Source organism: Rhea pennata, chromosome 2, assembly GCF_028389875.1.
Source record: "Rhea pennata isolate bPtePen1 chromosome 2, bPtePen1.pri, whole genome shotgun sequence".
NCBI lineage: Eukaryota > Metazoa > Chordata > Aves > Rheiformes > Rheidae > Rhea > Rhea pennata.
Window position 1 is genome coordinate 120,327,997 of NC_084664.1, and position 288,358 is coordinate 120,616,354.

General features: G+C 38.0%; 3 protein-coding genes and 1 long non-coding RNA gene across 5 annotated transcripts; 1 reads left to right on the plus strand and 3 right to left on the minus strand.

Moving 5' to 3' along the window:
- Positions 1-63,272: 63,272 nt before the first annotated feature.
- Positions 63,273-153,176, minus strand: LOC134136368 (uncharacterized). The gene is made up of 3 exons (XR_009957488.1): positions 153,027-153,176; positions 66,498-66,700; positions 63,273-64,257 (listed from the first exon to the last, which is right to left on the minus strand). It is a non-coding gene; the product is annotated as an uncharacterized LOC134136368 (long non-coding RNA).
- IL7 (interleukin 7) lies at positions 152,660-162,894 on the plus strand. Its single transcript, XM_062568171.1, has 5 exons — positions 152,660-152,896; positions 155,993-156,135; positions 159,395-159,481; positions 160,259-160,411; positions 161,880-162,894. Exons 1-5 carry the CDS (start codon positions 152,887-152,889, stop codon positions 162,030-162,032), a joined length of 546 nt encoding a protein of 181 aa, XP_062424155.1. The 5' UTR covers positions 152,660-152,886; the 3' UTR covers positions 162,033-162,894.
- Positions 162,895-170,599: 7,705 nt separating this feature from the next.
- Positions 170,600-204,845, minus strand: ZC2HC1A (zinc finger C2HC-type containing 1A). Of its 2 annotated transcripts, XM_062570258.1 has the most exons (10): positions 204,770-204,845; positions 191,184-191,257; positions 190,393-190,509; positions 190,034-190,169; positions 186,311-186,459; positions 185,190-185,295; positions 184,214-184,322; positions 176,636-176,755; positions 172,160-172,267; positions 170,600-171,312 (listed from the first exon to the last, which is right to left on the minus strand). In XM_062570258.1, the coding sequence occupies exons 1-10, from the start codon at positions 204,783-204,785 to the stop codon at positions 171,126-171,128; spliced, it is 1,122 nt and encodes a 373-aa protein (XP_062426242.1). In that variant the 5' UTR covers positions 204,786-204,845; the 3' UTR covers positions 170,600-171,125. The 2 variants fall into 2 exon arrangements, with proteins under 2 accessions (XP_062426242.1, XP_062426244.1); XM_062570260.1 differs by lacking the exon at positions 176,636-176,755.
- A 24,008-nt stretch (positions 204,846-228,853) lies between these two features.
- On the minus strand, positions 228,854-274,930 carry PKIA (cAMP-dependent protein kinase inhibitor alpha). Its single transcript, XM_062568173.1, has 3 exons — positions 274,695-274,930; positions 236,890-237,067; positions 228,854-231,380 (listed from the first exon to the last, which is right to left on the minus strand). Exons 2-3 carry the CDS (start codon positions 237,038-237,040, stop codon positions 231,301-231,303), a joined length of 231 nt encoding a protein of 76 aa, XP_062424157.1. The 5' UTR covers positions 237,041-237,067; positions 274,695-274,930; the 3' UTR covers positions 228,854-231,300.
- Between the last annotated feature and the right edge of the window lie 13,428 nt (positions 274,931-288,358).

Below are 288,358 nucleotides of genomic sequence, written 5' to 3' on the forward strand. Positions count from 1 at the left end.
GCCCTAGAAGCTGAAACATTAACTGCTTGTTTTATTTTTATTTATTTATTTTATTTTATTTTTTTTTTTTTACACAGCATGGTGAATAATTTGATAATATCAGCTTGAGGCTGTACTTAGATCATATTTCTTCAGAAAACTGTCTGGAAGGCTATGCCAGACAGTAGTGCCATTAAATATATATTACAAATCCTCCAACAAATTAGGTAATTAATTACAATTCATTTCTATAGGAAAGGCCATTTGATATTACTGTTCTCCTTATGGCAGATTAGGTTTAATGATATTGTATTATGATATTCTTTCTGGGCCATTAAGACCTATTACTGACTTTGGAGAAAACATACTTAGAGGCATTTTTTTTATCATGTTTGAAATATATTCACTGATAAAAGCGTTAGCAATATTTAATTTGCCTTAGTTTCTTCTGGAAAATAAACATCAAGTTTGCATGACTGAAGGTAAATCAATAAAATTCCTGCAGAGGAATCATCTTAAATAAAAAGAAAAAAGGAACCCCCTCCCTGCCCCAGCAATCCTGACAATCCTGATTTTATCAAGTTTGTCTTTTCTTTGTTTCTCCCTGGGGTATGAGCACATCAAGGGTTTTAAAAGTCCATATATTTTTGCTGCAGCAATAAAACACTAACGAACAAAATAAGCAGGCCATCTAAACTCCACAGCTATTCACAATTACAAACTGCCGTATAGCAGTTAAGATCTATTTTCTGGCTTTTGATGTCAAAAAATAATGGTGCCTATATAAGAGAACAAATCGCTATAAGGGCTTGGTCATGTTCTTGAGGCCCATTTCTGTGCTGAGAGTGCTATGGGGTTATATCTTTACTGGATGGCTTCTGGACCTGTTTATTTTGCAGAGCAGCCACCATTGCTGGCTGGTGAGTTAGGAGAAGATAAACAGGGGAACAATCCCAATATTTTCTTCTTAAATCTTTTCTGCTTAATATTTTTCCAATATTTTCTCAATCTTCTAAATCCTACCTGCTGAGAGAGGAAGCAAAGGAACTTAGATTGCTGGACATGTTATCATTAAATTAGTCCTAACAGGACAAGGCAATGTCAATGCAGAACAATAAGCTCCTTTTAGACATCATGCTTAGGCATCAAATTGGAGGACCTGATTCTTCTTTCTGACGCAATTTTGTCTTGCTTCATGCCGTAAGTCAAGGCAGAATTTCAAATATGTCTTTGTTTTACGTTGATTGGCATTCAGGTTTAAATAATTAAAAGGCCTCATATTCCTGCACATTCCTGAATTGTAGCATCTATAGGGATTTTGCTAGGAATAAAGGCCAGCAAAGCAATGACAATGATTTTCCAGAGAGTGAAAAATAGACTCTTTCAGTAATCAATAGTCAGGAGTGATCAATACCAGATTTAAATAAGAAAAATCAATAGCACTCAAAACACATGGCTCCCCCCTTTTCTTAGATTATCTGCTTTGATAATGCTTTCTCATCCTTGGCTTTGGAAAATTCCTTTGTGTTTGCATATAAATTCTCTTCCATCAACAGTTTCCAACTCCATTCTCCAGCTATATGACTGGAGATTTTGTGCCTGTGGATTGTGAAAGAGGATAGGAAAAACCCGAACATGCTGTCTCCATTTTCACCACAAATTATAAGTGTTGGTTGTTCAGGATTTTTAGCAGTAGACACATTCCATAGCAATTATTCTGCCCCTTTACAAAAGTGTAGTATAAACGTTTTGCTGTTTAATCCTTTTCTACATTTCAGTTTGTGCCACAGTGGCATCAAAGTACATATTACTTACCGTTAATTTTGCTACAACATTTTAAAAATCAAAAACACTATTAAATTGCTGGAGAAAAAGTAGCACAGAAAAAGTAAGCTGTTATCTTTGGTGAAAAAAAAACAGGAGTATATGATGTAGTTAAACTGAATATAGAGAGTTAGAGAAGGATTTTATAATATCAAATTACTGAGTGACTAAATACAATGAAAAGCAAGATGCTTCATAAAGGGGAAAAAAAATCTAGTCTGCTTCTTGTCCCGATTAGCAACAAAAGCAGCTTGAAGTTTTGGAATTTTCCTCAGAATAGAAATGCTACTTCCCACCTACTCTTAATTATACCTTCTCCTGAACATCTTTGCTTGACTGAATGCTCCATAGTCCAGCAGAAGAAGTTCAACAAAATTCAGTGAGGTTACTTAAATGAAAGAGAGCTTTTGAAAAATAATTTGATGAAACCCTTAAAGATCTTACATTTTATTTACTCAAAATCTCCAAATGGGTTCATTGGGGATTTTTATTGATTTGTTTGTACCTTAGAGGGCAAATTGTTGTTTTAGGAGAAAAGTAAAATAAATTAAAACAGAGAAGATCTTTCCATCAATTTTAATTTAACAATCAAGTTGTTAACATGAGAATCTTAACTATTCTATACTTAGTTTTGATGGCTCTTCATTTGACTGAGCTATGTAAGAAATGTTTACTGAAAGCAACTTTCAAGGCTACATTACAGGAAAAAACAAATTATTATGTTAAAGGTAAACTGTAAACCGATAAAGACAGAAATCAAAATTAAAATAAAATTAACCATTTTTTTTTAATTGAATGTTGTGTAAGGCTGTAAGTTAATTTTGGACTTTAAAATGCTTAAGTGACCAGGGCTGTTTTTATTGAATTGGAGCAACTATCCCAGCCCTAGGTCTCTTTTTTCTTGTGTTCCTTTGTAAATGTTTCAGAGCATCACTGACATGTAGTTATGGTCATATAAGCAATTTATTATATAAGCAATTAAGTAAATATATATGGTGCACTGGCTTGTGAGGAAGAAGTCCATACGCTCATTTTATTCTGGTAGTAAAGACAAGGAATGCTCACAGGTTGCTAGCAGTCAGTGGCTGATGTTCTGTAAATTCACATCTTAACTTGTTCCACAGAAATTTGTCCACAAATGACCATCCTTTAAGGTTTTTTCCTTCTCAACTGCCTAATTATTTTCTTCCGAATATTGACTGGTATACAGGAATATTTTCAGTGAATATTTTTAGCTGGTCATTTCAGTATGAACTGAGAGTCACATTTGCAATGCAGTCCAAGGGTATGGAGCAAATGGTAATAATTTTGCAGTTTTTACGAGCCCTTTGCCACTGTTCACCACCAGGGTGAAAATTCCATTGTGGGTCTAATTAACATGAACTGAAGCTAATAGGATTGCTTAAAAAACAATCAAAATTGTCACATATTTTCCCCTCCATAAAGATGTCACTGTGTTCATTTTTGCCTTTATAGATGCTTCGCTCTAAAGCATTTACTGTTCTTGACAACTGAAAGGACAGAGGGCAGGCAATTTCTTGCATGGCTCATTACAACCACAATCATGAAAAACAAATTCAGATACTTACTACCAGAGGGTGATAGAATCAATCCATCCCAAGGTTAAAACTAAAACGCAAACCACTCTACTACAGGTTCATTCATGGGGCAATTTGTTTTCATCAGCATGCTCATCCTCCCAGTGAAACATCTGGTAAAGCATACGCTGTATGGAGGCAAAAAAACTTCTACACCTGCTGGATAAACAGTTCTCATAAATGTAGCATTTGTCAAGATAAAGTGGGTCAATTATTCACAAAATTGTATAGTTCTCATATGGAATGTGCAGAGAGATTTAGAAATAAACATTTCCAACTCTGAAATGGAACCAGGAACAAAAATGACTTATAATCATTTTAAAAGAAGAGATTTATTCCCCAAAAAATTGATCATTTGATAAATAGAATTAAAAAATGACCTAAATAATTGACATGCACTTTCTAGGATGTATGTGAAGAGCAAAAGTACAGAAAAGAACAAGGCTGCCAAGGAAGTATGTGAAATTGCAGTGCTGTAAAATGTGGATCATTTTCAAGGATTCAGATTAGATCAGCCTGCAAAACTGCCTCTAAAGCCCAAAATCCTGTGCAATACCTGCTAACACAGCCCTGCTATAAACATTATGCTGCCTGCTGAGTCATTACTGCTCTTATTTTGTCCTTTCCTGTTTCGTCATTTAACACTACCATATCTCACTTCCTAGGCGTAAAATGCTGCTATTAGTGCCAGTATCTGTCTTTCCTCTGCTTTTGTCCTGTCTCATCTTTTAGACTACAGTTCTCTAAGAAGACGTGCTTTACTATATGCCTAGTTTCAGTTTTAGGGCCTTCTCTTCAGTGTAAGATAATATTTGAGTAGATAATTATGTCCTCACGTCCTTTGTGTATCTGCCTGGGGCGTGATGAGCAGTAGAAACAAGTAAGTCTGTGTTTTACAGTTTACATCTACACAACTGACTGTGTGCTCTCACCTCTGAAACACTGTGCAGGAATTCATCCACTCCCTCTTTGAACAGAAGGAGGAAATTTTCCAGGCTCACCAAATTTTGGTTGAGTAGTAATCCCATTATCAGGGTAATGAGGTATTTCTTGGGGAAAGTGTTCCTCATTATTCCTCAGCCATCAGACTTTCAGTTGCCTCCTCTCTTTGTCTCCTCTCTCAGGAAAGCTGGGGTTTTGTGCACCTTCATATGCTGCAGCCATCCTGCCACTTCTTCTGTAGCAAGCATACAGGCCAAAGGATTGGTGAGGCAACATGGCTTCTGCTGTCCTCTGTGTACTGCTACTTTTTATCTCCACCTCATTACATTCCACAGACATTTCTTAACCGCTATTCAGCAAGGAAGGACACATACACCAGTGTTAACATAGAATCAGTAAGTTTGGAAGGGACCTCTGGAGATCAACTAGTCCAACCTCCCTGCTCAGCAGGGTCACCTACAGCATGGTAGACAGGGCTGCATCCAGGCAGGCCTTGAAGATCTCCAGAGAAGGAGACTCCACAACCTCTCTGGGCAACCTGGTCCAGTGCCCCGTCACTCTCACAGGGAAGAAATTCCCCCTCATGTTCAGGCAGAACTTCCTGTGCTTCAATTTCTGCCCATTGCCTCTTGTCCTGTCACACGGGACAACTGAGAAGAGTTTGTCCCTGTCCCCTTGACACCCTCCCTTCAGGTACTTGTACACATTGATAAGATCCCCCCTCAGTCTTCTCTTCCCCAGGCTGAAGAGGCCCAGCTCTCACAGCCGTTCCTCATAGGGCAGGTGCTCCAGCCCTCGGATCATCTTCACAGCCCTACGCTGGACTCTTTCCAGTAGCTCCATGTCTCTCTTGTCCTGGGGAGCCCAGAACTGGACACATGCTGGGATCATAACGTTCCTGAGTCACTCATGATGACAATTAGTTACTAACGCTTATGCTAATTGAGACGTTGTACTATTTCAAAACTGTAGTTTAGTATCGTTATTTCTGCCTTTGCCACCTAAAGATAAGACATCTGTGATGGACTTTATGCAGAGTCAATTATTGACGCATCTAGAAAAGATCCAGATTACACTTTTACAAGTTGATTCCAGAAACACTTAAGTGCAATTTGTACTAATTGTGTCAGTAAAAGTGTTGAAGCACATGCATTTATAGGTAGTCAACATTTATAACCCTTTTTCTCCACCCACCAAACACAACTCACGTGCTCTTGCCACTCTGTAGCTTCTTTGTTGCTATCTCTACCTCTGTGGAATGAAATGCAGCATCTGTGCAGAAGAGGACTGGATGGCTTGCTGCCATATTTGTAGAGAAACAGTTCCAGGAAGTTGTTCTTGATCTAAGTGGCAGAGGGGGTGATGGCCTAGAGTTACAAGGATATGTACTTTTATCTCCAAAATATGTCACAGGGCAGTATGTGTCTTTGTAGCTCTAAAAAGAAAGTTCTCCTACATCAGCTGTAAGGCAATGGAACATTTGCGTGATACAACTTCCACTGTTGATTGGGAAAAGTGAGAAAACTTTATAACATTCCAGAGCTTACTAAGAAGATACTTATCACAACAGCATGTAGGACTCTGCTAGACCATGTGGATAATAAACATATTTTAATGACTATCTACAGCCCAAAGTCTTGTCTGAACAGGGAGCACAAGCTTCAAGGCCTGGACCTGAGCTGGGCAATCATTAGAAGACAGAAAGGTCTGTGATTGTTCTCATATACAGATTATGACTCCTTGTCCCCATATCTTCACAGATTGTTTTTAAATTGCTTTACCTATAATTTGTTTACCATAAGTTTATATAAAGAATAGATTATTATTATCATTATATTCATAGAGGATATAGTGATATACAAGAATTATCCAAGACATACTCTGGAATAAGTGAGTCATGCTGGTATTTCAAAGTATTATAGATCCTAGGATTGTGATGTAGCAAGGGCAAGCATAAGCTTGTGTCCTATAGATCAAGAGCAGCAACAAGTAGAGAATTCTCTAACAAGTGGAATTACGTAAAATCAGATTTTTTTGCTCTTTATTTCACACCTGAAAAGATTGAGTCCCATGTGCAGTGAATTTATGAGTGGAATTGGATGGGATTAATAGCCCAAAGATGACATCATTTGCAGCCAGAGCAGATGAGCAATGATGTTACAAGAATTGCATTTGGAATGAGTTGCACAGAACAAATCTTTTAGCAGAGAACAGTTCAATCTATAGCTCTTATGATCCTGATGACCTTGGACCAAATAACAGGCTAGGTGCATGTCCAGTCTGGACTTGTTAATATTGAATTCCCTCAACTGAAGCACCTGTGGGTGGAAAAATAGTGAAATGACAAGTCTAACTTGACCTGGGAATAGAGTCTTCAGTGAACAGGACTTTCTCCCTCCCTCTTCCTCTCCCCTCGCTCCCTTCTCCATCTCGCTCCTTCTCCCTCTCTCCCCTCTCCCCCTTTTTCTCTCAACTTTCTCTCTTTTTTTCTCTTCAATTTTAGTTGTTCAGATTCAGATATAATATGCTCAGGGATGATCTAAATCATCGGTCTGTTAGTTCTAGAAAAGGACCCTCATGCAGACTGAATTTGAGCCTGTTTCTTCCATTGGCATCTAGCAGATAAATTGTTTTGCCTCCTTCTTCCCAATTTATTTGGACCTATGAATTCCATGCATAAAACCTACTTATGTGCAGAATCACACATAAAATATTTGTCTGCTATTTGGATAGCATCTTATAACCAGGAGTAAAGCTTATTTATTCCCAACTGGATTGTAACAATAAAAGTGAATCAAGTAAACTGTTCTATAAAATGTGATGGTGTGGCTGTGACTGGTATGACACTGAAGACATATTTGCAAATTTATAGGGATCTTTTCTCCTTGCTTAAGAATGTTTGAAATTTCTGGTTGTGGGTACTAAGAATTGTGTAAAACCTGCAGGCCAAAAGTTAGAAAATAGTAACTACAAAATCAAACACCTCCCCCCTCCCAAATACCCCCCAGTACCTTCCCCTCCTTCCAGAAAAATGAAGACATTGCAGTTAGAGCATCCTGATGATTGCACACAATACTCCAGCACAGTAGGATGAGATCACATTTATTGCTAGAGGTGCAAGAGAAAATGGAAGTTTGCCAGAAGAGGTAATACAGCTCATTTGACTGGAACTTAAACTAATTAAAACTAATGCTCATTTATGTCTGTTCTAGTTAGATTCCCAGGGGCCAAATGTCCAGTTTGGCAAGCCAGCACGTACGCATGCACACACACACACACTCACACACACACACGCACAAACACTCTTCAGTAGCAAGCAGCTTATTAGTAGATACTTACAAACAGACCGACCCGATGGTAATCTCGAGAAGGACCACTCCAAGGCTTGTTCCGATCGTCTGCATGGCAAGAGGGAGAGTTGGCAGGCACAATCTTTTTGGGCATCCCTGAGAAGGCAACGTGGTCCTCTGTTGTGTAGCAGCCTCCCTCTCCTTTGGAAAAATTCCGGTATTTATGGTTATTTGCGGTAGGTAGGAGTCCTGGTACCTGGGGCCAGCAAGTGCGGGGAGTCTAGCCCAGCTCCACCCCAGTTGCACAACCAGGCTGTGATACTGCACATGCGTGCAGACTTATTTCGGGGGCCACATTTGACTTTGGGGGTCGCTCTTTCATTACTCTTCAGCTTCTGACCTTCATGTTGACTGTCTCTCATGGGAATTCTGTGGCTGGAAGCCAGAGAATCTATATGTGACCAACCGCTGCTCTTTCTCACGGATTTCCAAGATCTTGTTAGTTACTTATTTGTATTTCACTTAACACAGCGGTATTGTTCTAGGCACCAAAAAGTTACAACAGGGACCATTCTCACCAAGTAGTACGGATACAATGTCACCTGTTGTGAGCATACCGATAGACTGTTTGACATTAGTGTTTGCAAAGATGACACAGAACAGACTGTAGGAGAAGCTGAGAAAAGAGCCCTGGCAAAAATGATACAAATGCTAAGGAGATTAGCTGATTTTTTATCGAATAAACTGCACTACTCCAGTTTGTAAAAAATAGAAAGTTGGGAAGAAGAAAAATAAAATACAATAGCCTGAGATGTTTGCGACAAAATCCAGGAGTCTGGAGAGGAGCAAGGATGCACACAGGTTTGTCCTAGCCAAATGAATAAGTGCATTTTTCCATTAGTTTTGTTGTTAGGAATAATTGGCATTTTTATACACATCTAACAGAAGTCAAAAAGTTGCTTATAAGTGCTATGCTTACAACCAATATATTATTCACTCTGTGTTGATAGGATGCATGGGTGGTGTTTTGATTTTATTTTTATGCTCTTCTAACATCACTGGGGCTCTCAGGATCCATACTTCTTCCTAGGCTTTACCTTTTTCTCAGGATTTGGTTACACCCACGCCTGTGCCAAACCAGATCAAAAGAACCCAGCTGACTTCCCCTCTTCAGTGTGATTTATCCTCATTGGAACACATGCTTTTTTCTAGATAAGCCTTCTTCATAACTCAGCCGATTTACCTAAAGTCCTATAACAGCTTTTCCCAAATTTCCATGGTCAGAGCCTGCTTCAGGCCTATCCATGCTTGTACTTTTCCTTTGCATCAGAAGGCTGCTGTCTTACATTGCTTTATTTCATGCTCTTCAGAAAACAATCAAAACTCTATGAAATTAAACTTTGGACACTATCTTGTTTATAATTTTGAAATGTGAGAGTAAACTTTAAGGAAGAGCATTAGAGGGGCTCTCCTCTTTCCGCTGTGGTGATGTTCTTAAGTATTAGTGGCTATGCTGTACTTTTTATTTCTATTAAACAACAGAGGACGTATTCTTGGAAACAAAAGTTAGTCATCTGTGCTTTTAGGTTATCATGAGTCCTGCTTTAACAGCAATTCAATGGCAAGTTATTTCTTTGAAGAAAATAAATGCTATTCAAAGTTTTACTTTTCCACTCTTTTTGCAGGACTTGTGTAGCATCTGTTTTATTTTCATTTCATTCAAGCAGAGACAAAGTAGTACCTAACCAGGAAATAATTCCAGGATCTAGGTAGCAAATCTCATGGATTTCATTGTTGTTGCTTTTTCAGTCCTCTCAATGCACTAGAATTTCTGAAGAATAGCAGAGGGAACAGTTATAATGTCACAAATCTTCTGATTTAATTTGAGAACAGACAGTTAGCTTGTCATGTAAGTGTCATACAACCTCTAAGCAGACATGCAAAAACTTATTGTTAATTTGCTAGGAAATAATTGTGTGGTAAGTCAGCATTAGAGCTGACTTATGAGGAAGCCTGAATCTGTCATCTCTTTGCAGTAATTGATGTTTACGACAGCACAAAATTTGAAACTGTTTCAGATACAGACTGTCTCAAATTTTGCAGGATGTTGTGTTGTTTGGTCCCCTCCTGAATTCGAGGGTGAATTAAAAGGAATACTGTTAATGTCCTGTATGCTACAAGGCAGTGATATTTTTCTTTAATATTGATATTTTCTAACTAAAGTGGCAGATATACAGCATTCATAAGTGGGTTTTTTGTTTGTTTGTTTGTTTTTTGGGTTTTTTTTTGGTATGGAAAGTCATAATAAATCCAAGTAATGTGGGAAGGGTCAGTTCAGGCCCATACTTTTTTGTCAAATTGTTCAGAGAAGTCCAAAAAAGTAAAACATCTTTTGCAGAGGGCAAACCAACTAAAACACAATAATATGATTGGTAAATTCTATCAAAGGGAACATTCATGGCAAATTTAAATCTTAAGGAGTGAGAAAAGTTCATCTCATTTCTAAATATGATCTTCACGCTGTTATAAGCAAACTACGGTGCCAGCTCTTCTTGATAGATACTATGTCTTTAAGAGTTGAATTGTAAACTGCCTGTTGAGTCCTTCAGGAAATTTGTCTATCACTTATTCAGTCATTAACTTAAGTTTAATTTTTCATAAATCTACTGAGATAGCCTAATTGCATATTTTTTGGTCTTCTTAATGTGCAATGGTTAAATGCCTTCACATTACAAATATGAGTTGTAGCAAGAAGACTCTTCTGATGACTCCAAAGTCTTTTCAATTATGCATGGGCCAAGCAAATTGGGTCTGTTTTGGTCGCAGCAGATGAGCTTGCTCAGTTCTTTTTGACATCTAGATCTGGGTCTAACTCTTCTCTAAATAATGCTATGAACAAACCAGCATGCCATGTGAGTTCACTGATGTACTGTGTAGGTTTGTCTGTTTTTTCCATGCTTTAAACTCAACCTGTATAAAGCCCAGCAACTGTGAGATAAACCAGTCTTTTCAGACTCCGGAGCTGCCATTTAAACTTTGAAAAATACAATAGCAATTACAATAGGAATTACAGGAACTGCAAAAAGGAAGCATTCTTTAGGTCATATCATAGCTAAGTATATTTTACAATCCATGGGCACTAGCCTTGTCCTTTCAAAAGAGTGGAAAATGTGTTATGTTCTGCTTTTGTTTTTCATAGATTTTTCCCTTTCTTTATGCCTTTTTCCTCAGGGCCTGCCTGCAGAGCTGGCTCAAAGCTTCTTACTGAGTAAGAAAACAGAGGTGTGCTGCCTCAAAGTTCAGGGTAAAGGCAGCAGCAGGCTCCCCTGCTGCAGGATGGGAAGTCCTACCTTATTCCTCTCTCCTTCCTTATGCTTCCCAAAACTACAGGAGTTGTATTTAATGTGATCTACAAAAAGTCTTAGATCTAATTTCCCCGCTCACATTTTCCATCCAGGGGAACTGCAAAGTGTTTTTCATCAGGGAGCTCAAGCTCGTTGTCCCAGCTCCCCAGGAATCTCTGCCAACCAGACAGAAATCATTTGTTTTGGGAGACCTTATTCTTGCTTTTTTGTACCTAACTTTAACATCCTGTCAAAAGGCTGTTTAAGGTACCTGACTGTAAAGGTACCATCTAAATTATTATTTCTGCTCAGAAAACTTCATTTTCCAAGGCTGTAAGTTTTCCAACCAAACCCCATTGTACCATAGGACTTCTGACTGCTGTATTTCTGGACTCCAAGAACTAAATGCTATGTCACATCTTGTCTTTACAGGAACCAGAGCTCCACCCCTTCTCTCCTGCCCTGCACTCATTCACCAGCTATGTAGCTACTTTTCTTCCCCGCAGCTTTGTGCATCCTACCTGATCATTTGGTCTCTCCAGAAGTGATTGGAAATGAGGAGAAGCTAGCATCAGTGGAGCTGCCTCCCCTTGATGGAGTACATGGCATGCTCTGATTTTGCTCCTTGAGTTTGCTGGGTGCCCCAGGGAGGTCTTAGAGCCTTTAGCATGCTTAATAACACTCCTGGTCTTTAATGTTCCGAAATGAATGCAGTGCAACATCTGCAAAGGATTTTCAGATTGAACTGCTTTTAAAAGCATCTGATAGACAATTTGTTAGATACTATAACATACTGTGCTACAAAACAGGAGAAAAAAATCACCCTTTTGAATCTAGTTTTGACAAAAAAAAAATATTATGAAAGTGAGCTCTGACTGGTTTCCATGGCTACCACCTACTGTACATCACTATTCACTGTGACTAGCATTTTAAATGGCTCAGGGTGATTCCTCAATATACAGCTTCTTACCTGTGACATATCGTGTGTTACATTACAGAGGCAGTTTCAGCTGCTGACTGACATTGAGATTTGATTTTATAATACACTGAATAAACTAAATTCCATACAATTTGGAATGCAGTGCGGTTGGCTGAACATTGAAGTTAAAAAATGCCACAGTAAAGACTGCATGTCCAACTTTGTGTGTGTGTGTGTGTAGGTGAACATAAAGTCTTTCAGTGACACATACTTTAATGATTGTGATGTGTGCTCAGAGAAATGCGCTGTTATATGTTTTTCTTTCTAAGTTATGTATGCATGTTTTCTCATCTGTTAATTGCACTGCAGGCACTTTGGTCATAACATATGAATCAATCTCTTTTGATGCTTTCCCATGGAGTTCTGTCAATAGGAACATCTTCTAAAGAGTGCTGACAGTAGCTAGATATTATACATTTTGTCATCGCATACCTCCATTCCCTTGGTGAGACTGTCTTATTTCATAGAGAACAAATTATTAGATCCTTTCCACATTATTCATTTTTTTTTTCTATTGGAAAATGTTTTGAAATGAAAAATGGGAGAAAGCAGAGGGATTTGTTAAAGCTTTCTAACCCCATGGTGAGGGATGCAGCTGAGCATATTGAATCATCAGTGGGCTACCCTGTCTCCAGCTCAATGCTGTCTGAATAGTTGAATACCAGATCAGTCCTGATATAATCCTGTGGATGAATTCAGGTTAGCATTTATGCATATGTTCAAAGTTGTGCCTCTTTATGACTGGAAAAACAGTAGCTCTTTTCCTCCTAGTCTTGCTATCTGTCCGGTTTGGAGGAGGTCTCTAATGCGCCTCTGATATTTTGCTGTGCTCACACAAGCAGAAAGAAGAGCCTTCTTAATGCTCACTGCTTATTCTAAATATCTGATCATTATGAATCCACTGGAGCTTCACTACAATAGCACCAAGTATAATATTTATTCAGTATTCATAGAAATGTTAGAGGCAAGTGCTGGAGAGTTATTTTGTATTGGATGAGCATTAATAAGAGAACGTTTTAGATGAAAAGTTGCACAGTTATGAATTTTATATTAGGCAAATCAGATGTTAATGTTAATAGCATGATTTTTTAATATTAGTATCTGCAATAAGCCACCTCATTTCTGTCTCAGCCTTTAAAATGCTTCTTGTCACAAAACATCATATTTTACATTGCTTTGACCTTTCTATGTCAATTAATTTTCCCCCTTTCTCTCTTATTAAGTTGTATGCAATGCTTCCATTTTGTCAGAAAATGAGGGTCGATATCATCTTAAATAACTTGAAAAGGCTTTACTAGTGAATTTTTTGGACACATAGGGCTTTATGAGAAAATGCTCCTCTCCAGCCTTTAATATCCCAATACTACTAAATCCCCTGTGCACCTAGTCATGAGCAGAATAAAGGAATAACTTTTACATTCATTCCTATCACATATACTACACTCCTCATTCCTGCACTACATTTATAATGTGCAACACCCAGCTTATTCCATATGCAAAACTAATGAGACTATGATAGACCTAACCAGGTGAGCACATCAAGAATTATCCTAATGACACTTAAGGAATTGTAGCTCAAGTATTTAAAATCAGAGATCTCTACAGATGAGTAAAGTGGGAAAAAAGATGAACTTCTACCCAGTGTTTCCAGGAGAGGGCTACAGGAAACTACAATGGATATTTTACTCGTGATACACAGTCTGGCAAGCGCACTGTAGTATTTGAGAGGAAAAAGAAAAAAAAAGGTTAGTTACCTGATGAAGGGAAACCATGAGCGTGAGGTTGAGTTGCTGCCATCCTCATCTCTCATGAAATGCATATAGAAGAAATCTTCACAGAAAAGAAACTCCATCTTCTTCAGAATGAATTCACATAGCTAAACTTAGTGAGAGGAAATAGTCTGCAGTTTTGTTAAAATCACAGTGGTTGCCTGAAGGCTACAAGTTGTCAGATGTAATGACTATGAGTGAATAGACTTTCCCAGAGCCTGTAGACCAATGTAAGAGCCTTGGTCTTATTTACCATACGGTTCTGAGCGGTCATAGTTCATCCACCCTGACGTATTTGACAGGCAGCCAGATCACTTCACACTTCACCCTGAGAGGGTTCAAAAGCTGAATGCTGCAAAGTGCATATCATCACGTAGTAGTACATGTGACATTAATGTCTCCAGTGAAACCGTGCAACTTAGAGTAAGAATCAAGTAGTAGAAAGGTGTGTGGAGAACAACTCAGTTAATTGCTTTGATTAAGAAAGAATCTATTTGCCCTTGTAAACAGCTGTGAAGTCTGACATAGTAGTGGAGGTGGGAAACTGGACTTCTCCGAACACAAACCACATGATCCCGACGGTCTGGCAGATATCCACGACTGAAGCTATTGTGACAGCTAGACCTAAGCGTGACTTAAACTTTTTGCTAAGATGGATTTATCAACCTCCATAAGCAGCTGTGGGTCTTGTCAAATCTACAGGTGAGTAAATATCCACAGACTATAGTGTCAAAATTTGCTTAATTGTTTGTATCTGGAAACAGAATTTTTTAGCTACTGAAAGTGATTTTGTTTGATGTTACTCACCTGTCCCACATGCAGTGGTGCCTAGATTAACACACTAGAGACCAGTCAGTCATTCCATGGTCCAGAGCTTGTAAATCTTAAAGTTATTTTTTGTTGTTTTTATGTTTCTGCAAGTGAGTAATACTAGTTAGATCAGACAACTTGATGGTTCAGCTCGAGATATTTTAAAATTACTGATACTTCTAGAAAGTGCAGTAACTTTGCTCTCTTATCAATGTCTTAAGAAAAAAAGATAAAAGTTTTCAGTTGTAAGAGAGAGACAAATGTGCTACTGGAAGTCTTTCAGTCTTGTGCATGTTTCTCAGATGAGAACTTATATCTAAACAAGTCACTAAAGAATTAAAAAAAGTGGGTAAAAATTTTTTATCTGTCAGAGGGAAAGGAGCAAGGGCAAGTGTATTCTTCATGGGATAATAACTAAAACAAATGGGTGTTTGTATATATAAAGATGTGTGTGTGTGTGTGTGTGTGTATGTGTATGCAATGTGTGTGTATATATATCTATATAGCATCTATACAGAGAGCAGCAGCTTTTAGGTGAAGCAGAATCCTGAATATCTCTGTATTAATTACACATGCTGCCATTTAAAGAGCTGAAGACACTGAAGCTAATAGCAGGCTCCCTGCTGATTCAGTGAACTTTAGATCAGGACCTAAATTACTGTACCGCTGCATTTTTTTTCCTGTTTTGTGAGCAATCTGGGCAGTTGTCCAATGCATTTCAAGAAATAGGCAACAAATATTATACAAGGCAAAACAGAGTCAATCACTATTTTAGTGGTGTTATCAAGACAGAATGCAAGGTCGTTAATGCATCTGACTAGATTGTATCGTGTCTGATGGTAATAATTTACTTTTAATAGACTTAATGGCCTGAAGTATTATGCTATTATCATGTCAGTGCTGTATTATGTAAGAATGCTAGTCAGAGTGCTATCAGCAGCGTAGTTAGAACAGTTTCTTCAGAGACCATTATGGTGCATGCTATAGAAAATGATATAACATCGTTATTTATAAAGGTGTGAGAAAAAAGAATTTTCTTAATGTGTTAACAGCCATTGTCTTAACTCATGGGGTCTAACCTAGTGACATTGAGCACTGCAGTGAGTGGGAGAAGATTAGCTTAGGAATGGGAAAGAGAGAATTTATTTTACATGAAAAAGAAAGGCTGTAGAAAGATTGAAGGCAGATCCTATAGAACATGCAGGCATTTGTTACAAAGCCCACATATATTGATTTATTTTATTTTAATATTTAAATAAAATTGTGCTTCTCCATATTGTCTGTAAATCAGAGGAGTTTATCTGACTGTAAGATATGCAAAATAATTTGAGTTAAAGATACAGGAGTCTGTCGTAAGTCAGACCCAACTGCGCACATCCACGTGACGCAGATGCCCAAAATTTTTTGCATGTGCTGAGGTGGATTGAGCTGCTGGCTTCCTCGCAGGGAAGGGTTGCGTCTTTCACAAACATGACTTTTCTTAACACTGCCTGGGGAATGGTGGGGAGTTGTCACTGACTAGGCTTCCTAATAGACAGGACTGGATGTATGGCCAGAATTGGCCTTCATAGGAAGTGGGAGGACTGCCCGATATTTCAAATTAGCATTCCCTGTCATGTGACAGGAGCAGATACCACATTAGTTAATGCTCCTAGGGAGGTACTGTCCCCTTAGCTCTTTTGACAAATTTGTTCCTGCTCACAGGAACAGGAGAGGTACCTTCTCTTTATGTTACATTTATTTCCCTCATGTCCCTGCAGGATGTCATGCAGGTCCCTATCAGGCATCTGGTGTTTGAATAAATCGATTATTTCAATTTCTAAGGCTGTTGCTAGATATCTTCTGCTAGCATTGGACACCTATAGGGAGGTTCCCAAGAGTTTAATTATCTCACAAATTCATTTTAAATCCTTGATTTGCATGTGGAAGTTAGCACAACAGGACTTTATTTAAGTATATAGTTTTTATTCATTTCTAATGGAGATTTTAAAATTTAAATGGAGATAAGAAATTTCCGTATTTAAACGTATTAAAAGAACTGTCATCTCCATAGTTTCTGCCCAGTACTGTAGAACAGGGGGAATAAGATGGCTTAATGAATGAGTCTGCCTTTTTGGCTTCATATCATCTGATAATCCTTTTAATCTGTGAGGCTTCATGGCATCAATATGTATTCCTGGGGAATCTCCTGGGACAAGACTCAGGTGCCATATTCCCCTCATTTATATCACTTGATATAGTATGTTTGTTCGCTGCCTGCAACAGCTGGGGTATCTGTGCAGCCCACCCCCTTATCCAGTGTGTCCTCAGGCTGCATGTTGGCCAGGCGTGTAGGAGCAGAGCCTTAAATCAGCCAGATTACATGTTAACTGGAGCGGCGGATGGCAGCGCAGGCTGAGGAGACCCATTGTGGGACCTTCCTAAAATGTTGGCCATTAATGACCTCCCATTGTAGGTCCACAGACAAAAACCTCTACATCGGCTAGCTAATGCTACCTGGCCTGCAATATTCCCTCTGCGTGGCTATTTTCACACAGCCCACTTATTGGCTAACTTAACTTCATGCATTGCAGAGTCATTTTGCTTTTAGCAAGGCTGTATATAAGTAATTAAAAATATGCACAAATTTATGTATAGTATAGAAAAGTGTCTGTTTGCAGCCAACATAATAGGATGGTCCCAGTAAGAACAGTAAAGTTAACATAAGCATAAAATTTTGGAGATGTATGTATGTATATTTACATACAGTTCATGTATGTGTTAAGCATGTGATCTTGCAGGGTAGCTCAATCACAGAAACGTAAGGAGCAGGTCACAAATTTGACCCTACCTTTCATTATAAATTGGGTGTATCGGCAGCTTTGGACTGCATGTACAAATACCAGAACATGCATCCAAATGTCCCCTGCCCTGCTGTCCTCCCCCTTCTAGCAGAGGGAGCAGCAATCGCCATCGACTCTGTGCAGACGCCAGAAGAACTGTTCAGCTTGGGCCGGAGGCCCTCACTCCTCTGAGTAAAGGTAATGGGCCTCCCCTGCAGCCTGCCAGCTGGCCTGTGCTTCTGCATCGTGTCATTCTTTGTATGTACACACCACATTTTCAGACATATGCCTTATTTTTTATTCTATTACTAAATACTTAGAATATCCTGAGATATCTTTCAATCTGTCTGATGATTTTCAGTTAAGCCTATAGCATGAAGTATTTTAAATGTAAATTATTTTGAAATAATAAGCAAATCGAAGCAAATAAAGAAAAATATACTTAAATTATTTTTTGTGTGTATGTTAAACCTCCTATTGTTGAATCTAGCATAGAGAAAATAATCTACGTGCCTCCAGTGTGAAGTAATTTTCCCTACTTGAATGACAGAGATATTCCCAAAGGTAAGCTACTGCTCTGGAGAAAGAAAATCGCACTAGACATTTAAGGCTTCAATGGTTAAAACGTTTACCTCATAAATATTAAAACCAAGCCAAAGCTTCTAACTCTCCCACTCCTGCAAAATAAGGTGTTCAATCACTGCGAAGCAGAGAGGGCACCGGTGAAGATACTGGGGAGGATCAATATAGTTCCCTAGCAACAGACCTACGTGCCTGGGGTTCCTGCATCCACAGGGACTTTTTTTTCCCCTGACCTGACCCACTAAATCAAGGCCACATTTTTCCTATGTTTCCATTGTGCTAACTTAGAGCAAACATTTTCCCTGTTCTGTCACTCTCATATCAACCCAGATATGATAAATGAGTAGTAGCGGGGAAGGAGGAAGCTAATTATATCACTTTTAAAAGATGAGTATATAGTCTGTCAGGATAATCCTTTAAAGAAATGTAGTTCTGCAATGGGAAGAAAACCTCAAACCCTCTGATACAATTATTACTCTCTAATATCAAGTGATAGACCTAATGTTAGTTTTATTATAGAGCAATCACAGCCCATAACCATGGAATATAGCTTCTGGAACAGAGAATATGTTAACTACGTTCACATGATTACATAGTTATTACAATCTGATGGAAAATATAGATCATGAGAAGCATACACTGCTGCTCTGTTTTGCCATTCTTTCAGCCTTGTGGCACTTCATAATTCAATTGTGGGTGGTGGCTTAAAAATAATTTTGTTTCCTTTTATGAAACAACATATCTAGGATTCTTCCATTTTCCATTAGAAAATACTGACCAGTATGCATGTTTTATTTTTTCCTCTCCTTGTGTTCAGAGTCCATGTGGGGACTGCATAAAATATCTTACTGTTTTGGTTGCAAATGTGGTTACCTAACCAAAAAATGGAGAGAGGAGAAGCAGACAGCTAAGTTAACCAAGAGTAAACTCAGACCGTGAGGCTTCCTGAGATCATTATTTTCACCAGAATCTTGTAGGGAGAAAGGGACTGCACACGTGCTGCATCAGTAGAAGAAGTAGATTTTATTATTTTATCATAGCAATATGCGTTATTCTTGATACCTCTGATAATGCTTAATGTGATTTCATTATTTTTCTTTAAATACATATGCCATGAGTGTGTCCACTTGAATGTATAAACTTACACTGCTGTGTTAGGTCTTTAAACAGCCTGGCTGACCTCTGTGTGAAATGACTGGGCCTACTAGAGTGGTAGATCATTAACTCATTCCTTTGGTAACAAAAATCATCTTGTGGAGCCTGGTTTGAGCTGCCTCCACAGGGTCGTTGTACATAAAAGCATCCATGTAGCTTAGAAGTTCTGAAAATCTGAAGAAAATGCATTTTCTGCCTTAAATATATGTACCATTTACTCAGAGTACTTCCTATCTCAAAACAGTTAATATTTGCACAGCTCTTTCCCTGACCCTCCTCCCCAACATGTAATTTCAGTACATTATATTAAAAGCAAAACAACTGAACGTATAGAGGCCATGTTGTTTTTTTTCTTTATTATCCTACTGCTAAATAAAATGTATAGATGTAACAGAGAGCCAAACTGAGTGTTCAGTCACAGATAAGGATGAGTTTTGGATCTTCTGAAGTCTATGGCCTCGAGTCATTAACTTCAGAAGGAAGTGTCAGACTGGCACCCCTGCTGAGAGGTTAAATGAGGGTAATAGCAGCTGAAGTAAAGACAAAAATCTAATGAACCCTGAATTTCTACATTTCTTCCTTAAAACTTAGTCACACAGTCCTTTAGTCACACTATCCCATCTTTAACTTTCTTTTAATTAGCATTTAATAGCCAAACTCATCAGTTATTATGCAATCTGTGTAGCTTGGACTATACACACTTCATGTTTAAAATGTTCATGATAAGTATTAGCAAGCAACCCCTCCTATTCTGAAAGGGATGAAAGCTAAAGCTTTCCTTCCACCTCCTACCAGCCTAGAGAGACTGTGAGAATGTGAAATGATCTTTTCCTCCATTTCAGTCTTGTTTCAAGTAGGCTTAGCTGAACACACATATCAGACTCTGGTTATGGGTTCATTGTAAAGGTTTGTGCTTTAAATTAATTAGGGAGGAAACACACCAAGCAGGTACTGCCAGCAGCTATGACCTAAAATGGAAAGGAAGGCCATATCTTATGTATCTTTACCTGAAAAAAAAAAATACTCAGCGATAGGGCAAGGCACCTTCTTCTTTGACAGCCAAACATCCGGACAGATCCAATGTGAAAGATGAAAAAAACCTCCCATGCCTCCAAAAAGCTACAAGAATAATTGAACAATTTGGGCTCACTGAGGTGTAGAGGGCACAGCTAGGGAGTGCTGGTACAATTCTTCAGGGCTTGACAGCTCCTTGGGAAGAGTCTATTTTTTAGCAAGCTACTCATTAATCAGGATTCTTTGTAACACTTGGGATAGCCCCAGGACCTTAATCGATTATCCTTTCTTGGTAGGACGGTAGACAGTCTAGCAAAATACAGCTGTGACGACCCCTCAGGTTTGGATTTTATATTTTACAGGGTGGAAGGTACTTCCTGAGTGCTATAGGCAATTGAACTAGATGCTTGTTTTAGGATAGTGAACATTCAATAGCCAATAAAACATTGCAGACTATCTGTTTAGATGAAATAATCTCAAAAAAATGACCCATAAAAGTAATCCAGAGCTTAAGTACCAAAGAGCCAAGGGGAGGGGGAAAGTAGCCATCTTTCTGTGGAGCTCAGCGCCCTTCAAAATCAAACGAAGGCCGCCTGTGTGCAGCTAGCAAAAAGCTGTGGCTGCTGACAAGGGTCATGCAGGAGGTGCTCATTAACCGCAGTCTCCAGGGCGCTGCCCCTCAGGAGCTCTGGCCACCAGGGAGGTGGAAGCCTAAACCTGCACCCCTGCACCAGCCCCCCAAATCCTTCTACCTTCTAGTGAGCAGCCCTAGCCATCCTTTTTATCCTTCTTTTATGGAAGAAGAGAATGGAAGATTTATGAGAGCATGCAAAAAAAAAAAAAAAAAAAAAAAAAAAAAAAAAAAAGAAAAAGAAAAAAAGAAAAAAGAGGAATGTTCAGAAATTCACTGAGGGACTGCAGTCCCTCCCCGCAGTGGTGTTTGTTTGTGTTTTAGTCAATGGCTTTTCATACAGAATGCATAAGCAGTCCAGAAGTACTAGTACTCCAAACCCTCAGGGGATTATCCTTATCCAGTGGGCTATAAAGTCTTTGAAATATATGAATGAAGCTATAAAATAAGTGCTTCACCAAACCTCAGACCTATCCAAGACTAGGGGCAGCAGTTTTATACATTTGCTAGATCCCATAAATCCTGATTATCTAGTCAAAATATCGTTTATCGTTTCCTACCAACAATTTATGTGCTTAGGAAATAAAATACGATGACAGCTATAAGCCTGATTATAGTGAAAATCCTTGAACATTGCTATTATTTTCAGATGTCAGCATTCCAAATTTTTGTACTATTTAAACTATTGTATTTTCTGTAAAGGGAAAACAATATTTTAATCAAGTTGTTAGAGATTTCCCAATCTTTGCAAAACTCTGTGAAGTGTATTTTTGACTAAAAGTCTATGTTATTGTAATTAGGAAATCATGCTGATTATGTACAAAATTGAGGCACTGATATTTCTAAGTATAAGATTCGGTTTATTTGTTTGAAACTTGAATAACCATTTTTTTCACATAGGTGAATTTCCAGAATCTCTTCTGTTAAAGACCCAAATGACCGGCAGTCAATACATGACTAATATCAACTATCAGTAATACCTAGTGGGCAAGGTCTGTTGCACTCACCTTTTCTGATTTCAGTTATCAGAGCAACAGATCCAAATGTTTTCCCAGTCCACTGCTATGAACAAGGCAAGCAAATTGTCCAATCATGTCTCTGTTCTTTCCACAATCAAGCAACATACTCCATTGCTAGGAAAAGGAAAAGCACCTTCCCTGATTTGAAGGCCTTGCATGCTTCAGGGTAGAATTTCCACTCCATTAAAATGTTTAGATTCTCGCTTCACTCATCTTCAAGTAGTTCTGTAGGTAGTGAAAGTCAGCGATGTGTCTCAGATTTGCTGCTCTTCACAGACAACCACTTTATGGCTTGAAGATGTGCTATTACAAGTCTAGATGATCCTAGAGAGTTCTAATATACTTAGAACAAGAAAAAAAAAAACCTACCAAGAATGCATATATAATAATAGATGCACTTAATAAAAGAAAACATTAATGGAATATGCAGAAGGAGAGTTTAAGGCATTTATATTAGATTTCTTTCAAGCTCATCTTGGCCATGGAGGCAGTCTTTTCCTCCTGGAAACTTATAGGGAACAACTATTTCATGTGCATAAGTTTGTTGTAGGGTAGACCATTTCAGCTCGCTGAACAGTTAGTAACCAAGGCAGGCCTTCCACCATATTGCATCTGGTGACAATTGCTATGTTTTCAGGTATTTCACAATCTCATGTAATATATGATATCTGTTAGCATTTTCTGTAATGAAGGAAACAGTCTTGACCTGTGCATGCAAGAACCCATGCAGTTCTAAGAATTTTGATGTGTACAGTGCCAGGATTCTTACATGGCCCTTGAGAACATGATTTTCAGAGGTACTGATGTTGGTGGAACTCCAAGGGTATACGACATCTCTAAAGTAATCCAATTTATGTTTTTTGTCTTTGCAAAAGTATTGAACTTATCAACATGTTTATTTTTTGCAGATAAGATTTCCTTTTGGTACTGTCCTTAATATGATGACCAAAAAAATTGGACAATGGGATGGAAAGCACCACCAGCAAGTTTTTAAGTGAAACCAAATGGGAGAAGTCATAAATGCATTTAGCAGGAAGGGTTGCCATTCAAAGGGACTTTGACAAGCTGGAAAAATGAGCCAAAAGGAGCTTCCTGAAGCTTAGCAAAGACAAATGCTAAGCTCTGTATCTGTTACAGAGCAACCCCAGATGCCTAGGAGCAGAGCTGCAGGTGCTGGTGGGCTACAGCTTCAGCATGTGTCAGTAGTGTGTGGCAGTGTAAATACCCACATGCTGAGCTACTTTAGCAAAAGCATAGGCAGGAGGTTGAAGGACATGTTTAGTTTCCTCAGCTCAGCACTGGAGAGACCCAACTTGAAATGCCATGTCCAGGTTTGGGTTCCCCAGTACAAGACAAGGTCAATAAACTGGAGAGAATCCAGCAGGAGGAGGGCCAGAGAATGGCCGGGGGTTTGGAGAGCATCAAGGGCAAGGAGAAGCAAGCGGAGGTTTGTTAGACTGTAGAGAAGATGGACCTCTTTTCAGAGTTGTACAGTGTGAGGATAAGAGGCAATGGTTTCAAGTAGTAGCAAGGGAAATTCTGGTGGGAATACGGAAAAAAATTCTTGACTAGGAAAGTTTTTAAGCACTAGGACAAATTGGCCAGAGAGATTTTGGAACCCCCAAATCTTAGGACGTTCAAAATTTGACTGGATGAGGCCTTTCACAACCTAATCCAACTTTGAAGTTGGCCTTGCTTTGAGTGGAAGTTGGACTGGTGACCTCCAGAAGTTCCTTCCAACATTCATTTTTCTATTTTTTCTGTTATTCTGACTTTTGAATAAAATATTTCCATAGAGTGAAATATGAAACACAGGGAAGTGATATAGGAACAGGATTTTAAATAAAACTGTGTGAGCTGGAATCAACATTTCTTAAAATGCAGATGTAAAATGTTGATTATGCTTTCACTACCCGTTAATCTTTCAGCACCCATAACAATGTTGCCCAAATTTGGTGGGGTTTAGTTTACTTTTTTTTCTTGAAGAATTTTTTTCAGTGTTCAGAAACCTCCTGGAAGGACTGGAGAAACAAAAGTTTGGTTTGGACAAATAAATTATTCTCCTCTGACTCTGTAGAGTTTAGATAGAAAAAGCTAAAGAACTTTATGACTTCTATATCTATCAGTCTGTGTATCTACTTTTATTTGTTTGTTTGTTTGTTTGTTTTAATGCTTTACTTGTTATGACAGCACCTGGTTCTTTAATAGAGTGATTCTAATAAAGTCAGGGGAGGGCTGTCAAGCTAGAAGTCCTGTTGGCCCAGACTGATAGACAGGAAGGACTTGTGCATGATACATGGTGACATTCTGCAAGGCATCAGGCTTTTAAACTATGGGGACACTGTCCCCTTATTTTTCTGAGAAGCTGTACAAAGGGATTTTGGGATTATTCTTTCTGAAAATCTTCCTGTTTTCTTTGTAGGACGACCTACAGTTATTTAAATGCTAAGAATAAATTCCCTACTCAAAACAAGATCATTAAATTGGTGTCCAGAATATCCTAACTTGAAAGTCTCCACGCTGAATCACTAGTTCTTATATGTCATTTCACTATTTGGTTTAAGACATCCTTTTTAGTTGCCTTGTAAAGCAAATTTTAAATAGTTTTGAGAGGATGTGACTATAGACAGTTATACACAGAAATAACTAATGCTTAATTAGCTAGACATTTTCTAATTTACTGTGGTGATAATAAACTCTCATTATTTCTATTATTAATCTTTTGTTATAAGAGTTTGTATAGTGTTGCAAATTACTGCTTTCACCTAGAGATCACAGATAAAGAGCTACTTTTCCTCTTCTGTGGCTTTGATGAAGTACTAGGTTAACATAGATCAGCTTCTTCAATCTTAAGCTAAATAGCCTAGTGCTAGCCTTGCTTTGGCTGACTTTTACTGTCATTTTACTTGAAAATCCCACAAGAAAATGCAGAAAATGCAGAAATGAAGTTTGTTTCTATGACAGTGAATGACTCTGGTCCAAATGTTATGATATTCTTTTTTCTAGTGTTTGCTCTTCCTTCATTTCCTATTAATGGTGGCTGGATGAAAGAAATAAAGTTTATTTTTTCCATTTGCAAGTAACAAATAATGTCTACATGAATAATGTTAACATTCTAAATGGTTTTGGTAACTATAGTGGTGTTAATAAAAATCTGTGCTCCTGAGAGGTTAACCTCATTGCTTGTGTAATGATGACTGGAGTTACAGAAATTTTAAATATTTGCTTTGATTCAAAAGATATTTGCTTTAGTAAATAACAAGCCCGTGTGATACGTTAATCTGTTACACTGGAATGGAATATGTTTAGACAGATGATGACAGTGCTTTGACCATGGAGCATGGGGCATATTTTGAGAAGATACTTGTTTGCTTTGGCTGCTTTAACGCTAACAAAAACCTTATCAAAGGTTTTTTTATAAGATACTGTAAGGTTGCTATGTCCATATGGATGTTGTAAATGTGAAATTGAAATCATTACAAACATATCATAAATTAATTCAATAGAATAAAATATCTCAGATGAGACACTAAATACATGTAAGCAAGCAAATAAGTTGAAATTTTGAGGCTATGAAAAAGTCTACTGGAAGATAATAATTCACAGCTTTACCCAAGATGATGCATTCAGCATCTGTTGATCTTTTTGTTTTACAAGTTCAAGGAACTGATACTGTGAACAGAATAGTAAATTGCTGGTAACACTTTGCTTTAGAAGAGCGCTCTTTAGTTGTCAGAATAATGCTAACTTTGCATTCTAAGTTTCTATTAAAATAAACCCATATTTTCCGTATTACAGTGCTGAACCTGCAAAAGTAGCAAAGAATAATCTCAATTCAGTCTTCAAGTCGACAGCATCTTCCTCTTTATGCTCAAATATATATGTCCCAGGCCTCTTGGACAGACTTATCACAGCTGCTTGCATAATATATTAATGTATTATTATCATATAGATTACAGTATACACAATTGTAAAATGACAATTACTTTACAGAGACACCACATGGAACAATGTAGAAGAATGTAAAATGTTACTAAACTGTATGGAAATGAAAGACTTCTCGTAGTGTAAACCACTACAAATAATCTGAGTGATTTTCATGGTCAGGTTAAAAGTAAAATCTTCCCTTATGATTATCTATGAGAATTATTTCACAGCTTTGCTCAGGAAATGATAATTCAGACACTTTGGCTGTAGTAATCAGTCAATAAATTAGATGACTGAAATAGTGTTGGAACATTAGGACTCTGGGCTTTCTTATTTAACCTTTTTTTTATTTAACTCTTTTTATTCTTTTTTTTTCTTATGCTTTAATGGTGGATGATGTTATTGCTATATTCTGTAACTTTCATCCTAAATTCATCTGTGCTCTTACAGGTGCCATAAATCCAATTTGTATGTGTGGATTTTCATACTTCCTGAGACTTCAGTGGGAGTGTAAACAGTGTCAGAAAGCAAAGAATGCAGCCTCCTATTTTAAGAAGTCTTAATCCATTTTAAGAGCATCTTCTTAAAAAGCAAAATGGAAAATATTTTTCTCCAACCTACTTAGCGGTCAACATGTATTGCTAAGTCCGTTGCACAGACTACTCTGACCTACAGATGTCCACATCATAAATACATTTGTTATTTTAATTAAAGTAGCTTCTAAAACCATTAATTGAGTTGAGGTCATTCTAGATATTAGATATATTTATATTAAGAGACTGTCTCAGAGTTCTTAAAACAAAAGACCTCAGAGCAAGTCTGTGTAGTATTCTTCAAACTGAAGGGCAATTTCCCAGGATAAGAAGCATAAAGAATAGGTTTATTATTGTTATTATTATTGTTTCCATTTTTCAGCACAGTTCCTGGATTTGCCTAACCCTCGAGGAAGTCTGTGGCAGAGCAGAATATTGTTCAAGTAGAATAATTTCCATAATATTCGTCACGTTTTTTGACTGAAATAACCATTCATTGCCTGTAAAACAAAGTGACCTAAATCACTCTATCAAATTCTTCCCCATTGAATAGTTAAGTCAGGTTTTAGTAAAATTCCCACCTAGACTCAGCTGGATAAACTAGTATGCATTTCATTGTTTATTGCAACAAAAATTGCAAATTGCCTGCTTCTTCTTTGCTGATTTTGCACCATTAACTACTTAAATTTCACATTTATTTTTCTTGTGGGAGAATACGATAAGCAGGTTTAAATTTGAGCGTATATTTCTAGCCTTTTTGAAGGTGACAATTAAAAGGCAGACAATATCAGTAAATGTCACAAAATGTCTTTAGCTAAAAATCATTACCTGGGAACAAGCAATTAAATGCTATTTAGAACTGGTTGAATACTCATTTTTGTCTTCCTCATGCCATAGCTATTTCTAGCCTAGGTTTTCAGAGACATCAGTGCAGATACAGGAATAACCAGAACCATTTTTACTTCAGAATTGCAGGCCCTGTTCTAAAATGTGCTACTAGAATTAATTAATGTGAAAGCAAAGATATCTGTCAGTGTCCTGTAAAAGGCATATCATGAAAGCATCCAATTAGCAAATTCGGGATGAAGTTTGATTAGCCAAATTAATGCTTCATATTTAAGAGCCCTTAGTTCTATATTTGTTTCAACAATGCCTTATTTCGTTTGACATGGGATTATCTCAGCCTTCTTTGTTCTGTTCTTTTCATTAGCTCACTTTAGTTTGCATCTCAAAGTTGCAGTTTGAAAACAGTATTTTTTCCACCGTTTATGCACCTTGCCTATTACATATAACGAGATCCAATTTAGAACTATGGTAAGTACTCTTTTAATTCAAAGTAGGACCTAACTAAAAAGATTAATTGTATTTTTGACCTTCACAGATGAAAGATCAGAATATTTCTAGCTACTGCTGCTTATTCACTTACAGGTGTTAATGATAGCAAATTGCATTAAGCACAGCAATAACCTTTATTGATTATCTTTGTTCCTGTAAAGAAGCAGAGTTCAGAGGATGCAGTATGTTTGTCTGTGAGCATTATTATTTATTATTTTGTAATAGGAGCTGTTGTTTCATAAAATTTGGCAGATAACTCGATTGATAATAAATTTTATTGTTATAAAATTTCCAAGAAGTGATAGATGATTTCCAAAGATCAGATTATTACTGGTGGTGATGACTGAGAATTTAGACACGCTCAATTATTTGATCTAGTGAGAATGAATCTATAGTTTCTCCTCCTATTCCACTGCTCAGTAGACACTAATTCTATCTTGTCATTTCATCCTGCTGGTGTCAGAGCCATCACCACGAGAAGCAAATTTTTTTCTGAGATACTGTGCATTATAGAGGTAGCACTTTTATATCACCTGTTTTGAAGAGCCTGATGCTGGCAATAGCTGGTATTCACAGTACTGGAAAATCTGTCTGTCCCCCAAAGCAGGAAGATATATTTTCAAGCATAATGGGGATAGTCTCACATTTTGATTGTTGTTAGCATTTATTATTGGTCTGTTTTTTCATCAGACAAATGCTTTTTCTTCATGTTTGAAGATAAGTCTAAAAGTACATCAAAACAACGTAGAACAAGAAATCTAGAGATCATTACAACTTCTTGATACTTGAAACTGTCATCAGTCATCATTTATCATTCCTAAATGTTATTTATCTGTATTAGCACCCAGAATGTTTATCAAGTGTTGATTAATATGCGCTGTTGCATTACATCCTGGAGTTACGGCTACTAAAACAAAAGTCTTCTGAAAGCCAGTTGTCTCCTTCCTATTCTATGCCAATAGCTGGGTCGATATTGTGAAAAAAAATCAAAAACATACTTAAAATGATGCTGAAATGTTTATCATTCATAACTTTGAGTGCTGGAGTGATCAGTGACTGGAACCCCTAAATCTCATTTTCAGTATCCATCAGTATATATATGTATGTATATGTATATATATTTATGTATTATATATATGTTCTTGGATCCTTTCTGTGACAGTGCTTATGAGCAATAATAAAATCACATGTCATTTTGTACCCCAAACAAAAAAACTATGGATTTTTAAAAGATAGAGTTCATTCTTAAGCAAGACTTAATTGTACTTCTCTTTCTTCCTTGATGTTCTGATTTCAGTAGACTGAGTTTATATTTCTTGCCCTTCCACTCAGCTCCTGAATGAAATGACTACTGAACTTCAGCTTCTAACTTTAATAGTGTTTTCCTTATGCAGGAAACAGTGAAGATCACTTTTCCTAATATGATTCCTTAATTTTGAATTTAATTTACTAACACATCAAGAAATTAATACAATCTTTTTTTACGAGTAAATGAGTAAACTTGCATGTTTTTTTCCCTCTGTAACATTTTCTCACCAGTTTTTAAATAACTATAAGCTGGTGGTGCACCCTAATGTAGGCTGGTATTCACACGTGCATCATAGGTCTTTCTCCTCTGCCCTCTTCTGTATATATTTATGACAATATAAGGGTATATGTTTGTGCTTTCTCAAACGATTTCTATTCACTCATCACTGCACAAATGCTCTTCTGCTGTTCTCTAATATTTCTCAAAAGACTAGCTACAGGAAACAATGGGGAATTTCTAAAGATCTTATTTCAAATGGAAAGGGAAATTTACCAAAAAAGGGAAGCCATCCAAGCAAGGAGCTAAATTCATAAAGGAATATAGTCACAGCAATTAGCTGCCTCGTAGGGACGTTTCTGTGTGGCTACAGTCCTTAAAGCACTCACTCAGATACAGTCCCGTCCCACTGTACTTGCCCGGCTGGGGACAGCAGAGCTGCTTGAGCAGGGTTACTGAGGCTTGTATGTCAAGTGCCTGACAGTCACCACTGCTCCAGAGGCTCTCCCAGAGCACCCTGACCCTCACAAGACATACCTGGAGACGATGATTTGGGGGATAGGTCAATATGTTCCATTTTACCCAGTGGCTATGGAGGAATGTGGGGGATGTGGTAGGAGCTCTGCTACCCTGATACTAGTAACAGGCAGTCATTGGACCCAGTAGCTCCTAGAAATTCAGCTGGATATACCATAACCAGAGGAGTTCAGTGGGCTGCTTTTCTGATGTGCCTGTCATGGGTATTCTGCCCAGCCCCTGCAGGAATTTCAGCTGTGAAGATCTATTGTCACGGAAAATCTGAGGGGAAGTCAGCTAGGTGGCAACATCGATATATCAGCGACGTTCTGTTCCCATGTTCCTCTTTGTGCTTAGAAAGGTCAAGTCTCTCTGACATGAAGAGGACAAAAGGCCACTATCAAGTAAAGCAAAAACATCCCATACAAGCCTTCATGATGCTTAATGTCAGAGAAGGACAGATTTATCTCTAGTAGTCTCCTAATAATCTTCAACTGTTCAAATAGACAGAACTTGTATAGCGTCTTACTTGGCCTTTTCTCTCTCATTTTCTCATCTCCTTATCCTTTCTTCAGAATACGTTTCTTGAGTCCTCAGTCACATACATCTCTCTGTAAAGGCTGGGAGGGGATTTACTGCAGGTCCAGCATGGACCCAGGTGTGCAATGCCCACTGTGGAAATCCATGGTACCTCCTGGCAAGCTTGCGTTTTCATTATATGATAGGAAAGAACATACAGGTCAAATGTGTAGATGAGCATATGTAAATGAAATCATGAAATAGAAGCTTAAACCCAGTGTTGTTGGAGCTCCAAGTTAAAATAATAATAATAAAAAAAAAGTCAGCTAGAAAGCAAAATAGAAATTTGGAAATGCCTGTCTATGGGTGTGGGTATACAATAGGGTGCCTATACAGCTGTAATTAAGACTTATTGAAGCTCCACAGTTCTTCATGTACCACACAGAGAAGTCAGAATTACAAGACTATTTTCTGTGGATTTCATAGGCTTATCCCTCTAGGCCATAGATTTCCAACACGGACTCTGTGGGACGAAGGCATTTCTGTGGCCAAGGACTTGAAAGAACCTGTATTCATATCATATTTTCCATAGCCAGGTAGTGGGATTATGGGTTCACCGTGTCATAAATACACTGGTTTCACAAGACCCGGCTTGGATCAGGAAGCAATATTCTCATGCTCAATCCATTCTAAAGTTAGTGGATTTACTGACACAATACATTGGTCTCAGTACTGCATAGTCAACACTAGAACAGTTCTTTTTCTTCTTTCTTTTTCCCTCTGGGATGTGTGCATTGTGCATTCTGCAGCCTTATTTAGTTATTTTTATTCTCTCTTTTTCTGCTTCTTTCCCTACCTTTTTTCCTTTGCATAACTGAGGAATCAATACATTATAGGCTTTTTGAACCTCAGAATTTGTAAGCCATGACATAAAACACTAAAGACTAAGAGTTGAGAAACAAGATTATGGTAGGAAAATATCCTACTTTAGACAAGCTCCAGAAGAAGCTCTAATATTTAATGAATCAATATATAGTTACCATGGCAACCTTCAGTGATCAAATTTGACCTTGCAGACATAGAATTCCTCCTTTAAGAAATACTCAAACATGAAACTTCATACCTCAGCTGAAACCAGGGGCAGAGCTGGCTTTAGTCACAAAGTGCAGGGTGATTAGTGTAAGAAAAAACAAACAACACTAGATTAGCAGTGTGGCTGAATGGTCCTTGCAGCAGTGTGCTCAAAAGCCAGACTGCAGAATGCACTAAGCTGTAGCTCCATCTTTGAAATATTTCTTTTAGATCATAAGTACAGGGGCAAATTGGGATGTCCTCCCTCAGAATCACACTCAGCGTGTATAGGAACAAATTATAGAAAAAACTAGAAGGTGACAACACTGCCTTTTTGTCTCTGTGAGTTTATTGTTTTTTATTGTAATTTCTTGAATCATGACTTTTTGGGAAAGGATTAGCCATCATAATGGATATTTTTCATGGATAATCTTGAGCCCTGTGATATCTTGTCCTAATAGCCTCACTTAGTTAGCAAGAAGTTGAGATATCGTCAACTATTTTATTCCTATCTGGCAACAGTTAAGAAAACATTATAAAACGTGCTGAAAACAAAGATAACGAACAAGGCCTTGCAGGGGTAGAATTGTCACCTCCATTGATGCTTAGAGACTAATCATTGCCTTCACTGATGTTTTGATGCTAAGGGGCTCGTAAAAGCATAAGATGCTTAAATAGAATAATGACCTTTTTTTTTTATTATTTTTTTTTTCTGATAGTCATCATATTCATGGAATATAGTTTCTTCTTGTTTTAATAATACAGCTTCTGATATACAGCTACTCATTCGTTTCTGACTGTTAGTTTTTATGAGCTTTTTTTCTTTTGAATTACTGACACATGGCATAGCATGGCTACCTTCTCTTGCAGTTGTGCTGTTTGAACATATAAAAAAATACAACTTATTTTATCCCCGAGGACACTTTAAAACATCACCTAATAAAAATCTTTAATATGTAGTTCTTGTTCTTTAGGGAGGTGTACATACAGCAGCTATGTGTTCTGTTCCCTAGTGAGTCTTCTGATGGAATTGTATCTGACCTCAATATCAAGCAGTTTAAATTGTTCGCTCTTTTTATTTTCTCCATTTTTTGTTTTGTTTTGTTATGAAGAGATTGTAATATACAGAAGACTGGAACAAACAATTTGAAGCACTATCTCTCTCAGCTGAGGAAAGAGGTTTGTGTGATGAACCTGACAGTCTACTTGGTTTACTGTCGTTACAAGCCACAGCAAAAATGAGAATGGATTTTGAAGATATAGGAACTAGGAGGTGGTGGAACTTGTGTAAATTATCATTTATGCATCTTTCTCTGCAGCAACCTTTTCTGGATTCATCTTTTGATTGACTTTAATGCATTTTATATTTTCTCTTTTTGGAAAACTTTTACCTATAACATGGCTCTTCTTCAATCTAAGATAACCATAAATCCAGAAAAAAGTCTTTGACTTCTAATTAAATGTAAGTTGTTAAGACATTTCTGTAAATTTTATTTGTAGTGTTTATTTTGTCAGGAAGAGGGTACTGAGTGCTGCAGATTGCTTAGGCCTCAGACAGACATATGGAAAGTCTATTGTCATCTACAGCTTTCTTATGAAAAAGAAAACTTTATAGGCTGATATAAGAAAATCTTCATAATCTCTTTCAGTCCTCTTGTGTGCATTCTATCAAATTTTGTGCTGGATTTCATAGCAGTGAAAAACATCAGGGACAGCTATATATTTGCTGGTCTTTTTTTAAATTTTTTTTTAAGATTGCAAAGTCAAAGTCGTTTCTTCAGAGCTGCTATATGTTTAGCTAACTGCAAACTTATAATGCTGATTCATATGTGACAGGCTTCTGTAACACAGGAAAAAAGCAGAAACTACTACTGGGTACTACAATAAAATCCTTATTCACTAATGAGTAAAATAAATCAAATCAGAGAAGCCACTTGTAAAAAATATTTAACATTGTAGTAATAAAATCTAGCTATCAAATGCAAGCTTTTTAGATTTCTTTGGGTAATGTACAAAACTGAAGACAATACTGCTGAATTCTGTGCTTCTTTCAGTCTTTTCTTTCACGTGCATATCAGTCTGAGTTTTGACACTACCCCAGGTTTTGCACTAAGTAGTGCCCTGATGCTGCCTCCCATTATATTGCAATGCTTTGTTTTTAATCCTCGCCTTTTTTTGATTAAACTAATGTATGTGATATGGCTACAGTTACAGTATTTGACCTTTAAAATGACTGTTTTCTTTCCAAACATGAGCCCAGTTGGCGAGGAGACTACGCTTCAAATCAAGACCCATGTTTTACACCACTGTTTAGCTTCATGAGGAGCTAACAAAGCTATGGCCAGGAAGAGGGCAGGTTGGTAAGCTTTCATTAATAAAGAGGTTTCTAATATTAGAGCTTTACTATGACGTCAGACTTGTTTGAATTGTCAAAGACCAGGAGAGGTACTAGAGAAACAAAGAGGAACTTCAATAAATATGGTAAATGTTTTCCTCATTCAATATTGACCAATCCCAAGGAAGATAAAAGAGGCACAGAGATGCACAGAATGCAGCGTGACCTTACACTGCTCTATAAAATCCTCTGATGAGATTTTGCAGCTTGCTTTCAGTTTATATGAGCCCACAAAACTGTCTTTATTTGAATATTGGGAGGCCTTTACCATGCCACCTCCATCTCACCCAGCAAGGCTTGCTGCTTCTGTTCATCTGTACCACTCTCTGCTTAGATGTTTCTAATCAAATACTATGTTAAATGATCATATCAGAGAAAAAGTAGGAAAAAATGGCAAACTGAAGACTTTTGTTGTCAGTCTGTTTGGTTTTTATATACTCTGTTGGAGAGAATTGTCTCAGTATTGCCTTACCAGAAATAATGATTTATGAGAAATAATGAGTTATTTTATGGTTTCTCAGGGTCAAAGATGTGAAAGTGCAGAGAAACTAATCTCTTTCACACCAATGGGGAAGTCTGTTATCCACAGTAATGTATCTGATTTGAATGTTGCTTAACTATTTTGTGATGGGAAACTTCTGTGGTAATCCAATCTGAGGTTAAGAAATAAGCAAAAGTAGGAATCGCATAATTTACTCTCCTGCAAACAGGCAGACTGCTGAATAAAACAAATGCATCTTAATATTTCTTTGAAAAACAGTTAATTGAGTAGGTACTTCATTGGATTAGCTAATATTTCATTAGTATGGGACACAAAGATATCTTACCAATAGAAATCATGACTGTTTCCACTACATTAGCATCCTGAACTGTCCATGCTATGACATATGACACCATCAGATTACACAAAGAGCCACAGTTAAAAAAAAAAAAAAAAGAGGACATTGGCACTGTAGAGAAAGATATTGGCAAATTGGAGTGAGTAGACCAATAAAATATCCCTTCTGTTTCTGATTTAGTGCTAGAAAGGTTCTTGCTCACTGCTTCTTGGTACAAACATATCTGCTACTTAGATTTCCACTTGAGAAATCAGTATTTTTGTTTTTTGTTTTTTGTTCACTTTTCTTTGATTGATATTAGAGTTGCCAAATCATCCCTCAATACTAGTTCCCTGTCAGCCAAAACTGCTGCTACTTCAACATGGATTAGAAACATCTGTAAGGCCATCTGTAAATCTTGCATTCCTCAGGCTTTCAAATGCCGTGCTACTGAGATATCTTTCGTATCAATCTCATATTGCACATATCTGTGATGAGGTTTCTCAGCTCTGAGGCTGTAAGAACAGCACAAGTTTTGCCCAGTGTTTTCATATCCTACAGGAAGGAGGAGGAAAGTGTAGAAATTCACTGTTCTGTGTCTGTTATAAAATCTCCCCATAATCATGGCTATTGCCACGTGGCTATGAGGTCAGATGGGCTAGGAGAACTTACCTACAACACCAGGTGCCAAGGATGCCTCACCATGTGGCTTTCCCCCAGGGTTACTTTCTGTCAGCCAGTGCTCTTTCAGGGCCAGTTCCAAGCAGAAACACAGGATCCTGAGGGAGCTCAGTCATATGGAGGAGCAATGGCCGGTGGGATGCCCTCATCTCTCCCATTCCCCTTGTAGCTGCAGGAGAGATGAACTGAACAGTCTACAAATTTTCTTTCTTCTGGCCACATCTCTTCTTCCTCTCCCTCTTCCTTCCTTTCCTCTTCCCTTTCCTGCAGCAGAAGTGGTCCATGCCCCTCATTCTCAGTGAGGTGAGTGTTGTCTTGATTACACTTAGAGAAACTTAGAAATGACTCCATTCTTGCTTTTCTCAGCTAGATTTTATTCCTTCTGATGGTTTTAACTTAGTTGAATTTGTTGACTGTCTTTTCTTAATTTTATTAATTTTAACCGGCAACCTACAGCTTAACAATGCCAATCTCACCCAGAGGTAGGAGAAATGTGAGCAGTTATTTTTGCCAAAATCATGCAGCTTTGAGTCTAGTTCGTGTTAAATTTGGCCATTAGTTTTACAGCAGCCCACAAGCAAAACAGGTAACAATGTGTGCTCAATGCTAGTCCTTAGAGCTGAGGAAGGGGTTTGCAAATACATCTGTATACTTATCTAAGTCTTTTTAAATAATTCATTCTTTGTCATGAGTTATGAGCAGCACAGGTAGAACTGGAAGCCATTCAGATCGCAGAACAGTGGCAGCAGATAATTTCTTCTCTGCCTCCATAATTGTTATTTACATGTCAATTATCTCAGCTGAGGTCAGACCCTCCCTGGTTCCGAAGGAGTGGCTGGGAAATTCCCAAGAAAACAAGAAACTCTGTTCACCTGATTTTTTTTCTGTTTGATCAGATCACTTATATCAAACTAAAACAGAATGTTGCAATGTTTTGTGAATAAAGAGAAATATGAAATATTAACATAACAAGATGTAACTGAATAAAAAGCAATATTTTGCATTGCCTGACTAAGTGCAACATTACACAAAGACAGAAAAGAACCAAAAATATTCCCTGTAGGCTTTTCGTTTATTTTTACTACATTCAACAGCTCCTTATTATTATTTTTAACAAGCATACAAAATCCAGACCTACATTCTTCACAAAGAAGAACTGGTAGAACAGTTAAATCCAGACTGCACTGTGTTTTTTATCACTTTCCTTTGAAGCCTTTGGTGTTAAGGTCTCGTGCAAAGAGCAAGGAAAGGAAGCCATTTGCAGGGAGTAACAAGGATGCTGGTTCTTAGGTAGGATCAATGCTATACATTCTTGAGTGCCATCTACTGGCATTTATTAACTAGTTCCGTGCATACAAACAGAAAACTCTTCTGTAACCTATGGTGTTAATAAGACAGAGACCGAGCACTAGGCTTTGTGCTCACAGATATGTTCCACTACGATGCTTCCCATGTTTTTTTAAATCAAGTGGAGGAAACTAACTCTTAACATGTATTCTCAGTGTAGAATGATAGAACCCCTTCCCCCCTCCCCCCTCCCCCCCCAGAAAGAAACTCAGTAATTACTTAGACATGTACAGACAAAACTTGAGCATTCTCAGATTGGTCAAATAAAGTTCACTGAATCTAATGAGAGCTTGAATCTTGGCCGCCATGTTAGTTTTAGCATGATTTGTCTAACAGGTGATGAAATTTGTAATAGAAAATTTTTTGGCTCTGGGAATCCAGTTTTGCACATCTGTGCTCCCAGTTTACTGCCACTGCTGAGGAGATGAAGCTGTATTTTATTACAAAGTGAGACATGGCAGAATAATGCTCGTTTAGTTTACAAAACATTTTCAGACAAAAAGCTTCTAGGCAAATTTTAGTCACCTCTATTGCAGTATAATATTAGACTTGTCAACTCAGAGGCCAGGTATGATGTCTGAAAATGGTGATGTTATAAATAGAGTGCAAGGCATTTTATAATAATCTCTGGTCTTATGAAAGTGTGAAAAAGAGGTATGTTGAACTAAAAGTGAAATGAACTCTTCCTTGCACCTCTGTAAACCTGAACTGATTGAGTGGGTTGATGAGAGAAGGAAATAGCTCTATTATAAGCTTCTCCTAACCCCAATTTTCCCTGCTACCACTGTCTGCCAATGAAACCCCAGGATATATAAAGCCTTCAGGCTCACAAGTGGATAACAAGATCTCCTTACTATTGTTAGAAAACCAAAGATGAGGACAAAATATACTAAAAAAAAAAAAAAAAAGTATTTCTGTTTCCTTAATGATGCGATAGCAACTGATGTTTTAAAAATAAATGAAAAAGCTGCAAAATCAGAAGCTCTTAAAGTCAAAATCAGCCACAGCGCCACCAGTAGCAAGTCTCCACTTGCTGCTCTACTGGTATGTCCTCTTTGGCAAGTCAGTGGCTGGTAAATGAAGAGAGGATTAAAACAGCAAAAGCTATACACTCCCTTTTACTTAAGGCTTATTTTCTCAAAGCCTCTCTGCTTTCCAGCTACCCTATAGGACTTCGCCTGTCAGGGCTCTATAAACAAGTCTTGATAAGAAGAAATCTTCTCAACATCCTTTTGTATAAACGAAGTGGTTTTCTGTAGTTAGTGCTTAATTCTGAGCCTTGGCAAAGCAAGGCAAGGCTCTCTCCAGCTTTTTTTGAAGTTTCCTCCCAATCTCAATGGTCTGCTCAACATATTGTTTTCTTAAATTCTTTGAAGTTACATGTCCAAAGATGTCATTTCATTTGTCATTGCTTTATTTTCTAATGAATCTTCTGGACAGTCTTAGTTGATTCTATTCCATAAAGTTTCCCATCATTAGAAATTGCATAAAACATCCTCTAAGCCATTTTGTTTAGTGCATTTATGTGAGATGCAACTAACATTTAGTTAATCTGTTCTGCTAATCTGTTTATTACCTGTGCTTTCTTGTACAAATTTTGAGACTCACTTTACAGCTATCCCCATGATATTAGTTTCTCTTTTCAGCAGCTGTCATAGTTTTCAGCGTTCCTGCTTTTAAATCTTGTTATTAGGTAGTCTCACACAGAAAACAGTTAAAGCTCTTTGCTTGAGGAGCATTTATCTGCAATAGCTTTAAACATACATCCACATTCAGAGCATATCTAATTAATTTTTGTCTTTCTAAGCATTACGATTCTGATTTTGTAATAAGTTGCATTTTGCTGATTGAGAAGGATTTGTTTTTTAGCACTACCTCTTAAGGGAAGTGTGCATCTAGTGGTTAAAGCTATTTCAGGCCAATGTTTTTTAAAGCTAGGTATGCTATCATTCTAAGGTAGAGTATGACTCAGGTAGCTCTCTTTTCATTGTAGTTGTTGTTCGTTGCTTTAAACTGCTGAGCTGTGGATACCGTGACCACCAGGGTCAGCTCTGTTGTCAGTTTAAATGAAGAGAAGACTCAAGAATGGAATCACAATTTGCAAACCGGCACCTTGTGCTCTACATCTCACAGGCATGTTGATTTCATAGTGATTAATCTTGAATGCTGATTAAACCAGTGAACACTGCAATTTAACATGTTTGCCTCCTTACCATACTAATTTGGGAACAAAATCCAGTGTACTATACCTCATGCTGGCATACCCTCATGCCCGAATCCATTGTGCAACGTGTCGTTTAAGACTTCTTTTTTGCATTCAACTTAATGAGCATTCAGTTAGGCTTCTGCAGTGGTGATCATGATCATGCATAATTTATCATGAGTCTAGCCAAGGTCCAACCAATTTCTTTCTTACCAAGTGAAACTGGTCATATCAATGGTATAAATATTGTTAAGAAATCAGTTCTAGGAGAAAGTGTCATTCCTTCTGCAGCTCAAAAGTCAGATATATTTCTCCGTAATGGTGCCAATATTCCACCATAAAAAAGCCTGCAGTTTCCTTGATTTATTTGGACAGAAGGCTTAATTTAACTAGGCATACTTTTAACCTGTTTCTCATGATCCACAGAAATGTTAGAAAATAGCTGATTTTTCTGAAGTTGTCTGAAATGTCCAGATCTCAGTAATATAATAATGTTTATGTTGTAATTTTTTGCTAATTTCTTGAGTTTTATTATTTATATTAAGCCTTTAGTTAGAGCAAAGATATTTGCGGATAAATATGTTTCAGTCTGTTCACTGTGCTTAGCAAGTGGATTAATTTCTTCTTACTGAAATTACAACCTTAGAGCAATAAATCTCTCTTCATCTGATAAGGTTAAAGAGACTCTTGTTCATTTTCAGCACCTTTTCTGTGTGTGATTAAAATGATTTCTTAAAATATTGTGGCATAAGGCAGTACCAGATTGGAAAGGCTGTTACAGGGCAGTCACCTCAAGGCAACCTTCTAGCTGGACAGAGACAGAGTGATCTGGAGAAGTGGCTGATGTCTTTATTACTTACCAAACATCCACCTGCACTCAGCAATTGTAAGCTACAATTAGGAGTACTACTGTAGGAGTTACAAGAGTAAAGCAAATAATTTTTATTAAGGTAATAAACAACCAATTAGAGAAATATTTTAGTATGGAATTATGGCATTTGGAAAACCCTATTTCACCTAAATAGAACTCTATTCTTTGGGTACACAGTGGCAAGTCTGAGTGATATCAAAGAGTGAGACTGTACTTTGAGATAAGAGCTGTTCATTTTTGCCCTGTGCCACTTCTCCCCCAAAATAGGGGTCAAACATTAAGTATGCTTAGAGAATAAACTGCAGTCAATGCATATAGTTTTAAAAATGCAACAGGAAAAAAAAATACTAATAATTTTAAATAATTGATAGATTCAAGTAAACCCTAATCTACTCATACATATTCTGTGAGATGAATATGCTTAAATTGTCCATATTAATTATTCATTATAAATTATATGGCTAGTTTCAGTTCTTTATGACAAAGTATTACAGTATGGTTTACAAATAACCTAAGTGGTATAATACTCTTATAATAAGTTGTATTGTTTTGCAATTGTAACAAATAATATTTTTATACCAGCAATAAGGCAAAGCTTGAGTTCTCTTTTTTACTTAGTATTCCTGGAATTAACATGTAGCACAGTTGTGAGTATAAAATTGCTATCTTCTTCAGCTTAATGTTAGTTTGGGGAAACTACTTTGGAGGTCTGTAAGATATATATCAGATTACTTAGCTCTAGTTCACAGCTTTTTTGCTACAGTGTATCAGAAAAAGAATGTCTGTAACACTCATCATTATTAGTAAGGTAATACCCGAATTTCTTCTTTAAATCATGGCATAATGCAATCCACTGTATCTTTTCAGAAAAATATGTGTTTATTTTTTAAAAGTACACTATTTGCATATATACTATAGATTTTATATGTATATAAAATATACATATAATATCTTACAACATTGTTTGATTTGTACATAGTATTGTTATCATGTACATGGGAAATAGATGACAAAATAAAGCCAAGTTCAGCATCCATACCAGGCAAGTGAGATTCAATTTGAGACTTGCAGCCCTGTATTCAGGTGTCTGTTTAACATGTCGTTAACATGTGAACCATGTATTTTTGCTCCCACTGCAATCAATAGAGATCTAAAGCTTGATTCAGTTGGCTAATTCTGAATAATGCTGATCTAGATGCCTGATGCCATTTGAGATTCCTTGAGGGCTTCATTCAGTTTCCTGAATAAAGGTGCTCAGTGTCAGGGTATTTGGCCTCCCACTGCTGGCCCAGAAGAGCACAGGTCTCTTGCCCATGTCATATCTGCAAAACCCATACAGGTGTCCCACATATCCCAGAGCAGCTCCAGTGGTGCTAGGTGCCTGTGTTTGCCCCGCTGAGGAAAGTCTCAGGTGGATATATAGCCTCTAGCTATCAATCCTGACAGACATGTATCTCCCTAAATCTTGTGCCATATCCATCAGTCCCATATGAATGTGTCCAGCAGATCTGTACGGTGTCACAGACACTTAGACTGAACCAGTTCGGCGGTGCACAGTGGGGTTCAACTGACCAGCGGGGCTCTTCAGAGCAAGGCAAATCACCCTGGGCTCCACCCAGAACATCTTAGAATTGTATTTTTTACCTCGTTGTGGATTTCCCCAGCATTTTCCTTACAAGTAAACATCGCATACAGTATGAATGGGCAAAGGTATGCAGTGACCTTAAACAGGTATTCTGGGTTATCCAAACCTTTACATTTGTGAATGTGTTTTTGTTTTCAGTATCGTATAAACCCGTATATTTTGCCACTGCAGACTCGTTGCTTTTTTAGTACTGCCTCAAACACTCATGTCAAAGATATTATTTTTAAAAAGGTGAGGTCTCAAAACAACTGTCAAAAGTGATAGTGGAGGGGCTACAGTTACCACATAAAAAACAGTGCTTGCCAGGTTTTATCAAAGCAATACCTGGATATGATATCTGAACTGCTCTTGTCATGCTGTAACTGCTGTAGCTGCTGTTCGTTTTCAGACTAAAACTATCTGTTCTGCTTGATGGTATTCAGAGTGTCCAAGATTTAGTGATGCCCTGCAATTTCTCTCTCTGAATGGGTAGCAAACAAGATCAAACTAGGGTGTATAAACGTTGCTGTTACTTCGCACCGGATTGTTTTCCCGTTTGATTACCCACAAAATGATCCTAAAAATGCTATTTGTTTGCAATGTTGCTCTATTTATCTTTTTCAGAGCTTAAATAAAATTAGAAATTGTATGTACTACTGTACATCAAGCAGTTGGAATTTGGACAAACTGAGCAGTAGGTGTTTAATTGCTGTACCAAACTGGGGTTATTAACTGTATAGACAGTCTATAACAGCTAGGTAGTTTCCAAATGTTACAGAATGTTTGGTTTTCAGCATTTTTATTTTCTCAGTACTCAAAAGTAACTGCCATTTTTACTTTGACAATGATACATTTTTAATATTTTTAATAATTCAGGATACTAATAAAAAAACTGTGTTTATGGAGAACTACATTTACAGCATGTGACAGATGATACATAGAATCTGACAGATTGGAAACTCAACTGTTAACAAATTGCACTAAATTTAAGGTTCAATATATCAGCCTTATATACCTTGATGTACACTTGGCCAGATATTTGAAAGTGCCTCAGAAAAATAAGTCATTTTTTCCATTGCTTTTGTCATTGAGAGCAGCTCAAAGGTAAGAAATCTGTCTAAGTTTTTGTTGTAAATGGGTGACAGTAGAAAGAAAGTCAAATTACTGGAAGGACTTAAATCTAAAGATGTTCAGAAAGTTGCTACAGTTGCCTACGTACCCAGAACAGAGCTCCTCATGAAGTTCCTCAGAAAGTCCATGGCGCATAAAAAAATATCTAGATGTGAAAGTATTTCCGTATATTACACTTTTCATATCTAATATAGCATACCTTGTTAAAAATCCATTAATATAACCTCTTTAGACTTAGGAAGACTCTCAGCAAATTGAGTTAACTACGTAGCAAGAAGAATATAGGTCCTTCTAGATTTGATTAATTACCACATTACAGTAAAATGACCATTACCACCTAAGGGTGTACTCTTTTTTTATAATAAATATTTCGAAACTCATTTTCCATTTTGAGTATTTGACCAACTGAAGTGGTACTGCAGCCTGAGCTTTCTTTAGCAGCTTTTTAGATGGTGTTTTTATCCCAAAAGTATTTTCATCTCTCAACTCTCAAGATTTGTTCTGGAGCTTTGATGATGCATATGTGCGTATGTATCAGTTTTTGCAACTAGTATCACTTAATTTAATGATTAGTGCCTTATCGTGTAGCAACATAAATATACTCTTTGTAATCCTTCCCTAAAACTATCCTGATTTCTATCCCATTATGTGCTTGCCTGCTGTTCAAATAATGGGCTTTCTGTTCTTTCACTTTCCTACCCAGAGGGCAGCTCCACTTGTTTTAGTGGAGTTTTATGTTATTTTTTTCATTCAGTCCTGGTTTAAGCAAGTGAGGGTGAAGAGATCTGAAGAAGAATTTGCAGATGCACCATTAGGTGGTGCATTAGGTAGGTGCCCCCAAAGGGGCACAATTCAGTGGCCCTTGCAGTCTTACATGACTACGATAACGCGGGACATTGTATCTGTGCGTGCCAGAAATTAACATCCAGAACAGAACACGGCAGGCTTTGTAAAGTGTTGGTGCAAGAGCAAGTGGATATAAACTAGCCATGAATAAAGGCATGGGTGTTAAAGGAAGGTTTCAAACATTCAGATCAATAAAGAATTACCATCCAGTAGGTATAATGAGGGGAAGCCACCCACTAGACTGTTTCAGGGGATTTGCTTTAACGGAGGGCTGGACTCAGGAAGTCATTTCAGTTCTTTCTTATTTTTTTGAAACCATCAAACTCTATCTGTCTTTGCTCTTCTAAGACCTGTAACTCAGAATGGACAAGTATATACTTCAAGGGTCTATTGCAATACAGCATCAAGGATCTATTGCAACACAGCAATGGGCCTGAAAGTTTCAGTGCTTGCTGGAAACGTGGAAAAAGTAACTGCACTCCCATCTGCTTTCTAGATGGGTTTGCCAAAACTTCTCATCAGAAGCAACAGTCAGGTTTTGGTAAGTTTTCTGGACTCAACAGCATTCTGGTGGAGTGTCCAGATACCTGCCACCTGTGTCAAATACAGTGTTTCCACTTAACCTACTGCTATAATAAATAGCTAGTAAAAAATGAATTGGGACATTCTTGGGAATGTGAAGTATAAGCCTTTGAAAACTAATGATTTGGGGGATATAATAGCTCTGTGCATCCAAAAACTTTTCTTCCTGTGTGCTAATGAGCCACAGAAAAATGAGAGATTAAAAGTAAACACACAAAATGCCAGTAACCACTGTTTTTTAACAAAAGATTAAACAAGGAAAAATTGCAACCATTCCATGAACAAATGTGGTATATATACTATACACACTACATATACCCTCAGACTTCCTGAAGGAATTAAATGAAAGCAAATCTCCTGATAGTTTGTATTTGCATGACAAAGTGTGTGTGGGGGGGGGGGGAAGGAATATTTCTAGCTGTGTTATAGCAGGAAGGAATTAGCAATAGCAGTATCATATTAAAAGCAATGTGCTCAATGGTTTTGAAAATTGTTGGCTTTCTGGGATGTGTTTATATCTTAGCTACTTAAGAAGAAAACAAACTGGAGTGAAAGCTTGAGCAAGAACTGAACTTTTGAAAAAGGCAATGGATTTCATTTTGCTATAAGTATTTTTGTTTGATTGTTCATTTTAGATTTTTTGCATGGATCAGTAATCTCTTCACCTAAATCTTCAACTTATCCTTAGTTTGCCAAACCTTATCTCAGTGCATTCTCTCTCAAGGTTTAAACATCTGCTTGTTCAAATTGCTGTACTGTAGTGTCTTTTTTAATGAAGCCATGCAGTTCTAGGTATCAGCCTGCCAGTCAGCCCTCACTACCGTGCAGGCAAAGCTTTGTCTATGGTTGACAGAATCACAGTTAAACACCAGCTGGTTTCAAACGAGTATAAGATAAAATCAAGTAACAACAGCAGGAGGAGGTAATACCTGGTAAAACTGGTAACTTTGCACTTCACTTTTGAAGATACATGCACATTAAATAATCCAATGTGTTGCTAAAACTTGGAACTCATCAGTAGCAAGCAAAACAATTGTCATTTTCACTCAGCATTTTATTACATTTTTTACTAACTGAAGATTCTGGGAAGTTCCTCAGTGGAAATCAACTTCCAACTATTTATGCATTTTTTAAACTTTGACCTAATAACCACATTGCCTTCTATTTTGATTATAAATTCTTCAGGATATGGTTTGCAGGATAAAATTCTGTCCCTCTATAAAGCTTCTTGTTTCAGAATGGTTAACACCTCAGGAGCCTGAATGTTTAGACATCAATGTACTAATTAATGAGATCTCAGCTGGGGCAGCTGTAAGAGTTGGTTGGCATCTCTGTAGTGCACATAAGCTGAAGCATAAGCATAACCTCCTGATAGGACCTATGGCTCCAATGTGAGGTCCAAGGACCTGGCCAGAGTACCTCAAAACAACATTCCATATTATGAACCCAACTTGTTTTGCATAAAAAAGGCCACATTCAGGTGTTGTTTTGAATTAAAGTTGGGATACAATCATGACACATATTTGGACCTTGGCTTAGGAAGTGTGCCCACGCTCCACAGTGCAGGCCAAATTTTAAAGACATACAAGTCAAACAGTTGGATTGCATTTTTAATATGTAGTATTAAAAATTTTTTGGAGTTATTTAGACAGAAATAACCAGCTCATACTCCTTATAAAATGTAGATTACAAAGATATCAGTAAGATTGAGAACTATTTGTATGGCTGTATGATATTCTAGAAGCTTCTGATAGTGCAATTCTTCATCAAAGAAAGAAAATAGCTTTGATTAAAAATCCAACCTGTTTCAATGCAAAAAATAAATTCATCATTTAGGGAGTACTGTGAGAGTTAAGGCTCTCTGAGAACAAAACATTCAACACAGACTCAGAGCATAGCTGGCATTCTTAAAAGGGAAAATGTATATTATTCATTAGGAAATTTTGTCACAGAATCGCAGAATGGCTAAGGTTGGAAGGGACCTCTGGAGATCATCTAGTCCGACATTCATGCTAAAGGAGAGTCACCTAGAGCATGTTAGACAGGGTTGCATCCAGGCGGGCCTTGAAGATCTCCAGAGAAGGAGACTCCACAACCTCTCTGGGCAACCTGGTCCAGGGCTCTGTCACTCTCACAGGAAAGGTTTTCCTCATATTTAGGGGGAACTTCCTGTGTTTCAGTTTGTGCCATTGCCTCTTGTAAATAAGCTACCAACGAAATTTAAGAAGGAACCAAGTTTAAACCTAGCTTGAGCTAAGTATGATTAAAGGCAACCTAAGAATAGCAAGTAGGCATTCGTCCTTAAAGATGTGGTAAGTCTAACAACCTTCTCAAACACCCAGTACATCCTTCACTGTATCCAATGATAAAAATTGTGTTCCAGGCTTCCAAATTGAGTTGCCTGGGTCAGCTGGAGGGCTGGTTCTGAAATGGCTAAGGGAGAACTGATTTCCAGTGGCTGATCATGACCCTGAAAGATTCTAGTATTCTATAAGATCTTGAAGTACATACCTGAAACCCCAAAATGAAAATCCCCAGTGTCACAGCTTCCCCAAATGATTCAATAATAAACTGTGTACAAAGAGCATTTTGTACCTCTGGTATTTTTCATCGTTTATTTTTTCACATGCTCTTCAGTATTTTAGAATCCTTCTTTAAAAAGACAGCCTTGAAATAAATCTGCCATGACTGAATTCTGCAACAACAAATTGAATAAATAAAATAAAATTATTTTACCCTTCCCAATATGGGAGTAGGGCTATATTCCTTAAAAGATTTCTGAGTGCTTATATATTCCTCTTATGATCTCTTTGGAGAATAATTCCTGTATAATATTTCCTCTTTCCATATATTATTACCTAAAGAATCATACTGGATCTAAGCCAGTTGTTACAGAATCAGTATAAGATCTTTTACTGGGTTCAGCTGAAATGTAAGACCTCAGGCATGACTTTCTGTTCATATTCTTTGACAATATTTTGAATAAAATTGTCAGAAAAGATTGGCTATGGATTTTCACCATAGTTGACATGAAAGGAAATAAAAATTATGGCACAATTATGTAAAAACAATAAAAATCTAAAACTTATAGCCTGTAGCCTTCAACACAAAATGATATGCAAACAGTCAGTCTGGTTCACTGGGTAACAGTGAAAATTTAAGGCATTCTGTAGATGTGTTTACATATACATTTCAGGTCCAATTGCTGCATTTTTAAGCAAATCATTCAATCATCCTTACTTACTGGACTTTGGTTTACATCATGGAGCAGTCATGGAGCACACAAAATAGACTCCTTTTGGAAGAAACTTAATTCAGAAGATGTACTTCTAATTCCCTCCAACTCCTAGTGTGTGTTCAGAACATAGGACTGGATTAGCATCCCTCTAAGGTAAAGCTACTGAAACATGTCTTGAAGGGAAAAAAATATTTTTTTTTACAGATCTGTAGCTATTGTGCTGATTTAATTACATAACCAAGATCTGTAAACATGGTGCAGGCACAATTTATTTTTGTAATTTATTATTCCAAAAGGAAATGTTGGTATTCAACAATTAAAACATAAACTACTTACAAAGTTGATTATGCCTTCTTTTCTTTGGCTCTACAAAAATATAGATTTTTTTCAGCAAAAACAAAATGGAATAGAAATAAGCATACATAAAAGTATTCTGGAAGACAGAGTGCTTTTTGAATAATATGTCCTAGGAAACAATACAGTCCTCTCTTTTGGTGAGAAGCGGTCATGCAACACAGTTCAGAGATGAGATTGGAGCTGGGGAATACAGAAGGAGATGGCGGCACTGAAATGTTTTTTTTCATTGACCAAAATGTTGTTCATTTGTTTTTTTTCTCTGAGTTTTTGTTTTGAAAGAAAATGAAAATTCTTACATCAGATACTTTGAAAATAGTATTTAAAACAAAGCTGGAGTTTTCATTTATACTTTAGTGGCATTTTTTCAGATATTTTGTACATTTTAATTAACTTCTCTAACTCCTGATGCCTCCTTCTGTCTTGGCCAAACAGTAGCCAAACAATTCTGAAGAGATAAAAGCAAACCAATCCCTCATTTGTTACAAACAGTAAGGAAAGTTTTATTTTATTTATATATTTTATTTATATTTATGTATTTTTTATATATATATATATATATTATATTTTATATATTTGTATTTTATTTATATTTATGAAATGAAAGGATTGTTTGCTTCACTTGATGGGACCATATGTGCTGGTTTTGTTATCTTTATACAGATGAGAGAGTTAGCGTGTGCTGTCTGATACCAATGTGACACTAACATGGGACGGCCTTGTGATAGAGCCTAGCCTGAGCCATGATGCCCTGATCATTCACATGCTTGCCAAGCTTGCTTTAACTCTGAGGGAGCTACCAGCTGATCAACTGCTGTACTATGCTGAGTTTTGAGGGTCTTCTGGTTTTGATGGGAGCCAATATGTCTCACTGACACAGCTTTAGGTTGCACAACATCCCAAATCCTTTCCCACAAGGGGCTCCTCCAGAGTTCCTTGTCATGTATCTTCCACTGTGCAGTGGCCCATGTTGGTAACCAGGTTTGCATAACCTTGTATACTACTCAGCTATCTGTATAGAGGTAGCGTGCATCTCCCTCATCAAAAGCTATAGCTGTGGCCTTCAGTTTGGCCCGCTGACTTGAGTATCCCATTCCTGAGGCAAAATAGATAGTGTGCATGGCAGGATTATATGGTGCAGAGTGCCACATGCACTCTCCTTCCAAGGAATACACTGCATTGCCATCAGAAAAGCAGGCCCACTCTCATTGCTCAGGAGATAACGTCTCAAAAAGAGGGGCCTCTTGGACAGGTGGTGACTCTATTCAGGAAGCAGTTGGGGTGCAGCCCCTCTGGCTCAGACAGTGACGTGCTGAAAACATACTTTACCCAACAAGATTGCATGTGGGGTACTCAAGTCCTTTCTCTCCTCCTTAAACCCAGCTTGTAAACAGTGTTTCCATTTCCACTGAGTTACAGCTTGGGTCACCCCCACACAGGTCCTGACTGCATCATCAGTCACTCATGCCTGAATGGGAATGGGACAGTCACTGACTGGGTCACGTCACATAACTTGTTCAGTATCCTGCAAAGCTCACACTACAGCCAAAAGCTGCTTTTCCAAAGACGTGTAATTTGCTGTGGCCCCTTGCAGGGAATGGGATCATAAACCTATAGGTTCCTGCCTTGCATGGGCACATTGCTGCCACAGCCCCCAAGACATGGTTATCTATCCCCCATAACCCCTGCCTCCAACTCAAAAGGTTGTGCCTCACACAGACTGAATAGTTGGGAAATCGGACCACTGCCTCCTTGCACAGGTCAAAAGCTTGCTGCTGCTCTTTAGTCCACTGCCACTGGCTATTTTTTTTGGTCAAACACTGCAGCAGCTGTATTAAATATGCTAAGTGAGGTATAAAGGTCTGCCAGAACCCCAAAAGGCCCCCCAAAACTTGTCATTGTTTTGCAGCAGTGGGAACAGGGTACTGTTGAATAATATTGTGCACTTTCTCAGGGGTATCTTTCATCTATCCTCTCCAAACTATCCTTAAGAATTGCACATTAATGTCCAGCCCCTGTAGCTTCTTAGCGTTTCTGCAGGGTCTGTACTAGCATTGATAGCGGCTCATGTACTACTTGTTTAGAAGGTTTCGTTATCAAAATATCACCAATGTAATGATGGATGGTACACTCTGTAAGGGGGAAAGGAGATCAGATAAGATCAGCTGGTGGCAAATGGTGAGTCTATGTTTATAGCCTCGAGGAAAGACTTGAAACGCATATTGCTTATCCCATGTAAATGTGAATTGATCTTGTGATTGAGGGGATATACCAATGGAGAAGAATGCATTTGCCAAATCAAAGATAGCCTTCCATTCCTGCAGATGTTTCCCTGCTCTTTTAGCAGAGTTACTGTGTTAGGTACTATGGCCGCTAATGATGGGGCAATTTTATTTAGCTCCCTATAATCCACAGTCAAACGCCATGAACTATCAGGTTTCCGAACAGGCCAAATATGAATATTAAAAGCCAACAGGGCAGGGCATATTATTTGAGTATGCAATAAAGTTTCTATCATTTCCTGAATCTCTTTCTCCCCATCAGGAATTCTGCATTGCTTCGCTTGAACCACAGAGAGGGGAACCAGTAAATCCACTGGGTCTTATTTTGGATACCCTCTAAGCAAAGTAATGGATTGCAACTGCATTAATGCAGGACATTTTCCAAAGGCGAATAATCCCTGTAGGTTCTGAATATCTCTGCTTAGTAACACATTGATTGTACTGTAGTACAGTAACTTCTGCCCCAGTATCTGCTAAAGCAGGTTTCTCCTCCGGGGAGCTAGTGAATTCCCAATGGTACATAAGGGCACCTGATGGCAAGCTACAACTAATGGTCGCATTGTGGGGGACCTGCCTCCCCCTCTTTGTCTTTCGGCTGGCAATTTCCATGCTGTAGCTGGAGCGAGTGGGGATGAGTTCAATATTGCTCATTAGCAGGTAACTGCTGCCACCACTTAAATAAGTCAGCAGTAGAAAGACCATTTATCTCATCAAGTAATACCCCTGCCCGCAGCAAATCAGTTCACATCTGTTGCCTCGATACCTTTCTACTCCTTAGCAGTCCCTGCCTATTTTCTCACCTTGGAATTCCAAACCGCTCTCGCTCCTTAGTATCTGGTTATCCAACAAGTGCTAAACCCCTTATATGCTTTACCAAAGCTATTACTGTCCCAGTTGCAGGCATTACTGTGCCAAGAAGCAATGATTTTAAGGCACTTAAAGCCTCCTTTAATAATTGAGTTTTCATCTACTGCATTATTTCCACACCACCTGGTCCATATCTGTGTGCTAACCAGATTTCTACCCCAGCTGCTGCAACACGTTGATCCCTTCCCCCAAAGTACGCCACCCTCCGACAGTAGTGGCTTCTTCACCTGTGGATGGGTAAGCATCTACCACAGCGGTGCACAACCGTTGATATAATGTTGGAGCTTCAATAACATTTCCTGCCTCATCTCGCAGGTAATACTGTACTTGAACACCAGTTGATAAGGGGCTCATTAAATTCAGCTCCTCTCTTAAAAGAGTAAATGATCTGGCACCTGCATCCCATGCTCTCACTAACTAGGCTAACAGAGACTCCTCAGGCTGCTGCTGGAGAGTAGTTAGAAATTCATGCGGTTCCTTTGGGGTATATGCCCTAAATTGTTTGACTGTGTTCCCATCTCCTTACCTCTCCCTCTTCAATTGCACAAGAAGTCGGACCTGAGGAGCAGCTGGTTCTCCTTGAATCCAATCAATCTCCAAGTCAGATGAAGTACTCCAGATTTTACCATGGTACACCTCTGGGTCCCAGGAGGGTCCACTTATTATTGTTCTCACCCGGGTAACTGTAGCTGGGGCTTTACCATAGTGCACATGGCATTTGTTAGCCACTTGTAAAGCTGATTGCTCTACCCTAGGGGTTATTTCCCAACTCTTTTCAGTTTGGGTTGTAATCGATCCCTGTGCTACTGCCTTCACATCACACAAATATCCAGTTTCCCTTTCCAGATTTTTTGCTCATTGCTGCAAAGACAACACCTTGTTATTTAAGGCTCGAGTGCCTGTCAACAGACTCTAACCGTCTGGGTAGCTTCTGAGCTGCTTACTGCACAAAAAGGGCAGAGCCCGTAAAGTGATTCAGCTGCCTTCAGGGTAACATTTTCCCCTTGTGCCAACCCTGGCCAGTCCTCAAGGACTGCCAGGGGCAAGCAATGCAGCTACTGCCCCCCACCATCCGTCTGGGGCCATCCTGGCAGCCGCAGGCGAGCAGCCCCTGCTTGGCTCTCGCCCTCCCCCTTCACTCTCCTTGGCTGCAGCGCTGTCATCCTGCAGTTACGGCAACTGTAAGGGTGAGGCAGGGGCAACGCTTGGACTGCCGGCAGGGACAGATACATAAATATAAGGCACACTATGGTCGATACTGAGTGTTTATTACCTCTGCGTCTGAATGGGGGCTCTCCAGTGATTTCTCCAATATTGGAGTGGGAGAGTCCATGGTAAAACCAAGAGTCAGTCCATGTGGGGGAACTCAGGGAGGGGACACTATGTGAGCTGAGTGACAGATTCAGGATAGAGGACTCTCACTAGTGCATTACTGCACCACAGGAGGATTTTATGATTGCTCAGGTTTTAATAGAGGGAGTGGAGGGAAGGTGTGCCAGCAGTATCTCTGGAGGATTCCCTGGAGAAAGGCCTTTCTCATGGGCATCTTATAATGCTCACTTCACAAGCAAAATGTGGAGAAAGTTTACAGCCTTACATGGAAATTCATTTTTTTTCCTCACAACAGATAGACACAACTTCTCTGAAGCTAGGACATTTCTTCTTTTTATGCCAGTAAAAATGAGTGCAATGATTATCCTCATGAGTAAGTTGCCTTTTATATTCACAGGCAGTTTTTTTCAATTCATTTTAAATTTTGTTCTCAGAAAAAATACCCATAATAGTCATTAAATACTAATCTGAGTGAAGTAAAACAACTTGCAGACATCCCAACTCACATTTCATTCATTTTCTTTTTTCAAGCCAATAGAAAGAACCAGCATAGTTTGCTAAATCATTCTTCCTGCTTGATCAATAGCCTACGTATAAAACTTTCCAACAGTCAGAAAATCCTATGATTATAAATCTTCAGCAGTGTTAATCTCCTAAATTAAACTCCACCTATGCACAGATGTCTCATCCCCTTGAGCACTGTTTATCACAATAAAGATTAAATATAAGCTCAGCTCACAACAGGCCCATAAATTGAACTGCCTATTAGATACTTTATGTCCCATTGGTTATGCCTGTTCACAATCTTGCCTGTAATTACTAAAATACATCACTTGAATTTTTCATTGAATTGTGTGTTTAAAATATTAAGCATTTGAACGCATATTACTGAGAATAAGTTTACTGCATTTTGAGAGAACCGGTAATAAATTGTTTCTATGTCAAACAAAACTAGAATGTATATTCTTCCTCCCTAACAACTGATACAAATACCTGTGGATCAGTTATACAAAAAACTGAGATTTCCATCAGTCCATTCCTGCCAGTCTTAAACATTTTTAGTGCAATCTTATGTCTCTGGTAGACTCAGACATTTTCTCTGAAAATAACATGAGGGTAATAGGCTCTTAAAAACCTTGAGCTGAAATGAAACCTTCTGGCTGGTATATTTATACTGTCATTTTAGCTCGAGGTTTGATCTCACCCTTGAAACTGAACGCTCTGAGTAATCTTCACTCAGACTTTAACCCTGTAGTCACCCAACCAGCTTGTCATGTGGCGAACAGCAAACACGATAGGCACTGGCTCTGTCCCCAGTCCTGCCCCCAGAGGCTGTGAGGCCACAAGCAGCTCAGGCCGTGATGGATATGACTCCCCAATCACATGTCTAACAAAAAAATATGTAAAATAAACTCACTGAGTCTTGTTGCATTCAATACACCTTACTGGGTCACACATATCCCATGCTGCTCATTACAAATCTTATCGCTAACTCCTGCCGAATTAGCTGTTGCTATGTGAAATATATACCATAATGATAAATGTCAGCCCATCGCTGTCCACGAACACTACATTAATATGAACATTTTTTGTGATGTTACTACTTTATAGAAGAAAACAGTACGTAGTTTACATTTGAGGGACTGATTCCTAAGAATCAGCACACCATTATAGAAACAAACTCATAGTGCCTGTAAACAACCACATGGACCAAGGTCGTCCAAAGAGACTGTGGAGAGTACATGTTACCTGCAGAGCTGGTTAGACCCCTCAAGAAACAGACCATCTCACACTTTTTCTTTTTTTTTTTTTTAATATTGCAATTTGCCAATCCAGGTACCTATATACCTTTATGCTTAAAAGCCTTTATGATTCTCTCTGTGAGTCACTGAAATTCAATGACATCTGGAAATTTGATTGCAGTGTGGTCTAGTGGATGAAGCTCAGAGACAGCGGCTTACAACTCCTCGCAGCTCATCTGATTTTACTGCAGACATTTGCATATAATTAGGCAAGCTCTTTAAATGCCATGTCCTGGTTTCCCATGCTACACAAATGGGAGCAATAAATACCATGGAACTTTGTGAATTAGAGTGTGCTGTGGTCCTACTGCTGGTTGGACTAGTGAAAGTTTGTTGTACTACAGAAACATATTCTTCAGTTATGCTACAGATTTTTCCAATGAAAATTAATTTTTGATGTAAGATGAAACAAAATAAGCAATTATTTTCAAGTGCTTTCAGTAAATAGATATTTCTCAGGATGATCGTTGCAGATAATACCAAAGTTAGTGTTGAGAGAACTCAGTTATTTGCATTAGTTAAAATCCAAAATGGTGAGGTTTTCCTGCATCTGTACTGCAGGCTATTTTGAAGTTCAGTAAGTTAATACATTCTGCAAAGCACAATTGCATATAATTCTCTATTCAGCAGCTTGCTCAATATTTTTATGCAAATATTGTAATTAGGAGGAGCCCAGTGAACATGATACACTTCTAATTGCTTCCATATTATCATATGATTTAAAATTGGGTCTTCTATTTAGAATTAAAACATTTTTCAAATTAAAGTACAGCCTGCTTAGCTGTTATAACAGCTTTAATATTGGGGACTTAGGAAAGAAACAGAAATTATAAAGGTTGGATAATTTTGACCCACTTGTAAACGTCATGTAAGGCTGTGGTTAAGAGAGTTATTCTGCCCCTCCTCAGCATCACTTTTTGAACCTTGTTCCTTGGAAAGATCCGTATCCTGCGCATACTGCTCATGATCATTTCACATTTAGCCTATATTTTTCCATCCACAACATCAGGCTATTGCCTCTCCTCATTTCTAGCTTATTAGATTTATGGGACTGGGACCATCTCTTTCCTTTCGCTTTCTCTAAACCCAATGAAGGCTGTTATACTGCACATTCATAAGTCACATTTGCTACTTAACACCATATTACTTCTAACTCTTCACACACTGCACATTTTCCTCTTGGTTAAGTGATGCCATCGATTAGAGCACAATAATCTAGATTAAATTACAGTTAAGGAGAAGACTGGTACGTCCTAATGTTACAGTTCCTTTTTTGGGCACTCTCCTGACTTTTGTGCACAGTAGGGGCCAAAAACGTTTCACTTCTGCATCAAGGAAGATTACTTCTTAATAGCAAGGCTGGGGCACTAAGGAGCCCACGAGTACAGTGGGGCGGCTCGTAGGCAGCGAGGGGCGAAAGCAGACTGTCCCAGCTCTTGCAGCTGGGATAGTTTCGGGGCACGGTGCTCCTGCAGGGAGGATGCGGTGAGGGACCCCTGGGGCAGGGCCGCCAGGAGCTGCGCTGCCCTCCTGCACGGTGGCTGGCGTCGCTAGGTAGAACTGTTACAGCACGTCTGTGCTGCAGCTTTCTAAAAACTGGCTTGAGAGTGCCAGCTCCTGGCTCACGTTTTTTATCCCCACAAGCCTGAGGAGGCGGGAATGTTAGGCCTTAAGTTTTGGATATCACTTCAGAATAATATATTTGAACAGGAAAATAAAAATGACTTTTCTATCAAAACAAGAAGCACTGATCATTTCTAGAATATCAGGATGCTACCACCTAAAATCTATTTGCCAACCTTTCCAAATAATTGCTGCCAACCACAGTTCCTAGTGGTTAATGTTGATATTACAAAAATGTTACAGAAATTGGTAACAGGCACACTAAGAGAAGGCCAGAGGCTTTTAGATTAAATGACTCTGCCATCTCAAAAGACAATTTGTCTGTTTATGCCTGTGTATGTCTCCTTAAATGGTGTTGTGCAGTCATCAGTTGCACTAATATCTGTGCATGAACACAGGATCAGCATCTCTAGTTCAGTCACTCTGACACCTTTCATAACCACCAAGAGGGAGAATGAGAGAGTAGCACAGCTTGAAAGATAATTACAGGATGAGGTTGGTTTAAAGCTGACACTGACATCTTTTAGCTAAATATTTTCTGTGGCTTCTGCTTGACGCTCCATCCTTGCTACTGCCCAGTCTGCAGCTTCGCCTCTTATCCCCCATCTCGGCACACACACATGTACTACAAATATAAACAGTCTGAAATCACCATTCATGGGAAATCTAAAGAAAAGACAAACAGAACCTCTGGGGCCAAATTCATGACAACTTAAGCCACATAGAGTTCTACTGAATTAATTGCATCTGTGCCTCTGCATGTAAAACAATGTAATTTTAAAGAAATCTAACAAGATAACACATTAATTATTCAAGACATTCTGCTTTCATTATGTTAATACTTTTGTTTATATGTTTTTATAAATATATGCTCTCATCATTAATCATATTCCTGTCTTAATAGGAAATTTTTTGATGAATTGTGTACAATATGAGTAATAGTCACTATGTGGACAACTAATGAAAATATAGAGAAAAATAGGGCTGAATAGGGTTAAACAGGAATATTTTGATGCTGCTTAATTTGTATACACTATCATAGTATATTTGTATGATATAATCATTCTGTAATTTGCATTAAGGTTTTAAATTAGAGATTTGTATACAAAAGACTAAAATTATCATCAAAAACTGCATAGACATAGACAAAAATGACCTACAAGGATTTTTCACTGTAGATGTATGACATATATATACATCTACTTTCATTTAGTGAAATTTTTCAAACCCCTCAACTCTAATCTTTATTTGAAGTTCAATTGTGATTGTCATAAAAGCTATGTTAAATTTATGAAAATGCTACCTAGCAATTATATTCAGGAGATGCTAAATACACACTACCCTACAATAGGATATATTTCATTCATTCACAGTTTATAAGGAGAGCTATATAAATTTAGGCTGTAACACACATCACTAACAAAACCCAGAGGTTTGGCCATTGTTTACTCTTTGTTTGAAACAATACATTAAAATATTTTCTCTTAGACGGATATGAAAGAAAAGTATAATCTGAAATTTCTAGTTCTCCGCAGTGTTTTACATATTTTAAACATTTGGAGAACCTTTGGCTCAGTTGTGGTCACGGAGGCTACTTCTATATTAGCAAATTAAACAGCGCTAAACTCCATTGTTAATAGCATTAGGATGGCACTGTTTTAGCCCAAACCAACCATGCCTTCCCAAGCATGGCTCAGGAAATAAAGTGAGTCATTCCCAGCAGGGAATCTGGGAATGCTCACCCATTCTAATGAGATCTTATGGTATGCATGTAGGGCTTTTCATGGTAGTTGTCCTCTAGGCCAGGGAATAGCATGATTATACATTAATATGAACGTAGTCCTATAGCTCATGACAAACCCAAGGGAAAAATGACCTCCTAAACAAAAATTTCAACACAAGTTCCCATGTTACCAGCTCCCATTCTATTGTAAGCATCTTGAATTTTGATGTTTTCCTTAAAAACATATCTTCTCAAAAAGATTTTCTTTGGAAAAGTATATTGGTAATTTATACTTTCATTTTACTTCTATTTTGGGGAGAAATAGAACAGCTTCATGTTGTGACAAGAATTCATTCTAGAATTACTTTCTGAAGAAAATCAGCATCACAGTGGTGCTGAATAATATCCTTAACCGATAGGCAATTCACCATACTATTAACTTAGGAAAGAGGTTTCATGTCAAGGAGATCAGTGGTTCTTGAGCTCCACTTTTCACCAAGTTGCTCCAGTCCAAAGCCACCGAAACCTTCAGAAAAGCTTTTGCTAGGCCAGAGCCGCAGAGACAGAAACTGAAGAGGAAATCGAAGAGCTGTTTAGCCTTTGAAAGAGCTCCCACTGACTTTAGAAGTCAGGCCCCGCTTCATGATTTTTGGGTTCTTAAAAAATAAAAAACAAACATTTGAATTCAATTCTTGACCTTAAACAGGCTGTGATTTTTCCGTAGAAATTGTGTGCTGAGTTTTGATGTCCTGAGTGACAAACATCCGTATACATTGACTGTCAGTGTGTGTCCATGAGAGTAACAGGAAAAACTGTGCCTGGAATTCTCTCAGGAAGTATTGTCTACTAAAAACTCAGGAGTGAAAAGTGGGCTTGCAGTGACAGTATGGTGCATCTCACATAAATATAAGAATAAACTTTAAACTGATGCATTTTGAATGTTGATGTTCTATGATATGAGGTGTGTGTGGAAATAAGATTAGTTTTAATCATATTATTTACTGTCTTTTCCCAGAATTATGCTAGCAATAAAGATGAATGTCGCAAAGAATCAATTTTAGCCCCATGGTTTATACTGACCCTTCCTGACATCCAAGCTTCTGCAACATTGGAAGCTGACATTATTAGTTGTTCAGCTCTATCAAACTGGAAATTTCATCTTATTAAAATGCAGTTGCTATGGGAACACCTTAGTTCTGTGATTTTTGCTTGCAGGCGGTATAGAAGAAATCTTAGTACCAATATATAAGTCAATGCATGTCATTTTAAAATACTTTCTTGGTGCTCTGATGCTTTTAAAATGAAAAAAAAATGCCAATTGGATATGTAAACTGTAGTGCTTTATCTTAATGTACTGGAAGACTGAAAGACACTCTTCAACAATAATCTTGTGTCTATGCCATAGAGAAATAATTCCTAGACAGAGACTACTTCTAAAATTACAATATTTTATGTCTTAAAGTTAAAGATACATTTCTAAAGGCCTGGCTTCTGTCTCTGTTTTTATTCTCCTTTATTTATTTTGTTTGAATATTTTATTTTAACAGCATTGTCCTCGGTATTTGAAGGCTCCTCTTCCTCTTGAAAAGCTGAAAAGCTTACCTTTCAAATGTGTATCTTTACATAATCCTTTATCACCAGAGAAGGGACTGTTTTCCCCTTCATAGCTAATGAAACACAAGAGCTGATAAGTCATGTGCCTAGGGATACATAAGAAATCTAGAGAAGAGGCGGAAATCAAACTGTGCATCCAACGCTGCAGACTTCACCATGTTAATATGATTTGTTTTACATTTTTTCCAATCTAGTTTCGTCTCCTATCTTTTGTCCTTTAGGCCAGGAGCATTTGTTCAGTATATTATATCCTTTACTTTGGTAGTGCACACGAAATGGAAGAAGGTAGTCCAACACCTTAGCTTCTACCTGAGAGCCCAGGTATAGGTAAGGTAGCTTCATCTGTAATACTTGAGATGCTGAGACAGAAAGATACTTTCTAAAGTATTCCCCCTTTCCCTTTCTCTTATTTGTGTATAGAAATTGAGACAGGGCTAACAGGGAGTGCCCTCTCCTCTCCTCCAGCAGCAGAATGCAAACTGGGATGCAGCTGTGCTCTGGACTGGGGTGGGTGTTGTGCCAGGAACCCAAGTACAGGCTGAGGAGCAGGGATCAGGACAGAGATCTCTTATCCCTCCATCTCTTGCCTTCTGCTCCTACCAGGGCTCCCACCCTTCTGCTGCATGCAGTCATGCACTCGTTGCTCAGTAAATCTGCACCTGCAGTAACAAAGTACAGTGAGTGAGCATGAACATTAGGAAACTCTGAATGTAGAGCTCACATTAGAGTTTTAGCAAGCTGCTCTCCATTTAGACATGCATATGGGGACATCATTTTTTAAGATATAATTGTCAACAGCTAAAAGCAACAAACAAACTAGAAACAGCTATGATAAAGAAGGAAAGCAGCGGAGAGAGCACCAAGCACCTGAAGGCCTCATCCAGTAAACCTGGCTGATGTGGCCACTTAACAATAGGAAAGAATTCAGAAGAGACAACACAATTCAGGCGGGAGAAAGTGATTGGAAAGGACTGAGTCAGTGATATAGCTATGAAATTGAAATCTTAAGTCTCTTAAGTGACCAAGAAGAAAGGGGACTATAAAGAGTTCCAATTCCCTGGTCTTTTTATTCTACCATTTAGCCAGCCAGCCAGCACTTTAGAGAGCCTGACAAGGACTCCATGTCATATTATGCATTAAAGGAAAATGTACTTCACAGGACATATAGGCTCACTCATTTTTTAGAGTATCTTATAGGTAGACATAGTACCAATAATATATTATTCTCATAAAACATTTTTGGCATGAATGGGAAGTAACTCTTACTACATTCAGTATCTTACAGTTTTACTAGCTGATGGCTATATAGAACTTTAGGATTTTGATTTATTGGTCTTTGAAGAATATAAAAGATGATTGATATGAATGTTTCATTATTCAACATTTAGGTCAAAATCAGTTTTACTTGAGGCACTTATCCTTTAGGAAAGCTAAAATAGTCCAACTAATGATCTGACCATGAAGATCAGACAAAGAAACCATGATCCTTTCTTTCCATGCTAGAAATTTGCAGTCCAAGCGCCTTAAAGCATTTTTTCTAGCGTTGCATAAAACAAAATACAATGTAGCAAAACAAACAAATTGAAGATAAAAGGGAAAATTACTTATAAAAGGAACACTCAATAGGGGTTTAGATGAGTCACTTAGTCTGCAGCATTGCCTAGCAGAAAGAAAAAAGCAAAGGAAGACTCAACTCCAGAAGAAGTGGCCACAGCTGGCCTATGCTGAGCTGACTAGCATTCAGGTGCCCCTTGACATATACAGCTTTCACAACATTTTCTTCCCATTTACATATTATGTGGATAGGCAGGCCCACATTTGTTTGGAAATGAGCAGTTTTTGTTTGAGATTAGAAGTCATTAACTGTAAGGAATGTAAATAGCTTAATATACTTTGGACACCGTAAAGTGCTTGACAGTGCTTTATTTTCTATTATAAAGCCAGGAGAGTTTTTCCACAATAGGTATGTAATTCCCCTTTTGCTAAACCGCAGAGATTTGGTGGACTGAAAGGCCCAGTTCAGGTTAACAAATGAGATCATTCCCATGATCAAATTCATGAATAAGTCTTAATTTTTATTAGTGAACATATTTCTCACCAGAAAGTCTAAGCTTTCTATAGAAAGCAATCTATTTTGACAGTTTAGCTAGTTTTACTGTTGACATATAGAGGCAAGCTGCTTAAAGATTCTTCTTCTTTTTTTTTTTTTTTTTTTTTTTTTTTTTTTTTTTTTACTTAATTTATAGTGAACTTCAGCCCCAGGCCAAGCTTTATTTTCATACATTGTCCAGCTCATCACCACCATTTACAAAGGTTCAGCAGTCCAGATTAGGGTGTCAGTGACAACTGTGCATTGCTCACAACAGTTCTGCTGAAGATACTCAAGGCAAACTGAAATCCACCTAATCTGCTTCTCTGCTAAGGATCTGTGCAAGGAGCCAGAAGGAGCAAAAAGTAGTAGGAATAAGTTTTCAGTAACTATGTTAGTAATTCTAAGGCAGTACTGAGAAGATGTTGATATGTTAATAAAGACCACTTACTGGTTATTTTCAGAATAGTACAGTAAATCATACTACTATAGTAATCTTATATTTGGCATTTTAATATATTCTAATGGGGACGAGTTACTTCTAGATCATTTTTGAAGAAGATATGGGAGTCTAACATCATTAAACTAAGGCTATAATATCTCCACCATGTCATTCTTGAATCTCTTTTCCTTGGAGGTATATATCGCCTTCAATGTGCTTGCACTATCCCCATTAGCACAACATTACTTACTATTAACAGGAGTTTTGTAGATGCAATGAAGCAAATACAGACCCATTAAAATGCATGAGTTACATATTAATAATACACACTGGGGCTTACTAGTTTCCTTCTGTCTTCAGCTAAATAACTCCTTGTTGAATCAAATATAACAGATGCAGGAAAATATTCTTAGTTTCAGACAGAAGGAATCCATTTTATGAAAATACTTCTTTTTTCTTTTTTGTTTAACAGTAGCTCATTGATTCTTGCTGCTTCTAAGCTAAGTCTAGCAAATTTAATTATGTTTTTCTTTGCCAGATAAATAGCCTCCCAGATATTTCTTATTTCCATCTATATAAATTAAAAAAATAGGCCTCTTTTGCACAAGATTTGTGTGTTTCATCCATTTCTTTTTTTATAGTATCCATTCTTCTCCAGAATATCTTTAAGCTGTCTTTTACAGAAGGAAGGTGAGTTAGGCTATTGCATCTTATTTAACTGCTCTAATCTCTAGGCTCTGACTTAAAACAGGAGTTCCTATTCTCCATTTCTGTGGCCTGAAACCACCTCAGTAAGGCTTTGGGAGAAAGATCAGAGCTGTGAGCCCTGAATTTAAGGAGCTGTTCTTCTAGCCTAGGCATGATATACCCATTCACATGCAATATTTAAGAAACATTTCTTCCTCTGGCATTTTCTATGAGACATGTATTGTCTCTTGCTCAAGGGTTTGGTTTCCACGGATGCTAGGTTACTCTTCTCATGTATTGCATATGGAGCATAGGTGCTGTTCAGTTATGAATTTCAAGTTGGGGGCTCTCATGGTTGGATAATGTCACTGTAGCTTAATAACACTTAGCTTTTCTTTGGGGACCTTAAGAATTACACATTACAATACTTCTTACCACTGTTTTGATTCAGCACCAAATTCCCACATACTCTTTCTTTTACTAAAGCCTAACCCTTCTGTTAGGCTATCCACTCAGCCAAGAGATTTCCATTTCTGTTTAATACTTAGATGTTCATTCACTAAAGTTCTCTTCTAAGTTTGTTCCTTGACTTGGGTTGGAATTGCTCTCTCTGACCCACTAATGCTGATTATTGTATTGTACAAATTGAGTTGCCCTAACAGCAAATCTTCCTACCTAAGCATACATCATCACTGTGTGCCAAGGAGACTTTGGGAGGAAATGCGAGACCTTGATTACTTATCCTCTTCCCTCTAGAGACTGTATCTACAGGTAAGATTGGTGGGGATACTGGCCTGACAACTCCATCAAGACTCAAGTCTAAACTAAAGCTGCAAGCTCTTCAGTGGTTTTGTGGCCTCCAGTGCTTATATATGTGCCCAGCAGCCAAACTATTGTAGTATTAGGGAGTAGGTTATTACAGTACGATATAACTGTAGGATGTAGCTGTCTGCCTTTTGCGTATTTACCCTCTCCATAATTATAGTACCATCCTTTTCTCACTGGTTCTTTCCATTAGCAATTTGAAAGTAGGGTAAATAAGATTTTGTTCCTTTTCCTTAACTAATCTCCATACAGCTCTTCTGATTTCTAATTTCTCGTTGTCACGAATCAGATCCAGGGTTCTACACGTACTTCTGGTATGGTTCCCTCTGGCTCTTTACAGGTTGTCTGTGCATTGACCTTGCATTTGTGCTAATGCCTTCTATCTCAGCATGTATTTTATCCATTGTATCCTTTTTCTCATAAATGATATTTTCAGTGCATAACCTCTTCTCTAATCCCTTGCACAAAATATATCCAGTCACTACAGATGCTTGGTTACCTCAGACAGGCCATAACTTCTTAGCTTATCATTGGCTAATTATCCCTAACCCCTTCAATATATATATATTTTTTTTTAATTCTGATTTTTCATAAAACATTTCTTTGTACTGTAAATTTCCTCCTGCCTCCCTTCCTATTAAGCTACCATCTGTTACACGTTATTCTCAAATGCTATTTGCAGTCCAACAAACTTCCACTAAAAATATGGGCAATTTCCCTTCAGCTTCTTTGTTACCATAGGTTTGGCTCTATGTAAAGCATGTGTGCAGCTGTTCAATGCTTGCTCAGAGGATTATTTGCTACCTCAAGGCTTTATCTGCCAGCTCTTTTATCTCCCTCTCTCACTCAGTTTCTTGGTTGTTTCATTCTTCTTTTTCCTTCTAGGATGAAAGAATGAGGAATAAGTATGCCCACAGCTCCTCTGCAAGGTTCTACAACCTTTTCTACTCTCTGCTATTACCATTAAGTCAAATAAGGCATTCTTCCAGGGTCATTTGCCTTCTCAGATACTTTGGTGAAATAAGACAAACTGCCATGTGAAATACATTTTTTTTATTTTAACATTTGCTTCAAGGGAACACTATTTACTTGCCAAAGTGACTTTTCATTTGATCCTAAACTGTGGTAAAAACCTGTTTTCCTGTAATATTTGGGGCATCTGTCCTAAAGTTTTTTTTCATTTTGCCACTTAACTGAATGCTAATACCAAAAATCTATTTAGCTGTGGCTTTCCCCCTAACGATAGAGATAGATATGACAATCTGTCCATCATCGTTTATCAGTGTCTCTGCAGCCAGCCAAACCACAGGGAGGACCAGCATTGCCATCCTCCCCAACTATTATTATTCCTCTTAGTATTCAACAGAAAATCACTTTCAGTCTAGGAAGTTCATGTCTGCATTTGTTAAAACTGTACCTCCAGAACATGTTCAGAAGTTCATTCCTTAGATTGATACACACCAAGCTATCTTCTGTGAGCTATTTGAGTCTCTCTAGAGCAGATGGTATGTAATTCCTTCTCCGGTCTTACCAACCAGAAGAATTTTCTTTTCCTCTTTTAACCTCTTTGTGACTTCTTGTCTTGATTGTTGTATTTCAGTGTCCTGGGCCTCAATGTTTTTCAGTCCAGTCTGTCACCTCACCTGTATATTTTTTGGTTGTACATTTTCTCTCTCTCTAAACTCCTTCCTCCTGCCCTAAGAAACAAGAATATATTATTTTACATGTATAATAAAGTTCTACATAAACCTGCCCCCACTCCGGTCTGTTGTATCATGATTGTGTTAGAAAAACATTTCTGGTCTGCCTGAAGATAAATGTGTTATGAAAAATGTATGCAAAACAAATGATACAAATGACAAAGGTCACATGACTAAAAGGAAGAAAAAATTACACAATTTTGGCTTCATTCCAGTTACTTCAGACTTTACAAAGGTAAATGCTGACAACATTCTAAAAATTTCAGCTACCTTTAAAAATATATTATACAATCTACTATCTTAGAATAATGGCATAGAATTAGGAACAAATTAAAGCATTACATGAAAAGGAAAATTCATCCAACACTGGGAAATTATTGTATTTTTTCCTATTTCAGTGTATTTGGAATGTATCTGACACTGAAATGAAGGAAGTTTCAAAAACCCACAAGATGAGATACTGTATAACAATACATCAATATTATTTTAAAAAGCATGGCTAACTTAATAAATAGAATTAGAATTATGATCTCAGCAATGGGATTTTGAGATTCCAAGCACTACTAGCTGACATTCTGGCTGCCCCCTTGCATTATAGTTTGAATGAATTAAAGATATCAGATATCCAAACAATCCATTTTCTCCCTTTGAAGATTTTTTCAATGGATTTTATAGAAATGATCCCATGCCACCCTAAAATTCTTGATGACAAAGACTCTAAAATAGGCTGTAAAATGTCAGTTTCTATTCCCAGGGAAGTCAATGGCAGAATTCAAGTGTTTTCATGACATGCCCAAACCAAGGAGGATGACAAGGATAGCAAGTTTCAGTGATCTATTTAAATCCAGCACTTCCGTATTGGAAACTTTGAGTTCTAGGTTAAACCACAGAACCTAGACCTAGAGCAGAATTAAAATTGAATTCGTTGATACTATATTATGCCATTTTGCCCTAGACTAACTAGATAGCTAATGTAACTACCATGTTATTCACTGAGAGACTAGATCAAGTCCTTCAACATGCTGTGATTTTCTGCAGACCAATGCACAGCCTAATATAATTTTTATGCATCTCAAACACAACAGAAAATACTGAAGCAGAAAACTGCAGCTCCTACACCTAAGGGAGCTGACCAATGAACACTGCTGTCACCAGATGTTTAAATCTTCACTCCTTGAAAAAGAACTCTTTCTGTAATGAATGAAACTTCAAGAAGTTTTAAGAAGTCATACATGTGTAAGCTTGGTGACTGCTTTGTACTTTAATTTTGTATAAACCTATTTATTTGATTTTTTCCTTATTCCTATTTAACTTATTTGTATAAAAAGACACATTCTGAGTAAAGTTATTCACTATAGATAAGAAATAAGTCATGAACTGATCACACTTTGAGCAGTGGGTTTGGACTAGAAACCTCCAGAGATCCCTTCCGATCTCAGCTATTCTGTGATTTTGTGTTTTTGTGATTCTGTTCTCTAGCTGAAAAAACATCCAAAGTTTGGGGAAAACATCTTGTTATCAATGAGGAAGAAAAATGTCTACAAATAGTCTATAAATCAACAAAATCAAAGGAAAAATCAGTTTTTCTCTATTAAAGCATTGCATTCTGACTGGATTTAAGCCACTTGATGTAATTTTGCTGTAGTCAGCTTAAATTTCTCCACGAAAAGTAATTCCAGAGAAGGAACAGAAATTTTTCATTTAAGAGATATCCCAATAGGGCAATTTCAAAACATGTTGCTTTCTCTCTCTCTCTTTTTTTTTCTTTTTCTTCTTTTTTTTTTTTTTTTTTTTTTTTTTTTTTTTTGAGTTGCATAAATAGATTTCACTTAAAAAGAACTTATCCTCTAGGGAAAGACATTTCCAAGAGAGAGGGGATCCAGTTTGCTGTTTCTGTGAACTTCTAGTTCTGGGCTATCACAACTGAACTCCAAACTGTGCCAGTACATTAGAAATTAATCAAACTGTCTGCCTTTATGAAAAATGACAGTGAGCTGCACTGCTGGGGCTTTCCTAGAAAAGAAACTCATGCCTTTTTCAAGATTCATATGAATTAGTGCAGTGTCTCACTAAGAAAAACTGGTTCTCAGCCTAAATAAAGATTTAACAGCACTGTCTAAAGTTACACGTTCCTTCCTTCTCTCCTGGCATCAGTCACTTGCTTCAGACTGTATAGTGATGGGCAACATATTTCTACTCCAACAGTATCTTGTTAGTACCAATAGTATCCACAGTACCTTTATCCTTCTTCCCAACATCGCTGGACACCAAAATTATCAGCGGAAGTCTGATGATCTCTGCACCTTCTGACTCCAGGCAGTAAGGAAAGACTGCAGGTGGGCAACATGCCCTTCTCACTTTCTCATAGCCAAGGGTGCTTTTCCTCCCCTCTCTTCATCAAAGTGCTGCAGATCCTGAAAGTGTGGTGGTCAGCAAGGCTCTACACATGCAAAAGAGAAAAAAATATGACATTTACCTGGCTATGCTGTTGGTACACTGCTGAAGCACTTCACAGTACACCCTCCACTGTGGAGTGGACTGGGATCTCCCAAGATGCGTCCTGAGATCAGACTGGTGGGGAAGAGGGATTAGAGTTGGAAAGGAGAGACAGAGATCCTCATGTGAAGCCCTACAAAATTCCTCTAACCCCACATAGACCCCTAACCCAGTCAGATAGACTCCTCAGACGCTTAGTAGTACCATCCTGTTTGCACTTTGTGAGTGTCACAGTGACATCACACACCACTGACTCAGGTAGGTTGCTCTTACAAGGAACCAGACATGGAAACACGAGGGTTACAGGCTGAGTTAACATAGTCAGATCCAGCAGCTCCTAGCTGAAAGACAGCAATAAATTCTTACTCCACTTATTATGAATTGTGGCATATGGAGGTGGCTTGTCATTGTTCTGAAGGGTTTAACTACTTTGTTTTCTTTCATAAATAAACAACTCTTTATAAGCATCAGAACAAACACATGTTTGGGCTCAGCATCTAAGTCAGAAGCTCTGTAGGATTCCTCATCTTGGAATTGCTCCAGCTAATGGTCAGAAAGAGCATCTTCCACCTTCTCCTTGCCTGGGAGACAAATAACCAGATGGTAGCATTGATTAAATCCTCTTGCTTACTTTCTTTAACTCATTGGGGATGTCTTGTTCTTAAAAGAGTCTCTGCACCCTTCTGAATTGTAGGTCTATGACTGCTCTGTAAGGCCTGCAAATGAAGAGCAAGGCTTATGGACTACTCTTTTGCCTTCTGTGAGAATGCTCTTAACACAAATGTGCTACCAGGGTCTTGGACCAGGACCTGCCAAGGCTCTGAGATGTTCTACAAGGCTACCTATAAGCTCTTTTTGACGTTACAACAGATGATGTCAGATGGTTTTTTTAGGAACTTCAAGGCTCCAGCTACCTTAGCCCATGCAAATGGAATAGCTGGTAATGCAAGAATCGCCTACTCTTTAGGTCATATCTCCGTGTGAGCAGAGCTGAGGTTGCTTGCTGACAACATTAGCCTATTTGCCTGACAATTTGTATGTGGCCAATGCAAATAAGCTTTCTGCTTTGGCCCTCAAGACGTGGTCAGGTTCACTATAAATACAAGTATTCTCACCAGTCAGACATAATTAGGAGATCATAAGGTCAAAAGAGGAGCATTAGGCACGTTAACATGTCTGGGAGTATTTCAACATAGGAATAAAGCACTGCCTGCTCACTGCATGATGAAAACGTGTCTTTGGCCCTCTGGGGAATTAACTTCTGAAGCTGTATTTTCCCCTTGGCACCACTGTGATCTGGAGCTGCTGAGGCAAGTCTCCCTGTTGCTCCATGGAAATACTGCATCCTCAATTACTGATACAGTTCAGATATGATAATAGGTAGTCTTTTTAACATATAGCAAAAGAAAGATTAATTTACTGATGCTGTAGGTCCAGATTGGAATATACATGTAGACTGAGAAAAAAAGGTAACACGCAAGACAGAAGCATAAAGCACAGTCTAACTTGCAGTGACAAGCCCTGTCCTGCTTGTGCATAGAAATCTAGCTAGCTGGGGAACCGATAGACCTGGTTTTGAGGGGCAGCCCTGCTCCCCTGCAGTTCTGTTTTCTTCCTAGCTAAATTCTCTCCTCTCTTCATCCCATCTGCACTCCTCTGAGGTCCCTGGACCTTAGACTTAGAGCTGGAGCTGATTCTTCTGGTGGTCTGAGTCCTCCCTGGATATGACCATTTTCTACTTCTCAGCGACCTTAACAAGAAGCTACTGTATTTTGGTTTCTTATGACTTTTTTCTCATGAGGCTGGTGAACATTTATAAAATCTTTGGAGGTCTAAACTTTTCCACACATTATAAATTACAAGAAGTATTCAGTATGCTTATATTTCACTAGTCCTCAGACCTCTGCCAGATTCCTAGCTTTTATTGGAGACCGCACAGGCACTATAAAGACTTTTTCAAAACAGATGCCAGACTTGTCTAGGCCTGTCTCCGAGGGCAGGCCGCCTTTCTTTGTCCATCTTTTGTAGTTTCTGAGGATTTCTAGCATCAAGCAAAGGCTTCGAGTTGCAAAGTGGGAGCCTAAACTTCACTAGGCTGTGCAGCTGTAAGCAAAAGAAACCCACTGCCTGTACTCTTCCCAGATGGTGCACAATTATTATTATATATGGTATTATTATATCCCATTTCTCTTTCAGTAACAGAAATGCATCAATAAACACATGTATTAAATAGGATTGTTCAGAGGAAGAAAACTTAAAAAACATTGCTCATTTCTATGAGATACTGAGGGCGATCCATGAGAAAAGACTGAGAAAAATGTGATCATGGTGTTTTACAGCATACAGTATCATAAACTTCAAAAATCAAAAAAACAAAGAGCAGCTGTTAAAAGCTGTAAACAAACTTGTCCAGAAACAGAAATTTGGAAAAGGATTGTAGACTATCTGGTTTTGCACATAGCTCGTGACTGAGCTGCTTTAGCGCAAATTTATGTTATCTTTGTCGACTCAATATGCTTGCAATCTGAACTCATTTACCAAACATTTGTTTCAACTATAAACGTGAATTTTTAAAAGAACAATGTAAGTGTATGTAACACCAGTGACTTCAAAGGACTCATGCCTTCCTGTAATAGAAATTAGATTGCCCTCATAGGTCTTATTCTTATTTCTGTGAGATCTTTTTACCCCACTCTGACAACGTACAGCAGCATTAAGTGGAAAAAAAAATTACATATATTTTCAGGCCCACATTTTTTTTGTATACAATGGTATATGAATAAAATCCACTCTACCTTTTAATCTTGATCTGTGTCTTCTGCTGAACTCGTTTCTGTGGGTTACATGAGAATGTTTGACATGTTGTGGGGGCAGGTGGAGTGACACAAAGGAGATATTTTGCAAGATTTCCTTGCCTTAGTAGATGAAGCTTGAGTATCAGGGCTCTGTGATTCATCTGCTGATTTCAGCACATAAAGGCCTCAGAGAATTTCGTTATGAATTTGTACAATAAATGGATTTTGGTTTGTAGATAAAAGTGGAAAGGACAGATAAGTTATTCTTTCCGGGCCAACAGATGCAGAGTAAGTCATACAAAATCAAAGCTCTTTACGAAATAATGTATATGACCCACCTGGTTCATATTAGATATTACACCTAAACGTATCGATATTACTTGCGTGGCAGCAAGAGTATGTGCTAAAAGTACAGAGCTTGTAAGGATGTGCTCGCATCTACCTCACACAGATCATTTCTTACCACGAAAATATCAGTATTGCAGAAATACCCCAAAAATGAAAACTACAGCAGTAACCAGGGGGTGACCCGATGTTGTTCTGAGAGGCACTAAGGAAAGTTTCTCCGTATTTGCTCAGGGCAGTGAAACACTTCCAGAATTTGTAGCACTATTAGGAGCACAGCTTTATTGGGGAACTGTAGCTCTCTAGAACTCTCTGCAGCAAACAAATGAGCTATTTCTCTTTTTAAATGTGAACTTAAATGTATGTTCTTTTTTTAGCTTACACCTGAATCTTTCTCTGAAGTGTTTGTGATACCATGAGAGAAGGACATGTGAGGGGTGTTTGAGTTTACTTTGTAAGGGTGCAGAATGTGCTTTGCTGCAACGTAACGTGTCTGTATTTTATGCTTTTTGTCATATTTCAATCTTTCACAGATGAAACAACTTATGATCTTATTGTCCTAGTAGTGGCATGAGATATTTGTGTTTGATATTTTATTTTTTTCTGACAGTAATGAGATATTTGTGAAATACTGCAATTTTTTTTGATAAGGAAGCAAAATTCACTGTTGTCATGAAATGAGTAGTAAGCACAGAAATTAAACACTACAGTTCTCAGTCCGATTATGTTTTTCCCCCCTTGAAAGGAGAGTGGGATGATGTAAATGGCCCACGCTGGCCCGGTGACTGCTCTGTCACTGCACAAATACACCTGAAGCATACCACAAGGCTGCATTTCGGGGACCTCAGCATGACAATACAGAGGTCTTTTTGCTGTCCAGGCTTATTTATGCCATTCTGGCAAGGTTCTCAAAGTACTGTAGCTCATTGGGTAGTGTTGCTATAAAATGTGCATAACATACACAGGTAATATATATGTGTGTCTGTGTATGCAATAAGTATGTATAACACATTTAGAACATTCTCTTGAATTTCTCTATTAAACGTGGATGGAAAGAAATGTGAGGTTTTTACAGTTGAAGTTGCCGATCTGCCAAAATTAAAAATGTAAAAAGAGTAGATTGATTTTTAATGAGGAAGGTGGAAGGAAGGCAAAGGGGCAAGTTTAAGGTCTAATATTTTATTTCAGCACTTTCCTTTTCAGAAACACAATTTCTTATTTTGAAACATTTTGTAATTTAATATTTTTTCAGGAAAATTATTTTTGATCAAGACACAAATTTTGTCTTGATTGACCTGAACTGACTTTTCCCCCTTTTCCTTTTCCTTTTCCTTTTTCAAACTTCACCTCAGTGCCTCAGAGGAAAGTGAGATCTCAATCATTTGGGGGGATAGATTCCTGCCTATATCCCTTCTTTATCTCTCAGCACAGCCCATCAGCAGCAGCCTTTGAAGAGGCTTAAATTCCTTTATGGGTTGCAGGTTCTCCTTAGTGTACAACAGCACAGAGTTTCATTATCACCACTGTTCTGCTTAATCAGAAAAATCCAAAGCTCTAGAATAAAAATAGATTTTCCAAGCATTTGTCTTTCACCAAAGGGAATGCCCAAAATTTAATACGACGATGTTTTCAATTGCTGACATTTATTAGCAAGTTTCCTCTACTCCTAAATTCTTTTGTAAAACTGCTTGAACCCTAAGCTGATAAAGTCCATTTGAGTAGAAATGCACAATGCAGAAAAACTTGCAATAGACAATGAATCTTAATGAGGCCACAGAACACCTGTATTAGGTCTCTCAGAAAGTACAAATGACAAAGTTCTTTCCAATGCACTGTAACAAATTTTACATCAAAAGATGAAAAAAAAAGACCATAGGAAAGAGAATGGAGGAACAGGTGTATCCTTAACATCTTAGATTAACGAGAAGACAGGGAAATTGTTGGGTGAAAATCTCACACTCAGCCCATCTGGTTATAGAAATTAGATCTTAACCCACATTACAGGGGAAAGCTAAGGAATATCCCACCAACAGTTTCAACCAGTTTGTGTGGGGAAAATTTTATCTTCTATCTGGTTCTCTCTCATCTGGTTGATGAACAATTTAAACCTAATTGTGTAAATAAGATATAAGAATCAGAAAAAGCAACAATACTAGAACTAATAGTGCCAGCAGGGGCATCAGTGCATCTCACTTAACCTGTCAAGCTGAAAATATATCCTGTACTTCAAAGGAAAATGAAGATGTACTTCAAACATCAGATTAGATATTATAGAAATATAAAACCCCCAAACTCTGGAAATCATGAAAGAAAGAACATACTATAAATATGGGGCAAAAACATGAATGTTAACTGTCTTCTTTCCAGCCCTTTCAAAGAACAACTTCTTGAGGGAACTGCTAGTATTACTGTTTCAATAGTCTCAGTTTAGGAGCTTCTTTGAGTTGGTTGTAAATTAACCTGACTTTCCAAACAATGTTTCTGAAAAATAGATCATGAGAATGTGGATGGAAAAATCAGGAAGAATCGTGATTTTCAGAGGAGACAGTTTCACATGCTAACCATAATGTTTTGTTCCTTTCTGCTTTATTTTATAACCGCTTCCTATTGGGCTCCCTGATGGAAAGCGGTACACTATCAGATGCTAACATTCTTCACTACACGCACACTGCCTCTTTAGACTAAATTAGTGTTTGGACACAAGTCCTCTGACCCATAATTTCTTCTTTTGCTTACATTTCATCTGGTATTTTGAGCCAGCATCAACATAACTCAGAGTGGTGCCTGAGGCAATTTCCCTTATTCTTTCCTCTTTTGGCCCTAAGTTGAAAGTCACATTTTGCAGAAAAACAGAAATAGTATTTCATTACATGGAAAGATTAGATTGTTAACTGCATTGCTAGCCAGTGTTTTCCTAGTGTGTTGTTCTTTTTCATGGCTGAGATTCCTAGGGACCATTAAGGAACCATAAGAAATAATCATACAAATAATATTAACTATAATAAGGTCAAGATAAAAAGGGTAGATTTTTGTCTCAGTTTTTTTCTTAAATATGACTGTTATTAGTAAGTTTTCACGTTAATATGAAGGAATAGTACAAATTACTATAACAATGTAGTGTAGTATAGTATACTATACTAGTATAATATACAACATAGAGAGTGTATATAGTATAGTACATACTATAACAAAGTGTAATAGAGAGTTTCAAGGGGAGAGGCCCAAACTCTTTTCAATGGCACCATGTGACAGGAGAAGAGGCAATGGGCAGAAATTGAAGCACAGGAAGTTCCACCTGACCGTGAGGGGGAATTTCTTCCCTGTGAGAGTGACGGAGCATTGGACCAGGTTGCCCGGAGAGGTTGTGGAGTCTCCTTCTCTGGAGATCTTCAAGGCCTGCCTGGATGCAACCCTGTCTACCATGCTCTAGGTGACCCTGCTGAGCAGGGAGGTTGGACTAGATGATCTCTGGAGGTCCCTTCCAACCTTACCCATTCTGTGATTTTGTGATTCTGTAATCATTAACAGTGTTTTGATTTAGCCCAGTGACTTCGCAGACACCACTTACTGCAGTAAGTCTTACTGCAGTTGACTGTATAATCTATATAATCTGCCTATATAGACTGAAGGATGCAGTGGATAATGGATAGCATAGTTTATAAATATGCTGAGAAAAGAAACATATCACTCATTTTTAAACAAAACGACATTGCAATGTAAAGATAGCAATATGAACGTGTCTAACTGCTGCAGAAAAGCACTGAATCTGAGTCTTGTTTTTCTGAAATGAAAGCCGTTTTACTTTGAGTCACTAAGTTCAACTCCAGGATGCCAACATGACAGCCTTCTGCATTGAGATGACCGGTTTGAAGGGTAAGGGAAGAGCAGAGGTTGTTTACAGTGACTTTAGCAGGAATTTCAACACTATCTCCCATAACATGCTCATAGACAAGCTGATGAAGTATAGGCTAGATAAGTGATTGGTGAGGTAGACTGAAAGCTGGTTGAACTGCCAGGCTTAAAGGGCTGTGATCAGTGGCTCAAAATCCAGCTGGAGTTCAGTCACCAGTGGTATTTATTGGGTCCAATACTGTTTAATATCTTCATTAATGATCTGGATGATATGACTGAATGCACTCTCAGAAAATTTGCAGACAATACAAAACTAAGAGGAGTCGCTGATACACCAGATGATTATGCTGCCATTCAGAGGGACCTTGACAGGCTGGAGAAATGGACTGACAGGAGCCTCCTGAAGTTCCGCAAAGGGAAATGCAACATCCTATACTTGGGGAGAAATAATCCCATGCACCAGCACAGACAGGGAGCCAACTTTGCAGAGAAGGACTGGGGTCTTGGTGGACAAGTTGAACATGGGCCAGCAATGTGCCCTCATGGCAAAGAAGGCCAATGGTATCCTGGGGTGTATTAGGAAAAGCCTTGCCAGCAGGCTGAGGGAGGTGATCATTCCTCTCTGCCCAGCACTGGTAAGACACCCGGAGTGCTATGTCCAGTTCTGGGATCTCCAGTACAGGAAAGATACCGATGAAATGCAGCAGTCCAGGGAAATGCCAGGAAGATGGTTAAAGGACTAGAGCATCTCATCTATGAGGAGAGGCTGAGAGAGCTAGAACTGTTTAGCCTGAAGAAGAGAAGGTACAGGGCAATCTTATCAATATCTATAAATACCTGCTGCGGGGAGGAGTAAAGAAGACAGGGTCAGACTCTTCTCAGCTGTGTTCATAGCTGATAGGATGAGAGGCAATGGGCACAAACTGAAACAAAAGAAATTCCACTTGAACACAAGAAAACTATTCTTCACTCTGAGGGTTGTTGGACACTGTAAACAACTGCCCAGAAAAATTGTAGAGTCTCCATCCTTGGAGATAATCCAAACCCCACTGGATATGGTTCTGGGAAGGCTCCTCTATCTGACCCTGCTTGACTAAGGGGTTGGACTAGACAATCTCCAGAGGTGCCTTCCAATCCCAACCATTCTGTGACTCTATGATTGTGAAGCTCTAGGACAGAGATTTGAGAGAAAGAGAATTTAGTGTTTCTGTGAGAAGAATCAAAGATTCACCAAACTGCAAAGTAAAAATGAAAAAAAGGTAAAGTAAAAATGAAGAGGTTCAAGAACCCATTTATAAGACAAGGAAGAGCTGGTATATATACTATTTTTGTAGCTTTTCCCAAATATAATAATTGTACTTGATATAAAAAGTGAATTGAAACTCTAACCAAGGTTTATACAAGAATATGAATAGATGATGAACAGAAAAGGTCTCAGGAAATCAGAAGACAAAGAAAGAGCACAAAGCTGGAACGAGATCAGTGGTGAGCTATACTAACTGCTGATAAGTACTTCCGCACAGCTGAAGAGTCAAGTTTTCCCATAGCTGTTTCATTTAAATGCTGTTATGCTGAAATGAGTTAATGCAGTCACGTGCAATCCAATCTATCATGTTACAGAAGCCTCATCTGTCTACAGTGAAATATGGGCAGGACTCCAGTGTTATCAGTTTAGACCAAGCAGTGAATCATTCCTGTTGGGTTTTAGCTGCCTTGTTTTTCTTCTCCATTGCCTCTGACATATAAGTTGCTTTTCTGGCAAAAGCACACACTATTTAAAAGAGTAGAGTAGGTATCCAGTGTGAAAAATGTCAAAATTATCTTTCTTTTCAAAAGAAACTGACTTTCCACCTGGTTCTGTGTTGTTTGACTTGGCTGCCAGGAAAGGAAAAGCTCCTTGCTCTCCAGAAGGTGAACATGACACCTGATCTCAGTGTGAATGTTACTCTTCTATCAGAAGAGCTTAGTACGGAAGAGAGGTCATGCAGATGTTACAGGAGAATAATAAATTACCTTCAGCAACTTCTGATTGCTCACTTGGGCTTATTAAAGATTTTTTTTAATGTTACATCCAAGGATGAGAGAACAGGTTCAGATAAAATAAGTAATAATTTATGGGATGATGTCTCAGCACAAGATAATCGTACTCCTCTAAAGTTGGCAGTCATCCAGCCATTGTCCGAGAAACCTGGCTTCTCCAGGCTTTGCAGGATATAAGATATTGGAGAATTACCTCAATCTAAGCAGGATTCTTATCTAACCCCTTACTGTAGTTTATAAAGTTTGCATTTATAGGTAGACAACTATGCTATAAGTAATCTTCAATTTTTATGAAAAAAAAATTTTCCAAGAAAAATTCATAAAAGCATTGACATTTTACTTTCCAGAGTATTTTAATTCCTAGACTGGAGAATTGCCAGTTCCACGACAGAGAAGGCATTTGTACTATTTGTACTTTTGAGAAATCGTTTCATGTATATCCACTTTGATCCATTATTCTGGAAATAGGAGATCTCATTCTAGTATTCTTTTTTTTCTCAGACTCTCCTACTAAACTAAACTGAACTGAACTATATTAAACAAAACTGTAAAAATATTGGCAAATTTAAATACAATCGGAGTGCTTTTACCTATTAGAGGTATTTCTCTCCTTTGAAAACAAGGAGTTCTCAAGGACTCAAAGCTCTTTCCTTCTCCAGTGGATCAGCTCACCTGTGTACTAATATATATATTTACATTTATTTTCATCTGTACAATGAAAAGCAAAGGAACTGAGCAAATGGGTATTTTATAGTTTCTCTTAAATAAATACATCCTAGTAAAAAATGTGTTTAAATGTTTTGCTCAGGATACAGGTGACTAATCCTGGAGAAAGCAGAAGATAATGGGTTTTATTACAATCATTTTAAATGTATACTAAATTGCTTAGATCTGATGTTTTCAATCAGTGGTTTTATATGAAATCAGTAGAAAAAACAGTTTTGTGATCTAAACAAGGAAACAATAACAGAATTGTATCACATATAACCTCCTGTTTACTCTCACAGAAAAGATCAAAAGCCACGCTACGTAAAACTATCTTTCTTATTTATTACATGCTCTAGTGGCAGAGCAAAAGAAAGGTTACCAAGAAATCAATCCAGATTTCTGAAGCCAGAAATATAACCTATCCTATGAATCCTACTTTTTTTTTTTTTTTTTTTTTTTTTTTTTTTTGACTAAGGTAGTTTGTGGGCACAAGGATCCTAAACTCAATCAAATGCTTCCATATTTTAAGAATTTGGACCATTGTGTTTTATATTAGTAAACAGTGAACAATGTATTACAATTCCTGTCCTTATTTATTTTTTGAGGTTAAGTTTCCAGCATCACTGTCATATTTCAGGGGTCTGTTAGCACTGGCCTTCCATTCTCAGAGTAAACAAAAGAAGTAAAAGAATTGTAATATAAATAAAGTGTAAACTGTGGTTAACCAGATCTTAAAAGCTGATGTAGTGTGTTCGACTTTAAACTCTGTAAAAATCCATACTTCAGTTTAAATCCTACCTGCCTTTACTGCACTGAATTCTTTTGTCCTGAGAAAGTCTAATCAGTGTTTCCATATATATAGAATATATGGATGATTGATAAAAATAGAGTGTTGTAGTATATTGCATTATTAAAAAAATGTGCAATCATCATACTCTAGTATTATTTCAGTTTTGTCATCTTTTATATACAGTAGATGATAAACATGGAGTATACATTTTGGCTCAGTGATCAAGTCAATGATATAAATTTTGTCTTAGTAGAGCCAAAATTCTCTTATATAATTTCAATCTCAAATGGTGTCAGAGTGTGGATGTGAGATTTCACATCTTTTTCTTTCTAGACATAGAAAATCTGTTACTGATTTGGAGAAGCATGTAGAGAGAGTGGAGAATTGCAGTTATGGGCAATACTTCTAAAATTACTCTAAGACCTGCAAGTTCTTACTCTTCTGAAATGCAACAGAAATATAAGATTTGATTCTGAATACTAGGCATGTCCAGTATGAATTCATTCCATCTATGTGCTAGTAAATGAGTTGCTAGCAGCGTAATCAGGCTTTGAGTTACACAAACACCACTACACATGAATAAATGGAAACTTGATTCCGTAACTCTCCATATTCCCTAAAATATCTCCAACAGTCACTAAATCTATCTATTAATACCTGACAGGAACTTCTAAGTAATTTTCTAAATTTTTAGATAGATTTCATCACAAGAGAAACTCTAATCTCCTTTTTGATTCAACTGTATTTTTCGAATGGTCCTTGAAAAGAGGAAGCACATAAATTTGCCATTTCAGAAAAGTGCCAAGAACTACATTTTGATTCATATATTCATAGTGAAATTTATAATTTTCTACTTATTCTGCAGTAGCTCTATGCTGGCTTGCATTTCTTTCCTTTCCAGGCCAACTCTAACGTGCTCCACTCACCAATTGCCTTCTTTGCTCACGCAGAGCAGGGGAAAAGAAATAGGTGCTGTTAAGGGAAATAGTCAGGCAAGGCTAACACTGGACAGAGAACAGGGTTTCGAAGTCCCTGGTTTTTTTCTTTGTTAAATATGATTCAGATCTGAATAACTGAAACCAAACCACTTAAATTTTCCCACCAGCTGGAAATTCTGGGATGCTTTCAGCTTCCTGGCCATGAGGTGTTCGTCCAGAGACATCCCTTGCACTCAGCTGCAAGCCCTGATCTTCAACCCCAGACCAGGAAACTCACTACAATTTGCTCACTACAAGATGTTTTCATCAAATTCTTTTGTGCTGAATGAATAAGCTTTTTTCAATGAAACATTTTTACCACAGCTTTTACAACTGTGAAGTGAAATGCCCAGATGATTTTACTATGAAAAACCACACATTGAAGACCAGAAGGTTAAGATATTTATAAGTTTTAAAACCAAATTTTCAAAAATAAATTTAAGTTTATCTTTCTGGTGCTATCCCTACAGGACAGAAGTTATCTAATGATGCATGTCCACACTTGTAAATTTTTTCATGATAGCAAAGTCATTTTCTCTGAACTAAGAGAGGTACCTTCTATCTTGAGTCCATTTTACCTTAGATTTATCTAGTAATTTCCTTTTATTACTACCAGAATTCTACAATAATAGGAAAATGAATAAGAAAACTAATTAAAATATTGCCATGTTAAATAAGAAATAATTTTAATTTTATTTTGAATTTTACTATTCAGAATCACTCAGAGGTAGTTAAATGCAACTAGAGCATCCTAGGAAACTCTATTAGGTTTCACCAGGTAGCTACAGCGTGAATCATCTTTTTCCTCTGCAACAAGAACTACTCTTGTGTACATTCCCTGTTTTCCAGCTCCTTTTGCATACTTATTGTTGCCCACAAATGTATCTGCTTAAATATTCATGTAAAGTGAACATACACAAGAGAAGAAATAGCTAAGGTTAATGGTCATTTTTGCTATTACTTTTCAAAAGAGCTATTTTACAGCAAAAGCTGCTGCACCTCGAGGTATGACCTCTCTTATGTGTAAAGGTGCTAGATGGCAGCAGTGACTATCTTTGTCAAGGTAAACCTCTAGCTTCCGCTGCACTACATCTCTAGGTGACCCTGCTGAGCAGGAAGGTTGGACTAGATGATCTCCAGAGGTCCCTTCCAACCTTACTCATTCTATGATTCTACATACAATGGGAGACAGAAGCTGTTTTTATACGCAGACAGAGTCCTTGCAGTATTTGGTTGGATTATTGCCAGGGAAGATGCTTGAACTCCTGAAGAATATTCATTAATGTCCTTTAGTTCTTTAAAATCCCTCCAAAGCAGTTTGCCCTGGGGCAAATGATGGATTAATTGCACTGCATGTAAACAAACATTCACATTGGCTTCCAATGGACCAGAAAGAAGTGCAGGTGTCTCTGCAGGTCAGTACTCACAGCCACTGAAGTTAATGTTGGCTCTCCATTTTTCCTTTTCTCTAGGGCAGCCTCATTGACTGAATATATGTCTTAACTTGAATACAGTCTGTATTTATCTAGCCAGCTCCTTTCACACATTATCTCTACTAATTGAGACCTGACTATATGTATGTTTCTGGAATACCTAAATACATTCTGTCACCTAAGGTTACATTTCTCCTATGTTCAATTTTTAAGTAAAGCTGGAAGCTGAGATTGTTGGCTGTGCTTTTTTTTTTAAAAAAAAAGCCTTAAAAATAATAACTAGAAACCAAACAGTTTTATTCATGAAATATTTTCTGGATTAGGGGCAGATTAGATAAACCAAAAATGTATTTAGTAAAATAATAGTAATTTCGAATAACCATCACTAACCCCGGTTTGCTGATTCCTTTTTTCGATATATCTCATTAAGTAATATTTACGATAATCATGCCCCATTATTATTGCATACAGCTTTAAATATGCGGATCTCTCAGGCTTGTAATAGCATCAGCTAGAGAAGCAATGCTGGAAGTTTTGTTAGCAGTAACAGCAAAATAATTTGGGTGGTTTCTCTTCTACAGACTGTACTCTAATAAATCTAGAATCTCATCAGCCATTCATGCTTTAAATTAACTACAAAGGTTGCAATAGAATAACAATAACAAAATGAATCAGTTTGGTTTATGACAGATTCCTTTCTGAAGATTCCTTCTTTATTCCCTCTTCATGTTTTTTATGAGTACATGCAATTCATTTTATGTCTGGGTGCACTTTTAGTTCCACTGGCTATTAGAAAGGAATTTTTTTTAAGTGTGAAGATTTTGCTTTCAGAATGTGCAATGTCTCAGAAGAGCAAGAACTGTGTATTATCATAGATCTAAAAATATCTGGCATTATATTTCTCATGTTTCATTTTATAGGGATGATTTAGAGGCTAATTTTCAGAGGACCTAAATGATGCAGCTCCTGAGAAGGTCAAGCCTTTGTGAAAGCAGATCCTTAGTCTTTCAAGAGACATGTTTTTGGTTTTTGTTGACATCTATTTAAATACAACTTTTAGCAATGCTAGTTTTACTACCTATTCTAAATTGGGAATGTTTATTGACAAATCCAGTGTTTTCTCTATAAACAAATATGACACCTCAACATCTGCTATGCAAGAAGGTCAGCAATGTGTTTAAGTTTTCATTTGCTATAATGATGACTTTAAGAAAATGCTTTGTATATCAAATCCTTTCTGGCTACATCTCAGCTTGCAAAGCCATTCCAGTACATCCATACTAGCAAGTTGCTTTGGCAAATAGTTCTGTTTCTTGTTTGAAATAGATTTTACTGGAAATACATCTTCTGGATGCTCTCAGAGGTGGAGTATTTTTCTTGGAAATTGAAGTCTCTGTTAATAGTTAATGTTCAGTGCTCTTCAGATCAAAGTAATTTTTTTTCCAAATAAGCATTCTCAAATTTCATGTTTTAGAAAATAACGTCTGACCTCTCTTTCTCACATTGAAATTCTGTTAATCTTTACAAATAAAAGTTCTTATCATTATTCTTATTTAAAATAACTCTTTAAAATAACTCCAACTCTTCCCATAATGCTTGTAGACTCTTGGAAGAATATTCTAACATTTGCTTCTATTGCACTTATTTCATTTACCAGTAGAGATTTGGGGGTGAGGAGAAAATGTCAGGCTCTTTCAAGAAATCTGTACTTTTCTGGCTCTGCTTTTTTAGCAGCTTATAAATAAGTATTAGAAAAGCCATGCAAGTTGCATTTTCAGCCTAGACCCACAAAGACCATTTTTCCACTCAAATCCATATGGCAGAGCTGCAATTAGAGTCTATTCTACAGGATGAGCAACCTAAACTTTCTCAGACATGCTAAATGCAGGGGTGATATTCAGCCTTTGCAATTTTGCATAATAAAAGAGCCACATAAATAGTCAAAAAAACTTTCTCTGAATATTAGTGGAGTAATAACAATAGTAGCTACATCAGCTATCTGTCCGTCTTTATTATGAGGAATAGTGAGTAAATGCGAATAACAGAATGCAAAGATTATGATCATAAATTAAGAATAATTTTCTCAACGCAAACTGAGAGTGACTAAAATATTTTCTTACAGGTGGCATACTATTGGCTGCTGCTACTGTATTTCACTATTTCTTTGGGACTTAGAGTGAGGGTATTTTTTCAGAATAGATTCCTTTCATACACTCATTTCTGTCTATTTTTCAGAGTTAGGCCAGGATTTTATCTCCACAGTTACTGAATGACAGTAGTATATATCTTTGGAGATTTTATTTGAATGTCTCATTAAAAAACATAACAGAACAGTAGCCATTGAACATATGGCTACCTGGTTACATATACTGTATGAATAAGTAGTCAGATCGATCATGATCGCTTATTCTAAGGGTTCCCGTAGCCCTTCCTTACATTGGAAATGGATATGGTCAGGATACCTCCTGGACTTTAGAGGCTAAAGTGTGCAAAGTTTCTGGGTACCAGGTTACCTTTTCTACCGTGCAGGCTAAAACTCCTCACAAGAGTCTGCTTTCAGATGCTGCAACAAGTAGGCAGAGGCAAGCTAGCAAAGACTGCAGTATCACACACCCCTGCAATGCACAACTGGATTCAACGTGGATCCCGTGCCAGAAATCTCCCACGTATTTCATTTGACACTACTTTCTTCAAGCCATCCTGCTCTCTGTAAGCAGGAGTAAGGCATCAAGACCAGATATAACAATGCTGGTATGGAAATTCATTTCTGAAATATTTTTCTGTCTATTTTAGAAATCAGGAAAAAAAATCCTAAAAGATTTTCGACTAAAAACTTAGAGTTTCATCTCACTACTTAACCAGGTTAAATTTTACCAGCTCCCACTGTGATGTTTTTTTCTCAACAAACCATGTTCCCATATTTTTAATAACAGACAAACAACTGTTTTTATAAATCTCTCCCTCCTCCTCCTCCTCCTTTTGTTCTAATGACAAGAGTGAGGAGGAAATGCAGAGAAAGCAAATATAAAACAGCATAAATAAAGGATAAAGATGCTACTACAGAAGAAAACGATGATTTATAAATTACTTTGACAGAAACTGTAAACATACAGCTTGAATATAATTATATCCTGATTTGGATGCAATTGCTTAATTCAAGTCTTTTCTAGTATAGAATATGGTTAAGTTTACTCTTCCCTGTTTAATATATCTGGATTAATTATCCCTCTCACAAAGGAAAAAATGCTTTGCTTACATATTGTAGGTCATTTTACCATGAAAAGGCAACAAAAATACATATTCTGATACTTCTAAAGAAAAGCACAAACAGTAGGAGAGAAGACCAAATGGCTTGGATTGGGATTGAGAAATAGAATCTATAAAAGTTCTTTTGTACATCTAATTTTAAAAGTTTATCCATACAGCATAATTTGACATGTACATGAAATATCACAGCTTGGCATTCAGAGCTTCAGAAAACTGAAGTAGCACCTTTTCTTTATTGAGAATTGAAAGACAAAGCCAAACTGGTCATTTATTATAACAGAGTATCACCCTACATATTTTCTGACTACAGTCTTGTTCTAGCAAGTTTATCTCACAAATGTTAGCATTTAGGACTTCAAATGTGGAATGATGAAATGGGTGAAATTCTTTAAAGTATAGTCTATGAAACAGGTAACCTGTGAAGAAAAGAACATTAAAACCAAGATAAAACAATTTTCATTACTTGCTCTAATTAGTAAGAATTGAAAACAGTGGAGGACAGAGTGGAGATTGCTAAATCCCAGTGTTTAGATGACAAATTCCAAAAGAAGTCAGAAATTATAACTGTTTAAAACATGAGTCATAAGATGTGCAACAGAATGCTTCCTTCTGCTCTAATTAGATTCATTACATTTATAGCTACCCTACATCAACAAAATATGCAAGAGATGTAGTTAAAAAAACCCTTAAAAGTGAGTTCATTTAGATTATTTATATCTCTATACAGATTAAAAAGAAAATGTTTTTGTTTGGCTTGAACAACACCATTCTTTTCTTGTAACTATGTAACTAGACATGCTGCTATCGTACAAGACCTTAGACAATAGCCCACATACTCAAATCAGAAGTCACATGAGAATCCTATACAAGTGATTTGTGTCACCTGAAGCTAATAGATTGCTGTGGAGATTTCAGTTTGCTTGGAACTGAATGCAGGATCGAGGTCTTGTATTCATATTTGAATATTTTTGCCCTTTGTAGAATGACAGAACATATTCCTGGCTTTTTCACCTATTCATTACAGAATGTGCTAAGCTAGAGCCTGACACTGCTGTAAAAGGCTGGCTGAGTACTGATGGGTGGGGGGGAAGGACGAGTATTGCTGCTGCTGCTGATCCTTGTTCTTAGTGCAGAAACCATAAGCTGGATAGGGGCTCAGCTTGGTGATACCTGCCCTGTCCTTTCCCTCTGTCCTTTCAATCTTAGTTTTCTGCATGCCACAGGAAAAATAAGGAACCTGTGGATGCTGTTCCTTATGATTTCTTTTGAGGCAAAACCCACCTAAAAGTTTCCCTTTCTTTTATCCATTTATTCTTTCATGCAGGGAGTGACATAAGCATAACTGAAGAGTACTGTAAAATAAATGAAGGAAAGAAAGAAGAATGAATGGCTGGAAGTAAGAAAATCTTTTAAATTGTCATTATCACTTCAAAAATGATAACATGAAACTAGAGTCAAAGCATGGATCCGCAAAGGTTAGCGCACTGTACATGGATGATCCTTGTAGGAGATGGGGGAGGTTGAGAGCCTTGCTTTTCTCTGGGATTTGAATTCAGAGCTGTGTATAGGAAGGAGATACCTTCTCCTGTTCAGATTTTGAAAGTGCAGACTTCTTCACTGGTATAATCACTTTCACCTTTTTGCATAAAAGTGCAGAACAAAGGAAAATGGCTTTATAACAACATTTCAGCAACTCTCATGTTCTTTCACAAGTTGAGAAATCTAGCTTAATTTGTTGAATAAAGCATCCTCCTGTGTTTTTTTAAAATAGCAGCAAATAAAGCCATAATCTTCTACTTGTCAGAATAGGTCGCTAACTACTGGCTTAAAAGACTGTCCTGTTCTGGACCGCTCTCAATTGCTCTTGTTAATTCTCGTCTATTTGCTGTAAATTTTCACTGGAACAAGAAACGGATCATGAGCCTTACATATGACTGTCTAGCTAGCAGGATCCAGATTTCTTGGTCTTTCATTTTTTTGGCTTAATATTTTTGACATGATACTGCTGTAAAACACAAAAATTGAAGAACATCCCTTCCAAAATGCCCCATAAACAACTGAAGTCCTCGTTTTCCCTCTCATGTTTCCATCTAAATGTAGAAAAATGATGCATTAAGAAAATGATGTCATAAGATTCTTCATTCATTATTATTCAGCTCTGATTAAGCAATTACTAGAGTCAGTGAATTTTATTTGAATTTTATTTGAGTTTGACTCATACTGCACTGTTCTGAAGCTTGGAGGTCAAACATTTCTTGCAAGACCCAGGAAATGCTCTGTGGCTTCTCACATTCCTCACATAGACATCACTCGATGTCTACTGTACAGGGGCTTGTGACCGTGAGGAAGTGAACACAAAAATTCAGATGGCCCCTTCCAGAGCTATACTCCTGAGAGTTTCATATTCTTTTTCAAACATTTTGTTGGATTTTTTTCACAGCCTGTTCCAAAGTGAATCATCTTATTCCAGAAAAGCAGTAAAAGAGTGTCTGGCAGCACTGATAGATTTTTTTGCTGCTTGATCAAAATTTCCTCTTGCTGTTTGTATTTCCTGCTCTGCAAAGAGTTTGTATTAATTGTCTTTCTTAAATTTAAGTGTCATTTACATTATAAACAGTAAATGGGATGAGGTTGTAAGATTATCACTCAGGATATGATAATGTTCTCGCATACAGTAAATGTAAAGTCATAGGCTTTATAGTTTCATTTTCACTGAATGTGCCCTGCTGGCTTTAAAGATTTTTATAACCTCTCAGTACTAATTAAAACATGGGCATAAGTCCAAGGCCAGATTTTATACAAAATACCATTACACTTAAAAATGTGGAACTAAGAGAAACATATTTTGTTTTTAAATCACTATTTCCTGCTCAACAGAAATCTAAATAACAGTGTATATTTATAATAAATGACAGAGGAAACAAAGAATTATTTGCATTGATTAGGAAACGCAAAGTAAATCTCCCACTAATGCACTCTTGATCATGTTTAGGTGCATTAACGTAATTTGTATATATCTTTCTTTTTCACTATGATCATTCATTTTCTGTAGCTGTTTTCTGTGAAACATATTCTAGTTACCTTTTTCCATTGTGCAAATCTTGTGTTTGCAGCCATACAAAATTCTTATTGATGCTCTTTTTTGTTAAAAAAAGAGAGTCCTTTATCCACATAAATAAGATGGAAGATTGGTGAAGAAGGTAATTCCTGGGTTTCCATTTATTCTTAGCATCTTTATAATCCTCCTCCATGTCCTAATGTCATTTAACGTCATCAAACATATTTTCTCTCTGTAAGTACTTTGTACTATCCACAAGGTTCCCTTATGTCCTCTCAAGTCAAAGCTCCTCACACTACCTTGTTGATGACCATGGTGCCATACTAGTGATCTCTAGCAGAGAATTTCTCTGTCATTTCCGTATCATGTTGCAGAGGTTGTCCTGGTCAGAGCATGCCTCCTGCAGAGCATGTCCATGCCAGAGCATGTCCTCCTGCTACTGGAAAGGTTCACACCTATGTGCATCTTTTTTCTACTTTACTTTTGATAATAGACTATGTGTTTTGCATTTATATCCAATGCTTTTGCTTCTAAAGAAATAAAGTTAAGCTATCCAGAGTGTACATACCAACAAAGCTGACAATAACTGGTGCACTGGAGTGAAAAATTAATCCCTAGTTGTTACAACTATTGTGGGGAAACAACTTTTGAAGTTGCTTTAGTAATAGTTAGCATGCTGCCAATTTTTGTTCAACTTCAGCTTCTGAATAGACAAGTTCCTCAGTCTTTATGATCTTTTGAGTCTTGCAGCAATTTAAATCTAAGATGAGAAAGACATGAATATTGGAAACAATCTGAACAAATGGTTTCAGACTTCTGACCAGTTAAAGTTGAAATACTATTTTCTGATGGCTATTCCCCTCTGATTACCAACTAATTTATGAACCAAGGTCACTTTCACCTATTTGCACCTGTCATAATGTAGTTACAGCTATAATTTCTACAGAAGTAGACATAGGAAGTGTGAAAATCCAAGAACACTGCATCCATTAGTAATCAATTTCTAAAATTCCAAGTATTTTACTATCTTCTCTGTAATCAATCATGCATCACAGGCAAGATTGCACATGAGTTATTTTAAATTTAACTCTTTCTCTCAAAAAAATTAAATCTTGACTGTGAAATTCTGAAGGAAATATTCACATTTGAGAATGAATATTTCATCCATTTGAGAAGGATCTAGTTTCTTTTCTATCCATTTTCTCTAGAAGAACACTGCAGGATAATTTTAACTACGAATACTTGCTTCTGATCACTAGGATGACAAAAGCTTCACAGGAAAACAAATGAGGAACATCCATTATTAGGGTTGGCAGCAATCCCAAGATCTCTGCAAAGTTCACTTCACATTTTGTGAAGGTTTTTCTTTTCTTTCCTAAAGATTTCCAGGAAGAAAGGAAAGAGAAATTGAAGACTGCCAAAGAAAAGCAGAATTTCAGCCAAGCAGGTTTTTTAAATACAACTTAAATTTTGTCACAGATCAGGCAATATTTAGACAGAACAAGAAAAGGCCCACTTTCACAGTATCTTACTTTCAGAATTGTAAGATCTAAGTATTTAAGTATGAAGCGTAGGTATTCATTGTTTCCTATTTCTGTCTTCAATTATTGTTGAGCACTGAAGGAAAAACTTACGTAATTTTTAAGCTAATTATTACCTCAGAAAAGGATTAGGTTCTGCTTGCCTCAAAGGAGGTAAAAGTTTCAGCCAGATCTCATCTCACACTGTTGAGATTTGTTTTGTAGTAATGGAAAGCTAGTTAGAAAGAATATCCAAGGAAAGGTGACACGAGAATCAACTGAAATACATACCAGGATTTGCATTTATTTGAAAACAGGAGACGAGAGAGAGAACAAAATGTACACATTTATAAGGAAAGCTCTGCCATGCAACAGATAGGTCTACCAAGGTAGAAAGTAGAAAAAGAAAGATACAGGTATGAATTAAGAAACTAATTTATAAGAAACAGAACCCTAGATTATAGATTAGTGCTTCAGGGTTCTAAAACACAGTGTATGAGGTTTTAGCATATTAGGTCCTCATTACCTTGTCATGAGTTACATGAATGGCCTTTAAGAGGTTATGTTCTCTAGACAAGCAAATTGCACTGATTACAATTTACTGTAGCCCAGTACAAAGTATTACATTTATGAACCGACATAATAAAAGCTACAGAAAATTACATTTAACAAGTTGCCATGCCCCCACTCATAGGAGATCAAACTAGTCAGAATTATCTTTCCCTGTAAAACTAGGTAAGAGCTTCTTAAAGAATATCACGTCTGAAAATGTTAGAAAGCTTTTATCAAAAGAAGAAGTATGTACCAAATAAATTGTACCTGTGGGTGCAGGGTTGTCATGTATTGAAAGAGACCAGTCTTTATGCCACCACTGTAGAAAAAAATAATTGAAACAAGTGCAATGAAAGTAGCAGAATAAGGTTAATCTAGGATACTCTTCTACTCCCACTACCATCTGGGTAGCAAGTTTGAACAGTCATAAATCATTTCAGGTTAGAGAGCGAGATCCAACAGAAAAATAACTTTTTACAGAAATAAGTCTAGATGAAAAAAATGACTAGGAGTTAAGGGCATGGGAAATTTCTGAAATTTTTATTCATGATCCTTTCTACTTCTCTAGATAATGGTCTGTAATTACGGAGCAGAGATTCTCGCTTTTTTCTCTCTTTTTGCAATCAAGGAATTCTTATGACCATTTAAGCTCTTGTAGACAAGAACAGAAATTTTAAGACTACAATGTATTGTAACCTCTTGACCTTAAGGGCTACTTCTTGTTTATCAGAAAGCCAACAATGACAAATGATGTAAAGCAGTCATTTGGAAAAGGTCATGACTTTTCATCAGGAGAAATATACTGTTCTAAAACAATGTATGTTGGCCCTATAAGTACATGCTATTGTGGGAATTCTTGCTACTCCTACTGCCAATTTAGGAAATGTTTTTAGTTGCTATTAATCCATGTTCTGGTAAAACTGATTTGATAGAAAAAGGATTCTTACAAAAATATAACTTCAAAGAAATTGATCATTTTAGATTCATACTACTTGCCTAGAAATCTGATGTTGCTGACAAAACTTTATTTTCTTGAATGTTATTTCTATAGCGCCAGGATTTACATTACTAAAATTTATATATATTTTAGTGTGGATAAAACCTGAAAATAAATAGACTAATCATTTCTGGGGCTGAAAAGCCATGTATCTTGTAATAAAAGGTATATGGCTAGCCATAATGTATTTTAAAGTTTTTTTATTCAAATCTTTGACAAGCTTTGGTTTCTTTCCTGCATTCACTCTTCAGAAATATGAGAATGTGTAGAAAAGGAAAGGCAAATTTAATGTAGATCAAGTGGGCTGCAGGTGAGTTATGAAATTAAATTTTGCAAAAGACAATGAAGACCACTTGTCATGAACAGTAAGGTGTGTTTCATGGTAGGATGCTCTGCCCAAGAACTTGTTGAAATCACACAAGATGTTCCTTCCTATACAAAAAGAAAAACTAGAAAGCTAGTGTTAAAGGACAGTTCATCATTGCTGATGAACAGGATTCCATAAGGTTCCTCCTTCTTTTTTAATTTCCATGCTTCCACAGAAAAGTAAATGTAACTGTTTGTACCTGACCTGTGGTTAGCTATTCAAAGTAAAAGTTACGTTTCATCAGGGCTCAGAAAGACTTGTAGAAAACTATAACAGAACAAAAATATGTTCACAACATACACAAAAGACCCATGTGCCCCGTTAACCCCACTCTTAGGACATTAAGAGTTTAGTGCTGCATCTAGGGTTGAGTATGGGCAGAAAGGAGGAAGAGTGTGGATCTAGTCTCGACTGGATTAGGAGCCACTGCTGCACACTGCAACAGGGTATCTGTGACTGTTTTCTCTGGGTATAGTAATGGCCTCAAGCTCCAAACGAATTCCCACAAGTCTCATTATGTCAAAAGTTGCTACCAATCATCTAAATATCCTGTCTCTGTCCAAGGTTCTGGCTCTCAAGCTGACCTTTTGCACGGTACCTGCAGGAATTCAGTGGAAGTCGGAGAACTGTTTTCTCTGGATAGGCCATATCTGGACTCCATGGGCAGCAGCCAGTCCTGCTGATTTTCTCCAGGCATTCAGAAAACAAGCAGTTGCCAAAAAAACAAGGGCAGTGTGGTGCTATCCAAAATAAAAATGCAGTTATATGGTAAAGTATTGCATCCTGCTCCACTTTAAACTACATTCAACTTTGTGGGAATAGCTATATTTGGATGAATTTCTGAAATACAGTTACTTCATAAAATCTCTTCAAAGAATCATAAGTTATCTCTAACATTGTGCATCAAAGTACCATTGCAATAGGAAGACGTTTATGGGGGGTAAGGAAGTGTTTATAGAACTGTCAGAACAATTCACCTATTTGTATAGATTAAGCAGGCAGGAGATAATAGTGGATACAAATGATAGTAGCTTTTTAAAATGCCAGGGAATGTAATAACAAGATCCCATATCCACATTACCACAATTATTAGCACTTTCAGTGATGGACATGCTAACTCATACATTTAATACATCTTTTCTTAAATAATTGATCTTGCCTAACCAAGTTAGTGAGTGAGGCCAGTGCTATTAATTAACATAACTGCCTACTAAGGAAGAACATAATTTCTGTTGTAGAATACATCACTTGCAAAAAGTCAGCTGTATCAACAGAACTGGAGCACAGTTTTAATAGTTCAGAGTAGCTTTCCTTAAGGAATAAGAAGAACTAGCTTGATGGAGGCAGGTGGAAATTCTGGAGGAAACTGGTTCTACCAGTTTCCTATCAACACTACTGTGCTCTGTAATTTATTTTATTAATGAATAGGACTATTCACAAAGTAACGTTCTTTGTATAATGGAACAAAACTGGTTACATGTAAATTCAGACCCAACATGGTTAATGTGTACAACTTGGTTCATTTGTTTTGTATTTACAACCCACTAGCTTTCTAAAATATTATGGAAAGCATCTGTTCTCTCTACCCATCTTTTCCACCTCAAGCTGGAATGTACACTAAATCATCAGTAATGAGAACCAACCCATCTGCAGAATATGAATAAGAAAAGAAAAACTCACAGGAAAATCTAGATATGTGCAAAGATACTAATAGACCAAAATATTTTTAGTGTGTCCTGGGGAAAATAAAACTTAATAGACTCATATGGCCAATCACCACTGTGAAGAAAAAGGAAACACAGAGTGACATGTGTTTCTGTGACTGGTGTTTGAAGATCTTTCCCAGAATTGTGAAGATAGACTCATACCTCCCCTGGGGTGGAAACAAAGGCCTTCTGTAGATTTCAGCTTTTTCGTCAGATTTTCAAACGCTGTTTAAAGCCGAAAATAGGCACTTGATAGTGTTTAGAAAATTGCCCAGCTTTAATCATGTGTCTGATTTGCATTGACTTGCTATGGAAATTCCATCGGGATGGTAAATGCTTACTTTACTCCAGCTTACTTTGGTACTTGGCTTTACAAATCCATGTAAGATCTTCATTTGTAAATATCTTCTTTGTAAATATGTTACTTCCTTTGTAAATACACCTTTTTTTTCACCCTTATTAAGTTACAAATTCAAATCCCTGTGAAAATGTTTTAAACAAGCTGTTCAAGACCTTGGCATGCAATGCATACCCATTCTAAGTGCTAACTTCCTGCCAGCATTTTCATTTGATTTTCTGCGTGTTTTACTTTGAAGCATTTATATGTTGTTATTGCCCAGTCTTTCCTCATAGGGCAGGTGCTCCAGCCCTCTGATCATCTTTGTAGCCCTATGCTGGACTCTCTCCAGTAGCTCCATGTCTCTCTTGTACTGGGGAACCCAGAACTGGACACAGTCCTCGAGATGAGGCCTCACCAGGGCTTAGTAGAGGGGCAGGATCGCCTCCCTCCACCTGCTGGCAACACTCCTAATGCACCCCAGGATACCATTGGCCTTCTTGGCCACAGGGACACATTGCTGCATCATGGTTAACTTGTTGTCCACCAGCACTCCCAGGTCCTTCTTCACAGAGCTGCTTTCCAGTAGGTCAGCCCCCAGTTTGTACTGGTGTATAGAGTTATTTCTCCCTAGGTGCAGGACTCTGCACTTGCCCCTTTTTGGACTTTGTGAGGTTCCTCTCTGCCCAGCTCTCCAGCCTGTCCAGATCTCTCTGAATGGCAACACAGCCCTCAGGTGTATCAGCCATTCCTCCCAACTTGGTGTCATCAACAAAATTGCTTAGGAGACACTCTGTCCCTTCATCCAAATCACTGATGAATAATTTGAACAAAACTGGCCCCAGTACTGAGCCCTGGGGGAACTCCACTAGCTACAGGCCTCCAACTAGACTCTGCACCATTGAACACAGCCCTCTGAGCTCTGCCTTCCAGCCAGTTCTCAATCCACCTCGCTGTCCACTCATCTAGCCAGCACTTCCTGAGCTTGCCTAGGAGAATGTTATGGGAGACAGTGTTGAAAGTCTTCCTGAAGTCAAGGTAGACAACACCCACTGCTCTCCCCATCTGCATCTACCCAGCCAGTCATTCCATCAAAGAAGGCTATCAGATTAGTTAGGCATGATTTCCCCTTGGTAAATCCATGCTGACTACTCCTGATCACCTTTTCTTTTTGCAGATAACATCCAGAATGAGTTGTTCCATCACCTTTCCAGGGATGGAGGTGAGGCTGACTGGCTTGTAGTTTCCTGGGTCCTCCTTCTTGCCCTTTTTGAAGACTGGAGTGAAATTAACTTTCTTGCAGTCCTCAGGCACTTCTCCAGTTCTCTACCACCTTTCAAAGATGATGGAGAGCAGCCTAGCAAAGTCATACAAGACATCAGTGGCAGAGCATATTTGCTATCTCTTGGGTCTCCAGAAAGTCTGCCCTGCTCTGTCCACTAAATTACTTAGCATTTTCTTTATGCTATTGTGAAAAGGGTCTTATATAATACATGCAATCATACCTAAATTTTAATCATTTAATTATTTAATCCATATTCTCAGAATGTTTTTGCCGGTAGTAGAAGAAGGAAGTCACAAAATGCACAGAAAGATGTCTGTGGACCTCAGAAGAGGAGTAGTTACAACTGTTGTTTTAAGAACAGACTGTGTCTAGCTACAGTGAGAACTTAACTGGTTTCTCTTGGAAAGTGGCAGGACTAGTTAGCACACAGATATCACAATATAAACACAGCTATGCTGGCTTGGATCTGTGTTGGTAAGTTCATGTGGTGCAACACTGTACGGTCTTCACTGTATAAATCAGCTCCATATCCAAGACTTCTACATTAAGATCTATTTTATGCTCTAGACAAGTAGTAAGTCTTTCCAGGAGCTGCTCTTAAGAGCTTTCTCTTCTCTTTGCAATGGTTATTGGTGGTGTTTTTTCAGTGTATTTTATTGCATAAATAACTTTGATAGAGATGTAGCTGCTCTGATGTTTTTGAAGCTTAGAACAGTTTTGTTAGTTTCATATTTACAGATTATACAAGTTATATTTAGATAGAACTAATAGGGAAAATATTTAATTTTTGAATTAATACACTGGGCTGAGTTAATATAGACTTACAGTAGCTAAGTCACATAACAATTTTGCGGTGTCACATTTAATTAGAAAACTTCTATATTAGTTTTTGTAAATTTATTCTCTTCCTGGAAAAAAAAAGGTATTCCACTGAATATAGGTCAAAAGGTAACTGCATTAATGGAAATAAAAACTCCTAGTTCAATTTACTATGACTTGCAAAATCTTGTTAGTCATTATTTACAACTTATGTCTGTGGCTTCTAGTAAAAAAATGTAAAAACACTAGTTACTCATTAAGCCATTAGTAATCTCCTATAAAACATACCAACAGAGAGAGCATCATGTGACTTAAGGCTGTATTACTTACAAAAAATTGTAAGTGTATTTATATATGAAAAACGCATCTGATAACTGGAGTTACAATTTTTCTCCATACTATCATTTGTAACCAGTCTTGTCCTAACTTGCGTTATTACACAGTAAACCCCAGAAACACAGCTAAAAGACATTCATACATTTTAAGTTACATTCCTGGCCTGTTTTTAAACTGTAGAATAGCAACAACAATAGAGAGAGTGTATCTTGTCTACCTCAAATAAGAGGATATCCTTGGACCAAATAAAGCAGGTAGGTGTAGATGACTGGGTAGCAAGATCTTGGCCAGAGGCTATGGGAAGAGGCAAGCTAGAACACTCAAGCAAGCAAGGGAACATCTATGCCATCACTTAAGCAATCTTAAGCTTGTTCTTGAGGCCAAACATGTCTCGTCCTCCAAGACATGTTTGTCCAAAGATTGTCCAAAATCCTCCAAGATTTAGCTGATTTTTGGGGATATCAAGGGAGAAAATGTGGATCCTTGTTTTCCAATGTGTGCATGCACATTCAGTTGAAATAGGGTGATAACAGCATCATAATATCTCATCTGCTCTTGTCATGTAGCTGATGGAGGGCTGTCATTTGGCCAGTAAGCTTTTTAAGAATAGTTGCAAAGCTGCAAACTGCTAGAGCAGTAGGATTTCTGGCCAGTGCAAGCCCAAGCTTCCTTTGAATAGTACAGGGATATAGGTGCTCAGCTACAGACATCACAGACAGGGCAAGGTGGGTGCAAAGAGCTGCATGCAAATAAGCAGGCAGTAATCTAATTCATTATCCAGCGTAAAAAGGAGGACATGTAGATAAATGACTAAATGACTTCAGTGTGTCATTTCATTACAAAATCAGAAGTGCTAGTTGCTGTCTTATATTCAGTGGTAAGAAGGATAAATAGCAATGGGTTCCTCACTGCACCCGACTGTCATAAGGTAAGGTGAAACAAAATCCTCAGGCCAAGCAAATTCATAAGAAAACTTCTTGTTGCAAGTCATGTGGGGCTGAAACTGTTCTGTGAATAGCAGGTTTTATGAAACACATCTGAAATCACTGAGTAGGTTAGTCAGATTCTTTGGTCTTAGGTTTCAAAAGAGGATTTTTAGCTGAATCACTGAACTGGTCTGCCTGTTTACTGACTTCATTCAGTAATTTACATCTCAGCTCAATCATAGGCAATGAATACCGAATGTTCAGAGTGAGACATGTGCAAACCACAGTAGGATGAAAACTGGAAAATATTAATCCTAATTAAAGAAGTACGGATGTTCTGCAAACTATACTTTGGTCCTGGGAAAGGTAAGAGTTTCAAAGGTCCTATGATACCCACAGTCTGGGCCTGATACTGCCTTTCTGTGGTCTGTAGTGCCAGCTGAGGGAGGTGCTCAAGGTATCTCATAGTTCACATTCTGCTCCGATCTCTCACCCAAGAGTAGAATGAGTCAAATCTTCTTTTCCTACCAGGGAAATTCCAACATTTCAAAATATAGTTTTGTTCAAGTGCAGAATGAAACTTTTGCTGTGAAATGAACATTCCTCTAAACATATTGAGGAATAACAGATTTATTATAGAGCTCTGAGCATTCTTTTTTTTTTTCATTATGAGTTTTTGCATTATTTTTCCATTATTTAACAGTGTGCCTGTATGATGCATATTAAGCACTTAATGTTATTTGTTTGGAGGCTTTTTTAGCCAGTAAACAGAGTTTAAACATTCTGTGCTTTTATTAAAAAAAAAAAAAGAGAGAAATGTTTAAGGGACATGCTGCTACCTAACAGTGACTGCAGCATCTTCTTTTAAAGATCAAAGTTTCTTTGTGTCAGTATTGAATAATTTACACAAACAGGAAACACTTCAGTGGTCAAACAATTTTTAGGGGATAAATATTGCAACATAAAGCAAAAGCAAGATGATGCCTATGTTCTTTGAAGATCTGAGCCCAAATTTTTAAGTAATGAATAGTTCAACCAAAGCAGTTTTTTTTAGCAGTCCAAATGTTTCTTATTATCTTCTGTTTGTAAAACAAAATAAAGTAAAATTCTTGGCTGTCAAGACTTTTCTTTCTGCATGGCTAGATGCCAGATTAGCAGTTACATAGTCTATAACCATCATGAAGCAGATTATTAATGTGTATTAAAGTGAAGTCAGTTCCTCCTCCCTTCATTTACTCTAGTGTGTCAAGCTGACCTGGACTGCATTATAAACTAATAATAAACATTAGTGTTTATTAAGAAACGATTCTGAAGATATCTTGCATTTCTGTACTACATGGCTACATGACTGCCTTCATACCGTGCAATTTGATACACTGGGATTGCTAGAAATCAAGCCATGGTCCATGTTTGTAAGGTATCCTGGTCCTTAATCCAGCCACAACTATTTGTTTATATTGTGGTGTGATATAGAACATTGTGGCTTTTACGTCTCTCTGTGCTTGCACACAAACACCCACCTAAAACCACACCCACACATGGTTTGTAAAACTCCTCTTACTGATCTTCAATTTACTGCCTTTTATTTTAATACATTGCCAAGTTTCATCAAGATATGGTGAGGTAAAAATGAAGAACAGGCAGTTTTCTCCTGGTGCTTCATCACTTTCAGTGTCTCCGTCAAGCGCTCTCTACTTCGGTGCTCCAGGCTGAATAATACTGGGGATTTAGTTTCAGTTTTTCACTGTAATATGATATTTTCCCCTGCAGAGACCTGTAATTCCTCTATTGTTTATCTAGGCCATTATCCACATGATATTTTGGTTTAACTTGAGAAAGAGAATTGTTTTTGAGATAGTTAATATTTAGTATTTGTGATTATCTGTAAAGTAGATCAATGCAGTGGTCATTAATGGTTACAAAGACACGTTACGAATTATAACAAAGGTCCACTAGAAAAATGCAAATACAAATTAATTCCTTGTGTGTTTCTTGGGGGGACCTAGACATCTGAGGATGAAATTAAGATCTGGATCATCCCATGTTCTGACTATGCTTTTGTCATTGCCTGTCTTGGTGATTTTGTAACGGCCACATACATTTAGGTCTAAATTCCCCAGATATTCTAAACTGCATCTAATAGTATTAAGCACCTCATGATAATCCTTTGAGTTTGGTTACTCAATATTTGTAAACTGTTTTGTAGGCAGTTGTGGCATCAAATCGTATTTACTGTGTTTGACTAAGAGATATGTTATGAACAATGCTGAGTAGCCAAGGAAAAAATGTCATCTACAAATACCTTCTCCACCACACGCTTTGAGAGGATGACGGATGCAAAGTTTTTCATTTACAGGCTCTTTACTGAGCTGAGAGGAAGAAATCCCTTTACAAAATCTGTTCTCCTTCTCAAGCAGAAAACTGATACAACCAAGCCAGGAAGGACATGGGTTGAAATGGATAACTCTTCAGGATTTTTTTATATTCTCCTGAGGACTAGGGAAATCAACAATTTCTGTGACAAAAGAACAAAGCGCTTTAGAGGAAAAAGTTGTGGAATAGGTTAAAACACATCACATGAATGAGATGTGTTGCTCATGTTTGAGAAGCAACATTTTCTGAGGCCTTTCAACAAGATGTTTAAGTCAGAATTGGGAATGATGATGAGTAACACAGCAACTAGCAAAGGTCATGAGAAAGGGAAAGGGATTCACGTCTGGCAAAGTACTAATTTTCTCTCCCACTACAAACAGCCTTCATCTGCCTGTTCCTGAGCATCTTTTACCAGTGTGCAAACCTCTTAAGGGCAAATAGACAATTTTCAATCTCTCTGTGCAGAGTGGCTCTAAAAGTAAGTTCCTCAGTTTTTAATGTCAACTTTTTTCTTTCTCTGGTATGCGGCTGCTGACTTAACTCCGAATACTGTTTTCTTCTGGTAACATTAGTATGTAATGAGAAGATGAGGTGAAATGTTCCTGACTCTCAAACCTCTGTTTATTTTTGTAACAAAAGCACACTGTCCTGTAGATGTTTTCACTAGATATAAATACTGACAAAGCACTTGCAACCTGAATTACAAAAAATAGTCTGATGGACAAAACCCAGGCTCATCTGCTTGTTCTCCTCAAGGAACTCGTGTATCAATGGGGACAGAGAGGAAATGGAGGATGAGAAGGAGGAATTGCTCTCATCTCTAAAGAAAAAAAGTAGGAAACTGTCCCTCGGTAAATGAGACAGAAAAATCAATGTGATTCCTGTCAAAACACAGGATCCACACTGCCAGTTTCTTGCATAGTGGCCGGGCAGTGATACCTTCATTCATCATGTGCTAGGGGGGCTGTAGCCAACAGTATGTTTCAGATTAATGGATTTTCCAAATGCAAGATAAGTGCTTCTGTTATTGCGAGACAGTAAAAGTACTAGTGTAGGACATGTTCATCAAATTATCACATGATTGTTATAAAAAAACTGGCATACATTGAAGAGGAAACCATGGTTTATTCTTTTAAAGGTGTTATATAAAATGCTAATGTGTTTTTAAAGTAGATAATTTTCTTGCTGGGTTCCATACTAATCTATCTAAAATCAAGACCAAAGCAGTTACTGATTTATTTGTGGATCAATAAAAATCAGATGGTCTTGTAAATCATTGTTCTTGCTGGAGAAAACTCACTGTCAGTGTATCTTAACACCTTTAAAAACAGTGTTGGATCTTTCCAAAACCAGCGCACAAGTGCAGACAAATGCACAAATTCAGAGTCCTACATCTTACCAACTTTTTGAGTTCTACTTTCTTCTACCTACAGTTTATTTCTAGACAGGTCAAAGAGGGTAGTTAGGGTATTAATATGAAAACCGCAACAGTTTAGGAATGCCTCCAGGTTGTAATGCAGATCAGAGGAATCCTCTGAATCTGTTTCCTCACAATGTTCATTTTGTTTCTTTGAGTGAAATACTTTTTCTGCCAAAATCACTGACTTAGTATCCCATTTGGTGGTTCAGCAGCTCTCCCTAGTAATTCACTAGGTAGATCTGTATCTCATTTATCAACTCCAGAAGAGGAATGGAGGTGTGTCAGGGTAGGGGAAATTGCTTTGCAAACCTATACAAGCTCATGGAAGACAACAGTGACTTACTAAGCCATTCGTACTCCCATTTAGGCAGAACCACAGTCTAGTCCAATGATTTTCAAGCACAGTCACGTGCAGTTAAGTGGGATTTCACATGCAGATACCATTCAAACTTTTGTTCTTGAAAATCAATTGTATCTCAGCTTTAACAATCAAAACTGCAGCCACTGAGATTTAGCAGTGGTTGCAACAGGAATGTTTCCTGCAATCGCTGAACAGTTACCATTAAAATTTTTGTATCACGTTTGCTGCACTTCCTAGAGTACAAACTTTTCTTGCCTGTAAGCCAGCGGAGTCTTTGATCTTCCTCTGACCCTATGATTCATTCCTGCCTCTCCTTTCTCATTTTGGTTAAACATTGTCAGTACCTCTCATTGCTCTTTCATCTCCTTATACGGCTCAGTTAAACTTTCTAGTATTACACCAAATGAAGCATTATGTCTCAACAGATCTGGCAGACCTAGGGCCATCTGCTACAACAACAATTAATATTTTATATCACTCTTTATGCTTCTGAAACCCAAATTAAGATGTGATTTGTATATTTGAAGCATGGCAGTTGGTTATGTGACAACAATCACAAAATTTTGGGGTGGAACATGGGCAATGTGGTAGATAATTGAGGCATCTCACAGGAATAAGGCAAGATCATCCTACTGCCTGACTGAGTATTTGAGATCAGTACTTGATAAACTTGTCCTCATCAAATATACTCTAGCTGTGATAACTGTCCCTAAAACATACTCAATGCCTATAGTAGCTGTCCCTCAACGTGCTGGTCTACAGGCAATAAAAGCAAGTAAATAAAGCACTACCTTGTAGACATGGAGGGGGAGGCATGCATCCGTGAAAAGCAAAATATCATAATTTTGTTGAACGTGTCTGATTTATGACAATGGTAATATCTAGAAGTGGCTTTGCTTTACCTCTCATTTGGGAAAAAATCACTAGTAGCAATGTTTCCCTCAACATTAAGCCAAACTTAATCAACACTAACTTCAGATCTGATCTTGAAATTACTTATGGGATTGCTTGCAGTCAATGGGACTTTTTATCAGTTGTTTAAAATTACAAATATATCTAGAGGTCATCATAAACAAGTCCATGCTGAGACTACTGACACTATTTAAGTAACCTCTGGCGGCATTCTTTTCATTATGCCAACCCACCTCAGTCTTGCTTCCTTTGGGGAATTTTACATACATCATTTCAAATCTCTGTTATTTCTGTTTCTTTCAAGGATTCTGATTCTGTCAAAGTATGACCATAACTAACATGTGAAGCTATGAGCTATTACAGCAGATGTTCTTCCCTGGATTTGAACACCACCTTTGATCAAGCAGCGTGGGTATTGTCAGAGCAAGAGTAAGCCTTCCAAAAGGACAAAGTTCATTTGTAACATCAGAACCACGAGCCAAAAGAACAATTTTGTTCTTGCTGTCTCTCCTAAGCAATCTGATTTCCTTTAATATTTATCACTGCCGTGATGAATCTTAATTACAGGGCAACTAGCTTGCAACATCGCTAAAGGAACACATATGGCTGATTAATTTCTCCATATAAAAGTTAATAGCTTACTCATTATACAAGTAATTTTAGGGCAGCTGAATGCATGGATTCCAACATTTTCAGGAACAAAGGACCTGGCTGCTATCTAACCATTTTTATTTGCAGTCATTGTGACAACAGCTATTTGCAGGTTTTGTGAATCTTTAGCAACTTCAGACATTCTGTATACATGTTCTTAATTCTTAAATACAAACAAATCTCTGTTGCTGAGTTATGTCCAAACCCCAGAAACTGCTGATAGCAGAATATTTTCAGCCTCGCCCTCTTCTACTTGTAGTTAAAGAGATACGGCTGCTGCCTAGCCTCTTGCCAGAACTGCTTTGGTCACTGAGTCAAAATAAGACCCAGATTGCAATGCCAAATGGGATAGTGAGAAAGAGACTGAGAGATACTCATATGCATTTGTATCTGTCCATGAACACACAAGTTCTTATTAATGTGACTTTTAAAAAAGAAGACTAATAATTTAGCACTTCCAAGTTATATATACTTATCCTGGTCTTACATTACTGAAATCAGCTATTGGCAAGGGAACAGAACCAGGCCTGCATGAAAGCATATTCTTACTACTGCTATACTCAGCGACGCATGCAGTGCTCTCTCCACTGTATGCTATTGTTCCTATGACTTGTTGGGACTTGCTTTATATTAGAATGCAAATTGCTGAGTGTACGTGCATTTGGACACACTTACAGCACTCTGCTCCTGCTTTGGGGCTTCCTTGTCTTAGTTGTGAGTAATGCATGACAAAACTAATCACGTACTCCAGGAGAACAAATATAAGTATGTAGGTCATGAAAAATCTGCAGGTAGGAATTATTCATTCAAATCATTCAGGAAATATTACATAATTTAAATATATTCACAGAGGGCAGGTGTATTTCATGAAATATTTCCAAAAATAAAAAAGTCATATTTGCCACAAATAATAGGAAAACCTGTCCGTGGCATTGAACTTTAACAGAACTCTGCTTTGTGTAGAAAGGCCTTATTTCCAATTGCTTAAAACATTGCCAAATGTTAATAGTTTCAGATGAAATTTTTCCATTCTGCCTATCAACTGAAGCATACCCTTAAAAATAAATTTTTTTACTAATGCTTCTTTCTGAACATTTCAGTCATTTCTGATAATTAGACTGAGGAAAAAATCCCTGCTGTTTAGCCTCATTTGAAAAGATTTTAATTCGCAAAAAATTTTAAAACGCAAATTGAAAAGAGCTCTGTTAGGTAATAGTTTGGTGAAACCTAAGTACATCATTAATATTCTTTGAATGTGTTTGTTTATTGTATATTATTTATATTAGAGAAATAAAACAGGTAAAATCAGTTATGCATTTTCTGGGAGCTGACAAAAGAAGTTGTGCAATTTGCTAATTATCAAAATCAGGAGACACCAATTAGCACAAAGCATCTTGTTAAAGCTTGTGTGTCAACAACACCAAGCTAGCCCACAGTCTTGTAATATGCAGAGAAGTATTTTTGTCTTGCCCTTTTCCACAGAAGCAATTCCATATACACAACTTTACAGACAGGGTGGAGAAATCAAACCATCTAAAGAAAAAGGTAGCTTAGCTCTGTCTGGGTAGAGCTCGCCAAGTCACTTATCCAAAGGGGTTGTGCAATTATGGAAGAAGATTGGTATATCTGTCCTCTGCAGTTATGACCCTCTGGTCCCATGTCCAAAAAAAAAAAAAAAAAAAAAAAAAAAGCATTTCCATTCCCCAGGATGCTCTCCTATTTATTTCATGAAATACTAGTCACAGGGCAGTTCTTAGTGTAACTAGCACTAATTCACGGAACTTACAACTGGCTGGTTACAAACCTGGTGCCTTGCTTGTTGTTGCCACTTCCCTGTCAAACCTACCACTGAAAGCAAGGATACTGCCAGGCAGCCAGCCCCCTCCTCAGCAGAGGGCTGAACGTAAAGTCTGGGGCTACCTCTATGCAGTAAATGGAGTACTGCCTGTTCTCCTGGTCAGTGTAAGTGACACCATGGCTTACACCCAAACGACTAATTTCCTCTCCTTCCCTTGGTCTATTTTATTCCCTGTCCTTGCCTGAGCAGAGAGTTTTTGGCGTGCACAGGGACTAAAACCGTGCCTTGGAGCATGTTAGCAATTAAAGAGAATAAATGATTATGGGTGGTATTAGAGCTCAAGCACGGGCTTCTAAGTGTGCTGTTAGAGATGTAGCCTTAGAGTTTAAATTCGGGCTTGGATCCCTGGACTCCCCGTTCCCACCCCAAACATGAGACTGCAGCCCAGGCCAGAGATCACCCTCAGAGAAGAGTTTCTGACTGACCTCACATTTCTCCATGGGGACAAAACTTTTGCAGTGGCTTGTTCTGTTCCATTCAAAAGTCTAGTTTATTTATGTCACAACCTAGCAACGGTGATGACTTATATTAGAGTAAGCTGTGTCTCCACTCCTAATATTTGTAACAATTATGATAAAACAGTCACAGAAACTGACTTTATTCCTGATGGTAGCTGAAAATGAGAGTAAAAATCTTCATGATTTAGACAGAACAAAAAAAGAAAGATACTAGGGTGTATGTGTCTCTGTGTGTGTGTGTGTACACACACACATACATATGTGTAAATATGCGTGTGATGTTTTTATAACTTAGTATTACCTTCAGGGACAAAAAACAAAACAAAACAAAAAAAGAAACAGATCCTGATTCTTATTGCAGGTTCATGTATTGCCGTGACACAAAACTATCAAGATTATTATTTATAAATTATATCTAAAAATAATTTCTAGAAATGTTAATGAAAATGATTATAGAAATACAGATACAGGCAATTAACTGTAGAAGTTAGCATCTGAAGAGAGTTACAGAATATACACAAAGATCTGAATTTTTTATTACATTGATAATATGAGTGATGAGTGATGAAGATCTGCAGAATCCCTGATAATGGGCTCCTAGACAAAACTCCACGTTATGCAAAATGTCATGAAAATTCCAACTCATAGAGTCTGTCATTATGGCGAGATAAGGAGTAGAAGTGGTTTGGTTTTATGTATGTGTAGTGGTTTTATGTGCAGCTTCTTTGCTGCACAAGTTACTATAAAAAGTTTGAAGGAGACACAGTGAGTCTACATTCAAGGCAGAGCTGGGTCAGTTCTACAGTATCTTAAAGCCAAACCGTAAGGTCATCTGGGTTGCACAGCCCTAAGATTGACTTTAGGGTATCATTACTACATTTTCTTTTGAAATCTCAGTGTCTCACATTCCCTGTAAATCTAGCTCCGGAAGCAATTTAGTCAATCTATAATCTGCATTTTTTTTTTATGGGGATGAGACATCACTGGTGAATGTTCAGAAAATTCATTAGAGATGTTATATTGGAAATAAATGCTACAAAATAGATGTGAATGCAAATGACTCAGAACTGACAGAAAATGAGTTTTTTAGAGCAGACAAGGCTCAAGAAAAACCTAGTATTTCCTGATAAGCATTGTATATCAGAGGAGACAATCATAATGGCAGTGAGACTTTACAGAATTTATTATATTTCCTTACAGGAAAGATAGATAATTTTCTCTCCTAGTTGCCAAATCACCGTCGGCTTTGAAAGTCAACTATTCTCTGCCAGCCATTCAAAATGCATAATGCATATGCTCAGATACATATCTGCATACAAGTAATCTTCTACTTCATACTGTTATATTCATAGGAAAGAAAAACAGGGACATTTTCAAAAATTTCTATTTTTGCTATAGGGATCTGCCATAGAAAAGCTGAGAAATTCAATGCTTCCCTTGGACATGACCTGTTGTTTGCAATGGTGTCACTCAAAAAGGTAGCTCATGATTGAGCCCAGAGCCATTATGACTGCAGCAACAGAGAAGTCTAGTTTTAAAAAAAAATGATAGGAAATTTTAAAAGTTCAGTGCTGTTAGTATCATTTTTAATATTAATAACTTCCTATTAATAAATTCAATGCTATAATAGAAAAGATCATTGGAGAGGTCTACTATTGTCAAAAAAAATGATGCAATTATACACAGCAATTCTGAACATCACAATTTGCTGGCCTTGATCTAGAATGACTGAAGCACGCACTCCCTGGGACAAAGCTTGAATGCTTGGCTGATTGGCACTTCATTAAATCTGAGTAAAAGTGTAACTTGCCTTTTTGTCGGATTCAAGAACTGCACTATGAAAATGATTTTCTTTTTGATTTGTTGAATGGAGGGGAAAAAAGCTCAGACCTTTATGGATTAAAATCTGATCTCTCTAAACCTGAACGCATGAAGAAAGTCTAATTTTAGCATTTTTCCTAGTTCATACTGGACCTAGTCAGTCCAGTCCTAATCTGACCATACATGAAAATATAAGCTTAATTTGTACTGTATTAATCTATTCTAAAATATATGAATATAAACATCACAAATATATTGTTCTCCTTTGGTTTCTTCTCCTTTTCGGTCCCCCTATAATATTGCAGTTGGGATGTCTTTAAAAACCTGCCAGAAAATGTCCCATTAGGTTGATGCTGATTTGACAAATGACCTTAGTTCAGTCTTGTATCTGGTTCAGTCTTGTATTGGGAATGGCGATGCTTTTTCATATCTCAGAGCAGAGTCACTACCATAACCTTCAGTGCCAGACTACTCTTCCCTGCAAACACTCTGACAATGCGAATGGGACTAAATGACACATCTTGCACTTTGAAAATTTAAAACTGTAAAAACTAAATGGATTTAAAGGTGTTTAACACCTATTTGGAATTTTCCTCTTCTGTTTGTTAACTGTCTCCAACCTTCCTTTTTTGTCTGTAAACCTATGCAGAACTGATAGATTGCACAGTTTTGCTCAAGATTATGTCTACCACTTTAGGAAGAGGAGTGTTATTTTTCAATGAAGTCTTCTAAAAACTTGGCTGAGATGGGCTTGTTCACAATTGTATTGTATGTCCCTTACAATACTTCCCTTTTGTTCTAGGAAAGAAAAGAAAAGAAAAGAAAAGAAAAGAAAAGAAAAGAAAAGAAAAGAAAAGAAAAGAAAAGAAAAGAAAAGAAAAGAAAAGAAAAGAATAAAATGAGAACACTACATGTTGTAAAGAAAAAGGAATAGATAAGCACATTTTCCTTTTGCGATTAATTACATAGTTACAACAGGTGTGCTGAAGGAGGCAACTGGATGTTTCACTAATTGTGGGGATCCTGAATTAATTTTTTATGTTATTGTTATTTAACGCTATTGTTTGTGCTTATATTATTGCTATTTAATATTCTGAATGTTCAAAAATATACTTTTGAGATGAATCTTCTGATCCCAGTTTGGTTCCCAGGCTCTGTGTACACAGCCTGAATCCCTTTCAGATGGCGCCAAACCAGTAGATGCAGCCCAGTAACATGATCCCCCAGCCCCTTAAATTCTCAGTCCATAGGAAGAGATTTCGGCTATGGCGAGGTAAACTTCTCCCAAAATGCATATAGCATGACAACAGGTCCTTAATGCTGGTTCACCTGCTCTACAAATGCTTCTGTAGTGCTGTACTGATTGCTAATATGAACCTTGCCTCTGTGGCCATTTTAGGATAGAATTTATGCACACAGTCCTGAGGTCTATCTGTGAAAATAAAAAAGGCTCTTGCCTATCTTTCTGGGGAATCAAACTCAGTTAGTGTTCTTTCTTTGTAATACTTACTCCCCCAGTGCTGCACGTCAGTATTTCAAAGCATATGACAGAGATCCTATTGGTGAGACCAATAAAATCAAAATCTTTCAGATTTTTTAATCCCCTAAAAAGAAAACAAACAGGAGCTATATTTCATTAAATTAGATTAAATTCCTGCTTTGTGCACCACTTTTTTATTTGTACGATGTGTCTAATAGAAAATATTGTACTGAGGTTTTTAAAAGATGTACTTTGTGACAATCTTCATTGTTGCTACATTACCATGACTAGCTGCATACTTAAAACTCTACAATTGTAAATGGATCAACGGCATAATCTACAGCAGCCAACATCACACTTATTAAAAAGAATATTTGCAGAGCCACGTGTTCTCCATGCTTCCATTTGCCCACAAAAGCAAAATCATAGCAAATTACTGCAAAACCTAATATAAATCTCCAGAAGCAGTCAAATTCTTGTTTGTTGCCAACACATGTCAATCCAGACACAAGATACCTAAAGAACAGCATTCAGGGCACAAGCATATGTTTATGGACACTTGAGAACGACCAGGGAGAGCTGAATGAATTATTCTATCAAAGCAGCAGTAGTTCATTATTTAAAGAAAACACAACTTGGAATAAACAAGCTTTTCAGTGTACAAAACAAATGGAAAGCATATGTGAGATTAGTTCCAAAAGCTAGAGTTATGTTCGTTGTAAGTTATATTCCAGACGTTTCCATTTACGCGAAAGTATAGTTGTGCTTGTCTTATAATAAACAAATACAGGTAAAAAACAGAGTCCAAATTTTCACTATCTTTGGAAAAAGCACAGATAACAGCTGAAAACAGTTTAAAGTAGTTACTAATGAGGAAAGCTTTGTAGAAAGACTATTGCTCACTGTGAAGAACAGAGACTGAAGACAGAACTGTACAAGAGCATACCAATGTGCAGAGCTAATGAGAAGGAATGTTTAAAGTAGGAAAATGTCCTAAGAGCCTGTAAGAGTGGGAGGAACATGTCTTGCTTTGTTGCAGAGACTTTTCAGAAACGGCCTTAGCTGTTGATGCAGTAAGTAGCAGAGTAAGCAGTTAGCATATCGTAGATATGATTCTGCAGTTGTAGGAGGATGAACAGGAAATAATCTAACAGGTCTTTTGTTTTCCCTATATGTGATGCGCTCTGTAAATTATGTCTATAAATTCTCTACCATGCTAGAGTCTTAGTATACTGCAGTGCTGATCGCTGTTCCAGAGGCAGAGCTGTAGAGCCTAGCAAAGGGGACCGAGTATAACCGGGGAGCTAGTTTAGAACAGAAGAAATATGGCAAATGATTTAAAGTGTCTGGCTTCTCAGTTCCTTTTCTGAAGGATATGCTAAAATTATTTCAGACAAACTATAAAATATGAAGAAAGTTCAGAAGACTGAAGTAAATTTCTGAGGATTCCTCAATTACCATGTTTCAGACCTCTCATTCCCCTGACAAAGACAACAATGAGAACAGCAAAATCCCACATTAATATATTTTTCTGACAAGCACTATAGGCTGACATGAGAGATTAAGTTAAATTAACCTACATTAGAGTCTTCAGATGTTGTTGTGTTCTTCCCCAGTGATACCATTGTACAGTAGCTGATCAAAGCAAGGAATAAACACAGAGATTACTCAAACTCTTGTGGTTTCTCTGCTGGAAAACGCTGTTTCAGTGCCAGACATTATATAAGAAATGTTGTATACAAATGGTGATTTTATCAAGATGGAGTATGCACTCCAAAGAAGAAAAAATATTCACAGTGAAATACAGATTTATCTTTTTGATTACTCTCTAATCAGTTGTTCATTAGAAGTAAGCAGGTCTTATATTTAGCTCAGTGCTCTGTAAATTCAGATAGAGACGCCAGTCTCTATCCTTTTCTCCTTAGGCCTCAGAGAGCAGATGCTGTCTGCTTCCTTTGTCTTGCTAGTGGCCTCTGCCCTCCGTTTGCACTTTGTTCACATAGAGATCTGTAACAGAGAGCGCGCCACTTTAATTAATTCACATTTAATTGATTAAAATGATTAAAGGACATTTTGGTGAAGATGGCTTGGATTGCAATTCACATATGGTGACTGGTAGGATCAGAGTTTGGGAATAGAATTGGTGAAATAAGTGGAATAAAAATGCTTCAGAGTGACTGGAATTATTACTTCAGGGCACACATTAAATTCATTCTTTTTTGTTTGGCAGGCTTGAAGCTTTCCTGTTGCTATAAAGTGAAATACTTGCACTACAATATCTTAAGTTAATATTGGTATTCTACAATGAGCAGACAGAAAAGCTAGGGCCACTTGATAGTTCGATGACAATGATGTTTTGTTGAAAAGCCTTTTAGGTGTCTTTGGAAAACAACATCTGATGCATCTGATCCACCAACTCCATAACTGTCTGCCTCCCAGAATGTGGTGCTTTGTCCTTCAAGGTTCCAGCACGGTAAACCCTGGCTATGCATTTCCTCTTAAAAGATAGCACTAGTCTAACAACGGGAAGAAAGAAGAAAAACACTTTATCAAAAGAGGTACTTTGACATAAATAGGAATTTTCAGCAATACTGTAGATAAGTTAAATACAAAAATCAGTGTAACCATAACCATAATCATAATAAACCGGAGTCTACACTGCACATTAATGGTAAGTCATTCAAAAAAAAAAAAAAATTTATCCTTGAAGTAAAAGTGTATTCACTCCATTATTTTGGGGAATAGTGGTGCTTTTTGACTACCTTCTTTCACCTTGTGAAAATAGGATTCGTATCAATGAAATGTTTGCCACAGATCCACTAGTAATGACTCCACAGTGGCAATATACACTTGAATATAAGACTAAACTGTTGTCAACTCATTTTCCGTAAATATATGCAGATTTTACATTTCATGAGATAATGTTTCAGACAATGTTTCAATTGTCCTTACTATTTTATCGCAATAAGAGTTTGCAAAAGCAATACTTCTAACGCTCCCTTTCTGGAATTTCACTGTGACTAGAGTTCACAGCTGGGATTATTTGAGTCAAGTAAAAGCATCCATTTTTCTCATTGGATTTATTTCATGTGGAACAAACAATTTTTGCTTGTGAGGACAGAGCGGGAAGGATGACTCTGCGCTGTGGTGAAGAAGCCCTGCCAATAGGCTGTGCAGGCATGCTGGAGGTCCTTGCTCAGCTAGTGCCCAGCTGAAGAAGTAGCACCAGGAGCTTTTCACTCGGAGTATTAGAGTTCGTGACTTTGGCCACAGGCTGCTAGTCCTGCAGGAATTAATTGCAGAGCAGCTCCGGTACAGTGATCTGCACAAGACCATTTTACCCCACTTGGAAAAATGATAATAAAAATGTGATCATTCCTCATTCGTACTGAATAAGATGGAGCCTTTTCAGTTCTGATACTGTTCTTCTATGTCCATTGTTTAGAATTGGTGACCTAGTGTCAGCATATTTATAAAAACTGATTTATCAGCTCTAATAGTTGGCTTGTTTATGAGGTTTGTCTGTTGTTTATAGGGTATGAAATTTAACTTGGCATAGCAAATAAAATTTGATTGTTACCACTCCAATCATTAACTGTGTTTCTAACATTTGGAACCGGTTACTTGTAATTTTCAGACTGTCAAAATTATATTCCAGCTTGTTATTAGTTGGATAGCTTTTGTTTATTCCATCATATCATTTCCCCTTAATTTTAAAGTCAACAAAAGTTCTTTTTTGTTGCCTTTTATTAGAGAATGTTTAGGTTTCTTAAGACAAAGACTATAATTTTGTGATAGGTTTATAAGTGCAATGCCGATAAGCTTTTCTAAGGAAGTGTTTCGTTATTTTGGGTGGATTATACCAACTGCTCAGGAAAAAAAATGAGGACAGAGAATATAGTATTACTGACTTGATATTTTGGTGAAAGTATGGACTTCGATTGTATATTCTGGCTCAAATTCCCAGATAGCCCTACAGATGCAAAATATACCTACTCACATATGGCCTGGATATCCCACAAGCAGAAAGAGAAGTTGAAATGTGAAATCATCTCCACCCTCAGGTACACTTTCTATTTATATCTATGGCTATCTATGTCTAGTCATAGAGGTTTAAATCCTTTTAAACCTAAAAATCTACATTTTTGTGTTGCCTGTGGAAGTATAGGAAAATGCAGATATATGTATATATCCCTTACCACAGATGTCTGGATACAACATGCACTTCCCATCTATTTTCCCACAACGTTTTTGATCTCAATGTGAAGTACAGCTCTGTTCTTTTCAAAGACCATGTATTGTTCATGCAAATATTGTGCAAAAGCAAAATATTAAGGATACTTTATCAAACCCAGTCTTGAAAACATGAGTGAAACTGGACAGGTTATGAAAAATTAAGTGAAAAAAACCTGACAAGTATCTCATTCTGCAGTATATCAAATTATTGCATAGAAGTGAAAAAATTAGAGGTCTGATTATTATTGTCTAATATTTATTTATAAATGTTACATAATCTGTTATGTATAGATGCCTCTAATGTTTTTAAGTGCTCATCCAGCATCTCCAGCAACTAATATATTTCATAAGGAAGGGAAATCCCAAAGATTTATTATTTTTATAATTTCGTTCTGATGATAAGAAATACAATTCAATGCTACCACAAGTCAAACGTTCATTCTCTGTCTTCATCTGAGTCAGGATTGTAGCACTATGACTTATGAGTTATGTCAGTCTAATATATCAGAAGAAAAGAACATAGAAGCAGTTGGGCCTGAAAAAAAGTTTTGTGCATTGTTCATTCTTTTTTTCTTCCTGCTATATGAGCTGTTTTGATGAAAGATATTGTTTCACTCTACTAACTCTCTCTCCATCTCTAAATAACCCATAGGCAGACACTAGATCTGCCTATGGGTTATTTAGAGATAGGGAGACAATTAATTGCTGACAATTAATTGCCTTTTACAATGGAAAATTTATATTAAAATCTTGGTTTAGCAAATTTAGCTTATCCTGGATTAAACTCATTTAGAAATAATTTTCAAGCAGACTTTTGCAAACAAAAATCCCTATCACTTAGAACACAAAGGAGTACAATCTTTCCTGAAAAAAACTTACAAAGTCTTGTATAAGGAATACTCACAGAAAATATTAATTCCTAGAAAAGAAAAAAAAAAAAAAAAGAAAGATAGCACTTACAAAGGAACTCCTACTTTTTGCATGTTTAGCATATGGGCCTTAACCATCTCCGGCACAAAGTCAATAGGATCTTCTGAGCTCATTTAAACTCTGTCCCCTTAATGTGTCCAGAAGCACAAATTCCACTGACTTTGAAATCAAATGATGTAAAACATCCACTTTTTAAACATCCCACTCTGCACTGTACTCTGTCTTTTGGTACCCACATGCCCTTGCAATCACAGTTCTGAATGTTATTTGTATATCTACACATACTTTTGGATAGATATTATCTCATACTTACATTGGGAAAAGAAAGAATAGGAGAATTTATTCTCTCCTAATTTTAACTACTCAGAATATAGTTGAACTATACAGTTGAACTGTATAGTTCTTATATAGTTGCCCTATAGTTGAAGGTCGTTATCCAGAAGGTAGTATCACTGCAGAAAACGCCAAACACCTTTTCAAAGGAGTGATTTATCTCGGGCTATTTTATACAGTTCTCTTGGGATAAGATGAATCAGCCTCAGAAGGGGGCTTTGTCTTTTCATTGATCAGGTGGGTTTTGAACAATTGGTCCATGTTAGATGTGTAATTTTTGCACAGCTGAATGGTGGTAAAATGAACTGTACTTTAAGTCTTTTAAACCTAGTATTGCCGGATCTTGGCTGATAGACTGTGCCAAGTACCTAAATATTTCTAGGTAAATATGAATTTATGTTGACCCCAGCATCTCTCACTTTCATATAATATAGACCATTCAGACCAACGTGATTTTGTCCTATTCTTAAAGAATGTTTTTCAAAAATATGCTGCAAGAGGGATATATAGCCGATGCAGAAATCCTTGTTTTCCTCACTATTTCCCTGACAATAAAAGCTGTCTATTCTTCTTATTTAAACAAGGTTGACTGTTAGTTCACTGATGTGTCTGTAATGACTCAATACTATATCACTATATCACTACTTCATTTAGTGTGCAGTGTTTACATTAGTAACCACTTTTAAAGACCTTCCATGACAACTATTAGAACTGTTACCTATTCTGAAAGACACCTTTCATTAGATCAGTTACCACCGCTAAACCTTCGAAATCTTATGATAGAACCTGGCAAAGAATCAAACAAATACAGACACATCTGTGTGGATAGTACCGTAAAAAATTATTTCATAACATGGATATTGCATCAGAAAATTTTTATTTCCATAATCTACAGTTTCATTTAAGACATTCAGTAAGTGCATTGATGTGCCTGTGGGTAGATTTGCTAGACAACTCTTACAGATTTCATCTTTTGTATAAGATTACCCTTTACAGCAGTTGCGAAGTGTAATGAATTACAGGGATTGAAGTGGTTACACAACTGGGACAGGGAAAAGAGGCAAGATCTTTGCAGATACCCCCAAAGTCATTAAACAAGGGTTCATTATCAAAGAGGCTCACGAAGTGACTGGAACGGGAAGCAGAATCAAAGTTGAACGTTTTCATATGATTGGATGTTGGGTGTTTCTAGGTGTTTGTATAGTATTTTGAGATGTTAAGAAGCAGGGAAATTCTATCCTGATAGCAGTTATTTCTGTCCTTATCATATAAAGTCCCAGAACTTAGCCCAAAGCACTAAAGACAGGTTCTGAAGTTATAATTATTAGCAGACACTTAATTTTTTAAAAAAGAAACATTACAAAGAGAACAAAAAGTAACCATTGTTGACATTTTAGCAGCTATTGCTGTGACCGAACAAAGTGGTAAGCCTGAAAGCAAAACTGTTGAAAGTGTTACATTGTCTAAAGGCTTTCCTATAGGCTTGTGCAGTATCTCTGTAAGATCTGAATATTTAAGTGTATCACTGGATCCACTTTTATAGATAATTAAAAACACCTAGATATTTATAACTACCCATCCTAGGTTGTGGCAGTACCCACTGGAGAAGCACTGGACAGAGTCTCAAAAGACTTTCAGTCTTAATTTTGTTGCTAACTTCCTATATAATATTGGTCAAGTTACTTCATTTCTCTCTGCTTTGATTTCTCTCTCTGCAAAGCGAGAGATAATCGTACCTAGAAGAAGCTATAAAGCAAATGACAAAAATACTCACATTTGTAATACAAACTAATTGGCTCTCCTGGATAGAGAGAAATGCTATAAAGATGTAACCTGGAATTTGTAGGGTGGGTTTACAGTAAATCACCTCCACACTCTCAGCTTGCAAGAGAGGCTTTTATTAAGCCCAGAGGACATTACTTCTGTAGAGTTTCATGCAAATATGTGGACTCACTCTTTGTTCAACTTCTTAGTCAAAAAACTGATGAATAAGGTTGTTGAAGATGTCCTTCATTTCTCTGCTGTCCTTGGTACATTGGAGATTTAATGTGGTTTTGCAATAAGGGCTTGAACAGCTTCAATGTTCTTGGTGGTTGCAGAGACTGTTTGTGAAACTCTATAGATTAGGCTGCGATGTAGTTACTAGCTGCTGAAGAAGCCTGGACACAAATACTTGAACAAGTTGTTCCTTCTGGTCCTAAGTCCGCACAGGAGGAAAAAAAAAAAAATGTATCTTTCCTATACCAAAGGTAAAACTGTCTTCTTAAAAGTGAGGAGTGTAAATTAGTACCATATATTAAATATAAGATGTTTCTATGTATCCTAAGGCTGATCTAAGGGGAAAATTCTAAGGTATTTCAAAAAATAATTGGAACATCAGAAAGCACTAAATAATTCTAAAATCCAAAGAAGTCGTATTACTATCAGTTAACCTCTACTGCATACACTGATAAATTATTCAATCAGTTAATGGAATTTAAATTTAAGTGCAGTTGCACAGTTCCCTAGATTGTAGTTAAAGTAGCTTCAAAATGCAGGGACTGGAATGCACTTAAGCACTGCAAAGGGAATGAGACCTGAAAGGCTAAAACTTACAACTGAGCTCTGCTGATATGCAGGACTCCACATGATAGGCTGGGAGCTAATGAGCAAAGGGGATGCTTTGCTTCGGTACCTCTAGATAAGATGATGTCTACTTTCAAAATGGCTTCCCTTTTCAGAATTTATTTCTGCTCTAGGAACAAATGAATTTCTCTACAAGCAGAATTAATGGCAGAGAGTAGGTCCAGGGGACTGCACAATTTTGGCTACACCAGAAAGACGTGAGTGTGCTTTGTGCTCAATATTTTTCAATAGCACAAAGAAAATAAGTGGGATGGCTGGAAGATTTAAAATGTATTGTTTGTATACACTGTAAAAATGTGCCGAAATCATCTAATTCAAGTGAACAAACACACAGTCTTGGAATTTAGCATTCTGTTCATGCTTTCTTTCCCATCTGTGAAGTGTGAGGGCACAACAGAACACAGTGGAGCTCAGCTGAGCTTCCACCTGTATATTTTTCTCTGCTAAAAGCACTCTGCAAATTAAGGTCACTGTTTGCACTGCAGTTTAATGCTATAATAGCAAATTCTGATTGAAATTCGTATGTTTATATACTAAAATTATATGTTATTTAGTCATTTTTGTCCATTTTATAAATAATTTGTTGAATCTAATGTTAGTCACAATACTAAAAACTGAGTAGTTTAGACACATAATTTGGAAAAACAAACTGTAAGACTTCTCAATGGACAGCTAGTCAGTTAAGAATGTGTCTGTTTGTCATTTGCCTAATCAGATCCAGACAATGTAGTATCACCAGTTGGAAAGTTCTGCTATAGGTATTAAACAGAATTCTAGAAAACTATTTCTGAGTATGCACTGACCTGCATTGCTACTTTTATACCCAGATGAAATCTGTGGAACGTAATTTTCATAAAGAATCAATCTGAACTTTGCAAAGGCATAGAAAAGCCTTCACTGAGGGAGTCGAATTTCTTTTGAAAGACCATGCAGACAATTCCAGCCAAATTCTATAATGGCTGGGTGAAACAGTCACAGTAATTGAATCTTTATCCAGCATAAAGACTAGATGGCTTGTAATCCAGTATTACCACATCAGGACAAACGTGCTGGATCATTAAAGGCAGTTAAATTAAACAGATAAGCAGGAAATCCAGACTAGCTTTGCAAATCTAAAGTGCAGTCAGCTACTTCCACAGAGCTAGTATAAGTGGCCCAGAGCTTCAGCAATCTGAACTATGAATAAAAATTATGCATTTTACTCATTTTACTCAAAAATTGATCTTCCCAGGATTCATGGGGCATGGAATAATTTTTTTTTTCCTTGTAGGTGACTTTGGGAGAGCAAAACTTCTTAACCATAGTAAATACAATTTAAATCTCTTCTTTACAAAATTAAATATAATAACATGAGACTTGGGGACCATTACTGAAATAAATAGAGGAAAGTAGGAAAGGACACACAAGACTAAAACCAGTGGCAAAGGTACTGACTATGTGAAACTTAGGGCTTAACCAGTAACTCTTTTTCTGGGTGTTCCATCCAAGACACAACACCTAATTTGGGGGAGGGAAGGTATTTTTTATAATGGAGATTTCAGAAGCAAAACTAAACTATATTTTGTCTGGATCTGAATTTCTTTGAAGCTGGTCATGCAAAAGCTGAACACTTTTGAAAATCCAGTCATGCCTGCCATTACAAAGGTCCGAAGCTTGAACCTGCCACAGTTGGGAACAACCGTAATTTCCATAGTGCTCAATGGTATAGGAGTTCCTACTCCTCTTCCCTGAGTCTGGGTCCTTGAAGAGTCTATATGAGGCTTTTAATGCCGCATGAACAAGTTTTTTCTTAGGAATCTAGGAAGTTAGAATCAGCCACAGACAACAACCTGTAAGGTTGAAATTGGAACTGCTGTCCTGGGTGGAACAAACTCCCCTCAACTTCATTTCTGGTGTCCTTCTCTTTCTCACCCAAATCTGAACAGAAAATCTCACTTTTTTTCTCTGTAGCCACAAAATAGTCTTCAGAAATGGGAATTCCTTATTCCCTGTTCCTTATGAATCCTTGTTCTCATTATTTCTGATAACAGCTGAAGTGACTGCCTGTAAAGATATTTTCTTAAGCAAGCAATAGGGAGGCTTATATTCTGTTGCAGTATAGCATATTCATAGAAATCAGTAATTATTGGTACTCTACTTTTCAGTGATTGTTTTAGGGAAACTAATGGAAAAAAAATAATGGAAGCTCTATCTATATCTAAGTTATGCTCAGCCAGCTAAGACTTCTCTGTAACAGTTATACAGAATGCATGTTCTTGTTCAAAAGCTCTGTTGAAAGCTCAGTAGATCTGACCAAAAATACAAATTCTGAAGAAGACAGAGACCAAGCTGATTACTTAAAAGGGAGATGCTATATATATGTACTTTTAACTTTAATTACTCTGCCTAGAAGCAAGCCTAATATTTTCATGCAGGTTTTTTAAACAGTTTTGCACCACTGGGTAGTATCTATAGGTGAAGTACAGTCACAAGAGCTGTTTGTGTAATTGTACTTTCAGTGAAGCAGCTAAATCCCCTCCTCCAGCAATCACTTGCTCTCACCCTCTCATACTCTTATTCGTATGCAGTGTCTTATCTCTTGCTGTCTGGCCTGTGAATTATGTGTCTGCTTTTACATTTTCTGCCAGTGTTTGCTCGTCACAGGTTGGTCATTTTTCACCTACGGAGATACATACAGTCATCACAATTACCATGTACCACAGTTGTACTTCCATGAAAGAAAATGAAAAGTATGTCCTTTGTACTTCAATATTTAACCTTGTTTGTGCTAAAAGACACTGAAGATTACACTAATCACAACAGGCTTTTTTCTAACTGTGATCAATCTGGAAGCTGAAAAATTAGGTTATATTTTCTTTAGTATTCTTTTACTAAAGCTACTAGAGTCAGAAGCAGTCTTGGCCTTCTCCATGAAATACCGGGTGCTAACAGATCACTGTGGGGTTAAGAGTGTGCTCTCCCATATTACAGTATGTAACAGGCTGAGGGTGTGCGAGAGACGAATTAAGTGGAGATGTGCAACAGGGTGTGAGAATCAGAGAGTACTGCAGAGTAGCAAATGAAAGGACTTCATCAGAGTGACCACGTGAGTAGCACAAATTACTTGCTCCCTAACACAGCAGATGCTAGTGCATCTAGCTCCAATACTCCTCCCATTAAGCCACCAGAGCTTCCTCCATATGCAGTGTGAAAAATCAGATATACTGGTGGAATGACTGTGAAAAATGCTTTGTGGTCACATGTGAAAGGAGGGAAGTAATACTAAGGTTGCTTTTCAGATTGAATTGCTGACACATAGATACTGGGATTTTAATTAAAGTTCTGTACACTGAAATGTGTGCTCAGAAAATTCAAACACACATGGGATTTCTAGTAGCATATCTTAGAGAAGATTCTCTATCTATAGTGGCTTTTATTAAAGGATTAATTGCTGACAAACTTATCATGTCATGTGGACAAATCTTAATCACTTCTGGCTCTGATTTTTTTTATAGTGCTTTCTTCTGGACCATATCAGAAAAGTCTCTAGGAGAACCAGTAAAAATAATGCTTGGCCACAACCAGTGGGAAAAAAAATAAATAAATTAACACTTTGTTGGTAAAGCACTAGTACTGCTTACAAATGAAAAACACTTAAATAATTATACACTTTGATTATTGAAATGCTGAACCACAAGCCAGAGATGCTAGAAATCTTGCCAGGATATGTTTTCTATCCTGATTGTTTATTTCTTTTTTCCACAGAGAGGCTTAAGCGACAGACAGAAATGAGTCCTTTCATGAAGTCACCAGCTCCTTTAGCAGCACTTATGAGAAAAAGATTTAACACAAAAGAAAAAACCCTCACCAGGCAGGAAATTACAGTTTGCCAGCCATCTCCCCAGTACAGCCCCTTGTAAGTCAACGGTTCTAACGCAGGTGGGTTTCCACCTTGAGAAGCCCTGCTTGGACTGTGCCCTGCACAAGTCGAGAGCGGTGGCATTTGCTGATACCTGTATCAGTAAGGGCCTCCCCTCAACACTGATAATGCTGCAATGCAGCCAGGAGGTAGCTGTGAAAAAGCACCCTTTGCCCAACCAGGCCACTAGCAGCCTGTTCACGCAGGTGTAACCAATCTGACTAGAGGCACAGTTACGTGGCCAGTCACACAGTGAACCTGCACAGTCCTCAGAGAGCTGCAGGGTTTCAGTAGGGCTCTTGCTGGAGATTATGGCCCTTCATTTCTGGCAGGCAGCCAAAGAAGAAGGGCACCTTCAGCAAGGTCAGAGAAGAGCTAGTTAGGACTTCTGAAGCACCTCTGGTTAAAGTTTACTTTTAAGTCACAAGGAAAAAGTTGCTTCTCTGCAGACTTGAGCTAAATTGCTAGCACAAGTTTGTTTCCCAAGAGGACTCAGGGAACAATTGGTGCATTAGCTGCTGGAAAGTGTAAAAGGCAACACATTCCCAAACTATAGTTACAATTTCTGAAATGGCCCTGCTGCTGGCAGTGCTTTATAATCTGTGTGTATTCGGTGTTTCCCTCATGCTGTTTCCTTCATGCGAGCTAGAACTAGTACGAGAATACTACGGCAAAGGCTATATGGTGCAAACTAAAGCTATGTGCAAACAGTATGTTGCTGAAATGAACACACAAAAAAATATTTTCTTGTCTTCTATAGAGTGCAGCACTACAGAAGACTTACATAGTAAGTCTCAAAATGTAGTGGAAGCTCAGTTGAGTAAAACAACTGATGTAGAACATGGTATCTGATACTAGTTTAAAAAGATGTGTGGTTAAATAATACTGCCACTGGGAGCCTTTATAGAACAAAGAAACGAGAAGAGAAGAGAAGAGAAGAGAAGAGAAGAGAAGAGAAGAGAAGAGAAAAGAAGAGAAGAGAAGAGAGAAGAGAAGAAAGAAAAGAACTAAGATCAATCTGTGGATCAGAAAAATCAGAAGGTTTTTACTGCTTCACCTTGACTGACCTATGTAACATTCTCCTGACCAAAACCTCGTTTTAGCTGTAATGAGAGAGGACTCTGTCAAACGAAGTGTGCTTCTAGCAGCCACTGTTACACACCTACAGTAAACCCCAACAACCCAGGGTTTTACAAAACAAAAGTGTAGAGAAAGCTGGGAATTTTAATATTTTGAAAAATTTATAGGGGGTCAAATTTGTGCTTTCTCTCCCATTCAGAACCTCACTGAATTTTCAAGAGAGCTAAAGGGCTTCTTAGGACATGTCTTTCAAACGAAGGCTCCAGTGCCAACTATCACCTGCCATTTGTAGTTTTGGAGGATGCTGCTGAATGCCAGTGCCCCTCTTCAAAAAAACAACTGTTCTTGTCACTTTGGAAATTTAGTTCAAGAGATAGTTCTAGAGAAAGAAATCATTGAAACTATTGATCCATTGAAGCGTTGAAACATAGTTCTCTAATACAAGAGCCAATTTATTCAATGAACATCTGGGGAAAAAAACAAAACAAAACATTCATCACTTTGAAAGTATTCTAGAGTAAGCAAATCTATTTTGTTACACACTTGTTACACTTGTACAAGCATCGCAGGCTGAAAAATTAATTCCTACACATAGGTGAGCAGTGGAAAAAAAATAAAACAAAAAGAAACCACAGAAAAGTGATGGAATGCATAGTCACTCAAAATCTGGAGAAAAGTGGAAACCGATGCCCGTCTGAAGTGTTTGTCTGTGTTTGTGCATCAGTTCCCATGAGGAGCTGGGAGACTCTTGAGTGCTTTGCTGAGGACAGCTGACAGGAGGTTGCTTCATCAAGCCAGGGGCAAAGCTATCGCACTGGACCATTGGGCTGAGGCAGCAGCACTCCTTACGTGCTACCGAGTAAAGAGCCTGCCTTACGTTGTGCAACTGTTTCCTATCTCCCTGCGTGATAAGGACTCCGGCAGTCCGCCGAGGCAGTGACCCAGGGTCTTTTCCAATGCACAGGGCACAAGACAAACAAGAAACCATAGGAGATTACATTTCATTTACTAGGTTCTGCCAAAGTTGTGAATCAAGGTTAAAATACATAGGTGTGTACATATATACATATATATATATATGTATATATGTATATATACACACACACAAACACACATACACACATACATACATACATATATATATATATATATATATATATATATATCTCACAACATCCAGTGTTGCCAGTAACTGCAATTTCTGTTGCTTTTCAGAAAGAAGCAGCAGAAAGGAGACGGCACTGAAGCATGATTTTGGCCTAAGGGATGTAATTATATACTTCCAGATTTTTTTTCTAGTCGATAGGTTTCTATAGTGCTTTTAAAGAGCTGTAAGTTATGCCAAATCAACAACATGTAGCTGTGGATATATTCTTCTGAAAAGTAAAAGAGACCATTTTTCTTGATCTACTTGATGTGACCGAAATACAAAAAACAATTGTGCAAGCTCTACTAAATTGAACTCGTCATTATATAGAACTGTTAAATGGTCCATTAACTTTCATTACACAAAATCACAAGATAGAGACTACAGATTTAAAAGATTATTTTTCAGCAGCTAGGCAGACCTTTCTGAAACAATCACAGAAGGCTTTGAAAAATATGATTGCTGTAAATGCTGTGTGTATGCTACTCTGCTTTTCTATTTCCATTTTTTAAATAAACTGATTTTTATCATTTGCTTCTTTCAAAATATATCAGGGCTCATGAACAATCTGAAATAACATGAGACATAACATACTTCAGAATAGATACTTCCTAAAGAAGAAGAAGAAAAAAAGGTCTGATGAAAGCATTTAATTGAAATGTGAAGTTAATAATTAAAAACACAAACATGAAAATACCAGGACCTATTATAACTTTCTGTGATTCAAGATATATGAAATAGCATAGTGTAAAATTAACTTCATGCTGCCAGATAAACCAACAAGCATCATACTCAAATGTTGCTAAACATGTTACCTTACTAGATAGAGTTAAGAAAACATTCATTGAAAGAAAATACACACTACATTAAAAAAGAAAAAATCATATCTACAAATGCATGTATATACAGTATGGTGGCATTAATCATAGTTCTATAATTAAAAGTGAGCTGAGTTTTACATGGAAAGTAGAAATTCATTCAACCTTCAGTACTCTGCAACAGTAATTTCACCCTGCATCTATCAACCCAACAGTCAAGAGCGCACAAGAGAATTTTATATCAGGGATTCTGTTGGCCCATCATTCATTTTCACTTTATCACTTTTTTTTTCTAATTTGCAGAAAGCCTCAAACAAAAAAGATACATTTCCAAACAAACCTATAGAGCAATTTTATATGTCTTTACCACTAGTCTTTTTTGTTGTATGCATCGAGAAAAATGGCTTTCTAGCTTAAGATTCTTTGCACTAATCACTAACAAATGTCATCCCATCTAACATGTTATTCATTAAATATACTTATAGAGTTTTGTAGGCAATGCTTATTGGGTAATTATTTTTAAATCCCACTTTTCAATAACACCGTTATTAATGTTTATATCAATGAATCGAAGACTAACAAAGAATATTCAGCTTCAGTATTCATTATCATTTTAAACTTTTGCCTATTAGTGCTCTTTTATTTCTGAATATATTAAAACAATCTCATAAACTACTGAGTCATTGTTTATATAATCTAGAACAGTTTGTATTCCCTCATGTCCTTTTGGAAGTTTCTTTTTCTTACTGTTTTCATATTCAGTGAGGTTTTTTTGGTTTTAAATTTACCTTAATTATTTGTCTCATATTTTCAGATTATCTATATTCAGTTTTAATATTTTCATATACTTCTCTGCCATGTAGTCTAATCCCAATAATTTGGGGAATTTTCTGATTTTATCGACCACATCGGCATATATCGAAGCCTCATGTTTGTTGGCACAATGCCTAGCAGATTATAACATTCCTGGGCAGATTCCTGGAAGGAACCCAGATCCTTTTGTTCTTATTCACAGAGAAAAGAGAGAGGCTTTTCTGTTGTTGGGCAAGAGTAGTTCTGAATGCAGTTCACGGCAGGTTTAGATTTAGTACAGATAAAATAATCTCTTCAGCTCCTTTCCAGCCCTTCTGTGGCTCCGTGATTTAACATCGGATTTTATGTGTACATGTATGCACATGTTTGTGTATAATATGTAATGCTATTTCTTGGCATTTGGATATTACTATTATATAAAGAAGTAGATAGATTTTTTTATCTTCATGTCCTGAATTTGTCTTATTTCATATAACCATATGCCTCTGTATTGCAGCATAACTGTTTGTTAGTGGTTCTGTTTCCCTAGAAGGTAAACTGTAATTCAGTTCTTTTTTTACAGTAATGATGTTTTCCCTGTCAAATAATTTATGTATTTATCCAGGCCACTGGTAAACGAACCACAGGGGTTCTGAACATCTATTCCCTAAATTCTAGTTGCTAAAATGCACTGAATTTTCACCTTTCTTAAGCACCACCGTGAAATCCATTTGCACCAGCAAAAAATTGTTTTCTTTTGGAAATATAGAGATGCTAGTACATCTGGTCTTTGCAAGTCTTTATCACAATAGGGTCATGCACAGAAACACATCTTATTCTAGCACCTGGATACTTTACCACTGTTGACTATACCGTAAGGCTCCATATAATAACATTCGATGAGTTTATTCATGATTTATATTGCAGTTACATTGGCTTTCCACTAGATGACAATATATTACAGCAGATATGATAATGGAGGTCAAATTATATTAGTTTAAACATAGGAATAACAGCAGATACTCTTTCATGTATGCTGCTCGTCTGATCTAGATTAAGACTTTTACAGATAACAGTCAATCAAGTTTGTATCAGCTACCAGTCCTTGCCACAGGCTTAACTGGCACCCAGTATGCCCAGTGTAATTAAAAAGATTCTCCACCTTTGTTAGGTCTGTTTTTGTAAATTTAGCAGATATCTAACAGATGATGCTCTGAAGCCTTTGGGAATGATAGGCTGGACAGTGAGCTCAAATGGGGACGGAATGGGAAACCTTGTTTCCATCCAGCCCCAACCTCAGAAGCCATTTGATTTGGATGCAGGGTAGATCTGTGATACAGATACATAGTGAATCTGTTTGCATAACTCTGTTCACATGTAGCACCACTGAGGAACCTAAAGCATTTGATATCCCGTGTGAGATACACTGTGACAGTGACTAGAGGCTCTGATCCTGCAAAGAGCTCACTGTATTAGACACTGTGCAAATCTAAGAGCAACTGAAAACCCTTAGGCTGAGGATTCTACACACAGGAAAGAAAGACTAGGGATACTTCTTAGCAGCTTGAAGATTCCTATTTGCCTTATAACAACCATGGAGCTGCCCCTTATCATTTCTCGATTCTATGAGATGGATTTTATTTCTGCATTGTGACTGATGATAATTAGTTTGGGAACTACACTTTTGTTACAAACCTTTAAAAATTAGGATGCAACCTTCATGTTGGATGTGCCTGAAGATTTTAGAGTGTAGTGCATTGCAAAGGAAGAAAATCCTTGCTGATTGTTATTGCTCGGAGGATATTATATTGATATTACCTACCCATTAGTACATTAGCACTTCACAGCACGCTGCAATATGCAGCTGCCACATTCTCAGCTTCTGGCTTCTCTCAATTTCTGCCTGATTTGTGTTTTCTGGTTACAACACGGACTCAGGGTGCCCAGACTCCCACAGGTGCAGGCTCTTCCATCTCCAGTGACTAGAAGATACGTGTGGTAGGAAGTGCCTGCCCACTTGGCCTAGTTTCTGCAGTAGGGACAGTGTGTGCTCTCACCAACCCCAAACCAAACCCAACAGAAAACTTGGCATGTGCAAATTTTAGTAGTCTCCCAACTACGGGACAAGTGCCACATGGGCTGCTATATAGAAACATAGGAAATATAGGAGTTATTCTTAGCTATACATTTAGCTTCACAGAAGGGTTTAACTGTAAGGTTTAGTTAGATCTCAAACTCAACATGGTGAGTTAGGCTACCTGCCTACTTCACATTCTCTTTGCTATGGTTTCCCTTCAGCAGTACTATCCAGTGTAGTAGAAATTTAGGCAGTGAGCTTTCATTTTTACACTGATTCAGCAATTTTATTGTAATTTCACATCTTATCTAGCAACATTCTTCTTCCTCAGTAGGCTTCATACTAGTTTCATTTGAATTCCTTTGAGTGAGAGCCCTGCATAACACAAACAAAGCAGCAGCTTCATCAGCAAATTTTCAAATGTACCTTTTGCAGCTATGGTGTTCTGGCTGGTTTCATGAGAGAAGTTTTGACAAACAAAAGATAAAATCTATAGTCACATGATCCACTGTAAGGAAAACCAAGGAAGCAAGATAAGGTGGTAACAGGCAGCTACCACTGGAACTTTCTCTCGCATGATGCAATGTCAGGATGCCTTTTCTATATGATATAATGTATTTAATTTTTCTTGATGTACATCTGTCTCACACTGAATTTTGGGCTTCCCACAGTTCATAGGTTAACATACATACATACATACATACATGGCAATCAGAATTCACATAGTGAGATGCTACAGTACTACTGTCTGTATCAATCTGGTTCAATCTTACAATCATCCGAAGATCCTAATTTTCACTCTTTGTCCTAAAATATCTACCACCTATCTAATGCTGATACCCAGAGATAAATTTGGAACCAAAACAGCTTCTCAAATCTGCAGACAAAAGCTTACTTAAGATTTTGGACATGCAACATAACAACTAACAGAGCCTTGAAATACAGAGCAGACTTGCAGATTTATGTGCTATAATGAGGAGTATATGAAACTTGTAATTACATATATAGTGAGAAAAATAAGTATTAAAAGAAAAAGAATAAATATTTTAAACTAAAGAACAAGTTTGAAATACTAACAGATAGCTAGCTTATTCAATGCAATTTTCTCCTCTTAGGAAAGGTTATAAACTGATTTCAGAAGCTTATTTTACAGTTTTTCTAATTAAGATACTCAACATAAGTACCCCTTCAATCTCAGAGAAACATCAGTACTGAGGTCACATTTTACTCACTGGGGTAACATGTGAGTTAAATGTCCTCATTTACTACCCTTAACTCTTGAATAGGAGAGCTGATATCTCCCTGACTATCTGAGACAACAGGGAATCCTTCCTCATGGATTTGTTCTTTCATAAAAGTTAGCAGAGCCTCTGCTTTGCCTTTCTCACTTAAAACAAACATGAAACAATAAATACATCAGATTTTTCTCATCTTTGAATTTCTAGGGATTTTTCCCTCTTCTTCATTAAAGATTTGTGCTGAATATATAGCATTTGTTTTTTTTAATAAAAGAACAAATAAAGGAAAAATATTTCCCATGGAAAATAAGTCTGCTTTATGATTTCATAATATTTCTATAAAAGCAATCTTCAAAAAACATATTTTTGTATCTGATTTTTTTCATTGACGGATAATTATTTTCACTAAATAATTAATGTAGTTGCTAAGATGCTTTCTCAAAGATATTTTCTCCCCCACAACTACTCTGTCATATGGTTGCTAATATCAAAAAAAGGATAATTGTCCTTTCTCTGAAGGGATGTTCTTGATAAAACAAGCTGACTAAATAAAAATATTAGTGTAGTTTCAATTATTGGGTGCTAATCATTGGATGGATATTTTAAATGCCTTTTAGTGATATATAATGCTCCAGTTGTTTGCATTACCTGCTAGTATTAGACTCCGATTATTAGTTTAGCCAAGTATCACTTTGTATTACAGTCAGAATTACAACTTTACCTCTGTGTAATTTAACATGGCACTGCATAAATACCAATGTCAATATTATTCTCTATATGCAAATATTCCCTTTGTTTGCATAATCCTCAGGAGTATCGTGTTCCAGTATTTGGCTACTTCTAGCAGACCAAAGGGCAAAGTGGTGTTGTTAACAGTAGTAATGTATATTAGGAGGAGCAAAAACCTTTTGGCCTTGGCAAAACGAAACTTAGCAAATTTAATCTCTAGTTGTCAGTAGTTTGGTTTTACGTATGTCAAGTGAAGTTTTCCAGAATCAAACAAATGAGATACATGCCTGTAGCTTTTCCCTTCTCCCATACCACCCTGTTACTCACAGTGCAAATAAGAGGAAGTGCTTATATATGTATTTACATAACCCCAAATAAATAAAAAAAAATAAAAGTTCCCCCTTTCTCAAAGTCATTTTTTTTCATTCATCTCTTTTAATTACCCATTATTGCTCCTTAATGCTGTATTTTGGGCACATTGGCCAACAAGACCAACCTTATGCATATGCAAAACTACCATGGATCCTAATGACATAGGCAGCTTCCTTTGCACTATCCTAAATAGTCACTGGTCAGTTATTGTACATAATAATTTAAGCGTCTTGCCACTTGAGTGAACTGTACATGTCGCATTTATTCTCTCTCTGTTGCACATAGACGTAACACATGCCAAATCCTGCAATCCTTCCACCATATGCCAAGAGTAGAGTGTTTGTAACATGTTTCTGTGAGGCTCAGAGAATGCTATGACTAATCATTTTCACTGCAAAAATGAGCCATCCTTGTTTTATGTTGCTGATTTGAAAACAAGTTTTTTTTTCATGTAGATCTTCATTCTACTAGATCTCTGCAGCTGATCTTGGACACTTCTCAGATCCCAGGGATCTGCCTGGGAAGGATCTTTTACAGACCTCCCTGAACATACATCTTTGCTCAGTTAACTCCTGGATTTCCAGCGTAGGATGCAGCTTAAGCCTCACCTGTTTAACCACCACTTTCAGTTGACAATATTTAGGGACATTTCCTTTGAAAAGTAAGTAGAGCCTACAGTATTTTAGCTGTAGTATTTCTAGCATTCCTAACTCTTCTTTTAGTGTAGCTGTTTACAGCCTTTTTTACTAATTTGCTTTCAAAACACTGAGTCATTCTGAAAGCCATTATGGTCCACAAACAGATTTTATAAATTTACTTTTTTTATAAATCTGTTTTCAGTGGAGCAGGCATAATCCTAGAAGTAGGTGCCAATTAATGACCTTGTTTTGTTTGTGCTTTAAGTCAGTAGGAAGCTTTACAGATCCAGCTCAGTGATTCCTGGAGTACTCCTACCTTTTCTTGCGCAGTGAGGTTCTGCATATTTTATTTCCTGTTTTCCCACTGGTTTACTTCCTGCACCTGTTGCCCAAGATATGCAGCATGATCAACTGTATTTGCAGATAAGGAACTGCACTTTTACTAATTATCTGAACACAGCTAATCACAGTGAGACACTAGTCCCGTCACTGGGTATTTGTACTGTAATAGCAGATTTCTTTTTTACTTTTAATTATTCCTTTGCATAGTAAGTCTTGAAAAAAATAAATAAATAAAGCAAGTGGTAGGGGTGGTGATGAGGTATCTTGTAATTTAGAGGATTAACTGTTTTGAATAGCAGTTTCTTGTAGCGATTGGCTTGGAAAGGGCATGTTGCACTGCAGCCCACTCCAAGGAGATGCTTGTTATTCTGGCAGACGTGGGTAAATTGCATGCACAACCCTTGCATTGCATAGGGAGTTTGAGCTAAAATATAGGTTTTTATTAGAAGGCAAAGCAAGTACTGCAGGTTGAGTTTAGGTGTTATCATTTGACAGGCTTTATTGTTACAGTTAAAAGACAGTTCCAGCTCCCTCTCGTGGAGAATTAACCATAAGAAATGTTTTCCAGATAAAGAGTACACACTAAATACACATTTCTGGATTCCTGGACTTAAACTTTAGACACCGGTAGGATAAACTGGCCATTTACGTAAAACAGATCAGAAGGACCTCACACACTAATTCTAAAAAAATGATTACTTTTTCTGAGCAATATTCCTATCCTGAAACAGCCCTTTCTTGAGAGTAATATTCAGTTTCTCTAGGTAGATTTCGGTAAGGTTTCTAGGAGATTCTTTTCTCTCTTGCGAGCCTCTCCCCCAAGCTCTGTCTGTGTTATATCAAGGTGAGCTTCAGCTCCCAGTTACACCTCACCTTGCTCGAGGGATGAAAGGCTCCTTCCCCATCAAAGCTTTCCCTCTGCACTCAGAATTAAGCCAACACCCAGTTTTCCTTAGGGTAAACAGGGTCCACTGAGGGCTTTTTGAAGACAATATTTATATGTCCTTCTTGCGGTTGTTTTCTGAGCTGTCTCTAGCTTTTTGCAGCAGCTCTTTTAAAGCAGCAATAGAAGAAGGGACACTGCAATCCAATAAGATAATGACTAATGCCATACACAGCAATAACACCATTCTCCTGTTCTTCCTTTGTATTTCCATTCACCTCTCCATGGTTGCATAACCTGGAAAGATGACATGATCTTACTAAGTGCTCGTGTTTATTTGATGGTCCATCGGGATCCCAAGTCCTTTCTTTCCTTCACTGAACAAAAGAAAAGGCAAAGAAAAACAAGAACCAGAGAAAACATCATCTAGACTTACATTTATTTTCATTTCAAGAAGCTCCCACAATTTGGTATGTTAACTGTGTCAGAATTAGTAGCTTGCAGTTTCATTCTTACATTAAGTTGTCTGTATGCTGTTTATATTAGATATTAATTGAAATGACATATCAAAATAAGTAATATTTTGTTAAGCTCATACTCCACCATGTAAAAACATGTTCATCACTATCTCTAAAATGCAAACTGCATGTGAGAAGTCAATTTTTTTTAAAAAAAGGAAGATCTTATAGATGAAAAAAAAGGAAAAGCAGTTCCATAACAATAATGTTCTGCAGCACTTAAAATGCCATTCACTTGTCCTACTGTTCGTTAATAAACCAAAACAAGCAGTCTTTACATCATTTTAAGTGATTCTTTTTTTTCTATATCGTAGTAACAGATGTTCCAATTGACAAGCAAAAAAAATGACCCACAAGACTGACAAAACAAAACTGGCTGTTTTTACACAGAGGCAGAGGGCTATTTGCCATTTCCACCATCTCCACTGGCCTCCCTGAAGCTGTGAAACGGGCCAGCGGAGCCGAGTGCTGCACTTCTCCTCCTCTGCTGCCAGCTGAGCAGCCACTACAGCTGCTGCCTGGGAAAAATGCAGCCAAAGTAACACGGACTCTGCAGAGAGGCAGTGGAGACCTCACACTCTTTGCCCGGATACCCAAGGCTTGAAAACGTACGTGCAGTCCAGATCTTATCTACAGCAGATTACTTGATTAGCCCTGCTTTAATTGCTTGGCTAGCCTAATCTTAGTCACTGTATGAACACCCACGCCAGCAATAAAGTGATAATGACATCGAGTACAGTCTCCCTGAGAGAATTTAATAATTTTGGTCTGAAACTTCTGTACGTGTGAAATGTGACAGAAATCATAAATACCTTTTAAAAATTCATGCTTCTCATAAATTTAGGATGATATATAGTGGTAGTACATGTTCTCCTTCACTTGTGGTATATCTTATTTTTAATTTTGAGAAAAGCAGTTGCCCTCTGTAAGGAATCTAACTTACAATAACACAAGTCTGAGGAAGCACAAGTGAAGTTTAGCAAATAGATACAATAAACCTTCATTGCAGTTCTTCCTGTGACCTGTTTTTGTAATGTATTATTTCAATATTGCGAGGCAACTCGCAAGCAGTGAATTTATAGCAACCAGGAATCTACCCTCCTATTCAAACAAACAGGAAGAAATGGCAAACAACTGATTCTCCCAATGTCACTAATGCTCAGCCAGCCAAACATCACAGTGGATAAGACACTTATCTTTTTCTGTCAAAAGATTTTTTTAAAATATGATATTACAAAAAAAAGCCTCCTCATTCCACCCTTCAGCATAAATACAAACTACGTCATGCAAACTGCTCCACAAATATCAACATCAATGTTAAGAGGCTTGTAGAAATGCCAAAAATTGATATACATATCTTGTTAAAACACCCAAAACCATGATACAATCATAATTTTCATCTTTCTACCAGGCCAAGACATTATTCTGTTTGTACACAGGAAAACAAATTATAACACAGCTGTTTGTCAGTAGGCAACTACTGATTTCAAGATGAGCGATCAATACTTGGAAACAAAGAATACACTAAACGTAACAAGTAGTTACCAGTTACCCCTTAAATAATCATTAAATCAAAAGAATCACTCTCCCCACAAAAGCAGGTTTTTCTTCGCACAGTTTGAAAGAATTATTCCAGATAGATTTGTGAGGTTTCTTTAAATCTATCCTCACTTCTAATTAAATAGGGGGCATATCAAAAAAAAAAAAAAAAAAAAAAAAAAAAAAAAAAAGAAAGGGAAGTGAGGGGAAGTGAGTATGTGAGAAATATTTTAGTGTATTGTAAATCTTTTTTACAAGCACAAGACTTAAAGGTATTTTGGGGGCTCTTGTACCCTGTTTCCTATGCTCTCCTGGCAAGAGTATTTTCTTTTTCTTTTTTTATTTTCTTTTTTTTTTTTTTTTTTTTTTTTTTGGTTTTGTCTCTGCCACAAAGTAGCCTGAACACTTCTTCTAGTGGAAGACCCTTCCAGAAATGTGTTTCCTCCCCTGGTTAGCAGCCATCCTTTGATCAGCCTAAAGTTGTTCATAACTGATTTACCTGTGTTTGTTCTGACATCAAGCATCTTTTAGCTCATGCAGCTTGCTCCCATTACACACAGCCTCTAGATTTACCTATGAATAACAATCCTATCGTCTGTCTTTATTTTGTTAAGCAGTGGAGATCAGCCTCTTCACTTCCTTTTGCACAAGAGGCTTTCTGTTGCCCTGATACCTGGCTCTCTGCACTGGTTCTTGTCAGCTTTTACGTTTCCTGAAAATGCACATGCTCCTGTCGCCTTCTTCCAGATCCATGTTTGAACAGTACCTTACTACCGGTATTTCTGCTTTTCATGGGAAATGTCTCTCCTGACAATTATATCTTTTTTTTCTCTCCTAACGCATCAAGGGCTGCTTTAAATAAGGAAGATTAACTAGTGCCTCTAGCTAAATCTAAACATGATACAACTATGTGAGCCTAGGAGGAAGTAAGAGATATCTGGCAGAATTATTCCTTCAAACAAGTCATATGAGGTGGCAAGGAAACAAAGACAAGCAGTTCACCTGCAGAACACTTTAGACATCTGTACCAGCGAAAGAAATATGGGAAACAAAAGAGAAGACCCTGGATGCGTTAAGCATCAACTGCAATTGTCTACACAAATTAGCATAACTGAGAATGGATGAATAATTTATAAAACTTATACAGCAGTATAACTCTGTTCAAGAAGACAGCAGAGGTGGGGGAAGACAAATGTTGCTGTTTTGTGCCACGGATGCACTAATATGTACCAATACACAGCTTGGTGTGGGGATAGTGGGAGATGCTCTACTGAAAGAACGCAGGCAGAGGAGAGGAGAGCCAGCACGCTGTTAGGAACTAACAGTATAACAGGCCAATATGTTGGGGCATCCTTTGAATGAACATCACAGGAGGTGGTGTTATTATATTGGAAGATTAGCTACCCATAAAGTTGTCCAAAAATCTGTCATCTAGTGTTGGGAAAGAAAAGCAGATTCCATTAATGATTTGAAGGCCAGTTTTGACAGAGAAGGTGAAGAAAGCAGCTAAAGCAGGAGATCTCCAATGATCAGCAGTGGTTGTAGAAGAATATAAGAACTAGCTATGCACGTGAAGGCAAGTCAAGTAGCAGTACCATTAAGTGTTAGTTTAGTATTCCTAGGAAAAAAGGAGGGAGAACAAAAACAGTGGATATCAAGACAAAAAATACCAAATTCAAGGAACCGAATATCATTGGTAGAAAATCACTAGCATAATTTTTTAAAGAAAAATTAAAACAATTGCACCATTCAAAGAAAGAATGAGGAAACTCACAAAGAGATTGACTTGACAAATTTATGAGTCCTCAATAATCTGACTCAAGAAGAAAACATACACCAGGAAATGAATGAGAAGTAAAAAAAAATTTTGAAGCATGAAGGACAGAATGAGGCTGGCCAAGACACAAAAGCAGATCCAACTGACAAAGGACATGAAGGAAAAGAAAACATTCTAAACACAAATACCTACACTTATTGTAAGAGAAAAACCACAGAAAGACATGGTGCAGAAAAAAGCAATGTTTATTCACTCTATGCTTTAGAACCAAATTTACTTTTGCGTTCCGTGTACACACCAAAGAGAGAAAGAACTAACTGTGTAACACTGTCCACAAATAGGTAGGATAATATCTCTGGGGAGCCTGAGGATTTAGGTCTTCTTAGGCCATGTTGACTCTGATTACTTACAATCAGAGCTGAGCTGAACGCAATGTCACACGCACCCATGCTGTTAGGTATACCCACACCTGATATCAAAGGCAAGCTCAACTTGGTGTGCCCTGAACCCTGAGCTCTGGGAGAGGGCAGCCTCTGACTCTGCGGCTGTCGCTAGGCAGCTCCGCAGCAAAGGCTGCCATGTACTCAGGAGTGAAGAAAGACGGCAGGAAAACACCACAGTCTCGTGCTATGAGTGGCTGATGCAAAAAAATGTCATGCACCTGTATCTGAAACGGAGATATGAACAGCCTGATATAAGAATACATTGTAGGTATACAACCTTGTTGATCAGCTTCTTCTTCTGGATGTAAACATTCTGTAGGTGAAAGCACACTCCTCTTTGAACATTTGATATGAAGTCATCAAAAAAAGATTAGGTATATTCTCCTATTAACTTTATTCTTACCCCCCACCCCAAGTGGTATCAAGTAAAGTATTTCCATGGAGACAAGTATATTAAATGGCTGGCGAGCTGGGAAGCTTTCATAAAAATATGAAAAACGTCTGTGTGAAATTACTTGAGTTTTTTGGGGGGTTTTTTTTGTTTTTTTTTTTTTTTTTTTTTTTTTTTTTTTTTTTTGAAAAGCAAGTTTTCCACCATGGCATCCTGTCACTCTAAGTCGTCTTAATCAAGCATTGCCTCACTAAAAAGTTTAGGAACATACTCCTAGCCATCCATTCAGTCTTCAAAGTATTGCTAGCTAAATTTCATATAGAGTGAAAAGTTGGCAGATACCTAGAGAGGTTCAGATCCCAGATGCCTATATGATTCTTTTTCCACTGAGGAAGTACCGTACATGTTTGCATGGTAGTCAGCCATACTCAAGAAGGTTCGAAAGTGCTGCTACTGTTAGTCATTATACTGTTAATCGTTATGGAGTTTGCTTTCCAGATCTGCTGAGTATTCATGATTCCCATTGAGCTAAGAGTTGATGCTTGGATCTGAAAATTATGTATGTCAACCGTCATAAGGCTTTTACACTGGAGACTTCACAATCACCTGAGTGGTCTGTTTCAGCATTTAACTATACTTAGCTGGTAAAAATGTTCTGAAGGTGTCCAACTTAATGTTCTTTATGCCATGTAAACCCATTGCCTCTTGATCTATTGACCACAGGCATAAAAAGCAAACAATGCTTATCTGAGGCAGTTTCACCTATTTAAAAGTCTTGTTCCCTCAGGTCTCCTCTTCCTAGTTCAAACAATGCAGTGATTTCCACATGTTCTGGTAGGTTATAATATTTAAGTTCCTGATTGTTCTTGCTGGTCCCTGGATTATGGTCTTCTCCAATATCTTCACATAGGTGTAGCATCCAGACCTGGACAGGGATTGCAGCGAGGTCTTAATAACATTGAATAAAGTGGAAAAACTTATTAGTGCATTTTATGGACTATCATTCTGCCAATACAATGGTTGACTTTCCCTATACCCCTCATTACATGACACTGCAAAAGCACACTGAGCTAGTGAGTTCTCTGTAACCACAGATACATTCATGCATATGTCAAAGTTCTCCAGTTGTCCCCTGTTCTGTATTTTTTGTAATAGTTTACTCATACCAACTGCAGATCTTGAACATCTTCCTACGAAATGCTTTTTGCTCCTCTACCCTTGCTCCCCAAACTACTCTAGCTTGTCAGGTTTATTTACAATATTGATCCTGTACTTTAGCATGCTTTAAGCCCCCATTCCAGTTCCATGGCTATCCAGTACCATGCCCTCCTTTCCATCAACTAGACTGTTAATTAAAATGCGGATTAGTATCAAACCCAGAACAAACCTTTGCAAGCCTCAACCCAATACATATTATACTTTTCTGACAGTATTCTCAGTGGCAAGCTTGTTGGAAAACTGCATTCAATGTTACACACAGCTAGTTCAACATTACCTTGGCCATATTTCTCTAACTTGTTTACTATATGTGCATGTCATAAGAGACAGTATTAAAAATCCTCATAATGCCAGCATAGACTGAATTTATGCCTCTGTCCGAAAAAACTGTTATCCTTTCCGAAAAGAAAATGATATGGCTTGACACGACTTGTTGATTATAATTCGTCTCCTTCTAATCTTTCAAGTACTTAAAGGTACTTGGAATTTCTATTGCAGCATGTATTTGGAGTTAGCTGATTGGTGTGACTACCCATCTCCCACTTCTCTTCCTCTTTTCCTTACCTCTCTTCCTTCCTGAAGGTAAATACTACTTCTGGTTTCTTAGTACTTTCCTTGTCTTCCAAGTTTGCAAACCATGTAACTGGCTCTGATTGTGAGACACAAACAGTTTTAATTTGGGAGTGCCTAAAATGTTGGCTAATGCAACTACTTGCCTTTTCATTGCTGCTATGAATTGTATTACTATAGGTGAATAATAGCTCTTAATATCAGAAATTAGAGCTATGTCTCCCTACAAAGACTATTTCCAAACAGCTCAGAATTAGAGCTGGAATAAGACCAAATAAGCAGCCTCCTGCTGAAATTAAGACTGTGGGTATGAAGTCTAGGAGTTTGCACTTCACATATGCTACAAAATTAAAATGAATTTGTTAAAATAATCAGTAAAATTCTGCTTATACCTTATGTAAGGGTGTATCAGATACCCTACTTTAAAAAAATGGAAAGAAAGAAGAGACAGAGAGAGTAGAAAAGATTACTGTATTACAACATTATTTTTACACTAATAAAGATCGTCAAAAAGACAGTGATGCTATATAATTTATTTCAAGGCACATTTTTGTTTTTTCTCTCCTCAGTTCTGAATGAAAGTATTTGAGTAGTAAAACACTTCTAATCACTACATTCCCAAATGTAGTTCTCACAGTAGTCTGAGAAAGGACAGTCTTGGCTGAAATCAAAGATGAGAAAGAAATCCCTATCTCACAACAGATGTCTACTCTTTGACATTTTATGTATTCCTTCCTCATGCTTGATGGTTTATTTCTTGATGCTCTTTTTCCTGGAAGTCTTAGCTATTCAGTGTCACCCCTTTCACTCTTGAGCAAAAACTTGATTTTTATCCAGTGATGACAACTTGTCATCCTTCTCCCACAATTCTGACTGAAAAAAAAGCTGATCTTGGGGTATATCCAACTCTGGTACATGAGGCTGCACCGAAGTATTGAAATCCATTTTTGTTTACACCTGTTTCTTCTCTGTGCAATTCTGTAGTTTTTATTTAAAGGGATTTAATCAGAAAATTAGGGCAAAACATCTCCTGTCTAGGGTGAATGTGGCAGATTAGAGCTCAAGGTCAGAAGGACGAGGTTTCATTCCCTGTTAGCCCAAGCATCCCAAGCTGCAATCCTGTTTTGCAAACTAGATGCAATATGCAGAACTTGCACAAGCCTACCATACTAGTCCTAGTTCTCTATGACAAAAGCATTTGACTTTCAGGAAGATTCACACCTTCCCTGGAGTCATTTGTTGCACCTCTTGCTGTTCCACCTTCCCCATTCTTTTTCTAGTGACAAGTTTAGGAATAAAGGTCTGACCTATAAGACACTAGGCTTATATTACGTCACCAGCTTTCAAGTATGAAAAGTTCCTTAAAAATTCCACATCATTCAGACATGGCTGCACCCAAAATCATGCCAGTAGATGCAAGGACTCAAGATCTTTGAATATCACTTGTCTAAATATTCCTCATTAATCAACCAGGAAAAAAAATACATTGTTTAATACATCACACCACAACGATGCCATGTGATAGTTCTGAAAACACTGAAAGTTTAACAAATTAAAAAAAAATACTGAGAGTGAACATGCAAAAAAAAGCATACAAAAAAGCACATAAAAATGTTTGTTAAGGTTTGTTATTTGCTTTTTTTATTAAGGAGGGAGCTTTGGGTGGCAGAGAGAGGGTTACCCTGATTTAATTTGGGAATTGAACTTCTCAACTGCTTTTATCACAAGGGCTGCATTGCAACAGAAGCAGAGCTCACTCCTTCTGTCTGCAGTCACACAGCATCTGTATGTACCCTGCAGAACTGCATGAGATAGCATCTTTTAAGCACGTTGTGTCTATACATAATACGGGCAGAGCCTGCACAACATTATCAGCAGCTGTCTTAAAGCCACCAACTAGTGCTTACGGGACCAGCAATTCCAAAACACTTCAATGAACAAATATTTATAGCATTTGTGTCTACAAAGATGCTTTTTCAGTATATCTTTCAAATTCACATAATAACATCCAGGGAGACCAAAAGGCTCAAAAAAAGCCTCCAGAAAACTTTCTTTCAACAGCAGGACTCCTTTTAAATTTTGCAAAACTCATATACATATTACAGAAATCTGTCCTATGATATTTATCAGGGCAACAGAAATCTGGAGACAAAACTATGCATGTACTGTAGTGCCATTCACTTTTGGCTTTTCTCTCTGAGAGAAAGACAAACAATTTCTGGTTTTGCTCCACTGGGAAAAATCATCATGAAGAACTGTACGATGCTGTTAGATTATTGAGACATGCTGCAAAGCCATTCTCCTGAGTGGTGGTAGTACAGAGTTCCTCCCAGGACAAGGTACAGAGAAATGCCACCCACGAATGCATGGGTTTCAGTGGGAGATAACACTAGACAGTGGTGTACCCACTCCTTGGAGCTTTTTTTATGGTTCTGCTTTTGGGAGGTCTGACCAAAAGCTTTGTCACATCTGATGTGGCCAGTCTGCCACATCAGGGCCAAACAATGCTGGGTTCCCTCTAGATTTTCCTGTCAGGTTGGCTGTGAACTCAGATCACAATGTAAGGCTTTATAATCTCTCTTGCAAGTTGGTTACTGTGGTGTACCACAAAGCGCAAGCTTACATTATAATCTCTCTTTCAGTCAAGACATTAATACGGATCTCTTCAAAATTCCTGCTTGTTTTCACAAGACTTGTAGGAATTAACTGTCTTTGTGATTGCAGAATAGCTGCTAAAATCCATTAATGAAATCACCCAAAATTTTGGGATAAGAAAGTAAAAATCCAGTGAGAGCACTACAGAACTGCTAAGGTGTTAGGCTGAGAGGAAAAAGCTGCAATGATGACCTCGTGGGTAGGGAAGGACTCATTGTACGATATATTTGCTTACAAGTCAAGTACTAACTGGCTCTGAATAAGCTGTCTTTATGAAAGTACTGAAAAATATTAAACATTTCTGAAATTAATTTAAGTTGATTTTATTTCAAGCTTTGGAAATCTTGTTTTTAACTTGTTTTATTCTATTGAGCCTTTAAAATGTTTTCTCCTGAGCACTAGAACTAATATCTAGCATATTTTTGGCAGAGAAAGGGATAAATAATGGGAATGAGGTTGATTTCTCATAATCCTGTCACCAAAAGGGAAGAAACCTCCACAGAAAAAGTAAATATTATAGACGTTTTATAGTCTGAGTATTGCTAGTACTCGAGCAGTACTGGTTGCCTAATGGTAACTGGTTTCAAATCAGCTGTGGAATAACCTAAAAAACATACTACATATATAAAAGTCATAACAGGATGCTAGCAAATGAGTAAGTAAAATCTGTGATTTTTGAAAGCCTCTGAAGTTCACTTTTGTTATATTCAGATAATAAGCATTGTTTATTGTCTAACTCTGAGAAAAGCTTGCCAGATGCACAGTAACTATTGCACTGTTGTATGACCTTATGCTACAAAGAGATCAATTATTTAATAAATATTTGTACTATTAAAGTTTATAAAATGAAGATTTTGCATCCTCCACTGTCAGCACTTCACACCCTCACATATCAAAACATTTAAAAAGTCAAAATCTCATCAAGACACCTCTTCTCAGAATAATAACCTAAAAGAGATTTAGACCAGAACTTTAAGACAAATTAGGCAGATGTCTTCAAAAGAGAACAGGTATTCCAGAAACTGACCCACTTCTGCACATGTAATTTTATTCTTTTAATTACATTCTTTCCAAGAATCTAGAACCTAGGTCCAGAAGAAGACACCTATATGTATGATGAATTAGGGAAGTTTGGTATATTTGAGAAGGATTAGTGGAAAGTAAACTATTATGGAAAGTCATCTACCCCATCTATGAAGCAGATAAAAACTCAGACTGATTGAGAAAATCCATACAACAGCAGGCCAGAGTGTTATGATTTCAAATAAACAGCAGCTAGAAAGGTACACACCTTATCTGACCATATTAAACTGAGTATCTGGTAAGGATATGGCCTCAGTCAATGATCAGCTATGGAGTAAGTATCATACCTGCTTTAGTGTTCAAATTCAAAGTGTAAAACACGTAAAACATCAGACAATTAAATTTCTACATGCATAAAGCAATTAGACTTTTTTGTCAGAACACAGTAGTTGATGCAATTCCCTGAATGTGTTCGGTAGCAAAAAAAAAAAAAAAAAAAAAAAAAAAAAAAAAAATCTGTGCAGAATTTAGCTTTACAGGCTGCTAGACAGCTAAGTTTCAACTGAACTCTTTTACACTGAACCAGCATTATGTAACACATCTCCCCCAAACACTGAACTGGGCTCCACTTACCTAAATTAAAAGGCAGAAGATAAGGATCCAGAGCAACAATCAGGAATTTGTGGCTTTAAACATGGGATAGAGGGTATGGTCTCATTTTTACGAGAGGCAACTTTCTTTGGTAAAGACCTCCTCAAAGCTCTCATAATATTGAAAAAAATCTTTAAGATATTCTGAATGTGATTCCAGGAAAGATCAAAACTACATTCATCTCCACCAAGGAAGGGAGATAGGGAGGCAAAAGCATAATTTTTAATATTTTTCTTTATTTGGAACCAGAACAGTTTTTGTTCTACAATATTACCTGAAATTACACGGCATCTTGAGAGGTGCAATTACTCAATGCATCCAGAGAATATCAAGTGCTTTATGACCACAAGGATTACTCAACATGGAAGTGGCTAGCTCAGAAGCTTCTGGTTTATAGATCTGTTTGACTTGAAGCCCCACGAGCGATAATATATCAGGATCATAAATAGTTCTTCTGGCTTCAAATCGGTCATATCCCATAATTATCTTTTACTTTGCAAAACTGCAGATCATTACTTTTACCTAACGGGTCACTTTCTTCAGGATAAGAGGCAAATGACTTATGTAAAAATAATTACACCTGCATCCTCCTTTTTCATGTATCAGTATGGCACTTAGTAGCCACCACTTTAATTGCACAGTCAGCACTAAGTGTCAGTGGCACTAGCTGTAGTATTTAACTCTGTAACAGTCAGTGATACCTACCACTGGATTCAGCACTACACTTACGAGTTTGGCAGGCACACGCACTGAACATAGATGTCCCTGCAAATCAAATAAACTGTCTTCCAGTGCTGGTACTCCCACTGATATTACCCTTTTTGGATATTTTTTTTTTTTTGAAGTGTGTAGTTCTGAAATCAACAGACCGAGTATTCATGCCCTTTCAAGGGCAGGCAGGAAGTGATTAGATCGCAGACTGCATAGAAAAAGGAAAGCAAACAAAATGTTCAAGGGTTACGCTTATAGCGAAAGAGAAATCTAGTTGCTTTTTGATAAAGGACAGATGAAATGTTAAATTACACAAGAAACAGCATGTATATGTTTTGATCACATGCAACATCTTTTACTTTGGCCCTGTGTATGTGGAGAAATGAAATGCCTTCTGAGAGCCTTTTGCAATGTGCCTTTTGTGTTTTTAGGAGCAAATGTCCTTCTTTGCCATCTTACTGCCAGCACCCTCAAACAACATAAGGAAAACATCCTTTAACATCTGCACACACAAGCAGAGCCAGCAAACACTGACAGATATCGGCAAAAGCCAGCACAAACATTTTCTACAGCTGACAGATTATATCAAGTTTTAACTGGAACACTAAAAATGCTTTGTGTGGAGCCATGCCAAATTTTCTCCCACTTGTGGGCAGATACACTGAACAAAGTACATGTGTCTTAGCAAGTATTTTTCTTCAGTGCTTGTCTTCCTTTCAGAAGTCAACCAGCCTGTTTTTATTTCGCTTTTCTAAAATAATTTATCAATTAGTAATGTCAGTCTGGAAACAGGCATGCCTTGCTTCAGTCCAAATGTAAAGGGACACAAGAATAAAGCAGCATCCAAGAAGCTTCTAAAGCATCAGTTTTATGTATAATTAACTCTGTGTTACTGTTGTCTTAGGGTTTTTTTTTCCAGCTTGCTCTGCCCTAGACCCCTTCCTCCCCTCTGAATAGCCTTGTGAGGGAAACAAAGCCCTTTTTTTTTTCTGTAAAGGCATTTTCTAGTAGAGAATGTTTTGTGGGATATCCCAATAATAACAGAAGCTAGAGCTCTCTTACTTAGTGAAGTATGCATTATTCACTTTTACAATACCTGTATGATATATGTTTTTTAACTTCCTCTGACTCTTCTTCAGTGCTTTTTACAGAGATCTCTCTGATGAACAAAAGCTATATGTGAATCCCAGTCCTTACTTCTGGGAATACTTCCAAATGTTAAGAAATGGACAATTTAATTTTAAAAAAGCCTGAACACTGTTTGAAGCAGAAACTGGCACCCAGAACTCTCTTACAGATCAAGGCATCATATAGACAATTTGATTCTCTCAGTGCCGGAGAGAAAACATCCTGTGTTATTGATTGCATTTATAATACTTCCAGACTGTCTAGCCCATAGTCTTGTGCCAAAAAACTCCACATGATCCACGAAATAGTGCAGTACCTTCTCATGCCAAAAATGCCATCAACCCCTTCCCAGCCTGTCTCTCATACCTGACTTGTGATCTATTTAGCTGCTAAATCTACTGTATCAGCCCACAGGCAAGAGGTAGCTCTTGTGCCACGTGCAGCACTTCAACTTCACACGTAGGACAACCAAAACCTGTCTCACCTACAGCACATGATGCAGAGAGCTACCTCCGTGAATTCACCTCCCATTTGTATGTTCTCTTGTTCAAACATAAGTAGGCAAATGCAGAGGCATAATTTACCAAACAAAAATCTACATGGGAACTGGTTGTGCCCAAACCCATGGTGGCAGCTAGCACCACATATATACCCATGTTTATGTCATTAGACTCTTAAACAGCCACTTTGATGGCTCTGAGTGCGTGAATTGATGTCAGCATACTGTAAGAGGGCACCTGGCGGTGCTGGAGAGCCCTGACAGAGATGCAGTTCCCATGCAGACACGCACGAGGCCTGGGAGGTGAGCACAGCTTCATGCTGGCTGCTGTCCTGAGGCAAAGTCAGCACAGGAAACGCGAATTGACACTATCTCTCTCCTAGCCAGCCATCAGCCACTTTCTGTCGTGATAACCAGGCTCTCTCACCTGTGCCTCAGTCTGCCTCTCAGGAGATGTTTTTTCTACTTGGTGCATTTTGTTGTGGCAGGCTTCTTAGTGATAGCTAGGAGAGCTAGTTGTGGCAAAGAAACAGGCTAGACACTGAGCTTATACCAAAAAAAAAAAAAAAAAAAACTCTGACTTTTTTGCCATTAGTATTTCAAGGGGAAGATCACGCCACCTATGTCTTCTCCCTATTCCTTTTTTTTAAAAGGGGATTTAAAAAATCATTCTTTTTTTTTTAAAAAAATCAGTTTGTCGTCTTTATGAACTCTGATTCCTATTTGGGTGGTTGGGGGAAGATAATGACAAGTATTCTCACGAAGTATTTTTGGAGGAAAGAACCAAATTCTGTAGTGTTCTACTCTCCTGTGCCCAGATATGTAGCCAAACCAGGCAAGGAAGGTCATGTCACACACACATCCCTGTGAACACTGGCCACCTCATGATTCATATGGAACAGGTTCCTCTTCAGCAGGCTCAGAGTTAGCAAGATAGGGTGTGCATTTGGTGGCTAGGGAGCTGAAAAGGGAGGGAAGGAATCCCTGAGAAATAAATAATCTTGTTTACCAGCAGGTCTGGCCATGCCCTATCTCTGCATACTCCCTGTGAGTCGCCCTAAAACACTCATCAAAGCCATGTTCCAGGGATTAGTAGCAGTGACTCCAGCCCTTCCAACCCTGAGACTCCTTATCAATTGACCTCTCACACTGAAAAAAAAACACTCTTTTTCTGAACCTTGACATTTTCAGAAACACTTCCAGAAAAGGAGGGGAAAAATATTTCATTGGCATCATGAGGACCTGAAGGGTATGTATCCTTTTGCTTGAAACGTACGGAATTCAGAGAGCCAAAGGATAAAGGCAGGTGTCCCATTCAACTCCCTACAGGCATGCCTTGGGGAAAATGCCTCTGTCACTTTCCAAAGCTCATGAAGCTCACACTGGAAGCACCTCTTGGGCAGAGATAGAGAGGGTGTCCTCCTTTTCCTCCTCCCTCCCTGCATGTCCCTCACGGGGTCATCCTATCTTGTTCTGACTACATCAATTTCTTAAGTGCCTGGGTAGCAGTTTCCATCCTGAATTTAGGTAGACCCTAAAGCACACAGTAGGATGTAGATCTTCTTGGTGGCATTCTTGGAAGTTTATCTATCAAAATCTCCTGACAAAGAAGGACTTCTTTGTAAGGCAATAGCTGGGAAGATATCTTCTGACAGAGTCAGTGAGGAACAGACTTCCATGGTCCAGCAGCTCAAATCTAATTCCAGTACTTGGTTTCAGATTATTCCAGGATCCTTCCGTGGGTAGCTTCTAGATGAACAGAGGACACTTCTGACATGAAAAATACAGCCCTATGCTGCATGTGAACTCCAGTTGGTGCAAAGTGGAAAGATTATCAAGAGGCTGAAAATCTTTCACTGAACAAAACAGGAAAAGCTGGCACTTTCTAGCACTTCCCATGTATTGGACAATTTTGGTATTTTATATGCACTTAATATGCCATACTCCAAAACAAACAGAAAACCTAGCCAAAGGGAGATCAGTAGGGAGGGAGGTAGAGTCTGACTGGTGGTGATGACTTTGGTGCCCGTGCACCATTATATCTTCATGCTGTTCATTATGTAATGCTGTTTCAAGGAAAAGTAGTCCTCAAGTTTTGGTCCAAACTTGTTTTACAGTGTGAGTTTTGCAACCACGTATGCAATGCTGCATCAAAAAATCTCTTCTGTGAGACATACTTAGCTTTTTAATGGTTTTGCAGCCTGAGTAGGTTGCCTAGCCTTTGTTTCTTCCATTTTACTCAACTATGGGGAGGCAGCAGGAGATCCATGTTTCAGTTAAGGGGTTCGTGGTCACCCATGGTTCTAGAGGCAATGGAATTTTCTATACAACATCGAGACCCTTGAGTGCTATTTTCTATGGGTATATTCTCTGTTTGCCATCTCCAAGTGCTAAGAGACAAGCTTTCTTGGTTTATATAACAGTAAACATTTTTTTTCTATCACCAGAATTAGAACATTTCTGTGTATCTTGTCTCCTAACTCACTCCCCTACAACTGTATTCCCAAAACTCTCTTCCTAAGAACATACAAACCCAGGAAGTTGCCGTGTCTTCTGCTTGCCAAACTAAGAGTAATTGTGAGCTCTGAATAAAGCCTAGAGGCTCTTCTCCAAGAGGAGGAGAGGTTTACATGTCAGGGAGATGGAGGGGAAAGCAGTCATAACTTGTGCCTCAGCATTTGGGGGTAGAGAAAGCTGTCTATACGGCTCCTGAATGCCCAATGGAAGCAAATGCTTAAGGCTTTGAGCTGCCACTATATATGCCAGTAAGAGTTGGTGATGATTTTTTGCCAAGGTTCACATGCTGCATTATGAACACTGTTGGATAATGAAGGTCAAACTCTTTCAAGTAAAACAGGGAAACTGAAGTTTAGGTAGAGCAAGGATGAGTGCAAAAAGGATGCCACAAGGGTTTGAAATTGGTGTTTTACTCAGGAGTACTCCACATAGGGATGCACTGAAAGCACCTTAAATGATCTTAGCAGAAATATGAAAACGCTACAGCATAGGGATCCCTTTCTAGGGTGTTCGTCAGAAGCACTTAAAGAAAGTGTAAATGCTGCCATTGTGTCTACAAGACTCTGGGCCCACGGAAGAAGATGTGACACTTCCACAACCTTCTAAAACCACTCCTAATTTAGAAGTCCAGGTAGCCAATAATGGACCATAATTCCCAAAGAGTCCCCTACTGCAGCCACCATTAATCTCCTTAAATGTCACAGTAACTCAGTCTTACCTATCAGGTCCTTTGGCTGGCTTGCTCATAGCCATGCCCTAATCTTAACTATACACAGAAAAAGGCATTAAATTGCATCATCTGGGTCAGACGTGATAAGAGACAACACTGGGTGTGACACATATTCAGAATGTCACAGCTTCTCATGACACATATAAAAACACATTAATAAAACAGGGGGCAACATAGAACTCTGCCTGTGAAATGGCCTGTGAATTACAAGTAAGTTATTTTTCCTTCAAAAAGTGTATGGCTCAGAATTCAAACAAATAAGCAAGGGATAAGAAATAGAGATGTATGGGATATTTTTTCAATGTTTCTAGAGATGAAAAGGTTAAAAGTTGAGGACTCAGGAAGTTTTTACCATGCATTTCCTATACTTCATAGTAGCTGCATCTGCTATTGCTGCTGTTCCTTCACATTTATATCGCTTTTTTATAAGAATCTTCCTTAAAAGACACTTGAATCTTTCAGGCAAGACAGAGATCCTGCAGAATGTTTCCCAAATCACAACAGTTTATTAAAGATTGATTTATTAGATCCTAATAATTGTAGTGTGAGGGGTAGAGAGCCTGTAAAATCACATCAAGCTTTGGTCCTTCACTCCCCTTTTTAAAAATGCTTGATGCAATTGCTGGATATTGTTTAAGAATAACTTCCAAATATCATGTAAAAAAAAAAAAAAAAAAAAAAAAAAAAAGCTGCTATTGATCACTATTTTTTTTTCCTTTTAGTCTTAGAGTTTACATCATTATTTGATCTATTTTTATAGACTAGAACAATTTATAGCTCTTCGCACATTTCCACTGCAGGTCACTTATTCTAATTCTTGATAGCTCTGAGATCCCATATTGTTACCTGTACTCAAGGAGAGAACATAAAAACTCTGAAAGAGTGCTGCAAACCCCTTTAAGATGTTTAAGATGAAACAAAACCCACAGTATTTGGTCAGTATTCCTATTATGAAAAACATTTGATAGATCTTCAGGTAATATTTAAGTGTACTTTATGTACAAAAAAACTCAGCATGTACCAAGAGCTTTGATTTGCCAAGTGATCTTTATTGGATAAATTGCAATTATTGCATTATATCTTGACTGTAATTCTGTTTTATTTTTAACCACACCCCCTTCTACATCAGTCATGTATCACACACTCACTACAAATATTTGTAATCACAGTCTTCAAAGGTAGATAGTGTTTGGAGTTATTTCAGGGGGATTCCAGACATCAGCAAAATAAAAGTCAGAAATAAGTCAAAGCTTCAAAACAGTGATGCTCTGCTTTCAGTTGAGCTTCAAATCTGCAAACTAATATTTGGCTTTGAAAGTAGTTATATAAATGAGCCATGCTGAAATCAGAGCTAAACATGCATGTTTGCAGGATTAAGCCCACAAAGTCCATGTTGACAATAACTGATCTCTGTTTCAAATACGTTTTGCAGTGAAACCTTAAGAACAGATTTCCTTTTCAAGATAGTTTGCTACCATAAAATAAACACAGCTTTCTGCTATTAAAGAGCATGCTTCACAACAATTTTTAAATGCATGATTGGCCTAAACAGCAAGTCAGTTAACAGTTGTTAAGACTGGAAAGGTACAGCTGGCAAAAGAAAAAGCCCCAAAGTTCACAGAAGTCATCACATTTACGTTTATTCTGACATTTAGAGAAAATAGTCAGCTTTCTGTAATGTATGAAAGACAGAATATCCTTAGCTAAATTATGCATTTATTCAGAGAAGGCATTTTACCAAAAAAAAAGAAAAAGAAAAAAAAAACCCTTTTGGTTGGAAAAAAAAAAATTAATGTGTCTTTCAGTAAGTTTAGTAATATATATAAATTCTTCATCAAAAAGTTCTTAATGGAACACATACATTTATTAATGTACATTCTATATGATATGATCATGTATACCTATAGAAAATGTGAAAGCAAAGAGAAAGTAATCATTCATGTCTTGCAATACATTTGCAAGATTTAAGACTTGGAACTTATTCCAAGTGGAAGACTCTGATGCTACAAAGGTGCAGATATCTAATTTTCATGCCCCTGGCAGTGGTTCCACTAAGGTGCTGACACTTCTCAGGGTGATCTTACACCTCTGTTCAAAAACAGGAGCAAGACTGAAGTGGAGACTGGGATTTCACTCACTGTGAGCAAGGTCAAGGGTCCAACTGGTCGCAGGATCAGGGCCTAACAAAGACAGATACAACCACATGCCTAGAAAAATGAGGTGAAAAAAAGCCAATCTTCTCAGGAGTTACCCTTAAAAAAACCCAAACAAACAAACAAAAAGAGCAAGAGTAAAGGAGCAATATTTCAGGGTCATTTTGTCATAGCTATTAATCACCAACCACATTTTCAGAAGGTGAGTAATAAACAATGAAGAAAAGAAGAAAGGAAGAAAGGAAAGAAGAGCGAAAAAGAAAAAAGAAATGAGAAAATGGAAAACAAAACACAAAATGGAAAAGATAGAGGAAAAAAATGAAAAAGGATCCACCACGAAAGACATAACCAGATACGAATGCTAAAAACAATTGTTATGATTTTGAATAAAAAGATCGTTAAAACAAGAAAACATGAAACAAAGGAATTCTCAACACCCCCAGCTGCAATCATATTCTATTAAAAAAAATCTAAAACCTTTCTCTATTGAGTAGGAAAGGCAAGTGAAAACACATTACCAAAACACCTCCTCAAATCCTTCTTTCTTCTGCTGCCCACTAAAATAGAAGCAGGATCTTCATAATCTGTCCCTGTGGTAACACTGTTTTCTACTGCATCTGACAACCTCATTCAAGGCATAGATGTAGACAACACCTTGCTCGAATACTTTCACACAGTTAACAGGACAACTCCACAAAAGCTTTTCATTACAAACAGTTTGACATGGCCAGCTGAGACAACTGCTTGTGACCGACAGGCAAGACCAGAAAGCCAATAAACTGAGTCCTGAAACGGTTCTTGGGTCCCTAAGACACTCACCCACCTCTCCCCAGCACAGTCCTGCCCCAGCGCCTGGGAGAATGCCCAACCCAATCAGCCTCCTCACAATATCGCTGCAAAAAGGATCCTTAATATCCTAGCAATCACTTCACCACTATGAAATCCTTTACATAACAGAGCGGACTAGCAGAAAGTGTTTTAGTGCTGCTCCTCTTCATTTAAAAATCAGTGTTCAAGCCTCTAAGGGTTCTGCAGCCAGTTCCCCTCCTGATGAGCTGAGCTAGCATCTCCCTACCTGCAATCAAATAAATATTTAGTAATTCAACAGGAAGCAGAAAAGTTTTCACAGGACAGTGACAGCCCAGAATATTCCTGAGGTTTAAGATCCGGCAGGAGTTTGAATATGTAGATTCAAATCCTTGCAGGCAGACAGCCACGGGATTTGAAGCCATTTCTTGCCCCTTGCACGGCTATGTTAGTAGGATGGACACCTAGGGGGGTACCAACCCTCCTGACAATATCAAACAGGGACAGTGAAAGTCTGATCTAGACGCAGGCTCCACGATCAATGGAGTATGAATTACGTTCCAACTAGGAACGTAAGAAGATGGAAGTGCCCCTTGGTGGCCATGAGTTAGGAGCCTAATTCCTGCTGTAACTGCCTTCAGCCACAAGTTCTTCTCACCATTTGGTAATGATGAGTTTAGGAAATTTATCCTTCCTGGTCCTTTCTTATCAAAATACCATTATTTGGCACTCTTCTCTTGATCTGTGATTCTTAGAATCTTTATTGGCTTCTTCCTGTCCTGCAAAGACAGGAAGATACAGTAACTGCTGCTTTCTATTGAAGAAATAAGGTTTTCTACAGCGTGATAAAAAAGTAATATCCTGTGAGCTTTCCATGTGCTTCCTTAATTCTTATCTTAATACTTTTCCAGGAACATGTTCTTTTCTTTCACAGTTTTTTCTGGGAAAGCTGCTTCTGAATCTCTTCAAAAAGAAATATATACTTTGTTACATTCTATTGAATGTGAGAGTTGACATAATCCTGCATTTAAAAATCCTGCTCCAAAGTCAGGACAAATGATCTGTGCAGAAAAAGTCAACAAAATGTGTGTTCTGGTGCAACAACAAATCTGGGTTCCTTGTATTTTGCTTGAATACAATGGAAGACTAAATCTGCCCAAACCTGAGCATCCATGGTTTTGGTGCACAGCATGGTTTTGGTGCACAGTAAATTTAACTCTGAATCTTCCTTAAGTTGGGAATCTTTCTCTGGGGTAAGGAAGGGGAGATATACAAAATATAAGAGATATCTCTTCCTCTCCTCCCTATCACCCATAGTCGGAAGAGAACAATTTAAGTACCAGACACATTTACTCTTAAAAATAAGAACATTAATAACAGTGGCCACAATTTCCTGAATTCCATCTGTCTGTGACAATGCACTACCCATATATTAGGCTAAAATAAAATCAAAACTTTCTATCTTTTTAAGGAATACTACCAAATAATATAATCACTCACTAATTGTAGCGTAAGTCTGCAAACCGGATAGTGTCAAATCTAAAGTCATGAGAAAAGATCGTCTCAAGCTGACGAGCAACACCTGCAAAAAGACAGCAGTATTCCCAGACGTACTTAATCTTTTGAAGACTGAATTTTAACATGGAAGAATGTGCTTTGTAATTCAAGTAGGTACTCAGAAATACTGATATTCCAATAGATTTTAACATATATCGATAAAATAGCTGCTGTTCCAAGACATAAATGTTACCAGGTTAAAAGACAGATAGATCTACTTTAAATTTAAACTATTTTGTTAAAGAAACTAGACTTATCTTCAGAAAATGTACTGAACAGAATCATGGAATATGATCATCCATGAACAGATAAAACTACTGATGTCTTTCAGTTGTTAGCTATGCAGTTTGAAGTATCTTCTTTTACAGTTTCAAAAACTATTTTTGAAAACAAGGCAAAAGAGAAAACTATATACATTTGCAAAAAGGCCTAGTAGCAATTACATCTTTCTGAAAGTCACTCAAATTTTTGCTTAGTCAAATTATTTATGTAGAAAAGATATTATATCTCAAATTAAATCAGACAACTCTATAAATTGTCAGGGTATTAAGAAGAAGCAGAACATCTGATGGTTGAGAAATTCTACAGAAATAGTTCAATCTTAATCTCTCTCTGAAGTTTTTAACCGTCAAGTCATAGCTTAGTTCTAACCAGAAGGGCTTTGCCACCCTGTTTACAGTCTGGTCAGGTTTGTAGGCATCAAATGCATTTCTAAAAATGGACAAACCAATATCAATTTATATCAATCCTTCAAGACTCCTTTTGTGAGTTCTTGATTAAAATGGGCCATTAAGATAATGTAGATAATCAATCTTTAATTCCTTGTTTCAGTATTTCAACTGGGTGGTGTCTGACCGTTCTTAAAAAAATAGGCAGTTATGTTTGCTGAACAAACTCTTCTGAAGACTTGTTAAATATTTTTGTAAATAATCTCCTTTTTGGAAAAATCATTATTATATATTATCATTTTATATCCTGAAACAAAATGTATATGATGATTCAAAATACAAAAAAGTACATAAAAGCTACAGTAAAAGCTTGAGCATTTAAGCATCCACCACACATAACTACATCAAATAATATCTATATCATAAATCTATATAATAAATGTGTGCCACAGTCACATAATAGAGTTATCATGGATTGATTTGGATTACATACATGAATAGGGACAAAGCACAGATCACACCATCTGTTTGTCATTTGGACTAAAGAAAACGTTTCATATATGTGTTTCTGCATACATGAAACGCTTTCAACACACAAGCTTTTTATTTTGTTAACAAACAGCAGGACAAGACTTTGCCACTACCAAAGATGAGTGCAAAACTCCTGTTACACTCTGGCATCGTCTTCAGAGTCGTAAGCAATCACCCGTTACTACTTCAAGCTCCTAAGCCATCTACTTCCATGATTTACATGGAGATTTTCTTAAAATTGAAACAATCATGAGTCTTTCTGGCATTTTAGTTAAAAATTTATTATAAGCGGCTGAAGAAGTATGCCTGTAGATTTTGCAAACTGACAATTTACAAGTCATAATATAGTTCATTTTGTGAGCGCAATAGTATTACCGTAAGAAATCAGAATCTACTTTCATAGAAGGAAGGTTATCTTCTGGATACCTTTTTGAAAGGCTGGAGCTTAATAGTGCAGATTTTTCAAAACTTCAGTGTTGAAAGTGCAACACAAAAATAGTTAGTCATAAATTTGCATGCATTACACCTACAAATACTATTTCCCCAAAGAAAGAAGAGTCTTGCAGTATTTGTGGCCTGTACACATCAGCAGCTTCAAATGTGCATGCAGAGATGTTTTCAGACAATATTTGAGGGAGGAAGGAGAGAAGACAAAATAAATGAAAATAAAAAATGACAACTTAGGAAGCATTGAAGAACTAGATCGTGTTATTAGTAAGGCAAAATCCCTGTTCACATTGAATATCCGAGCTACTTATCAATCACAGTCTGACACGCACAGCAAGAGAACCAGCAAGACAGGGACTGTTTGCCCTTTGAATGGAGATTTGTTGATAGCGACCAGTGTCCCTTGCCCAAAAAGGACTTTAGTGACATGAATTATTACTAAACCCAACTTGCTTGAACCCAAAGGGTTCGAAAATATCTTCTCTCTTGAACCTTGTTAGAATACTTTTAAGCAAGAGTTACGTTTTCTTTTTCCAAAGAAAAACTAATGAGAAAAGCACATGCGAAACAGCAGACTGCAGTCCAGAGGCAAGTCTGCTGAAAGTAAAAAGAGTTCAGTAACTTTCAAGATGTTTGCACGTGAATGAAAAGAAAGAATGAGAGGATGCCACCCTGCACGGTTCCCAACCTGCTACTTGAGACTCATGCCCCAGCACTGACCCCTACTCTCTCTTAGAAAAGCACCCTTGTCAGAAAGGGGTAGTATGGACAGAAACAGCTTTCTGTGATTGTGAAGAGTAGTAAAACTGATGTAGATTTCAAAATTCAAAAAGTATGGGCTTTGGGGGGAAAAGGAGGTGGGAAGCAGATGCTACAAAGATATTTCATACTCTATTTTATTTGTTTACTTGTTGTTCTACGTCTTTTCACATGCAGTGAAGCACATTTTGTGCATTCTAAATGTAACTAGAAAAATCAAACCAGGAAAAAAAGACCCTCACTAGAAGCAAAATCTAGTTAAGACATGGCTTTCCGTGTCTTTTAAAACTTGAGCGTCTTCACATTACACTACAGCACCTTCCTGAGGCATCCACCTATACAGTGTACTGTTTATTAATCCTTCCAGCTTTCTTAAGACGGGCCAGGTGTTAAAAAAAAAAAAATGTCCGACGGCAGTCTTCACCCACCCCGCACTTCTGACCTGCTGTCAGGCAGCCTGGGTATCTATCCCCCGCTCTGGGATAAAGCCGTCCTCGCAGTTCCACCTCCCGTGGAGGAAAAGGAGCCGTGCGGGGACAACTGAGCTAGCGACAGGGGACTGCGGAGTACCGCAGAGAGCGAGAGGCTCTTTGCTCCAAAGGAGAGATTCCAGTGTGTGCGTGTGTGTGTGTGTGTGTCTGTGTCTGTGTGTTTTAAGGATTTCCTCCCTGAGGATGAGCGGCTCTTTCCACGCGCACTGCCAAGGTCCATCCTTCCCTCCCCGGGCGCGCACGGCACTGGGCGTGTAGCCGGGGCCCTATGTAACCCCCGCCGGCGCGGCCGCGCCACAGCCGCTCCGCGCCGCCCGCGGCAGCCCCGACGGCGCCCGCCGCTGCCCGCCCGCCGCCCCGGCCGGGCGCCCTCCGCGGCTGCGGGGCGCTTGCCGACCTCCTCGACGGCGGCCAAGGGATGTGTCCTCCGCCGGCGCCCGCGCCCGCCTCGCCGCGCTGAGGCCGGGGAGCACCGCGGCTGCGGCGGAGCAGAAAGTGAAAGTACCTCCCGCCGGCGGAAGCCCCATGGGAAAAGCAAAGCCCTGCAGAGCCAGATTCGGGTCTGACAGCGCCGCGCCCCCCCTCGGCACGCGGCCGGCGGGCAGTCGCTGAGCACAGCCCGGCTCCGCCGCCCGGCCCGGCCTCCGCGGCTCCCCTCGCGCCCCGCGCGGCGCCCCGCATGCTCCAGGCACCATGGGCGAGACCGCGCCGCCACCATGACCGCGGAGCCGCCGGCGCAGCTCCCCGCAACCTCCCCCGCGGACCATGTTCCATGGTAAGGAGCGCGCAGCACCGCGGGCGGCAGCGGGCAGCGCCGCGCAGGGCGCCCCGCTCCACCTGCGCCCGGGCTGGGCTTTGCTGCACCGCTCCGCTCCGCGCCGCTCCGCGCCGCGCTGGGTCCTCACCGGCTCCGCTCGCTCCGCGCTCCCAGCCGCGTCGCCTCCGCTCCAGCAGTGCGCGGCGCTTGCCGCTGCCCTTATATCCCCGCGGCGACGGCCGGGGAAATTCCCAGTTTTGCTTTTCTTTTTTCTCTTTCCCCCTAGAATGAAACTAAAAGCGCCCAGTTCCCATCCCGGCCGCTGCCGGGAAACTGGGCCGGGAGTGGCGCAGGGAGCGGGGCGGGGGAGCCGGGGGAGGCAGAGCTGCGCGCCGCTCCGCGGCACCTGCCGCCCGCCGCAGCGCCGCTGCCGGGGCGCTCTGCTGGCCGCGGTGCCTGGAGGAGCGTCCCCGCGGAGTCGGTGAGGGAGGGGGAGAAACCCCCCTCCCACCCCCCGGGAGAGAAGAGGAGGAAAACCCCGTGCAGGCTCGCACGGGCTGCGAGCGGCGCGCCGGGGGGCGCCCGGCGGAGCGCGCCGGAGCGCGGCGCCCTGCGACGTGCGGGTCCCGGCGCGGGGACGGCGGTCTGCCGGGCGCGCCGCGGCGGCCGGAGCCGGCAGCGCGCACGTGGGAGCCGCGTGCGGTCCGGCGCCGGCCCAGGCGCGGGCCCGCCGGGAGCGCCACTGCGGCTGGGCGCGCTGAGGGCGCTTCTCTTCTCTTCTTCTTCTTTTTTCTTTCTTTTTTTTTTTATTTCTTTCAGAGGGGCTTTTTTGGATTTGGAAATACTGGAATACTAACTGCTTCTGGCTTTCGTCAGAGAACTTGTTGGGGCTTTCCAGATACAGCTTAGGAGTTTTGGGGAATTTTACTGAAAGGGCGCAGTATTCCCAGTAATACAAGCTCGCTTCCATCAGAAGCGCTGGGCGTATGGAGCACAATCAGTTCTGCTTCTTTTGGAGTTGCTTAACTTTAAGAGAAATTCTTTCCTTTCTCAGTGGTACAAAGGTCCTGGCATTTTTTATGATACCACTCTACTGGGTTCCAGAGGACTGCTTTAGATGTATCTAAACGGGTTTCTTTGTAGTGATTCTGCCATTGGTGGAGGGACCTGCTGACTGTGCAGCATCACTTTCAGAATTATTTGCTCTTATTCTGCAATTTCTTTTTTTATTTACAGATAAACTAAAAATAAAGAAATAGAAGTGACGACTTTTTCTTGTGCAATTATCATGTTATCTCCACATGTGACTGAAAGAAAAGTTTTAAAAGAGATGAAATCTGTTACATTGATTTAGAGGATTGATGCACTTAGAATAGAGGATAGAGACATTTAGAGGATTGATATTTGTGTCCTTTGAAGTATATTTTAGAGGTAACATATCTAATTTAAATTGTTTGAAACAAGTATTACAGTTCCTTTTTTATACTGGAATCAAGAGGTATAAAAGTATACTGTCAGGAGTTCTTAAGTAGTTCTTGCATTTTTCTGTAAACTTTTTTTTTTTAAGTATTAAATCCCCTACAAACTGAATTTTGGAATTCAGCCTATATAGGGGAAACTTTCAGTCTTGTTTTTAGGACAGAGGTTTATATCACAGCATATTCACAAATAATTTATAAGGAAAAAGAGATTTGGTAGTCAGGAAAAATGGTATGCGTTCTTCTTTGAAGAGGCAGCATTCTGCAGAAGTCAGCTGTGATGGACTGTGCAGGACAGGGTTTCAACGAAAGCCACACCAGCGCCCAGCATGACTGTGGTTATTGCATCACGGAGGTTTGGTCACTCAGTACAGATCATGAACAAGTTCACTGTTTTCTTTTTCGAAGATGTGCAGTCAGAATGTGTTTTTTAAGAGCGGATTTAGGAATAGATATTATACTTTTGTCTCTAGTATTCTGCAGTTCAAGTTTTCATGCTGAAGCTGGGGTTCACCAGTGAGGCCCAAGAGCATCTCTGAGTGTCAGACTGGCTGTGCTCAGTGGATAAGCTCCCATCATTGCTGAAGAGGAAGGAAAGTAGCAGTAGGATTAGGACATCCCTCCTGCCTTTCCTGTGAGCTGTGCTGTCTCACAGTTGCACTACATTGGCACTACTCTTCTTACTGCTCAATGCAGAAGAAAGTAAAGGGCAGCTGTGAGGGTACAGAGTACCTGAGAGAGATAGAATCAGTGTTTCTCGTATTATCGCAGTAATCTGCTGTGATCTTTGCTCATCCAACAACCTAAATTTCTAGCCTTGTTTCTGTTATCTTGTGTTTCAATATCATCCTACTCCAGTCTCATAGCTGTAGGCCTGTCTTCACTTACTACCTGTGTAATCCCTGTATCATCCATTCCCTCAATTTCCCTCATTTCCAGTATGAGGCCAGTCACCTGTACCCTCCAGTTACCCTAGTGGTTCTTTCAGGCTCTTGTGATATACTAGTCCTTTCTCTCTTTGCCCTTCCTCACAGAACTCCAGAGCAGTAAGACTTGCTCCCAAAGATCGCAAAATACTTGCAAAGGAGGTTATACTGCTGCTTCGTCTCAGGCTACACCCACTAGCAGGGATCTGAACATTTGGGCAGCCTGAAAATGTGTTTCAACACACTTTGACATAAAGACATGTTCATGGGCATTTGCAGAATTTAATGTAAGCAAAATTATGGTGGGATTCAACTCCACGTTGAGGCACTTGAGTTTATGCATCTCCGTCTGTGCTAGGTGTTTATGGTCCTGCTACGGTCAACGGAGAGACCTAGTCAACGCTTTCAGTAAAGCCTGGAGAGGTCTTCAGCCCAGCTTGTAGACACCAAGCGGCTGGTCAACCTAGTGGTTGTAGGCTCTCTTGAACTGCATTGGCTACATCACCCTTGAGTATGAGAGATTTTAGACACCTAGCATCCATATGGTATCTTAATCTGGAGCAAAATCTTTCTCTTAAGGTGCAAGTCATTTGGTAGGATTATACAAAGATCCCCTTTAAACTCTTTTAATAGATTACGGTGTATGTTTGTTAATAGAACATACACTCTATGGCATTGAAAATGTACTTAACTGGCTTTTTGTAATCCAGCCTTTTTTAGATCTATCTTCCGGGTTCTGCCGCTGTTCCTTGTTCTGTCATCAGTGAATTCATCTAATTGTACAATGGGAAATAAAACAACTGAAATCCGTGTGAAGTATGAAAATATATTAAGCCACGACATCAATGAGCTGGTAGGTAATATAGCTCTTGGGCTTCCTTAAATGTTAATTATTTTAAATGAAAGCAAATAATTAAAATTAACTCTAATGTTAACCTATGATAACAGTCAGCTTTAAAATTACACAGAATACAGAGAGGTGTCATTATCTGAGGGTACAACAATCACTTTTCTAATGTTATTCTGAAATCTGTTTGTGCATATCACTTACTTGCATATACAAATATTGTGATATAGGTATTTGTGCCTATGCAGCAAGTAGTTAGACATATAGACATCTGGGCCTAAATTGTCCAATATATTACATTAGGAAGTACTCAAGAAGTTCTGAAGCAAAATCATTTAAGTTACCCTGAGCATTTATGTGTTTTTCCAATCAACAGAAGAAACCATTACAAAACCTATAATTTGATCTGCTAAGAGTCTTGGTAAGTTTTATATTGTCTGTTGAATACAAATGAACAGAGGTACAAAATTCTAACCACTCATTTTAAAAATGATTTCTACCTTTTATTCCATATAGTGATCCCGTTCAGTTGACCATTTTAAAGATGAAAATCTGCAATCGAAATTTTAGATTAATTTGGGGATTTCTGGGTACTGAAACATTTCTTATGGAGAGTGACTGAAATCCTTCGTTTTCCTAGCCTTTAAGATTTTTGTTGAGCAGATAATGGTATTATTTTAATAGTCCTAAATTTTGATAAACCTCTCATCATAATCACATAGAATTATAAAGGCATCTTTTTTAACATTAACCAATAAATTAGTGCTTACATTAATTGACATGAATCTCATCTATATAATAACAAAATAGTTTCTTTGTGTTTTACATATTAGTGTATTTTGTTTAACTGAGAGTCAAGCTTTCTAGATGGCAGTAGAAAAAAACTTCACTTAGTTGCAAATAGTAGCCTGTCCTCCATTATGGCTTTATCAGTGAGATCATTTTCGCTTTGCAAAAACTATCATTGTAATTTAACAGTCTCTGCCCCAAATCTACCTTTTGACTCTTTATCAGGAATTATTAACAATTAAAATGTCAAGAATACTTTCATGGGAGAACAATATTTTTCAAGGTTGGATTACCAGAAGCATTTGTATGAAAATGGGAGTTTCTCTGACAGTGTGTCAGTATATTAGAATTCACCATTCTGTTGCAGTCTTAAATCAAGATCTACCTGCATGAAATACCAGTGACATACGATGCTTTTCCAAAAATGAAGTCGCTGGGAGTGAATGAGCTTTTATATTTCTTCACACTTATGATCTACCACTATCCTTCTGAGTTTTATGCCAGTGGTTTCCAACCTTTCTCTGCCAATATATACATCAGCCCTCCCATGGAAAAATTATATTTACAGTCAGGAAATGATCATGTAATCTTCAAAAACATTCTGTTCATGTCTTGTTTGTGGAGATCATGAAGAAAGAAATGCTGCTTATCTAAGGGGAAAAATGACATTATCCTGAACTAGACACAAAGGCAGGGAAAATAATCTTGGCTATTTTAAAACAGATAAATGGTCCCTGTAGTTTGTCATCTTATTCCTAATAAAGACAAGCATTTTCTGGATTTAAAAAAAAAAAATCCCTCTTGGTGGGCATTTATGAAATAATTGACCTATAAAACAAAGGAATATGACAGGATTAACTAAACTTGCCTCTGGGAACCACATCTTATGATCTTCCTCTGGTGAAAAGCCATGAGGCAAATCACAGACCTTCTGGAGCTGGGAGGTCAGGGAAGCCTGGGAATAGTTCCCATATATATCCTACATATACATATATACATATATATATATCACTGCTGGAGGTGGCGGTGTCTCCCGAGGCATCACGGCAGCCCAGGACATGCTGAAGGCTTTTGATGGGATGATGCAGTCTCTCCTTCTTCCAGATTCATTTTAAAAGTCCATGTCTTTTTATTGTAACAAATATTATTACTGATAGTGTTCTTTAGGAGACTGCATGAGAATTAAAACTATTAGCTGTTTAATAATAAAAAAAAAAAAGCTTGAGAATCAATGTTTATGAAAGGTAATAGGAATGTATTGGTCTCTGAAGTTTTTTTCTTTTCATAGAATAGGCATGCACAAGCAACTATAAGTAAGTCTTTATTTTTCTGCCTGTATTTTATCCAGCTTGAGATTAATCTATCCTTTATGTAGAGTCAGTGCATAGCCTTGTCATTAGTTTACCAACAAATATTATTGATGGTGCTGTTTGGGTGATAGCACTAAAAACTTCCCTGCAATTGCATAGCCAAAGTTAGTAACTGTCAGTCCTTAATAGTCAACCTGATGTTTGGAGGCAGTGATCTGTGAAGTCAGTGAGCACAGGTGGTTAGAAAGTGAAGGCAAAGATACCTAAACTAAGTTTTAGAATACTTGCTTCAACTAAAAATTCAGCTAAATCTTGCTGCAGCTAAAATTTCAGTCCTTTGTGATACAAGCATAGATGTGTATTGTCTCCCCCCGCAACCTTTTTTTGTCATTGGACATTTAACTCCCTAAACTCTTGTTGATTCTGAAAACAATTCCTGTTTTAACAAATTCTGTCCAGCTTGGGTGAGCTTTTAAAATACAAAGTTAAACAAAAACATGCAGAAAAACCCTAAGGATGGCATTGACTAATGCGATCATATACAAGCTTACATGAGGAAAGCTAATACAGCTCTGTTGACACGAGCTCTCTGGAGGATTTTTAACCCTTCTGGTAGTAGTAGGCTATGTGAATGCAGGTTGAAGAAGAAAGGAAGGATTTTTATTGAGTTGGGTTCAGTTGTAATCTGGATGACAAGAATGAATGTAGAAAAATGAAAAGCAAAGAATAAACCAGTGATAAAAGATTAGAGTCAAGCAAGAGGAGAAAGGGTTATGGCTTAGGATATCTAGAGTTACATCTTTTGCTAATGCTTGTGCAAAGTGAATGCTAAAATCTCTTCAGATGCCCGGAGCATTTATTTATTCAGGAGAATAAACAGTCCATGTAAGACTTAAACTTTACTGTATTTTTTTGAATGATAGAAGACCAAATAATTCAATGTAGTTCAATGGAATGTGAAGGTTAAAATTAATACCTTTACAAATTGTAGTTAGATTGGGCTTTTCTTTACCTGCTTGCCAAAAAACAGCTCAGAATTGTACACTTGCTGCAGCTGAGGAGATCCTAAAGAACAATTCAGTGTTCAGGTCACCAGCTGTTAGCGAGAATTCAGGCTCACTCGATTAAAAGTACTCACTTGATTAAATATGTATTATTTATTATAGGTAAATATGTCTGCAGTGTATCGTGATAGGTGTTGCAGGAATAAAAAGCATGAAAATGCCAGAGTATTCTTCTGCAATGATACTCAGGTAAAATTTAATTTCTCAGTATTTAAGTTAGACAGTATGAGCCCAAGTGTGCATGTGCTTTTTTTTTGTACAGCCCAATTCTTTAATAACAGATTGTAATAGTGATAAATGTTGCATTGTAATAGTCAAATCACAGTGTTCAGGATTGCTTTTTACTCTTTTGCATCTAGAATCACACAGTTCAGGCCACTAAATTGTATTTTTTTCAATTGAAATATTAATTTATTTGAAATATTAATTAATTCTGTATCCAATAAATCTTTTTTCTACTATATTCTTTAGTATTTTAATCCGAAATAGTACAGAAAACTTATCTTCATTTTGCCCATGAAAATACATACAAATTTTTCCCCGTTTTTCTACAGAAATTCATATTGGCTAAGCTTTTCACTTCAGGTTTGAAATCTTTAGAAGTAATAGTTTGAGGTAGATCTTAAATGACAGAAAGCACAGCTCTCAGCTATAGCTCCCGATTTTACCATGACTTAACAAACGGACTGACTCCAAAAGTGATTCAGTGCTTTCCTGACTGCATCAGCTGATTTCATAAAAGGTATGAGTTTTCCCCTTAAGATATTGTTATTTCTACTACAAATTGGTACTTTGAGTATTTTAAAGAGATGGCAATTAGGTCAAGTTGCTAAGGTAGTTTATTGGAAAATATTGGCACAATGACAGCAAAAGAAATTAATGGTCACTGATGGAGCATTTTAAGACAAACCAACATTACATAGAATTTATGACACAGACTTTTTCAGGACATATTTTTCTTTGCAGGAAATAGAGTCACTACAGAGTATGGCGTGCAACATGCTCAAGTTCTTTAATAAGCAAAAAATCAGCAAAGACTTTAGATGGAAAGCCACATTAGTCTCATGTAGGACGTTACAGGTTCTACAGTGCAAATGTGAAAGAAATAAAAAAGAAAAGGTGAGTGGTAATGGTGGTCTACAGATTATTGGAAGTACATGGCTTATTCCTTAGAGCTCTTCAGCGCAGATGGAGTATGATCTCTATCTAAGGTACATCTAACTTGCACGTTATGTGCATGACAAGTTCTGCTCTCTAGCATATCTCTTGCAATAGACACTAAGCCCAGTGCAAAGACTAATTAAGCCAATGATCTGGAAGCCTGTAGTCCAGAGGTCTGCATTGGTTGAGCACTGAAACATCTCAATTAATTCTCCAGTAAAGACAAAGAACACGCTTATGCAAAGAAGGCCTTTAACTTCTCTAGTGTTTAAAGTCATAGTTCTTACTCTACATTGGGGTTCTACCCTAGATTAATGTATAAAATGCCCTATATGCTTAAATTGGATTGTTTCAATAAATAATTAGTGGAAGTTGCTACCCTTTCTACAGTCCCTTTGGCTGATCCTTGATTTTTATCTTAATCGGAGTATCTCAAACTCAACAACAATACTTAGATATGAAAATAGTTGAGTTTTGAATCATTGCAGAGTCATTTCTTTGGAACATCTCTCAGCTCTGGTGCAGTGACCTACAGACAACCATAGCAAAGGGAAAGTATTCTTTAAATACTTTATATGTACTTCAGTACAATTATGTACTGAACTCAAAAATATTGACCAACATTGAAAAGCCTTCCATAGGCACCAAAGGATATAATTCTTCATGGTTGGCTTTACATTGTTTGAGTAAAGGTTGCATTTAATTTACTCTTTTTCTCCTTGAAATGACTTGCATAACCTAGGACCAGATCCTCAAAATAGTGCCAGTTCTATATTTTCCTTAGGCATCTGTAGTGAAATTTAACTTTTGCTTAAGTATAAAAGACATTCCATTTAGGTCATGAAAGTCAAAGTCACCCTTGAAACTCCTGCCTGTCCCTGTGGGTGCCTGGATTAATTTAAGGAACAATTATGTTAAAATCACTCAGTAAAAATCATAAACCGCAACTGGAACAGGGACAAGAACGATGGTCTTTTGGTCTCTGGGAGAATCCTGAATGCTTGGCTGCAGTCTCATCTTCTAGGCACAGTAGTTTTGTTCCATGAATCTCAAAACACCACACATACAACTGTGTTGTTTAAAGATCAGCTCACCATTTAATTGGCTTTATTTTTCCAGTTCTTCACATAATTGAGGATAAAATTTAAACCACTGATACAGGATGTACATGTTCTCAGTTGCACACCCTGATTTCCAAAGTCCTTATTTCCTGTAAGCTAAAGCTGCATTCTCCCAGTTTAGGGTAAAATAATACAGTAACCTTAGTGAGAACTGATGCAGGTTACATATTGTCACTGTAGATAGCCCAGCATTCTGGGTAATTCTGGCAACATTACCGATGCAAGGTCATTAGTTTGTTTCACAATATGTGTATATAAAAAGAATAGGTACTTCACAATTAACAATATAAACTATTCTTTTGCAGGTTTGCACACAGGTAAACACACATAATAAAGAAGATACAGGAACAGGTGAACACTCGAAAAAGAAATGCAACCAAGAATTTTGTGAACTGAAAGAAAATATATCTAGCCTTCGATCCTGCTGGAATAAATTTGAAAAAATAATTTCCAGGTGAATCCTGCTCTTTTCTTTTGAAGTGACATTACTTGCAAAATGCAATTTTTGCATTTTATATGCATTCCTTAAGTAACTCTGTTTGCTTACGTAAGCAATTGATGCCAGAATTCTGATGGAAAGCTACTGTACCTTGTTCCTGGAGGCAGAATAAATATAAATGGCTAGAAGAAGCTGCTGAAGTCCAAGAAGTGGAAGTAAAAAACACTGAGTGAAATGACTGTATAGAAGGCCGGGTTTCACTTCATGCTCTGGAAACTATTTCAAATTTTCTTATCTTTTGAGTAACTTTATAGTACCTTAATATGAAAACATACTTAGGTGTCTACTGCAATTAAAAAATATATATATCTTAGAAACTGCAGACCAGGAAAACAGTATGAAAAAGGTAGCTGGTTTCTTTATATCTATATAGAACATATCAAGGACCAAAAGGAACGATTTACGAAATAAGCAGCAGAAGAATAAGCATCTGTTCTGCTGATGGAATAATGTTTTAAGCATAGCTAGGGTTGCATTTAATGGGTCTGCAAACTGATTTAGGTTTGAAAAAACAGGGAAAAAAGTTACTTTTAAAAAAACTTAGGAAGGAGTACTGGCTTTTGAAAGATGTAGCACTCTTCTACTAGCTGAAGTAGAAGCAAGACAGTGAGGCTTATGGAAGAAGGGAAAGAGGATGCCTGAATGTAAGTTTGTTCAGCTGACTAGAAAGAGCACTAGCTTTGTGCATTTAGGTATCCTCTAGCTGAAGGAGTAGCTAGAATTGCTTCCTTCAGATTGTGATTTCTTGTACACAGTTATTTTATATAACGTTTGATATGTTAGACATGACAGAGTTTGTGAATATTTTCAGAGAATAATATATTGGCATTTAACTAATAAAATGTTCATATTTAATTTTGGATAAATAGAAGTATTTTTATAGTTGTTTGTAACTTTTGCAGTTTCTTACTTTGATATTATAACTCCATTGGTAATAAAATGTTTGTCTTCTATGGAATTGGATTGTATTTTTGGGCATCAATTTTCAAAACACCCTTTCAGCTTTTTGCACAGCTAATTGTTAAAAGCAGAGTTGGTAATATAGCCTCCAGCTGCCTGGCACTTCCAAGCATAAAAGATGAATTTTGTGATTTACTTACAACTTGGCCAAACAATTTAGGTTGATATTTCCGTATCAGGTGTCTGCCTTGAACAAAATGTTTTGAGAAATCTTCAGTTCATGGCTCTCTGTTGGGGAAACACATTGTTTTATCTGTGCTAAAAGAAATTTTCTGTGGAACTACTGTCAGAAAACGGTATTCAGACCAAAGACCTTCTAGTAATGATGGGATGCACTTCAAAGAACTGTGTGGAGCTCCTCTGACTGGAATAGCATCTGCTATACTAAATCCATTTAACCCAGTGTACCCTCCTCCTGATGCTGAGGAAAGAGGTCAAAAGCAAGACAGAGTGATGCTTTCCTGGAATACCCTCCCCCTCACTATCTATTCATGGTGAAAAGACCTGTTGGGCTAGGAGCAGTGTCTTTGTAAAACTGTGATTGAGACCTTCACATTTTCTCTTTATCTCCTGATGTAAGAAGTCATTGCAATTTTAACTCCAAACAGTGACGGGGGCGACGAGGGGAAGAAAAGAAAAAAGAAAAGGAGACAGATTTCCCAGTATCACTGTGCAGGAAAGAAACTACGATGACTCTTGCACTGGCTTCTCTAGAAGTCCTTTCTACTGAAAGAAGTCTCACATTGCTGCAGGCTAAATTTGTCCTTGACACTGAAGAACAATTGCTTTTTTGGGAAACTTAGGAACACTTGAAAGGCAAGATCTATTTCCTATTGAGCATTATTACTTGGTAAGAAAAGGTCAGCAAGGATGAACAGAAAAACACAAAGGTGCAATATTAGCTGCTATAAAACTGAAATCACAAAGTCAATTTAGATGACTTACACAGCAGCTCACAACTGAAATCTAAGGTAAATCCGGCAGTTTTTGGCCTATCCTGCACAAAAGCCAAGCTAAGATCCAGAGCTGAAATTTAAATTCAGAGATTACTGAATCGTGTTTTTTTAATGCTTCCTTAATAAATATCCTGTCTGCCTGATTCTTACTGCCAGGATTCCTGAATTCCCACTTAGGTACAAAGGCTAAACACTGAACACAGTGACTTTTGCTTTCATTTCTTTCCTTCCATTTGAGAACCGTGTATAGCCTTCCTGAAAGTACGAACATGACAAAAATAATCTTCTTTGCAGGAAATGGGCTAAGGAATGAGAACCTTGCAGGGAACCACTCCTACTTCCCTTCCACAAAGTCTAGATTAAGGAGTGAAAAAAGCAGCATCTCTGGGTCGAGCAAATTTCTTTTAAAATTAGGATAGTACAAAGAAGGACCATGAGTAGGTCAAACCTGGGGTTTAGAAATGCATTAAACTTACAGGAAAGTGGCAAGGGAAGACAAGAAGGGTACTTAATATAGTAACAAGAATTTTAGCACTGCTGTTGCAAGGGACAAGGGGAATTAAGCAAGAAGTGATGATTAACCCGTGAGTAAGTTAATGTTGCACTTTGAATAATTTCAAACAGTAAGGAGGAGTTTGGTGCTGTGCTGTTTATAATGAGAATTTCTGGTGTTTAAGTAGTTAGATCAAGACAGGTAACTGGAAGAAAAGATTCAAATCTCACTTTACACCATCAAGTAGGCGTATTACAGCTGCAGTTCTTTAGTTAAAAATGCAGGAGTAACTGCTGTTCATGGCTGGTTTTACATTTGCTTCCAGTTCTATCTCTTCGGCTTTGTGCTGAGCAAAAGAGATGGTGGCTTGGAAGGGCGGGTTGCAGATAGCAAGAGGGTTCATTCAGCAGCTACTGGAATGATTCATGGCAAACCAGAATAAAGAGGAAGCCAGCATGGCAAGAGTCCAGCATGGGGGCTGTATCTCAGTAGTGACAAGATTTTGCAGTCTCTTGGCACACAGATGAATGTCATCTAGAATAAAGGGAAAATGTGATTTTCTCAGAAGCGGGTGTGGTGGAGTAAACAAAAGAGCCACCAGGAGGAACTTTCTCCTACAAAGAGGAAAGAAAAGAGGAACCAATCTCGACTCAGAATTAAAAAAACAAAACAAAACAAAAAACAAACAACAAAAAAAACCCTGACCCCTTATTGCAATTTCTGCTCACGAGTGAATTTTACAGGAAAAAATGTAACTTCTGCTTTTTTTCCTGACACGAGCACATTAGTGGTTCATCATCTCACCAAGAAACCAGTGCTCTAACTTCCAGAAGCAGAAAGAACAGACGCAGATCAAGTTCAGGTTGCCTATTCTATCTTAGCAGCCTTATTAAGGAACGATTTAACTACAGGTTATCACAATGATAAGCTTGATAAAACCTAAACTTTCCATAGAGTCAGGAAGAAGAAATACAGAGATTAAGTTTTTATGAGCAGATCATACTAATTTAAGTATTTGGTACAGAGCATTTTTCAAGGTGACTGAGAAACCCAGTTCACATTTTCAAGTCAATAAAAAAAATGAAAACAATTATCCTTTGAAAACATAACTAAGCAGTTGCCTCCCAAATACTAGGAGAAAACACTAGATAGTCCTCATGTTAGGTCTGATTTCCTTCAGACTTTGGACTTCACGTTATTTGTAAGGTTGAATGATATTACCTATCCCTAGGGTATTTAATTTAACACAAATCCATGTTTGACTACAAAGATGTATGCACTACAAAAAGTTTTATAGGCATATTCACTTTATTGTTAATAAATGGCAAGTAGCATTAAATAATGATTTACATTTATGAATTAAAACACAACCAACACTTTAAAATAAACTTAATATATCCAATAACATGCAAGGAAAACCAGCAATTCGGGGAGGAAAAAAAAAAAAAAAAAAAAAAAAGCACTGGATGGTCACAAACACAAATATTCAATGGATTGAAGTGCAAAGCAAATGTAACAAACGCTGACAGATTTAATCACCTCAAATAAATGAATGAACAATTCATACAAAAACATGGAATATCAATAAATAAACTGACTTTTTTGCTTATGAAAATGCATACTAGGTATCACATGGAGAATGAGCAGTGGGAGAGTTAGAGCAGTCATTTAAGATAAGTATTACAAGAGTTGTTGAATATTCAGCACTTTACAGAATAAGGGCCAAATCCCTCCACTCTCCTGCCAGAAATGCAAATATAAATATAGAATAGTAAATTATGAATCATGTTTTTGAACTTAAATTCAATATTCAATTGTATCAAACTATTTGATTTGTAGACTCAAAAATTACTGTTTTCATTGGAGAAAACTGATGTTCATATTAATTACTTTTGTAAAGAAGAAACATTAGTATTTAAATTAAAATCTAAATAGGCTATCTTCTGGCAACATGAAATAGGACTAAGTCGAAACCTCCAGAAGAAGCATTATTTTGGAAAAAAAAAAAAGTAAAAAATACATTAATATGAAAGAGTAATCCCTTATATTTTATATATTAGAAAGAACTGCTGAACATAGCGTTAGGTAGAAATTTCTTAGCTATTTACAGCAACAGAATTAGGTGACTCAATACTTAAACCTCACTCATCAGGTTGGGGAAAAAAAAACACACAACAAAATCACCACAAATAAGCTGTACATCTTTAAAGGTTTAAAAAAAAAAAAAAAAAAAAAAAAACTATTTTAGTTTTAAGATTAAAACGTCATCAAATGAAAATTCCACCTTCTCACACAGCCCAGAGAACTATTTATAGCTTAGTAAAACTGGAAATATTAAATAGTTGCAAATAGTGCTCTTAAAAACACAATTTTGTCAGCAAAGTTTTATTAAAACTTGTAACAATTTTGTTCTTGTTATAATCAATGTGATGGATAACTAGCACTTCTCGAGAACTTTGTAGTATGTGGACAACGCCATTTCATTCTACACTAACAGACTAATTACACAGCCTACATCAATGTGTGCTGTGACATGCCTTGCTCATCAGCACTTAAATGACTGCAGTCAAATTAGGAACAAACTCCACCCAGGCGACTGAGGATTTCCATGATGTTCAAGTACTGGCTCAGGTTTTAAAATATTCTTTGAAGTTACTACTCTGTGCTCCTTGCTGCTTGCAACCTGTGCAGAAGAGCTCATGCAGCCACTGCGCTGTGAGCGCAGGTTCTGCATCAAAGCACCATGGAGAGCTCCAGCCACCGGCACATCTCCTTCCTGCCCAAGAGCTCAGCCGGACTGAGCTTCCCGCGTCCACCTGTGGAAGGTTAATGGCTCTCCAAGTCCTTTTTAGGTATGAGCTGAGAAGGTGGTAAAGCACCTCATTCTCATTTTCCCAGAGTAGTACGATTGAGGGTGTAACTACACTTGCTGTATATTGTAGGGATACACCAGGTAGTTTCAGAAACTGCAATGAGTATTGTGCATAAATATTTCTCTGTGCAAGAGAAACGCCATATAAAGATTAGGGCTTATGCTATGTGGCATTCAAGATTGAAGCAGGTGTATTTTGACACTACACTGCACTTCACTACGTTTCCAATGCTGCTGCACTCCTTTCTAGCACATAGACACACGCTATACGTGTAAGACATTCACAAGGAATTCAGACCAGGAGTGAGAACACCCTTCCATAGGACCCCAGCAATATCCTGTAAGAGCAAGAAAGAAAAGGCTTCTACTAATGACTTCCCTCCGCCCCTCTTTTCTTTTTTCCTCCCCAAAGAGCCATAGCAAGTACATTAGGAAACTGTAATAGCAGACAGTAAGTCTGTTATAGAGTCATACATTGAAACGGGTAACATTTGAATAATCACATCAACAAATTACATTCAAATATTTATCAACTGTATTAGTCAGCTGTTTGGGGCTACATAATCCTCCAGTAGCATTTGGTCCTGTCTTGTATTAACTCTTCAGTGAAGCTTTATTTTTCGTATTTGTTAAGAGTTCTCATAAAATAAACATGTATGCACACACTACATATACACACAACTGGAAAGGCAAGTGTTAAATGAAGTAGTCATGTCATCCTAACTTTACACATTAAATTTAGGGAATTTAGGTTTTTAACATAAACATTTCTCAAGTCAACAGCACATCCAGAGAATGACACTGGTTATGTATAAATTTACCACTGCACATACACCAGGTTCACCCAAGGGTTTTATCCTCACAATTATAGAAATTGTGATTCTGGGACATCCTGGAAAATTATTTTCAGCACATGTATCCATGTTTTTCCCCTCCCATGAAAACCAAGGCATAAAGGCAGGAGGAAGGGTTAGGGCACGAGGACACAGATGTACCTAGATTTTGTTAATAAATTAAATTCAGAAATTTTCTGACATGCGAAAAGTATCTAAAGACTTTAATTCAGAATCCTCACTCATCCTCCTTACCAATTTGTTTTTCCTTAAATATTAAAATAAATGTTGTTCATATGCAGTTCTGCAAGGGCATTCTGAAATCAATTTTGCTACTGTTTGCTAATAAACATTTACATGGAAATACAGCAGTATGTGCTGGTAACTTCTATAATACAGTCTATGTCAGTAACACCAAGTACTTTAGAAACCTGTAATTCAGTGCCAAAACAGTTGATAAAGTGGAAATACACTAGGCCTCTAATAGTCTCACTCTGCAGTAATAAACTGCATGGTCCATTATATTTCATTGTCTACTTATCTTTATTGTAGATTCAAACACATGCACATTATTAAATATTACTCTATCAACAGTTGTTTTTTGTTTCAATAGACCTTACTGAAAAGCCAAATTTAAAAGTTCAAAACTCCCTTCTAAAACTCTTCTTTCACTTCAGATTAAGCCATTGTTAGTTCCTGCTATAAATCATCAGCTGTGTAAACAGTGTAAATGATGTGTCACTTGAGTAATTTACTAACTGTTGCCTTGGAAGCACAGAGTTACACATACAATTCAAAAAAGTCCAATCAATCCACATAAAGCAACCATAAAACTGGGAAACCTGCCACTTGCAATTCAAAGGAGACACTATCATTTTTTCCCCTTATTTTCCCATTTACCAATCTATTTACCTCATTCATGGAATTAAAAAAAAGAGAACACCCCCCCCCCCACACACACACACACTTTATACACCTGGAATATATTTCCTTATGCAAAGGACACAAAATTTCAAATTTTCAAGTATAGATGTGAATATGCCAAAATACAGATCCTAGAACTTAATTGGCTAAAATTTGTAAGGTTATCTATCATCAAGTTATCCCTCCTATCATAGTCAGTAGTTAGTTTATGCAATTATGACAGAACATGACTACACTGAATAGAAGGATAATTTCTAGAAATAACTTCCTATAAAAACTGTAAGACAACACCAAATTATTGGACTAATTCTAAAATATCAATAGTTTATGGCCCATAATGTGAAAGCATAATGTGAAGAGGCTCTTAAAACATTCTCCAAGATTTGTATCAGCTTTGGAGATGGTTTTCTTCAATCATACTTTCTTTGTAATTGGCCCCATTGTTTTATTTTCAAAATTTGTGATTGTTACCCACAATCATACTACTAGGATGCAATATCACAGTACATATTGCAAAAGCTACGAAGTATGAGTTTCATAAAAATTATATAAATTCATACTAATGGTGTTTGTGAGCTAAGAGTAACTGTTTTTGACAAAGAAAGTACATTTATTGTGAGGAAGGCACAATTAACTTCTTTCAGATTGTTCTTCCATGCATAACTAAGATGGTCTTATTACTTAAAATAAAAAAATCATACAAAAAAAATAAATTACTGCATTCAGATACAAGTTAAGTGATTCAGCTTGTGAATATTTTATAGTGACATAATATATCAAAACAACAAAAAAAATTTACAAGGCCTGATCCTTTTTCCCAATGGATTAATGCTAGATTTGTTACTGACTTCAAGCGGCTACTATTCAGAGCCCAAGAATATATAGGACAGCAAGAAAGTATGCTAGGTATTAACATATAAACACATGGAGCACAGTGACTCCGCTACTCACTCGTACATAAGCTGTGCTGTTCACACAGGAATAAAAAAAAGTGACTACTTATATCAAATTCTACTGTACTAATACATTTTTATGGAGCTCTTTTTGTATTGGATAAATCAAGAAGGCTGTTTTTAAAATAAAAGTTCAACATTATAGGTAGGATACGTATATGTTTTGTCTTTCCTTCAAGAAATTAGGGAAGATAAAAAGGGCAGGACCTTTGAAAACCTTTCAAGACACCAAGCAAGCTGATTTTGGGTATCATCAGTCATAGTGGAGCATGGGAGGAGAAAGACAAGTGTTTCTGAACCAAAGGAGCTTATTAAAATGAGGATAACATATTTCTCCTTATAAACACATAAAATACAAATGGGTTCCTATTCAAAAACAGAATGTGGAAAGCTACATACAAAAATCCTATTTTTTTCCTTTACTTAAATAGATTTTTGGACAGTTTATTTCTTTATTTGATTCATTAAGAAAACCCAGAGAAAAATTAGAAAGTCCAATTAGGATACTATTGTTAAAGAGATCAGACGGATCCAATCTTTTCAATTCATTTAATCAGGAATTTATAATGAGTTGCTCATGTTGTTTTCATGTAGGACTTAGCCAGTTACTTCACAAGTTATTGTCACATAAGAAGAAAATTCCTTCCAAGAGACACTCCCAAAGCCCAAGTTCTTCATGGCTAGTTTCCTATGGGTGAGGCACCACACAGATGATTTAAATCTAACAGGGTTACATAAGAAAACAAACAAACAAACAAAAAACCCCCACATTTCTCCTAAGTTACTTAGTATATTTCTACCTTAATTTAAAATATTTCCAGCAGAGATTAAAGAGTATTTCCTTGAATGGCACAGCTTTAGGTACCTGTTATTTTTATATACAGTATATTTATATATAAATTACTACGTAACCAGAAGATTGCACTTGAAAAATTACAATATGATGTCTCAGTATGTTTACAGCATGAACTCTAACTGGAAGAAGTGCTCTAGCTTTCCATGCAGTGGTATGTAGTAGACACTCCTGGGTTCTCATTTTCTTTTTGCTTTTCAGAATGTGTTCACATAACCATTCTTCGAATTCCACACTCGCAGCAAAATTTTGCCCATTCCACCGGATATCTTGTTCCACATTCATGACAGAATTTTGATAAGTGTACAGGTGAATTTCCTTCGCTGCTCTTTGAACTTCCTCCATTGACTGAGGATGGGTAGTCTCCACTATCATACCCAGTTTTACCATCAGACCTGAAAATCACCAGATAAAACACTTTGAACTGAGTTACAGTGAACTTAATGCAAAATTAAGTTAATCCTTATAGTGAATTACTATTGTTATCTACAGTTTCATGTTCATACTTCCTATTTATTTACAGTAGCATACGTTATTACTTCTCCCCAATTTCTCTACCTATCTCCAGATACCATCTTTCCCTTTAAGAAAACGAAGAGAATTCCAAAATTTCAGGAGCAGGATCAAATATTTGAGTCACTAGTTATACTAACTAGTTTCAAAACTTAAAACTTAGTTTTTCAGCATAAGAAAACTACTTACTTTGCACTATATTTTTCTTCCCCTACCCTTTAAAAGGGCAGACACCAGACAATTTTCTGAGTTGAACAAGCAAGTTTCACTTGACTTCAACTAACAATGTTTGCAAAGCCAGAATGCTAGGCCCTTTGGTAACTTCTTTAGGATTCATAACCGCAGAACTACACCTACTCAGCATTCTCTCAGCTTCCAAACCACTGTCTTAAAAAAGAAACAAAAAACAACAAAAAAAATCTTCTAAAACCCCCCCCATCACTTCCTATTTGAAAGATCCATTCACCCATTTTCTCAAGAACTTCTAAGAAGCATTTGACATTTCTAATGCTATTTGTGCGTATCTGGCATGGCTGATGAAAATGATGTTTTGTTAGGATGGTAAACGTACAAAATACATTCCGAGTATTTTAAATATGCCAAATAATAGGGAACATAAGTTATCCATTAACTGTAGAGAATAGTATTTTCTCCAACTTTTTTTGTAAGAATACTCTCCTTAAATGAAGTTTTTATTACTGATAAAAAAATCACAAAATTAAAAGCTACCTTGAATAACTTTCTGAATTACTAGTTTTTCTTTTGTTTGTTAAAGCACCAGTGCTCATGGCTCTTGTCACACTAGGAGGTGTTGATGTCCGTGTTTTCGTTGTGCCTCTAAAACAGAGCAGATATTTGGTGAATTATACACATACAGGAGTATATAAAAGAACACATTTACAAATTATTTAAAAGAGATAAGTTCAACAATCTACACATCAATTCACTGTATAAGTAATATACTTTATTTCCTACCAATAGGAGACAGGAGAGCTTTGTGATGAACTAATATGACTTGGATTGAATACGAGTACTTAAATCTTATAATGACACAAGCTAAAAGGCCTAGCATTTCCCTTCCCCTTTATGCATTTCATTTGCTATCACACCAAGACACATGTAGAGCCCATCCTATTGATTGTTTAGAATGTTTGCACATCTTACTTGACAGACTACAAGTTGCTTTATAGACTGGCAGGGCTTTCAGAGAAATAAAAGCAGCTAACAGCAGGCCTCAATAGTGCAAAAATAATTTAGAAATGATACAACACTCACAGCCTTCTGCTGCTCATATGAAGTTAGTCATATGACTTTTTCTTCTTAGCCACACACTTTAGTTAGCGTGGGTATATCTCAGATGATGCTTAGTCTTCTGCTATGCATAAACATTAAGGCTTACCACAACGTTCTTATAGATGGCTTCAGTAGTATGACCACATAGTTGTGAAAGCTACTCTCTCAAGAGGGTTTTATGAGAAGCTAGTATACAATGAACAGCACATCCTGATCATCAATAAAAAATCTCACTAGTTGCTCTGATGAGAGCATCAGAATCCCCTGAAAGTCTGAGCAGCATTAAGAAAAGATGTGGGAAGGGACATCCTTTTATTATCAGGGACTAAAGATAAAGCTTTTCTGTATTGCTCAAGAGAATTACCATATACCAAGTTTTTTTCTTCTTTTGCTAGACTTCAGTGACTATATTGTCATATGCATGACACACCAGTATCATCTTACTGTTCCCATTAAGTTTCACATACACACTAGTGTTGAAGTATGGGACTGGCTCACAGACATGAAAAAAGTTAAACCAAACTGTTCAAAACATTTTATCCACACAGAGCCCAGTCAAGAAGAAAAACTCAGATGAACCAACTGCCCTTTTTGAATTATGAAAAACTTTGTCCTGGGTTTCAAAAGTATATAAGGAAATACATTCAGCTTCAGTAATTTCAAATGCAACACTAAAACAAGGCAGGAACAACACAGTATCTTTTGAATTTTATACAGTGTTTTTACAAAAAGTACATCTTTCCCCATGTTACCAGCAAAGGCTAAGGAGGGATTTTCAGTGCCATCCATTTACAACGAATTACTTGAACACTTCAATGGAAAAGTGACCAAATAATTAAGCACAAAACAGTGCAATGAGGAACTCAAATTTAAGGTGAAGCTACATGAAATTACATATAATTCCAGCACTCAAATTCCAACAGGAATGGCATCTGCCTATAAAAAGTAAATTGGCAATGGCTCCAATGCTCAAAGGTTCTGTAACGTGGCAAGATGTCAGCTCTCTCACCTAGCTATCAAGTAGAGTCTAAAGACAATTTTATTAAAATTGTACAGACTCAAAAGCATTTCATGTTATAAACACAATTCAAACCCATTTAACATCAGTCTTCCAGTAGCTACAGAATTCCAAGATAGATTTTTCTAAATATGACGTAAAAAAAAAAAAGCTGTTACAAGCACGCAGGACAGTACTGACTCTAAATACACTATCCAGTATTATCAGGTATTTTTTCCTCCATCATATTTTACACTAAGGATAAGTGTAAAATTCAGCAAAATAAGTAAAATTCATTAGATCTAATAGTGAAGAAAAAAATACTGGACTGTTACTTGTTATGGAAGCTAGGAAAGCAAATAAAGACTAAGACAACTACAGATACAGAAACAGTGAATCTCATGGATCAGGGACTGTTGAACAATGAGGCGAAGAATAGAATTGTGCCCCAATATCTATTTAGACAATTCCAAACAATTTAAACCAAACTGTTAAAATGCATTAATGAATCCCACTTTTTTTCTGGATTCTCAACTTTAGACTGACTCATCTCTTCTTCAAAGCTGATAGCAATAATTTCTTAAACTGAAATCTGCAAAGGATATACACTGAATTAACAGATTTTGAACATAGTATTAGATATCTTAAAAAGTAAGAAGTGTCTACTACTGTTTCCTGTACTTTTATATCTCTAAAATATGCGTACTAATATACCCTCATTCCACTGGGTATTCTGAAAAAAGTCACCTGATATTAGATACATACTAAAGAAATTCCACCCCCCCTCAAAAAAAAAAATAATTTTTGAACATGATTTAAGAACATGATTTGAATGGTGTCCAATAACGTATATGGGCCACAAACTGAATGTGAGAAAAAAAAATTGAAAAGTCACATTGAAAGTGCACTGCCTATCCTGTCCGACTGAACCACAGTTCTGTGAGCAATTAAAACAATTTATTAGAGATCTGAAATGATATCTTAGTTTTGAAGTAGTTTTGTGTATAATTTCTGCATTTTTTATCAGCTTTTTGAAAATCCAGCAAAAACCTTAGTCTACTATCAGTCTGATATAAAACACGATCTAGATACAAGATTAGCAGCAAATTTCATGTCTAGTTGATGGACAGAAATCTTGAAATTGCATCTTCAACTTGAAACTTGATCTCTGGAGAAAGCTGTCTTCCAATAAGCCTACACATCCTTGATTATCTCCATTTCCATCACTACAGCTTGATCTCATCCAATCTGTCCTGCCTCTGTCACTCCCATCTACTTGTCTAGTTCTATTTTTCAAGTAAATATATCTAAACCCTAATTCTAAGTTGTATAATGTGAAATATTAATGAAGTAGATGAGGCTGTATCTTTAATTCTTAAAGCTAAGACACAGCTTCAAAGATATTTAGCATTCTGACTTCCTCAGTTTCAAAAGAGCCAAGACTGAAGGGGACCTCTTTTCCTAAACAGCTTGAGTTGTATTCCAGTCCAACTAGCACACCACTTCTCAAACGAAAACCTGAAAGAAATTTGTAAGACAAGCTTGTCCTTTTCTACTTATCATTGAGCTAAATCAAACATGTTCTTTATGACTAATGGCAAACCAACTGAAGTCCAGGAACGTCTGCCATTGTAACTGTTCATGTTGCAAGGCTGAATGTAACAATGGCCAGGGGCTAATTACAAGACATTTGGCATATAATAACCTGGTATAAGATGACAGACTTAAGCCATGATTCTAGTGGGCATTTTAATAAGTATAACTGAAAACAGTGAAGTAAAAGAGTGGAATAAGTGTCCATACTTTAAAAGAACTCCTCTCAAGAATAAAAATCTGGTCAGAGTGCTATGTCTAAGGACTGCATAAAAGAAGAGACATACTTTAAGTATATTTAGTAACCCATTAGATCAATTTTCAACACCTTAGGAATCTGTTATAAAATGAAATTGACTTAATTTCGAGGAATACTCACCATTCACAGCTCTAAACAAATATGCAAAGGAAAACAGAAAAATCTGTATCTCTAAAAATAGTGATTTTTTAAATCCCTTTGCTTCTTAAAATAGGAACTCAGGTCCAAATATTTTGGTGTTATCTCAAAAATACGTCAGCTTTGATTGTAACACTAAAACAGCATTATGAGATTTAGACACATTTCTACTACTTAAATTACTACATTCCATATATAGGCCACATGATTTATTATTAACTCCTCTTTAAAGCATATTGCAAAAGTATTATGTATGAAGAACTAGTCAGTTTAAATTGAGCTTCCTCCAAATTAGTGTTAACTACAATATAATACCTATTTCCCTTTTAAAAGGCTGGAATACCTTTTCTTCTCAAAGAAGCCTTTATTTTAAGCTTGCTAAATATTCAAAACCCTTTTTCCTTAAATGAGATCAGTTGGGACTTAATAAAGGTTGATATTCCTTGTTATAAAACCTGCCTAGTATACATTCTTGGTTCATTACAGCTGTCTTATAGAAGATAAATATTTGACTTAAAGAGACCCAAAAAATTACTTTGTCATAAAACATAACCATGCCCGTAAGACACTTCTGTATTCTTAAATGCTTACTTTAGTTTTATCAATGCTTACTTCAGTTTTATCTCAGGTTTAGAGAAACAGAAGTTCATTATTCTTAATCCAGAATCAGTGACAGAAGAAACCAATCCTGAAAATGGTTTTCATTGCATCTTTTCATCATGTTTCCTAACCTACTATCAGAAGAAGTTTATTTAAAATGAAACAGATACTTATATTACTTATATTACAGTCTCTTCTCCCACAACATTTTATATTGAAGACATACTAGGCAGCAGATGTGTGTCAAAATCACATTTTATTATTCCAATGCTTTTGAGGAACATTTCTGAAAAACAGATAAACCACACTGATTTGTAATACTTACTTCTTAATAGGCAACAACTCATTTGGTCTTTTGACGGTACTGTCTGTTTTTGTATCAGTGTCATATAACCTTTGCACATCTCTTCCAGTTCGCAGTGGTGGGCCTAACTTGTCCATCTTACTATTAAAATATATAAAGGGGTACTCATAAGGAGATTGCTAGATTGGTATTTCAGTTATCCCCCCCAAAATTAAACAAGTAGTCAGTTAAAATATTTGTATTAGAAATCCCATTTACTTGGGGGAAAAGAGAAAGAAAAAAAGAAAACATAAATTTTAATATTTCAGCAAACAAAAGCATTCTACTTTCTCACAAGGAGCATTTAATAGACCTGTATTTGGATTATGCTTCCAATATTTTTTATTAAGATGTTAGGAAGTAATGAAGATACAAGTAAAAGCCACCTTAAGTTCACTATTAGCAAGAAGGAAAAATTTTCCTTTTTCTTTATTTTAGGGCTAAGCATAGTGCCCAGATAAAGTAACATGTCTTGTATTCTCTGTTCTCTTATGGAGGTGAGAAAAGGACAGAGGAAAGCCTGAAAGAACAACAACTTTGTTTAAATATCAAAAAACACTCAGAATAAATAGCACTACATGCACACAAGCGATACTCCTTTTAATACAATATATGACAATTCCTAACCAAGTCACCAAGTCCTGGCAGAATACAGAATATCAAGGGCAGGGGGGGAAGGGGAAACAAAAGGCGGGGGGGGGGGGGGGGGGGACAAAAAAAAAAAAAAAAAAAAGACACACCCCACTTCCCCATAAGGAAAGCTGTATCTTCTGAGAAGTCACAGTTTACAGCAGAAAAATTTAGACGTTTTGGTAAAGCTTCATATTTTTATCATCTCCAACGATACAGTAAAAACTTGCAAAAAGCCAACTGTATTTCAACTCCCAGATTAAGAATGAAACAGAAATCTGTATTATAGTTCTTTCAATACTATTTCTACAATTCCATCATTTTAAAAGGCACAGAACCTATACATTTTGCAACATGAGCAGTTTTGGGAAAGCTTCTAGTATGAACCTTGCAATTCTCGTTACATCTGTAAAGCATCAAAGAAAATCTTCATATAATGGAGGGAAAAAAAAAAAAAAAAAAAAAAAAAACCTAACAATGTTAAGTGATATTCACATATGATAAAGCCAGAAGGAAGCACTGAAAATCTGGTCTAACAATTTAGCCCCCAAATAATGCAGGCTATAAGGCAAGTCCCACAACTTCCTCCCAAAAAGATATTCTAGTTCGAACTAATTAACACAGAAATGCTTGATCAATTCCCATCTGACCAAATACATACTCTCTACATATTTCCCAAAGGTTGAGGAGCAAAACTAAGGTCTTTGACACTGCAAGACACATATTCCAACCTACTAGATGTTTTTTAGTTCCTCCTGAACCTTCACCAATTTATCAACATAATACTTGAACTCTGGGCACCTAGAGTGTAGCATACAGAAGATAATATCCTAGCAGTAGTCATGATACTGCCAAAAAACAAGTGAGGTATTCCTCCGTACTTAAAAATTCCAAGATGACTCAGTTCTTTCATGCATTAATAAATAAAACCACAATCACAAGAATGCTCTGAAATGCAAAACGGACAAAGACAATTTTTTTATTTTCACTAAACAAAGTTCTGCAAGTTACAGTCTTAATGAAAGGAAATGAATGGTTTTGAAGAGAGTATTATTAAAGGCTAAAAATATAGGCTTGCTGTTTGGGAAATATATAGCTGTAATTTAAAGTTTACTGGTGCTGGTTAGGTGTGCATTCATTCATGTTGCATTTCAGCTATAAGACATAGTACCAGGTGAGTGATTCCCAGGAGACACACCCTTGATGAATTTAACCTTAAATCATACAAACTATCTCAAGAATAAAATGTTAAAGTAATTACTAAGGGTTCACTTGCCATATTAAGAAATACCACATATATATTTTTTATTAGGGTTTCAAAAATCATTTCCTAGATGAAATAAGTAGAAACAAGAAATCAGTCTGTGCATATTAACTTCTGCTATTGAAAGTACAGTTTGGTGGTGGAGTTTGCCTGTTTGCTTAGCCTTAGGATAAGGCGAGCCTACTCTTTTTTTCTCATGAGGACCTTTAGTTAGTTCTGGCAGCTTCTTAGAACTCCCTCTCCTGCACACAAGTAATAGGAGTACTATGTTTAGCACTGTATCTTCTACAAAAGATTTATCAGACTTAGAATCTTAATATGATTCATTATCAAAATATAAGCCTGACTACAGTTTATGCAGAATTATTTTCCATTTCTCCATTCTTCAACATCAATGCACTACGATGCAAAGTCACACTCTACCTCTGCATCCTCATTTGCTTCTTTGCTTGAATTCAGTAGTGACACCATTATGCTATACTTTCATTAATATTTATATTTGGAGGCAGGAAAAAAATTATATAGCAGAGTTCAGCTGACAGATCCCAATTTGCATGTGCAGAATATGTCTCACTAATGCTAACCTGGCATTCCACAGTATCATTGACATAAGCTATCTCACTAGTATTTTTGCTTTGCTGTTTCTCCTGTCTTGCTCCCCAGTAAAAATTATTAAAAAATAATGGAGTTCAACTGACTACACTTCCATTCATATAAAATGTATTTTTTTATTATCAGACGATATTCAAGTGTAAGATAAAATGTAGTTACAGAGTTTTCCTTTATGGAGCTTCAACAGCTCTAAGACATTTTAGCATTCACCTTTAAATCAGGCCTAATAGCTTCACCAGTCAGCATTCACTTCCACAATAGCGTCAGACAGCAGTTCAAAAGTGCCATCTAAAGAGCAAGAGGAGAACTGCATTCCTGTGTATTTTAATCACTTCTGGCTGTTGTACTAGCCAGTGAAGAAATGAAAGATTTCTTGTCCCTTAGTATACACACCACAGAGAGCAGGTACCATTCTACGGAAAGAAGCAGTGTTTAGTTAAACTACTCCCTCTCCAATATCCATATAACTCATCCTTAAAATAGTATGTTATAACTATATTGTATTAAGCCTCACTCTCTCTGTGCTAAATCTGGGATCACATAATCCAGGCAAAAATGGAAAATTTCACTTATATTAACTACACATAAAAATATGAAATTACAGCTTGTCTTAAGGAATGAATAACCCCTGCAGGAGTTCATTTTGTACAGCAAACATGACAGCCAAACTGGAATTTAACTAGGCCAAAAGAAGCGTGCAGTCTCTTAAATATTTACTCCCCATCCCCAGCAAAAATGTCATCCATTGACTTTTCATTTGAAAGGCTTCCGTTAAAACAACACACGTACAAAACAGTGCTTAGTAAATCAGTTCACTAACAACTTAATCCTCCCAGCCTCAATACTGGTGAAAATAAACAAACAAAAAAAACTTCTCAACGCTTGATACAATTTTGTACGTATTTCTGTAGAATTCTCTACATTTTTCGCCACTACTGAGACCACGTGCATTAAATCCAAAATTGTTACTGATGATCAATTTGAGGCATCCAACTTTTCAACATGGCAAGTGTTCTGACACCTCTTTGCTCTAATTTTACTTTGCAGAACTTGTTCTCAGGAATGTATGCAAAGTAGCCAAAAGAAAGAACTGCAAGGTTTCAGGCTGAACACTTAGGTAAGCAGTGCAGTAAATGGTCTTCTGCACAAGACTGGTTAATACGACTGGCAAAAAATTATAAGGACACTTTGGCAAAGAAGAGAACACAAATTCTTCAGACTGGAGGCGCGAGGAGGACTGCAGGCAGAAACACACTCACTATATCCACCCTCTCAAAAGAATGGAAATTATTCAGGCAATTAAATGAGGTAATGAGCAAAGCTAACATTCACTGCCTCTCAACAGAGATCATTATCTAAAAACTATGCTAACCAGAAGGCACCTATTTGCAGTTATACAATGTATGTGCAGAGAGCATCTGGGCAAACATCTCTCCAGATACTACTGCTTTTTCACTTGATTATGTCAAGTAAAAGATTCAGAAGAAATGGAGGATTACAGAATACAGGGCAATGAGTCCAGTGAGCAAACAGCCTGGTAAAATTCAAAAAAAAAAAAAAAAAAAAAAAAAAAAAAAAAAAAAAAAAAAAAAAGTCTTTTAAAAATGACCAAAGCTTATGGCCCATCACAAATCCATGCAGATGACGATTAGAAGCTTTATCAATTAGAAAAAGCCTTTCTCAGACAGCTCTGATACCTTGCTGGAGCCAGAAATATGCCTTTAAGCAACCTCAGCAAACTTGTTTTACTGGGGTTTGCAGACAGGCTTGTTTGCCACTCATGAGCAAGTGTTATTTCAACCTCTGCATCTCAGCTATCTTCTTCCTTCTCTCCATTGCTTTGAATTTATCTCTTTTTCCCAGTGTTGTTACCCTTGGCCCTCTTGTGCAACCAGCATTTCCACCTATTCTTTCTTCCCTGTATCACCATTTCCCTCCTGCACTGATCAAGGTTTCACATACTTTCCCCCTCTCTGCCTATGCTATTCAATTGTAATGATGCTAGGCCTATCCAGCCCTATCCCCCCTGCTTCTGGTAAAAATACTGTTCTTTCACCCACATTCAGTTTATAGCATTTTCCTGAACCACACAAATTCCCCTTTCCTTTATTCTCACAATCCATCAGATTTATTTTATTTTCTGGAATATTAACACAGTCTCCGATTGCCTCACAACCAAATGCAGCGTATCCTTAACTTCATAATTCTCTCTAAAGTCTGGGAGCACTACAGTGATCAGGAATCCTTTCACCTGATTTTACAGTTCAGCAGAGAAGACACAGGAAAAGAAAGCAGCAGGAACACAAATGAAGTATAACGACAAAGAAAAGCAAAGGACTGCACCACAAAGGGCCGCATAGCAAGTCTTTTCCTTTCCCATTTCCAGCTACATTTTGTTTTGTTGTCTAACATGGAGAGTAGCATTCTTTTCCAAATTCAAAGGCTTTCATGTGGCCTCTGGATTTCTCCTATTCATCTTCCAGAGTTCTGATGATCACATGGCTTCTGTTTATTTAGTCTTCACCATACCCCAGGGCTGTGCAGGGAACTCCTAGCATTAGAAAGTTTGCCCTTACTTAAGCTTGTCTTTTACTAAACCACATTACAAAATGAATGAAAGGGTTAAGACTCCATTACTGATTCACATAAAGTTACATGCATGACAGTAGGTGGCAACTTCTAATTGCCATTATTCAGTTTGCTGGTTCTCATCATCCTTTCTTTCCTCCACATACATTGTTTCATCTTGTCACAAGGGCTCTTAGCACAAAAGCATCTCCTTCGGCATTTGTTTCCTCTAATTTATTTGCCAAAAGTCCTATAAACAAATTAGCCTTCTCTACTACATGTATTTTCTCCCTTTCCATTCTGTCATCTCTCAAATAAATAATTGTAATGCTTCTTTAACCCAGTCCCACTACCCAGCTATTTTTGACAGCTTTTCAAGCCATTTCCTTCTTTCCCTCCATAGGGAGCTTACTTGCTTTCCCCAAGAGAAACCTTTGTGCTCTCAGCTTACCTTCCTACTCCTTGAATGATATTTTCTTTAACATCAGAGACAGAAGGGCTCCTTCTGTCAACAACTTTCAGCTGTATCACCAATTTCACATCAGTCTTTACCTCCTCCACTCTCTTCCCAACTCTTTTGCTTCCCCTAAAACAGACTTTCAACTTCAGACTATAAAAATGCTCTCCCATCTTAGAAAACCCTCAATCCTTGCATGAGCAAGAGCTCCTACTAGGTCCATACAGACATGGTCTCTACAGGAAACCAGGATACTGTCTAGAGAATGTGTCAAGGCCAACAATTTGTAATTAAGAGGATAAGGAAAGGCAGAATACTGTGTGAACACAAGACAATAGTGCGAATAAAACATGTTGCTCTGGTACATAGATTGTTTATTTACAAGAAAGTGCTTGCATAATTAGCGCTAGGTAGAGGTAGCAAGGCTCAAGTCAAATGATTTGACTTAAAAAGTGTGCAAGGTAAGCCATACATAATCAGTGTGAACTAGATAACTGAAGAGGAGTTTGGGGGATCTTTTAGGGACTAGAACCCTGTCAGGCCCCTATACCTAGGTAACTAGGTCAGTCATAAAGCTATGACTTAGCAAATTTGGATACAGAATTAGCAAAACCAGGACTGATGAGGAAAACATAATTAGAGGTAGGGGTTGGTTATCTGGGAGGACAGTGTGTGTGTTGGGGGAGAATGGGTGATATAAAGGTGATGAAAACAAGGGGGCAGGGAAGGAGAATGAAGTTTAAAAAGAGTCAGTACACAGAGCACAGTCCGCTGATGGTAGGAGTATAGATGCTCAGGAACAGTAGTAACCTGGGGATCCAAGCCCATGGGGACACTGGAGAGAATCTTCTTAGACAACCTGCCAGGTGATAAACTCAGAACCAATGAGTTCCTTCAGCATGTCCCTTTTCTTCCCCACAAACGTTTAATTGTTTTTCTTCACTTTATACAGCCTCCTTCCAATCTGTTTATAATCTGCTACTCATTTTTACAGGAAGAAGTCATCTTCAATCACTAACAATAACAACTGCAATCATGTTCTTGTTTTATTTGTGTTTTGTTTCAGCACTTCTTGGTGCTCCTCAAACTTCTGGAAAGATACATTATTTGTTTCAACTCCTTCCTTAAATTTCTCCTTTGAGACAGTGCCTACCAAATACCATGCTGAAAATCAAAAATGGTCTTAGGAATACAAGTACCCTGACTGAACACCAGTAATCTACCACTTTTACTTGCTGTTGTAATGCACTGTTTTCTAATGCTTTACTTGTGCTCATTCATGCATTGTGTCTTCTACATTTTAAACCTGGGGCAGTAGGAGGGACAAGACGGAGGGAAGATGTCTGACTTTTTGTGCAAACAAGGAAAATCCTATCACAGTTGTTCTCCGGTCAGTTTGAGAAGCCTCTTAAACTCATTTTATTTCCATTGAATGTAAGAAATGATGTCAGATGTCGCTATTTTTTTTTTTTAAGTCTTTTCACTTTTACCAAAGAGACACACACACACACATATATATGTATATATGGTTCCAGCCACATCTGCATACTGTATTTTTAATCTACTTCTGTATATAATGTTACCACTTTACCTCCCTCCCTACTTCTGTTTCCATTACTGCCTTCTACATAATGTACTTATCTTTGCCTTTTCTCTTATGCAAAGGCTTCATTCTCCTCTTAAACAGCAGGGGGCTGTGGTGGGCAAATGGGAGTGAGAAAGCAGACTACACAAAAAAAGAAGTAGTTGCAGAGACAGAGTGCAAAATATGTAGCACAGGATCTTCTTTTACTGTTATTTTAACACTCTTTTTTTTTAAAAAAAAGCATCTTTGTCTATTCCGATATTCTTTAAACTCAACCCTGCTACATTCATTGAATTCAACCTTTATTTATATAAGCAAACTACTGCACTTTTAAAGCTCGTGGAAAAATCACAAAAAGAAAACAGCCCACAGATACTTCTTTTAAAACTAGCACAATGTAAGTGTGAAATAACGAATGAATGCCAACATTAAGTGAGGACTTACCCTGCTTGTGGGTTCACCATTCCCAATGAATTTTTATGAGCTGGTGATAATGTCTGAATTTTGCTCCCACTGGACCCAGACGAAGATAGCACTTTGCTTGAAGAGGCACCTTACAGTTAAAAGCAAGTATGCAAATACAAGAAAATACAAGATTTTGCTACTGGAATTATGCAATTCTTTGCACAATTATTTATCACAATATTCAAAACAAGCTTGAGAAATGTCAAGATATTAGTAAACATTAAGATATTAAGAAAAGACTATTCTAAAAATCTATAGAAAATACCCAACTGAGACAGTGTCCTATTCTATTCTAATAGAATTTGAACATGATTTCTTAAGAAAAAAGGAAAGAAGTCTAACCTGTACAGAATCTTACCGTTATCTGCAATTAGAGTAAGCCTAGTGTTTGCATAATTTTAATACACATTTCCTCCCTATATATTTTTATCAATTTATTATCATATTCAGTATACAAATATTAGTTGCAAAACTAAACAATAGAAAGATCTGATGTGAAAGACCAGAATTAGATATAATTATGCATTACTTTGCAAATGATTTTGTAGTTTCAATTCAGAAAAAAAAAATCAACCTGATATATAACACAGGACAGTCCTATCCTGTGCTTAAGAGTCTTGTTGAATTTGGACCAATCTGTGTTTCTTCCAGCATCACTTTAAATGATCTTTTGCAAACAAGAACATCAATTTCAACAATAAAACATATGGTCATCATATATGTAGTTAGAAGAATTACAGATTGTTTTCAGACTACAGACTAATTTTTTATTGAATTTCTCTATCATGAAAACCATAAGTCATCTACTCATGTAGTCCTGATCTCCTATGAAGCTTTTATTTCTTCAGTCTGAATCACTGGGCAACTTTGCACAAATTCTTCCAGTTATTAATATTATACAACCTTTACTATACAGCTTGAATCATAATATTTAGAAAGAACATACATTTCGTACCTACAACAGTTTTGCTAACACTGCTTGGTTGTGGTAAGCGTGATGATGATGATGATGATTGTGCTGATCCTGCAGAAGGCATCTTCTTAACTGCAGCAGGTTTGTACTGTAAGAAAATACAGCCCAGAAATTTAAGCAGTTTAATCAAACTATCTATACAGCACCATCGGTAGTTATCTAAGGCACTGAATGGGAAACCAGACTGCAATCAGTTACTAGCTAACTTGTTTCTGATACAGAGGTCAATCAAATGGTTTCTGCCAGCATGTTTCCTCATGCATATAAAGAGATTAATAAGAAAGTTTATCCAACCTTACTTGGTAACTTTCTTTTTCCAAACAGATTATCTTGTTGTGCATTTCCCGCTTTTCTACTGCTATTCTCATGTTTTTCAGTAAGTGTCTCCTGAGCTTAACATTACCACCTCATTATCAATTAATTTTAAAAAGAATGCTTAAGGACAAGACCATTAATACTCTGAAATACTAATTTTACCTGTGAGCTCTGGACCAGTCCCACCACTGATTGAGAATAGAATTCAAGAAACATAAGTGCCTGTGTCTGCTTTACTCTTCACAGCTTCCAAAAAACCCACAATACCACATACCACAATAAAACATGCCTCCTCCTTGACCATAACCTTTTTCCATCTGAAATCTTCCATTGCAACTTTGCTGCAACTCTAACTTAATATATTTCATCTAAACCTCTAATCAGTCAAAATAATGCTGTCAATTGTCATATAGCCATGTACCTTTATTTATTCAGTTAAAGGGTCTTGAAGTGGATTCTGAAGACTTGAATAGAAATTCAAGTTGTTTACAAATACTCCACCTCTACTTCCTGCTGCTACACTACTCTTATCTGTCATTTTCACAGATCTCTGAAATTACACTTATGACTAGCTTTCTTCTTTGCAACTGCTGCCATCTGATTTATGAACCTTCTCCCCCAACTCTCATTAGGAAGAAAAAACTTCTTCCATGCTTATGATGTCTAATTTCAGTCTATCGTAACTATTCTATGTGGTAATGTTATTATTTAATTCTATTTAAGGACAACACAAAATATATTTTTAAAATCAAGCTTATTTAATAAAGTTAAGAAACATTGCATTTCACCTGTGTTCGAGTAGGAAGTTTCCCTTTGGTATCAGCAGCCAGTTTCCCCTTATTAGTAATACGTGCTGCTTGCTCCTTACAGAAATTGATGTGTCTGTCAGCTGCATTTTCATTAAATCTCCTCTGGCAATATGGACACTGAATGTAATCTTAAAAAACAAAGCCCAACGTTAGAAAGTTTTAAAGATCACACGCAAGCCAGAGAAAATTAAGGTCTCTTAAATCTGAAAGAGAAATATAGATTGGTGGAGAAAATCTTACTGTCCACATGCAGCACACAAGCCATGTTTCTCATTTACTAGGTAAGAACAAAAAAGTGACTGAGGATCAGAGATATCCTAACTGATACCAGAAGCAGCTTGAGAAATGCTACTCAGCAGGGAAAACAACCAAAAAGTTAGATCAGTGTGGCAAGGAACTCAGCTGGCAGGTGTGAGAAGAGAAAAGGCTAAACAAAAATCACAAATGCAGTTCAGCTTGTTCAAGATATGAAAATGCATTAAAACTTTTCCCACTCCAACAACAAAGACAAATTCATTTTGCTCTGTAAACTCTGAAAAAAATGAGAAATACCCACTGCAAATGGGTATATATCTTCACTGGAAGTAATAATCTAAAAATCAAATACATAAAATCAGAAATGGAATAAGAAAAGCCTGAATTAGGGGAAAATCAGATCAAATTAGTAGATCTCTATAGAGCAATAAAAAATAGGATACATTATGACCATATTATTTTTTCATGATGAATTTAATTACATTTCAGACATTCCTACTTGTAGAAAATGCCCTTATTATTACCCTTATTATTAAGATAACAATAATGAAGATAGAAATTCTGTGCTAATATTTAAAATACTAAAGGTCCTTGATCTGTAAATTGGAAATATACCACTTAAAACATACTTAAAACTTAAAAAACTGTTCTTGGAAAATAAAAATGTTTGGACTGCAGTTTCAGATAGATGTTTTAGTGTCTAGAGATATGGATTTTGAATTCCCCAGATTAGCTTTCAAAACCATACAAACATCAACTTCAGAAGAGATGGATATTGGCATAGTGGATTAAGTTAGTATGACTGGCATAGTGGGTTAAATTAGTATGTTCCTAGGTATATTAAAGAAGAGATATGACAGCCATTGCCTTTAAGATTACAGTTAATGTTTTATATAGTCTAGAAGATTGAGATTACATATTACTACTCCAAAGGCAGCAGATTTGGTTTAAACAGCTATCCTTTAAAACAAATGAACAATTTTTTAAATAAATAATTGTTTCCAAATCATTATTAATGACACAAACAGTAGGAACAGAGCACTTGGGAAAAACACAAGAATCCTTCACAAAAGTGACAGCATGAGAATCTCTACTGGCAATAACAATGAATTATTATTACATTATTATTACATTATTATTACATTATTATTACATTATTATTACATTATTATTACATTGGCTCCAACGTTGTCATACTTTTCATAAGGGACAGAAACTCATATGGAAAAGAACTTTAATTTCTCTGCAGTAATACCAGCAAAAGTCACAAGACAGGCCATATGCGAGGGAAGGAAAAGCGGGGGGGGGGGGAGGGGGATTGGAGGGGGTGCAAAACACATGAGTTAAGCAATGATGGAAGCACCTAGATACAAGAAAGGCCACTTCTTCAGCTAGGGCATAGTTCAGTTCCCAAAGAAGACTTTCAAAACTCACTAAAGTAAATGGATCAGACTATAAAAGATTAGAATATGCTCTTTAAGTATCAGAGACTATACATTTGTAAAATGCTTAGCACCAGTCAGCCTCCTGGATATCTGGAAATACTGTTTGTATTGTCCAGAAGAGCTGTTAGGATTGAATGTAAAGCTTTCCATAATACAAACGATTCAAATAAAACAGCAGTACACAAATACACATCCAAGTATACAAATACACCTCCAAGACTTAAGAGTCTTCTCAACACTGTCAGGCTATTACCCTCTATTTCAAGGGAAACGTGTAAGAGGAAACAGAAGAACCCTCAATATTGCTTATTTGTGAACTTAAAGCACGGAATTACATAGGAAATATTTATACAGAACTCCTGAACTAGTTTTTAAAAGCTAAAAAGAAAAAAAAGCTAAAAAAAAGATGAGCAGCTAGTCAGAAGTGGGCATATCAAAGACAGAGCTGAGCAGGAGAGAGAATGCATGTACTCCACGATATCCAGTATAATTCTTTTTTCCTCATATGTCAAAGTAGAAAGGAAACAGTTGTAGCTACCCCTACTCTATTTCTTTCTTTTGTTCTATTTGGAGGAAGAGAGGGATGTTCACTGATCAATTAGAGCATATTCTCTTCACTCCCAGTTTCATGCTCCAAGCCTTACTTGAGTCTTATCTTGCTGCAGCAGGAGGAAACCAGGGAACAACACAGACAGTGAGAGTCCGATGGAAAAGTAGAAAAGGGAAGAAAGAGAAACAAAGGGGCAATACCCTTCTCTTTCCTTCACCTCCTATCCTCCTTCAAGTAGGCTGAAAGATGGTAGCAGCTACTGTCTTTCTTACCTTCAAACTCATTTGCAGTCTCCTGCAGACTAAAAGAAAAGGAGTACCATTTTATTAGCTTTTGCAGGCCAGATTTAGTTCTGGGCTCCTTCTGCTTGTAATCCAGAAACTATTCTGCTGGTTTATTGACTGAATCCTATAATTAATCCTACAATTAGGTAATTAACATAAACTATGATTAAGCCATATATTTCATATCCATAGTATTAGTTTTTGGATTTACTTTAAAAGCTATACAGCATTTCAAGATGCTGTACTGAATACAGAATAACAGCCTTCACTTCTTAGTATGAACAAGCAATTCTAATCCTGTTACTGAGACTAACGTATTTCCTGTGGAGAAGCAAGGTAGGGAACACTTGCATCTTCACTTGGCAATAGACAGGCAGAATGGAAAATAGACGTAAAGTTCACAATCTTTCCGAGCATAATCACTGAGCTTATCAAATCATTTAGCTCTTATAGCAAGAGGAATTATGTTCTCTAAGCTAACGTTATATCACAGTTTACTGAAAAGTTTATTTCCTTTTCTCCTCAATTACATAAGAGTGCTTCAACACTTTATCCAACCTTCCTTATGAAGGCATTCAAGACTATCACTCCCTTGTTAATACAAATACCAGGTCCCACACATACTCAAAACACAAGCATCCCCACCATGTGAGGAAGGATCACATATACCCTGAAGCAGTTAACTGCACATAGTGTATATATGGAATGAAATACGCATCCAGAAAGAAATGGAAGTAACTGCAATTGTCATTTCCATATGTCATTTCATAATGTTGTTTGAAAAACAATAGTAGACATGTCCATTCCTACAACATAATGGATTCCTAGAACTGGCAGCCAATTAAAAAGATAGTCTACTCTTTTTGAGCAAATCCACAGCTGCAGACAGATGTTGAAACAGTTTATTTAGCCTACAGATTACACTGAGGTAATAAAGCTGAAAGATGGCCACCACTATCTTTTGATGTGTTAAAAACAGTCATGGGCATTGAAAACTAAACAGGATGCTAGTCAGTCAGATCCACAGTCACAAACCAGCATCTGCAGAGGGATAACCAAGAGAGTAATCTTGAAGAACAGTGTATTTAAACAAATTCCTTCTCAATTCAAATTTTTACAAATTATTTATGTTACAAAGACCTCTACAGAACTTAACTGTTTTACATACCAGGGTCATATGATGGTGGAGGTGGCGGAGGAAGCTTTCCACCGTCTTTAAGATTAAGTCCTTTGGCTGCTCGTATAGTTGCTATAAATTCCTCGTGCTTTCGTCTCCAATTGGATGGTTTTTTGGGGGGCTCTGGCTAAGGAGCCAAAAAAGAAAGAGCTTCGTATGCTTGGAGCTCTTATTTTGCAATAAATAACATGCCTTATTTCAAATACACAATTACATTTCTTCCAGGTTCTAGCTGATGTAATTATCACAAGTTATCAGCAAAAAATAATCTTACTGTAATTAATGCATATTTTGTCTAAAATGTTCAGAAAACATGTATATAAATATATAGAGAGTAAATTATTACCTACCCGTGGCTTAAGAGGTTTTACTGTGGGAATGTCAGTTCCTTCTGCTCTCTGACGACTGGAATCAAATGTCTTCCTTTTCTTGGCAGAAGTTTTTTGGCAAATGGGTCCATGCTTTTTCTACAGGCAGAAGAATTAACCAAGAAGAACATAGCATGTTAATAATTTGTTTTTCAAAACTAAATTCTATTTCGCCCGTTCCAGAAATGCCAGTCAGCAAATGAGGTCCATAGGAATGCTTTCCTCAGGTAGTTATACCAACTATTACTTTTTGAACAGAACTACAGGAATTCAGAAACATACATGATCACAAAGACTTCACAGCTGAGGAAAAAAAGAAGGCATCTATATCTATTCCTTGCAAATAAGGACCTGATGGTAGGTAGACAGAACTTGCATTGAGTAATAACAAAAATCAGAAGTGCTTGAAATTCATATTCATATTTAAAAATAGATCAATTTCCACAAAGCCTAGAAAAAAGGGCATTTCAAAAACAGGTAACAAAACTCTTCATTTACCATATGGGACTATATGATGCTAGGGCTTACACTCTGAGACAAGGAATGACTCTGTGTCCAACGGAAGATGCTTTTAGAGGGACTTGTGTTTTCAGAAAGTGATGGGGCACATGAAAAAAAAAAAAATTCTTTAAAAAGTACTTCTAAGCTGAGACTATTGTTGCAAAAAACAAGTATCTAGATCACTTCTATTTAGCTATACTGACAATTGCTTAACATACACCAATTTATAAGATCTAGTAGTCAAGAGATATAAAGTGTTCATTACAACTCACCAGAGCTGCTGGAAAGAAAGTCCTTCCACAGATTCTGCATGGCAACAGATCACCAGTTTGTACTGTAACTTCACCTTTAAATAGAAACATCCATACTTCTATAAGCAAACTTGTTTATAATTATAATAACAAAAAATCCTAGATTGCTGACCTAGATTGCTGACATATTGCTCATGTACTTAGCAATATATTTTTACAGTGACACCTTTTAACACTTTACAGAGAACTATACAGAGACTAGCAGATCAGAAATCAAAAATAATTCTACTGTACTTCTGGAAAACAGGCTCAGCATAAATCAGAAGTATTTGTGCGGACTTGTCAAGATGAAACTCTGCATCTGAGAAGGGATGCCTGCTTGTCAGTGTGCAAATGACAGATTCATTTTCACAGAATCAGTAAGGTTGGGAGGGACCTCTGGAGATCATCCAGTCCAACCTCCCCGCTCAGCAGGGTCACCTACAGCATGGTTGACAGGGTTGCATCCAGGTGTGCCTTGAAGATCTCCGGAGGAGGAGACTCTGCAACCTCTCTGGGCAACCTGGTCCAGTGCTCTGTCACTCTCACAGGGAAGAAATTCCTCCTCACGGTCAGGCGGAACTTCCTGTGCTTCAATTTCTGCCCATTGCCTCTTGTCCTGTTACATGGGACAACTGAGAAGAGTTTGTCCCCATCCCCTTGACACCCTCCCTTCAGGTACTTGTACACATTGATAAGATCCCCCATCAGTCTTCTCTTCACCAGGCTAAACAGGCCCAGCTCTTGCAGCCCGTTCCTCATAGGGCAGGTGCTCCAGCCCTCTGGATCATCTTTGTAGCCCTGCGCTAGACTCTCTCCAGTAGCTCCATGTCTCTCTTGTGCGGGAGAGCCCAGAACTGGACACAGTACTCGAGATGAGGCCTCACCAGGGCTGAGTAGAGGGGCAGGATCACCTCGCTCCACCTGCTGGCAACAGTCTTCCTAATGCTCCCCTGGATACCATTGGCCTTCTTGGCCACAAGGGCACATTGCTGGCTCATGGTCAACTTGTCACCCACCAGCACTCCCAGGTCCTTCTCTGCAGAGCTGCTCTCCAGAAGGTCAGCCTCCAGCTTGTACAGGTGTTTATGGTTATTTTTCCCTAGGTGCAGGATCCTGCACTTGCCCTTTTTGAACCTCAGGAGGTTCCTCTCTGCCCAACTCTCCAGCCTGTCTAGGTCTCTCTGAATGGCAGCACAGCCCTCTGGTGCATCAGCCACTCCTCCCAGCTCAGTATTTTAAGTCACACTGAGAGTCCAAACAAGCACCAATAATCATACTTCTTGGATATTGAGGACTCTGGAAGGAATCTCCCATTATAGTAAGTCAAATGTAAATCACATTCCAACACTTACTGTTCTCTATTAAGATGACTTATTCCAGTTTCTCTTAGGAAAAAAAATAAACTATTTTATACAGACTAGTAATGACTATTTACACAAGGATCCTTCCTCTATTCAGGGATTGGTAATCAGAAATGTATATACAACAGTATACTCCTGCGAACAACTGATTCATAGAACTAGGTAAGAGACTAACAAATCAAAGTATCTACGTCTATGCAAACAAAGTATATTCATATAGTAGGCATTATGCAATGGACTCAAGGTACAGATCAAAACCTACACAGGGCTTCCCAATAACAGGCCTATCTAGTATTTATTACTGTACTAGAGCTATATTTTTATAGTTGTGTGTCTAAGTAAATAGGCAGTGAGTTTGAGACTTATTAGTTTCTTCCTCTGTACTCAGTCTGATATTGCAGATAATACATCTCCCTCTACATAATGAGAAGACAATTACCTTGAATCAGCTTGTACTTTTTGCATACTAGTGGCTGAAATTAAAGAAGTTATGAATACAAGAGAGTTCTTCTACAAAAAGATTTATTGGTTTTTGTTCCTAGTTCTCAATGGAAAGCAATTTTTTGACCTAAACATACATACTAATCCATTAACAGCAAGAACAGTCCTAAAGAATATGGAAAATTTAGAAGTGTTTCAAGGGAAACAAATGTAGACTCAAGCAGGCATGATTCCAGTTGCATTATGTTCTTTCCCAATGATGAGATTAAAATTAAGTTAGATTTCTAGCACAAATACATGGAACTATTAAATCAATTTCTGCCTTTTTCAATTAATTAAATGAAATATATAATCAGCTTGTAAATATTTATAAATAATGTATTAATACACTCTTGGCACAACCCATTTTAAGAATCACAAATTATACAAAAAGTGTTCTGCACTTTAAAAACCAGCTTCTGCAAACACCATTTTTCATTAATTTATATTCCTTTTTCATATAGACATAAATACACCCTTATTACAGCATAACAGGACTGCACTGACAATTATCTTGAGTTATAACACTCTAGTCATAATTAAGCCTCTTTGTTTGCCATCTAAATGTGTGTTTATATGCATATACAAGCAGGGAAGAAGCAGAATATAAAATATTGCAGATAATTCAGATGTGAGAACAGGAAAAAAAAAAAGACTTGTTTAGACAAACTTATTAGGAACTTTATTATTATTATTATTAATGATAACTTTTCAACCTCTATTTTAAACAACTATTTCTGAAAAAAAATCCATAGGCTTTTTTTTGTTTGTTTGTTTTTAACCTTAAAGCAGAGCATAACTTTACTCACTAGCAATGATGGTCTGGTATAACACATTTTTGATGACTGGAACCTGCCCTCACCACTTTTCACAAGACAAAGCAGCTAAGCCTATAAAGGCTTTTCTCCAGTCTCTCGCTCAGAAATACAAGGTATGCACAGACTCCTTTTTTGTTCCATTACTTAAATCTTCACAATTCTTGACACTTAATTCTACTGGGCACCACAAGAAATTCACTCCTGTTAAAGAGTTCAACTTTACTTTAACACATTATAGCTAGCACAATTCTCAGCTTTGCAGAAATTGCCAACAAGTGAGAGTAGTACTTCAAGGAAATAAGACCATCTGTATCTTTTTTTTTTCCACCCTCTTTTCTCAGTTAGCTGAAATAAATTACAGTTAGCGATCTTCAGAAATCATCAGATGTATAACAGGCTCTCACCAAAATCCTCGATTTCATAACTCTTTCCAATATACATATTAGTAAATGAAGAAGAGCTATGTTTTCCACTATATTCTTCCATTCATTGAACTCAAACTGGTACTTAAATTTACCACTAAAGAAAACAAAGCAAAACAGTAGATTTGACAGATGCTCTACTGATCCAGGAGTATTTACATTCAACATACCAACGTCTAATGAATGTCAATTAGCACTCACTGCAGCTACAGTTACAGAGCTGGATTTCCTTCCAGCATTCCTAACCCTCTCCAGTTGCTGGCAGGCACTCAATAATCACATTTGCCAAGAGCTCTGTCTACAGCCAACACTTCCCCCCCCCCCATAACACAAATCACTGATTCAAAAAACAAAAACACAGTTATTTTAAGAAATTATGATTCCTGAAATTTCATTAAAATTAGGAAATCTACAGTCCTTTATATCTACTCACTAGTCCCTCCCTTCAGTTTCTTAAATCATTCCTCTTTTTGTTGTTGTTGTTGTTTTAAAGGGAGAAGAAATTCATAAACAAACAAATCCATCAAACCCTAACTTTTCTGTACAAAAGCCCAATAGTCTTCCCATAGAGAAGTATCAGCAATGTCACATGAAATCTGGTAATTTTAAAATTTAAAAAAATTAGAATAAATCTATGAGACTGAGAAAGGAACAAGAAATTTCAGCTATTATACACAAATGCCTTTTCTAGTAATGCAGTCTGTCAGCATACCTGATACACAAAAGCTATATTATGAGCATCTGTATCACTAGTTACTACTAAAAATGTTGAGAAAGTATTTTCCCTTTTTAGTAATGTCAAAAGTTAGTTTTTTTAACAGTAGCAATAAAAAGGACAACTTTTTTTTTTCCTTCTTAGAAATTACTGAATCATTTTTTGGCAAAGTTTTCCATAAAAATACTAGAAAAGGCCTCAGAATGGACAAATCTTATTCCAAGATATTTTAGTCCAATTAAATTAAAGCTAATAAGAGTAAGATCTTACAGTTGGAAATTTGGGGATTTCTTAGTAAGAAGCACAGAATCACTCTTCCCCCTCCCCCCATCAAAAGTTAACAGAAATAGATTGTATTGATATAATAAATAATTTCTTAAGCAACTCAAAATTTAGTAGACAATGTAGACAGAGCCTTAAAAATATAATTCAAAGAAGTCACTAAAATTTGTTAAGGTGTGTTACCTAGTTCCTCCAGTGCTTCATACTTCCTCTGGGAGGACCACAGCACACAAGACAACTCTGCAGATTAACCAGGATTTCTCCAGCCAGCTTCACCGCTATAAATTGGAGATCTCTCCTGCCACTGACATTTTCCATCATAGAGAGGTAAAACATCCATCAGAGCAAAAGATAACTAGTATGGCCTTGTTGATCTTGAGGGGGAAGGGAGTAAAATCAAAACTCAAAAGCAATGACAAGAAAATGAGTAAGAAGTGAAGGAGAAAAGAATAAAATATTCTACAGAAAGGAAAAATACGCAATAGGAAAATGAGGAATAGCCTTTATTGGGCTGCAAGGGGATGAGGAGGAGAGTAAAAACAAGGAAGATTCAAATCAAGAAACAGAAGAAAGGATTAAAGATTTGCCTGGCAAGCAAAACTGATAATAGAAGTTGGTAGCAAGACAGTGTCAAATCACTGCCTAAGTTTTGTTTCATTTTTCTTTAAGCCAATCAACAATACAAGAATTGCACTATTTTGGTTATGCAACTACAGAAAACTCAAGATCCAACAGCTACACTTTTTTCCTTTTACCATCTTTAACATCACTTATCACTAGCAATTTACATGCCTATATTTAACATGAATGAATTTAGTTATCTTAGAAAAAGACATAATTACCGTTATCTAATCTAAATATACCTAAGGAGAAGGGCAGGAAAATCTGTTCAAATTGAGTATGTTAATACCAAAGGAAGTAGATATATTTCAGCTGAAGGGATGCCATACCTATCATACACAGTTTTCTACACCCTCTTCTCCTACTGTCTGGCTCAGGTCTCAGGTAAAAATAAACTGAGTTCAACCTAGTAAGATGCTGGTTGTCCGAATTAAACAATTAGATTGTTCTACTGTTGCTAATAAAATTCCTAGTCTAGAGAAGGTGAGTCTATTCTCAGGCATAACCAATTACCCATACTTTCTGTTCTTGAGGTTGGAATTTTGATGCAAAGTTTGAGTGGACCTCAAAGTCTGACAGTGTAGCCGTACAGCACAGCTGTACAGACCTACAGGTGCTATAGCTGAGAGATGTAAAAACCCCATTATAGATGGGTTTAGATTTCTTTGAGACTTGAATAGCTAGGGGGCTTTTCCCCTTCACATTCAAATAGACTAACTAATTCATACTGCAAAGTGCAAGGTCTAAGTTCTCAGATTTATCTTTCATGGTACAATATGCAAGCCGATCAACACATCCATGTTTGATTTGACAAAGCCATAGGCATGCTGCTAGTTCTTGCTGCTAGGTTTACAAATTAAGCAGTTGTGCAAATAGACTGCACGCTCAGAGAGAGTAACAGTAGCATTCTTGAACTGCTGTTAATTTAGATTGTGTTACAGTTTTCCCTTTTGGAGGGATTTGCATATACCAACATGCATCTGAATCTAGATATAAAGTAGAAAGTGCTTCAAAGAAGCACAGCTCCTCAAAGATAAAAGCAGTATTAAATCCTAATAACAGCAGTTTGTCATGTTGTGACATTTGTTTGACTGCCCTTCAAAACCTTGTATTTATCATCAACAATAACAGTACTAGATGACTTTGACCAAATATCTGTGATAATCAGAACCACTAAGCCTTAACACATTCAAGCTTACAGAAACACTCTGATATGACTTCCAGCTTTGAAATTACCTACTTGAAACCAACAGGTAATCTACAGCTGTTGAAAGTATTAGCTGGAGTCTGTTTGCCAGACTGCTCTCCTACAAATTTCTAGTTACTCCTTTTAGCATAATTCCCCTCCCATCTCCAACAAAAGCAAATGAATTTTTAAGAGAACATTAAGAGTTCCTCATGCTTCACTTACGGAGGAATGTTTCAGTCCTTATATTTCTCACCTTAACTGGAATCCATACCGTCAAGCCACAGCATCACAGTCAGTTGGGAACTGTCACTCTCTAACATCGTCCACTGAGCAGTGCTGAGTTATATACATATTTTTTTTTAATCGACACCAAAACTAACATTCATCACCGAAAAGACTGATGATAAATAACACTTATTTGAAAGGCTTACTACAGCAATTATAAAGAGAATTAAATAAAATAATGAAAATAATTATGAAAATACAAGATTAGAAAGAAAGGATATTGATTCCAGAAAATGGGGTCGTTAGTTTTGCAAGTTTTCATTATTTTGCTACCACGAATATGGAAATGCAAATGGAATTCAGACAAACGTATCATACTAACAACAGAAAATACTGCCAACACTATGCTAAAGCTTGTTTGATAACTGCATGATACTGCACGATTTACCTTCCCAAAGCAATCCTTTCTAGTCTGGATATGCTATGCACTAGGTTGGAGAGTTAAAGAAAGCAAGAGAATAAAAGTAGTAAGCTCTCTTTCTCTTAGCATTCAACCATTCACATACTTTGGAACTGTTATGCAGTTAGATTACTCATGATTATATAAAAGTAGATACATTTACTATTTGTTATCTATCCACTCCTAATTTTAGAGGAGGCTCATGAATTCTTTTCTACTTCTGTATTGACAATGCAATCTAATCTTGCGTAAAGCTGTTAACTCTGCTTCCAGAAGATAACAAAAAACAGCATACCTTCAATTCCTTCAAGTTGAAATGCTTAAGCAAGACTTTTATAGAACTTCTGTACGCTTTCATACCAAATATTCAGACTGACAACGCAAGTGCACTATATTTATCAAATTCATAGAATCATAGGATCAGTAAGGTTGGAAGGGACCTCTGGAGATCATCCAGTCCAACCTCCCTGCTCAGCAGGGTCACCTAGACAGGGTTGCGTCCAGGCGGGCCTTGAAGATCTCCAGAGGAGGAGACTCTGCAACCTCTCAGGGCAACCTGGTCCAGTGCTCTGTCACTCTCACAGGGAAGAAATTCCTCCTCACGGTCAGGCGGAACTTCCTGTGCTTCAATTTCTGCCCATTGCCTCTTGTCCTGTTACATGGGGCAACTGAAAAGAGTTTGTCCCCATCCCCTTGACACCCTCCCTTCAGGTACTTGTACACATTGATAAGATCCCCCATCAGTCTTCTCTTCACCAGGCTAAACAGGCCCAGCTCTTGCAGCCCGTTCCTCATAGGGCAGGTGCTCCAGCCCTCTGGATCATCTTTGTAGCCCTGCGCTAGACTCTCTCCAGTAGCTCCATGTCTCTCTTGTGCGGGGGAGCCCAGAACTGGACACAGTACTTGAGATGAGGCCTCACCAGGGCTGAGTAGAGGGGCAGGATCACCTCGCTCCACCTGCTGGCAACAGTCTTCCTAATGCACCCCAGGATACCATTGGCCTTCCTGGCCACAAGGGCACATTGCTGGCTCATGGTCAAGTGTTACAGTTTTGAACATAAGTCTAATGAACTTATGTTCTGTGTTACTTTCTTTAAATAATGAATCAAGGCAAAGCCTCATCATTTGAAAAGGGATAGTGTAGAAGATCCTGCAAATAATGTTTTCTGTGACGAAGAAATAAATTGCATTTAGTCAAGAATGATTGCACTCACAGCACATGCACAACTTGCACCATCCTGTATTCTCCTTTTCTTTACCTGTATTTCTTCCCTCTTCCTGATATGAAGCATTAAAAAAAAAAAGACACCACCAGGACCACATGTAATGGAACTCTTCCAGCAAATCCCTGAAGAGGCTAAAGTAGGCTCTCCTTAAGTCTACAGCTGTGATCCTGCTATTTGCCTTTCACCCTCCTCTCAGGATCCTGAACTCCACCATCTCAGGATCACTGCAGCCAAGGCTACCCTCAGCACTCACATTCCTGACCAGTCCTTTCTTGGTTGCAAGTATGAGGTCCAGCACAGGGCCTCCCCTCTTTGGCTCCTCCTTCATCTCTGCTGGGGACTTGTGATAAATGCAGTCCAGAAACTTCCTGGATTGCTTGTGCCTGCTATGCTGCCCTTCCAGTAGGCATCAGGGTGGTTAGAATCCTCTATAAGGCCCAGGGCCTCCAAATATGAGGTTTCTGCCAGTTGCCTGAAGGTCTCACCTACTTATTCCTGATCAGGTGGTCTGTAGCAGACACTCACCATAACATCACCAGCCCCTGTTGGTCTGCCTGCTAACCTTGACCCATAAACCCTCAGCTGGCTCCTCATCTGCCCCCAGGCAGAGCTCCATACACTCATGCTGCACTCCCACATACAGGGCCACTTCCCCCGCCCTTGCCCTCCTAGCCTATCCTTCCTAAAAAGCTACTGTACCACTCCAGTCACATGAGCTATAGAACCATAGAATTGGTAAGGTTGGAAGGGACCTCTGGAGATCATCTAGCCCAACCCCCTGCTCAAGCAGGGTCAACCCCACCACCTCTCTGATCTCAATGAGACTGTAGCCCTGCAACTGCACACAGACCTCTAATTCCACCTACTTATTCCCCTTGCTGTGTGCATTAGTGTACAGGTACTTCAGAGACACAGACAGTTAGGATGATTTTCCTGAAAAAGCATGACAGTTTCCAGTAACGCATACGGAAATGCAACAAAACTGAATATAAATAAGCGGCATTATTTGATCCATTTGATTTCCAGATGCATTATTTGGGTTTCTATTAATGAGTTTTAAGATCAATAGCCAGCAGAGAGGTTGTGATCTGCAGAACCAGTGTACAGTCATAGAATTTTACTTTGACATCATGAGTTTTTTTCCTGTATTAGGCTACAAGCACCAGGATGACTGTAAGTAGGTAGTCAAGTGAAGGCCAGCTTTTTTTTACAACAATCTTACACCAAGACAGCTTTGCATCAGTGACCCCAAAAGCAATTCCTGGACTTAAGCACTCTATTGTTCAAATGTAATTGGATAAAGCAATCCCGCTCCTGTAGGTATGCCTGTTTAATCAGAAGTTTACCTGTCTACAATAAAGTAATGTATTAAAAATAATTTTGCTAATGAACTTCACTTATAATACACTGATTCCTTAATATTTTTGTAACAATATCTTTAAAAATCAAGTGAAGAAGAAACAGTTGGATGCACTCCTTGAAGTAGATGTTACTGAAATTGCACAACAGCTTTTGATAATAACTACGTCATACACATATGCAGGTAAAATACATTCTTCTTTCCACTTTATTCAATTTAACCAATGGAATTCAGTGACTAGATTGATTTAGATCCTGTAGTTTAAAAGGCTATAAAAGTCTGTAAAAAAATAACTACAGAAGAGGTAAAATCTATTGGTTGTAAGGTGCTAATGAAGCAATAATCTGAAACATTCAAATTCCTATCTACATGTATTATTTCCTTTCTTTTAAAAGTGAAATACAGTCTGAAACCATACTTCCCCAGACACATCAGCCTGAATCCAGTTTTCAGATTTTTTTTCAAATAAAACATTTAATTTCAATTTCTTCCTCAAAACATCAACATTAATCAAAAATAAAAATATAATTGCACTGGAAAAAAAATAAATACATTGCTCACTGTAATCCAGTGTATTAAGATGTAAAACTTAGACTACTTAACAGAGCTGCCAGTATGTGCAATGCAACAAAACAGTTTGATGAAAAGGTTGCATTTCTCACAGTTTTAACAGCTATAAGAGAGAAACAAGTTCTTAACAATAACTTTCTTAAAAAGAAAAACCAGATAATTATTGCTTTGCATTTCTGTCTTTAATCATTTCCAATTTGTTTATTTAAAAGCAGTACTGTAAAATTAATCCTTCCTGCTGTTAGATGGATTAGATTTAAACGCTTTTTTTTTTTTATTTTTTTTTTTATTATTAAAGGGCTGAGGACTCTCTTAAATGGAGCTTAAAATGGCTGCCAAAGTAGGGAAGCTGCTGCACACAACCAGTGAGGCAAGACAAAGACGAACACCAAAAAAACAATAAGGGATGCTTATATTAATATATCACTTTTTGTTTTGAAAATAGAAATAATTTCCCACACTATTAAAGAGAGATACAGAGAGAGAGAGAGAGAGAGAGAGAGAAAATGAGAATGCAGTGGTTCATTCAAATTTCTGTGTGAAGCAAGCGTGCGTGCTTCCACCAGTCACACATTACTAATGTAAAATCCCAAACCAGAAAGCTTGCACCTTCTGGGGAGGGAGCAGTGTCTCAGACACATTCAGGGTAAGTGGAGAGCCCAGAAACAAACTCTATTACAGTGTTGGTCTCTCTACGGAGGGGACATTATACAGGGCATCTTACTTCTAAGAGACTGCTCAGAGTCTAAACGCTTAGTCACAGGAGTCCCTGCTTGGCAACTGCAAGAGAAAGCTCTGGATCTGAGACTCCGCTGCAGGCTCTTTCCTGAGCAAGCAGCCACCCATCCCTTTCCAACAACAGCCAGCCCGCCCCGGCCACTAACGCATAGGGTGCAGGCTGAGGCTGAAGCACAGGGCAGGGCAAGCACTGCCTCTGCTTGCCCTGGACAGCTGTGCTTTCACCCGAGGAGGCAGCTGCTGCTTTCCCCTTTACTCTGTGGGCAGCAGCAAACCTGACCTTGGGGATGGGCCGGGGACAAGTGTGGGAAGAGGCATTTGGTCAGCTCAAGCAGCTGTTGCCGGGCATCCTCCCATAAAAAGAAACAGATTGCAGACAAGCTGATCACAGACCACCATTGGACTGTTGTGTCTTAAACGATACATATGTGTGCGCTAATTCCTTTTACAAAACTTAAGAGTTGTAAGTTTGCCTTTCAGTATCAAGATAGCAATATTTATATACTAATACAAGGAAGCAACAGACTTCCAGGAAAAAAAAAAAAAACAGAAAAAAGCCAGGAGTGAATTTAAAAAGCAACACGAACTTACTTTGCCATTTCATTGAACCTTTCAACTTGCACGTAGTGAGAGAGATGATTACAACTCAATAAATTCCATTCAACTCTCAAATGTAACTGATGCAGCGCCACAAACCAATTAATACACACACAATTCTCTACATATGAAAAGAAATCATGATAAATTAGGTACAGCTATTCTTATTCCTATTCTCTGAAGCATGCTTTTAAGAAAACAGATTTTTCACCTACAATGTTGATCTTCAAAAAAGTAAAGTGCCATCTTCCAAGGGTGCTGGGTCCGGGCCAAGCGTCCTAAGCCAGAGGGGCCCTTCCACAGCCACACACACCAGCAGACTGCTGCTAAAAGACAAAAGTCCTGCCCTCTACCCCTCTACCCCAGCCACATCCCTCACACACACCTCTGCTGAGGCTAGCTGTACATATCAGCTCTGGGAATTGATTTTGCTAAAAGCTAATCCAAGAGGGAAGAGGTATGGAGGACGCAGAGCCAGATTTCTGAAGCAGCCCATGCCTTTGTGTTGGATGGGAATGACTACGCAGTTGTGCCTCTGGTTCTATATTTAATTTATAATGGCAATCAGCAACATTCTTCTGAGTTGCCAGTGCAGCAGCAACTGCAGAAAAGCACAACACCTAATGAAGTCATTCATTATTGTTGTTGGTTTTGCGTGTCTTTTTCCCTTCCTGGGGCCACCTTTCTATGTATATCTTGTCTGAACCTAATCTAATACACATCAAAAGAGACAGTTTAAACTTAAAAGCTGTAAATATAATCCTGTTTACTTATGTATGCCATAGCATAAGCAACACTGCTACATAATATTTTCAAACAAAAAAATGTGTATGATAGCAATTCGTCTAAAGTAAAACAAACAAACAAACAAAAAACCCACCCCCCCACAAACTATACAGTACAAAGTGACCCATAAACAAGCCAAGGAACAACATATTCTTCAGCATCAAGAACTTTAACTTCCAAGAATGCTGGGCACAAATGTGGAATAAAGGATTTCCCATAGGAAAGGATATATGAAGTTTTTTAAAAATGGTTTATTACATGTGCTATCATCAAATTAATCCAAGAGTTCAGAAAGATAATCTCATGTCACAGAAAACAAAAACACTCTGGTAAACTCTAGCTTTTTAAAGTACTTTCAAACAGCTCATAAAGTAAACATGAGATTTGACTCTATGATTTAGTAGTTCATCCTTCCACTCCCAATACCTACCAAGATACAAACAAAATGTAAACCATCTCCAGAAGACTCGCATAACAGCAAAGTTGGACAAAATCTACTGCCAGAATAACAGTTTTTCAGCCTTCTGCTGAAATCTGTGGATCTCTACCCACTCTCTATTATGAAGGTATTAGAGCTCATATGACACTGCTGGCGTAGTCAGTGCTGGTAAGTTAGCTCACAGCCAAATCAACTGATAGATGGACTGCATAAGATACATGGTCACAGCAGCAGCCAGTCATACAGCTAACTCAAAATTAGAGCAAGCTTTGTTCTTCTGGACAGAGGATGCAAGACTGTCACAGCACTATCATGACAGTGAGTGCCAAAAAGCACTCTTTGATAAACCACTGGATTCCATCTTTCAAATTTAAAAGATGCTATCATTCAGTAACAGCTAAGATAAATCAAATAAAAAAAATAAAATAAAAGCTCCTGAGCATATTAATGCCCAGTCAAGTTCTCTATATTTACAAAGTCTTGATGAATAAAAACAGGCAAAGGAAGAACAGAGTCTGATGACTGTAAAATCTATTAAAGATTAAAAAAAAAAAAAAAGGGTCCTCAGTGAGAATTACTTCTGTTCTCTAAGGGTGTGCTAGAAGGGATAGAGAACAAAGGCTAGTTATCTCTTACATCTTTTTAACGACTCAGTAACCTGCAACAAAGCATACTGAACATGGAAGACCTAATGACCATTTAGTGATGGTTATTCAGAATAGACTTGTATTATTTAATAATATTGTTAAAGCAACTTGTAAAATATAGTAGTAAGAGGCCTATACTGGGACGTTCAGATAGCAAACAACAATTTCACATATTGCAAACCTTTTATCTACGCCAGAACAGACACTTTGGAGGGTGAAATCCTCCTTATTCCAGCTGGTGCAGGATGAAGTTGCAAAACCTCCATCATCAAATAAACACCGAGCCTTCAGCATTTCCCTAAAACTACAAGCGCCTCACAGCATCCAGCTCAATCTCACAGCATCTAGCTCAATCCTCTGGCTTCGCACACCGAGACGGGGCAGCGCTGCCCTGCACAGCAGTCCTGCAGCCCTTCCCCGGGCACTCGCGGCCCGCCGAGCAGCGGCGCCACGGCCGGCGGGGGACCGCTGCCAGCCCCGCACGGCCCGGCCCGGCCCGGCCCGGCGCGGCCTCCGCGGCGCGGCTCGCCCCGGCCGCTCGGGTCCCCCCTAGCAAGGCGAGGAGGGAAGGGAAAGAGAAAAAGCCGCCCCCCCCCCCCCCCCCCCGATGAGCCACCCCCGCCGCTCACCTTCCAGCCCCTCCATGTCGCACCCCAACCGCCGCTGCTGTGGCAACGCCGCCACCGCCCGCCCGCTAACATCCGCCGCTCCCATTGGCTGGGGCGGGGCGGGGCGGGGCGGGGCGGGCCCGGCAGCCCCCAGCCCCCACCGCCGCCGCGTCCCGCCCGCGGCCGCTCCTGAGGCGCCGCGCAGCCGCCGTGCCCCCCTCGCCCTCCCTCTCCTCTTGCTCCGGCGCTCTGCGGCGCCTCCCTGCGCCCGCCGCCGCTCTCCCGGGTGGCCTCGTCTCTCCTGGAGGCCTGCGGAGGGCGGGGGAGGCACCAAGACGCCCCTTGAAGCTCTGTTGTAGTTAATCCGGCGGGGAGGAAGGGGCCGCTCAGGACCACCCTGCCTCCATGGCCCCTACCTGCTTGATCGCCTCTGGTGCGTTCTCACATTTTTTTTCCCAAATTTTGCCACCATTTTTTTCAAATTAAAAAAATTAATGGAAAAAAATGTTGAAAAGCATATTCTTTATTTTTATTTTCCCTCAATCTTTTTCATCTTTTTTTTCCCCAAAGAGCAGAGTATATCAAGTCTAGACATTTGCCTGCAGATCTGAAGGGCAGCGCAGGAGCTGAGGCCCCCGAAGGACTGCAGCGGCGCCGCGGTGGCAGGTGTTGCCGTCCCGGGGACGGCTGCGGAGGGCAGGGAAGGCCGAAGCTCTGGGGATTCAGGCTTGCCTGCTCGCTGCTCGTGGAAGGCAGCGTTTGAGAAGTATCACGGCTGAAAATAGAGGCCAGGAACAGAAAAATGGCCGAAATTGTGGTATTTTCTTGCATATGGCATGGTGTATTCATTGAGATTATTCTGCAGCACTATCTTTTCCTTCTGAGAACAACACCTGTAAATGAAAAAGAGAAATAAAATAAAACATGGGGAAGAAAGAACTAACCATTAGGGCAGCATGTCAGAAGTTCACTTCCTTGCATGATACTGCCTTATTTGTACTGTGAATGCTTAGACAGAGATGTAAGGTAATTTCATGTTTCAGGGCACAAATTCTGTATAATGAGACTCAAACATATTTTTTATTTCATGTTTGCAATTTAGTGAAGGGTTTGGACAGTATTAGAGGTACATCTTGTTTGGTTTGGTGGGTTGCCTGTCTTTGAAATTTGCGATTATTTTCCTTAAGAACTATAGCAGGAGATAAACCCAGCTCGCCCGTCTTTTGGTGTCTACAAGCTGATGTTTACATCTGAACCAGCTGTCTAGGCTCTCATTATAGGCAATAGAGATCAGTCTAGTGAAACCTACTGTTCAAGTAGAGTCAGCTAGAGCAGATTGCCCAGGACCATGCTCATTTGTGTTTTGAATATTTCCAAGGATGGAGACTCCACAACTTCTTTGAGCAACCTGTTACAGTCACCCTCCCAGTCAAACTTTTTTTTCATATGTTTAGATAACTGTGTTTCAGTTTGTGCCCGTTGCCTCTTGTCCTGTCACTGGCTACCACTGAAAAGAGTATGGCCCCTCATATATTTATACAGATTGATAAGACCCCTTGCAGTCTTCTCTTCTCCAAGCTGAAAACACTCAGCCTTTCTTTGTACAAGAAATACTCCCATCCCTTAATCATCTTAGTAGGCATTTGCTGGACTCTCTCCGGTAGCTTCATGTCTCTCTTGTACTGGGGAGCCCAGAACTGGACACAGTACTTGAGATGTGGCCTCACCAGGGCTGAGTAGAGGGGCAAGATCACCTCCCTCAACATATTATTTAGCTCCTTTTCCAAATGAATTGTTTTGATGAGGGAAAACTGAGAGGAATTTTTGCATCTGAAAAATAATACATTCTGCACACCTTCTGTTCAGAATTTTCAGTATGTCCAGGGAGGTGCAGGTAAATATAGCCCTAAAGAAAAAAGCCACATCTTCCTCACTCACACCTAATTGAAGAAAGGAAATGTAAATGTAAGTGCTAAAATAGACACAACTATCTACGACTAAATTCCTTTCTTGAAAAAAAGGAGGTGAAAATATTTGTTCTCTGCAGTAAGCTCACTTACGAAGCAGGTGCTGCCTTAGATTCAGACTCAGGTTTCTTTCAGCAGCCTTGTAATGAGACACTTAGGGTTTTTTTTGGTAGAAAAGGGGACTTGTCCACAAAGCTAAGTTCTGAGTGGGCAAATAGTTTGTGATAATTGTGAAGTCCCACTTTCCCTTCCATTAATGGATGTTGATAGAAATTACACCTTAGTTTGGATCTTCGGTTGTATATGCCGTTGTTTTCAAAAATCAAAAGCAATTTTAAATTTTGATCCGACGTTTGAAAGCATCCTGAATTTCAAAGTGCAGGGAAGCAATAATACCAAATCTTTCTGCCAGAGTATGTCAAGGCCTTTTGTAGAAGACGTGGAGGACCATCTGCAGAGGTACCAGGTCTGTTACTGATACATGAAAAAGTCTCTTTCCTTGGGGATGATGCTCATGAAGCAGCACATGACTGGTCACACAAGGAACTCTAATCAATTCCTATGTGCAAGACCTATTTAGTATGCAACAAATGCCTCTTGTGGTAGAGATACCTGGATTTGGATCATCTGAAAGGACTGATCACAGAATGCGTTTGATAACGCGTAATGGAAGTAAGATTTCAGACCTTAGACCAATTCATATGGGCTACAGTCACCTTAGGAAAGGAGGGCTGAAGGAAATGGGCTACAAGTCTTATAAAAAGTTCAGACAGGCCACTATGAGCTATGGAACAAATACAGTCTACTTTATATCTCAATATAGAAAACCCCTAAACTGAAACACTCAAAATCATTGGTCACTTTAAAATGTGTAACCCCTGGAATCCAGTGTTTGACAATACATTGTCTTAGATCTTTGCAAAGCTGTACAAATCCTTCATTTGAGGCATATGTATCACAGAAGAACTAAGTCCTGTAAAAATGATCAGAATTTCATTAACATTTCAGATGCTCATCTACACCATTTTAATCCTTGTCACAATGACTTAAATCTTTATAAAAATCAGAACCTGTTCACTATCTTTTATGTGAATAATGAACATTGGATAAGGAAGGATTTCCCAAAGTGGCATTTTAATTAATACATTTTGCAATAAAGCCAGCTACTGGGAATTTAGATATGCTAGCACAGGGGGACTTTACAATTTAAATATTCATAATAAGCTTTTTCTTACAATTAACATTAATTGAGGACTACAGACAAAAATGATTGCTCTCCTACTAAAAAAATTCCTCTGTTGAATTATTACAAGAATGCCTTTTGTTCTTATTTTGTGGGTTATAGTACTGATTTACATTCAGGCTTAAAGTATTGTGATTTGCTATCAATCTCTTTAGTGATCCGTTTTTTTCTTAATACACTTCTATAGTTTTGTTTTCTTTGAGACTCCCAAATGAGACAGAGCAAGACCAGAAACCTCAATGAAATGCCCTTCTGGCATTCATTTAATACTCAGTACCAAAAGACATTTTGAGAAGATGGTCTTACATGCTGATTGTAACGCTCTTTGTGATTGCAGTATGGGGCTGTTTTTGTTTTCCTTATACTATGTTCATCTTTGTTAATGTTAAACTGGATTCAATTTTATTTTCTCAAAAGATAATATAGAAAATAAGGATATCATAAAACAAGCAGGGCAAAATCATTCTAATAAATATATTTTTTTTCTTTTGTGTATGTCCATACCTCTTTTATGTGACTTTTTAAAATCTCTAACCAACATACATGTTTTAAGTACTCCATTCAGCTAGATTTTTATGTCCATTTGGGAAGGCCTTTTATCTAAAATGTATCAGATGATGCCAAGTACCATCACTAAAAATGCTGATGAGTTACTTAGAGGTCAGTTCTCATCAGTAAGGAGAGAAAAAAATGGTGTTCTTTTGGCAGTCGTTGCTGCTTTTCCCGTCCTCGTTGATTTTTTCCTTTGATTTTTCTTTAAAGACTTGCATTTTGCAGAACTGATTCTTTGAAAGGTCTGTTTAAGATTTAAGAGTAGAAACAAGGAAATGGTACTGATCTTCAACCCTAAATTTGCATATTTGCATGCAGTTTTTACATACGTTTAACTGCTACTAAGCCAACACAGAACCTTCACAGCTCTAGGATACGGACCTGATACAGCTCCTAAAAAAATCATGATACAAGATTCTCTTCCACGCAGCACTAGCTGTCTCTGTTTCTAGAGACCGCATGGTCCACTTGCCACCAGTGTGAAATTCTTTTTGTATATGGGACTGAATTCATTATTAATAGAAAAGCATTGCTCAGCAGTATCTTGCAACCTGCTGTTCTGCTAGAAACACTATTGAATTCTATTAGTTCTTTTGAATATCTTGAAAGTTGTCTGTTGTGTGCTTCTTTCTTAACTTGATTTTCTCCAAATCTTTCAGATCATGCTACCTCCTGTGCCATCTGTCCAGGTTTTCAAGTTTTTCTTTCCAAGCCTTTGCTCACGTAAGGACTTCCTCCTTCCATCTCTCTTTCTCTTCCTAATTATCGCTTCCCTCTGTCTATCATTCCCATCACTGATTGCTGTATTTCAAGCAGAAGCAAATGATGCAAGTCCCTATTTGCATCTCTGATCTTTCTTGAATGACTTAGACTACATCTACATTATCCATTGTGTATGTTTTATACATTATAAGCAAAATCTGGGAGATGGTGGCTACCTGACAACTTGTATCCACTTTGTCTTTCTAGCTAACTCAGACTTAAGCTGCCTACAAATGTGATTTGACCTTATAAAAGAGATTTCAGGGCAGTTCAGAAAGTACCCAAGCTGTTATTTCTGTCCAGAATCACACACATAAAATCACATATGCAATTGGGATACATGGATACTATCCAGCCAGCCTCTGTGAGCTAGGGCTATTTGTGCTTCAGGTAAGTGTGTGACCAAATGGGCTTTAAAGTGTCTATGCAGACATATATGTAGTTCTGCTTAGGGCGTAGTGGCTGAGTCACTCTAAACTAGGCCCCATTTATGTTCTTACAAGTCAGCAGTCTGCATGCCTGCTGAATTTAGCCTTTGGCCCACGCTTAAATGTAGACATACTCTCCCTACTGATCAGTCCTGCAGTATCAGGTTAGCTCAAGGGTTGGTGCATTCATTTCAAACAAACAAGTTCATTGCAGTGTCTGGCAAAGAGTCTGAACATGCTCTTGCACTAATGCTTCCATATTACAACTAAAATCCATTAATGGTTGAATAGATTTCTCTTAGGTCATTCAATTTCTCTACATTCACATCCCAAGTCTATTCTAGTTATAGTCTAAACATCTTATTTTGGACCCTGGACCTTGAATCTGAACTGTTATCTCAGCTCTTCACCATCCTGTGCTTTCTTGCAAGTCCTCCACAGAAACTCCAAATGTCCTTTCCATCAGCATCGGTGTTTAATCATCCATTATCTTAGTCAGTCATCTTTTGTGTATTTTATCCTCTGGTTGTGTGTATGCCAGTTCAGATAAGCTGAAGTGCAAATGAAAACACTGCTTTAATTTGTAATTCAGAATGGATTGATATGCTTGCTAAATAAACATCTAGTAATTACTAATAAAATGGTGTTTTTTGCCTTAAACAGAAACAAAAATTAGGACCAAATACTGCCACTGATATTCTTTGAGGTAATTGTATTTTACTTGCCATTTGATATACAATTACTCCGTAACTATTTGTGCATATAAGATGGATTTATCAGTTCTAGTAGAAGGATTGAAGTTACTGTCTCATATCTGTGGGGATATGGATACTGGAAGGTCAGCATGCAGTATTTTATTTTATACAGTAATTTGCAGGAGCTTTGCGTTGTTCCTATTTGCATTGTTAATATGGGCATCTGTATTTACTGAAAGGGCATATGCACCCTCTTCAAGGCAGAATTCTCCCCTTTTCTGTTTGCTTAAGAGAATATATTTCTTTACAGGCCCCCTCGTAAGCCTTGTGTTTGCAACCTAGAGCACCATCTGTCCTCAGTCTGAGGAAACATTACTTTAATAGAAAACATTGATTAGTTATGAAACAGCTAGATTACTCCTATGGATCATTAAAGCATTATGAAAACAGTAGAGAGGCTGAACAACTGCTTTGCTGTGGTGCAGATGACTTGTGTCCTTACCCTCATGTCAGTAATTCTTTGGGGAGTGATATTGTCAGAAACAAGGCAGGTAGGTATAAGAAATCATGCAAGAGGATCTGGCAAGGATGATATTTTGGCTTCATTTGCAGAATGAAGCCTTCCTTCTCCAGTGCTTATTTTTAGCTACAATTCTTTTAAATGAACAACGGAAAATCAAAAAGCCCTCTTGTGAAGGAAGCACATATTTAAAGATGTAATAAATCTCCTGGTCTAGCTGGATGCTAAGTAATAAAGACTGAAAAGTACTGTCCAACCATGAAACAACACGAGGTGAGTCAATATGAGTATGCACTGCTGCTGAATATCAGAACAATACAATGAGTTTATTATGCTCTTTTCTCACAGGAACACTGTAATTTCAGGAATATTAGTACTAAGATGATGTAGATTTTTTTTCAATGCTTCAGAATAGGTGAGACATATCAGTTTTGTTATGTTTTGATCTTTTGATATATCAGTTACAAGGCAGATAGAAAATCATAGACTGAGAGCTCTTTTTTTTTCCCTGAAGTAAGCTGTTTGTTTTAATGGTATTATATTAGCTCTGTACAAAAGAACCGAGTATCTTTATATACACATGTATATCTTTATACACGTGCGCATATACACACACACATAATGACTAATATGAAAATGTGGAGTTCAGTAAATATTTTTGTTATAGTTTTATTTCAGTTTATAAAGAGATGAGTACATTCACATTATTTGACTCTGCCTTTTATCATGCAAGATGTGATTTTTTTCTTAATAAGAATGGTATTTGTTTTTAAAAGGTATTGACTTCAGTGCTTGACTATCCCGCTAATGGAAGTTAGATCCACTTAGATAGAGATACAGAAAAATGTCATCCTGTTTTATTGGCAGAATTAAGTGCTAAAACTCCGTTTTATTCCTTTGTGACTTTAGGATATGCTTCCAAAACTTAGAGTTTAAAATTTGAGTTCATATTCTTACAGTTTCTTACTATACTCTTTCTTCTTATATTTACTATCCAAACTTCTCCTTCATCTCAAAGACTTTATCCAAAAGAATTGTGCAGAAGTGCACCTATGCTTTTAATTAAGATGAACTCCTAAAGACTTGAAAGTTTAGTTCAGTTAGGAAACTGAAAAGTAGAAGAGAACAAAGCACGGTGACCTGGTCAGCTGCCAGTTCCAAAATGGTAATGCTAGCTACCTAACAACCCTTCTAAAATTCTAGCCTGACCCTGATAAAGCAATCATTTTCCTTGAGAGCTATTAAAATATTGTATTAAACAACAAAGGCATTTATCCCCATAGCTTTTTAGTAATGCACGAAGGGATTGCTACATAGTCTTGTCCTATTTCCAAATGGTTTAATTCATCAGTAAGGTTTACTAGTTAGTGAGGTTTATCGTTATGCATGAAAACCTCACTAAACCTCACTAAAAGGTGCTGAAAAGCATATATCACTCACAATTCTTTAACTATAATAATGTATCATAGGTTTTTAAAGAAGCTTGGTCAATCCTTCTAAATTTGTTAGCCTGCAGTTTGGTCAGGAAATATGAAGTGAACAGATTTCTCACTGGAGTAGCTGCTTCCAAATGAAAACTTACAAAAATGATGACAGTAATGCCTATGCCACCATCGTGGCTGTGAAGTCTACTGGTTTTTGAAAATCCTATGTCTCGAGACAACGTTATTCCTGACCAGCAATGCTACCTCTCCTTTTTGCTCAGAGATCCCTAAAGGTTTAAGTCTCTGTTGTTTTGGGCAGTGTGAAAATAGATACGGAGCACTGGCTTACAGGAGAAGCTCTGCAAATATTTATCCTTAGTGCAATATAGTCAAGCAAAATGCTTCCTATTCTTAAGAGAGCTATAAGCCTTGAAACTGTTTTTTTTAAATAAGAGGAAGAGACAGTGTCGTAACATGATCTGTGATTGCTTTTATAGATATTTATCTGCTATGTCTAGATTTAAAAAATGAGTAAAAATGCATTTCTAAAAATGTTACAAAAGTACCTTGCTTTTAACTTAGCCTTGCAAGCCTTAAGACTTGAAATGAGATTAGATGAAGTGTATAAGAGGGGAAATTAATTTACAATTTCTAGGAAAACAGAATTTCAGCTTGACTATTTGTATAATTCTTGACAGACGTGCCAAGCTGGGACATCTGGTTGCTTCATACCTATCAAGGTGCTGCAGCAGAAAGTCAAAAGGCTGTGTGCTGTTGGTGAGGTCTGTTCTCAGGGGGAGTGGAGAGGTAACACATTCCTTGAACGGGAAGGAGAGGAGCAAGATCAGAGAAAAAACTCAAGTTTTCTAGAGCTAGGCTTGCTAACCAGAGACACTTTTCAACAAGAAGAACCAGGTTGGGAACTCTGAGGAAAGGTATTCATAAAAGCGTTGAATAAGATTGAGTGCTCAGGCTTCCTAGGCCAACACCAGGTTTGGGTACCTCTCAAAGACCTGATTTTATTCAAGGCACTCACACCATTGCTGCTCCAACTTTTTCATGCAGCATCAGTACTTCTCTGCCAGGCCTTTCTCCTAAAGCTTTCCTCTGAACAGCACCATCATCTTCAGGAGGAGGAGCTGTCAGACTACAATACTGTCAAGGGTACACTCCCTTGGGGTTTGGTGTAGGGGGTCCCATGTGATTTGAAAACGATGATGCTTTGCTTCACACCTTCCATGTGCAGATCACCACCATTCTGCAACTGCAGCTTAGATACTAACTTCTGGTGTGGCCTGTCTGGTCTGTGTACATGAAGGGAAAGAATAGCATACTTTTCAAGTTTCTGAGAAATGTGTGCTCTGTATTTCTGACCTTGCTGCTCAGAGGAAATAGTATTCCAGCTTTTTCCAAGAACTGGAGTACATGATTTCCTCTGCATCCTTCAGATTCTTCAGAACCCATACCTCAGTAAAGCATCATACCATGCTCTCCACTTTAGTGCTCCTAAAGGACTGAGGAGCAGCCACCTCTGCAATGTATATATTTATCAGCAAGATAGCAAACTACTGCTAGCAATATTCGGGAACCCTGTTTTATGAAAGTCAGTTGTTATTTTCAAGCTTGTCCCTAATGAGAATAAATAACTTTCAGGTAAACTGCTTTACAGTATTATCACAAATGCAGTATCTTCAGCAAACACCTGACTGCTTAACCTCAGATTATAGCTATGTAATAAAGCTATTTTCCTGATAACACTGAATACCCATTTTTCTCTAGTACAGCCTGTTTGAGGAGGAAGGCCATAAAGGAGACAGTTCTTCACATTGCTTTGTGAAAGTACCTTATCACTGCAGCTCATATCCTTACAAAAAAATCTGACTGCTCTACTCTACTCTGAAAACACTGTTGTAAGCTTGAAGTTGAATCAGAACTACGGTGTGCCTCAGGTTTTCCAGATCTACCGTGCATTTTTCTTACTGTCTGCTACTTTCTCTGGCCTTGTACATGTCTTAATTTCTAAATGTCCTCTGTCATCTCTCTGACATGAGCATTCAAACCATGAAGAATTCCTCTAACACATCTCACACAAAACTACTATAACTGGCAAGCATATGGTGTGGGCATACTTGCCTTCCACTATACATTCTTTGAGTGAAGAAAAAATGTTTCACAATGTTTTCTGCAGATAATATTTCCTAGAAAGAATATACTCTGTAGGGTCTAGGAAACATGGGATGAATGTTCATAGATCATGACACCCCATATCTGTGTCTAAATTGGAGGACCCAGATTTGTGCCCTTTGTTTCTCTCAGCCCCACAGGGAAGGAAAAATTATGTGCACAGCATCTCACTGCTCCTACTCACCTTGCTGCACTATACTTTCCAGAAGAAAATTGCATCTGCTGGCCTATGAAGGACTAAAAAGCCTCTATTCTGGGCTTTTTCCTCTATTCTATAAAGAAGTCAGGTGTCCTGAAGACAGTACTTGACCTGATATATATAGACAGCAAGTGCCAAGAAACACCATGTCTCAGGTAAAGAGGATTTGGCATATGAGACCTTCCCTTTTTCCATTGCCAATAAAAAGAGGTGAAGATGAAATGGAAGGGAGGTATTACCCAGGTTCATGAGTATGTCAACTGAAAGCCATCTACTGAAAGCCAGCAGGGTGGCTATATCCTAAGACTAAAACTTGAAGGCATGTATAATATGTTTCTGGCTGATACATACCATTATATATTAAATATAGACATACAATGATTTTAATTTTAAAAATGGTTCTGTTCATGTGACTGTTCTGTGAGAAATCTTGCAGAGCCAGGCTATGACAAAAAAAAAAAAAAAAAAAAAGAAAAAAAAAGAAAAAAAAAAGAAAAAGGAACTCAGTATTTTATTATTATAACAATGTTTTTGTTCCTTCCTCATGAATCCTCAAATAATGTTTCAAGCCTGCATAGCAAATAAATGTGAGGGGAATAAAAATATAGTCTGGGTTTTCATTTTTGTTTCCAATTTATTTGTTTGGTCTTCTGAACTTTAGGAACAGTATACTATTCTCAGACATTGCAGTACAGTTCTCACATTGGAATCAGTAACAGTATTGCATTCCTGAGTTCAGCAATAGTGAAATATCTTTTCAGGATTCTATTAGGGATATTTTTTTAAAATAAAGACTTTACCTAACAGCAACTCTAGTCCAATGTTTGAACCCCCCCTGGTGGACCTGAAGTAGCACTTACGCAGCAAACACTCCCTAGGAATAAATATATCTGCATCTATATGCAGGTTTAAATCTTGCTAAAATATGAAAGTGATTTACAGCATAGGTAATGAGCTTGATGCAGAAATTACAGGGTACAGCTGAACGCTGCTCTCAAAGCCTACAAATAAGAATAATATTCAGTTCAGCATTGTTACGCTGGATGACATAATAGGAAGTGAAAGCTGAATTTGCCCCGGCAGTCTGAAATCTACTCAGGAACAATGTACTATGGGAAGATGGAGATGAGGGAAAATTCTCATTTGAAATTCCCTTCAATTTCAGTGTTTGAGTTCAACAATTTCTCTATAAATAATCATAGTTTTACAGTATACTATGCTGTCATTTGCAGTCCTCTTCTTATCAGATGTATCTTACTGTTAAACATAGTCAACCGTAAAAGCTCTATTGTGTTTTCTCTTTCTTTAGGTATATCTTCTTAGTGAAGAATAGGTCTTTATTTCAAAAAAATCTTGGAAAAATATCTGTTTAGAATACTATTAAAGCAACTCCCCTATTCAGGAAACAACTCCAATTATTTTATAGATTTTTTTCCTCTTTTTCTTCTTACCATTATATTCATCCAGATATATGTGTTTCTCCTGATACAGAAAGCTTTGTGTTTATTATGAATTAGGAACATGTTACACAGAAAAGAATCGTAATGTTAAAAAGACAAAGACCCTAGGATGGGGAAGCAATGATTAACTGACAGCTTCACAAATTGCTGTTCTGCATTAGCCTCTCCTAAAATCAGCCTGAAATACTAATACCAGCATGAAATCTGCTCCTGCTATAGGCATTGGATGAACAGTTGTACTTTAAGAGAATTTTATTATTGTTGTTGTTGGAAAGAAAATGTAAGTTGTACTTAGATTTCAGATCAGTAGAGGTTTATTTGTGATCTCTTCTTTGAGAGCTGATGTGATTTGATAAATGATGGACTGTGTTGACAAGGAGGACATGACTGTTACAATTTGTGCTCTGATGATGCCCAAACTAACTGTAGGTTATGTGCATAGAAATAGGATTTACAGAACTCACATGCTGAGGGCAGAGCTACATAAGCTTGTAGAGAATAATACAAGGTGTTGTTTAAACCTACTTGCCAGGAATGTAGATCTCTCCCTCTGGGCTTGGGGCTGCATGTCTCTTCTTCAGCTTTACTGCTCTTATTAAGCATGTAAATCTCTTTGAGTACTTCCCTTTGAAGATGAGCTTACTATTCGTATTCTTTTTTCTTGAAGAAAACAACTAGTGTAGTTTTGGACCCATTGTCGGTTAGGGCATTCACCTGGGAAAAGGTAAGGCCTTTCATTTCCTTTTACATAGTGAGGAAAAGCTTCAAAAGGAGGGCTTGAGAGTCTCCACACCAGAATACTTTTTCTTTTTTACCTAGAAAGTAGATGATGGAAATTCAAATCCTCAAGCAAAGAATAGGATTTATTCTGAGTCTTTGATGTCACAGGTCAAAGCTTTAATCTTCAGTCTGTAGGGGAAAGGAGTAGGGAAACAGGCACCATTGCTATCTCCTTTGATAAAATGGTGTTCTGTACTACTGAATGTTGGACTAAGACACTGCGTACTGTCATAATCATCTGGTCTATGTTTCATTTCAAGTATGCTTGATGTACATTCTTCAAAGATTAAAATGCCCCAAGGCCTGTACACGTGGCTTTCAACCTTCTGGGAAGATATCTCACCTCAACCCCAATGGAACAAAGAATCTAGACCTTCAGTTCTACTTAGTTCCTTTATTTAAGGCTTTCGCTTTTGACTTTAAAAGATCCGTTGGCAAGAGTGGTTTTTATTGTAAATAACTACTGTCTAAGAGAGAAGGAACACAACTTTTTGGAAGAATAAAGGATTTAGATGCAGTTCTTGCCTCAGTGATCTCATACACAGTGGTTCTCATACTCAGAGCTGCTAAATGAGCTTAGCCAAAAGCAATCTATGGAGAAAAGAGATCCTTCACTACTCCTCACCACTGCCTTTAAAAAGAAATTCTGGTAATGATGAGTGAGGATGGCAAAAAAAGCTGATGACTGAAATGATTAACCTCATATTTTTTGTGCGAAGCTTCAGGGTTATAAGCTACATCTTTACTTCATGTGCAATACATTTATAGTTCCTATTGGTGCAGCCTGACAGAATGGTTCATAGAAATTGCAGTGTTCATAGTCCAAGCTGTCAAATTACAGCATGGAAGCTTTTAAGACAAAATTGCTTGCTTTACTGTAATGTGTCTGCAATAGGCTGAGTGTACTTTCTCTACTGCAATATGCATATTAACATAGCATTACATCTCCATAACATACATGTGATCAAGCATACACCTTTGAATTAAATGCTTCACCTATTTCAATGAAGATGAAGATAGTCTTAGCAATCCGGAACCAGTTAAGCATTATGATGCTCAGGGAAAATGTGTTTTCTTTTTCCTATTGCTGAAATTGGAGAAATAATGACTGATTTATCATGTGATTGTAGTTGGTAAGTCAGTCAATTTTCCTGGTTGGAGAACCTGTATTGTTCTACTCATTATAGAGATAAGTAGTACATAATATATGTATAATAGATACATAGAGAGATGCAGAGAGATATATATTTTATTGATAGACTTCATGGTTCAAGAAATGAGTAACAGGAAAGGCAGCCTTTCACTGGTCTGAACTCATCATCTGGATGGACAAAATTGACTGGATGGGCAAAACCTATTACTTGTGGCTGGGTAGAGGAAGAGGTAGATTTTTGTAATAGGCAAGCTTCCACATTGTGATAAAACTTACCAGGATCTTCCTGAAACCCTTCCTATATGTTCTCAGTGCTGTAGATAGAAATAATAGGTAAGGTAATAAAACCTGAACTCTCGTCTCAAAGCCTATGCTATGATGCTATGTATCTCAAAGCTGCGGCATGCACAGGCTTCTTAAAATTCGAAGCTATGCTTTTCCCATATAAATAGAATGCTTGGAAGCCTTTTTTCTTCTTCTTCTTTTTTTTTTTTTTTTTTTTCCTTTTACTCAAAGGGGCTAAAATATGCTAAGCTTTAAAAGTATTAAAATATTAAAGTTAAAATTTCAAAGAACTTCAAAAATGTTAAAAATAGATACCTTTGACTCAAGGAAGCAATGTATTGAGTCTTCAAAAGATGCAAAACAAGGTCAAAAGGTGGAAATTTCTCTTGAATAACATCAAGAAAGAAAACTGCAACTTCTCCTTGTTTAGAAACTTAACCGAGCAGAATAAGATCTTTGAGCCCAACAGAAATCTTTTTTTATAAAAGGAAGTATTGCAGTTAAAATAAACCTGGAATATAGATCGCAATGGAATTTGAACTGTAATAAAAGTCAGGAAGACAGAAAGTGGATGTCTTTAGATTGTTCATAAACTTCTGGGACTTAAGGAAAAAATAAAGACCTTACAAAGGAATTATGCATTTTTTTGTATGTAAAACTTCACCAAAGAAGGCTCTGGGAAAAGATCTGCAGTTTTCAAGTAAAGGTGAAATGTTTCAGAAATGTAATGTCCAAAGAGAGATGCACTGCTTGAAAAAAACAAGGAAGACATTTTATTACAACCTACTAGGCTGGTCTAGCAACATCAACAAAAAATGGCAGTCTACTATGCAAAGTAATGCTATATAAGACATAAGTAAGGTTTTCAAGGAACCTTGAAACTAGTAATGTGGAGTGAAGTAAAGATTAAATCCTAGCTTGTGCCTAAAATCATTCTATCTTGTGAGAAGTCCCCTCAGAAAGAAATGATCCATGACCAAACTAACCATCATAGCAAGCACTATATCACATGGTTGGTACTGAACATAATAAAAAGTTAAAAATAAAGTTACTGCAGTATCAGTACTGATAATAGTGGTATTCAACATTCTGATTCATAATTTAGGAAAAGAGAAAATAATAGCAGAATAAATGACAGAAAATCATTCACACTGAGCAAGAATACTTAGTCATTTGAGGGAGTCTCATCAGGGATAGAAGTATAGGTGGCACAATGACAAACAAGTAGGAGCAATGACAAAGAAACTGTCATTGTAATTGATGATACAAGTCAATGTACAGCACAAGGAACCATTTATATATCCCGTGTTTGTTATAGGAGTCTATGAGTCCTAATTCTCCACTGTGCAGATGTGAGGAAATATTCATGCCAACAACTGAAGGGGAATTACTTGCCTGGGTAACTGAGCCAGGTTAGTACCCCTAAGCTCCTTTGGCAGAGGGCAATTTGGAGAACCTAAATTAGATTCTGTTTTTTAATAGTATGCTGGAAAAGATTGTCTCTATATTGGCCTGCCCTGGTTAGATGAGTGCAGCAGGGAGGTAGGAATTATTGGTTTTAAATCAGGGCAATTTTATTTAGTGAAACCTCAGAGGAAAAAAATTATCTCCATTAACTCTTCTTATGATTGAAACCCTCTGCACCAAAGATGTTATCAGCAGAATGTGCTGGTCACAATGTTCTTCCTAATGCCAAATGAGTTTTGTACTAATGCAAGTCTGTTGTGTTCAGTTAAGGAATATTTTTATATAAATCAGATCTCCCCTTTTTAATTGCTTTATTTCTGTAGGATATACGAGCACAGTCTAATTATTTTTTTATGTATTTGTAGTGGTGTGCAAACCCTAAAGTAGTTACTCATTTCTTTTCCAGCTTGAAATTAACTGGTCAGTTCTTTTCATTCACTTACGTTCAATGCTTCTGTGAGTGTGTTTTAGTAAACTTAACTCTCTGTAGAATCACCTTTCTTACCCTAAAGAAATAAAAAAAAAAAAGAGGAGAAAAAATGATTAGATTTAACATGGGAGATTAAATCAGTGTGTTTTAAATGTTTTCTGATTTCACAGCATTTGAATAACAAGCACTGAAGGATTCTACAGAAACGGAATAATGCTTCAGAGAATAGTCCTTGAATATTTCATAGGAGACAGCAGGAAGGGACTGAAAGACTGATGAGCTCTTTGGAAGATGCTGACTACCCTCGTGGGTGGCTAACATGAAAGCAGGTCTCCTGCAGGTCAAACATGGATAGAAATAACATGTTGGGATGCACCTGTACACAAGCTTTGCATCATCATAATTGATGGCAGAACCATTATGGAAGAATAAATAAGGCACTTCTCTTCTGAAATGACAGTGACTCCAGAGAAATACAGTGATAGTTCAGTCAATACAAACAGCAGACATTTAGCACTAGAACAGGTTGCCCTGAGAAGTTGTGGAGTCTCCTTCTCTGGAGACGTTCAAGGCCCGCCTGGATGTAACCCTGTCTAACCTGCTTTAGGTGACCCTCCTTGAGCAGAGAGATTGGACTAGATGGTCTCCAGAGGTCCCTTCCAACCTTACTCATCCTATGATTCTATGTAGGTATTTTATAGCCAAACTTTGGTAGACAGCAGCTATGTATTAAAGGGCAAGGATTTTTCTATAATAATAATTAGTGTAGCTTGTTTTGCTTTGGCTCTCACAGGAGGGTAACTTGTATTAAACACAGGTAAAGAACAGAATAGTTGTCTTTTTTCTTCTGGTCCTTGAATATTCCTGTTTGTATATCAGGAAGATACATAGTTTTCACCATGGAGGCTTTTCCTCCTCTCATGAAGATTTGAAAACAAGAAAGTTTTAGGGAAGAATGTGTTCCCAGATGAAAGAATGAGTATCCACAATTCATAAGGGTTACAGGTGGCTACATACATTTGGGTAAACAAGTAACTCCATTGTATAAAGCTGTGCACATGGAAAAACTAGAATCTGTTTTGGGACTAATTAAAAGGGGATTTCTGTTTTTTCAGGCAATAAACCATAATGTTTTACTATATTTGGGAGTTCCATTGTAAAACAACTTGTCACCACTAGTATAAATCATAATATTACAATATTCTGGGGATCACAAACATGTGAAAGCTGCTTTGAAGGGGATAAAATTTCTCTGATTTCTCTGTTTTTGTCTCATGCAGAAATATTTCATAATCCTAAAAAGTTGATTTTGTAAAACTATCTATGTTATGGATAGAATAATGAGAAATTTATAAAATGGAATTGATTACAATAACATTGATTAACAAAAGACTTACTGCAGGAGTAGGTCATTTTTGGACATCAGAAGAGAGGGTAGCAACCTGGTTTACTTACCAGAGTTACAGCAATACTGGTAACATTATCACAATCAAACACTACATGCTTGAGCGAAATGGACACTCCTATCTCTGGCAAGTTATCTAGAGAGGGAATTCTTTTCAATAGAGGACTTTTGCAGAGCTGCTAACATTTGCCAACATTTTGCTGAAATATGATGGAATTAACACTGAAACAAGGAGAGGTGCAGTAACAGAATATCATGGTTGAAGGATCATCCCTTAGAGAGCCAAGGACTGGAGACAGCAGAAGGTTTCCTTCTCAGTTGTACGTGTGTTAACATGCACCAGTGCTGATAGAGCAAAGAAGCTTCTTCTTGAAACTTTTTAAGTGACTGGTCTGTTTTAGGCATCTGAGATTGACATGGTATCTCAGTACTCATCTTTTGTAAAAACATGCTGAAAAATTACATCTCTGTAGAAACAAAAAGCCTCACATCTAGATGTGAGACTGTAACAGGACACAATTTGGCAGGTGAGGTGGAAAAGGTGGTAGGACTCTACTTAAGCTAATTGCTGCATGATATTGTTAGTTAATCTTGAGAAAAGAAGCTTTTTGAGACTTCTGTATTTATATAGCCCAGCAACAAGTGAATATGTATTACTAGTCTTTCATGATATCATGCCTGGAATTAATGATACAGTTTAGGAGCACATTGTATCCTTTAATATCCTCTTAGTTACTAAGTCTCTTTGTGAGGAAGTGACAGCCTTTTTTATGAGATTACTGCAATGAAATGGATTCTCACTCTACCTTTCCTTATGATCTTTTCTGCACTAAAAAGCTGTTCTTGTGTTCCTTTTCTCCTTGAAAAATCTTGGACTACTTACGGTAATAGCCACAGAATCCAGTCATCATTGGCCTCTTTAATGCCTAGTTCCTTGGCCCTGATCCTGATCTATATTAGTACCAGAAAAGAGAACTCTATCATAAGCACCTAATCATGCTTTGAAACATGCCTTCTCATTCTTCTGAGTACGCCTTGATAACATTTCTGTCGTTTTTTCTGGAAGTCTAATAAGCACACACTTCAGAATGTCAGAGAAGTATTACCACAAACATCAGAAAAGTATTCTTTGTTATTAATTTGATGAATTATTTTAATTTAAAACCCATTTGAGATATTGACTGATAATTTCTTTAGAGTAAAAGTCAATCAGAAAAGAGCTGAAAGGGAAGGCACTCTACTTTTACTGTCAGATTTGCGAAACCAGGCTCAGATTCTGTCAACTGTGCTTTTGGCAATCAGAGTTTGTGTGAAGACAGGAGAATGATGCATTTCTGATGTCAGTTCCTCTATCAGAATTAGTTACAGGGCCTATTTGAAAATCCTAGTGTTATTTTCAGGAATTATGGAGATTTTCTGTGGGATATAGTTGCAGATACTGAAAAAACTCTGAAACAGAACATCTACTTTAAAGTATTCAGGACAAAAACAAGCCTGTAATTCAATCATGTAAAAGATGAATTTACAATACTTTGCTTGCATGATTTCCAAAGTATTTTCTCGACATGTTAATCTCCCCAGATCCAACATGCCTCTTTAAACCCCTGTTCTCTAGGTTGGTTTCGCTTCTAATCCTCCTATTTAAGCTACTACTCATAGCCACCAGGAGGTGCCCGTATGCTATTTATCAGTTACTTTCTGGGGTGCTTGCCTTTTTGCTTGCTCCATAACAAAGACACACTGGTAGCAATTTCTGTTGGATCATCATTACTATATAACATCGGTCTTTGCACTTCCAAACAAGCGTGTTTGTGTCTGGATTCTTTCCTTAGATGAGCAGAATTATACATGAAAAAGACCTATTAAGTCATCTGATCCATCCTTTTCCCTTACAGCATGCATTATATACTGAAGTATACTTTATAACGTATTGAGAATATCAGTCTGTTCCTAGGGAAATGATGACTATAATGAGATGTTACACAGTCTACCTTTTGACTGCATTGCAGGATCAAAGATAAGGCTGTGGAAATAGAGATCTTATTGAAATGTGTAAGCTGTATCTTTTTTGCACTTGTAACTTTCACGATTAATAAAGAGAAAGGAGTGTGAAAAGCTACATATCACATTACTATTGCAGAGTGTACCTTCATTTGGTCTGTTATGTTGAGCTGGAAAACATCTATTTTCAGTTTAGAGACATACATAAAAATTTGTACAGATCTGTGGGACATTACAACTTATAAAACATCCTATTACTGTACTGCCTATCTAAAGCAGCAACAGTATTTATTAACACATGGACATTCAAAAGCATATTTGAGAGCGAATAGTAAGTGAACATCCCATTTGAACATCACGTAGGAAGAAATAATTAGTTCATGATAAAAATATGATCAGTCCTGCCTAGTGACATAATATTTATTGCCAGATGTTCAGATCTTTTTGATAGAGTCCTTCGAAAATTCATGTTCTAACGAGGTTAAAATTCAGCTGTAAACTACAGCTCCAGGCACTGCCTGAAGGTGCTGCATGTGAGGGAGACATGTAGGCATGCACTTTTTTCACAGCTGCACAGTTAGATCGATTACTGTTGCTTTCTGTTGTACTTTTCAATCAATGTGTATTTTGACCAAGTGTATGCCATTTTTCAACCACTAGGTTGAAAAGATTTCCAAATATATGTTGTGGTACGTTGTATGGGTTATAGTCAAACTTCTTAAAATACAAGAGATTTTATGAGGTAGTCAAATTTAATTTAGTAGTCACATTGCACTGTGGATATTGTTTTCAGGCTACCTGTATTAAAACCACAAGCTAGACTTGATTGTCTTTACATTACATCAATAGTCTTTCACCCAGTGCCCTTCCCCCCAATTTAGCCATATGCTTGGTCTTCCCTATTTGTCTTTAGCTACAACACCATTCACCCAACAGCCTCACATGACTTCATCCAGGAGTGGTTATTGGATGTCTGCCATAGATGGCGGTCCAGCCACCATTGGGGTGGTTCCTGACCCCAATGATAAGTATATATTATATTACTGTATCAATAACATGTATTAAAGCAGAAGATAGATAACATTACTGCATGTGAGCTGTTGACTTCCAAAGTACATGTTCTTACTTCAATAGCCAGCAAAGAATGTAGAAAGTAGAAATCATTTTACAGGCAAGTGAGCTAACAAAACAAGTAAAAAATATACTGCAATCCCACTGAAAATGAATGATACAACAAACTCCCATAAAGGTAGATATGGCTAATGCATTGATTGAATAATTGCCATTTAGGGTCCCAAGTAATAACAACACTATTAAGACAAATGACCATTTCTGCTGATGTGTTCATTATTATATTGAACGTCTTTGTGCAATCACACCTGTGGTGTTCTTTTAGTGGAACGACTGACATACGAATGGCAGCATCTGTCGATATGGTAGCTGGCAAAAACTTGTTTTCTCCCTTGCTGCACTGGAACCTGTTCATGCTTAAAAACTGGTTCTGTTTTACTGTTCGCAATATCCATATTTCATGGATGCAGCGAGATGCCAGAGCAACTCACAGATGCAGAATAGATCACCTCACTGGCTAGTACACAAGTTACTCTGACCACACTAATTACTAACTAAATGACAGTTAAGCTTCATGCCCCGATAGTGATTTGCTGGACTGTCAAAGATTTGATCTCCCTACGACTATCTCCCTTCCATCCTTCCAATGATACGACAATATTTGCTATAAATTAATGCTGATTTATGTTTTTATTTTACCTCTAACCTTTTCTGTATGTTAAAAATAATGATTAATTTTTTTATGATTACTAGATTGTTTTTTTCATGGATATAGATTTTACTCATCTCATAATGAATTCCATTTAAGCATTAACTGATGAACCACTGATAAAATTTCTTTATTACTTAACACACTGTTATGTGTCTTTGCTAATGCAAGAAGATAGTGTGGATTGTTGCAGGCATTTTTATCTCAGGCATTTTGGTAGCACTCAAAAGGAACTACCTTGGTCAAGCCTGCATCAGGCTATCATGTGTTACACTATACTCAGGGATCAATACCAGAGAATTTCTTAATGGCAAGCGTGATTGAAAAAGTATACTGACGGCTAATTTACTAAAGCTTACAAAAGCACACATAAGCTAGATGTCATTAGCTTAAGTCTTTTATAAACACTCGGTCTCAGGGTACTGAAGCATGTATATGTTGCCGAAAACACCAAGAGAGCATTTGCATATACACATATGCAATGAGGTAAACAAATGTTACCTGCTTTCCCTCTCAGAAAATTAGCAGCTCCAATGAATAATGTAAGAATCAATGTAAAGGGAGTAAAATATGAAGTGTGCTGCTTTTAGAAGAAGCAGAAGAGCTTCTCAGAAGCACAATAAGCGCACTGCACTATACTTATGTATTATATAATAATTATGTATTATAATATGAACATTTGTTCATATTTTATTAACTCAGAGTTACTTACTTGTTACATACAATAATATGAACTGATTCAGTTTCGTATCATCCTGTTTTTTCAAACTATTCTGTTTGACCATTAGTTGCTCTGCCAGATCTTACATATTAGATATTCACAATACGTAACGTAAACAGAATGTTACTGGAAATGTACTAAACATCCATATTGACTATGCCTGTCCTTAATTTTTCTTTTCTCTTTTGACTATGACAAAAAAAGCAGCAAAGAACAGAGTTCAGCCTGTTAGCCTGCAGAGAACAGTAAGAAGGTTCGTGCTACAATTTCTGTCACTTTCCTAGCTGTTAAAATATTCTGCCTTTCAAAGATACCCTATATTCTCAATGATCTAGAAATTCCTTTCTTTTTTGATGAGAACTTGTTTCTCATTTGTTTGTGGTGTATCAATAATTAGGGCACCAAACTTGTATCTGCTTCTGTTCTAGAACACAGCTGAAGATCTGGAGTTGATTCTGAAATCCACACATACCCAAGTTGTGTAATTTCTCTTCTTTTCAGCTAAGGGCAGCCTATCCCAACTGTCCATCATTTCACAAAGAAAGCTTATTTTCTGCATTGGACTCCACGTGCCTTCCCATCACAAAGAACTACCACACACAATATTGCTGGCCTATCTTCTTGACTTCATGTTCCCCTCCTGGCTCTTTTGCTTCTTTAATTGTTTTGAGTTTTCAATCTCTAAAAGTGATCAAAAGGATGAATAGAAATAGCCTTTCCACTACAAGAATTCCAGCAGTTAAATATACAGAAAATCCACTAAGGTACTGCATATATTTCTGGGGCATTATTTTACACAGATGTATGTAAAACACAGGAAAGAAAACAAACCAGTCAGGAAGGCAAGCAGAGCAAAACAATGGAACATGTCATGGCAAAAATTTAACATGAAAATACCATTGAGACAAGGTATTAAAGCTTGACAAAGTTGAGGTTACTGAACTCACTCTCAACAGCAACTTTCAGTGTTTCCTTTGTAAAATTTCATTGATATCTCTGAAACATAAAGATTAAGCACACCTGGAATTCTTACTATGTTTAGCTAAGGAAGGAGCTGCTACTGGAGGAGTTCCAGCTTAACCACTTTTGGTAGTTGCCTCCTCCCCTTGACATGAGATAATTTCATTTACCCTTTGCATGAAATCTAACACTTCGGCACCCATCAGTTATACTAACATACACTTCTCCCTGAAACTTTAGAATCCCAGAAAAAAAAACAACAAGGGAAATAGCTGCAAATGACACAAGTAGCAGCTCTGCTGCCTTTTTGATGTTCATTTCTTAATCACTGTACAGAAGAGCATGGTGAGATTTTGGATTAACATGAGCTTAATCAAATACATGTAAATACATGCTTGCTGATGCCTTTTAAGAATCGAAGCTTTGTGAAGCACACCAACAACATTAATGGCAATAAGTGAAAGCGAGAAATGCTAACATCATAGAATTCTAGTTCTGTTCTTTTTTGTGGATGTGGAGGGAGAATATAACACCACAAGTGCAATGTGTGTATATATAGTGGTAAAACTTGCCATAGGCATTAAAAACATGGTTTCAGAGACTACTTTTTGGAGCAACAGAGACAGCACGGGGAGGAAGCACTGAAATGATATCCCTAAAAAGAGAGCTAAAAGAGAAAACAAACAAACAAAAAAACCCTACTGTATAAAGTATTCTACTAAGCTAACAGTCCAGACAGTTTTCTGTTGAGTTTATAGATTTTGGTGTGAAAATGGCTTAAGTATTTTAATGTTTTACTTACCTTGATAACAATAAAATATGGAGAAAATATAGAAACAGAAGCCAGAGCCTTATGCTTGCTGAAAAGGTAACTTGCAAAGGAAAAGAACATCATTAAAACATGATTCTGCCATCAATGTTCCTGTTCTACAGGAAGAGATGGTGCTATTGCACTGCCATAAAGGTGCAACCATGCTTGAACTAACTATTTTATAATTGCCTAGGTAATAATAGCAGTCAAGATGCAGCAGTACGATTTGGTGCAGATTAACCACACATGTAAGTACTTAGAGGCTGAAGGATATCCAGCCTATGTCTATACTTGTAAATTAAACATGCCAAGGATCTGTTCCCTAGCACTGAGAACAGACACCAAGAAACAATTTGTATCTATATAATCAAAATCCATCTCAAAAACTGCATGATCAAAAGGCAGCTGCCTACTGAGAATCTTCTGCAGTTTATAAATGGTCCCTAGCTCTGAAAATTTTAGCCGGCAAGGGCCAAATACATGTCAGAGAGCATGCTAGTAATTCAGGGGCATAACCAAATGAGTTCTAGTGGCTAAGAACATTCCCTGGACTGCGCAAAAGTATACAGCTATGATGGTCATATCTCTCGGCATTGCTGTTTCTATAGTTTTTACTGGAACTCTTTCAGATAAAGGTAGGTCTGCTAATAGATGCTAGAGAAATACCCCAGATAAAGAGTGAGCAGAATTTGAGTGATAAAACAAATATTCCTAAACTCTCAGGGAATGAGAAAAATAATCTTTCACTCTACTAAAATTAATAGTGCTATTTTCCATTAAGGAGGTGCACTTCAAAAAGCCACAAAAGTCTCCGTGTTTGCTTTAAAAATAAAAGAAAATTAGAAGAGAAATAGAGAGAAGAACAACTATGAAAGAGGTGAAAGGTTCAAATGTATTTTATTTCACAACATAGAAGACTTAGGAAGAAAGAAATATATTGGAATAAGAAAAGCATTGAAGGAAAATAAGTCAGATCAAAACTTTGATGCACTGCAATTACTTATTCCACTATTACTTTTTAGTGCTACTCTTTAGCAATGGTGTTTTGTGGATTGTCAGTCAAGTAACACTACATATAAGCTTTAGAATCTTATTTCTTTCTGGTGTTAGGGCTAGAATGAGATCAACTAGTCTCATACAAAGCAGAAAACAGTTTTTGCTTAACTTGAAGAACTGATTAAGGAGCAGCGAAAAAATAAAATACTAACTTTGACAGGAACCCTAAGAGAAACAAATGAACACTAATTAGTTTAAAGGTAATAGTATTTTCAAAGCAAATGGACTACTTCTGTCACAAAGAAAATGGGGCATTTGTCAGCTAGTATGACAGCAAGGCATTTAATTTCCAAATAATAACAAGTGAAAGTTAATATTACACTCAGGAACCACAAGCATACTGCTGGTTTGTTATTTATTAACATTACTAAATGAGCTCATAATACTGATCAGTGTTTTTTTTTGTTTTTTTTTTTTTTTTTTTAAAAAAAAAACACATCTCACAGAAGAATTCCAAGTGACAAGTACTATGATACATATGGTAGAAACAGCTGTGGACATAAAGATGTTTGGTTAACTGATGATTAATCTATTTAGGAAGCAGTCACACTATTAATTAGTAAAAGTTTACAAACATTAAAAAGTGCATAACATTTTAAACCACCAACAACAGAAAAATATATATAATATATATAATATATATAAAGTGACATCACCTCCTCTTAATAAAATCTTCCAACTCCGATTGGTGCTTACGTGATTGCCATGGTTTACTTGTCATTCTATACTCACCTTACTTATGGAGAGGCGCACCTGCCCCATTTTGCAGTATTCAGCCTCATGCTGGGCCTCGTCTACACAGGAGGGGGGGAAGGGGGAGTTAACCAGCATAGCTACTGCAGAATAGGTTATTCATTTATAAGTATTTTAGGTAATCCTCTAGGTGCACAAGCTCTCCTGGTACTTCAATGTGTATCCAGTTTGGACTGTCATTTCAGACTAGTTGAAATGGGAAAAATCCAGACTTTTGGGTGCTAGATGCCAAGTCTCTCACTTCTCTGTCCCCATCCAGGCCACAAGTTTGCTGTGGTAGCTTCTAGCACTTGTTGTGCATGCTGCATCAGTAGCCAGCTGCTGGCTGTGCCTCAAACTCAACAGCCTGATCAACAGAGGCAAAGGCAAGGAATAGAGCAAAGAGTTCCAATGGCTAGATCCAGCCCATGATCCACTAGTTGAACAACTCTGTAATCTAAAAATCATTCCAATATATGTTTGGCAATAACTATGCTGGTTATTTTCTCATGTGCAAACAAGGCCCATCTTTAACAATGTGAACCAGAAAAATCTCTAGCACCATGGAACTTGTTTGAATTTTAAACCATTTATGGTTATAAATGTATTCTTAAAACTACCATAATAGTAAAATAATTGGACTACCATTTTAAAAAAATAGTTTGGAGAAAGATTAATAAATTGGGAGCAAAATTAGAAAAAAAGGGAAAGAATAATGTAAAAGATTCAGTTTAACTCTTTGATATGCAACTAACTACAGGCAAGTGGCAAAACTGTACCAAAGACACAAAACACTCCAAAATATTCACATTAATGAATCGTTTTGAAGGCTCATCTAATAACAAATTAGAATTTTGCTGAGTCATTTATGCTTAGGCATAATTAATTTAGCCGTTGACATTTTAAATCTATCAGGATCACATCACCACATTATGCAAAAAACAGCCCTTTCAAAACGAGTGGTAGAAAAATTCACAGTAACAGAAATATTCTTCATAAGCAGTTGAGAAGGGGCAGTGTGGAGCATCTAAGTTGTACAATACAAAAACCATTGTAAATAACAGCAGAGCTGTAAAACACAGATGCAGAGTTCTAAAAACAGTGCTTTCTTTACAGTTCCTTTAATGGGTGAACACTTTGGCCAGAGAATTTTAAACTCTGAGGATCACACAAGCCTTTGCTTAAGATACATGATCTGATCCTCTCACATTTCAAAGGCCATTTGCTACAAGATTTACCTGTTTGTTCTACTTTCTAAAAGTACTCCCATCAAGTAGTCATTGTGAAGGGATCCATCTGAAGATGCTATCCCAAAAATCAATACATGTTCAACCATTGCTAATGACAGAGGTAGGAAAAATTCTGTCTTCTGCCACAGCTCGTACCCCCATTTTTAACATTGTGTTGAGTGGGTTCCAGCAGTGAAAACACATGCACTTTCTTTTCCATAGGCTTGCTCATGGAAACAGATTTGTTCCAGCATGCTCTTGCACTCTGAAAACATCCAGCAGCTGTTCCAGTCAGTCAAAGTCGGATGTCAGCTTTCTTGCTTTGCTGCTTCCCCCTGGGTTTCCCCAGTTTGCTCACTTGGATTTCTTTGTGCATCTCCTTCTCCTTCTACAAAGATACAAGAAAAAGGATGAGTAATTCACTCCAGAACAGAGAGATTCATCCATCAGTCTGACAAAAAGAACTTGAAATGAAATCAAAATCTTTATTTAAATATAAAACCTTTTACTACTGAAATATTGGTATTTTGTATCTCAAAAGACACCTTCAAAATCAAATTCCTACTTGCATCTCCCACTGTCATTTCAAGCAACACCTAAAATAATAGAAAATGAAAGAAGTTTCCGGAAGTAATAGCATATTTTTGCATATTTATGATGTTACTATGGCAATATAGGAGAAAACGTAAATCTGAAGAGTTTACTGAAAAGAGATCCAACTTCAACAGACCCACACTGTGTGTGTTCATTTTAAGTACCACACTCCATCAAGGTGTTCAGTGCAGCTGTCTTACTGCAAGTCACAAAACGATCTGAGGAACGGAAAATGTTTTACAGTGTCAAAAGTGAGTAGACAACTCCAAAAGAATGCCTAAAAAAAGGATAAAAGGTTACTTGACAATGGTCTGTGAGTACCTACTACATACAAAGTATTGTATCATATCTTTTGCCTAATGATTCAAGATCTAACATGTTCAGATGGCTGGAAGCTGAAGCTAAGTGGAAATAAGATAGAAGTCCCTGAACATTTTAGTTATTAGCTACTGGTACATAGAATCATAGAATCAGTAGGGTTGGAAGGGACCTCTGGAGATCATCTAGTCCAACCTCCCTGCTCAGCAGGGCCACCTAGAGCATGTTAGACAGGGTTGCATCCAGGTGTGCCTTGAATATCCCCAGAGGAGGAGACTCCACAACCTCTCCAGGCAACCTGGTCCAGTGCTCTGTCACTCTCACAGGGAAGAAATTCCCCCTCATGGTCAGGCAGAACTTCCTGTGCTTCAATTTCTGCCCATTGCCTCTTGTCCTGTCACATGAGGCAACTGAAAAGAGTTTGTCCCCAACCCCTCGACACCCTCCCTTCAGGTACTTGTACACATTGATAAGATCCCCCCTCAGTCTTCTTTTCCCCAGGCTGAAGAGGCCCAGCTCTCGCAGCTGTTCCTCAGAGGGCAGATGCTCCAGCCCTCTGGATCATCTTCATAGCCCTACGCTGGACTTTCTCCAGTAGCTCCATGTCTCTCTTGTACTGGGGAGCCCAGAACTGGACACAGTACTCAAGATGAGGCCTCCCCAGGGCTGAGTAGAGGGGCAGGATCACTTCCCTCGACCTGCTGGCAACCCTCTTCCTAATGCACCCCAGGATACCATTGGCCTTCTTGGCCACAAGGGCACATTGCTGGCTCATGGTCAATTTGTCATCCAACAGCACTCCCACGTCCTTCTCTGCAGAGCTGCTCTCCAGAAGGTCAGCCCCCAGCTTGTACTGGTGCCTAGGGTTATTTCTCCCTAGGTGCAGGATCCTGCACTTGCCCTTTTTGAACCTCAGGAGGTTCCTCTCCGCCCAGCTCTCCAGCCTGTCCAGGTCTCTCTGAATGGCAGCACAGCCCTCTGGTGTATCAGCCACTCCTCCCAGCTTGGTATCATCAGCAAATTTGCTGAGGATTCACTCTGTCCCCTCATCCATGTCATTGATGAAGAAGTTGAACAGGACGGGACCCAGTACTGAGCCCTGGGGGACACCACTAGCTGCAGGCCTCCAACTAGACTCCACACCACTGATGACGACCCTCTGAGCTCTGCCTTTCAGCCTGTTCTCAATCCATCTCACATAATATTAAGGAATAACGTTGAGTAAGAGATGAGACCTATTCTTGTTTCTTAGCAGGATTCTGAAGCATTTGAATTGAACTGGCTTAAGACAGGAGTTTTAAGAGGACAATGCTATGGACTAAGTTGTGAAAAGTCAAATAGAGGTAACAGTGCCTCTTAACTTTAATCTATATCTTATTTTGTAGGCCACTCCACTATTTGAAACCAGGTCTTTAGAAGGAAGACCTTACTATAGGTAATTATCATTTCCTGATTTCAAACTGCACTGTACATTTACAGCTTTATTTCTGTTTGTTAAAAACAACACTATAAAAGCTTTATTTTTTCTATATACATGAAACAGCAGCTAAGTTCTATTAGAACAATAGAAGTTCTACTGCAAAAGCTCAGACTTGGTAGTTGCATTTTATGCAAAATGTCTCAAGTTTTAGTAATTATCAAATTCAACCTAATGAGAAGTTGTATGAAATGTTAACTTACTAATGGTAAGGTTTGTTCTATTCATTACGGACTGACTTAAAAATAAAAATGTTTTGCAAGTCATTTTCTCAGAAAACCTGCATTTTATCAAATTGAATCATGAGTCTCTCCTTATTTCTTAGCATTATCTCCCACAAACATTTCCAACAGGATGGATCTACATGTGAACTCCCGTTGGACAGAAATCCCTTTTGCCTGACTTATCTAAACACCTTCTACAAAGCCTCCTACATTTGTTCTATAATTGCAAAAGTACAGATGAGTGGAATCTGATACTTGATTTCCTTTCTACCTGTACTCCATGCATACTGATGACCAGAGAGCCTTTAATGCATTTCACACCTACTGGGCAACTCAAGCTTTTTTTTTAAAAAAAAAGAATTCAGCAAAGACAAAATTCAGAAGATATAAAAAAAAAAACCCTTGTGAAGTATTTGTGTATAAAAGAAAAATCATCTAGACAGGAGGCCTAGACAGGTAACTCCCTAAATGTTAAAAACAGTACACCAAGATTTAGAGAAAGAGAACCAATGTTCTAACATACCATTTGGCTAAGCACACTCTAGAGTCATTTTTCGTTCAAAACATGATGATTGTAAGCTCTTAAAAGTTGTGTTTTTAGGCAACATTTTGATTCCAATAGGTAGACTTAAAAAATAGTAATCAAAATTATAACATACTGTAAGTCACAACACAATTGTGTGAGTTGGTAACCTAAGAGCACATTTTATTAGATCTACTAATGTGCAACTCTTAATTAAGTTTTTCCTCCCAGAACATTGACTTATTAATATCTACCACTGTTCCCAGTAGTTATACCTAAAGAACTTCTACTGTGATCTAAATTCACTTTTAATGATGAACTTCAACAATCAGTCCTTCATTCCAGTTCTGTACTTCATTAGCACCTCTCTATGCCCATTTTTTCGGAGATGGCTGGACCATCTCAGCTTTTACAAGCCTCCTTTCAACTTCTGCACTGGATTTGTGTCCACAAATACCTGGAAAAGCAGCAGTTTTTTCTAGAAATTAGACTTGCAGAGACTGGTGCTCATTCTTCATTGCACTTTTTTCTTACCACTTTTATTATTTAGGCACAATCACCAGTAAGATTATCTTAGATAAGATAGAAAGTTTATTGAAATTGCACTGTTTCCCTTAAAAAGAGTTAACTGAGCTGATTTCCTTATCAAAGTCTTTCTTTTACCCTTCAGTTGTTACTAAGGATAAAGATGTCTCATGATTTCTACTGTGGTTTTCTACTTGCCACACGTATACAGTGGAATTTTTTCCAAGTTTATATAAATTGCACTGCCAGAGAGAATTTTGGAGCTTTTATTTTGATGTACAGTGTTTGGTAAGTACATCTGCTCTGAATATTGGAAGGTTACTTCCTTCTTCTGGACCATGAAAACTAAAGCAGTTATTTTGAAGGGAGAATACTGTAGTCCTTATATACATTATTCATATTTATGCAGTCATCTCATGATTATGCATAACTGGCTGATCAGGATGGGGATTAACCACACTCATTTCCTTTAGGTATCAAATAATGCATGATAGAAAGTGTGGTCTTTCTACAAGGTCTTGTTGTGCCTATTGCTGAAGCTTTCCTGTTCTTTATAGGAAATTATTTGCAGGCTTTTCAAAGTGAAGATATGATTGGGCAGCTTAATTTACGTATGTTCTATAATAACCATTTTTCTTTGTTTCATCTGCATTATCTTACACTGCCATTACTCCATGCAGTTGAAAGCAACTGCAGTTGCATTTTTTCAAGAAAACAAGTATAACTGTAATAAAAATAAACAATGACCCCCCCAACTTAGTCTCTACATTTGTATAATTATATAGTAATGGTATTTATCATCATAAATTGTTTGACATATACCTTGCATGAAATAGGACCACAAATATATAACTCCCTGAACACCTGTGTTCTTCATTTGCCAGATGTGAGGCATATCTGCATCCTGCAAGCACTGGCACATTCTGAACTATAATTCAGGATATATATATATATATATATATATTTATCATCTCTTAGATTTGGAAGGGGAGGAGGGGATAATATAGCAATATTTATGCCAATAATAATGCAATACATTTCAAATATTTGTGTTCTGGAGGCTTTTGCCTGGCACCCAAGGGTACTAATAATATAAAATTAAAGAGGATTTCATTGTATCAAACTGCTTAACTTCCCCAAAGGTATGCTGGCATAATTTTATGAGCCCCTTTGAATACTTTTCTGCAATGATTAACAGTTAGCTAAGCAGCAAAAGGGACAAACTAAATAGACTCCTGAATTATGTATTCAAACTTAGGCTAATAACTATTTTAACCATTCTCATCACTACAGAGCTAATGGAACAAACAAAATTTGTACTGACATACTATAGGCACTAAGGCACAATCTTCTCATGGCTCACAGGAGAATATAGCTCTGTCTTGTAATCATTCCAACAGCTTAATTGAAAAGTAGGAATAGTGTGCATTTTCTAAGCAATCAAGATCAAACACTGTTTTGATAACTGTAAATGTGAGACTGAAGAAGTATGGAGGAGTCTGGCACTATGAATTTCAAATAATATCTACAATAATACCTAAGTATAACTATTTGTATTTAGTGTATGGCTCTTTACCATACTTTGTCCCTCCCTCCTGCTAACTGAAGGTACATGATGTATTAAAATTTTGGTAATCTTACACATACAAGAAGAGTTAGGAGTCCATTAGTGCTGATCACTTTAAAAGAAGGGCAAAGTACCAATCGAAAGAGGAAAGAGACAATTCAACTGGAAACAAGATCAAAGTAAAACAAGTACAAATGCATTGCTATTACTATGTCCTCTAGCAGCTGAAAACAAAATTAACCTTTACAATAACCTTTTAGGCAAAGATACTGTCTCTCCCACAGCTTCAAAACAGGGAGTTTCCACTAAAGATTATTCAGAAAAGTTGTGTCTGTCTTAATCAATGCCTTCCAAACTAGTTCTTTTTGTCTCTTGCATTTGATTTTCTGTAAGATTTATTCTTACATGGACCCTGCTACAAGCCACTCGCTGTGTAAAGTCCTCTCTCATTTTAATAACATGCTGTACTTGCAAATAACCATCCTTCCTATTTCAAAAATCTGGACTATGTATTGCAGGCAACCCCAGCTGATCTCACAATAGCAGATAAAACATTTGAGTCTTGTTGGTGAGGGAGAAGGGAATAATACATGCACGTAAGCCATGTTTTATGTACAACTTTTTCATTGCACTTTTAAATAATAATAAGAAAAAGCAAAATGTACTCACCTGCCTTGTTTATATCAAGTTCTGATAACTTTAAGGCTAGTTCACTAGAGTTCCCACCTGTCGAGGACACAAGTATGTCATGTAGTGCATTTCTTCTACCTGTTCTTCCTGAAGCAATAAAATCTGCATATGTAGATTCCACATCAGTCATTGCTAACAAATATCCACATAGCAGTATCTGGATGAAAAGATAAAAACATCAAGATTTAGAACACCAGAGAAACAGAAGATGTTATAGAATAGAAACAGAAAACTAGCTGGTCCTCTCTGTGAGGTATAAAGCATTTACAATTTACCAGGTATGCAGTAAGCAAAAGAGATGCCTCATCAGAACCTGGAAAAATTAGAGAAGGAATGAGGTAGAAATAAAAAAGAAAAAGAAAAAAGTGAATGGATTTTGTGCAATCTCTATTCAACAGTAATCTAAACAACTTCATTTTACATGCTTCATAAGCGCTAGTGAGTACTTTATAAAAGCAATGACCTCAGCAACATAATAATTTCTCTATAAAGCTGTCTCTGCTTTTAATATTAGCTGTGAAGTAGGAGGTAGGTAGGGGGTGGAACAGAGTTCTTTTCTGCACAAGAGCATAAGGAGTAAGAAAGTACAAACTGGTAATGCTTTTGGATGTAGATGTGTGCTTTTGCACACTGACAGCTAAGTTTCGTGTCTTTTGCTTTCTTGTAATAAGGTTAAATTTGGCACTGTATTTAGACCTCTTGGGACTCATTTTTTTGATGTGGTAGCAGCACCAAAGTGAATATATTAACATTAAGTTACAGAAGTAAGTGTAGACATGCTAACTTAGAGCAAACAGAAGAGCTAAACTACAGTGCAGGGATTGGAAGACTGTCTGTAAGCTAGATATAGCCCACAATGTCTTTTCATAGGAACCTAACTATTTTTCATATTATAGAATAATTTGATATTCCATAATGCTATTGTGGAATAACATGTTGACATGCATTAATAATGCTAAAGAGACTGGGAAATTTCTATTTCGTCCTCAGAGAAATATTCCCATCCCTGCTGGAGTACCTGAAGTATTGGAACTTTTTTTTTTTTTTTTTTTTTTTAAATATAGAATTGTAACCTGAGCCCTGGGAGAAAGAAGGCAGGAATGGGAGGGAGAGACAGGTTTTGTTTTGATGATCATGCTTCTTTTATAGCAGCTTTGTTTGTACTCAAGGATTTCTGCGAAAAGCTAGATTACCATGCTTCAAATGCAACTGTCCCTCCCCTTTAGTTTTCTGGATGTAGGAAGGAAATCAGGTAAGCTATGCTACAGCAGTACTCAGAAGAAAAGCAGCACTAGGGAACCACTACACAAAAGCAGCACTCCTGCAGCTATATATTTCCCATGTTTCTAAGCAGGGCTTCTCTGTTCTTGCATACTGCAGAGAAAGGATGTGGCCATAAGGGCAACATTACACACAGTTGCACAGAGTGACAAGGTCTAGCCATTGTTTATAGATCAGCTGAAACTTCATGTTTCCATAGAGCGTACCAATCTTTTTAACCCAGTCCTATTGGATGCAGTTGCTGGACACTGATGCTTTTAGGGCATTCTTCAACACAGTGACTTAGTGCAGCAGCAAAATATTCAACTTCCTCTCCTTTAGAAAACCTCATTTTTTGATAAACACCTATCTATTTTTAAAACAGGTAAGATACAACAAATAACACCTTCCTAACCCTCAGCTCTGAATGATCCTCACAAACCCTATCCTTTCTTCTTTCATCTTCATTCTAGTCCTAACTTTCCCAAATTCACTGTCACCTTTAGGAGGGTGTATATGTTGCTTATTTAAGAAATCAAGAAAAGAGTTGAGTTCTGAACCATGTTTTATTTAGGCTTAGTATAACCATATCAAGTATCATTGCAAGACTGACTTATTTAAAAAGAAGTTGGAGCTATTGAGCTTCAGGTCCCATGCCAAATGTTGAAGGGCTGACAGGATAATTTTACTGCTGCAAACAAGAGCCATGAAACAAGAAACTGCTTTGAAACAAAAACAAAAAAAAACCCAGGGAATGGAAAAAGGTCAGCCTTGACTGAAAGCCTGCCTGACACATGCAAAATGGTGTAGTGCCTCTCAAATAACAAATGCCTTCATGGGCATGAGAGTACGTGCATTTCTTCTTGTAAAATCCTCTCCTCTTGAAAAACAGTAAGAATACTGAAGCAAATACGAAATTTACTGTTTGTTCTGCCCCCAAGTTCCAGACATTTCAAAACCAAATATATCAATTATATGGTAATGAAGCATATAACATGAAAAAACGAGGTAAAACAGTGAAGACACTTGTTATTGTGAGGTAAGAAACCAGCACACATTTTCAGATCTCTATGACCTGTTTTAGCAAAGAATATTGTATCTGGCAAGATCAGAAGACAAAAGACCTTGAGTGAAACTTGAGTTATATTTGTCCATGCTTGTTACCAGCTTGTAGAAAACCAAGTGCCAAACCTATAATTAATCAAAGTACAGCTTGGATTTTGGCATTAATACAGCATAAGTCCAAAGTCACAGTCAGCTACCACTCCTGCCAAGATGTTGATTTCGTGTGTGTGTGTGTGTTGGTGGAGGGAGGGGGTGATACACAGAACAATATTCTTTTATTCACTTGGAAGCCATACATCAGTCTGCTAACCTGGTTTCCCATAAAGCAATCTGACACTACATGAGGAGAAAGGAAAGCCTCCAGACCTCCTCAGCTACCTGCTGATCTGAAGCAATGAGGCAGGGGCATGGGATGTCAGTGGGATGTACATCACCCACGTCAGAGTTCATCAGGGTTCAGCCATGCCCCAAAGCCGCATCCTGGAATAGCACAAGCAGAGAAGCATACGACCAACGTAGAGCAAGCTGCAGGACTGGAAGCCTGGCAAAACTGGTGTACTCCATGAGCAGTTTGGTGGACTTTACAAACTTTGCACTCCACGCAGTACTCTTCTGACAGACTATATTCCTCATGAAAGATTCCACAAAAACATGTAGAGCACCTGAGGAAATTATCAAGCTTGCTTACTTAATTTTAGTGATAAAACAAGCTATAAAATAGTACAAAATGTGCTTCTGGAGAATATTACTTGAAAGGTTCATTTTCTATAGGCTCAATATGGAATTACTAGCAACATTTTGATCAGAAAAGATTGTTACCAAACATACATTTATTAACACCTCAAAATTTTCCTGTCTGTAGCTCCTCTTAAATGTCAAACACCATTCTGTTTTGTACTGGCATTATCTTCAGACATTACTGCATAAATATGGAACTTCACTGACATCACCAGAGAGCTCCCCTTCCAGTGAATGGCTCAGTGCCCAGCAATCTGCAATTTATTCACTGAACCAATCATTCCCTCCAAAAACAAAACAAAACAACAAAACACTCATTTCTTCAGTCTCTGTGGAAGGAGTGGAATATGCTAATAGTCCATAAACATAATTTGAATTTTCTAACTACATTAACAGAGACTCCTGTGTACAAGACTTTAGTCCCAGTTCCAGTAACTCTAGGCTTATTTTATTTTTCAAAAAGCATTGAAGAGTTGCAAAAACATTCATTGAAAAATTTTTCTGATGTTCTACAGGAAGGTATTCTGCTGCATGGTATTCATGCTGAAACAGAAAGGCTGCTTCTGTCAACTGAACTGGCAAACTAGTAATGCAGTTCTGTGAGCATCAGGACTAATGAAACTTGTGGTCTCAGAGTTGGATTCCTTAGCAACTGATAAGATACCATCCCATCTGAAGCGTCCCCAATTGTGCTTTGCCTTTGCCCACGCAGAGTCACTTTGCCTGATAAAAAGGTTAGAGCTTGTGTTGCAGCACTAAGGATTTTCAAATGTCAGCTTTCCTTTCCTTGTTTTTTTCATAAAACTTCTGGCAACTTGGGCATCTTTGAGACTTCTGTCCCTTTCCCCTTCCCATTTCCTCCTCCTACAAGAATTTGTGAGCTACTTCAAGAATTATGGAGGATGAGAAAGGAGAGAAAGGCAAATAAGCATAACGAGCATAACAAATGCAAAAGCCTTGCTTTCTTGGATTCAGATTTTTCTAAAGTGGTAAGATACTTGTATATTATTAATGGATATTCTGGAGAACACAAACTGTTACACCTGCAAAGGGCCTACTTCTATACCTTTGGAAACTGAAGGAGTTTTACTGGTAAGCATCAAGAGGAGAAGAATTAGTATCCAGAGAATTCAGAAGGAAAAAAAGAAGCTTTTGAAGTATGACAGAAACAGTATAATTAATAGGTACAGAAAGAATCAGTAGCTGTACTTTCAAAAAAGCTCCCTGAATACTTGATCTCCACAACCCAGTTTGAGTTAAATTTTCCATTTCCATACTATACATATGTTTATACACACACGCACATGTGAATGACAGATTCCCCAAATTCTTGAAGGTGCCTTTCAAGGTTCTTTATTAAAAATTTTTAAAAAGTGATGACTTAAAATGTAATCTCAATTTGACTGGATACCATAATAAATCAGTAAAGCAAGGCTTTACATAGTAAGTTTATTTTCAAGACTTTGGAAATGAGAGAATAGAAATTACGCGACACACCAACATAAATTAAAATCAGTGTCTATAGTTTATGGGCTAGCAGTACCAAGGTTGTTGAATTTAATCTGTTTAAGGACCAGCTACCTGGTAGAACTCCAAAGCATTTAAAGTATCTTTGCTAATTGTTACTTTTTAATAGTAATAAACTAAGAGAGAATAAGAACAGGCATTTAACACACGTCTTGTCTGTAGGATTTGGCTAGCACAAGAAGAGCTGCCCTTTGCTTGGCAAACTTGCAATGTAAGACAAACAGGTATGATCCTTCAGTGTTTACTCCCCCTTTCTCCATATATGCTTAATGATGGGGTTTAATCGTGGATTTTCATATAAAACTAACAGGCTTTGGCTGCTAAATGTTGTATCATGATCAGCACATTATTTATCCATAATTATCTATATTCAACTTTCATAATGGAACAAAAAAAAAGAAAGAACTTGTCATTTAATAGTGTGTTTGTTTTTATAAAAAGTGTATAATTATTCTTTAAAATAAATTTTGGTTCCAAATCTAGCCTTAGCTTAGAGACAGAGCTCTTTCCAGTGAGGAGATAGCTCCATGCCACACGAAGTAATAACAATTTGTACCTAGATTTCATCTGCTGCATGTTCTGCTTTACTGAGAGCTGATGAAACACTAACAATTTAACATAAGTATACTTCTCCCACAAGAGATGATACCCAGTGTAGAATATAACTGTACTCCTTCTGGATAAACACATACATCAGTGGAGCAAGAAAACACTCCTAACCTTTGAAAGCCAAACTGCCTGTGGACAAGTGAAAGATACCACTTCAAAGAATATGAATGTCTGTGCCAGCAAGTGAACTAGCTAGTATTTTATTTGTGTTTTAATCTGTGCTTTGCAAATCCTGTATGTAGTTTTTCCCACTTCTCACACTTCAAAGGATGAGAAAGCACTACATCTATAAACCGGATGAAGAACAGGTCATGTAGCATTTTTTAACTGCTTATTTTTACTGTAGACATAACATATGAAATATTATTAGTATGAAGAGTATCTAAATGAATGTCAACTTGTAAAATTATAAAACAAACAAAAAGAAAACAACAAACCCAGATTTTTCAAACAGAATAAATTATGAAGCTGTTTTAAGTCTGCATTAAAAAAGCATTACTGAAGCATTACTACTTGGATATCCTTTAGTGTACAGCATATATGAAGAGACTATAAACACAGCTAATATGTTTTACTTCTGTGATAGCTGTAAGTGATGTTTTAGTATATTTTGACTGAAGAGATCTATTGAAGTAAAGGCCAAGCAATTAAATTCTTACTTTGTCCTTGTTTAGTCAAAATTCATGAAGCCTATGACCATACCAGTTTGGTCTCTCATCTATTACTTTCAGCCCACAAATTCAGTTCTCTTCCACTTCCATAAAAATAGGCAGAGAAGTAACAACAGTAAACAAAAAAGGTAAAGACAATAAAATCAAGCAACACAAGGCAGATCCTGATTCTTTGGAAAGATATATAGTACGAAAACTCTCATTCCCACAGACAGCCCTTGAGGTGATTGGAAGTAATTATAAATAACAAAAACCTTTTTGCAATTTGAAACAAACACCTATATGCAGGAAACAAATGAAGATATTTAAGTATTCACAGGGATACTTTACAAATGGAAGAAAGTGAGCTACCATCTCCCATCAGTAGTCACTTATTAACCTAATCTTTTCATTCTATACACTAATGGAGCATTACATGCTAAAAAACACTGAAGCACTTGAAGGTTTGTTCTGATTATACGTAGAGCCACAAGGGAGGCTGTTGACATGCCTGTGACATAGGAAGGGTGTATCATCTTGATGTAACCTGTAATACAGGAAGGATGCATCATCTCCCTCCTAAATAAGAGATCACTCAATCTCTTGATTGAGTAAATGAAACATACCTTTGAGAAAAGAGACATCAACATGGTATACGACTTTTTATCTACAGTCAGTGTATGGACCTCTTGGCTTCTGAAGTGAAGGAGAGGGTTAAATCATCACTTCAAGATGCGGCTTCTGAGACTTTCTATGAGTGATTGATCATATTGCTATACCACCTCAAACTGTAAAGACGGAACAGGGCCTCAAGCAAGATGGGAGCTGCCAACCACCTCATGTGACACATGTGGCAGTCCTACAGAGCATACCCCTATGCAGCTAAGTTGTTGGAATAATGATTTTATAGGGCTTTGAAAGAATGAGGGCAGACATATAGCATTGCAGTTTGTTTATTTAGAACGATGTGATGCTCCTATCCAAGGAGCAAGTTTAATGTAGTATTTTAAATAAATATACTGTTTCATTCAAAGGGAATAAGAGTTCTTGTTTGGGCCTCTGGGGAAAGCCTGTCCACTGGGGCCTCTACGTGGCAGTCCAGCAGCACTCCTTTGAGAGCAAGGTAGATGACAGGAGAGGTAAATACAGGGAAGATTACAAAGACACAAAATACACCCTTTGACAGGAAAGACTTCCTTAGCTGCTGGACAGCTGGAAAAGCCTAGTCCACTGAAGATCCAAGATAAATTGGAAGCCTGAAAGTGCTTTGTGAAAAAAAGAAATGCCTTTATGTGGAGAAGTACAGTAAATGCCTGCCTAGCACCAGGAGGTTTACTGTAAGAAAAGAAAGTCATATGGGCTTTATTCATGAACTTTCTCTGTATCACCCTAGTTTTGCCTTCAATTCAGAAGGATTCATGCTGCAAGTTCTTTCTCACAGATACTTCCATCAATAACAAGTGCCAGCCCACATAGCCAGTAGTGCTGGTATTAAAGGTATTGACAGAGATAATTCTAGTCAGAAAATTCTAGTTAGAAAACCTACCTAAGTTTATGATGTCTATTCTTTAAACTTGTTATAAGCACAGTAGTGACTATTTTTGTAACTGTTATATCCTCCCTAGCCACTGCTGTGTACAACAGCATGGGTATAGCTATAAGGGGTTGGAGGAGGAGGAAGGTAAGGGAGAACCAAAAAACCCCAGCTCTCTTGGATTAATAGCCTGCAAACTTTTGGGGCCTAACTGCTGTAAGCCACTGCAACTCTTGTAGACAACTTTCAGCTGAACAAAAAGTTATAATTTTAACCAATTTTAGCTAAGTCCTACAGCAAAGCAGTTTGTTGAATTAGACCTGTAGACCACAATGAGCAACTGCATAAAAGCAGTAGTGGGCAACCACTCATGCGTGATTTGCTGTCACATGACTTAGATGTCCAATTTTAGACAAAAACTTAGTGTTCTGGAAGGGACTAAGAATGAGATTCATTTGACTCATTTTAAATGCCTGTGTACACATATGTAGGTAGGTACTTACATGCAATGATTCATCTGACCTATATTAAGCATTTGTTTTAGAATGAATGCAACTAGTACCTTAGATGTGCTTACCTCTTTCTACTAAGTATAAAGGAAGTCTAAAAGGTGGGCCAACAGTATTACTGTACACCTTAATTTAGGTGAGATTAATCCTAATCTAGATGACATTAAAACTTTAAGTGGCCAGAATCCTTTTAATTCAGTGTACAAAAATGCTTATCCACAGAAGACCTGTTCTTGATATCATAGTTTCTCTGCAGATATTCATCTTGCTAGACATTAACTTATTAGTGCAACTGCTTTCTAAGCCAGAGCAAAGAACTACTTCTTCATGGGACTGGGGGTGGGGGGGGGAGATGCTAATCAAAGAAGAAATGGCATACAGACAGTATGTAGCATATTTTGCAGTGTACTTTTCCAGTTAATTGGGAATCAGCTGTGTTTCATGAGAAATGTCTCCATGGTGCAGGACAATGTCCATTCATTTATAAGGGCTGAAATATTCAGATGAATTAGTGGTGTTAATATTCAGATGAATTAGTGGTGTTAATATTCAGATGAATTAGTGGTGTTTAGACAGTCAAATCCACAGGTAATTTATTAGAGCTGCTACCCTTCCTAAGTGATTAAGGAAACTTGCTAACAAACACAGACACTCTCTTCCACATTAACGTATGCCCTATCCGATAGCTTTAAGCTAAAGGTAAGAATAAATGTGAGCTTGACTCTTCACTGTTTTCCAAGGTCATTAAAGCTAATGGTTAGTAGAAAGATATTAGGCAACATCGCCAAGACTTATTTCTTATCTATGCATCTGCTGTGTTGGCCTTGCCTGGATCATGTGGAACACTTTCACCACTTGCAGCTAGACCAAGATTTAACACACTTACAGTGTATACTTTGTTTGCAGGCATTAATCCATTACCATTTTCCTCTAAAAGAGTAATGGATGAAGTTATTTTGGAAGATCTTCCATCTTATGACCTCACTGCAAGCGATGTGACTTAGTAAAAATATTCTTTCTGCTACACTGCTCCCATAACTAAAGTTTACATTTTGTGAACTTGGTAAAGTCCTGCATTCTGACTTTTCAAAGGTGTAAGAAAAAAAGCCAGATCAAAATCAGAACAGCAAAGTGTCTAGTATCATGACTGCTCAGACAGAAGGATGTACCAGTATACTTCTTGAGGTTTCTTCCTAACTTGTTCGCTAGGAATCCTCAATGCTCCAGCATTATGTGTGGTCTAGCTATCAAGTATTCAAGGCACCCAAGTGCTCCACAAATTTGCTATACTGAAACTCTGCTTAGCAAGTGTTTAAAGAACAACCTCCACAACCCATCCCAAAATATTATTCTAAAATCCTGAAGACATAGTAAGCTATCAGGGAGATGCAAAATTTGTTGCGTCACATCTTTTAGGTAGGTTCTTGGTGCAGTATCTCAACCGATAGCATGTGGCCCTCTTTTAAAGCAGAGAACGCAATCAGCCCTTGACTCATTATCAAAGTATATGTTGCAGCATCCAGAAGACAAGAGCTTGAGTTTCTACTATTGCTTCTAGGGCAGTGGCAAGAACAATACATACTGGGGAATATGGGGAAAGAAGAGAATTTGCATTTTTTTTGATAGCATGACTATGTTACCAAACTTAACATATTGATTCCTCCATTCTCTTTTATTAAAGAGATTAGCTCCTGCAAAAACAAATTTGCTGTGGTATAAGGTGGTACTTCTGCTAAAATCTTATATTTTGCATTTAAACTTGGAGTTTGCCAAGAATGCATCCAATGACACTAGCAACTTTTCAATTCTCGCAAAGATAAATACCACTGGGCCAGCTTAGAGATCTGTGAAAGTGACAATTAGCCTTTTAATAATATAAAAATATTTCAATCTTTCTGTGCCACAGTCTTATACCATGAATCAAATTTTGATTAATATGTTACATCTGGTCAACTTTTGGCTCCTCAATAATAAATCCAACTTTCCCATGTAATTTTTCTTTCCTGTGGCAGGCATTTAACATCTACTTTACATTTGAATTAGTTTCTCCAGCCACTAAATACTCTGCTTTTTTTTTTTTTTTTTTTTTTTTTTTGGTAGCTTCTAGATATTCCTTAAAAGAAACACAATGGTGCTGAAAGCATTTTAGTTTTTTTAACTTAAGAAAATCACTTCAACTTACTATATCTCTTATGATAAATTCACATTCTGTATTGCATATCTTTTCACTCTGGTTTCTCTTAGTCTGGACCTTACATTTTTTCAAGGTTTCTGTCATCTTTGCTTTCTGTTCCCATGTGTACACTGACTGCTTTAGATTCTAAAGGCTGCCTAGCTCTGTTGCTATGCAACAGCATAGCCTACTTAGGACTTCCTGAAATAATCATCATCTCAAATGTGCTTTTTTTAGACCTGTTTCCAGCAGGAGTACTTTACTGCTTTTTTATAATGGACTACTTAGATTATTACCATAAGATTAGGCAGTGGTCACGTGGAAAATCTTGCTAGCTACTGAAGGTGACAAAAACAAATGTCATTGCAAATAAAAGTAAAGATATGCATCCTGCATTTAGGACAGGGTGGTATAAACATCTCCGCATTGCTGTATTCTTGCCAAATGTTTACCAGGTAAGAGAGGTATGTATTTCTCTATAAGAAAAAAAAAGTCTCAGTTGTGATTTGTTGCTCCTGCTCTACTTTACTCAAAGGAATAAATCTTTACCTAATGGAGAAAAAGTTACCAGTCAGACAAAAATAAACAGACCTCCTTTATAAGCAGTCTATTGTAATCAGCTCAACAGAAGGAATCTGTATGAAAATATTCCATTTTGTCATTCAAAATAAAATGATTTTAGAACTCCCAAGGACAAGGTTCCAAATTTTTAAAAACACGAAACATGTACCATGAATTGGAGCTCCACTTGCTTTTTGGGGTAGATACCTCCCTGCTACTCTTGAGAGACTTTGTCCTTTCTAGCAGCAAACAGCTTTTTCTCATTAGTGTTCCAAATCTGCTGCTTCAAGGGTGGAAGAGCATGTTTCGTTTTCTTATTGATGACTCATTTAGGTATTTTAAGTTAATTCAGTTCCGTAACATTATGTAGAGCAGCATAAACACAGGACTTCTGTTAAAGCATGCTTTAGGACCAACTAAATCTCTTACTACACACCAGATTGAGGGGATATAAAGAAAGGTCTAGCAGAACTAAAGAGATTTTAAGAGACTTCTAGGAAATACTATTTCTTTTGTTGTTGTTATCCATTTTAACATGCCCAGCTGCAGTTATGACTATGGAGAACAAGATGTTAGTTCAGAATTGAAAGAAGGAAGGGAAAAATGTTTCCCAGACCCAGAGAACACAGATATGAAGTCTAGTGTTTTCACTTACACCAGCTGTACTCAAAGGCCTTTTTGAAGGCAAATCTGCCTGCATGTTTTAAAAAAGAATGGGAAGAAAGCAGCAGTTTCATGTTGTTTGCAGGATCCTAAGTCTTGAAGATCACTTTGTCTTAAGAAGGGTGGGATGTGGTAGGCACAGGAATGGTAGGAAGTGGTATATATGTGGTTCTCCCCCATATGCATAAGTGTAGTCACATACATGCATGGCAGCCAAGCTATCCAAGGATGATTCAAAAAGGGTTAGTAGATGCAGCTCTCCCAGAATGATTCAAGTATTTATTCTTCAAAATGACCAATATTAAAAAGTATGGCTCAGATGCAAATCAGTACTGTTGAAAGCCGAGGGGTTGAGACCTTTGCTCAGAGGTTGAAAGGAAGGACAACATTTTACTAGAGCTCCTTCATGATAACCAAGCAGCCTGAAACTTGAAAATGGTGAAAGACAGCTGGAGGAGAGAGAGGGATTGACCGAAAAATCCCATAGTATATTCAATTTGTATTTTATACTTTGGAGTATTTAGTCACTTCTGCTTCTTTTTTTAAAAACAAAAAATCTCCACCTACAAACCACACAGGTCATAAGGAATTTCTAACATAAAAAGAAAAAAGAAAGCCCTTACATTTGCAGTAGTAAGTTTGAAAATATGAACCTTAAAGCTTGTTAAAAAAAATATAGTAAGAAAAATAAAAAAAAAAAAGAAGCAAAGCAAACAACATCCCTTCTCCCTTAAAAATATCTAATGACCTGAGATCATTTTGAACACTTGCGACTGAAAAATCTGCGTTTTACAGAGCTGTCATTAACAATGCTGACAAGTTTCCATGTGCTGGTAACAGATGGAAACTAAAAAGTGACTTGAATATACTAATATTTAATTAGCAATTGTGCTGTGTTACACAATCTGTGCCTGACTCAAATTTAAGACATGTTTCTATATACAAACCCAGATACTCCGATGCATATGATACCTGATGAGCTATGCGATTAACAGCTCCTCTACATCTACACACAAAGGAGCACAGAGAGATGACGGTGGGTGGGAGAACACAAATAGTAGCCCTGGCTACTCTCAGACCCATCATTGGAAGGCAATCAGCATCTCAAGGGCTCATCTTCACAAACACCCACCATGGCAGGTGAGAGAACCCAGATTGCCTACTTTGGGGAACAGACATCCACTCTGGGCTTCTGCAGAGCAGTCCCAGGAGAACATTAGACCCATAGGCCAATCCTGAAACTCAACAGGGTGAGTCAATGGGAGGGGTTCTCCAGAGCATCTTTCGGACTGAGGGATCACTGCCTAGGGGCCTGGGACACAAGGAAAGAGCATTTGGGGATTGCACAGGACAGATTCCTCCTTTAAATACCTCATACTAAGAATCAAAAGGTATCAAGAAAGGAAAACAAAATGAATCAAAGAAAGGGAAAGATCTAGGCGACCTGGGGAGGAACAAGTGTGGGAAAGTAGGGGAAAAGGGGATAGAAGAGGCTGGTTGCGAGTAAATAGGTTCACTGGTCAGTGACTGGTCAGGACTGGACATGCCCTGTGCCTGATGGGTCAGTCTATCCATTCCTACCAAATTATTTTCTATTTTTCCTGGGTGACAGACTCTATTCTGTGTGCCTGTGTGTGTTTATGGGGGTCTGAACGCCAGCAACTGGAGTCAGACCAGACGCCTGCATGTCTGTGGTGCCAGAAATCAAGTGCCTGCAACTCAAGCTGGACCATGGGTTAGAGGGCCCATGTGTCTGAGTTACCAGCAACTGGAGCAAGTAAGGGTACACAAATCAGGGTATGATCACTAAGCTTGTAAGTTAAGTGACCTGGAAGCCAGGTGTATGTGTGAATGACTAAGGGGAAGACTACAGGGGATTGGTTAACAGAGGGATCAGGAGAGTCCTGACCAACTCTCAGAGAAACTGTAGGGTCTGGAGGTCAGAGACTCATATGTGCATGTGCACACACACACGTTTGCCTGTGTGCCTTCAGAGGCCAGGCACCTGGAAAGAGCGAGAACTCAGGACCAGCTACTAGATGGACTGTGTCCAGGGACAACAACTGGGTGGATCCTCTGTGTGCACACAGCGGCACATGTGTGTGCGCACGTGCATTTCTATCAGTAAGGGGGTCTGTACCAGCATCTGGAGTGGGACTGCAGGCTTCAGAGGCTCACATGTCCAAGGTGCTAACTGGAGAGACTAGGGACCAGCAGAGTGTCCAAGCCCAGGGACTGGAGGGATATATCCCAATAATGGACTTTCCTTTTGATCAGCCAGAGAAGAGAACAGGATGAGACTGCTGATGCTATTCATATTTATGTGAGTGCTAAGTATGTCTGTGCCGGTTCATGTTGCCAGCTTAATGCATTTTTTTTTTTTTTTTTGTGTGTGTGTGTGTGTGTGTGTGTGTGTCTACTAGGAAATACATGCTTAGCCTCCCTTCTGGGGAGCCACAGGGATATGGCACTGCAGCAGCCTCACCACTATCAGACTATCAGGCTCTGCCTCCTCCCTAATACCCAACATCAAGTGGGAATTCTGTGAATTCTAGGGAAAAGCTACATAAAATTAGTGCTAGTTGCCACTTTGAACCTGAGAGTTCCAATTTCTTCATCCTCAATTTAAAGCCAACTAAAGCTCACATTTAACTGTGATCCCCCACCAATGCACTATTCTTCATCTAAAAGAAGAGCCAAAGCAGGAATAACAGGATGGACTATTTACAAGAAGGGGTAGTAGAAGCTTAGAAAACATGCAGAACTTTGAGCTCTGTAAGAGTCAACACTGATTTCAGCCAACCATAACAGAATTGCTCAAACATTTTAAGAGATGGCCTCTTAAAGTACACAATAGACATTTTATACTTACGACACAAAAACATTTATCCAACTGCAGCTAGCATTTTCTGCAGCCCAAGCTCTTTTTTCCAGCTCAGTTCTCCCTTTCACACCAGTAGCTGAGTGCTAATAAATGCTAGAACAACCTCAAAAGAATCAGGAAACACTCCACATAAAGGTACATGCATAAAGTTTATTGCATTTTTATTGTTTACAAGCTCTGTTTTTGGTACATGAGCTGGAGCATAAACACACAGGTATGAGCAAAGACTGAAGACCTTAGAAAAAGTCTCACAACTGTGTAAAGTTCTTGAGGAAGGAATTCATGATGTCAGACCACATGAGTACTTCCATACTCGACCTGAATAGCCTACCTGATCCATCAAAGGCCATTTAAAGCATAGTCTCCCTCATCTACCTACTGGTGTATTATGGCTAATGAAAGGAAGTACCAGCTGTCTGCTTACAATAAGAATGCATATGTAGGCAAAATGTTTCCTAAGGCTTTCAATTCTGAAATCCTAGCAAAGAGGAAAAACTCTCAAGAGTAATAACTGCCCATGGAAGAGTTTCTGAATACCAATTTTTCATAAAAGGCAAGCTGTTGGTATGACCTCAAAAAGAAAAAAGGTAGCTACATAGATGAGTTGATGCCGCCCCAAATCTAAAGCAACAGAAAAACAAACACACGTATGGCTCTTCTAGGTTTTTCCCCAACAAAGCTTTAAAAACTTCTTCAGCTGGCTTTCTTTGAAGATATTCCTTAACAGAGATTCTCTGGAACAGCAGCACTAACACTTCCTAATATTGATAAACCTAAATTTGCAAAACATGGTTGTGATTCAAGACACTCAAAACACAATCAACTAAATTCAAATTATTCTTGAATTATCTATCCAATCTGAATTGAATGTTTGTCTACATTTTAAAGGATAAAAGCCTGTCTGGAAGAGGCAGCATCTATCCTAAAGAAAACAGTATCCGGAACCAAACATCTTAACAAGAGAAACAACAGAAGGCCAAATCCAGTTTTGAAGGAGTCACAACCTACACAAACTTCTATAGATGATGATATGCCTTAGATTTCATCTGAAAACTAAGCTTCTAACAACTACTCCAGGTAGCTCACTGCTCTAGCTACCTAATACACCAGTTACATCGTAGAAGGAGCTATAAAAAGGGTGGGCTTTTTGTTTTGTTTTCCCCATGCATAAATCCAGTCACAAGGAACACTGCATTCTCTCCTGGGTGGTTTTATATTGGCATCCTTTTCCTCACCATCTTTCCCTCCAACACACTGTGGTAGATGCACTCTCCATTTCGAGTTTTTCTACTCCTTCACTATCATTTGTTCTCAGAATGCTGGGGAGGTGAGAGGGGTGCAAGAGGGGGAAGAAAGCAACTTTGCAGAGGTAAAGAGAACTTACTGTGTAAGTTTCCTCATAAAAAAAAGCCACACATACACCACACAACCTACAAGTTCCTCAAATGTATTAAGGTTAGATTTACAGGTTATATTGTATACCATGTAAGATGCAAAATTAAACAACTGTAGGACAACTCAGGGATACAGTATCTCACAGAATTTTCTTTGTACATACTGCACATACAGGCTTGGCTTTGCTTGTTTATACTGTACACTGAAAGAGAAGATGAGAGGAAAAAAAACATTAGAAATTACCAGCACATATAGATGCAAGTTCTTTGACTTTGCAGTAGCTTGCAATATTTTCCACCTTCTGTAGGCAAGAGTTTCTATCAAATAGAGTCAGGTCATACGCTCCTTGGCAAACCAAGTTGAGCACAATGCTGACATCCTCTGCCTGCCGGAGAGCATTCACCTACTGTCTGCTACCACCACAAAGCTACTGCTCAAGTTGATGATAACATAGCAGTGTTGATTACCCAGTCTCCCCATAAGACAAGAGGAAGATGCACATAAATTTATTGCTCGCTTGCAAAAATAAAGTTGGAAATCAAATAATTACAATTATCTGGGCTGCAAAGTCCAGGACTAGCAAGAGAACCAGAAGACAACCAGGACTGTATACATCCATATTCTATATGGATGTATAGAATAGGCATATGAACTTCGGCACTAATCATACATCCATTTTGCTAGTCATGCTTCACTATTCCTAGACTCATTTATACACTTCTTCATATTCCATGCAAATAGTTTACTTGAAGAAAGTGACAGAAAGTTACTGCCATTTTGGTTTAATAAACTTAATATCTGATACAAGTAACTACCGGAAAAACATAGAAGGAAGTCTCAAACTAAAATAAGAACAGCACTCTCTGAGAAAGATTCAGTGATATGACTTAGGCTACCAGAGAAGCCAGTGTCGTAATTCCATCATTAGTCTTTTAGACAACTCTAGTGAGTTAGCTGTGATAGCAATTTTCCATTTATAGGCAAATATTGCCTGAATTTGTTTCTGCGATTAAGTGCAGTGTGGAAGAATACTGCAGACACAGGATGACACCAAAGATTCCAGGCTGTAAGCGCAATTCATATTGGTCAATCTACGTTTACTACAGCAGCGTAGCCTTGGTACTTTTCAGACAGAACTAACTTCAGAGATGAAGAGAATAAAAAACTGAGTAATTGGGAACCATTAAAGTACAGGCAGACTATGGTTAGAAAACCTCGGTAGACTCTAAGACTGAGGAGGAAGAAACAATCAGCTCCAATTGCCTCCTGGCAAAGAGGGAAAAAGAAACCTCCATTACCATTAATTCTCCCAGTAAAGACCTCAGGATGCTGACAGCTAGCTGTAAGCCTCTCCCTCATCTGAACTAAAACAATCTACCTTAGGACCCAGAAGAACATGCAAAGGTATGTAATAACAGATAAAAGGAGTAGATACTAAGAAGGTTTTCTATATAACAGCATTAACTGCATTATCAAGGCTTTTCTGTATCAGTTTGGGCAAGTGCCAGTATTATTGTAGCTGAACTAACAATAACCATTTATTGTACTTTGATTAGGCTCTTAACATTTTTACTGGCTTCACATAAAGTGTGCTTCTTTTTGCCTCCCCCTGCCCACCTCCGCTATTGCTCAAGATGTTGTTCGTAACACTCCCTCTCCTTTTACTCTCATGAGGGCCAAGAGTTATGACGGCCTTTCAAAAGAGTTGACTGGACTGCAGACAAACTAGGAACCATAGCGCATACATCCTCAGCTGGCAATTTCCACTCACAAAAGCAGAACAGGGAATGTTTTCTTGATTCCACCTACTTCTCCCTGATAGTATGCAGCACTATATCAAAGTTAGAAAAAGAAGCTGTAAAGAATCATGACTAAGGGGAGCCTTTCACCTGCTGTTAAGAGACAAAGGGTAATTGCAATTCTTCAAACTTTTCTTTTCTCCTTGATCTGCATATTAATAGCCTGCTAGCTGACAGTGATTACTGTCCATGGATAGGAGACTTCTTCGTCCAGCTTTTCTGCATACAGCAATGGTAAAAGGTATCTGGAACTGTTACACTGTTTCGAAGTGTCAGTACCTGCTCACAGAGTCCCCATCCCTAGCTACTTAACTGAAGTTTAAAAACAGATAGAGAACAGTAGGATTAGTTTTCTTCTAAGTTGAATCATTTCATAAATTTTGCCAACAGCATGGCCACAAATGATAGATGAGTCAAACTGAGGAGTACAGAAAAGGAATAAATGAGTGTCCAGGGTCAGGTGAAATCACTTTGGAAGGTTCCTAATAACATAAATATACATAGCTTTATCTCCTTAGATGGATACAGCTGTATATTCACTCTACCTGCCTCAACACTTGTATCTAGATATACTTACCAGTAGAGTTTGTAGGATTAGAATTTTATTTCCATATGTGAACTGCCTCTTATTCCAAATGCTTCTCTCTTCATAAAAATGATCTTTTGGCACCTAAAATAACTAGCTTAACATCTCCCCACACTCCAAATTTGTATTTATCACAAGATATTTTGCAGACATTAAAAAAAAAAAAAAAAAAAGACCACAGGAAGGGCTTACTATTTCTATCATCTTAAACTTCACTGACTTGCCAAGACTGCCTTTCTGACACTCTTTCCATCTCACATGGGAAATCACAGACCCCTAGCTATCTCATCTGTTACATGTCCCTGATAACACACAGCTGATGTGCAACAGTATCATTCTAAACTACAGCTATGGCACATATGTAAATACCATGAGCGATAGATTACAAGGCACTAATCTCTACTCACCAATCTTTACTATCTCAGACCAAGATCTCAGCACTCTCAAAGATCAGGAGCCTTATAAACATGATTTTTATAGATACTAAAAGCTACATGTTTTTTCCAAGACTGAAGCCTTTGTTTTACATGGGAGAGGACCAGGAGTCTTTCCTGTTATTTTAAATAACTGAAAGTAGATTAGCCTTGACATTTTTAGGATTTTATATTGTGAAAGGTGGAGGAGGAGTATATACTGGCTTTCAAAGCCTACAGGCTGCTTCCAAGAAAGCATTCACTGTAGTAACAAAATTATGTTTTTTTTTCCTCCTTTAAAAAAAAAAAAAAAATCACACCATATTATCCAGTTCAATTAATGTCTGTCAGTAGAGAAAGAACTGCCTAGATTGCAGGCATTTTGCAAGAGGTGCCACATTTGCTTGTGGGTTAACTTAAGCACTGATTAGTTTGACAAGTGAATGTTTCACAAGACCAGTAGATAAAGGAGGCACATACATAAGCAGCATGCCAAGTTCATGTGAACATAGTATATAAAGTCTCCTATTTCCAGTTTAAAGTGATGAACATGAGACACTAGAAATTCTCATACTTCAGAAATTAATAAAAAACCTTAGTGTAGAATACTAACCATGAAAACTGAAGACGCAATACAAACTTCCAAGATCTGCTGAAGCTGATGCAACCTCCCTGCTCATCCCCCCCCCCCAAAAAAAAAAAAAAACCAACAAAAAATGCCTTTCTTTCCAAAGTAATCCCCTTCCCAAAGGATTTCACATATGAACCCCTTCTCAGGAATATTTAAGCTTGACTTTCAGAATTTCATTTTTTTTCCCTTTCTGTATCCTGCCACTCTTCCTTCTCAGCCCCCTAGAGGAATTAAGATATCAATACTTAAATATTAAAACTAATGAAAATTTAAAATATTAGGGGCTACATTTAGCTCAGTTGGTTAGAGCATAGTGCTAAAAATGCCAATGTCGCGGTTCCGATCCTCGTATGGGCCACTTGTTTGAGGGTTGGACTAGATGATCTCCAGCGGTCCCTTCCAACCTTACCAATCCTATGATTCTATGATTTTAAATTGCCTTTAAAATTTTTTTAAACAGAAGTTAAAATACTCAAAACAAAGTGTTTGTTTGTGTGGGAGATCAAGAATCTGGAAGACTAGGTGAAATGGAAACTATAAAAGCTCACAAACCGCATGCTTCACTTCTATATGAAGCACTGCTGAATCTACACACGTCTTAACATATGTGCCCTCCTTTCCATAGGGCTATTTTACATGATGTTATTACTGGAATAATGCATTTTTGTCCAGTATGCACCTTTTTTTTTTTTAAGCAATCACTACAAATCTTTTACCCATTCAAATCATACCAATTGAGGCAATATATCATTTGTAAAGTCAGTGGAAATTTTGCTGTTTGCTTGAAACTTCACATTACATAACATGGTGATTTCTTAGGTCTGTTAAAGCTATTTCGGGTAAATTACTCTCTTGTTCAGAAAACTCATTATACTCTTTGAAGGACTATGAATGCTAACAAGCTCAACAGAAAATGAAAGCAAAATTAGTGAAGTTTTCATAAAAACTTCCAAAAAGACAAAAGGATTTTTTTAAAGAGATATTATTGCATATAATAAGTGGGTATGAAGGTGTTCAGATTCTCTGAAGCTGATGATCCCAACAAGATATTACTAGATCACAGGATTAAAAATAATCAAGAGGTATGCCATGCTCATGACAACAACAATAAAGCTAAATATGATGGCTACCTTTGTATTTGTTCAAGAATATACACTTGACTGTTAAACACACACACACATCACACACACATCACACACACATCACACACACATCACACACACATCACACACACATCACACACACAGAAAGTTACACCTCTCACACTCATCATAAACATACCCCAAACAAATACTTCTAAGAAATAAAATGTTTGGGACATTTTCAGTTGTCTTTCCAGTTAGTTAGTAGAGAAACAAAGACAAAACAGAACTCAGATAAGCCAAACAAACCACTACTCTGATTTGAGTAAATACAGACAGTGATCAAGTTGCCAACAAAAGCAAACTGTTTCAGTCTGATTATTAAGCATGTAATCAAATACACTCAGCTTTAATGTTATGGCATAAAGTTTAAGAAACTCATTATACCTTTTAGATGCTATTTGCAGCAGTAATCAGTTATTTCAGAGCTACACTGCTATTTCTAGTCAATTTTTGCTCTGCTCAACCTTATATTTGGAAGAGATAGAGGACAAAACCTACTAATCTTGGGCACCTGAAAACAACAGGAATAATGCAGAGTTCTAGAGACAGAATCATGCCTGACACTTTTTTTGCCAAGAGCCTTCTATGTATATAGTAAGGCTGATAAGGTACTTTTAGAGCAAGTAAGTTAAAGTCAGCTCTGTCAGTATACTATAAGGCTAAATGTCTTCTTAAGACACACACACACAGACACTATTTCAAGGTGATTTCTATTTACAGTGAGGAAGTCTGAAAAAAATATTGTGTTGATTATGGTTAACATTTAATATCTTTTAATGTCTTAACATAGAAGCTGTAAGTTACTATCCTATACTAATTTTGTTACAAGAAAGTAAGAATTTTTAAACACAAAAAAGTAAAATAGTGCAGTATTAGACTAAAAATCTGTACTCTATATAAAGCAATGACTTTGTGACACAATACTATGGATATAGTACCAGCAAATACGCTTTCTCTTCTGACTCTTAGAGGCTCATGTTAAAGAAAACGTGTATTTTTCACGAGCTTTCGTTGACAAGCCTGTGCAGAAAGTTTTTGGCTGTTGTTGAAAATGAATCCCCCTCAGAAGAGAAATTCACACAATCTCCTAGAACAGTGCTGGCAAGATTCACAATAAAACACAAAAAATTCCATTAAATTTTGTGCCAACTTCTGCACTCTTTGCTTGATTTTTGTTGTTCCTTGTCCAGTGTCAGACCAGTATAGTTACAATGCTACAGTTATTAACTGTATTCAAATTAATCTAATTTACTTCTTGGGGTTGCTTTAGATTCCAGCCTGCAATGGGGCTTTACTTAAGCAATCTTGAGTGGATCTGATAGAAGAGGTTTAGTTTGCAATGAATGTTGTCATATATCTTGTTTTTCTGCACTGTGGTAAAGTACATAAAACAAGCTCACTAGCACCTAAATATGGTATTTCCTATTGGGGATCTGATTGTCTTATGGTTGGTTTCCTTTTACATAGCATAGCAGCATAAGGAAAACAGAAGCACTCTCTTCCAAAAACCCAGTACAGTCAGTGGTGAGGGACTCCCTCAACCCTTCCCTGGCACATCGTGTACCAGGAAGACCCATAGACCCCAGACCCCTAACCATCTTAGCAACTTCCACTAGACTCAACATATCAGTATCCCCCTTGTATGCACGGGTCTAAAACTGATCACAATGCTTCAGATGTGCAACAATCATCTGTGTTGACCTGCTGGCTTTACACTTTTTGCTATGACAGCCCAGCTTTCAATTGGTCTGCTAATTCATTTTTTTAGTGAGTTTAGGCTCAGATTCCTAATTACTAAATTGTAAGTGGTCTAGGTCAGAGACAGATGATATACACATGGATACACACAGTGTAGCCAGCAATCTTAAGTGAAACAGGCAAGATAGTCTTGAACTCTTTTTTTTTTAAAAAAAATCATTGATATTAATATTATGCACTTTGTATTGTGCAATTTAAAAAGTTAACATTAGAGTGCAAAGCCACTACTTTACAAAAGAGTGATCTAAAACACTACTTTACAAAGGATGTGTTCCAACTATCTACAAGGCAATCTGCCCTCTCAGCACATGATCTCAGGCAGAAACTACCTAGATATCCATTCAGTCCTAAAACTTAAGTATTCAGACTGCCTGCATAAACCAGGTACTCAATCTCTAACTATGAGATCAAGACATCATGTTTTTAATTAGGGTTTGTCTGTGTAATTAGGCACTGTAAAGGCTATCCCCTCTTCTGGGAGAATACTTCTTAATTATTTTACTGTCCGCCTTCTGCTGCCATTTCCTGAAGGACAATTGCCCTTTAGCTTTTTCTCTTACTCCTGCTCAGACTTCAGAGTCTACCGACTCCTCTTCATTTGAAAAGAGAAGAAGTACCCAGTACCCTTCTCCCCAGATCCCAACATTCAATTAGAAATATGCCCCTTGATATTTTGAAGCCCAAAGCAGTGCTACAAATTGAGTAACCACTAACATTTGATTAATTAAGGTTGCAAAAAGTAGAAGTATAATCTGAAACAAAATTAATGGAAAGCTTTCTACATTTTCTCAGGACAACAGCTGCACTGGTTGAATTCTCATTAGATCCTACCCATAATTTCTCAAGAGAAGATGAAGGTTTGCATATTTAGTTCCTGAATTTGCAATAATATACACACTTTGGCCTTGAGCTTGACGATATATGAAAGGAAAGCTATGCATTTTGCTACTAACACACAGACACACACACACATATATATGTAAGACTTCATTAGATAGAATATCTTATCCACAGGCTGAGTGGTATACTACAAGAGACAGAATGATGATCTCCTTTGAACTAGCACATGACAGTCAACCTTAAAAATACATAAGGCAAATAGGCATTGAACTAAGATCCTATTTAAAATAGTGTCAAATATTATTTATGGTGATTTGAGTAGTGAGGGAAAAAAAAATCCATCTGTTAGCAGCATCCAAAAAAAGCTACATAAGAGGCGTTTCACAGAATGATTGAGGTTGGAAGGGACCTCTGGAGATCTAGTCCAACACCCTTGCTCAAGCAGGGTCACCTAGAGCAGGTTAGACAGGATCACATCCAGGTGGGAATTGAGTATCTACAGAAAAGGAGACTCCATAACCTCTCTGGGCAACCTGTTCCAAGGCTGTCACCCTCACAGTAAAGAAGTTCTACCACATATTCAGGCAAAGCTTCCTGTGTTTTAGTTTGTGCCTGTTGCCTCCTGTCCTGTTGGATGGCACTACTGAGAAGAGTCTGACCTTACCCCTTGACACACCCTCCCATCTTAAGATATTTGTATATATTGATAAGACCCCCCCCAAGTCTTCTCTTCTGATGGCTAAACATGCCCAGCTCTCACAGCCTTTCCTCATAGTGGAGATGCTCCAGTCCTCTAATCATCTTCATAGACCTATATTGAGCTCTCTCCAGTAGCTCCATGACTCTCGCACTGGGGAGCCCAGAACTGGACACAGTACTCGAGATGTGGCCTCACCAGGGCTGAGTAGAGCAGCTGTGTAGAGCAGGACTGAGTAATATCACCTCCCTCGATCTGCTGGCAACCCTCTTCCTAATGCACCCCAGGAGACCATTGGCCTTCTTGGCCACAAGGGCACGTTACTGGCTCATGGTCAATTTGTCATCCAGCAGCACTCCCAGGTCCTTCTCTGCAGAGCTGTTCTCCAGAAGGTCAGCCCCCAGCTTGTACTGGGGCCTAGGGTTATTTCTCCCTAGGTGCAGGACTCTGCAATTGCCCTTGTTGAACTTCAGAAGGTTCCTCTCTGCCCAGCTCTCCAGCCTGTCCAGGTCTCTCTGAATGGCAGCACAGCCCTCAGGTATGTCAGCCACTCCTCCCAGCTTGGCATCATCAGCAAACTTGCCGAGGCACTCTGTCCCTTCATCCAGGTCACTGATGAAGAAGTTGAACAGGATGGGACCCAGTACTGGAGTTCCCTGGGGAACCCCACTAGCCACAGGCCTCCAGCTAGACTCCACACCACTGATGATGAGCTCTGCCTTTCAGCCAGTTCTCAATCCACCTCACTGTCTACTCATCTAACCCATCTAGCCAGCACTTTCTGAGCTCGCCTAGGAGGATGTTATGGGAGACAGCGTCAACAGCCTTAGTGAAGTCAAGGTACAACGTCCACTGCTCTCCCCTCATCTACCCAGCCAGTCATTCCATCAGAGAAGGCTATCAGGTTGGTTAAGCAGGATTTCTCCTTGGTAAATCCATGCTGGCTATTCCTGATCACCTTCTTATCCTCCATATGTCTGGAGATGACATCCAGAATGAACTGTTCCATCACCTTTCCAGGGATGGAGGTGAGGCTGACCGGCCTATAGTTTCCTGGGTCCTCCTTCTTGCCCTTCTTGAAGACTGGAGTGACATTGGCTTTCTTCCAGTCCTCAGGCACCACTCCAGTAGAGGACCATTTCTCCAGTGAATATTCCTTATTTCCACATTGCAGTTTTGAACTTTTGAAAGCATGCACACGTGCACACACATGTACATATGCATAAATGTAAAAATCAGTTTGTAAGAGAAGCTAGGAAATAGGCAATAGATGAATAAATATGAAGCAGTAATTCGGACCTATAGTCCAGAGCATGGAGCCGACTTTCATCTCAGTTCTTTGAGAGAAAAGAAAAAGCAAGGAGAGTGATGCAGAAGAATAAGGTGGAACACCTAAAGGCTGAAGACAACAGATTCTACAAAGGTGCTTCCCAAAATGAGTTCTGGTCACAGCTCTAAAAAACGAACAAAACCCACAACCCCAACCTCAAACAGTTTGATTTTTTTTAAGCTGCTTGTGAGACTCAGATCTTACTCATTGTGATTTCTGGTGCTTGTCTCTCATGCTATTTTCAATAATTAATTTCAAACAGCCAGTCAGGATCCTCCAACTGCAAATTATACAAGAGGCTGTTCTCTTCATGCTACTAGATAGCATGCATGCAGCACAGCTGGCAGTCTCCTGGTTTCACAGCAGTTAAGTCTTTATCCATCACAAGAAAAGCTGAGAAGATGGTGCGACATTAAGCCCCCTCCTTGAGCTTTAAGCAACATGTTGATGTCTGAAAGGATCTTGCCTCTGGTAGATGGAATAAGGAGCTGCAGTGTAGAACAGTCTGTACCAAAGTTCAAAATGCAAACAGAAATGAAATGAAAGTTCATATTGTCTAATACAGACAGAACAGAGGCACAACATATTCACAAGGGATTCATGAGGTGTAGAACATTTAAATGAGGCAACGAAAATGAGTCATGCAAGGCAGGGAAGAAAGAAAGAAATGCCCAGCTTCAGTGTTTCAACAGTTTCATAGTTTTTTTGAGCAAGAAAGTCGTCATTTTGATGCACTGAATATGTGAATTTACAGTGAACATGAAGACAGATGATTGCAAATAGTTTCACGAAGGCCAAATTCCAAACATTTCTACAGAAGTTTGCTTATTGTATTGACTAAGGACCCTTTAGAGTTAAAGGGTCTTGAACACTTGAACCCTGAAGAAAGCCTTGAACATCACAGGAAAAACAAAAAAAGTGGTTTCAAAATGGATTTTCAAGAGCTTTGTCAGAATCCCAATAACCTACAGTCCTTCTCCCTAGCTTTTTTTAAAGCTTAGTGCCTCTAAAATTACTGAGAGAAGGCTACAAAGACTATCACAGCCTTTGCAAGGTAGCAGCCAAACACACTTGGAAAAAAATGTCTGCATTACATATGGACAAAGAAGCAATGATCACAGAGGCCTTTAAGATGGCCTGGGAGGTGTCTTAATCCTCTCTTTGGGCTGTCTTTGAATTCATCTAAATCAAACATACTTTGTAAGCCTTAGGAAGAGGTATTTTAAGACACTGTTGATGTATTTGCTACACTTAAAATCCTGAATACCAGCACTTTTGAACAAGTAGACTTGATTTTGAAATAAAAATGCAAATTTTATTGAGAAAATTTGAATGATTGTACATCAAAATAAAGTATCACTAGGAAAACAAGCTTTTCCATCAGTAGACTAACTATGGAAAGTGTGCAAAATTGTACAGTTCTCCAGATAGTCACAGCTCTTCAGAGTGCTAGCAAACTGTTTCTATTGTAGAAACAGCTTTTCACCGGGGGCAGGCAGGGAGGACAGAGGAGGGTAAGGGTACGCCCACTAGGATTGCACAACATTGCAGAGAGTGAGCGAGAAGGGGAAAATAACCCATTAATCAGCAGATATGTTTTGGTATTTTCAGAGTTTTTTATAAAGAGTCTTGTAATGATTCCATCTTCCAGAAATCTTTTCATAGTGGTCCCAGAAGCAGCTACTTACATCCTGAGACACCACAGGATAAACACCACAATGGACTTGTTGAGGAAGGTATTCATCACACACATGACAGCTACAAGAGAGTTCCACTGAGTGGATAAGTGTGAACTTAACACATCATACATTCTGCTGTAACCATCCAGCACCATGTTGTCTGGGGTCTGGAACTAACATGCAAACCTGGCAGACTACGTACAAGAGGTGTTGGAGTCGGCAGGTATGATAAGGTATTGGTTTAGGATTTCCACTTAGTGAAGCATAGTATCAAGTTCTTTACCTTTATCCAAACTTGTAATCTTCCAAATATGTAAAACTAGTATGTCAGACTCATATCTCCTTTGTTAATCACCAATGATTAGCATTAACTATATTACTATCCTTCAATACTTTAAGTGAAAGCAATATTGCTCTTTCTGCTGTTTTATCTAGGATTAATATCAAAATGATAGATCTTGGCAATTATAAGTCATTCTATTTTTCCTCTTGGAATAAAGGTATTACATTAGCTTTCTGCCTCTGAAATTTCTTCAGTATTCCAAAATACTTGTGACTAAAGAGGACAAAAGAATGGAAGAAGGAATGGTGGACTGTTCCATTGAAATCTGAGTGGCACAGCTGTGTTTTAGAGCAAGTTGTACCCAATGATGTGGGACAAAGAAATCACATTCTTTTTGATAGCTTGTCTAAACATACTTATAGAAATAGACTAACAAATTTGCCATAGATGTCCCTCCCATTAGGGGAGAAGGAAAATACCATGGGAGTTCCATAGAAATAATCAGACTTTCTCAATGGCTTGTGGAAAAGTCTCTTCTGCAGATAAAAATTCTCCTTCCTCAACTAATTTCCCTAAAAAGCTTGAAAATAAAGTCAAAGTTATTTCAGATGAGATCTCATCAGAAAGGCATTTCAAATAGTTAAGATTATGGATGGCAAGTTGGTAAAATATTTTTTCCTGAAATAGGTTACTCACATTAAAGCCATTTTAGCTTTTTCAAAGCACCTGGAAGAACAATTCCATGCTGAGCCATGCCTCACTTGTATGTGTTTTTCCTTCTGCTCAAGGCAGATGAGCAAGCACCAAGCACACCCTCTTCCAAGCACCAGCAGCAATGGAAATTAGCACTGAAAATTTGTTTTCATCACAAGGCTTGGGCTAAGCCACGCTATCTGATAGACCCACAGTTGCTACAACAAAGAAAAAAAAGCGGGGGGGGGGGGGGGGGGAATTGCTCAGCACAGGTGGTAAAACAGTTCCTGTCATTTTGAGACGAAGACAAGAAATACCAACCTAGGCAGGAAAGAAGGAAAAAACCCACCAACCCACCCCGACTCCCCCCCCCATCCCCCACCCCCTAAGCAAACCAATCAAAAAACTAGAACAACAAAAACCAACAAAACACACCAGTCAGTGAGACCAAAAGAGAGATCCTGGTAATATTAGAAGTTGCATACTCCATGACTGCTTTGCAGATTTCTTCTGCTTAAAGTCAGGATGAGACCTAGACAAGCCCAACTCTGCATTACCACCCCAGTTCTATAAAAAAGGCATCTCAATTCATAAGGTTGAAAGGCTCTGTGCGCAGCCCAGGTAGAGGTGTTACGGATAATCCAATGGCACATGGTGAGGCACTCAGCTGTGCTGTTTAGAGCTTATTCCAGTCTTGTTTTAGTCCTTGTTCAAAGACAACAGGATTTTCAGAGTGCCACAATATCTTTTTAAGAGTAGCTGGTTATTGTCAGCTATAGCAGCATGCAGCTTTTCCCAGAGGAAACCAAGTAAATGATTACAAAAATCAGAATGTGTTTCCATTAAGGTCTGTGAGAAGCTCTTGAAGCAGTTAGTGAATAGGGAAGGAGAGAAACAGAAAACGTTCCATGTTCTGCCTTGGTTAAGCTCTGAACAACAAATAGTGCTTGGAGTAGAAGGCCTGGACTGAACTTGTGAATAGTCAGTCCTTTCAGGTATGAACAAGCCAGCATTCAGGAAGGCCTTGCATGCAATCTTTATTTATAGAGGCACAACGAGGCTGACTTCATCTATGTCTCATTCTCCGACATCATCCGTATCACCTTAAGTGGTCAACAATTCTGATCAAATGTCTAAAACCAAAAGGGTGGTGGGGAGGAGGTGGGGAGACCCATTTTCCATAGGCAGCTGACTATGGGGAAGTGTCTAACAGTCATTTCATTCAATGATCTCTCTTTATCCTTAAGAGGCTTCTTTTCTGTCTCTGTTTATATGTAAACTTGTAAACTAAAGACCTCTAATGCTTTCAATAGCTGAGAGAACTAGAAGATTCTTCTCTTCTGATTTCCATTTTGCATTTTAACTTCCATAATTAATGCCTCTTTCCTTATCTTGCTTTTAGATTGCAAAGGCTGCTTCTGCATGGAATAAACTCTTATACTTTGTCAGTTAACCCTACTGAATCTTCATGGCTCCCTGAATACTTTTTCATTTAGTAATACATCAACGGATTCAATATAAATAGCCTTCACATCCACTGTAAGATTAACTTAGAATGAGTAGGCTAGTTGGAAAGAAAAGTACAAACCTGAAGAAAAAAATACAAGCCTTTGTTCCTCAATCTGAAAAAAGTGTTTATGCCAGAACTAAGACAGAAGCGGCTGACAGCCATCCAAGTACACACAAATGCCCTTCCTAAAGGAAGAAGAGGAGAGGAAAAGTTTGAGTAGAGATCACAGCTATCTTTACTTTTACTTGTCAAAATTTGCTATTATTATTATTATTTTATATAAAAGAATCCAGAAACACCTCTCATCTCATGCTAATCTCACATTCATCAGTGCCGCTGAGAAGAAGCTTTTTGTGGAGAAGAAAAAAACTGCACAAACAGACATACCAATATCAATACATATGTGCATACAAACAAAACTAGGTCTGATCTTCCATTCTTCTGGTGAAAGTTGATCTAGACACCTCTATCTATTCTATCCTTTTCAGCCTGTCTCCATCTATGTCCTTACTTAGGCAATACAGATCTCTTTAGAAGAGGGACAACTACTCAATGAAAACAGATGAAAGCCTAATATTTTGGACACTGTTACAGAAATATTAATTACTTTTTATAAAGTATCACTGCATAGGACAGGAATAAACAACAGTTCCTAAATTGAGGCACTAAAAAGGCTTTTCATCTTCACATCACATCCAAATACAAAATAAAAACACATAGAGAGAAGAATAACTGAAAATCCTTGCAACTGTTACTATGAAAGCCATATGAATTATTTCAGTACCTCAGCCTTTCTTGATAAAGCCTTCAGACATGCCCAGAGACTAAGAGAATTTAGAACACTGTTGTAAATACTGCTCTTTGAACAGAGTAGGCATACTTTAAAAAGTGGTTAAAAAAATAGAAGTTTCTTCAACAGTGCAAAGGGGAGATATGATTAACTAAGTGTTTAAGAAAATATCACAGAAGGAATGGCAGTTGAAGAAATTTCACAGGGTGCACAGAAACCTTTCGCTATTTTCATCAGTCTGAACAGAATAGCATCTGATAAATTAGATGAAAATCTAGCATGACTCAACAGCAACCATACCAATATAAAGTCAGGTAAACTGAAAGCCTTCTAGTAGGAGAAATAATTTTCTAAATATCCACAATTCCTACTGAAAAATGGTTCCTAGCCACACAAATTCTGAAACCATATTCTAGACTAATTTGGTAGAATTTGACACAAGCCAAAGATGTACCAAAAACCTTGGTAACAAGTTAAGAATATATGCAAAAGTATTCTAGTGCCCAGCAACATTCACTGACACCGCTTAATTTAAAGAATATATTGCCACTGTGACCCCACTGACACCCATTTTCCAGGAGGGGAGGAAACCCTGCTTCAGAACAGCAACCTTGTCACTAAAATTCATACAGAGATAGAATTATGAAAGAAGATGCTGAAGAGAACTCCTAGGAGGGCAGCATAATGGATCACTATTCTGAGACACAGGCAAATGCAAGCTTCTGATCTCAGATGAGGAGCTAAACCGAAGAGCCTACTGCACAAAAGCATGTCTAGAAACAACAAAGTGGTCACAGCACAAAGAGGCAAGGAGCTCGATAATCAGCTCAAATCACACAAACTTGGACATATTTGTGACACTTTCTTTTTTTCCTCTTACTCCAGTGGGAAATTAATGCAGTTTATCACCACAAGAAGATACAGTCATTTGAATGCTGTCTCCAGAGAAGTGCTAAAAATTTTTCTTCCTAGAATTCTGTCTTGTACATCACTTAAGTTATATACATTTAAGTTATATAGTCCATTAGTCTCTAAATAGGTGCATAAGAAAAAAAATAAGAACATTTATAAAATACTGTGCTACCAAGACAGACCCAATTGTAAACTCAAATTTGCTTCTTGCAAGTCCTAAATATATATATAATATGTATTTTTACTAGATTTTGGCAAGAGGAATACTAGTGCCTGGCTCAGCCAGATCAAGAAGGTTATAGGAGGATGGCAGAAGAGAGGAAATAATAGTGAAGACTAGGTTTGAATGATCTACTAAATTACACAAAACGCATTTGTATAGGGTGTTTCCCCTCTAAGAACACTGCTTAAGAATCAGAGCGCTACAGCCTGTAATGGATCAATGGCCTTCAAAAATTGCTTCTACAAGCACCAGAAGAGAAAATTTTCTGCTTGGATGGAAATAGCATGGCTTAGTGTGCTGCAGCAGTCTTTAGAAATCAGTATTTTTTTCCTGGAGATTAGCATGAACTCCCTGATCTGCAGACCTATTGGTTATACAGCTGTGGAAGGACAACATTTAAACAATACCTTTGACAATGTTTTCAAGTAGGGAATGAAAGAAAATGGAAGTGTTATAAAGTGTTTTGAGATCTTTCAATATGAGAAGTGCAGGAAAAGGAAGAAATAGAAAAGGAAGATAACAGAAATGCTTCATCACAAAGACTTTTGGTCTCTACAGGAACTGTGTAAATGTGCAAAGCATATGCAATTAAAAAGTATGCACCTGTAGAGTGACAATTGGCCTTTGCATCACAACATGCAAAGAATCTTGATGAAACTCCTTTCTTATGTACTGTCATATTCCTCATTAGCTTTCTATATATTAAAAGCCTTTATCTGTTTGGTATCTATTGCTACCAGATTACATAATGAATACTAGAGTTTAATGCAAAAGTGATGCTGCATGCCTGTGATTTCATGTACCTCCATGTCCTTTTTGCATATCATCACCCCAGTGAATGACACTGGCATCATATAATTCTTTACTATCTTATTTTATAGTTGTCATTCTGCAGATCAACACCTGAACTCCTTGCAGACTGATATATAACGAAGGATCTCAAGGTCTCTAACTGTTCAGGATCATCTAGGGAATCGCCTAATTGAGGATAAATATGCTGTTTGAAAAAGGTTTTGGTGCCTGTTTTAAAAGAACTAATGTAAATATTAGCAGTATATTTATATATATATAAACAAATACATGATGAAATTAGCTATAATGTCCTTAGGCTTTTAAGGTATGTTGTAATCGATTTTGATAAGACACATCTTTCTCAAGTCATACATTTTCTATATTCATGCATACTCCATTCACATTTCCTATGCTTTGATTCCACGAGAGCTTACAAGTAACAGTTACTTAAAATGCAGCAGTCTATTTTTAGGTTTGATGGCGTTTTTCTCCCCCCTCCCCTTTCTATTTTGTTATGAAGTATTTCACAATATGCCTGCCTTTTAAATTCTGGTATTTTTCTCATGCTCCAATTCCTTTGTGCTTTAACAAATCCTATTCTCCCTCATTTCTGCTTGCCATGTCTGAGCACACAAACATTAGCCCAACTCAATAAGGCTGCCATCATCACACTGTTTTAAAACAACACACAAAACAAAGGAAGGCTTTATGACTGAATCTTTCTTGCTCTATAAGGCTCCAAAACTGCATTTTTTCTTTCTTACATTTGTAAGATGCATGTTGTTGATATCAGGCTATCAACTGCAATGCCTGCTAAGGCACCTGCTCATTCCAGTCTCACTGCAGACATATTACTGTACTGATCTTACAGTGAGCCTGCTGCAGTTGCAAGATGTCAGCCTAATTGAAATATACAATTGACAACTGAGAAAAATCTGCATGGTAAGAGATTAGGAAAGGAACTGAGCAGAAATAGAACTTAGGAACTCAGCTTAGTGGCATGATAAGTTCTGACTAGTACATATCAAAAATACACTAGTAGGAAAAAAAGGTACGTTAAGAGAAGTGCCAAAAACTCGGAGTTACAGAATAGAGTCTATATGATGAAAGACTACATTGACAAAGGAAGGCTATTCTTGGGGGAAAAAAAAATGTGATAAATCTGTGAAATCATGACTAGTGAGAAGCTGAAAAGGAAATTATCATTCTAACATTTCTCACAACATAAGGATCAAAAGGGTCTCCAATGAAGTTAGTTTTGCTTTAAGTCTGTATCTAATAAGACCTTTTTCTTACACTCCATACACACTGAATCACTTATCTCCCCAAAAACACTGCAGAGGCTGAGAATGTAAATAAGTGCAAAGAGCAACTGAACAGATTCAGTGAGGACATCGTGCCCATTATGTTATAACAATTGTGCAAATGTTGTATTACGCTCTGGTAATTCCTAAATAATGCTGAGCTCCAGAAGCTGGGAGACAGTATCAAAGGAAAGATTTTGTATCCAGTTTTAGTGTTACTTCTCTAACCATCCTCTATGGGAAATTTTGCCTCTGTTCTTACTCCTATAGCAGATTTCTACTTTTACAGGCTAGATTTAAACTGATATCCCACACAGTTTTTCCAAATAGGAAGAGATTTATGTTCATCCTATATAGTATGAGTTGACATCTGACTCAGTATTCTACTCTTAATAACTATTTTGTATTTACCTGCTATACTAAACCCAACTAGTCAGTGCCACCTGCCAAGCATCTGGGGGGGGGGGGGCAGGGGAAGGCTTCCATATCTGCTGTATTTCATTAGCTTTCTAAAAACAGAAAATCATACTAACAGTTCCTAAGAGCTTTTGCTAAACTTGAAGTGAGATGTATCCTTTGTTCCTATTTTGTCATGTATTTATTCAGTGAATAACAATGTTTTCTTGGAATTCACTAGCCACATACTAATACCAAGAACATACTGTGCTTCCAGCAAGCACCCTAGGAAGTTTGACAGCAGCAGTGTGTGTTTTCCCTGACCACCCTCCTAAATATCTCAGTGAAGTGAAAGTGGATAGGAACTACCATGAACTTTATCTGGTCCATCTGTGGGTAGATGATTTTAAAGCAGAAAGGCATTATTAATTTCTGCTCTGACAAAGTTACACAAAAAAAAATGTCATTCAAAAGAAATCAGAGATGTTCAGATCAGAAATAACAGCCAGAACTCTGGAAATCCTTTGAATGCAAGTCTGTCACTCATTAGACTGGACAAATAAAACAGGAAACTAGTGGAACATTTGTTTACCTAAGTTTAGTCTAGTCAGCTTAGATCTGATTTTTCAATGGCATGGGGGTAGGAGGTGTGTGGAAATGCAGACACTGTTACTCAAAGCTCACGTTCTGAGGCTATTCATTTCCTCTTGCTTTGAAGTGAGGAAACTCTCCTCTTGAACTCAGTTGATGCAAGCTCCTTTGGGCTAAGGCTTAAGATTTAATGTACAGAGCAGGTGTACTTATACTTTCTGCAGTCCTTTGGTTTGGTCCCCTATTGAGCAGAACATCATACAGGACTCACTGAAGGGTCTCTCACTGAGGATCACAGCTTAATTCTCCTATGAAGTTTGCCTCCCTCCTACTAATGAGCAATCAACAGTTAGGTACAGATGCTAAACAGAAACCATTTTTAAAGCTACTGCTGAAGTAATAATATCCTTTACCAATATGATCCACAGCATTTTAAGGGAGATTTAACATGTACTATAAACAGCATCATGGAAGGACCATTAATAACGATCCATGCTATTTTTAAAACAACAGGTGGTAGGATCTTTTCACCAGTTATGTACATGCCATATGTGTAAATGGAAATTCTGTAGGAGGTACACAGGCAAATGACTTTATATATATTTTTTCTAAATATTCAGAGACAGAAAATAAAATGTATTTTGTGTAGCACATTTTATAGGCTAGCTAACAGCTGCCAAAGTAACTTTGATACAGTTTTGAATCTTTTGGAGTAGCTACTAGAACAAAGAGGTGGCACATTAGTGTAGAAAAATTAAGCTGATAGCTGCTTGTTCTAAAAATGAAATAGGTTGCTGTCACATACAGTCCTCTATAAGGGAAAAGTTTAAATCAACTTGCTTTCATAAGAAGCATACATGAAGACTATATTAAGTTTCTGAAGTATGAGGAAACTTAATTCAAGCCCTCAGTACCCAAGTTGTGAAGTACTGACTTACTTGACTAGGGCTGTACACAAAAACATTCAATGCCTGTCTTGCTCCCACCACTAACGTACTATCAATGGATAAACTCCTCTTAGTTCTACTCTTAGTTAATAGCTACCTTTGTAGTTGACTGACCATTCACGTTAAGATCATCTATTAAAACTTATTCAAGATTCCAACAGGAAACATACTTACACAGCAGGAGAAGAAATTTAAGTTGATGCATGACATTTAATTCTCAGATGAAAGTCTTCCCCCTCTTATCGAGGAATATGAGCTACTGCTTTACAAATGCATGCTCTTCAATACATGCTTCTTTTGTGAAGAAAAGGATAATTCTACTCATGTTAAAATTCTTGATTGTTTACACCTGCTAAAGCACATAGTCCTAGATCTCCTGTACACATCTAAACACTTTTTTCTTGACCACTCACACCTAGCTCAGGTCTTTTATTATATATATAAATATAAATATATATATCAAACTCACAGAGGAATTTATAATCTGGGGAAAATAATCCAGCTCAAAACCTAGTAACAACATAACTGAAAAGTTATATGCTTGCTCTGAGACATGGTTACTTTGTTCAAATAGCACTTTAAAGATATCAGCTTTAAACACTCATATATATATATATATATATATATATATATATATATACATATATATATAAAGAGAATATATAAACTGAATTATTTCATTCCTGCCCTTGGAAAGGGCCACAAGTGAAATCAAATCTCTGTAGCTTCAAGTGCATTCAAGGTTATTGGGGTTTTTCAGTTTGGTCTCCTAAGAACACAAACCTTATGCAAACATGTCCCTCTGTCCCCCACTCAAATTTGGTCAAATGAACCTGCTCTTTCAAAGAGCGACTGTGGCCCAGAAATCTAAGATAATTAAGCTCTTAGAAATTTGCAGAATTAACACAGATGAAAAGATCCAAAATTGCAGACCCTCTGAGGAAAAAGCAGCTAGATCTCAGCTGCTACTCAGTTTGTCTGGCATCAGCCAGCTGGTCAGCTAGGCTGTTCTTCTACTCAGCAAGACTGTTGCCCCAGATTAACCACAACTGAGATTTTCTTTTTCCTTGCTTGGCTGAGATATAGAAGTTACTGTAACAGAAGGAGAATGAGCAGTTTTGCAAGAAAAGTTTATAGGAAGTGGATTTTTAAATCAAGTACACTGCTCAAAAACTAAACTCAAGCTGGTAAGTATATGTATATTTTTCTATGGATACACATGCACATGCATTTCTGTAATTTGCACGATTATACAACCTGTATTTGAAATACACAAAAGATACAGAAGTAATTCAAGTTTTTGGTACTAAACCAATCAGATCTACATTCACATCTACGATAGGCTCTTGATAGCTAATCTTTCAATCCTGCCACCACCACCATTATTTTTAAAAAAATGTTTAACTTTTTAATATTATTTAGGTTGCTAGGAAGCACAAACAGCTATGTTTACTGTACTAACATTGTATCAGTATTAACGAGTACTCATACTACATTTACAACAACCAAATGAAAGAGTATTTCAATATGCTCTCTTCAGCAAAGAAACAGATTCTTATTTACAGAATGGATGAACCAATATGAAAAGTGAGGCAAAGGCATATATTTAAACATCTTCCCAGAAGTAATGACAGCCATCCAAGTAATCTCCTGTTAACTTCATAAGCACTACTTTTATCACTCTAGCATCATGGCCAGTGGCCAGTCAACCTTCAACCACCTGTAGCTGAATTAGGATCCCACAACTGTGCTAGTCACTCTCTAAAGAGACAGAATAGGATCCCCCAAAATTTGGGCATCTAAGTTAAATAATACATAGAGTGAACTTTCAGCTTCTATTATTCTGCTTCCTTTCCTCATTAATAATGGATTAACACTTTATCCTTCTCTTGCAAGGGTGCTATTACTGTTTTGTCTTCCAAACTAAACCACACTGAGCAGTTAACCATTAGTATATACAAACGACACTCGTTCTAATGATCTGCTTGTGCACGTCAATGCCAGTCTCTTGTATTGACATGCCTCCACCAGAGCATATTGCTTTCCAGCAAAACAAAGTGAGGGCAGGAGGAAGAATTAGGAAAGTTTTTTCTCCCTTTGCTCTATTCTGAAAGACTACTTGTGTAACAGTAAGCCCAGTGTACATACCACAGTATCAATAGCCAAGCTGCAATGCTGCATACACTCTTGTTCCTCCCCCAAACCCCCATACACACTCTTCCAAAGCCAGTATGATGGAGCAGCAACTCACTCATCCTTCCATTTAACAAACGCAGGCATTTTGATTCTGCTGCTATTCTGTGTCCGCAGCATTACCACACACAACAGAAAGGGAAGGAGAACACCACAACTAGAAGCCTCCAAAGAATCGGACTCCATTTTGGTACAAGGTCTGGCTCTGCAACTCCTTCTATGCTCCCCTCAGCTTCCTTTGAAGTGACTTCCAAATCCAGGAAGGCAAACGAGAAGGCGGGAGCCTCCTATGCCCGGCGAAGCCCTCCGGCCCCACGACGCGCCCCGGCCGCTCGAGACGCGCACACCAGCTGCCTGCGCACCTGTCGCGGCGCTCCGCGGCCCACTCCGCGCCAGCCCAGCCCCTCGGCAGGGCCAAAGGAGACGGTCGCGGCGGCTGAGCAGAGCGCTGCCCCGCAACCACCGCGCATCCTGGCAACAGGGCGCAAAACGCCAATCAATAAAATGGTGTTTCGGAGCGGACGGGCTCCTCGCTTCAGGAGGGAAGCTGCCCCCCCCTCCCTCCCCAACACAGCGCCCGCCGCCCGCCTGCGCGCATGGCGCTGCTGCCCCGGCCGCCCCGGGGCCGCGGCCCGCCGCCAGCCACGGCCGCCCACCCGCGGCGGGGCCGCTCGCCGGCCGCCCCCGCGCAGCCGCCTTCTCACCTTTCCAGCGACCGGCTCAGCGCATCTTCCACCCTCCCTCCCGCAGCGGCTGCTTGTGGCGGGTCCGCAGCCCTGAGCTCGGCGGGCCGGAGCGGGACGAGGCTCCCGGCGCTGCCTCCTTCCTTCCTTCTCTCCCTCCCTCCTTCAGGCGGCGGCAGCTCCCGCTGTCACCTCACCCCCACATCCCGCCGCCGCCAGCAGCTGCTGCTCCTAAATTCACGGCGCTCCGGCGGCATGAAGTCATCCTCCCCGCCCCTCGCCGGATCGCCGCACGCCGCTCCGCCGCGGCGGGGGAGGCGGCCCCCTCCGCCCTGCCGCCCCAGCCGCGCGGGGGCCTTGTGGGCCACCCCGGCCGCACGGGCCGACCCCTCCCGCCGTCCTACTGGCGCCACGATGCCCGGGCAGCGGCGGAGGGGCGGCTTGTCCCCGGCGGCGCTGCTGGCGGTCGGGGTCCCACCCCGGGCTCGGCGGCCGCATGGGCCGCTCCGCCCCGCGCCGGCGTTGCCCCCGCGGGACTCCCCCGCGCGGTGGCGGGGTGCTCCTGCCCGCCAGCGCGCGGCCGCTCCAACGGTCGCCCCCCAACGGTCGCCCGCCCCAACCGCCGCCCCCCCAACCGCCGCCCGCAGTGGCACCGAGCCCTCGCCCCCCTGCCCGAGCCGGCCGTACCGGGCAAGCCCCCGCAGCGCGGCGCGGCTGGAGCCAAGGCAGAGCCTCCCCCGGGGCAGCGTGCGCGTGTGTAAACCCGCTGTCATCCCTGCGCCTGTGCGTGGGCGCCCAGCGCTCGCCCGCCCTCAGGATTCACAAGTGCTTCGCCCCTAAAATGCAGCTGTTTCTAGGGTGGAGGGGAGTCACTTTGCTGGCAGCTCTCGCTCCGCGCCGGGGAGCTGGAGCAGAGGAAAGGCCCTGCGTTCAAGGTCACTAGGACAAACCTCTCCCTTCACAAGGGTGTCCTGACATTTTTAAGATCCACGAGTAGGCAGCATGTGTGTATTTGTTATTTATGGAGTGCTGCACACGTATTAGGCAACTGACAGGCTCGTAAAGAAGGGTTGCTGTCACAGTTTACAATCCTAGGTGCCCATCCCATATACTGGACACGCAAAGCTATGTTGCTGTGTAAATAACAGCAGGCAGTCCAGTTCAGATACACGTGTGGCCAGATCATCTTAGTCGAAGAGCTCTTCATATTTCACAAGCAATGCAAGTCTGATCAGGAAAAATCCTGATGGGAGAGCTCCCAGGAAAACACAAACACAGTAAGCACAGATGTTTGCGAGGCACTGTGCCTGTTTTACTGAATGTGTAGCCAAGCAATGGCTACCCTGGAAAGGTTTTGGAAGCGACCTGGGTTGGAAACATTGTTATTTTCCATGGTGGTTAAGTCTGAAACAAAAGTAGAGCTCTAAAGAATTACTTCAGCATGTTGGAAGCAGAAAAGAGGGAAAGGAACCTCAGTAAGGTAAGGACCTTAATTTCTATGTCTCAGAAATAATAATAATAATAATAATAATAATAATAATAATAATAATAATAATAATAAAAACTTAGAGCCTGGATTCCCTTTTGGAAATTCCATGTATTTTATAGTGATTATGATAAGGCTTTTAAATGTGGTAATACATTTGATTTGATTGTCCATTCCTATGAAGTCCCACAGTTGCAGTAGTTTTGGGCTGCTCTTGTTTAATCTCTGCTTCAAAACTATTAAATTGATTGGCACTGCAGATCTAAATATGCAGAATTGGCTACATTTCACCAGCGATACTTAATTTCTGTTTACTATTTATTAGATTATGTGATTAAAGCTCATCTTTGCAAACAGAAGGCCAGAGCCAAACTGACAGGCAAGGGAGCCTCAATGTGGAGAAGCAGACACCCTGCCTGACCCTTCCTAGAGCTGTCACAAGAGGAGCATCAGCCTCATAAGCCAGGGGTGACACTCAGTAAGAAGAGTCAACAGAAAAGCTCTCAGGAGCACATTACTGTCTGAGGACCTCTCTGCCTAGCGGGATGGGACACATGTCAGATGCAGGGAAGAAGATTCTGAGATTGTACAAAACTTACAGGATGTATAGGGGAGGAACCAAAAGTGGGGAAAGGGAGAGTTCAATATGGTTTGAGGAGGAACAAATCTGGGAAAATAGAGGGATAAGGAAATAAGCAGGACCAGTCCTCTGTAAACCAGTTGCTGGTCAGGGCACTTGTCTGGCTGTGCCTTGCCGCTGATCATTGCAGTCTATTCTGTCTGCTCATTAAACTTCGTTTCTAACTCTGCCTCGGTGAGGAGACTGTTCTGCACACATGTACATATATGGAGTCTAAGTGCCAGCAACTGGAGTTGGCCCATGAGTGATAGGGGCCTGTATGTCTGTCATGTCAGCAACTGGAGAGACCCATGTGCAAGGCTCTAAATGCCAGCAACTGGAGGAGGGACTACAAGTCACAGGGACTGTGAGCATGTGGTGCCAGCAACTGGAGAGGGAGTGAGGGTCTAAGTGTCAGCAACTGGAATGAGGACCACTGGTCTTGGGGCCTGTGTGTCTGTGGTGCTAGAAACTAGAGAGACCAGAGTGTATGCACATTTTATGAGTATGTATGTCAGTGTGCGTTTGCTAGCATGTATCAATCCTGCAGGTAGAATGGCAGTGACTTGGGAGCCAGGTCTGGGAAGCAGACATAAGTCTGGGCTGGACACAGGTGAGACCACAGGGTCTGCCAGTTGGCTATTGGAGGGACTGGGAGGCCCAAGCCAGGTACTGGGGAGACCATGAGGTCTGGGGGTCACCTAAGAGAGCTGTTTGCATGTTTATCTGTGCGTCAGGCAACTGGAGACTAAAGTATCTGAGGCTGGTTACTGGGAAGACTAAGTGTCTTGAGGCCAGTTTATTGTAGGCATCCATGCTGTGTGGCAGGCCATGGGTACGTGTATACTGCATGTGTGTGCTTGTGTGTGTGCCTATTGGGAATATACATGCAACCTCATTTTTGCCTGGCTCTGTGAATACAGAGCTGCAGCAGCCCTGCCTCTATTAGGCTACGGAATTCAGCAACTTCCATTACAATTTACTAAGTGATTAGTATACTATAAAGGTTTGGTCTGTGCAAAAGTAAGAATTATTATTTCTCCATTAGCACTACCTTTCGGACACAAGAGAAGTTAATGTTTCTGGCTTAATCATCATTTCCAAAAAAGAGGAAGGACATATGGGGCAGACACCTAAAAATTTGTTTTTAGTGGAAAAATAATTAATTTGTATAATTTAGCAACATTCAGAGAGCCTACTGTATTTAGAAAATATATTTTTGGATTTATCGATCATGGATTATGTCAGTTTAAACTGAATGGGAATATAAATAACAATTGGTCAACAAACTAAGCATTTCAACTTTAAAAGGATAGACTGTAGGGAAAAAAGGGAATTAACTAGTTAGTGAAATCAGCTGAAGAGCTCAATGTGGTGAAAACTGGGAGCTTTTTTTAGAAAAAGTAAGAGGAGCAATTTATAAGGAGGAACTCCAGATCTAAGTACAAAGGAACTGACTTTTTAAACAAGATATGAGAAGCAGGTAGTGAACCAACATGAGAAAAAAAAATTGTGGCTTAAAGACTAGAAATAGCAAGGGTGAAAGGAGATTTGCCAGCATGCAGATTGAATGAGGTTGTGATAGAAATAAATAGTAAAAGATTTGTTGCTTGTATAAATGAAGAAATTGAGCTCTTTTTCAGTGTAGATGGAGTAAAAAATCTAGGCTCTGGCCTTCATGTCCATGTATATATGAACTGTGAACCTGAACAGTAAAATGGAGTAGCAGATCACTTCATACATTGCCTCTAGATTTGATTTCAGTCTCTGCATAATTTAGGAGGTTTGACTTCCTCTGTATTTCTCCTAAGCTCTCAGTACCTGTTCAGAAACAGCATAAGGATGTCCCATAGACCTGCTTTTCATCTCAGTTTAGCCTAGGCATTTAGCACATCGAAAATACATGAAGTAGTAAAAATATTGCAGCTTTCTGAAGCCCTCCAGTTATAAAATACTTCATCATACCTTTGCTCCCATTTAAGCTACACTTCTGCAAGTATATAAGAATGTTTTACAAATGTTAGGATGCTCAACAAGTTTCTAATAAAAAGAAGTCTCCTAGAGTTGGCCCAGAACAGGAGGGTTCATAGAAGTGCATCTGATTTACAAGACCTCTCACCAATGAATTGTATATTTGAGCAAGGGAATCTATCTTTTTCTAACATTATAGGGTGAACAAGACAAGATGAACATTCCACTGCATACAGACTTCTTCACAATTTATATTTCTGAAACTAGGAAATTTCTTTGCATTGAGTATAAACAAGAACTGTCATCCTCCATGCATTTTTTCTGTCTAAATATCCTCCTACCTCCTACTAACCTGTCTATGTGGCCTTTACTTATGTTAGGTTTGCTTACTGTATTCTAAAATTCAGATGCCTTTGGAGTCTCTGCATTGCAAGCCAATATGCTTTCTCCTAGAAAACAATAGATAATCCTGTTATAACCAGTTTATTTATCATACTTTACCATAAGCTTATTTATTTTCTTTTAAATATTAAACTAAATACTAATGTACATTTTAATAACAGGGATTTACTGGATTTTTTCTAACTGCATTAAAATGAAGACAATGAATAAACAGTTCTTATGAAATTTTCCTAGTTTTTATGACAGCTCTGAGCAAAAATTTTACAGAAGCAATCAAACAGACATGAGAGAAAAAAAAAACTCTTCCAAGTGTCACCAGCAAGATAACATAGAATATTGAACATTATTTTACAATTCCTAAGGAGAATATAATAAAAGCAGTCCATACTGGCTAGCAAGATAGTCTTAGTGATGTTTTTGAAAGGCAATATAGAAATTCATCATCTCATAACAATCCTTCATCATCCCTTTAAGTATATTAACCTCAGTTTATGAAATTGAATTTGTCTGTATTTTCTTAATCTTGTATCAGATTCCTCTATGACAAGCTTAGGTACCTATCAGTCTTGAAAGTACTTCAAATGTTGTCAGAATGGTAGAATGATTTAGGCTAGAAGGGACATTTGAAGATCATATTTTCAACTCCTTATTCAAAGCAGGGCCAACTTTGAAGTTAGATCAGCTTCCTGGAAATTAAACTACAAGAAGTGGCCTTTGCAATCTGATGAAAAAATAATAATACAAATGAAATTTTTTATTTATTTCCAAACCGTGGTTACTTGTTCGGTGAGACAGAAGGATTAGACTGAAGAGATGTACTCAAGTGCATTCCCTCTCTTCCATAACTTTAGTCTTTTCCTTACTATGTGCCATATAGGCAACGTGATAATAGAAAATGTTTAGGTGGTTGGTGGCTTTATTAATCTCTATGACACATTTTAGGTGAAATATCTGTTGTTCCTGCAGAGAAAACTATGAGCAAATGAAAATTTGCTATAGGCAATTAATACTAAGAAACAATACCTAAAATCTTGATTTTTTAAAAAGATATTTTTAAAAGCATATCAGGTTTAGTTTGCTCTCTCCACACTATGTTTAAATGAAGTTCTTCCATTACCATTAAAAATTCTTTCATTATCATTATTACTTGTAACATATAGATATGCCTTGAAGTAAATGAAGTAAAAGAACACTTTTTGTTTTGTTTTGTGTCTTTATGAGGTGTAATGCATATGGCAGAAGTTTTAAAAAAATGACCTAGAAATAGTGTGAGGAAGGAAAAATTACAAGAGAAACTGCAGTGGCAGCAATACCTGAACAGACATTTCTTTATAAGTAAAATCATCAACAGTAAAAAAAAATAAAATATTGATATAAGTGCAATGATTTCCAAACTATTTAGGAAGAAATATTGGACAGTGCATAAACTGAAAATCTTCAGTTAGCACAGTTCTTACTTAGAATCAAAATAAAATTTTCCATGAAATGAATAATATAATGAATAGTAGAATGCATATATTTAAGTAAACTGATTGATTACTTAATAATGCTATCAAATAATAACTATCAAAATAGTGTGAATTAAAAAGCAACAGGAATTTTAAAGTTATATAATCTATTTGTAAAAAGTTCAGAATTACCAAATGGTAGATGCAGACAGCCTCTGCCAGTGTTTCTAAGTGTCCACCTCTTAATGCTGATTGCATACTTACTTGGACTGGGATAGTCAGATTTTCAGGGCGGAGACTGTCAACCTTTCACTTTGTACAACATTGGTAAGCACTTGCAAAATGCAGTGTTGAGAATTTATGGCACTGGGGTCTCTAATACTGTGTTTTGCTTTTTCTGCACAAGACCAAGTTCACCCTTAAGTCACAATTTGTTTCAGCTGAAGGTAATGAAGGTTGTGGATGAACAAGAGTAGAGCCTGGCCCTTAGCCTCCTGACCTGGGTAAGAACAGATCTGTTCTCCTTTTTTTTTCCCTTGAAGTTTCAAACATTGTCTTGGTACAAAAGAGTCTGATTTTCTTAACCCTTTAATGACTATATTGCTTGGGTTTTTCTTATTTTCCACCATGAGCTTCATTGCTTGTTTATACATTTTCTATACTTTACAAGAATGATAGTCTCACTATAATACTTTCTTTGCTTAAAAATACATTATTAACATTGTATTATAAAACATCCTTCCAAATGGGAAAATTGCTTGTGATAATATAATACAGTTATAATGTATATACCATAGAGAGACATATTCAGATTGCACTAGCAATCTCAATTCTGGCATTAGCCTAATGTTTTCTGAGTGCTTGATTTGTCAACTTTAGTCTTTTCATCTTTCTAGATATAGTATGTGTAATCTATTTTCAACAATCATTTGACAGTTCTGTTATCTGCAGAGGTCTTCAGTGTGTTTATCTATGGAAATGGATATTAAAATGAGATAAAGTGTTTTGCCCCTGAATTTCACAACAGTGGAAAGGTAAAATTGGTGAATCTTGACACCTGTTGTCCATGTGTTCTTCTCACCCTATCTTCATCATCATCCTGCATCTTCAACTCAGGTCCCATCTTCAGTTTTTTTACACCAGTTCCCACAAATGTTAACACTAGGAATCCACATCTCAATCTCCTAGCCTAGTAATCCCTACTTTTTTTTGCATTGTCCTTTTGTGGAATCTCCCATCCACTGCCAGTCCCTCTGGTATGTCCCATTTTGCTCTTTGTTCTGGTTTCTATTTCTGCTCTGTACCCCATTCCTTCTATTTTTTTTTCCTGAATCCCATTCTGCCTTCCTTCCCCTTCATCTCTTTCATAATTTAATTTGCTCTTCATTCCTTTTGCCAATATTAAGCATAGCTCCTCACCAGATCGTGAAATTTTCCTCTTCCTAATAATTTATGGCAAAACAAAGAAATTGAATCTCCGGTATCCAGTCTCACTTCCTCTTCATCTCTTCCCATCTGTCAAGTGTCATTTTGGTGCACCACCATCCCCCTTCATCCCTTTCTGAAAACACTGAGCCAGCGTACTTTTTCTCTTTCCAGAGAACTTTCCTGGCTCATGTCTCCCTCCCATTTGAACTCTGCATCTTCCTCTCCATGCAGAACCAGATGGGGTGGATGACTGTCACTGGGAGAACAAAAGAGATTGAAGCTTTTGGTTCCCAGAAAAGATACCCAGACCAGTATTTAATGAAATGCCCTATTGACATTGTTGCATGCTTTATGAGAATGGGATCTTAGGGGTGGTTGCTGATAAAACTCACTGTCTCTCTCTAAGCTTGTGTAGAATTCAGATTTTTAAAGTTTTGAACATGATTGAACTTGAATGGCTTATTAAGTTCCTCACCTAAAGCCTGTGGACTAAAGAACGATTGTCATATTTCTTTTATCCTGGCTGGAGTTACTCTGACTTTATTTTTGAAAAAAAAATCTTACTGAAGTTAAAGTGCAATTTGAGGCTAGCATTTAACACTGAAATTTGTAGGTCAAATGGTTAAAGTCAGCGAAGTTATAATCAAGAGTAAGAGAGTCTTGCAGTGCAAAGTGGTGTGTAACTTTTATAGTAAGTAGGCTACTCAGCACTTTTCAGTATATACTTTTGTGCAGTTTCCACTGTTTCATTTTTAGTCTGATGCTGTATTCACTGATACTCCCAATCTTTCGGTCATATTTAGCATGTAATGTACAACCTGAATTTCTTTGACTGTTACTGATACATATTTAAGATTATTTAAAATTTTAATCCTGATTTTATTCCAGGTTCCTTCCCTTTTACCTGTATGTCTTAATGATCTGAGGAATCCATTTAAGACTAGAGTCTATGAGTGCAGAAACTTATTGCTTTGTGCTACCCTTTAAGTATAGATTTGTCCAAATGAATGTCCTCTCCACTATTCATTTTGCAAAGCAGCAGAGAATCATAAAATCATAGGATCAGTAAGGTTGGAAGGGACCTCTGAAGATCATCTAGTCCAACCTCCCTGCTCAGCAGGGTCACCTACAGCATGGTAGACAGGGTTGCATCCAGGTGGGCCTTGAATATCTCCAGAGGAGGAGACTCCACAACCTCCCTGGGCAACCTGGTCCCGTGCTCCGTCACTCTCACGGGGAAGAAATTCTCCCTCACATTCAGGCAGAACTTCCTGTGCTTCAATTTCTGCCCATTGCCTCTTGTCCTGTCACATGGGACAAATACGCTGGACTCTCTCCAGTAACTCCATGTCTCTCTTGTACTGGGGAGCCCAGAACTGGACACAGTACTCAAGATGAAGCCTCACCAGGGCTGAGTAGAGGGGCAGGATCACTTCCCTCGACCTGCTGGCAACAGTCTTCCTAATGCACCCCAGGATACCATTGGCTTTCTTGGCCACAAGGGTACATTACTGGCTCATGGTCAATTTGTCATCCAACAGCACTCCCAGGTCCTTCTCTGCAGAGCTGTTCTCCAGAAGGTCAGCCCCCAGCTTGTACTGGGGCCTAGGGTTATTTCTCCCTAGGTGCAGGACTCTGCAATTGCCCTTGTTGAACTTCAGAAGGTTCCTCTCTGCCCAGCTCTCCAGCCTGTCCAGGTCTCTCTGAATGGCAGCACAGCCCTCAGGTGTGTCAGCCACTCCTCCTAGCTTGGTATCATCAGCAAACTTGCCGAGGATTCACTCTGTCCCTTCATCCAGGTCATTGATGAAGAAGTTGAACAGGATGGGACCCAGTACTGGAGTTCCCTGGGGAACCCCACTAGCTGCAGGCCTCCAACTAGACTCCACACCACTGATGATGACCCTCTGAGCTCTGCCTTTCAGCCAGTTTTCAATCCACCTCACTGTCTACTCATCTAACCCACATTTCCTGAGCTTACCTAGGAGGATGTTATGGGAGACAGTGTCAACAGCCTTGGTGAAGTCAAGGTAGACAATGTCCACTGCTCTCCCCTCATCTACCCAGCCAGTCATTCCATCAGAGAAGGTTATCAGGTTGGTTAAGCAGGATTTCTCCTTGGTGAATCCATGCTGGCTATTCCTGATCACCTTCTTATCCTCTATATGTCTGGAGATGACATCCAGAATGAACTGTTCCATCACCTTTCCAGGGATGGAGGTGAGGCTGACTGGCCTATAGTTTCCTGGGTCCCCCCTCTTGCCCTTCTTGAAGACTGGAGTGACACTGGCTTTCTTCCAGTCCTCAGGCACCTCTCCAGTTCTCCAGGACCTTTCAAAGATGATGGAGAGCAGCCTGGCAACAACATCCGCCAGCTCCCTCAGTACCTGTGGGTGCATCCCATCTGGGCCCATGGATTTGTGGATGTCTAGCCTGTCTAGAAGGTCTGTAATCCTATCCTCCTCAACCAAAGGAAAGTCTTCCCTTCTCCAGACTTTCTCCCTCATGTCCAGGTTCTGGGATTCATGGGGTTGCCCTTAGCAGTGAAGACTGAAGCAAAGAAGGCATTCAGTAACTCTGCCTTCTCTGTATCCCTTGTCACCAGGGCTCCCACCCCATTCAGTAGCACGCCCACATTTTCCCTAGTCCTCCTCTTGCTGCTGATGTATTTGAAGAAGCCCTTCCTGTTGTCCTTGACATCCCTTGCCAGACTCAATTCCAGCAGGGCCTTAGCCTTCCTCGCTGCATCTCTACATACTCTTGACTGCATTCCTATAATTCTCCCAAGTAGCCTGTCCCCTCTTCCACATTGTGTGTGTTTTCTTCTTCTGTCTGAATTTGGCCAAGAGCTCCTTGCTCACCCATGCACGTCTCCTGCCCCTTATGCTGCACTTCTTACTCATAGGGATGCACCGCTCTTGAGCTTGGAGCAAGTGATGTTTGAATACTAGCCAGCTCTCCCCCTCCCTCTAGGGCCTTAACCCATGAAATTCCTCCAAGTAGGTCTCTGAAGAGCCCCAAGTCCTCTCTCCTGAAGCCCAGGGTTGCAATCCTGCTTGTTGCCTTACTTCTTTCCTGCAGGATCCTGAACTCCACCATCTCATGGTCACTGCAGCCAAGGCTGCCCCCAACCTTCACATCTTTAACCAGTCCCTCTCTGTTGGTAAGGACAAGGTCCAGCCGGATACCCTTCCTCGTAGGCTCCTCTACCATTTGTGACAAGCAGTTGTCATCAATGCATTGCAGGAGCCTCCTGGACTGCTTGTGCCTTGCTACGTAGTCCTTCCAGCAGATGTCAGGGTGGCTCAAGTCCCCCATGAGAACCAGGACCTGTGATTGTGAGGCTACTTCCAGTTGTCTATAGAAAGCTTCATCAACTTTCTCTTCCTGGTCAGGTGGCCTGTAGTAGACACCCACAACAGTGTCCCCCATGTTGGCCTGCCCTTTGATCTTTACCCATAAGCTCTCGACTGCCTTCTCCTCCTCCACCCCCAGGCAGAGCTTGATGCATTCCAGTTGCTCTCTCACACAACGAGCAACTCCACCGCCTCACCTTCCTGGTCTGTCTCTCCTAAAAAGCCCATCCAGCATTCCAGTCATGTGAGCTATCCCACCATGTCTCTGGGATTGCAATGATATCATGGCCCTGCGATCACACACAGATCTCCAGCTCCTCCTGTTTGTTCCCCAGGCTGCATGCATTGGTGTACATGCATTTCAAAGAGGTGGTCATGGCTGCAGGTTTCCCAGGAAGAGTGTATGGGGGTCCCCCATACCCATGTCCCAAAAGCACATCCCCAGCTGCATGCACCCGTTGGTGGCCCCCTAACCCAACTTGTGTTTTGTTGTCTACGCTGTCTCTATGACACCCCCTCTTCCCCCCTCCTACCTAGTTTAAAGCCCTATTTACTAGGCTGGCCAACCTGTTTGCAAAGGCAAATGTGCCCCACTTGGTGAGGTGAATCCCATCTCTCTCCACCAGTTGTTGATCTTCAAACTATGTTCCATGGTCATAGAATCCAAAACCCTGTTGCCAACACCAGTGGTGTAGCCAATAGTTGATTTGGAAAATCTTCCTACTTCTCCCATGCCTCCCCCTAATTGGCAGGACCAATGAGAAGACCACCTGGGCTCCCAGACCCTTGACCACCACGCCCAAGGCCTTGAAGTCTTCCCTGATTGTCTCTAGTTTGCTCTCTGTATTGTTAGCACCCACGTGAAAGAGCAGCAGAGGGTAGTAGTCTGATGAGCGGACAAGCCTTGGTAGCCTTTCAGACACATCTCGTATCCTCATCCCTGGCAGTCAGCAAACCTCTTTAGAGGATGGGTCAGGTCGGCAGATAGGCACCTCTGTCCCTCTCAGCATGGAATCACCCACTACAACCACTCGTTGCCTCTTCTGAGGGGTCATGCAAGGCACAGGGTCAGACAGCCCAGTTGCTTCCCTTGAGGCCAGGTCCGGGTTCTTCTCATTCTGGAGTGCACTAAACCTGTTCTTCAACTGTAACTCCAGATCTACAGGAGGATTAGGGGCCTTTCTTCTTTTTGTTCGAGAAGCAGCTAGCTTCCAGCCTTCTTCGACAGTGCTGTGCTGTAGTATTTCACTCTTCATAGAGTCCTACAGTAGCTCCCCTGCTGCAGGGGATTGGGACTCCAGGAGCAGTATGGTCTCTGAGAACGCCCTGTTTATCTCCTGCTCACAAACACACTGGAACATATATAAGATCTTTAATGAAAAAAAAAAAGTATAAAAAGTGTTATCAAAATCTGAATGCATTACAGAGAAGAGAGCAGCAAAGACAATGAGAGCTGCCAACCCCCCCAAACCTGGTGCTTTTGTGGAAACAGAGAATTTGATAGCGGAAATGTGCCCCAGTGGTTCTGTGTACTTTAAGATATAATTCATTGCCTAAAGCAGTTAAAGCCAGCCAACAAATAAGAGAAACTCCTATCATTCTGACCACAGAAAATGTATGCCTAAGATCTGGCATGACATGTGAGCTGGGTGGTTTCTCAGTAACACGCCAGTATCTCTAAAACTATGTTTAAAGCAATTTCTAAAACTGAAGAATGCCTGTTTTGGTTCTGTATTTTAGCTTTGTGTCTTCTTTTTCTTTCTGTGTTACTTTCTATTCAGTATTCTTGGGCAACAACTTTCAGGGAAGAATTCAAAAAAAAAAAAAAAAAAAATCCAATCTTGGATGCTGGCTGATCTTAGTTTTCTAAATAACAGAAGCTTGTAGGTTGCTGATAGTTTTTTAATTTGTTGTTGAGTAGGTGGCAGCTAAACTCATGTAGTTTACCTGATTTTCAAGGCATTTGCCTTGAATGTCAGTCATTTCCCAGTTGTTTCTTTGGGTACCGTCTGCTGAAACCTATGGCCTAGGTATCAGCTCCTGTCTTTGACTCTAAAGCTACAATCCTTCTTGAGTTTAGTGTAGTCAAAAAAGTACTGGACTGTTAGAGTTTAATTTAGTTGATGGTCATCCTTAGCAGTATTTTTGCATTAGTTAAAATTGGTTTCCTGATGAATCTTTTAATAGTTGTACAGATGTATATATTTCAGGATTTCTTTTCTTCAACTGAAAAAGGAAGCAATTTAATTGCTGATAAATATTGTATTCAGAACTGATCAATGTTTTTGATTAAGGCAGTTGGTGTTTTGAAGCTTTCTGCTTGAAAATACTCCTTTGACAAAACTAAGTGCTTTAGTGATTCTATATCAATGCCAGTGAATCTTTTCCGCAGTTTCATACAATGTAAATGATCGCTTCATTTTATTTTTATTGTTTCATTTTTCTAAGTGTACATTGAGAAATTCTGTTCCTTGTGTTTGTCCACTAGCAAGCTCAATTCCTTTGCTGGAACATAACTTTCAAGTCCATCTTCTGTTACCCAGGGTTTCTTTGAGTCTGTCTATGTTCCTATAGCAAACTCTATCATTCATGAAACAGAAGAAACAATAACCTTCTGGAGATGATTCTCTCAACCGTAGGTTAATTAGCCATTTGTTTTGCAGAATAGTAAGAAAAAAAGAGTTATACAACTTCTACAAAAGCCTCCTGCAAACATTTTTTTCTGATCAAAAATGGGAGGATTGTGAGAAAAGAATTTTTAAGGCATTTAGTTGGTATTTGAAATGAGATCAGATGTTACTGGGATGCCAGTAGAATGACTTGTACAATAGGTTGAACATTGATATTTGATGATGTGTGGAAATTCATTGTTCTTATATAGAAATGGACACTCAAGTAGATAATAGTGTATATAAAAAGGATTTTTCTATATCCACTTAGGCTATTGTCTTCCAAAGGTAGTATCTAATTACAAG

Excerpts from the sequence above, each read along its gene's own strand:
- IL7 (XM_062568171.1), top strand. Across the intron at positions 159,482-160,258 it reads TCTTCTGCAATGATACTCAG|GAAATAGAGTCACTACAGAG; the intron begins GTAAAATTTAAT and ends TTTTCTTTGCAG. Across the intron at positions 160,412-161,879 it reads AAAGAAATAAAAAAGAAAAG|GTTTGCACACAGGTAAACAC; the intron begins GTGAGTGGTAAT and ends ATTCTTTTGCAG.
- ZC2HC1A (XM_062570258.1), bottom strand. Across the intron at positions 190,170-190,392 it reads TAAAACCTCTTAAGCCACGG|CCAGAGCCCCCCAAAAAACC; the intron begins GTAGGTAATAAT and ends TTGGCTCCTTAG. Across the intron at positions 176,756-184,213 it reads ATGGTGAACCCACAAGCAGG|TAAGATGGACAAGTTAGGCC; the intron begins GTAAGTCCTCAC and ends ATATTTTAATAG.
- PKIA (XM_062568173.1), bottom strand. The coding sequence starts at position 237,040 with ATGACTGATGTGGAATCTACATATGCAGATTTTATTGCTTCAGGAAGA. Across the intron at positions 231,381-236,889 it reads ACTTGATATAAACAAGGCAG|AAGGAGAAGGAGATGCACAA; the intron begins GTGAGTACATTT and ends GTATCTTTGTAG.